The following is a 246,042-nucleotide window of genomic DNA, read 5'->3' as shown; positions in this document are numbered from 1 at the left end:
GGACACTTAGTCTCTTCTGATCGGTTACTGTTTTCTACTTGTGCCTCAACTTGAGGATGTCTGTCCTTGTAGTACTTATTTATGGCCACCTTGGGTCCTTGATGAGAAACTTCCCAAAAATGTTCCTTATCTAATTTAAGATACCCACGTAATTCCCCACCTTTGACTAATAAACACTTTAGGGCTAACTTTGCCTGTGAAAGTGCTCCCCTACTGTTCTGGGCTTGCTTTTAACTATTAAAACTCCTTGTATTGAAGCATTTGCAAGGCTTTCCACTGGCCATGGAAGAATGCATAGTAATATCCCATTCTCAAAAAGCCTTAGTTCCAGGTGCAAACAAGGCTTGAAATCCCCAACCTATACGAACCCTACTGGAGGGCCCATGCAAAATGTCCATATTTTCCAATCTTTTTATCTTTCCCCAGAATTTCATAGATAGTGGACTCATTCTCCATAATGGGCAAAGGGTTAAAGCTCCAGTAGTAAATCGATGATTAGGTGAATTTATTTTTAAATTATCCATCCAATTTCCATCACTTAATACCCAAGAAATGGAAGAATAATAGTCTCACACTGAATTTCACCTCTTAAACAACCTCCAGTGTATTCTAAATTTCTACAATTACAATTACACCCATGGTTTGCCATATTTCTGTAAGATTCCAAGCCCATTCTTGTCCAAAGCTAGTACAATTATATTTCACTATACAATCTCTTCATGTATAGTGGTCCCTTTCTCTGGACTAGTAATTATTCCTTCGTATGTTGGATTTGGACCTGAATCTGAACTTCATTCCCATTGAAAACACCATTGGACTTTCCCAAAATGTGTCCATCCATTTCTTAAGGACCGATTTGATGAGGTGAAGTGCCTTCTTGTTAACCTCCTATTACACTAAGAGCTCTCAATTCAGTGGTCTTCTCAGGGCTTAAAATCCCCCCACTGAAATGGATCTTTACTTGACTTTGGTCTTTATAGGCAAGTGGTGATACTGGTAATATTCTGTAACTTCCCAAATCCATGCATTCAGGTAAGACCAGGTTGTTTTGCAACCCACTGACCTTTAACATATACAACAATATAATTAAAATTCTAGCCTCTGTATTATTATCAATAGAAAAATTAAAACCACATTAAAGAGAAAAACAATCAATAAACTTCAGGAACACTCCAACTCAGCATAGACAATGGGTGGTCCGAGGTACAATTCATTATATCTCTCGTGTTAGTTTAAACTTCAAAGAACACCTCTCAAGTCCTTTCATTTTCCACTTATCCTTTGGACGTCCTCTCTTAATTTGGGTATAATGGATCCAGGGTCCAATTCCTTTCAGTTTCACTGCAGTTTTTGTGATAAGAAGAATCTGATTAGATCATTTCCACCATTCCTTTAAACATTCATCCTTCTAGGTTCACAGACAAATCCAATCTCCTGTTTTAAAATAAAGTACTAAAACATCCAATTCAGTGACTGATTCATTCTTTCCACCTCACCACTGGACTGTGGACACCAAGGAGGATGTGGTTCCACATAATTCCTAAAGCTCTAGTATCACCAAAGCGTGGTCCTCTATCTGATGACATTCCCAATAGGATCCTTTGGTAAAACTTCACTTACTTCTTCTGTTTATTTAGGGAATAAGGGAAATGCTTCCAGCCATCCAGAAAAAGCACCTACCAACACCAATAAATATTGATACCCATTTTGTTTCGGATGTTTATAAAGGTATACTTGCATATAATCACAAGGATCTTCCCTTTTAATTTGCCATAGTAGGGTCTTGGCTGTATACAGGGATTATTCTTTTGACAGATTTCACACTTTTATACATCGCTCTTACTTATTTTTCCCATTCTTTTTCCTAGCATGTGCTTCTCCTCCCCAGTGATTGCCCTGATGCTTTGCATTCATTATGTTTTTTCATCACACCTTTTGGTATTACTACTTGATGACTTTCAGTAAATCCATCTCCCACTCTCACTCTTACTTGGCTGCAATACCTCTGCCAAGTGCCCCTCTTTCCTAATGCATCTCTTATGTTTTTCAGGCCATCGTTTGTCTGCCTGTAGTTCTTTTTGCAGCTTGGTCCACTTGGCAGTTACCTAAAACTTCAGAAGCATCCCCATACTGATGAGCTTTATTACAGCATTCCACCTTAGTAAATTTAGTAACAGTTTCTGTATTAACTCCCCATATTTAATTGGATTCTCTTGGGAGCTTCGTCCTCCTTTCAATTGCTCCATTTGTACGTACCATGCTATCTGGAATCAGTCCTTGTGTTGGCTGCTTTTCCTTCAGCCATTTCCAAAGCTCTAATGAGAGCTCTCAGCTCTGATTTTTGTGTAGAATTACTTCCTGGGAGTGGCTGGGCTCCTATCTCTCCACCGGGTGTCACTATTGCATAGCCAGCCTGATGGCTACCATGGAAGGCAATCAGTCCATAATTTGGTATCCATAATCTGGGCCATCCTGACATACCTAAGAGAGCTTGCAGCTCCCATTTTGACTTCAGCTCTGGTATTTGACATACCACCTCCTTTCATTCAACCTCCAGACTTTGGTATCCTTGAGTGGTGGTAAAACTGGTTCAGATGCTTTGGATCACCTTGGGATTTCAGCAGCCCACACCAACAGATTCACAGCATCCAGTACTTCAATAGGGCTCTCCGATTTCTGTTCCTCTTCCTGTAGCAAAAACAAAACAAAACAAAGCAAAAACAAACAAATAAACAAACAAACAAAAACCCATCCCTCGAGCTTCTAGGAATTTATTTTGCACTATTTGTAACCTTATAATTCCTTTATCAAAAGTTATCTGTGTGTTCAGCAAATCTCTTCCTAAGGAAGGTCTCAGACATCCAGGAAAATACAAGAATTCATGAGTAAACACCCAGTTTCCAATTCCACATTGGACTGGACAGAAAAAGGCTGTATGTCCTTCTCCCCGTGGCTCCAGCTACAGATATTACATATTCACTAAGTTTTCCCTTAGGAGCATTTAATACTGTATAAGATGCTCACTTGTCTATCAAAAGTTTCACCCTTTCCTTCCCCAACTCTCCTATCTTTATCTTCCCATGTCTCCTCAATCTCCTTACACCTTTCACCCATACTACACACCGAATAGCACTGTTGTATCATAGACTTCTCCCTGTATTTCTCCAAAGCCTCATTCGCATCCTCAGACACTAACCAATAATTCGTATGGATTTTATAGTAATTTCTTCATTCAGAAGAGCAAATCCACACATGGCCTTTGATCCCATTTTCTTTCCCTCCTACAAAATAGCATTAATTGCAAAATTGTATTCTAATTCAGAGTGCCATTTACTGGCCACTTTTCTTGGCCACCACTAATTACAATATATTATCAATTTTCTTCAACTTAGGGGGTGTCCCCTAAACTTGCTCCAATGTCCCAGCATACAGTAGTTTGGGGAGCTTTGTGTTCTGTGGATTGTACATTAACCACATTGCTGACCAGAAATAAAACACTCTTAATCAAAATTAACCTTAACCAAATGCCCTGAATTCTGGTCATCGCTGTAACAGCGTGCAGGGAAATGCCAAAATATCAACACCGAGGCACCAATTCCTTCATATAAAATTTCAGTGTCTCTCTATTGAATACCAAACAGCTGCTGGAGGATCGCAAAGGGAGTCCTTGTGAAGATCTCTGGTGCACATTGGAGCCTGACTTACAACATTCTTATCAATGGCAGTCTCAGATCATTGAAGAGAAACATTCTGTCTTGAGAAGGTTGTTTATCAGGACATCTGGAAATTAAAGTAGAGGTGAAGTAGAAAAATAGCCAGACAAAAATGTCAAATAATCAGCTTTTGAGACATAAGTGCCAGGGAAGGTTTAGGCTGGATGTTAGGAAAAAGATCTTCAATAAAATGGTCATAAAGCGTTAGAACTGGCTGCCCAGTGAAGTAGCTGAATCACCATCCCTAGAGGTACTTAAAAGATGTGTAGATGTGGTGCAGTGATGTAAAATGACATGCAGAGGTGGGCATGGGTTAGCGATAGGTGTGGAAGTGCCAGATTAATGGCTGGACTTGATCATAGAAGACACTCTTTCAAACTAAATGACTCTGTGATTCTAAATGATCTCTTTTCACAGCTCAGGGACATCAGCAGGTCACCAAGGATGGACTCAGGAAAGTTTGAACACAACCACCAGGGATTCTTTGGAGCGGCTCAACCTGAAGTCGTTGCACGAAGATTTTAGGGCAAACATTTGCTAACTGGAACTTTCTGCCACTGAAATCCCATGTTGCATCCCTTTTAGATGCTTTTGTATTTCTTTGTGATATCTCTTGGTTCTGTTCCTCTGGCAGCTCCTCAGGGGGCTCTGCCTGGAGGACAGATCAGTGCAGAGCTTCAACACCCACCAGTATGGAGCTTCAACATCCACTCATCAGCAATTTAATTAATAGATTTAATTAATAAAGCACAAAAGAGGTGGACATCCAAAACAAAGAAAACATTGGCCTTGGGGCTTTGGGAGTCCTTAGAGAAGCCAGGAGAAATGCAATGATGGGAAATGAGCACAGGCAGGGGCTTAGAGAAGGGGGGAATTAAATTCTCACAAGTTTCAGAGATGTGGCACTTTCACATTTCTAGATGATAGCAGTCAGAGAACAGAATACCCTAAATAGGAAGTTTTAAAATGGCTTTATCAATATAGGATATATCAGGAAGGTCAGGGAACACATCTTCCTGAAAGAGATGTTAAGGCACAGGAGAGATGAGGTGATCTGAGACAGTAGGCATGGCTTCACCAAGTGCAGATTGTGTCTGACCAATCTGGTGGCTTTCTGTGATGAAGTGATGGCACTGGCGGACAAAGGAAGGACAGCTGGTGTCATCCACCTGTACTTGTGCAAGACTTTGGACATGGTCCCACACCACATCCTTATCTCTAAGTTGGAGAGAGTGGAGTTGAAGGCTGGAATATTAGTTTGGATGGTCACAGGCAGAGGGTTGTGGCTCAGGTGGAGGCCCCAAGGAGTCCCCCAGGGGTCCATCTTTGGACCATTGCTCTTCAATATCTTTATCAGTGACACGGACAGTGGGATTGAATGTACCCTCAGAAAGTTTGCAGGTGACACCAAGCTGAGTGACGCAGTTGATACAATGGAACGGAGGGACGTCATCCAGAGGGATTTGCACAAAGGCTCAAAAGGTGGGCAGTCCCAGCCCCAAATAACTTGTTCAAACAAAGACTTTGCTGTGAGTTGCAATACTGAAACACTCTACTATGCTAAAGTAAATTGAAGTTGGCTTGGTTTCCAGCTAGCTCTGAAAGAAAAGGGTTGGTCTCCAGATTCTTCAGCTCTCCAGGAGTTGTCCACTCCCTTTTGTTCAAAGGAGAATAAGTGCGTTTTTCTCTTTCTGTGCCTTTGTTTACTCACCAACATTCATCAGGTCCTCCAGAATGTGACTCATTTCTGTCTGTTTTAGATTCAGCTCACATGAAGACCCATAGCTCACGTCTGTTGTCACTTCTTTGTAAGCCAAGTTCTTATGAGAGGGTTGGTTCTCTCACCAACACGATCCACAGAGCTGAATGAGATCTTGGCTGATGAATTGTTGGTGTTTAACCCAGGTTCCACCAACACACCTGACTAAATCCCCCTTGGCCACAAAGGGCGCTTACGTAGAAGAGATGACAAGGTATTGTTTAAAGCTAAGGAGATAAGTCCTTTCCATGTATTCATATTCCATATATTCACATTCCTTATATTGAAAGCCAGGCTGGATGTGGCTCTGGGCAGCCTGGTCTGGTGGTTGGTGACCCTGCACATAGCAGGGGGTTGAAATTAGGTGGTCACTGAGGTCCTTTTCAACCCAGGGCATTCTATGATTCTATGATTCATAAAGACGTTTGAGGTGATCTTCAGCAATAATTACTGGGTATCTACATGAAGGAGAGGTGAATCTTACCCCGGAGAAAGCAGCACTGCTCATACCTATGTTTAAAACAAAGTTAACCAAAATGAAGGTAGCCCCATCTAACAGCAAGCTTCACCATATTGGATTAGATGGCCTTTAAAGGTCCCTTGCAACTCAAACTGATATGCTTCAGTCTTCACTGTCAAGGCCAGCCTTCAAGAGATCCCTGGCCCAGAGGATCAGGGAGAAAGTCTGGAAAAGGAAGACTTTCCCTTGACTGGGGAGATCATTAGAGTGTAGAACATTTAGAAAAACTTGACGCCCAGTCCATAGGTCCTGATGGGATGCACTCATGAGTGCTGAGGAAGCTGGTGGACATGACTGCTAGGCCACTCTTGATCATCTTGATCATGATCATCTTTGATTGCTGTGGCAATCAGGAGAGGAGCCTGAGGATCAGAAGAAAGTCAGGATCACCAGTATTCCAAAAGGGCAAGAAGGAGAATGCAGGGAACTGCAGGCCAGCCAGCCTCACATCCATCCCTGGAAAGGGGATGGAACAGCTTATTCTGGATGTCATCTCTAGGCATGTGGAAGACACAAAGGTGATCAGGAGCAGGCAGCTTATGCTCATGCAGTAGGTGGTATGCATAATAACCATGGCTGCATGTAGATTTGGGACCCATTTCAAGGACAGGAAATATGGGAAAAGATGAATAACTACTTGTTCTTTTGGAATTGATACACCCATGTGGTGCTGTGGGCTCCATGTTGTAGCTGGATATGGATGAGATTTCCCGCAGTGAATTCGCCACATAGGATACTCCAGTGATGTCTCCCTTGGTAGAGTGACAGCTGTGCTGATAAGGCAGGAATGGGAGAGCAAACAGGGTGGGAGGAAAACACCCAGTGCAGTCTGCGAGGGTTTGCTCCAATCTGATGAGAAAGACAACCACAAAATGGATTAAATAGTAACCAGAGATATGGCAAGAAACTTGGGACACAGAAGAGCGCTCAGCTCTGCTGCTCTGTAGTCTGACCTGGAATGCATAGGTCAGGGCTAGCCTCTTGATTATGTGTCAATAAATCAGCAGATCTCTATCATCCTGATTTTGTTTGATCCAGTTTTTTCATTGCCTCACCACCAGCCCAAATTATTGCATGGCTCTGGGGTAGCACTAGGGTTCTAGGTTCATCACCATCCTCATGGGTCATAGAATCAATAAGGCTATGAAACATCATCTAGCATTTGCCTTTGGGGAGAATCATCATGGCTGTATCTCAGAGTGCTTTGCAATGCCTTCATTCATAAGAGGTTGCCCAACTGCCATCCATAATTTTTTATCTGTTAATCATTGAATAATGTTTCATGATAAACAAGGAAGAACAGTTCCGTGTAGCATATCAGTTACTTACTGACATCTTACCTTTTCTTGTTTAAAGGCGTTCGTGTCCTGAGGTCACATGTGATGGCACTTAATGACTTCATAACATTTCCTTGGTTCCCTGGAATAACAATGTCTCTTTTGTCCCTACTTGTTAAGCAGAAGGGCCAGCCCATGATGTGAATATTTTGATAGGTAGCAGAATATGGCAGGGATTTAAGTGAGAAGAGTGAAGCTGTAGCTCCCTACTTGTGCTTTTCATGGGGGTGAGTTAACTGCTAAACACAATTAATTACATTTGGAGCACTGAGCCAACAGAGGACGATGAATCAGACTTCAGGTAAGGCAACAGGTGGAATCCCCAGGAACACCACCCGTATGGGATATTTAATGATATTTAATGAAAAAACTAAGCACATCACCCACATCTTTACCATTTCTGTGAGTCTCCTCAAAGCCCCCTTCACCTCCTGGTTCCTCAGGCTGTAGATCAAGGGGTTCTGCATGGGGGTCACCATGGTGTAGAGCACTGCTGTCCATTTATTATCCCTGGAGCTTTAAGTAAATTGTGATGTACCATGGAGGGAGCTCACAACAGTCAGGTGGGAGGCACAAGTGGAGCAGCATTTTGGGAATACGATGAATGAGTACAGCAGGGGGTGGTAAATGGCTGCACAATGGTCTTAAGCTATCATAGCCAACAGGAAGCCCAAAAAGTCCTGGGCTGCACATCCAGCATAGGCAATGACCTTCTCTGACACAGAGTCAACCAACGCCTTGGGGATGATGATGGTGGAAGAGCAGAGGTCTACCAAAGCCAGATTGCACAAGAAATAATACATGGAGATGTGGAGTTGAGGGCTGCTACACGATCATCACCAGGTTCCCCAAGACGGTGACAATATAGAAACAGAAAGAAAAGAGGAACCTGACTCATGAGGCCACCTGTGAACCCTGCTAAACCAAATGCAGTCACCTGGGTGCAATTGCTTTCTGCCACCGGCTTGGTGCATGCTTTCTACGTGAAGCAGGACAGAGAGATTCTTGCAGTTCTTTCTGCTGCAGGCTGGTATCCCCCAGGTATAAAGCCCTCTCTCCAGCACGCCACAGAGGTGAGATCTAAAGGAAGACTTCAAGCATGAAATGATAAGAAACAGCTTGCCAAAAGGTGCAGCACCACGTGGGCAACATAAAATGGGATTTTGCAATGCTTCTTTCCTGGGAGAAAGAGGTTTCTCTTGGCTTCCTGAGACTCTCTTTCAGCTATAAAGCATTTCCTGGTTCTCTAACCTGTTTCTAGATTCTTGAGAAGGAGATGGGCATCCCCAAAAGCTGAAAAATATTTTCTTGAAAGTATTTTTTTTTGGGGAAAAAATCTTGCTCTCTGCATTAGAATTTGATAATAAACTCACTTTCAGCAAATGCCCCGCTATTTCATGTAGCCTGGGGATTTGGGAACTGAGAATCTCTTCAAGCCTCAGGAGAGGAACAAATCCCAAAGCACGTCATCCTCCTTTCTCTGCATATCTTGTTTTGGATAAGCAGTGCACCCAAAGCAGACAGCCTCAGATCAGATGAACAAAGGGGCTTTGTTGCCCCTCAGAGACGGTATCTGGCAATGCACATCCACTTTGTGAACATTTCAGCTTCACCATGCACTTAGATGGGCACTGGTGGGGCACAATCCCCCATCCACCATGGGTGATGAAACACCTTACTACCCATTTTAAACCCTTTGTATGCAAACCATAGCTCTCAAATTTGATTACAAGGAGCCAACGCTATCAACCAGCTACCCATTGCTGCCCTTCTCACCCACACGGCCATCACCCCATCTTGCACAACGTCCAAGTTGGTCAGCTGTGATTTCCCCCTGGTAAAATGCATGCTGGATGCTCTCTGCACCTCCTTGCTCTGCCTGGAGAGGGCTTCCAAGGTGATTGAGATCACGATCCCACTGAGGACTGCCCACAGTCCTCCTGCACCCCTTGGTGCTTGGGATGACACCTACCTTCAAAGCGAGGAGAAACTCTGCAAAGCAAGCTCAGGTTCCTCTTTCTCAAGGCAAAGTTGGCTTGGACAGACTCTTGGAACCCACATTTTACAGATGTGGCGCATCTGGAGCGTCATCTCTGGGCATCAGATGGTGACGCACAGAGAAGGCAAGACCAGGTCCTATGGCTTCATCTCTATCATGCCCCAACAACTCCCTCTTTCAGGTGTTTGCTGGTGTGATAAAATGGACTGATTTATCTCAGACTCAGATTTACCACCTTGAGACCCTTGGTCTGTAGGAATTCTGCTGAGGGACATCAGCGGGTCACTATCATGGTGCCAGCACAATCACTGCATCCATTGCTTGCAAGTAGAAAGTTGGCAGCCTTGGGAAGGAAGAAATGATACAGCAAGTGATGCTGAGGCTCAGGAGCAGCCATTTTCACATGGCATCATGGTTTTCAAGCCAACCATCCCCATTTCAAACCTCTCTCCCAAAGAGCACCTGCCCCCAAACTGGGGGTCTCACTCCCACCCCTATGTGGGAAAACACTCTGCTGATGGAGACCAGAGAGGTTCATTAAACGCTGAAAAACAGAGGAAAGCAGAAAAATCGACTACGAGGACTGCAGTGCTGAGCCCCACCCTGGCTGTCATTTCACCTCACACCTCCTCATCTCCTGCTCAATGCTGGCCCTGCGGCTGACAGCAGGAGATGGATGGGGCCATGCTGCTGCCACAGGGGATGCAGGCAGCACGGTGATGGATGTGGGGGCTTGAGGAGGTGGCGGCCCCCCTCTTTGTCTGCACAACCAGTCCCATTCCCCAAAATCTAGCGCTGACCCAAAACGCAGGGACTTCACCCCTCCCCCCTGGTGTCCCCTCACCTCAGCTGTGCTGCTGGCCCCACTGCAGTTTGGGAATTGCCCCCCATCCCCAGTGTCACATCCCCACCCCAGGCACACCCAGACCCACCTAGGGGTCCCAAAGCCATTGCTGCCCCTCCCGTCCATCACTGGGGTGCCAAGGCGTGAAGGCAGAACAGGGAGGGGGGGTTGTGCTCCCATCAAGCTCCATCCCCCTTGTCTCCACCCCCATGCAGGGAGATAAAATCCCTCAGTGTTCTGCGGGGGCTGCAGTCTGGAGCCAGCAGAGTTGCAGTTGCTTTCTACCCACCCATGGCAGGTAAAAGGCAATCGGGCAGGATAACGCTGTGCTACACTGGAGACCCTCAGCTGGAGAAGGATGCATAGGGTGGCTTCCAAAAGTAGGGTGCAAGAACCTCAGCACCTATTGCACCCCTCCACAGCCTTCCTGGCCATTCCCAGCGAGGGCCTCCCTGCAGCCAACGCTCCTGGGTGGGCATGTGAGGGGCCAGGAGCCAGTGGCAAGAACCGCCGCGTGTGCCATGCCATGGCACGGCTGGAGATGGGCAACCTCTGGGAGGAATTCAACCGTCTGGGCACCGAGATGATCGTCACCAAGGCAGGCAGGTAGGGACAGCGGTGGGTGCCGGAGGGGTGATGGGGCAGGGGGCACCCCTGTGGCCTCCCTCCTCCCCGCAGGAGGATGTTCCCCACCTTCCAGGTGAAGCTGTCAGGGTTGGACCCGTTGGCCGACTACGTTCTGCTGATGGACTTCGTGCCATTGGATGACAAGAGATACCGGTGGGGATGGAGAGGGATGGGGATGTGATGGGCGCATCCCAACGGTGCTGAGCCCCCTTGGCTCCCCAGGTACGCCTTCCACAGCTCGTCCTGGTTGGTGGCTGGCCGTGCTGACCCAGCAGCTCCTGGCCGTGTCCACTTCCACCCTGACTCACCAGCCAAGGGTGCGCAGTGGATGCGGCAGATCGTCTCCTTTGACAAGCTCAAGCTCACCAACAACCTCCTGGATGACAATGGCCACGTGAGGACATGGTGCTGGGGTAGGGATGGGGGGCACGTGTGGGGTGAGAGTCCCACCACCCACTCTCTGCTCTATTCCAGATCATCCTCAACTCCATGCACCGCTACCAGCCCCGCTTCCACGTGGTGCTGGTAGACCCCCGGCGTGACAGTGAGCGCTTCGCCCACCAGAACTTCAAGTCCTTCAGCTTCCCAGAGACCCAATTCATGGCAGTGACGGCATACCAGAACCACCGGGTGAGCTGGGGAAGGGAGAGGGAGGACAATGGGGTGCCCCCCATCCCATAGCCCCCTGATCCCATAGCTCCCCCTTTCGCTGCAGATCACCCAGTTAAAGATCGCCAGCAATCCCTTTGCCAAAGGGTTTCGGGACGGCGAGCCTGAGCCATGGTAAGACACCCCCCCCTACTGCCACAGTGCCATGGTGATAGCCACATCCTCAGCACTCCCCTGCCCTCCCTCTTGCAGGTGTGGCACCACGCTGTCCCTCCCCCAGGCCACCTCGCAGAACAAAGGTAGGGGGGCCAGAGGCCGTGCTGCCCCCCCACTGCTCCCCTGCAGCCATGGAGCGCTGGCTGCTGTGGCACCCCCAGGTTTATCTACACCCCACTTCCAGCCCCTCCCCTACCCACCGCACAGTGTCTACGTGGGGGCTAAGCCCCGTGCCAGTCCCTACCCCCTCCCTGCCCTGCAGCCAGATGGCTTTGGCTATGGGCAGCAGTGAGGGGTTCTCTCTGTACCTCCCCCTCAAGGACTCGTGAACAGGGGACACAAACAGGGAGCCGGGGGGCTTTATTTACTGCAGAAACCTCTAGGCTTGGAAAAGGAGAGGACGGGGCCAGGGAGCATGCAGCCAACCCCCCGTCACATGGCACTGGGGGGTCCCAGCAACGTGGAGCCCTCCAGGTCCATGTGGCACAGTTCAGTTACTCCCAGGGATCGGGGGCGAAGGTGAAGGGGCACAGCTTGTAGCCAGCACCCACGTAAAACTTATTCTGAAACTCCACCCTGCCAAGGAAGGAAACGAAAAAGGCATGGTGAGGGGTGAGGGGGGGGTGTGCGGGGTTCTGTCCCCTCCATATCCACTAGGCTCACCAGTGCAGGCGAAGGGCATGCAGGAAGGCGGAGAGCCCCTCCATCACCAGCAGGATGGCCATGGTCAGCACGGCGAAGGCGGCAAAGACGGGCACCAGCACGACACCACCAACGTAGCTCAGCCTCACAAAGCCATTCTGCATCACCATGGTCCACAGCACCTCAGAGAGCTCTGCCCATGGGGTGGGGGACATATAGGGGACAGTGAGGCTTAGCTCAGCCACTGGGGTGGGTTTGGAGGGCATGGGGGGCACTCACGCGCGTGGGCAAGGCTGAGCGCCCAGAGCCGCAGGTAGGACGCGGTGTTGGAGATGCAGCCCAGGCAGTACTCGATGGTGTGGATGGCTTGATGCATGAAGACCTCGGAGAAGTCCATGTGCTGCAGGGACAGAGGTGGGATGCTGTGTGTTGGGCTGGTGGGGGGGGCAAAGACACCCGACCCCCTCACCAGCCCCCAGCCCCTCACCTCAGCATCAGGGCCATGCCCCCCACTCTCCACATCCTCCTTGGTGGCATTGACAGAGTTGCCGGCCTCCTGCCCTTCCAGCAGTGGCTCTTGCTCCACCGTGGCCGCAGGCTGCATGGGGACATCAGCCCAGGTCAGGCCCCCCAACCTCAACCAAGACCCCCAACCTCATCCCCAGCCTCACCGGGATTGAGTTCGCCCTCCGCCTGTGCTGCTGGCTGTACAAATATAAGGGTGTCCCCAGGAGCAGGACAGGCACCGACGCCAGTGCCAGCACCACCAGCACCATCTGCACTGGCACCTGCAGCACACAACAATTCAGGGTCCTTTCTGGCTCTGGGACACCCAAAACCCTACACATCCTGAGCAAAAGGAGCTGAGGATGTCCCTGCTCATGACACTGGGACACCCCAGTCTTGGTGGGAGTCCCAGAGGTGCTACCTGTCCCCGGTAGAGCGGGAGGTTGTCAGCATTGGAAGTGAAGAGGAACATGTCGATGAAGTGGATGAGGATGCTGGGGGCCACCTGGGAGTCGGCGGCGCTGAACTTGACCCATTTGTAGAAGATGAGGAAGACGAGGTAGCCAAAGAGGGCCAGCAAGAAGACTACCTCAGGCAGGAGCTCCAGCACCAGCCGGTGCCACTGTCGGAAATGCCTGAACAGGAGCCAATGATGAGGTCTGCACTCAGCTCAGCTCCGACACAGGACCCCGCTCGCCCACCCCATCCTGCCACCATCTCCTTAGCGTGATCCAATGGGGGACTCACACGTGGTTGAAGATGCCTAGCAGCACGCCGAAACCCATGTGCACGATGCCCAGCACCACTGACATCTTCATCTTGAAGGAGTTGAGGAAGTTGAGGTGGTTGGTGGCTAAGCTCCAGATCTGCAAGGACAACATGAGCGAGATGCCCAGCCACTCCAGCGAGGGTCCCATCCTGCCCTTGCCCCCATGGGATACTGACCGGGTCGATGCCAAAAGGATAGGGCCCTCGGAACACACCAGTGACATTGGGGTCCAGGGTGAGGGATCGGTGGGTGGCGAGGTAGGCAGAGCTGTGGGCAGAGCGAGGGGTCAGCGTGGGCAGGATCAGGCTTACAAGGAAAAATGGGGACCCACCTCCAGGAGGAGTGGTTGGCCATGGTGGCCACGCTCCAGGCCGAGGGGAAGATGACAGTGGCTTTGCTGAAGCACTCATTGTAGATGAAGCCGGTGTAGATGGAAAAGGCCCCCATGAGCAGGATGAGGTAGCGTCCCTTGAAGAACATCTGCCAGATCTGGGGGGGGAACAAAAAGTGGCTCGCATGTACCACTACCCCCAGCCCACATTGTTCCCAACCCACACCACCCTGCCTAGAACTCCAATTTGCCTCAAGCTGGCCCTGTGCCACAGCAAACTCCATCTCATGCCTCCAATCTCATCCTCTACCTCCAACCCCTACCCCCCAAAGTTTGCCCTTTACCTCCAACCCAACCAGCCTTGCTCCACACCATGTCTCACTCACCTCGTTGCTGCCCTGCTGCAGGCTGGGGCTGTTCTCAAACAGCACCATCCAGAGGGCGAAGAGGAACATGAGTAGCCCATGCCCCACATCCCCAAACATGATGGCAAAGATGAAGGGGAACGTGATGATGGCATAGGGGGCTGCAAGGCACAGGGACCATGTCACACAGGGCCCCCTCAGCACTGGGAAGCAGTAGGGGGACACGATGATCCTTACCAGGGTTCACCTCCTGGTAGCTGGCCACCCCATAGGCATCCACGATGCTCTGGAAGCCAGCAGTGAACTTGTTGGTGCGGATGAGAGTTGGGGGGCTCTCCAAGGTGGGGATCCTCTGCACGAAGCACTCCACGCTTGAGCCACTCTTGTACTGTGGGGAGGGCATCCGGAGCCTGACCCATGGCACCCAACCCATGGCCATGTTGGAACATTGTGGATGCAAAGTGGGGGTGGCACAGGAATGCAGGGCACCAGGAGAGGGGGATAAAAACTTTCCCCACAACATGTGCCACCATGGGGCACGTCATGGGGGTGGCACCTTTGACATTGGTGGGAGCACACCAAGCAGCTCTTGACACAATGACATGGGTCAACCAAAGCAACCTTGGCATGAGGACATAGAGCCAACCAAGCAACCCCACAAGAGGACACGCACCGATCCTTGGCGCAGGGCTTCCTGCACCTGGGTAAGGTCCTGCACGGGACACCAAACCTCAGCAATGAGGCACTTCTCGGTAACATCCAAGCTGCACTGGTTGAGGACGAGGTAGATGGCCTTCATCTTCTGCACCTGCACCCGCCAGGAGGGCAGTGCCAGCACCACCTTGTCCAGCACCTGTGCCAGGTACTGCTCTGTCTCCTCCAGCACCTGTGGGCACCCAAAAGGGGCTCAGGGATTTGGAGTCCCGCTGTGGCCTCCCTGTCCCCCAGCTCACGGTGCCCAGCTCACCACACTGAGGTCCTGGATCTGGCTGACCAGCCCATTCAGCGTGTCGGCCCGGCTGGCCTCGCTCTCCGGGTAGGGGTACACATGGCAGTGGAAGCTGGGATAGATGGACATTGCCGTGTTGAAGGCTGGTGCTCCCTGGTATTGCAGCGGGTCTCACTAAATAAACCTTTTCTGTGTGTCCAAATGACGTGGGGCTGCTCACTCACCAGTCTGAGATCTTGTGGATCTTCTGCCCGATCTGCTCTCCCCAGTAGGAGATGAGGAAGATGACCCAGGTGACATTCTCACCCTGGGGACACATAGGTCACATCAGCACCAGTTTGTCCCATCTCCCTTTCCCACCAAGCCCCTGGTGCCTCAGTCACCGTGTTCGGGTCCTCCAGGGGCTCAGGCATCTCCACAAAGCTGGCCACCAGGTAGCCACGGCAGGCTCGCCACAGCAGCCGTTCAAAGGCACTCACTCTCCACGGGTGGATGACACCGGTCACAAAGCTGTGGGAATGCAGCTTTGGGCATTGGGATGGGCTGTGGCCATGCCCCCACCCCGTGGCCTATCTCCAACCCTTATCCTACAGCTTTGCTTACTGTCCCTGATGCATGGCCCATCTCCAGCTCTTGTCCTTGAACCACGCCATTGTCCCACAGGCCCATCTCCAAATCATCTCCTACAGTCACACCAGGGCCCCATGACCCAACTCCAACCCTCATCCTACAGTCATACCACTGCCCCACCACCCTTCACAGAATCACAGAATTGCCAGGGTTGGAAGGGACCTCAAGGATCATGAATCTCCAACCACATGCAGGGCCACCAACCTTCCCACCTAATGCTAGACCAGGCTGCCCAGGGCCCCATCCAATCTGGCCTTGAACACCTCCAGGGACGGGGCATCCACAACCTGTCTGGGCAGCTGTTCCAGCACCTCACCACTCTCTCTGTAAAGAATTTCCCCCTGACATCCAACCTAAATCTCCCCTTCCTCAACTTAAAACCGTTTCCCCTCATCCTGCAGTTATCAACCCTTTCAAAGAGTTGATTCCCCTCCTGTTTGTAGGCTCCCTACAAACCCTTCTCCAACCCTCACCCTACAGCCATACCACTGCCCCCTGACCCAACTCTAACCCTTACCCTACAACCATGCCTCTGCCCCACATCTGCCCCACACCCCCCAGCTCCACTCACTTGATCTTGCGGTCGAGGTGGCATTGCACAGAGGGGTCGAGCAGCGGCTCGTGCTCAGAGAACGCCCGGCTTGATGGCGGCGATCCAGGGGGGCCCTGCAGTGTTGGGGTGCAGAGAGAGGAAGCTGTGGGTGACAGGGCGTGGGACAGATGTCCCCTTGGTCTGCTGGGTCCCAGCACTCACCGGCATGCTGGTGAGGCGCTGTCCTTCACGCAGGACGTGCAGGTATTGGCGCAGGTCCTGCAGGCGCCCCCGCAGGGCAGCACGGTTGCGGCTGACCTCACGCAGCTCCCTCGCCAGCTGCTCTGATTGCTCCTGCACTCGTAGAGCCTCGCGGGCCACCGGGGCTGGAGGGTTTTCGGTGCACGGCCCCAGCACCCGTCCGGATGCCTGCAGCTCCTGCTGCAGGAAGGCTGCAAGAGGAGATGTGGGAGAAGGGATCGAGGGGAAGGACAGCCCCTCCAACTCAGCTAGCCCCGGGTTCAGCACTCACTGAAGGTTTTCTCCATCTCCTCGCAGCGCCGCACCTCACCCACAAAGCGCCGCTGGAAGGCGCTCACGTGGGGGTTCAGCTGGGGAGAGAGGGGGCACAGCCATGGCTGTCAGCACTGGGGTGTGCAGCAGCTCCGTCAGCATGCACCCATCCCCACAGAACCCAAACCCCGTGGCCCCACAGCTCCCAAGCCAGCCAAACGTATGTGCCCAGAGCATCCCAACTGCCATCCCAACTACCCACACCCATCCATCCCAATTCCCCTTCAGAAAACCCCAACCACCCCAAACCCTGCGCCTACAGCACCCAAACCATCCATCCCAATTCCCCTGCACCCAGAACACAACAAAGCACCCATGCTCAATATCCTGCACCCAGAGCATCCACACACACAGCATCCAAACTTACCTATCCCAATCACCCCCCACCACCCCAAACCATCTATGCCCCATTTCCTGCACCTAAACCCAATCCCCCACACCCAAACACCGTTGAGTCCCACCCATGCACCCATGCTACCCAAACCTCCAGCCCACTCTGCCCATCCCGACCTGTCCCACCACCCCAGGGCCATACAGATGGGGGTCCCTGCACCCCCTACATACATCCCTGAACTCCAGCAGTCCCCTCTCGCCCAGCTCACTGACACAGCTGTACGCCGAGGCCGAGTGCAGGAAGAGCTGCGCCAGGCAGACCTCCTCACTGCGGAACAGGGACCCCATGGCGGCCTGGTTGGGGGGCACCCTGTGGCTGGGGGGGGAGGTGAGCAGTCAGTAGGGGTGGAATGAGATGGAGTGGGGGTAGGATGGGTCGGGTGGTGGTAGGGGATGGAGATGGGATGGGTTGCAGTGGTGGGATGGAGATAGGATGGGTGGGGTATTGAGATGGGGAAACGGGATGGGGATGGAGATGGGATTGAGGAACGCGATGTAGAAGGGTTGAGGTGGTGGGATGGAGACGGGACAGGCTGGGGTAGAGATGGGGTGGGATGGGGAGATCCTGCTGCCTCTCCTCAGCCGCGCTGTCCCCACCGCAGGGCTGCAGGGCTGGGGCCAGGGGAAGTCACACGGCACTTCCCGGCTGAGTCGGCCGCGGTCACGCTGTTCCCGGCACTTCGCTTGCACAACGCCGTCCCACCCCCAAGTCCCTCCTTCCCCCATCCCTCCACGCGGAGCTCAGCTGCATCTGAGTCACAGCCAACGCGCCCGCGGCCCGGGGGGACCGAGACCCCTCCATCCCCGCCCCTCGGCCCCGACGCCCGCCCCATGCTGTCCCCTCCCTCCTCCCGGGATTCGCAGCCGGGAGCAACCCGGCACCGCCCGCTCCTACCCGGTGCTCGGTGGGGAGGGCCGGGCTCCGCACTTCCTCTTCCCCCAGGAAGAGCCCGTCCCTCCGCTGCCCATAGGAACACCCCGGCGCTTCGGAGGCGGCACTCCAGCAGCCGTACCCGCCCCCCAAACCTCCCCAGCGCTGGAAACCCCTCCACAAGGTGTCCCCCGCCCCAGTAGGCTGCAGCCCCCAGGACCAACGCATCCTCCCCCCAGCTGGTTACAGAATTGGACAAGGCAGGCACGAGCTCAGGCTTAGGAAAGTCTGGTGTACACACACTTTATTAACGGGATTTGGGGGGGGGGCACACGGCGTGCTCTCCCCACCATCACCGGTACAGGTAATCAGCCTGGATGTTGGCCGCAATCTCAGCCTCCCACTTGTCGCCGTTGTTGAGCAGCTTCTCCTTGTTGTAGAGCAACTCCTCGTGCGTCTCCGTCGAGAACTCAAAGTTGGGACCCTGCAGGGCGGGAGACGTTCAACAAAGGACGCTCAGGGTCCCCATGGCAGGTGGGTCCCGTTCCCATCTCACCTCCACGATGGCGTCCACGGGGCAAGCCTCCTGGCAGAAGCCGCAGTAGATGCACTTGGTCATGTCGATGTCGTAGCGCGTGGTGCGGCGGCTGCCATCCGCCCTGGGCTCGGCCTCGATGGTGATGGCCTGTCCCCAGATACAATGTCAGAGAAGGGGGAGCCCTGGGAACAGAGGATGGGACACGGGAGACGCTCACCTGTGCGGGGCAGATGGCCTCACAGAGCTTGCAGGCGATGCAGCGCTCCTCGCCCGATGGGTAGCGGCGCAGTGCGTGCTCCCCGCGGAAGCGTGGGCTCAGCGGACCCTTCTCAAAGGGATAATTGATGGTGGCCGGCTCCCGGAACAGGTAGCTCAGTGTCATGGCCAGCCCTGCGGGAGCACAGTGTCACCCCCAAGTGAAGCACGATGTCACCTCGAGGTGGGACACAGCACAGGGCTCACCTCGGAAGAGCTCTGTCCATAGCAGGGTCTGTGCAGCGCGGTCGGTGATGGACTTCATGTCCATAGCTGGCTCCTGGATGTTGACATACTCTGCAGGGGGCACGATGCCATCCTCACCCTCCAGGGAGTGGGAGGATGGCAGCAGCCCCTGCTTTGAGGGGATGGTGATGAGAAGGGAATGGGGTTGGGAAGGGTCAGGGTTGGGATGGGGACAGGGATGGGGGGAGTACTCACTGTAGCACTCCCGGGGGGTGGTGGTGCTGAGTGCCCGCAGATAGCACAAGGTGGGAACAGGCGGACCTGGGAAGGACAGAAGGACAGAGTGGTGGGGAGGACGTGCCAGCAGCATGGAGCTGGCAATGAGGTGCAGGGTGGTCCCGGTTTGGTCACTTACCTGCCCGGGCAGCCCGGTGCAAGAAGCGTAGCGCTGCCATGTGCTGTCCTGCTGCAGGGGATGCTCAGCACTAAGGGGGTTCAGGACAGCCCCCCCAGCACTGCTTCCCATGAGGGAACGCCAGGTGTCCCGCTCCCCCACACAACACCCCACAAGGACACCCTAGTAGCTGGCTGAGGGACCTGGGCGTCCGCCCCCCAAAACACACAGGCACTTCCACCTTCTGCCCCCCATCCAAGAGAACGGGGTGTCCCGTCCGCATTCACTCTCCCACGACACAAAAAGGAGCCGAATTTCCTGCCCCCTCCCCACCCAAGGAAATCCCACAACGTCCTCCCCCTGAGATGACACCTCGACCCCAAGCCTCCCCCATGCGCACCCCTCCGGCCCCCCTTTCCGCCCCCAGGCCTCACCTCCCCCAAGGACCCAGCCGTCCTGACCCCTGGCCCGCCCCCAAAGCGCAGTGCGCAGCCGCGGAGGGCAGCGGCGCATGCGCACAACGGCGCCGGCTTCACTGGGCGGGACCACGGCCGCACTTCGCACTCTATTGGTCGCCGCTAGCCGATTGGCGGCAGTAAGAACCATTCGTACGGGGAGAAGGGGCGAGCTTTCTCGCGGATTGGCTAAAGGCCGGCAGGGCGGCGCGGCGATTGGTCAGGCGGAGATGAGGGCGGAAGGAAGCGTTTATTGAGGCGGCGCTCAGAGCAGCGTGCAGGCGGCGGTGCGGCGGCGGCTCTCCACGGTGGTGCGGAGCATCGGCAGGCGGCGCGGGGCGTACGGCGGGTAGCGGAGGCTGTTCAGCGCCTCCCGGCCGTCGGCACGGAGCAGGGCCGAGCGGAGGTGCGAGAAGGTCTCGAAGGTAAAACGGCCGTGGTAGCGGCCCATGCCGCTGAGTCCTGAGCGGGGAACGAAGCGTCAGGGACTGCGACGGTGCTAGGGGTGGGGGGGGGCCTGGGCCGGGGCCGGGGCCTGATGGATGGGGCAGAGGGATGGACGGACAGAGGGATGGGTGAGCGGTCCAGTGGACGGACAGACAGACAGACAGACAGGCAGATGGACAAAGAGGCAGACAGAAAGACAGACGGACATACCGATGCCACCGAAAGGCAGTGAAGTCAGCGTCATGTGCATGATGGTGTCGTTGGCACAGAAGCCACCACTGCTCGTCCGCTCCAGCAGCCGGCGAACCACCTTGGGTGGGGGGAACGTGAGCTATGAGCACCCAGCGGTCACCCCACGTTGTCCCTGTGGATACTGGGACGTGGAGGTAGCTGCCACCTTTGTGCTGGAGGAGAAGACGTAGAGTGTCAGTGGCCGTTCCCGGGCGTTGATGAAGGTGATGGCATCCTCCTCGCTGGTCACTGTCAAAATGGGCAACACAGGGCCAAAGATCTCCTCCCGCATCACCGGGTCATCCTCCTGGACGTCCACCAGCACTGTGGGGGCTGCAGGAGCAGAGACAGGTCATCCTGCACCAGATGCAGCAAGGCACCCCCCGTGCGTGCTGTGCCCTCACCGATGTAGCGCTCCTTCTCATCTGTCTCTCCCCCGATGGCCACACGCCCGCTGCTCAGCAGCGCCTGCACGCGCTTGAACTGTTTGTCTCCCACGATGCGGGCGAAGTCAGGGGAATCGCGGGGTTCGGGGCCATAGAACTCAGTGATGGCCTCACGCAGGGCAGGCACCAGCCTCTCCCGCATCTCCACACTGCACAGGATGTAGTCAGGCGCAACACAGGTCTGCCCCGCATTGAAGAAGCGTCCCCAGGCCACCCGCCGGGCCACGTTCTGCACATTGCAGGTGTCGGACACGTAGCAGGGGTTCTTGCCCCCCAGCTCCAGAGTCACCGGTGTCAGGTGTTTGGCAGCAGCTGTCATCACAATCCTGCCCACTGAGGGGCTGCCTGTGGGCAGGGATTGCAGTGTAAGCTGAGCTTCTTGGCCTTTGGTGTAACCAAAGCGTAGTTCTGCCTCCCCATGGGACGCACCAGTGAAGAAGATGTAGTCAAACTTGTTCTCCAGCAGCCTGGTGGTCTCCTCCACGCCAGCAGTCACCACGGCAAAGCAGTCCTGTGGTTTAGGAGAATGATACAGGATACAACTCAGCTGTGGGTTTGGATTTTTTTTTTGTCAGGATATAGAGGGACAAGAAGCCGTGGCCAGCAGCTTTCCTACCTTGTCAAGGTAGCTGGGCAGTGCCTCGGCCACCAGCCTCTCCATGTTCCTGCTGATTTCGGAGGGTTTCAGCACAACGCAGTTGCCTGTAGGACAAGAGCTCATTCCCTGTGAGGAGCTGGCTCTTGGGGAGCAGAGAAACCCACCACCATCACCGCCCTTGGGGTTGGGAACTCAGGTTGCCTACGTGAAGATCCCGATACCCTTGTTGGGTAGTAGGGATGCAGCCTCAGCCTTACCAGCAGCGATGGCCCCAATGAGGGGCACTAGGAGGAGGTTGATGGGGTAGTTCCAGGGCCCGATGATGAGCACTACCCCATAGGGGTCCTTGTGGATGAAGGCCGAGTCCAGCTGCGTTGCCTGCAGCAGGAAGGAGATTGTTAGGGACTCACTGTTCCAATCCTGCCCATCCCTGGCAGACACCACCCTATACCCAGTTCTTGTCCACGTTCTCGTCCTTCATCCAGGCAGCCAGGTTGTTCAGCGTGTGGTTGAGCTCACTCCTGCAGACGGAGATCTCAGAGAGTTCCACTTCGAAGGATGGCTGAGGACATGCAGGAAGACATCATGGCCTCTACCATCACCCCACCGCAATGGCTATCCTCCCAAGCCCCACACTCACCCTCCTAGTAGGGTGTGGTGGCCTCAGTAGGGCCAGATGCCACTGTTGGCCTTGTGCTGTGAAGACAGGTGGCACTGTCCTCTCTATCACATGCCACCCATGTAACAATGTGCTGCCTGGCCCCGTACCACTCTGGGCCACCGTGTTCTGGGGCATAGCAGAGGCTCAGGTTTGGAGACGTGTTTGGTATCTCAAGAGCTTTAGCTCCATTGATAGTAGAACAACACATCCAGCTCTGGAGATGGGGATGGACACAAGGAATTGAATTGCTCTCAGCAAAAGCTTCTGCAGAGCTGACTGAGCCTAATTCTGTGCCATCAGGAGATCTGCTTTGTGGTGTCCCATCAAAGGTGTCTCCAAAGCTGAGTTGAAGGTCACAGCAAAAAGCAGAGGCCATCTCTCCCCAAGCAACCATGCACCCCACCCCAGAGAGCTGCAGATGAGCAAAAGGGAGAAAACTGATGGCGAATAGATAGGAAAAAATGAGAGGAAAAATGTGAAGGAAGGTCAAGCACTTCTCACCAGCAGCCCCATCCCTCTCACCTTGCGCATGTCCAAGGCAGTGGCCTCCAGGATGTCCTGCTTCTTCTCCTCTAGGAAGAGGCCCAGGGCCTCCAGCTGGGCTGTACGGTATTCCAAGGGCCGTGTCCTCCCTGAGAGCCAGGCTGCCCGCAGGTGGCTCACCAGCTCTGCGTGGTCACTCATGGCACAGGATGGCTGCGAGCTGGTGAGGATGGGAGATGTCACCCACCCTGAGGTGGAAGAGAACACCCAATGCCGGGGTGAAATCCACCATCATGTACCAAGCTCCTGTTGTAGCAGGCAGCGTATGCCTGCCGGTGGCCATATGTGGAGAGTGTGATTGAGTCCTGGCTTGCTGAGAAAGGCCATATAGACAGTATTCGGCTGATGAGGTGAGAGTAAACAAGACAAGGACACGGCACCCTTGAGCAATGCAATAGGCACCCTTGAGCAATGCAACAGGCACCCTTGAGCAATGCAACAGAATGTGAAAAGAAGGAAGCAGAATGTAGAAATGAGAAAGACAAATAGCGTGGTCTACAAGTAGCTGAAGAGCCTATCAGGAGCTCGGGCTTTGCAATATATATGAGCTTCATTAGCGCCAACATAAATGCACGCAACCTTGCTGATTAAAGTTGAGACTTTCTGATCAATTATGTGGTCGTGTGTCTGTCTCCTGCCGAGCTCCGACAGCCATAGAGCACAGCCAAGAGCAATGTGACCCTGAGCTGTGCAAAGATCAGGGTGCATCAGAGTCTGTCTTCATGCTCAAGGATGCATGCCTGTGAGTATATTACGCATTGCTACTGCTAAAGATATATAGATGCATTTTTTAGGTTACTATAGATTTCCCACTAGAGAAGTAAGCACGTGTTTCTGATTGTTCGCCCATACAGATAAAGTAAGTACATACTTACAGCCATTCAGCCATCTTCATTATTTATGATATTAGTGGCACAACACTTGTCAAATCTCTACCTGGAGTGCGGTCAATCGAAGACAGAGCAGCCTTTGGAGACAGTTTCTGTTGCGGTGCGTAGTGTCATCCAGACATCCCTGGCAGGCTTCTGTCTGTCTGTCTGCTGCAGGAAAGGTTGTAGATGTGTTCGTGTGAAAATCCTTCTAGGACAGATAAGGATTTGATTTGCATATCAGGAAGTGGGCGTAGAGCACCATCTTCCTGCTTGAATCTTGATCTTGGTTTCTTTGTCTTGCTGGTTATGCCTCAACAAGAGTGTAAGCAGGTGAGAATATCAGAGTCATCCTGGCCTCCAGCCAAGCACATGGGAGAGGTCTCAGGTTCCGCAGCCAAGCCAGCATCCACCTTTACCATGTTCACTGGCTTGGTTGTAGTGTACCCAACAAGAGGCTTGGTTTTGTGTGCCAAGGTGCTGGAGTTTGGTCCTCCCTCTCTTAAGGTACAGGATGGGGTGAGCAGGGCTGGAGAAAATTAGGAACATGAGCCATACAGAACTGGGAGCTTCAGCTTCCAGCACTCAGCCAGTCACCAGCCAAACCTCTCGAGCACCTTGACCCCCTCCTTTGGAAGCACTTAACAGCCTGCGTGTAATAATCACTGTTTTGCCAGTGCACTTGGTCAGCACAAAGTTCACAGACACCGAGTTGAAGAAGTGCAGTTATCTTTACTTCAGCAACGAGATAGTAAGTGAAATTAAACAGCAAAAGTAGAACGCGGCAATGCACCTAACCATTAGTACATGAGGATAGTGATTGAGAAAGATATGTCACCGATTGCCCTCGTACTTTACCTTCATCCAGATCTGCAGTTGCTGGGAGCCCGGTTGCAGCAAGGATCTGGAGAGCCTTTCCCAGCAATTGGGAGGGCATCTGCTCATAGGTGAGGGCTCCAACTTCATTACACAAGGGTCCAGCTGGGCACGGGTGGGTGTGGGGAGCACAGGGAGACACGAGGGGCAATGGGAGATGCGTGGGACATGCCAGGAGACACAGGAGAAGTGGGAGTTGGGGGGCACTGAGGGCGAAGTAGGGCACCAAGAACTGGGGGGCGCAGTGAGACATTGGAGACGGGGGGCCACCATCTATAGTTGGTTCCACCCCTTAGCCCCAACTCCTTCTTTTCTCCCATCCCACTGGCTACCAGCTCCACCACACACTGATAGGCAGGTGGCCATGGGTGTCACCAAGCCAGTGACAGCTACAGCGAGGCACTCGGAGTCCACAGCAGCAGATTGGGCTGGAGGGCCCCCATGGCTGTGGAGGCACCACGGTGGCCCTGGCGGCCCCTCAGAGCAGGAAGCATTCCCCACGGCGCTTGATTGAGGTGGCAGTGCGGATCAGCCCCATCTTGTGGGTGCTGTAAGGGGGGTAGCGCAGGGTGTTGATGGGCTCGAGGCCGGTGCCACGCTGCAGGCAGCCGCGGTGGTGGGTGAAGGTGTCAAAGGTGAACTGGCCGTGGCACATCCCCATTCCGCTGGACCCTGCAATGCACAGCACACGGTGATCTGCGGTTGAAGAGAAATGCCTTGGGAAGGCAGTGGGACAGAGAGCAAGGGGTGTGTGGGGGCTCCCAATAAGGCTTCTGGGCTCCTGGGTGGAGGAAAGGCTCCCGGCCACCCTCGCAACCTCAATGTCACCGTTTGCATTCTTTAACCCCAGCGCAAAGCTCCGTGCACCAAATGAGGCTCAGAAAACGTGGATAGAAAAATACTTTTGCAGGGCATCACCTCCTCGCTAGGAGGAGCTCCTCGAAAGCTTCTGAGCCGAGGCGAGCAGGCTGAAGCCTTTCACCTCATACCGCTGCCCTGGGGAGAGGATCTCAAGTGCCTCCTTGCTGCCCTCCTGCTGAGGAGCAGGGCTGGTCCCCGCCTCGGTCATGTGGTTCTTCTTCACTTAAAACTTTTGATAAACAGGTTTCATTTCTTTGTCTTTCTTTCTTCTTGCGTGGCAGCTTCCCTCTTCCCTCCTCAAGTTTCTGTTCTGTTTTTGGCTCTAAATACAACAGTGGAAGTTCCTGGTCCAAAAACCTCAGGTGGTGCCAGAGTGGCTCCGAGCAGACAGCAGCAAGCAAGAGCTTCCATCAGCCCCACTTACCTACTGCAGCATCTTCTCTACCATGAGCACAGCCTCCCCAAAACACCTCCTCACTCTACGAGGTCGTGGTGATCTTTCGAGGTCCCTTCCAAGCTTCCTGTGCTGTTGTATGGTTCAGTGGTGGGTTGTACTCAGCCCCAAGAGGCAGAGAAGTTACTGAGCCAGCTGAAAGCTCTTCTGGAGAACAGGAGCTGGCAGTAAAGCTCATCCTCAAGCCTAGGTGTCTCCATCATCTATACTCCTTCCTCTCCAAGGAAAAAGCAAAGTGCTTCTTGCTAATATGCTTGCTTTTTTTTTTTTTTTTTTTTGACCTAAATAGATTGTGTTAGAAGAACGATAGTCCCAAAGTGCTGTTTCTGTCCCTGAGCTGTGAAACCACGTCACAGGGGTGTTGTGGTGATCAGGAGTTTCCTGATCTTAAGGAGAACTTGAGTAAGTGCCCTTCTGGCATAGCAAATCCTCTGATCTGGAAATAGATGGAGGCTGGGAGACCTTCTGGAGATCCACACTTGCTCTGCTCCTACTCACACATCTGCATAGGGTTGTGATAGAAAAGAGTGCAGAGCTGGACCCAGCTTTGCTCTGAAGCCTGTGCAAGACTTCAGAGAAAGAAAGGATGGGCAGAAAACATCTACAGTGGCTAGGAAGTCAGCCAGCACATAGGAGCATAGAACTTACAGTGGGTGTTCACTTCCTTCATGTCATGAGGGATTCCTTGCACAATGTTTTGAGTTCATCAAATGCAAATCTAAAAGCGCTGCCTGGTGGCCAGGATACGTCAACATCACAGGAAATAGACCAACAGCTGCCTTTTCCAGGAGGAAACCCCCAGCAAAAGGGTCAGCATAAGATTTAGACCTTTTCAGGGTCTGCCAAAAATCTCTGCAAAAAGCTTTGTGTGAAGCAACGAGGACAACCAGGAGTTGCACATTCTTGAATGATTTCTCAGTTCTGAGATGGGATGATGGTAAATGCTTGTAAAGCTGTTCACCCTTGTGATGTCTCCAGATCCGCGTGATCTGGATTCAGTGCTGTCTATACCTCAAGAGCTTTATGCAGTATGTGGCTTCAGGTGTTTACTGAAAGGGACTTCATATGTTTAGAAATTTGTAGGAAATTGTGCTGTATTCAGACCTGCAGCCCAAAATGAAGATCCTTGAAAAACTTAAAGTCTAGAAATATTTCTCTACTGGCGTTATCTCAGATTTCCTACTTCTTAAATAAGACATCTCTGCATACACAAGGAATGCTGCCTGGGACAGCAACCACTGAGAGAAGAAAGTTTTCGGTGCTTTGCACACTCTAGGCAGAAGCAGGGCCGCAAAGCCCTGGAGCTCAGCCCTGGGAACTGAAGCCAAGAGTGCTGGTGGGACAAGCTGGGGGCTCACATCTGCCTCAAGCTTGGGAGCTTGGACCTACCGATACCACCGAAGGGCAGCGAGGTCAGCGTCACGTGCATCAGGGTGTCGTTGCCACAGAAGCCCCCACTGCTCGTCCTCTCCAGCACTTGGTTCACCTCCTGGAGGGAACAGAAAAGGGGACATGGCGCTGATGCCATGGCCCCGGCTGCCATCCATCCTGCAGAGCCAGAGCCAAAATCCTTCAGCCAAAATCTTTGGTGAGGAGAGTGGGCCAGATGCACAGCCGGGGCACTCTACCTTGTTGTCAGAGGAGAAGGCATATACAACCAGAGGCCGTTCACGGCTGTTGATGAAGTCAATGGCTTCATCCATATTGGCCACTGTGATGATGAGCAGGATAGGGCCAAAGATCTCCTCCTGCATGGCAGGGTCAGAGGGCTTCACATCCACCAGCACCGTAGGGGCTGCAAAGAAAGAAGCCTGAAAGTGTCAGCCGTGCCTGGAGGTTGGAGATGATACCTTGGTCTACACAGTAGACAGGTCCCTTCTCTAAGGGTGGATGCCTCACCAAGCTGCCATGCAAACTAAATGTCCCTTCTCTCTCCGCTCCAAGCCCCTCTCCAAAATCCACACTGCCTTATGCAAGGGTGAGCAGAATTATCTGAAATTCCAGCCCTCACCGATGTAGCGCTCCTTCTCGTCCGTCTGTCCCCCGATGGCCACACGCCCGCTGCTCAGCAGCGCCTGCACGCGCTTGAACTGCTCGTCCCCCACAATGCGGGCAAAGTCAGGGGAATTGCGGGGCTCAGAGCCATAGAACTCAGTGATGGCCTCACGCAGAGCAGGCATCAGCTTCTCCTGCATCTCCACACTGCACAGGACATAGTCGGGTGCAATGCAGGTCTGCCCCGCATTGAAGAAGCGTCCCCAGGCCACCCGCCGGGCCACGTTCTGCACATCGCAGGTGTCGGACACGTAGCAGGGGTTCTTGCCCCCCAGCTCCAGCGTCACTGGTGTCAGGTGCTTGGCGGCAGCTGTCATTATGATCCTGCCCACTGAGGGGCTGCCTGCAGGGCAGAAAGGGATGTGTCACGGCAGGGATCCCTCAGTGCTGCAGCCTGGCCTGGGGACGTGGCACTGCAGGGAGCCAGGGCCGCAGGGAGCACAAGTGCCCCCATATCCCAGCACGAGGCTCAGCTCTGGCCCTCAAGACGCACCGGTGAAGAAGATGTAGTCAAACTTGTTCTCCAGCAGCCTGGTGGTCTCCTCCACGCCAGCAGTCACCACGGCAAAGCAGTCCTGCAGCAGAAGAGGAGGGGACTCTCCCTGTCACTCTGTTCCCGTCCCCACTATCAGCACCCTGGACGAAGTGCTGTGGCTGAGTGAGCAGTGGGGCAGCCAGGGGCCAGTTCTGGGGAGCACAGCCATAAGGAACCCCATGCTTTGGAGTGTTGTAATGGGTGAGAACAGGTGCAGTTCTGCATATCGCAGAGGACTTAGAGGTGGGGAGTGTAGGAACAGCTCGGCATACATAAGGGGCAGGAAGAACCCTGCCATGAGGCAGGGACAAGGATGAGAAGGGCTTCTTACTTTGTCCAAGTATTTGGGCAGCACTTCCTCCATGAGTTTCTCGCTGTTCTTGGTCAGCTCTGAGGGTTTGATGATGACACAGTTACCTGGGGGGAGATCCAACCAACAATGTGTTCCCCAGCCCTGACATGTGCTGCCCACATCCTGTAAGCAGGGGACGGGCTCAGCCTCACCAGCAGCGATGGCCCCAATGAGGGGCACCAGGAGGAGGTAGATGGGGTAGTTCCAGGGCCCAATGATGAGCACTACCCCATAGGGGTCCTTGCGAATGAAAGCCGAGTCCAGCTGCGTTGCCTACAGGAGCACATTGGTGTGGGTCAGATTGCACCTGAACAGCCCTCTTCATGCTCTGGGCTTTCCACCAGCCCACGCTGGCAAGGTCCTTTTCTCCCTTACCAGGTTCTTGTCCACATGCTTGTCCTTCATCCACCGGGACAGATTGTTCAGGGCTTCATTGAGCTCGTTCTTGCACAGAAGGACCTCAGAGAACTCAGCCTCGAAGGGCGGCTGGGGATGCAAAGCACTGTGCCCATCACTGCTTCCATGCTCTCCTGCATCTTTCACACCCACCCCAAGGGGCTTTAACCCAGCTGTGGGTACCCCGCCGAGCCTCAAGAGGAGCAACAGCAGCGAAGCAAAAGCTTTGAGATATCCTCACAGGAGACTGTGGAGATGGAGCCTGAAGAGATGGGGCTGTCCAGAAGGAGCAGGGACTTGGAGAATCCCTAGACCCCAGGAAGTGCACAGCTCCAGGACATTCCCAGGACACTAAGTGGGGAGGGTTTTTGCAAGCATCGTGTGGATTTGCCAATTTCTGAGCATTCTTTGGAGAGACGGGGCTGGGCAGATCTTTGGTCACACTCCACCCATCGTACCTATGTCCTTATAGCCATGTGCCTTTACCTAGCTGCTGTCATCAGTGCTGTTTTGGAGACAACCATCAGCAAGTTGCTGCTAACCCAGTCTTGGGCTCCTTAGCAGTGCTTCCCCATTTCAAGCACTTCTCTTATGTGCAAAACCTCCCAAGTCCCTGGGGTCCCACAGCAGCCATGGGAAAGGGGTGAAATGAAGCACCACTCTGCATCTTCTTCCAGCACAAGAGCTGGTGTTTACAAATGGGGAAAGGCTGCAAGGATGGGCAGTTGTCCAAGGAGAGGTTCTGAACTGAGGTGGGGAACAGAAGATTATGAGCCCTATATGGTGCTCATGGTGCAGGTGAATGAGCTGTCCCGAAGTGGGGAGGTTCAGGCTAGGGGTCTAGAGCACGAGGACTGGGTCTGCTCTGCCCCATTGCTTAGAGATCCTGCTGGGAGCACAAGGGAGGGAGCAGAGGCTGGGGAGGCAGTGGTGCCAGGGATACAGTCAGGATGGGGTGGATTTGGGTGTGAGGACTTGACCAAGCACCAAGCAAGGTGGGGATTAGTTTCAGAGAGAGAGCAGGGAGCAAATGATTTGAGCAAGGGATGGATAAATATGTCCAGGTGTTTCTCATGACCCCACCCATCCTTTGCAGGCAGAGGTTCTGGGGACAAGGGTTGGCAGTTTCACCTTCATGTTCGCTGGACTCCTGCAGCCCCCATGGGCTGCTCCTGATGGAGATGGGGTATGGCTTTCTCCTTACTGCCTCTATGTGCACCCATGGGCTCCATGACCAGGGCAGAGCTCCCCAGCCCTGCCAACCCCTGGATCCTCCAGTGTCCAACCCTGGGGGCCTTACCTTGTGCATGTCCAAGGCTGTGGCCTCCAGGATGTCCTGCTTCTTCTCCTCCAGGAAGCGGCCCAGGGCCTCCAGCTGTGCCATGCGGTACTCCAAGGACCGTGTCCTCCCTGAGAGCCAGGCTGCCCGCAGGCGGCTCACCAGCCCCGCATAAGGGTTCTCACTGCAGGGATGGGGGCATCAGGGAGACCCCATCACAGCCCCTTTGGGTGCCAAGGCACAGGGGCTCCGCATTGCCCCAGCACAAGCCAGCACCCATCCAGCATCAAGCTGGGGTGGCCAGGCTGTCTGGGCACCTCCTGCCTCCCTTCCACCCCAGCTGCTCGTCACCATCCCTTCGCTCTCACCTCATGCTACCATCATCCCCACCAGCTGTGCCAGCCTCACCATCCGTGGGCTGCCTAGGGTGCTCAAGGGGCTGTTCCATGCCGAGCTGCGTCCAGGAGCCAACAGCTTCAGGGAGCAGCGAGGAGGAGCACGGGGCTGCACAGTACTCCTTCTACAGCTGCTCAGCCTAACGGGAGCCTTACCCAGAAGGGGTGGCTTTAGGGAGCCTGCTTAGCACCCCAACACTGCAGCTGTGTTCCCGCTGAGTACACGCTGCCTCTTGCTCTGCAGTGGGGACTCCACCGCCAGCTTCCTGCCCTTCCCCTCAGCTCCTTGCGTCACTGCTGGCTGCGCTCCAGCCCGAACCACTCGCGATGCAGGACGCGCCTCAGAGAGCGGCAACCCTAAAGCTGTGCCTCTGGCACCATGGCAGCAAGCAGAACAGCCCTGTCCTGCCTCTCGGGTCCAGCTCTGGCGTGGTGCCTCAGCCCAATGTCCCTGCAGCTCCTCTGGCTGTCCGCACGGCTGTGTCACAAGTGAGGGTCCCCTGCCCATGGTGGGATGGCCTAATGGGGAACGAGGGTGTCCAGGTATGGTGCAGGGATGCAGGATTAAGCTGTGAAGGCAGTGGAAGCATGAGGCGAGGCCGCAGAGCTCAGTGCAAAGTCTTTACTGAGGACAGAGTTACACACAGAAAAAAGCAACAGCTAGCAGGAGAGTATTGGAAGGAAAGGTCAGCTAATCAGAGATGAGATAGGGCTAATTGCTGGTCCTGAGTAACCAAAGCACTATTGCTCTACCAGGAGAAGTGTGGGGTGAGAACAAGATTATTTTAGATGTGTCACAGCACACAGCCCTGTGCACAGGAAGCTGGAGAGAAGCAGGCACACAGGAGGGGTCAGTCCCCACTGTCCAGCATTCATCAGGATGGTAGTGCAACACAAGATGTAGCATGGGTTGGGTCCTGGTCAGTCCATATGTGGCACGGGGCCTTGCTCAGAGCAGGGTGCACATGCCCTTGCGCTTGATCTCAAAGGCAGCAGACATCAGCCCCAGCTTCTGCTGGGTGTAGGGTGGGTAGCGCGGGGAGTTGATAGCCTCCAGGCCCATGTTGCGGTGCAGGCAGCCACGGTGATGACTGAAGGTGTCAAAGGTGAACTTGCCATGGTATTTCCCCAGACCACTGTTTCCTGCAACAAACAGCACAGGTCCAGGCTTGCTATGGGACTCCTGCCCAGCTCAAGTACCATAAGCACAAGGGAAACACACTCCTGGCTTTTCTCATGCCAACACAATGGCCAACGCAGTGCAGCACCTTTTGCCCTTCCCCATTCCTTTTACAGTCCCACCAGGGCTCAGTTGCTCAGCACTAGCTGCTCCCTGCAGCTCACCATTGCTTCTTGCCCCAGCTGCAAACTTTTGACCAGTCTGCGCCTACCTACATGGTTACATGCTCTTCAGAAAGCTTTGCTGGGTCGCATTTCCCCAGTTTTCCCCTCGATGTGGGGTCCTACCATATCTACCCACGGTCAGGAGCCACCAACCCATCTGGAACAAAGAGCTCCAGGAAGAAGCTCCTTGTAAAAATCAGAGGCCCATTGGCCACGTTGGTTCCCAATTCCTGTGGCTGACTTAAGCTCGAGGTTTCACGTCATGGTTAATAGCTTTGGCAAATGTCATCTCTGCCGAATTCAGGCCCTCCACCTGATAATTTGAGGCAGTTTCTCTGAATCATTTCCATAAAGATAAGTTACGACACAGGAACCACCACCAATTGTTCCTTGATCTGCAATCAGGCAAGGAATTAATTCTGCTTTGCTGTTGTGCTGTCTTATTATGGCTGAATCAGCTGGCAGCTCTGAAATGCTGAGCATGTGGAGTGTTTTTCCCAGAATAATCTCCAGATAAGAGAAATTCCAGGGAGGAGACCGCAGGATTGAGAAAGAACTCCGGGGAAGAAACATCACAATCATCCTCTATTTCTGTGCTCGCCCTTGAGCATCTCATGGTACGCAGTGCTACAACCAGAGCTCAGCAGACCTTTTGTCAGCTGAGAAAACAACTGCTATGTGCATATAAGCTCTGTGAAGGGCAAAAACTCTTCCCCTTGGCTGAGGAGGATCTTCCTGTTACCACAAGCAGATTTCCCAGACATTTATAGATGTTTTACTCCTAATATTTAGCCTTAAAATGCAGAATTTATGTACAAACCTCCTCCTGAGTGATGTTAAGAGCTCCAATCCAGCACCACGCTTTTTGCAAGAGGAAAGCTCCCCTGCCCAAGAAGCTCAATGCTATGGATCTGCTCCCAGACAAGGAGAAACGATGGACTGAGCAAATTCACCAGCATTTGTGGAGCATTCAGGTAAACCTTATGCTGGGCAAAAGCCCAACCCTGGCACAGAATGTGGGCAACTCATGTTGCCCCACACTGCTCAGGAATACCGAGGAAATACCCAAGTGGTACAAACTTCCCTATATTTGATGAGGCATTTTTGTTGACACAGTGGACCACGGAGAGAAGAAAACCTGCAGTGCTCCGCATGCACTCAGCAGAAGCAGGGCTGCAAAGCCCCAGAGATCAGCCCGAGGGAACTGAAGCCAAGGGTGGTGGTGGGACAAGCTGAGGGCTTGCATCTGCCTCAAGCTTGGGGGCTTGGACTTACCAATACCACCGAAGGGCAGCGAGGTCAGTGTCACGTGCATCAGGGTGTCATTGCCACAGAAGCCCCCACTGCTCGTCCTCTCCAGCACTTGGTTCACCACCTGGAGGTAGCAGAGAAGGGGACATGGTGCTGATGTCCTGCTGCCCCAATTTCCCTCCTTCCCTTTTCTGCCCTGTGGACCACACGCACCTTGCTGTCACAGGAGAAGGCGTAGATGGCCAATGGCCGGGGCCGTGCATTGATGAAGTCAATGGCTTCATCCATGTTGGCCACAACGACAATGGGCAGGATGGGCCCGAAGATCTCCTCCTGCATGGCAGGGTCAGAGGGCTGCACATCTGCCAGTACTGTAGGGGCTGTGAAGAAGGAGAATGGCAGCAAATAGCTCACTACATAGGCATGGGTACTCACATCAGCCCCGGCTTGCCAGGGACCTGCTGCTTCACAGGTTCCTTTTCCCAAACAAAGCTCACAGAACCACAGAAACATAGTCACCAAATCATAGAATATCCCAAATTGGTTTTGAGCCCTCCACAATCTCCCCGTGTCTCTGTCTGTGGTCCTTGTGGTCATGGCTCTGCTTCCGTATCTCACATCCCCCTGCCAAGCACTTCCTTGCTCCCCACACGCCAAACCATCTCCTCACCGATGTAGCGCTCCTTCTCGTCCGTCTGTCCCCCGATGGCCACACGCCCGCTGCTCAGCAGCGCCCGCACGCGCTTGAACTGTTTATCCCCCACAATGCGGGCAAAGTCAGGGGACTCCCGTGGGTTGGAACCAAAATATTCGGTGATGGCCTCACGCAGAGCAGGCATCAGCTTCTCCTGCATCTCCACGCTGCACAGGACATAGTCGGGTGCAATGCAGGTCTGCCCCGCATTGAAGAAGCGTCCCCAGACCACCCGCCGGGCCACGTTCTGCACATCGCAGGTGTCGGACACGTAGCAGGGGTTCTTGCCCCCCAGCTCCAGCGTCACTGGTGTCAGGTGCTTGGCGGCAGCTGTCATTATGATCCTGCCCACTGAGGGGCTGCCTGCAGGGCAGAAAGGGATGTGTCACGGCAGGGATCCCTCAGTGCTGCAGCCTGGCCTGGGGACGAGGCAGGGCTCAGCTCTGGCCCTCAAGACGCACCGGTGAAGAAGATGTAGTCAAACTTGTTCTCCAGCAGCCTGGTGGTCTCCTCCACACCAGCAGTCACCACGGCAAAGCAGTCCTGCAGTGTAAAGGAAAAATCCCTGTCAGCATCTGCCTGGGCCAATCTGTCCCTATCCCCATTAGCAGCACCCTGTGCTGCTTGGATCACAAACACTGGCTGATCATGGAGCAGGCATTACAGCACCCCAGAGCAGGGCAGCCATCATGCTGGTGTGTGCAAAGAGTTGTGATCAGGGGTTGGAATGCCCTGGCCACAGGCAGGGGTAATGACAGGGACAAGGAGAGCCTCTTACGCTGTCCAGGTAGCAGGTCAGCATTTCAGCCACAAGCTTCTCAGTGTTCTTGGATATTTCTGAGGGTTTGATGACCACACAGTTACCTAGGGAGAGACAGACAGAATGTCAGAGCAGCCCAAACTAGAGACAGAGACCCCATCCAGGTTCCCTCGCCTGCATCCTCCAGGCAGGGGATGTGCCTGGCTTTGTGCAGCCTGGCCTCACCAGCAGCAATAGCACCGATGAGAGGTACAAGGAAGAGGTGGATGGGGTAGTTCCAGGGTGCGATGATGAGCACCACCCCATAGGGGTCCTTGCGGATGAAAGCTGAGTCCAGCTGTGTTACCTGCAAGAAAGGCATCTCAGTGCTGCTCCTGAAGCAGCTCTGCCCCTTTCCAGTTGGCCTCCCGCTTCCAGGGAGCCCAGAGCTTCTGCCCTACCAGGTTCTTGTCCACGTGCTCGTCCTTCATCCAGTGAGACAAATTGTTGAGGGTGTCATTGAGCTCATTCTTGCAGAGGAGAATCTCAGTGAAATAGGCCTCAAAGGATGGCTGGGGACAGACATCAGTGTCAGCATCACCCCAACATCAGAACCATCTCCTCCCACCCACAGATGTCTCCCCTTCTGCCCACAAAGGCAGAGCGAAAGAAGCTATTAAGGAGAAGCTATTTTAAGCAGAAAGAGCTATTAGTCCTGCAGCTACTGGGGAGTATCACGGCCACCAACATTTTATTACAGTTGGTATTTGGTCAGAGAGAAAAACAATATTTGATGTCTTTTGGGCCACACTGTGTACTGGTACCATTGCCTTTGAGGCCACAAGTTGCTGCATTCTGATCACTTGGGAGCTGGAGGCAGAGCCTAGTGCCTTATTCCACTGCCCCCGCACAGCTGCCGGGCTCAAAGCTGTGCATTGTTCCAGCAGGAACGCAATGAAGACCGAACACTTTGTGACTGCCCCACAGAACAGAGCTCGGCTGTACAGCACCAGGCAGGAAAATCCCTGCAGCTGTGGGGCTCCTGCAGTGAGCCGGCACACGGTTGGGCCAGGCAGGTTGGGTGAGACACGAGGAGGAAACAAACCCAGCAGGTTGCTTCCAGATACGCCATCTCAACACATGGTGACTAAAATCACCGTGAGTTGGGAGCGGCGCAATTCTGCAGAGGCATTTCCTGCCGACACAGGTCCTCTCCATTGACAGAAGCGTGGCAGAGTCAGTTTGTGATGGAGAAGCATGAGGACACGAGGAGTTAGCTCAGCAGGACTAACTTCCCTCTGTCACTGTGCAGAGCGAAACTCTTTGGCATTAAGTTGTTTGCAGAGCCTCCACTGTGATAGCCTCCACACCACAAAGCATCTCTGGTGGGAGCTTTCCTTCATCACAGCAGGAAAAGAGGGGGGAAAGTTGAGTTTGTGACCCCTCTCCTTGGAGGCTCCACCACCAAGCCCAGCCCAGGAGACCTCTCTGGCTCCTCAGTATATCAGTCACATGGTGAAGCAACGGGGCTGCTCTCAGCCTGGGCGGTTGGTTGCATCACCAGGAGGATGAGGAAACTGCTGGTGAAGATTAATGGTGGCCATTAAGGGTTTTGATGGGACAGAAGTCTGGTGGATGAGACATTAAATCTGAGGTCACTCTTCCATCATCAGGAGAGAAACCGGCATGGCCACGGGCGAGGCAGCCACCTCAGATACGTAAGAGCAGATGAATTGTCCATCCAGCTATGAAGACCTGACTGCATAACACGCACGTTAGTGGACAACCGGTTCTAATTACGTACAATTAGGAGAGATGAACAACGCATGTTGAGTGTCAGTGCTTATCAGCACCTGTCTGAAGCTGAAGTTTCTCACCTCAAACAAACAAGGCAATTAGAAGCATAGGGAGATTTTGAGATGCTTGAGGCCATCTGTGGGCACGGCCACACACAGATGCAGATCCAACACCTCAGAAACCTTTTCTAACAATCTCTGACCAAATTGCGTGGCTGCAGAGCACATACAGAAAAAGTGACCATAGACTGAATTTGTCCCCAGTGGGGAGGCACCCTGCCTCCTTGACAGATCACTCAGGAGCTCCTGGGGTGCCATAGTCCCTAAAGTCCCCACTTGTACCACGACACCAAGCCAGCAAGATCAATCCCTGCACAGCTGGCATGGGAGGAATGTGCAAGGTCAGCTCCTTATACAACACCAGTAATCCCTGCTGCAACCAGGCATGTGAGGAGCACCCTTGACTGCAACCAGGGCACCACAGAAGTGACATGGAACTACTCAGGGACTTGGCACTCTGAATGCCCCACAGCAGCACAATGTAGGGATGCAGGACCCCAACACCTCAGTGCCCATTCCCGACTCCTCTCACCTTGCCCATGTCCAAGGCGGTGGCCTCCAGGATGTCCTGCTTCTTCTCCTCCAGGAAGCGGCCCAGGGCCTCCAGCTGTGCCACACGGTACTCCAAGGGCCGTGTCTTCCCCGAGAGCCAGGCTGCCCGCAGGTGGCTCACCAGCCCCGCATAGGGGTTCCCGCTGTGGGAGTGGGGATGTCAGGAGTACCCCAGCCCTCTCCCAGTCCTCAGTGCTGCAGGTGCCAAGGAGAGGAGCTCCGCATCCCAGCCTCATCCCACACCATCTGTGCCCTCCCTCAGAGTTGGAGCTCCCTGTGCTCACCTTGTCCCCAAACTCGGCTCCCCAGGATCCCATTGTGGCCTGGTGCCCGATGGCTCCTCACGTTTGACCCTTGCATCCCAGCAGCTTGCAGCACCCACATTCACCCCCCTCCATGCCAGTGCCCCAACCCCTGCTGTCCCCAGTCCCTCGCTCTCACCTCACAGTGCTGCAGACCGCTGACCCTTTCGGGATGGCACCAGCTGCACTGGCACTGTTGCTCAGTAGGCTGCTCTTACCATAGCCTGGGGGCTGCTGCACAGGAAGCTGGAGGGGCTGATGCATGGTTTACACGGGCCCTGGGGAGAGGTATGGAGATGGTAAATTTACACAAGGGTTCTTCCCTCCCCCAATGGTGTGGGGTCTGCAGTCACTGCAAGGAAGCCTTGGAGATGCAGAGCAGCCACCCCACAGCACAGCACTATATTCACAGTGGCCTTTTGAAGGCAGCTGGGTGCTTGAGGACATCCAGACTGAAGCGTGAGTCACTCCAGTGTGGCTGCCTGAGGCCTCGAAGCATCCAGCTGGAGATGCCTGGAATTCCCATACCCTTCCCCCCTTCCCGGATGGCCTCCAGCCATAGGATTGCCCTACAGATGTGGGGTCGGTCTGGAGGATCCCAATGCAGGGAGGTATCCCAGGATGGCCTGTTGGGTTCCCCACACACCCCACTAAAGGGCAGCACTGGTACTGCCCCAACCCACCATTGGGCATAGTGTCGCTCCCCTTTTCAATGAAGATTTGCACAAACACAGGGCTAGGGGAGGTGGGGGGGCAGGGGATACCCACAGCCCCACATCTGCTTCCCTGTCCCTTTCCATACCCAACACATCCACCCTTCCTCGAGGGAACCCACCAATGGCAAAGCCCAACCATGGGGTAGCCAAGTGCCACATGGGGGCCCATAGGTACCTACCTGTGGGGCTGAGCGGTGGCTGGAAGAGCACGAAGCTGGGTTGGCACTGCCGAAGCTCAGGGTGGCCCTCATAAATGCTGTGGGGCAGGTGGCCTGGCCACATGTCCAGGGGTGGGCAGGATGATGCCCCGCCTCCATGGGGTTGGCAGTAGGGAGAGAGCACCCCGCCTCCATGTGTCTGATGTTGGGATGGGAGCAGGACCTCCCAGTGGGATAGTGGGGCTGGGGAACAACCAAGCCATCACTGTGAGCCCTGACCCACAGATACCCCACAGAAACCACTCACTCTGCTTCCCAGAGCCACCCCTAATCCAGGGGACTCAGCAGACCCCATGGGGACACAATGCCATCCCTATGCCCGCTTCCACCCCATCATTACTGGAACAAGCCCCAAGCTCACCCCACACCCACCTCCCCTCCACTCACTCTAGCTCCCCACACACCCTAATTAATGACGCTGCTTTGTAAACAGGAAGGCAGCAGCCCTGCCCCATGCACTGTGCCAGAACGGCGGGGTGGTGCTGCTCCCAAATCCCAAGGAGTACCCCTAAGTATAGGGGGCACGGATTCACCCCAAAGTGCTTCTGCGCTTGGGGGAATGGAGCCCAGCCCTGAGCAGCCCCTGCCTTGGTGCAGGATCCTCCTGGCCCATATCCACCATCTGCAGGGCAATCCAGGGTTGATTTTGGGTTTTGGCTGCAGTGCTGTCCTCTGGATGCTGCATGCCCACTGGGGATACCTGTAAGGGATAATGGTGCCTGTGATACCCGCAGGGTCCCCCACTGCAGTGTGGGACATGCACATGGCCAAGATGCTCCACATGACCTGTGGGGAAGGGGAAAGTGGAGATTGGCACTCCCGTACCCCAAATAAGTGTTTGGGGGCACAATATGGGGCTGAGCTCACCGCCCTCAGCCTGGGTTTAGGGTCACAGAGGGCACGGGAGGCATCCCGCACCCCTCCTGGGGTTGTCCCTGTCCCCATCCCGCTGCGTGACATTCCTTTAGTACCGGCTTGGCCAGATCTGTCCATTGGCTGCGGGTGACCGATGACAGGGAAGGAGCAAAGCTGCCAGACTCCCTCCTGGCTCCCCTTTATGGGGTGCCAGAGGGGATATGGGCACACAGGAGGAAGGGGGGGGAGAACAGGGGACACTTGGGTGACAAGGGGACTCAAGCAGACAGGTGACAACAAAGGAGAGAGGTCAAGGAGGGCCAAGTGCCGCTTCCATGTGGCGATGGGATAGGAGCAGCATAAAATGGGTGCTGGTGGGAGTAAGGGGGGTCCCGGGAGTTCTAGGAGCGGCTCCTTTAAGCCCCCGTCCCGCCCGCCCCGTTCGAAAGAGGAAGCTGCGGCAGCTCCGCCCCGAGCCTGGCAGAGCGCGGGGCAGCCAGGCCGGAGTGCCGAGCTCGGGGCTGTGGGGTAGGAGTTGCCGGACTCGGGGATGCGAGGGTGCTGGGTGCCAGGTTTGGGACTGAACGGTGCGAGGATGGAGGAGTGACAGGCACAGCGTGTAGGGGGGCAGTGCACATGGGTGTAGTGTCCAAGGGGTGCTGGGCAAAAGGTTTCGGGGTGCAGAGCATATGGGTGCAAGGTTTGGGGGTGCCGGGCTCATAGGTGCAGGGTTTGGGGGTGGATGAATGATGGGTGCAGAGCACACGTTGTGAGGGCTCATGAGAGCAGGGTTTAGGGATGCAGAACACACAGGTGCCAAGGTTTAGGGGTGCCAGGCACACAGTTGCAGAGTATGGGGGTGTGGCTCAAGGGTGCTGGGTGCAGGGTTTGGGGGTGTGCAGTGTAAGAGGGGAGGAACAACGGCTGCCCAGCGAGGGGGTGTGGGCAGCACGGGGTGCTGGACAGGGGTGCAAAGCACACAGGTGCAAAGTTTGAGGGTGCAGAGCCCAAGGGTGCAAGGTTTGGGGCCACAGGACACATGTTCTGCCCCCCCAACACCTCCAGAGCGCCCTGCAGACACAGCAGCGATGGAGAAGGACCCCGGCTGCTGCCAGGATGTGACCAAAACAGCAGCGGGTGAGATGCTGGGCCCTGAGGCACAGGTGAGGCAGGGAGGTGACACGGGGTTGTGACGCATGGTGGTGGCACCCCGTGGCTGAGCAGGGGGCTCCTACAGCTGGACGACATGGTGGGAGCGCACACGGACTACAATGAGGAGGAGGAAGAACAGAAATATTTCCGCCGCAAGCGCCTTGGTGTGGTGAAGAATGTGCTGGCTGCCAGCTTGGCCGCCATGCTCACCTACAGCGTCTACCTGGGTATGGCCCTGGCCCCAGAACGGGGAACCCCCTGATGTCAGTGGGGCAGTGACATGATGGCACTTGGGACCCCCCCAGGCCTGCTACAGATGCAGCTCATCCTGCACTATGACGAGACCTACCGGGAGGTGAAGTACAGCAACATGGAACTGGAGGACATCGACCGCAAGGTGCTGATGGGCATCAATGTCACCCCCGTGGTGGCACTGCTCTACACGCCTGTCCTCATCCGGTTCTTTGGCACCAAGTGGACCATGTTCCTGACCGTGGGCATCTATGCCCTCTTTGTCTCCAGCAACTATTGGGAGCGCTACTTCACACTGGTGCCCTCTGCTGTGGCCATCGGGGTGGCCATCGTGCCGCTCTGGGCCTCTTTGGGCAACTACATTACACGGTAGGTGGCAGGGGGAGAAGGGAACAGTGGGACAGGACAGAGGCTGACCCATGCTCCACTACAGGATGGCACAGAAGTACTACGAGTATGCCAACTACAAGGAGGAGCACGTGCAGGAGCAGCGGCAAGCACCACGTGGAGCCTGCAGCGCCTACATTGTCGTCTTCCAGACCATCTTCTACATCTGCTTCCACGTGAGGGCCAGCAGGGACAGGGAGGGGACAAATGGAACAGCCCAGTGCTGAATGTCCACCGTTCTGCATCCTGCAGCTGAGCTTCGTCTGCGCGCAGATGCCCATGCTCTTCTTCCTCAACAATTACATCTACCAGCTCAACCACACACTCTACGGGGTGAAGCGCTGTGGTGAGCACATGGGGCGGCAGTGTGGGGTGTTGGCACAATCCTGGCCAGTGCTGAGCCCACAGTGCACGCCCCTGCAGGTACCCTGAGCCACGGCACGCTGACTGGCTTCAATGTGACGGTGCTGCACAGTCTGCCTCGCAGTGTCAACCTCATCGTGGTGGAGAGCATCCTGATGGCAGCTGCCTTCCTTGCTATGCTGGTGGTGAGCACGGGATTGTAGGATCAGAGAATGGTTTGGGTTGGAAGGGACCTTAAAGATTTTCCATTTCCAACCTCCTGCCGTGGGCTGGTTGTAAGATGGAATAGGATGGGGCAGGTGGCCATCAGCATGTCACCCATTACCACAACACAGGTCCTGCTGCTCTGCGGCTCGGCGTATCGGACCACAGAGGAGATTGATCTGCGCAGCATAGGCTGGGGGAACATTTTCCAGCTGCCCTTCAAGCACATGCGAGACTATCGCCTCCGCCACCTCCTTCCTTTCTTCATCTACAGTGGCTTTGAGGTGCTCTTCGTCTGCAATGACTTCTCCCTGGTACAGCACAGAGTTGGGATGGGGTGGTGGCACGGGGACAGCACAGCTGCACGATGCTAAGCCTGTCCTCGATGCAGAACTATGGCGTGTGCACCCTGGGGCTGGAGAAGCTGGCATACCTCCTCATCGCCTACGGCTTCTCTGCCTCCACCTGCTCCAGCCTTGCCCTCTGCATGCTGCGCCTGCGGCGTCAGTACCCACTGCTGGCCGGAGCCTCGCTCCATGCTGCTATCCTGGTGACGCTCTTCTGCTGGGCACCTGTGCCCCGACAAGTGGATCAGGCACCTCTGCTTTACGCCATAGCTGCACTCTGGGGAATGGGCAGTGCCCTCAACAAGACTGGCATTAGCAGTGAGTAGTGGGAATGTCCCAGTACAGTCTCTGGTGTCCCCAGGAGCGAGCAAGTTGTTTCTAGACCATCCTGGCCTTGTGTTCCCCAGTGTTCTCCAGTTCCATGGGTGAGGCAGGTTGTCCCCAGCTCATCCTGTTCTTGTGTCTCCTGGTGGCCCTAGTTCTGTGGGTAGGGCAAGTTGTCCCCAACTAATTCTGTACTCATGTCCCCCGCTGGTACCCACCTCCATGAATAGAGTGAGTTGTCACCAGCTCACTCTGTCCTTGTGTCCCCCAATGACCTCCAGCTCTTTGAGTAGGGCAGGTTGTTCCCAACTCATCCTGTCCTCATGCCCCCTGGTGTTCCCTAGCTCAGTGGGTAGGGCTTCTTGTCCCCAACTTGTCCTGTCTTTGTGTGCCCCAGTGGTCCCCAGCTCTATAGGCCCACTAGCAATTATCAGAAGACACCATAGGCTGGGGATGCTGACGGCATGTACCTTCCGCCCTACACCTAGTCCTCCTGGGCATGCTGTATGAAGATAAAGAGCGCCAAGACTTCGTCTTCACCATCTATCATTGGTGGCAGGCGCTGGCCATCTTTGTGGTGTACCTGTGGTCAGGGCTGCCCATGAAGGTGAGCAGGGCTGGGATAAGGCAAGGGCCGGATATAGTGAGGCTGTCCCACATGCTGACCCCTGCCATCCCCTAGGCCAAGCTGTCTCTCATGCTGCTGGCGCTGGGGCTAGCAGCGGGTTCTTACGGCTGGATGGAGCGCCGGCTGGCACAGCGCGTGGCCTTCCGCCTGCCCCGCATGCCACGTCCGCGCCACAGAACCAGCGGATACCGCTACCTGGAGGAGGATGACTCTGACGAAACCAACTCAGAAGGTGAGGGGACGAGCCGTGACAACAGCCATCAGCCAGCGGAGGAGGACGAGACGCCGAGAGATGACGGGGAGCAGAGAAATTAGGCAGCGGGCCCACGGGCCTCACTCTGGCAGCCCCGCAGGCCTCCCCACACAGCCCTGTAGGCTGCACCGCTCTGGGGCTTGAACCCCCCCGGAGCCGACCCCGAGGCACTGCGCTGCGCTTCCCGCTGATCTCCGACTCAATAAAGGGTTCATCCGATTGCCATCTCCGCCTCCAGTGCCGCCGTTCCGTCGCGCTGCTTTCGACGCCCCTCCGTGAGGGAGAAGGCAGCGGCACTTCCGTCCGCCGGCGGGACTTCCGGTCGCGTGACCACTAGAGGACTACAGCTCCCGGCATGCAATGCGCTGGGCGCGGTGCACGTCGGGAACTATAGTCCCCTGCGTGCCCCCGCCTGCGCAGCCTCGCCGGCCTTGGACTCGCCGCCCCACAGTGCCCCGCGCTCAGGCAGACGGCCGGGCAGGGCGGGCGCATGCGCGCTGCGCGCTGTTGTTGTGGCGGCGCGGCCCGCTGCTCCCTGGCCGGCAGCGATGAGCGACAACGATGACATCGAGGTGGAGAGCGACGTGAGTCCGCCCACCCCCCCGTTCCCCACCCTCCCCCCGGTGCCCCGATGTGGGCAGTGAGGGGGTAACGCTCGGTTTGTCCCTTCTTCCTCCTCTCCTCCGCCCTTCCATGCTTCCTCCTCACGGGGCCCGCAGGAGGAGCAGCCCCGCTTCCAGTCCGCGGTACGTAGGGGGGGGGAGGGGCTATGGGGTTCTGCTCTTGGGGGAGCACTGGTTGGGGGAGGGCTGTGCCAAGAGGAGGTCGTAGTTGGGGCGGGGGGTGCGCCTGTGTGGGGTTTTTTGGTGGAGGGGGGACACCTGTGTGGAAACGCGGGGAGGGTCTGAGGGAGGTCGGTGTGATGGGGGGGTCCATAGGGTCCTGTTGGGGGAGCAGCTGTGGGATGCGTCTTTGGAATTGTTTGGGGGAGGGGTGTTGTGGGGAGGCCTCTAGGGCTTTGTTATAGGGGGATTTGGAGGGGGCTTCGGTGATGGGAGGGCTCTGTTTGGGGGGAACACTTGTGGGGTTGTGTTTGGGGGGGCTGTGTGTCATGGGGGGGTCAGCTGTGGGGTTCAGTTTGGGGGGAACACCTGTGGGATGTGTCTTTGGGAGGGCTGCACGGGGAAAAGGGGGGCTCTGGTTGGGAGGAGATGGGGGATTGTGGTGATGGGAGGGCTCTGTTTTGTTCTGGGGGATTATGTCATGATGGAGGCCCTATGGAGTCGAGCTGGGGGGAGATACCTGTGGGATGTGTCTCTGGGGGGACTCTGTGTAAGTGGGGGATATCTATGAGACTCAGGGTGTGAGATGTGTCTTCAGGGGGGCTGTGTCGTGGGAGTGGATCTGGGGCTCTGTTAGGGGGAGGGTCTATGTTTGAAGGGAAATGGGGGGCGGTGGCGATAGGACTCTGACAGGGATGCTTCTTTGGGGCTGTGGCTTTTGGACTGTTTTTGGGGGGTGGGGTTGTGTTTGGGGTGTGTCTGGGAGGCTGTGCTGATAAGAGAGTACTTTGTCTTGGGGGAGTGGGGGGGCAAAACGGACAAAGTTGGGTTTGGTTTGGGAGGTCAGAACAGACACCTGTGGGGTCATGTTATGGAAGTGTCTTTACTTTGGAGGGTAATGGCACCTGTGGGAGCTATGTTTAGGGGTCGTCTGGGGAGGTTGTGGCATTAAATAAGGGCTGTCAGGTGTGGGAAGCAGGAGGGCTGTGCCTGCTTTATCGGGAAGATGCAATGAATTTGTGTGGTTGCGAGGGAGGGTGTCTCTTTCGGAGCCATCTCTCTGCGGGCTCTTTTTGGAGCAGAGGGAAGCGTGGGGTTGCCTCTTTCCAGCGAGCTACCTTGGGGAGAGAGGACGCACGTGGGGCCGTGCCCTTTGGGTCTATGCAGAGGCAACGCTGTGTGCTACAGGGGCTATGATGCATTCTGGGGGGTGTGAATCTGCCTCCCCCCCCCCCACCAGCCCCTACTTCTAGGCCCAGCCCCAATTCAGCCACAGCAGGAAGCTGTGCCACGGGGAAACCGAAAGCACTGTGACCCCCCCCCTCCCTGCCCCCCTCTGTGTGTGTGTGTGCACGTGCCCCCCCCCCCCTGCAGGCAGACAAGCGAGCCCACCACAACGCACTGGAGCGCAAACGGCGGGACCACATCAAGGACAGTTTCCACAGCCTGCGTGACTCCGTGCCCTCCCTGCAGGGCGAGAAGGTGAGGTTGTGGAGCGCGGTGGCACGCCCCACAGGGACCTTTTTGACTTCCCCCTCCCTCGGCTATGCCAAGCGGAGCAGTGCTTCCTCCTGCAAACGTTGCCCAGCTCTGAGGTTTTGGTGGTGGAACCCAGCGGTGCAGTCAGTGAGGGGCTGTGGGTCTCTGAAACGGTGCCACACACATCCTGGGGGCCTCCACCCCACAGCAGAACTGAGGTCTTTATCTGGCCCATGCCTTTTCCCACTATTGCCACAGGCATCCCGGGCCCAAATCCTGGACAAAGCCACAGAGTACATCCAGTACATGCGCCGGAAAAACCACACGCACCAGCAGGACATCGATGACCTCAAGCGGCAGAACGCACTGCTGGAGCAGCAAGGTGAGCTCCCCCCCAGGAAGGGGGTACAAAGGCCGTGCCCCTCCCCACCCTGGGCTGTGACACCCCCTGCCTTGCAGTGCGAGCCCTGGAGAAGGCGCGCTCGAGTGCCCAGCTGCAGGCCAACTACCCAGCAGCGGACAGCAGCCTCTACACCAACCCCAAGGGCAGCGCCATCTCCGCTTTTGACGGCGGCTCTGACTCCAGCTCTGACTCGGAGCCTGATGAGCCACAGAGCAGGAAGAAGCTGCGCATGGAGGCCAGCTAGGCCCCCCCACACCTGCCCCCTGGCCCCCTAAGGACTCACCCTTTTCTCCTCAAGGCTCCAGGGCTGCACCCTTGCAGCCCCCCGTGCCGGAATCCAGGGGGGGCCTGGGGGACCCCGACTGCGTGGAGATGCCCCCAACATCCCCCCTTTCCCCTCCCCCCTGCCGCTAGCGAGCCCCTCTCTGCGCCCCCTCTCCCCCTTCGATTTTATATGAGCATTTCTATTTATACCCAGGGACCACTGCAGCCCTGAGCTGAGCACGAGCCTGTGCAGGAGGCGGGCATCCCCCCCAGCCCCCATTGCCCACCTGTGGGCACCCCCAGGGGGTGAGCACAGGGCGGGGGTCTCGCTATTTATTTCCTGCGTGTGCAAGGCACCCCCCTGCCCTCCATGGCATGGAGCTGCAGGGCTCGGGCTGGGTGGTCTGCGTGTGCATCCTGCCCTATGTCCCACTCCTCCAACACAAACACCAGAAGCCCCCTCCCCACATTTGTGGCATTTCCCCACCTCTCCTCTCCCTGTAGGTGACCCCATTTTAACGCCATTCATTCCATGGATCTAAAGTATGTTGTACATACTGCTCAGAGTTGTCTTGCAAGTTAAGGCTTCCCTTTACTATAAGACTTATAAATAATAAAAAGGAAAAAAACCCAAAACTTATTTTATCCTTCCCCATGGTAACTGTGTTTTCTTGGGGTCGGGGAGGGGGGAGCAGGGCTGGGAACCCTCCCATGCTCCTTACTCACCCTGAGGGCAGGTGGCAGCTCTGCTTTATGGCCCCCTGGCTCCTTTTTGGTATGGCTAGCACCCTGAGGGCCTCACTCTGCCCAGATGGGTGGAGCACAGACCCCTACCCTGTTGCCTCCAGGCTGGGTATGGGCTGCTGCAAGAAGTGCATCACTGCCTTCACCACTTTTTCCGGCACAATGTTGTAGATCGGATGCGTGGGCTGCTGCCAGAGTGAAGGACAAAGCACTTTGAGCTTGAAGAAGCCCCAAAGTGGGAGTCCCGTATCCCCTCTCCCCCACCTACCAGGCGGTTTTCAGGGATGCCCAGGACCAACTCGTGGTGCAGATCTCCACTGCCGAAGTGCTGGGCAATGGCCAACCCGCTCAGGCAGTAGCAGGTGTGGTAGAAGTCCCGTGACCTGGGGGAGGGTGGGAGGCACACTGAGCAGAGAGATCTAGGGGTGCATTACCTCCCCCACAACCACCTCAGTACTCACTTTCCTGGCTTGTCCAGGAGCCCTCCAGCTGGGCACTGGCAGCACAGCAGGATGTACTCCTGCAGCGCCGACTGGTCGAACATCCAGCGTGACATGCTGAGTGCGTCGTCACCTGCACAGGAGAAGGGAGGGAAAGAAGGTCTGTTAAAACACCCCAAAACCACCCCAGGGAAACCTCTTTCTAACCAAAGGCCCTGCTTCACCCTCCAGGGCTATGCCATGCTTTGTTTCCTTGCTCAAGCTCATTCATTCCCCTTCCACAAACATGCTTCTTGGAGGCAGATGAAGCCCCAGTTTTCCCCGTTTTGGCCACTCACCCTGTGTGTGAAGGGCACGGTGCAGCAGGGGCAGCAGCCCTGCCTGCCAGAAGGAGTAGCAGCCATCCACAAGCTTGTTGCAGCGGCCCTGGAAGCCACCCTCGAAGTGCATCTGCCGCCCAGTCACCCAGTGCTGCATGGGATAGCAGGTTTCATCACCAGGAGTGGGTTTCACAACCAAAACCAGGACCCCCCCCCAGCACCACGGCACCCTGTGACACCCACCAGCAGGCTGCGCAGGTTCAGCAGGTGCTCCTTCTTCAGGATGACCAGCGCTGCCAGCCCACAGAAGGTGTACCCACCATGAGCCTCCATGCCTGGCACCCCGCCGATACCGCCTTCCCAGTTCTGGCACCTGCACAAGGACAACGCTGAGGATGGTGACAGAGAGGCCACCAACCCTGTGCCCACTCTGGGCCAGCACTCACCTTGCTATCCACTCAGCTGTCCCAGTGAACAGCGCGGGTGTGAGGACATTGGTCAGCGATGCCACTGCAGCAGCACAGTAGGCACTCCTGGGGGAGAAGGAGGCAATGTCCCTCTGTCCACAGCCCTGGTGAGGGCTGCAGAGAGTCAAAGAGGGGACAGCTCACCCACCTGACATCCACCTCACCGCCTACATGCATAAGGAAGGAGCCATCGGGCTGCTTTAGTGTGTAGAGGTACTCCAGCAACTTCTGCCTGTGGAAGAATGCAGGTGTGTGGGGCAGCGTGGAGCTACAAACCCCTCCACACACCCCAACCACAGCCCCACACCACCCTCCTGTACCTATCAATGATGCTATATGCTTCTTCTGTGCCAATGATGCAGAGCGCGTTGACAGCGGCATAAGTGGGGGCAAGGTGGGGGTGCTGGCCTGGGCCCCCCCCAAAGCCACCCTGGGGACTCTGGCAGCAGCTCAGGAACTGGCAGACACTGCAGGGACAAGGGAGACAGATGGGGACAGGAACCAGGGAAGCACACTGGGGTAGGGTTGGCAGGAGGGTGAGGGTCCCAGGATGGCACTGAGCCTTCCCTTAGCACATCCCATAGCAGCAAAGGGTTCCAGCCCCAGCTCAGCATCCCCAGGTATTTCCAGGGGGGTTCCCACCTTGGTGATGTGTCCCAACGACCTCGGGGAGCCCCCCACCCCAGGAGGTGGATGCTGACTCCTGTATCTCCCCCACCTCCCTCTGTCACGAGATGCTGGCCGGCAAGAATAGGCAGCATTGAGGGCTCCACAGGACACAAAGCACCGTTGTGCTGGCGCCAGGGACTCGGGGATGGCGGGAGGTGGCCCCAGAGGACATGGCAGCGGGCACCTCTGGGAGCGGGTGCACCCACACTGAGCAGCTCTGACATAGCTTATGGGGTGCAGACCCTTCAGTGCCCTCCAGGGCTGAGGAAGGACTTACTCAGAGGCGATCGACTGGGGAATGGGCTCCTCCAGCAGCTCCAGGCTGTGCAGGATCCAGTAGCAGAGCCAGGGGCGGCTGGCATCCAGACACTATAGGGACAGGGGGGACACGAGGGGCTACAGGCACTCTGGGAAGGGCAAATCACGAATCCACTGCCCCGGGGCACCCCATGGCACAGGAGCAGCCTCCAGGGCAGGAAGAACTCAGTGACAATTGAAGGGTTCACCAGGGAGCCCTGGGGCTGTGCTCAGTACCTCATATGCTTCACCCAGCTGCCGGAGGCCTCTCTTCAGGTAGTGGAAGTGCTTCTCCCTCTGCAGGACGAACCTGCAAAGCAGCAGGCAGGGCTCAGCAGAGCCCCAGCCCAGAGCATGCTGTGGGAGCACTCATGGGGGACTTACTGCACGGCATGGTGGTTCGTCTTGTAGGCATCGAACACTTCCTGCACAATGTCTTCCACTTTGCTCTGTGCCACAAGAAGTAGAGCACACAGTCAGTGCCAGGAGATGCGACACCATGCAACCTGCACTCGCTTTAGGTCTAAGGTTAAAGTTTTCAGATCCCTCCCTGTCCCACCCCAGCACGCCAGGGCCAAGGGAGCTGATGCAAGAAGTACAGCTGGGGCTTCCTGGTCCCAGAGTTAAGCAACGCACCCCGGACTGGAGCAGGGGAGTTCACCCCCTCACTGCCTCACACCTGGGCCCATGGCACTCTCTGATCATGGCACTCAGACCCCAGACCCACGGCATTCCACAACCACCGCCTCTCAGAACTCAGTTCTTCAGGCTTTGGCCCTCTCAGACCCCAGTCTCAGCCCCTGCCCTTCAGACCCCAGCTCCCTCAGACCCAGCTCCACGGCTCCGTCACAACCCCATGCTCTGCAAGCTCTCAGTCTTAGGCCCTTTCATATTCAGCCCCACAGCCCCCTTAGATCCCAGTCCCTCAGCCCCCAGTCCCACAGATTCCAGCCCCACAGCCCCCTCGGCCCCAAGTCCCTCAGCCCCAGGCTCCCTCCGCTCCCCGTCCCCAACCACTTCCACACCCCAAGCCCTCAGACCCCCCGGCCCCTCACACAGCAGTACCTCAGCCCCGGCCGTACGGCCTCTCAGACCCCAATCCCTCACTGCCCGACCCCACAGCCTCTCTCCCCGCACCTGCTCGGCGGAGGTGTGCGTCCTCACGCCGTCTTCCCGCAGCCGACGCCGACCGCCGGGGCCGTGCGGACCGGGGCCGGGCGGGGAGACCCCCGCCATGCTGCTGCCGGCCGGGCCGACGGCGGCCGGGCGGGGACATAAGACCACGCCCCTTTCGCGTTTTAGCCACGCCCTCTGTTGTTGGCCACGCCCACTCCTCTCTAAAGCCCCGACCACCCCGGGGCAGGCGGCGCTGCGTGGCGGCGCGCTGGCGTTGCGCGGTCACGTGACGCCGTGTCGCAGTGTGGCCGCGGTGTCACCTCGTGGCGCTGCGACGCTCGGGCCGCGCAGGCAAACCCCCAACCCTGGGGGTGTTCCGTGGGCTGGCTCGGGGTGTCCCCACCCCATCACCCCACTCGGTGCGGCCTCACAGTGACCTGCGGACGTCTCCCATTGTCCCCACCAACGCCCTGTGGTTTGTCCCATACTGTCACCCACATCCCCCCCTCCAAACCCACGCGTGTCCCCACCCCGTACCCCCTGCTGCATCTTCCCAGTGACCCAGCATGTCCCCCGATGTCCCCTCCAACGTCGCCCAGTTGCACCCCTATGCTGTCCCCTGCTGTGTCCCCAGCTGTTGCCCACATCCCCAGCTCCAAACACGTCCCCCTCCTTGTCCCATATCCCCCAGCCCCTCCCCGTGCTGCCTCCCAGTGACACAGGACATCTCCTGGTAGCCCCACTGGCGTCCTCCAGTGCATCTCCGGGTGTTCCTGCCGTGTCCCCACCTGTCACCCACATATCCTGCTCCAAACCCGTGTGTGTGCCCCCTGCACCCCCCTGGTGCATCCCCATGCCACCTCCTCCTGGTGACCCCCAGTGCATTCCCAGATATCTGCTGCGGTGTCACCCATGTCCTTTGGGTCCAAACCTGTGCGTGTGTCCCTGGTACCCCCTTAATGCACTGTGGTTCCTCCCAGTGCCTTGGCTGCAACTCCAGGTGTTCCCATTGGTGTCCCACGGTCCACTCCATACACCCCATACTGCTGCCTCTAGGTGCCCCAGGACATCTCACATTGTCCCTGTTAGTGTCCCCCACTGCATCCCTTTCTGCCCCTTGCTGCGTCCTCATCTGTCACTCACATCCCCTGCTCCAAACTCATGACTCTTCATTGTCCCATACCCCCCCCGCGTATCCCCATGATGCTTCCCAAAGACCCAGGGGGCATCTCCCAGTATCCCACCGCACATCCCTGGATGCCCCCTTCTCTGTCCCCTACATCCCCCGCTCCAAAACCATGTGTGCCCCCACCTCGTACCCCCATGGTGCATCCCTCATTGCCTCCCCCCCTTCCCCCCCATCCCTCCCGCCTCTCCTTCCCGGTGCCCGGCGCATCCCCGCGCCCCGCCCCGGTGCCATCCCGCAGGATCCCCTCCCCCGGCCCGGCGGCGGCGCGAGGCCGCCATGGCCAAGCAATACGACGTGCTGTTCCGCCTGCTGCTGCTCGGCGACTCGGGCGTGGGTAAGACGTGCCTCCTGTGCCGCTTCACCGACAGCGAGTTCCACCCGGCGCACATCTCCACCATCGGTACCCGCACCGGGGATGCGCGGCGCCGAGGGGTGGGAGCTGGGAGACGGGAAACCGGGCGGGTAGCGGGAGCTGGAAGCAGTAGGAAAGCGGGGGTAGGGGGGGGCTGGGAGCAGAGCAAAAGCGGGGGCGACGCGAGCTGGGAACACCCGGGAACCTGGAAACCGAGGGTACCGGGAGCATCGCGGCGCCGGGAAACCGGGAGCACCGGGAAACCGGGGGCACCGAGAGCTGGGAGCGATGGGAGAATGGGAAACCGGTAGCGACGGGTAGTGGGAAAATGGGAAACTGGGAGCACCGGGAGGTGGGAGAATCAGGAAGAGGAGAAATTGGGGGCTGGGAGCACCGGGGAACCTGGAAACTGGGGAAGCGGGAGCTGGGAGAATTGGAAAAATGGGGAGATGGGAGCTATGGGAAACTGGGAGCACTGGGGGCATCGCAGCACCAGGAAACAGCAGGGAAACCAGGGGCACCGGGAGCCACCACGCTGGGGACAAGGAGCAGTGGGCAGCTGCAGAGCTGGGAGCATCGGAGGGCAGCGGAAGGAGCTCCGTGGGGGCTCAGGGTGGCACAGCACAGCTTGCTGTGGGTCAGGAGGGCTGAAGGGGTCTGTGGGGGGGCGTCCCCAGTCCCGGCTGAATGTAGGGAGGGAGCACGGAACAGTCCCACCCCCAAGGAAAAAAATAATGATGATAAAGCTGCCCTCCTCCCATCCAGGGGTGGACTTCAAGATGAAGACGATCGAGGTGGATGGCATCAAGGTGCGCATCCAGATCTGGTGAGTGCCTGGGGGGGCCGCACCCATGGTGCCCCCCCCTCGGGGTTCATCTGAGGCATGGGGTAAGGAATAACCACTCCAACCCCCTCCATGCTCCCAGGGACACGGCAGGGCAGGAGCGGTACCAAACCATCACCAAGCAGTACTACCGGCGGGCACAGGTAATAGGGGTACGAGGGGGAGAAACTGAGGCACGGGGAGGTCAAAGTGCTGCCCCCTCCCCCCTCCCTGGTGCCTTTCTTGCAGGGCATTTTCCTAGTATACGACATCAGCAGTGAGCGCTCCTACCAGCACATCGTCAAGTGGGCCAGCGATGTGGACGAGGTGGGGGCTTGGAGGGGGGTCCCTTTCATTTATAGGTGAGGTGGGAGATGCTGATGTGCTCCCTCCTCCCCCATCCCTTCTCTTAGTATGCACCCGACGGCGTCCAGAAGATCCTCATTGGGAACAAAGCGGACGAGGAGCACAAGAGGCAAGTGGCCAAAGAGCAAGGGCTGCAGGTGAGCTGGTGGGGTGGCACTCCCTGTGTGGCCAGGGTCCCCTCAGGGCACCAGGACCCCCCCCCCGGAGCCTCCTGCACCCTGAGCATCCTCCTGTGTTCCCCCCAGCATCACCCAAGATCTACTTCCAAATGCACCCCCACCTCCAGCCTCCCCTAAAATGTCCACTGCCCCACACCCCAATGCATGGCCATAGACTGTGCACCCCATGGGACCGTCTGTCTGCCCCATGATGTTGAGAAATGGGGGGGTGACCCCTCACCCCAAAATCCTATCGGCACCGCCGAGCCCTTTGCCTCGCAGCTTGCCCGGGAGTATGGAATGGACTTCTATGAGACCAGTGCCTGCAGCAACCTGAACATAAAGGAGGTGTGTGGGGCTGACGGCGGGTGCCTCCCACCCCATCCCAAAGGCTGACCCCATTTCCCCGCAGTCCTTCACCCGACTGACGGAGCTGGTGCTGCAGGCGCACCGCAAGGAGCTGGAGGGGTTGCGCACTGCCACGGCCCCCCCTGAGCTGACCCAGCTGGAGGAGGATGAGCAGCAGACCCCAGGGGGGCATGACAACCCCAAAAACTGCTGGTGTTGAAGCCTGGCCTCCCCCAGCCTTGCTACAGAGGGGGCATGGCGGGGGGACACAAGGAATGGGGACTTACCCCTACTCCACTGCAGCCCCTTGGTGTTTGGGGGGGACCCAGGCACTGTTGGCACACCCTGCAACCCTGTTTTGCACATTGTTTCCACAATAAAGGAGATACTGGAGCCCCTTCACCGGGAACGGTGTCACCTGGCGGTGCCACCGTGGCGTCCCCGGCACTGCGGCAACCCGAGCAGTGATGAATAATGGAGGGGACCCACTAGTGTCCCCTTTCCCAGGGTGGGGACAAGGTTGTGGAGATGCAGCGGTAACAGGGCCATGGGCACCAAGCAGCGGGCACTGGGATGGGTGGGAAATGGATGGATGGTGGTGGGAAGTGCGGGCATTAGGATGATCATAGGCGCCAGGATGGAGGGGCAATGGGATGGTGGTGGGCATCAGGGGAGAGGTGGGCACTGGAACATGTTGGTATCAGGGTGGCAGTGAGCACATGGTTGGGTGGGCAGTGGGTTGGTGGTGGGCATCAGGGTGGTTGGGCATTGGGTTGCTTACTGGGATGGGTGGGCATTAGGACGGTGATGGGCACTAGCAAGTGCAGACACTGGGATTATGGTGGGCACTGGGATGGAATGACATTAGAAGGGAGGTGGATAATGGGGCATACGTGCGTGAGGATGGTCATGGGCACTGGGAAGGGTTGTGCAGTGGGGTGGTGGCAGACACCTGGATATTGGGGCATTAGGATGCTGTTGCTTATTGAAACCAGTGGACATCAGGATGGTGATGAGTGCTGAGATATGTGAGTTGGCAACAAAATGATGGCCACTGGCACTTGTGGTTATTAGGGTGGTTATGGACAATGCAACAGTGGGCACCAGGGCAGGTGAGCTTTAGGACACTGTCACTCCCTGGATGAGTGGGCATTGGGATTATGATGGGCACTGGGACAAGCTGACATCAGAACAGTGCTGGCTGTGGGCATTAGGATAATCACAGGCAGTGGGACAGCATTGGACATCAGGATGGATGGGTACCAGAATGACGACATGTAGGCAACAGGATTATGGCTGGCACTGGGATGCTGATGGACACTGGGACATGTGGGCATCAGGATGGTGGTGGGCACCGGGATGGGCGTGCGCTAAGGACAATGTGGGGGCACACACAGCCAGCACCCTCCACCCACCCCCTGGCTGCTTCTAGCTCCATGCTGTGGCAGCCACATCAATAATTGAGGCCGGTGGCACTGCCCTAGCCTTCCCCCGCCCTCTCCCTGGGCAGGTGCCAGCAGGTGGGCTGGCTCTGCTTTCCACCCAGTCACAGCGTGGATGCTGTCACGTGGGCACAGGGCAGCCTTTAAGGCAGGCAGGCGGGTGGCAGAGCACATCATCACCTGCAGCCATGAGCATCCCCATCGCCAAGTCCTTCTACGACCTCAGCGCCACCTCCTTGCAGGGGGAGAAGGTGGACTTCAACGTCTTCCGCGGGCGGGTGGTCCTCATCGAGAACGTGGCATCGCTCTGAGGCACCACGGTGCGGGACTACACCCAGCTCAACCAGCTGCAGGCACGCTACCCACGGCGGCTGGTGGTGCTGGGTTTCCCCTGCAACCAGTTTGGCTACCAGGTAAATCTACGGGAATGAGGGGATGTGGGGTGGCGGATGACGCGGCTCAGCCCCTCGTACCCTTGCCAGGAGAACGGCACCAATGAGGAGATCCTCAACTGTCTCAAGCACGTGCGGCCGGGGGGCGGCTTCGAGCCCAACTTCACCCTGTTCCAGAAGTGCCAGGTGAACGGGAAGGACACCCACCCCGTCTTCGCCTACCTGAAGGCCCACCTGCCCGCCCCTGTGGATGAGGCAGACCACCTGATGGCCGAACCCCGTTTCCTGGTGTGGAGCCCCGTGCGGCGCTCCGACATCTCCTGGAACTTTGAGAAGTTCCTGGTGGGGCCCGAGGGGGAACCTTTCCGTCGCTACAGCCCTCGCCTGCCCACCGCCCAGATAGAGCCTGATATCCAGCGCCTCCTCAAGCTGGCCAAGTAGGGCCGTACTCCCCCCCCCAGATAGCCCCCGTCCTCTGCCAGGTGATGGCCCCCTCCGAAACCCCCATGGGGAGGGAGTCTGATGGGGTGGAGGGCTGGGGCTGCTGGGATGGGGCTGGCGGCAATAAACAAACTGGAGGCAGCATCCAACCCCCCTGTTTGTGCCCCCCTTCCTAGTTTTTGAGACACCGAGCACATGGGATGCAGGAAGTGGCTGTGCAGAATGGAACGGTGCCAAGCACAGTGGCAGGGAAGGAGAGGTGGAAGCAATTTCTGCAGCCTCACAGTGAGGGCGTGCCATCCTGCCCTGCCCATGACAGGAATGAGTGCCCTCAAGGGGGGCACAGCAAGCAGAGTGAGGCGACAGCCCTAGAAGGGCTTTGGGTGGGGGGTGGTTGGGAGCAGAGCAAGCACTGGGAAGTGGGGCACAGGAGAATGACATCACCCCCAGCCCGTTCCCACTAAGGGGGGGGAGGGGGGAAGAAGGGGGGGAACAAATACAGAGTGCTCCTGCATGCAGCTCTGAGCTGTATCAAATTCACCTTTATTGCTCGCACTCTTTAGGCAGCTGTGCTGCACAGAACCATCTCATGGTGCCAACAGGCTGGGCCCCCCCCCCCTTTCTTTTCTTCAGCACAAAGCGGTCTCAGGTCAGGGCTGAAGCTCCCCCCACCCAGAGTTACAAACTGCCTTCAGAAGAGTGGGGTCATCTGACGTGGGTCGTCAGGCAGGATGCTGACCGAGTCCTCGGCGCGGCCACATAGCAGGCACAGCATGGTGTACTCCTGGAGCAGAACACGGTGCAGGAAGGGGGCTCAGGCCACACTATCCCCTCCCTCCACCACCAAGGAAACCTGAGCTGTGGCTGACACCTGATCCCTGATTGCAATCAGATCACAACAGATCGCATTTCACCCCCCCAGGACCCTGCCCCACTGGCTGCCCAGAGCCCATTTTCCAGCACTTTGCTGCTGAATGGGCAATGAGCCAGGGAAGAGGGACGGGGAGTGTGCCGTAGCTGCTTTCATGTGTGCCACAGAGCTCCAGAGCACTACACCTGTGATACCGGGACCAGTGCCAGTGCTGCAGGTGGCCCCAAGCTGCTGCTCACCTCCAGCTCCCTCCAGTGGCTGTGAGGGCAGGTGGGCACTAGCAAGGCTGAGGGCACCCCCCAGGGTTGGGGAGACACAGTGCGGCACAGCAGAACCCCCTGACCCCTGGAGGATGTACCTGGTAGTCGTCCACCACGCTGAAGGTGTACTCGTGGCGCGCAATCAGGTGGTGACAGTTCTTGCACAGGTCTGCAGAGGAGACCAGGTAAGGGTCTTCAGAAACGGGGACGTGCCCAGCTCTGGCACAGTGCTCACTGGGGACCCTTGGCTTCATCTCTGAACCCACCTCAGCCCCTACATGGGGCAAAAGCCCCACCCTGGGGTGCTGAGCCCCCTGAGCCCCAGGCTAGGTCTCAAAGCACCAACCCCCCCCCCCCCCTCCCAGCACTTCAGTGGGTAATCAACCCCCATAAGGTCCCAAACCCTCAATATCCCCCTCAAGGCTCGACTCCCCCCAGTTTCCCCTTCAAGGCACCAAACTCCCAATGCCCCCTCGGACCCAATACTCAAACACTCCCCCCACACCCCTAACATCCCCCATACATCCCCCCAGCACCCCTCTCTTTACAGCACCGAACCCCACCAATTACCCCCTTCAGACACCAGCCTTGAGCCCCAAATCCCCCCTCCCAGAGACCCCGCAACGCCTCCCCACACACAAAGCCAACCCACCCTAAAGCACCAGACCCCCGACACAACCCCTACCCCCAAAAAACCACCAGACCCCCAAGCAACCCCCCCTTCCAGACACCTTCAGACCCCCCCCAGCTCACGGTCGTAGGTGATGATCTCATCGTCGCCGTGCAGGCCGGCGGCGCGGTTGCCCAGCAGTACGAAGTCCCGGCGGCCGCACCGCGCGCACCCCACGAAGTTAAGGAGGAAGGAGCCGCCCTCCAGGCACGTGGTGCCCTACGAGGGGACACCGCACGGCTCGGCACCGGGTTTCGTTGCTCCCCGGCTCCCCCTCCCCCCATCCGGCCCGGCCGCGGCCCACCCACCCGCTCGGGGTATTCCGTGCCCACGCAGCCCCCGCACATCGCGCCGCTTCTCGCGAGACTTCCGCCGCGCACGGGGGCGGGGCTTTGCTCTGATGGGGGCGTGGCTAATTGTAACCACGCCCCCCTCCCCCCCCCCCGAGCGCGCAGGGCTGAATGGGGGCAGCTTGAGTTGATGAGGGGTGGTGGGGGCACTCGGAGCTGCCATTTGGGGTAGCTGGCACTATGCGGCTCCTAGGACTGGTTGGGCTCACCCGGCACCCAGGGCAGCACTCAGGACCAACGGGGGGCACCCAGGAATAATTTAAGGGGCACTGAAGGCCGCTGGGTGGGCATCTAAATTTAAGTGAGTGGGTTCCTAGGGCTAATTAGGGGCTCCTAGGGCTAGTTAGGGGCACCCAGCGCTAAATGGGGGCACCCAGCACTCACCTGGGGGAACCTAAGGCCAATGTGTGTCACTCAGAGCTAAGTGGGGAGTCACCCATGGTTAATTGGGGTCACCCAGGACAAAGTGGGGTCACCCAGCACCAACTGAGGACACTCAGCTCTCCCAAGGCTATTGGGGGGCAGCCCTAACTGAGGGGCTCACCTAAGGCTAATTAGGGGCACCCGGCACTACTTAGGAGCACCCAGTGCTAAGTGAGGGGGTGGCCAATGCTAAAGGGGGGGACGCCCAGCGCTAACTGGGGGGAATCATAGGATTCACTGGGACTCCCCAGCCATACGGGGGGGTGGGTGGTAACAAGGGCCAACTGGGGGCAGCCAGCACTAACCGGGAGACACGCAAAGCTATTGGGGGCTCACCTAATCCTAAGTGGGGGACCCCTAGGACCGGCTGGGGTCACCCATCTCTAACTGGGAACGCTCCTCACCCCCCTTCATCTCCTCTCTCCCCGCCCCGCTCCACCCTCCCGGCGCTCCCGGTACCGGCGGCGCTGGCCGGGGGGGGCCGCTGTGCTGCATTGCGGGGCGGCACCGCGTCCCCGCCCGCCTCCGCCCGGCCCTGGGGGGGAGCGGGGCTATCGGGGCGGGCAGCGCCGGGCCCCGGGCAGGAATGTCCCTGCGCGCTCCGATAATGGTATTTATAGCGCGGCGCCCGGCGGCTCCGCTCCCCCCGCCCCGCTCCGCGCCCGCACCCGCCGCCCTTCGCCCTCCCGCAACCGCCGCCGCCCCGCGCAGGTGAGTGCGGCACCGGGGGGCGGGGGGACGACCGAGGGGGCGGTGGGGATGGACGTCCCCGAGCGCCCTGGGGACACCCAATGGGGAGTGGGGTTCCGCTCGGTGTCCTTGGGGGAGGATGCAGCCATGGGGTGTCCCGATGTGGGGCGTCCCGATGCGGGGTGCCCCAGTGTAGGGTGTTCCAGCTCGGGGTGCTGCCATTTGAGGTGCCCCGATCGGGGTGTCCCAATCCTTTGGGTTCGGTTTCGCTCAAAGTGGGGTGTTTTTCTCCGTGCTCACCGCTGCTGTGCTGGGTTCGGTGCCACAGTGAACAGCCCCACTGTGGGATGTTGCTGCGGAGTTTTGGGGTCCCATATGGTTCTACTGGGTTGTGGGTGCCCCCCGCTCTAGAGAAGAGTGGGGCTGAGCCCAGGCCTATTTATAGCTGGCAATGCACGCAGCGTGGCAGCACGTGTGTGTGCCACCGGCGGGCGACTGCAGGGACAGCGGGACAGGGACAGACATCAGGCATCGTGGGGCCCCGGGGAGCTGTGCCGTGCCGTTCCGTTCCGTGCCGTGCCATTCTGTGCCGTGCCGTGCCATTCTGTGCCGTGCTTTGCTGTGCTACCGATGGACACAGTGCCATCCCTCTGCCCACAGCAGTGCTCTGAACCCACTTTGGGCATGGAGAGTTGGGATGACACTAAGCGTTGGCACCCCATAGACTCACTTTTTTGGGGTGAATGGGGATCCCACACGCTGCTGTTCTCCCGTAGTCATGTCTGGGATACCCACAGAGTGGGGCAAGGGCTCAGGGCACTGAGCAGCGGGATCACTGGGCACAGTATGGGTACTGTGGTGGCAGCTCAGTGCCAGCCCCGGGAAGTGCTGATTCACCGCACCGAGCAGCAGACGGGGAAGACAGCAGGGGGCAAGTGGGATGCCCTACACTGCGACCCCACTGGGCTCAGCGTTTTCCTGGTGGTGGCAGAGGCGGATTTGAAGGGTCGGCGCTCCCTACGCTGCCAGTGTGCGCTGGCGGCACGCTGGGGGCCTTGCCAGCATTGGGGAGGAGCAGGAGGATGCTGGCTGCCCGCTGGCATGGCAGGCGCAGAGGCATGGCACTGCTCAGCAGCACATGCGGGAGGGTTCCCACATTTGGGATTCCCCACGGTTGGAGTGGTTTTGGGGTTCTGTCTGGCACGGTGCTGGGATGCTGTGCGCTCTGCTCCTGCACGCTCTGCATGTACACCCCTCCCTAGCCCTGCTCACACGTGCACCACTAAGATTAGGGCACAGCACAGCACCCACCCAGCCTGGCTGGCCCCGATAATCCCCCTCCTGTGCGCTGGTGTTTTCCCCCCGAAACCATCATAGCCCCTGGGGTCGCCCCATGGGGGACACCTCAGTGTGCCATGCATCCCCACGGGTGCTGAATCCCAGCTTGGCAAACCCCACAGCACAAAGAAGGTGTGAGGATTTTGGGTGCTGGAGGTGGCAGCCCCCAGCCTGGCTCCCCACACCCTTCAGGGGCCCCAGGCGGCCGGCAGCTGCTGGCAGCATTTTTAGATACCGGCCAGTCCTATCTGTGGCTCAAATGTCCCCGAGGGCGGTTGTCCCCTCCCCGTCCCCCCTGAACCAGCAGCTGTTGCCTGCTGTCTGCCGAAAGCCCCTCCAGCGCAGGCGTGGGTCAGTGCCAGTCCCTTTGGGTGCCACCCATGGATGCTGTGGGATCCATATGGGGTGACAGCCGTGGGGAGTGCCCAAACACCTGGGAGCAACGCTAAATCCCACTGAGCTGATTAAGCGGCAGGTCTTAGCCGCAAATCCTACAGCACAGCGGGGTGGTCATGCCTGTGCCCACATTGCCCAGCAAGGGTCCTTTCCCCTTAGCCGCCGGCCGCACAGCTGCGGGACACCGGGACCATGACCTCCGAGAATGACTATGACCATCTGGAGCTGCAGCAGTCCTACAGCCACTGGGATGCCTCCGACGATGAGTTGGACAACGACAACAGTTCAGCACGACTCTTTGAGCGCTCCCGCATCAAAGCGCTGGCAGGTATGGGGCTGGGTTTGGGTCACTGCAGTCCCTGACACTATGAGTTGGAGATGGTGTCACTGTGGTTGCTCCTGTTGCAGATGAGCGGGAGGCAGTGCAGAAGAAGACCTTTACCAAGTGGGTGAACCTGCACTTGGCTTGCGTCACCTGCCGCATCTCTGACCTCTACCTGGACCTCCGGGACGGGCGGATGCTCATCAAACTGCTGGAGGTGCTGTCCAAAGAGATGCTGGTATGAGTGCCCTCCAGATAGAAACCCTGGGGTCCATCCTGTGCCATCTCATGCCTTGCCGTGCTGTGATGTGCCATGCTGTGCCATTGCATACCTGCGCCATGCCGTCTCAACCCATGCTGTTCCATCCCACACCATCACGTGCCATGACATCCCATGCTGTGTGTGCAACCTTATTCTGTATTATGCTATGCCATGCCATCCCATCCCATGCCATTCCATACCACATTGATCTGTTTCCTCCTGTGCTATCTCATGCCATTCCACTCGTGCCATCCCATAGCATCCCTTGCCATGCCATGCTATGCTGTCTCATGCTATCCCATCCCACGCCATCCCATCCTGTGCCATCTGGTGCCATCTCACTCTATGATATACCATCCCATGCCATGCCAAACCATGCCATGCCATGCTGTCCTATGCTATACCTTTTCCTGCCATCCCATACCTCGTGCCATTCCATGCCCTTCCATGCCATCTCATCCTATGCCATGCCATCCTATGCAATGCCATATTCTTCCATGCTATCCTGTGCTATTCCATGCTGTATAATCCCATGCCATGCCTTGCTATCCTATCTTATGCTGTACCATGTCAACCCATGCCAAGCCATCTCATGCTACGTCATTCCATACCACGATGTTTCATTCCCTGCTGTGCTATCATCCCGTGCCATAGCATGCCATGCCAAGCCACCCCTTGTACTGCTCCATGACTGTTGGGCATGGCAGTGGCATGCCAGGCAGTGAGGGCAGGACACTGAGTCCTATTGTGTCCCAGCCCAAGCCCACCAAGGGCCGGATGCGCATCCACTGCCTGGAGAACGTGGACAAGGCACTGCAGTTCCTGAAGGAGAAGCAGGTGCACCTGGAAAACATGGGCTCTCATGACATTGTGGATGGCAACCACCGGCTCATCCTCGGCCTCATCTGGACCATCATCCTCCGCTTCCAGGTACCATGGGCAGGTGGCACCCACAGACTCAGTGCCCCAGCAGGAGTCATTCTCCACCATCTTGGGTTTTCAATCTGTCCCACAGGTGCAAGATGTCATCAAGGAGATGAAGGAGGGTCCAGAGACACGCTCACCCAGGGACGCGCTGCTGCTCTGGTGCCAAATGAAGACAGCAGGGTAGGTGGAGGTGGAGTGAGTGGCCTTGGGGCCCAGGGGCGCACACAGGGTGATGGTGACACCCCGTTGTCCTTGCCATAGCTACCCCCACGTGAATGTCACCAACTTCACCTCCAGCTGGAAGGACGGACTGGCCTTCAACGCCCTCATCCACAAGCACAGGTACATGGCACAGCCACTGGCAGAGGTACAGTGTCAGCAGTATCAGCAGTGTCAACGTGTCTCTGTGCTCTCTGTCCCCAGGCCTGAGCTGTTTGACTTCAAAACTCTGACCAAGTCCAATGCCCGGCACAATCTGGAGCATGCCTTCAGCGTGGCCGAGCGGCACCTGGGCATCACTCCACTCCTCGACCCTGAAGGTGAGTCCCTCTGCCTCATTTTTATTCCCCTTGGAACATACCCATGGACGGATAGAGGTGGAATGACCCCAGAGGTGGCTCTGGGTGGGATGTGAATGTGGGGACCCATCAACACCGTGGGATGGTGGCACCCCATTGTGCTGGTTGGGGCTGACACCTCTCTGCCATGGCACAGATGTGTTCACGGAGAACCCCGATGAGAAGTCCATCATCACCTACGTGGTGGCCTTCTACCATTACTTCTCTGAGATGAAGAAACTGGAGGTGAAGGGCAGGAGGCTGGGCAAGGTCAGAATGATGATGAGTTGGGATGGCATGGCATGGCATGGCACTGGTGAGTGCCGAGATGCCCCATGCTCACCTCTGGCTGTGCCATAGGTCATTGAGCATGCCAAGGAGACCAAGCGGATGATCGAGGGCTATGGGGGCTTGGCCTCCAACCTGCTCACCTGGATCGAGCAGACCATCGTCTCCCTCAACAGCCGCAGCTTTGCCAACTCGTTGGCCGGTGTGCAGCACCAGCTGCAGGCCTTCAGCACCTACCGCACGGTGGAGAAACCACCCAAGTAAGCATTTCTCCCCACACCTCCCGCCTGTGTTGAGCACCTATGGATGGCACAGGCTGAGCTCTTGCTGGGTCAGGTTTCAGGAGAAGGGCAACCTGGAGGTGCTGCTCTTCACCATCCAGTCTCGGATGCGAGCCAACAACCAGCGTGTCTACACACCACAAGAGGGGCGTCTGGTCTGTGACATCAACCGGGTATGGAGGCACATGGTGTAATTGGGTCCATTGGGGGGTAATTTAAGCCCCTGAGTCTGGTTGTGTCGACCTTGGGGTAGGTTGGGTTCATCTTGGCATGTGTGAACTTGGGGTAGTTTGGGTCCATCTGAGGGCATTTCAGATCTTGGGGTAGATTGGGTCTGTGTTGGAGCAGTTCAGGTCTTGGGGCATTTACGCTTGGTCTTGGGGCATACTGCGTCCATTCTGGGGCATTTTCAGTCCATCCTGTAGCATTTAGGCTCTTAGGCCAGGTGAGGTCCACCTTGTTGCAGGTTGTGTCCATCCTGGGTGTTTGTGCACCTGGGTCAAGTTGTGTCCACCCTGAAGCAGTTAGGTTCTGGGGCATTTTGGGTCCATGTTGGGGCAGGTTGGATCCATACTGGAGTTGTCCAGGTCTGTGGGAATTTGGGCTTCATCTTGAAACAGTGTGGGCCCATCTTGAGGCAGGTTAGGTTCATCTTGGAGCCAATTCTTAATTAAGAACTTGGGTCATTTGGGTTTCCTCCTGGAGCAGGTTGAGTTGAAGTTGGGTCTACCTTTGGGGTAGTTAAGGTCTTGGGGCACTTGGGTTTCATCCTAAGGTGGATTGGGTCCATCTTGGGTTGGATTAAGTCCATCAGTGCAGTGCAGTGTGGGTCCATCTAGGAGCAGATTGGGTTTCCGCATCGATATTCCCCCACCCTTGTGGCATGCTGGGGTTCACCAGCAGAGCAAGGCATTGCCAGTGGGACGCAGAACATGTGTCCCACCACCCAACTCTGCCTTTTCCCAGGCATGGGAGAAGCTGGAGAAAGCGGAGCACGAGCGGGAGTTGGCGCTGCGCAATGAGCTCATCCGGCAGGAGAAGCTGGAGCAGCTGGCACGGCGCTTTGACCGGAAAGCAGCCATGCGGGAGGCCTGGCTGAGTGAGAACCAACGCCTGGTGGCACAGGTGGGGCCAGCAAGCACCTCTGTGGGGATTGGGGCACCCCGACATTGCCTCACTGCTGGCTTTGCTCCCAACAGGATAACTTTGGCCAAGACCTGACAGCAGTGGAGGCGGCCAAGAAGAAACACGAGGCCATTGAGACAGACACAGCTGCCTACAAGGAACGGGTGCAGGCCATTGATGCAGTGGCGAAGGAGCTGGAGAGGGAAGGCTACCATGACATCAAACGCATCAGGGGGCGCAAGGACAACATCCTGAGGCTCTGGGAGCAGCTCCAGGAGCTGTTGCGCAACCGGCGGCAGCGCCTTGAGATGAACCTCACCCTTCAGCACCTCTTTCAGGAGATGCTGCACAGCATCAACTGGATGGATGAGGTCAAGGTGAGCTGCAGGTGGATGGAAGAGATTCGGAGACAGCATGAGTATGGTGCCTTGGTCCCACCAACACAGGGGATCAGTGCGGCTTCTTGGGGAGTCAGAGGTGGTTATGGGGTGTTTGGGTTTCTGGAGAAAGATGTGGTGCTTGGAGCATGCAGCTACCAGCCCCACGTTATGCCAGGAAGTGATGGGTACAGGAGATGCATCCATCGTTGGGTGAATGCATCACAGAGATAATGTTGGTGCTGGAGTGCTCACCACCTGCTCATAGCCTGCAGGTGACCTCCAAGTATCTCACAGGTGCAGCTGGCCTCGTCTGAATCTGGGAAGCACCTCCTTGAGGTGGAGGAGCTTCTGGAGACCCACCGGCTGCTGGAAGGTGACATGGCCCTGCAGGCAGAAAAGGTGCGGGCCATCAGTGCTGCTGCCCTCCGATTTGCTGATGCTGAGGGTAGGTGTGCTCCAAGGGGTTGGATGCTCCAAAGTTTTGGGGGTTCCAGGGGTTGGGCACTCTGTGGGTGAGGTGCATCAGGGTTGGGTTCTCCAAAGATTGGGTGCTCCAACGGTCTCCAGTGGCTGGGTACTCTAAGTGTTGGATTTTCTAAGGGTGGATGCTCTGTGGTTGGGTGTTCTAAAGGCAAGGTTGCTCCAGGCATGATTGCTCCAAGTGTCTCCAGTGATGGGACACTCCAAGGATTGGCTGCACCAGTGTTGGATTTTCTAAGGGTGGGTGCTCCAATGATTGGTCACTCCAAGGATCTCTAATGGTTGGATGCTCCAATGGTTTGGCATTCAAAGGGAGGGTGCTCAAGGGTTTGGGTCCCCCAGAGGTAGGGTTGCTGCAGGGGTGGGTGCTCCAAGTGTCTCTACTGATTGGGCATTCCAAGGGATGGGCAGTCAAAGGGTTGAGTTCTCCAAGGGTGGGTACTCCAGTGTTTGGGTGCTCCAAGTTTCTTATGTTTCAATAGTCGAGTCCTCCAAACGTAGGGTTGCTCCAAAGGTGCATGCACAAGTGTCTTCGGGGTTGAGTGAACCAGGATGCTTTCTGCAGCACACCCAAGGAACCACACTAATGCATGCCCCTGCTGCTCCCTGGCCAGGCTACCGCCCCTGCGACCCCAGAGTGATCCGAGACCGTGTGAACCACCTGGAGATGTGCCGGCAGGAGCTGCAGGCACTGGCGGCGAGACGCAAAGCCCTGCTGGAGCAGTCCCGGGCTGTCTGGCAGTGTCTGCAGGAGCTGGACGAGGCAGAGAGCTGGATCAAGGAGCAGGAGCAGATCTACTCAGCGCTGGACTATGGCAAAGACCTGGCGGGTGTGCTGCTGCTGCGACGCCGTCACACTGCACTGGAGGCTGAGCTGGAGGCACAGGGAGCCCGACTGGAGAAGGCACTGGTGATGGCTGAGCAGCTGGCAGCAGCAGGGCGTGAGGCTGGGCGGCTGCGGGACCGGGCAGCTGCCGTGCGGGTACTGTGGGATCAGCTGCAGGAGCTGGTGACCTTCCGCCGCCGTGGGCTGCGGGAGGCCGAGGGCTTCTTCCAGTTCCAGGCAGAGGCTGAAGAGCTGGCAGAGGTTCTGGCGGAGGCTCGGCAGCGAGCGGCCAGCGAGGAGCTGGGTCACGATGAAGTCCACACGCAGGCACTGCTGCGGGAGCACCAGGAGCTGCTGGAGGAGCTGGCGGCTGCCCAGCAGCTCCTGGAGCGCTTGGGTCACCAAGCAGAGGGCTTCCCACCAGAGCTGCGGGCTGGCCCCGAGGCGCACAACCGCCTGGCAGCGTTGCAGGAGCTGCACCACGAGGTGAGCACGCTGGCCAAGACGCGTGGCCGAAGGCTGCAGGATGCCCTCAACCTCTACACTGTTTTTGGAGAGAGTGAAGCCTGCCAGCTCTGGATGGGTGCCAAGGAACGGTGGCTGGATAAGCTGGAGGTGCCCAACACGCTGGAGGACCTGGATGTGGTGAAGCACAGGTAGGGATAAGCTGCCACTTGCTATCGTGAACTCTGGCCAGTTCTCAGCCTGGTGCCATGAGTTCTCTCTGGTACTCAGCCCAGTGTCAAGAGATGTGGCCAGTTCTCAGCCTGGTGTCATGAGTGCTGGCCAGTTCTCAGCTTGATGTCATGAGGTCTGACCAGTTCTCAGCCCAGTGCCATGAGCTCTGGCAAGTTCTCAGCCTAGTGCCGTGAGATTTGGTCAATTCATAGCCCGATGTCACGAGCTCTGAGCAGTCCATCTTGCACAGTGTCACAGTCTGCAGCCAGCTCTCAGCCCCATGCAATGAGCTCTGGCTAGTTCTTAGCACGGTGTCACGAGATGCAGCCCGTTCTCAGCCTGACTTCCCGCAGGCTGGATGGGCTGGAGCAGAAAATGGCTGGCGTGGCTTCTCAAATCGACGCTGTCAACCACTCAGCTGATGGGCTGCTGGAGAGCGGCCACCCGCACAGCCCACAGGTCCGGCAGTGCCAGCAGCAGCTCAATGAGCGGTAGGTCCCGGAGCAGCAAGGGCACCTCACCCCACCATGCACCCCCACCTTGACCCTTCTGTCCATGCAGGTGGGACCATTTTCGGGAGCTGGTGTCCCAGCGGCGTGCAGCAGTGGACTCAGCGTTCAACCTGCTCAGCTTCCAACTGGAGTGCGAGGAGACACGTGCCTGGCTGCTGAGCAAGACGCGGGTGGTGGAGTCAACGAGGGAGCTTGGCCGTGACCTGGCCGGCGTCCTGGCCACCCAGCGCAAGCTGTACGGCATCGAACGTGAGCTGACAGCGGCCAAGAGCCGCCTGGATGCCCTGCGTCCGCAAGCCGCCCTCCTGGCCCAGGAGCGCCCTGAGTTGGCCGAGGACACGGCAGGGCGGCTGGCAGGGGCGCAGGATGCCATGGACGGGCTGCAGGGTGCCCTGCGGGACCGAGCGGCTGCGCTGGGAGAAGTCGGGCAGCTGCAGAGTTTCCTGCAGGACCTGGATGACTTCCAAGCGTGGCTCTTTAGGGCGCAGAAAGCTGTGGCAGCCACTGAAGAGGTACCGACTTCGGTGGGTGAGGCAGAAGAGCTGCTGCGGAAGCACGCGGCTGCCCATGAGGATGCCGAGGGGCATGCAGCTGCCTTCACGGCGCTGCTGGAGGCAGGCAAGCGGGTGACAAGCAATCAGGAGGACCCCGAGTATGAGCAGCTGCGGGAGCGGCTGCGGGGTGTGGAGGCAGGCTGGGGAGCCCTGCACAAGATGTGGGATGCCCGGCAGCGCTTCCTTGCCCAGTGCTTGGGCTTCCAAGAGTTCCTGCGTGACGCCAAACAGGCTGAGATTCTCCTTGCCAACCAGGTGGGTGAGGGACGTGGGGATGTGTGGTAGAGAGCACCCAGGGCACAGCTGTGCCATGCTCTTGCAGTTAGGTTTGTGTGCTTGAGGTTGGATCCACGCTCAGGGGATGGTTGTGCCATGCACTTAAGGTTGGGTCCATGTGATGGAGAGGGCATGATTGTGCCATGTTCTTGGGGTTGGATCCATGCAGCAAAGAGCACCTACAGCATGGTTATGCCATGCATTTGGGGTTGGGTCCATGCTTCTGGGGTTGGGTCCGTGTGGTGGAGCACACTAAGGGCACAGTTATGTTGTCCTCTTGTGGTTGGGTTCATGCTCTTGGGGTTGGATCCATGCAGCAGAGAGCACCTAGAGCATGGTTGCGCCATGCATTTGGGGTTGGGTGCAAGCGGTGGAAAGCATTCAGGGTGTGACTGTGCCATGCTCTTGAGATTGGGTCCGTGCTCTTGGGGTTAGGTCCTTGCAGTGGAGAGCCCCAATGGGCACGGTGTCCCTCCCCATGACAGGGGAGGGCTGATGGCACCCTGTTAGGATGCTGAGCCCCCTGTGCCCTCTAGGAATACACACTGGCCCACCTGGAGCTACCCCCCACACTGGAGGGTTCCACAGCTGCCCTGCGCCGCTTTGAGGATTTCCATGCCTCCATGGAGAGCAGCGCTGAAAAAATCCCTAGTGTGGTGACCACTGGCTCCAAGCTCGTGTCAGAGGGGAACATCTTCTCTGAGAAGATCAGCGAGAAGAACCAGGCCCTGCAGGAGCGGTGAGTGGGCAAGGGGCCGATGGGCAGCACTGTGGTGTGGCAGTGGGGTGATGTCTGTGCTTGTCCCTATGCCAGGCACCAGGTGAATGTGGCCAAGGCACGGGAGGCAGCGGGCTTGCTGCAGGACAACCACAAGCTGCAGAGCTTCCTGCAGAGCTGCCGGGAGGTGAGTGAGCAGCATGGTTGGTGGCACAGTGGGGTACCCATGGCCGAGCCATGACACACTCACCCTGCCTGCAGCTCGCTGCTTGGGTGGATGAGAAGATGCTAACAGTGCAGGATGCATCTTATGGAGATACACGTGGTCTGCATGGCAAGTGGCAGAAGCACCAAGCCTTTATGGCAGAGCTGGCAGCCAATGAGGCATGGCTGGAGAAGATCAAAGCGGTGAGTCCTGGTGAGGCGAGGTGGCTACGTGCCATGGCTTGGGGATGTGGTGCTCACTGAGCTCACCACTGTGCCAATAGGAGGGCATGGAGCTGGCGAGCTGCAAACCACAGTACGGTGCAGTGGTGGGCCGGAAGCTGGATGAGCTGCAGGCACTGTGGAACAGGCTACATGATGCTGCCAAGGAGAAGGGCCAGCAGCTCTTCGAGGCCAACCGCACTGAGCTGTACGCCCAGAGCTACAGTGATCTGGAGCGCTGGCTGGGGCAGGTAGAGAGCGAGCTGCACAACACGGAGCGTGCCAAGGACCTCACCGGGGCCAACTTACTGCTCAAGAGGCTGACGGTGCGTGACATGGGGATGGGGTGTTCTGGCATGAGGAATGACCTCAGACGTGGGACCTGATGGCATTCCCCTCCCAGCGGCTGGAGGAGCAGGTGGCGGCACGACAGGAGGAGCTGACGGAGCTGAAAGCACCGCTTGCTGGGGTCGCACCAGAGCCTGATGGGCAGGAGGAGAAGCTCCAGCAGCGATTCCTTGACCTGCTGAAGCCACTGGGGAAGAAGAGGAAGGAGCTGGAAACCTCCAAGGCGATGTACCAGCTGGGGAGGGACCTAGAGGACGAGATGGTGAGCACCATGGTGGCAGCAGAGGCTGCAGGGCTGGGGCTGCAGGGCTGGGGACAGTGCTGAGCAGGTGCTCTCGTCCTCAGTTATGGGTGCAGGAGAGGATGCTATGGGCCAGGTCAACTGAGCACGGCACCAACCTCCAGAGCCTGCAGCGTTTGGCCAAGAGGAATGAGGTGAGTATGCCGCCATGGCACACGCTGTCCTACCCATGGGTGTGCAGTACCGCAGACAGCCCATAAGATTCTGACCCCACTGCAGACCCTTCAGAAGGAGCTGCAGGGCCATGCCCCCCGCCTGGCCGAGGTGCTGGAACGTGGTGAGGCGGCAGCTGAAGGACCCTGCCCGGAGCTGGCAGAGAAGGCACGGGAGTTGCGGGCACAGTGGGAGGCGCTGAGGGAAGAAGTGGCCGCTCGGCAGCAGAGGCTGCAGGAGGCCAGCGAAGCCCAACAGTACTACCTGGATGCTGGCGAGGCTGAGATGTGGGTCAGCGAGCAGGAGCTTTTCATGGGAGATGAGGAGAAGCCGAAGGTGAGGGTGGTTCTGTGTTGTCTTCTGAGGACTCTGTGCCATGCAATGTCCTGCATGCCATTCTGTGTTATTTTGCCCCGTCCCATGCCATATCGTCCCATGCTGTGCCAGGACATGCCATCTCATGGCCATGTGTCATTGTGTGCCATCTGTCCATCCCATGTCAATACATGCCATCCCATGCCATGCTATGCCATTACAAACTATCCTATACCATGAGATGACTCTAGAGTCATGCCATGCCATGCCATGCTGTGCCATTATTTGCTGTCTTATGGAATATCATGCTGTGCTACTGCATGCTGTCCCATGGACTGCTGTTATTGGCACACTATGCCATCCATTACACATCATCCCATGCCCCACCATCACCATGTTGTTACAGGTCATCTTGTGCCATCAAAAGTCATCCCATGCTGTGCCATGCTTTGCCATGTCATAGCACCTGATGCCATTATATGCCATCTCATGCCATGCTATGACATCCTATACCACGCAATTACACTGTCCAACCTCATGTTGTGTGTGCCTTTACACACTAACACATGCCATGATGTGCCATCCCATCCCAACACACACTACCCTATCACATGCCATTATATGTCATTGCATGCCATTACATTGCATTCCGTGCCATTAAACACCATTCTGTACCATCCATTGCATACCACACCATGCTATGATGAGCCCACCATTGCTTCCTTCTGCACTGGAGGGAGGTGGGACAATCCCACAGGGTGGGCATTAGGGTTGAACCTTGGTCACCATCTCTTGGCCATTGCATATATTGACTTTTTGTGGTGTCCTTCCTGCTGCAGGACGAGGAAAGTGGTTTGGTGATGCTGAAGAGACACGTGAGGCAGCAGCGCTCCATTGAGGACTATGGGCAGACAATCAAGGAGCTGGCAGGGAGGGCTCAGCAGCTGCTCTCTGCTGGCCACCCTGAGGGGTAGGTGTAACCATGCATGTCCCCATCCTGGGGACAGCCCCATGGCTGCAGTGCCTGGATGAGATGGCACTTCAGTGACAGCCACTGCCCTGAGTGGTAGCAGTGGAGGGACGTGGGGAGCCCATCTACGGGGGGTCCTCCTGAAAATAAGCCCTGAGACATGGCAAGACAGGGAGGTTTGGGTGCAAACTGAGATGTCTGTGTGCCTGGGGCCACGCAGGGAGCAGATCATCCGGCTGCAGGGCCAGGTGGACAAGTATTACGCGGGGCTGAAGGAGGCGGCCGAGGAGCGCCGGCGGCGCTTGGAGAACATGTGCCACCTCTTCCAGCTGAAGCGTGAGGTGGAGGACCTGGAGCAGTGGATTGCTGAGCGTGATGTGGTAGCCTCCTCCCAGGAGCTGGGGCAGGACCTGGACCATGTCACGGTGAGCCCACTGGCACGCGCATGGTGGTGGAGGTGGTGATGAGGATGAAAATGGGGATGGTGGTGATGGAGGTAGAGATAGAGATGGTGGTGGTGATGGAGATGGTGGAGGAAATGGTGATGAAAGTGATAGCGATGGTAGAGATGGAGACAGTGGTGGAGATGGAGTTGAACATGGAGTTGGAGGTGGAGATGGAGATGATGATGGAGATCTTAGTGGTGATGGAGATGATGGTGATGATTGCATCGAAGAGGGTAGTGATGGTGATGATGTTGATGGAGATGATGACAGTGGGTCATTTTTGGGTTGTGAACCCATCTTTTCTTTCCCACCTCAGATGCTGAGGGATACGTTTCGGGAGTTTGCACGGGAAACAGGCAGCGTAGGGCAGGAACGTGTGGACCAGGTCAACCTGACCATCGAGGACCTCATCGATGCGGGTCATGCCGAGGCTGCCACCATGGCTGAGTGGAAAGACGGACTGAATGAGAGCTGGGCCGACCTCCTGGAGCTGATTGACACACGCATGCAATTGCTGGCCACCTCCTATGATCTGCACAAGTACTTCTATGATGGCTCTGAGCTGCTGGCCCTCATTGCTGCCCGTCACCAGGAGCTGCCCCAGGACCTGGGCGATGACTCGGGTTCAGTGGAGGCTTTCCATCGCATGCACAGCGCCTTTGAGCGTGACCTCCAGCTGCTGGAGGGGCAGGTGAAGCAGTTTCGAGAGGTGGCAGCTCGCCTGCAAACTGCCTATGCTGGGGAGAAGGCAGTCAGCATCCAGCAGCAGGAGCAGGAGGTGGCACGGGCGCTGCAGGCACTGCTGGAAGCATGCAGCGGACGCCGGGCACAACTGGTGGACACAGCTGACAAGTTCCACTTCTTCAGCATGGCGCGTGACCTGCTCTCCTGGATGGAGAGCACTGTGCGGCAGATCCAGACGCAGGAGAAACCCAGGTAGGAGCAGATGGGTGGGGGTCCCACTTCCCTGCTCACCAGTATGGCACAACCTCAACATCCCCATCAACTCTCAACACCACCATTTCCAACATCTCCGTCCTTCATCTCCGTCTCTTCCCCCAAATCTCTTCTTCCTACATACCTGTCCTCTGACGTCTCCATCCCCAACATCTCCATCCCTCACTTCCATCCCTTGACATCTCCATCTCCTGACATCTCTGTCCTCCAACATCTCCATTCCCCACTGTCTCCATCCAACCAACTCCAGCCTCCTATACCTCCATCCCCAACATCTCTGCTCCTCTTCTCCATCCCCACAAATCTTTGACCCACAAAATCTCTGTTTCCCAACACCGTCACTCCCAACAGCTCCATCCTCAACACTTCCATCCCCTTGACAGTTCTGTATCCCCAGCATCTCCATGCCTCATGTTTCCATCCCCCTGACACCTCCATATCCCTGACAATTCCATATCCTCAACAACTCCATTCCCAACCTCTCCCCCCAGGGACGTTTCCTCGGTGGAGCTGCTCATGAAGTACCACCAAGGCATCCGCGCTGAGATAGATGCCCGTGACAAGAGCTTTGCTGCCTGCACTGAACTAGGCAAGAAGCTGCTGCAGCGCAAACACCGGGAATCACCTGAGGTGGGTGACAGCCCCTTGGGGGTGGGGAGACAGTAGGAAAGGACCTCCTCATGACAGCCACCCCTTGCAGATCAAAGCAAAGCTGATGGAGCTGCTGGACAAGAAGGAGGCCATGATGGAGCTGTGGCAGCAGCGGTGGGACCGGCTGCAGCTGTGTGAGTGCGGTGATGGTTTGGATGGGCCGTGCGATTTTTGGAGTCCCCCTGCCTGGGTGCTGAACGCTGTCCCTTTCCTGCAGTGCTGGAGGTGTGCCAGTTCTCCCGGGATGCCTCAGTGGCTGAGTCGTGGCTGATGGCACAGGAGCCATACCTGGCCAGCAGCGACTACGGGCAGACGGTGGATGCGGTGGAGAAGTTGCTGAAACGACACGAAGCCTTTGAGAAGTCCACAGCCACGTGGGAGGAGCGCATCGCTGCCCTGAGGAAGCTGACGACGGTGAGGTGGTGGCCCTCTTGGGTGGCAAGAGGACGTGGCTGGATTCCCACTGATTTCCGTATCCTCTTCCCTGGCAGCTGGAGCTCATGGGTGGGCGGACACTGCGGGAGAAGGATGTGGTGCACGACACTGCTCCCCAACATCGTCTGGATCTGGATGCAGAGCTGCAGGCAGGGTAAGGGGTGTCGTTCCCATGTCTCCAAATGGCAGCACCTTCCCTTGAAGCAGGGAATTTTTAGCAGTACACCTTTTCTGAGCAAAAGCCATGCAAGCAAAGCAGCTGACCTACAGCTTTGCTCCTTTATGGGGCTTTTAATTCTTGGAAGAAAGCACAAAAGCCCCAGATTCATGCCCCTAACTCCCAAATCCACTGCTGTACTGATTTTGGGGGTTCCCTCTATTCCCACCTCCATCCTTTGGGAGGCTGAGTATCATCTCCATGCTGCAGGTCTGAGGAGGAGGAGGAGAAGAGGAAGGGGGTGATCCCTCAGGAAGCCTCTCCACCCGCTGTCGATGGACCCCAGCCGGTCAGTTCTGCCTTTTAGCTTTCTCCTTCCCCAGAACCAGGGACCCCATGGCCCCACCACGCCAACTGCTGCCTCTGGACATGTCCCTGCAAATATCCCCTGGTCCCCATCTCTTTACTCTCTCCCTCCCATCCTGCAGCAGGAACAGACACAACCTCCAGCCCTTTGGCTGTTGCTTGCATTGAATTGAATAAATTTTGAATGACCCCAAATTATCAGGCAGGCACAAGGGCAGTACCTTTGCCAGAGTGCGTCCCCATGGATGGGAGCCCAGGGTAGGGCTCGGGATAGTTGGCAGAGGCTGGCACCCATGGGTGCACAGGGCAGAGACAGAGCCAAACAGAGCAGACAGATCCTTGCTGGCATTTGTTCCAGGAGTAAGTCACAAGTCACAGGGACACCACACAGCCACCACCACATGGCACCCAGCTGTTCAAGCTGGCTCTGTCCTGGCTTGGAAGGGACAACTGGTTTCTTGGGGACAAGGGCACGTGGTGATGGTGTTCCTAGTTGGATGTGCCTGTGTTGGCTCCCTCCTTTGTGTCCTTGGAGCATAGTCACCCCAAGGAGATATCACCCCATGGGCATCATCACCCCAAGGGACATCACTGATCTGCAAGGCATTTGACTACTCTGCAAGGCATCATCACCCCATAAGGATGTCACCCTGTGGGGCATCATCAATGCCTAGAGGCATCACCAACCTCTGGGGATGTTATCCTGCAAGATGTCATCGCTCTATGCTGCATCATCACTCCATGGGAATGTAATCCTATGGGACATTGTAACCCCATGGAGACACCACCCTGGAAGACATCACCCTATGGAACATCATCACCCCAAGGGGCATCATCACCCCATGGGGACATCACCCTATTGGATATCATCACCCCAAAAGGCATTGTCACCTCACAGGACACTGCCACCCTCTGGCATTGTCACCCTCTGTGCTGCCATCTCACACTCGCTGCAACTCTTTCTGCTCCTTGCTGCCTGCTTGGGGACAGGATTTGCTTTCTGATTGTTCTTCTGCCTGCTTGGGGACAACAAACCCTTCTGCCTCTCCTGCCCGCTTGGGAACATCTTTTGGCTCTCTGGGGACATCTTCTGGCTCCCTGGGGACAAGATCACTTTCCTGGGGACAGGGATCCCCAGGTTTCTACTGGGGGACAAGATTACTTCTGCTGCTTGGGAACAACTTCTGGCTCCTTGGGAAAAGGGTCAGCCTGATTTGGGACAAGACTGCTTCCTGCAAGCTTGGGGACACCATCTCTCTGCCTGCCTCCCTGGGGACAGTCACCTGGGACACCTCCCTTTGGTGGGACACGCCACAGGCTCTCCATGTGGCTCACTGCTACCATCGCCACCATCATGTGAAGGATACGATGACAATGGCATTGCCATGCTCCAGATCCAACCATGCCACTTCCCAAAGCCTCACCCTGAGCATTCCATCCGCCACGTGCCACTGTCCCCAAGCACTGGCACCATGTTCAGGGGTCCCATGCCGTGGTGGCTCCCAATGTCTGCCAGCTCCCATGCATCACCAAGCATGGGGTGGTCACCCTCAACATTGGTACCTGTGTTTCATGTGTCCCCACTGGGGATGGCACAATGGGGAGGTCCCCATGGGAGGTGGCTTTCTGGGAGGTGACAGCAGTGGGGATGGGCAGTGACGTGGCTGTTGCTTTGCAACAGCTGATAGTGCCCGAGGAGGAGCCCATAGCACCGCGGGAAGAGGTGGCCACATTGCCCGCCCAGCCTGCCCACGTTCAGCTGGAGGGCTACCTGGGCCGCAAGCACGACCTGGAGGCGGCCACCAAGCGTGCATCCAACAGGTAGGCACAGCACAGTGGCCCACCCATGGCTGTGGAGGTGGCCCAGTTGTGACGGAGCTGCCCACAGGTCATGGAGCACACGGTACTGCGTGCTGCGGGGTGAGGAGCTTGCCTTCTTCAAGGATGCCAAGAGCCGGGCACTGGGGGTGCCCTGCCAGGGTGAGGAGCCCCTGGGGCTGCGCAACGCACGCTGCCAGGTGGCTGCTGGCTACAAGAAGAAGAAGCACGTCTTTGCGCTCAGGTATGGTACGATGTGGTTATGGCATGATACAGCACGGTTATGGCATGGCGCTGCATGGTTATGGCAATAGACAGCATGGTTGTGGCACTATACGGCATGGTTGTGTCATGGCACGGCATTGGCGCAGTGAGCCACATGGTGGCAGATGTCTCACCACCGGCTGTGCTCTGCCCCCAGGCTCAGCAATGGCAGCGAGTGGCTCTTCCATGGCAAGGATGAGGTGAGGGGTGTCCTGGGGACATGGGGTGGCCAACAAGATGTTGGGGTGGCCGAGGGGACAAAGAATGGCTGGTGGTGCACAAGGGATTGTTGGGGGTGGCCGAGGGGACAAAGAATGGGATGGCCAGGGAACACTGAAGTGGCCAGAGGTGCCCAAACAAGTAAAGGATCTCCACAGTGGTGCATAGGGGGCTGGAGGGTGGCCAGAGGGATCTTGGCATGACCAGCAGCACCTAAAGGGGACATTCGGGTGGCCAAAGGGGTATGTGGAGGTGACCTGTGATGCCCAAGGGGACATAAGGGCAGCCATGGGACATCAGTGTACCCAACGGTACTCAAGGGGACAAAAGATGGTTAGTAACATCCAGGGGAATATTGTGCTGGCTTGTTGTAGCCAGAGGGCATTGGGGTGATCAGAGGAGCATAGAGGTACATTGTGGTGGCCAGTGGTGCTCAGAGAGACATAGGGCAGCCATGGGATGTGAGGGTGATGAGAGGTGTGTAGAGGAATATGCTGGGGCAGTGGGTGACACAGGTAGGCCATGGGACATCACGGTGGCTGGAGGGGCCCAAAGGAATAAGGGCTGGGCAGTGGTGCCTAAGGGGACACAGGGGTGGCCACAGGTGCCCAAGTGGGATTTGGTGGTGGTCACTGATGCCTAGTGGGACAATAAAGTGACCATGGGACATTGGGGTGATAGAAATACCCAAGAGGGACATGGTGGTGCCCAGGGGGACATAGCATGGCCATGGGACATTGGGGTGAGCAGAGGTGGGACACTGTGGTGGCTGGTGATGCCCAGGGGACGCTGGGTGTCTTGGCGCTCCCGGGTCAAGCCGTGGGGCGACCACCAGGGCCATGGAGGTGCCAACAGCCCCATGCCCCTCCAGGAGGAGATGCAGACGTGGCTGCAGGGGCTGCACATGGCCATCACCTCCTGTCAGAACCTGCCGGCCAAGGCGCGCAGCCTGCCCCCACCCCACGCCCCCCCTGAGCCCCGGCGGGACAAGGAGAAGCGCTTCAGCTTCTTCCCCAAGAAGAAATAACAAGGGGGGAGGGGGTGGGGGGGGCAGCCCAGCACATATGTGAGTGCACACGTGTATATATATACATATATATTTATAGATATTTATATTTATATATATACACACATCTCCATGCTTCAGGGCATGCACGCACCTCAGTGGAGGTGCACGCAGATACGCACACGTGTGTGCTCACATCCCCCACCCCCTCTGGGGAACACACCTGCGTGCGTTTGCACTCGCGTGGCCCCGCATGCATGCACATGCACCCACTCCACGTGGGCACATCCTGTCCCCCCACCCCCTTTTCTAAGCCATAAGCCCTCCCCCCTCCCCCCCTCCTGTCCCCCACCAGCGTGCCCTCAGCCCCATGGGCACCAACCAAAGAGCACGAAGAGCACGTCCTCCCCAAACGCTTGGCCCCTTGCTGTGGGTGGGGGGCACCACTCGTCTCTGGGGGGAGTGCGTGGGCAGGGAGAACTTTGGGTTTGGTTTGGGATTTTTTTGTAATAAAGATGTCAAAGCAAGGTGGGCCCAGGGCTGTGCAATGTGAGGGCCCTTCTGGGAAGTAGGGTGGGGGACCACGGTCTCTTTAATGTATCGTTGGCCTATGGGGTGATTCCTCTCCTGATGGTCCATGAGGTCCCCCTTATCCTGGGGAACCAAAAGGTTCATGGAGTCCCACTGCTGCTGGTGGTCAGTGGGGCGTCCCAGTTCCTGGTAGTCAACGGACATCCCAATTCCCAGTGGTCCACGGGGTGCTCTATCTCCTGAGCAAGCTGGGTTCCATTGTATGCCCCTTCATGGGGTCCATTGGGTACAACTTCTCCCAAGTCAGTTGGGTACCCTTTGGTCTGAGAGAGCTGAGAGGGAGGGTTGTCTGTGGGATGTCCCATCTACTAATGGTACAAGGTGCCTTCAGTCTTCTGGTGGTGCATGGGATGTCCCATCTCCTGGCGGTCCATGGGCTGCCCCATCTCCTGGCCGCCCTCCCTAGCTGGCGGTGTCGAGGGTCTGAAACTTCTGCCGCAGGTCCCTGACGAGGCCGTGCCGGGGGGGCTCAGGTGCCTCAGCCTGCCCTTGGGCACAGCGCTGCCGGTACTCCTCGGAGGCCTGGTAAGCCTTGCAGCGCTCCACCACCGCCTTCAGGCAGATCTTCTCCCGGGTGGTGGGCGAGCGGATCTGCACATAGGCTGGAGGCTCAGCAGCCATGGCTGGGGGCAACCGCTCCAACACCAGCACCCGCTGCCCCCCGGTGCCCAGGGGTGCCTGCGCCGTCACCCACAGCCCCGGAGCATGCTGGTGGTCACTGCCACGCAGCACATTTGGGGTCCCAGTGCCTGCCTCAGCGCTGCGGCTGCGGCCCCCACCCTGCTGCTCTTTGGCTGCTGGTCTCCCCCCACGCTCTGGCCCCTCAGGCGCAGAGCGGCTGCGTGTCACTGGTGGGGGCCGTGGGGCTCCAAAACGGGCACGCAGCTCCCGGACATCTGGCCAAGAGAAGGCTTCGGCAGTGCCACTGGGGCTGGGTGGGCTGCGTGGGGCTGGGACGGTGATGCCATCCCTGGGTGACACCGGCAGCTTTGGTACACCTGGGGTGGAAGGAGCGGGGTGAGAGCAGGATGGCGGTAGCGGGACGATGCCTGCGGTCCCCCATCGCATCCCACCTGGTGCTGGGGTGTGAGTGGCATTGTCCCCCGGTGCAATAATGGCACGGCGTCGACTCTTGATGCGCAGGCTGTACTGGCGCGCCAACTGGTACACCCTGCTGGTGAGACGCCGAGGGGGAGCCCCCAGAGCCAGCACTCCTGGGGGAGGCACCTCCTCCTCCTCCAGTATGAGCAGAGGCTCTGTGGGAGGCTCGGGCAGCCCATTCTCTCGGCACACAGGAGGTGACGCTCCTCCATCCGGCACCGGTGACACTTGAGAGCTCGCTGGTTCCAGTGACGTTTTGGGGCTCACCGGTTCTGGAGAACTTTTGGGGCTCCCTGGCTCCAGAAGGACTTTGGGGCTCACCGGCTCCGTGGGAGTTTTGGGGCTGCCTGGCTCTAGAGGAGGCCAGCTGTTGATCCTGGACACCGAGTTCCTCACCAGTCCTTTGGGGATGTAGGAGAGGCTCTCACGGCGCCGGATGCTGAAACTGGCGTCCTGGTGCTCCGCGTGCTCGTAGTAACTGCGGATCTTATGCAGCAGCAGCCGGTCCTGGGTGGAGAGCAGCGAGCGGCGCCGGCAGCCCTGGGGGGAGCCTGGGGAGGGGAGGGGGCTGCAGGACCCCATGTTTTCTTGTGGAGGGGTCACCCCATCAAGGCTGAGGGCGCTGCCACTGCGTCCGTCCAGCACCATGCTGCCGCGGCGTGACATGCTGCTGCCAAAGCGCTCAGCGATGACGCTAGCTTGGTCCAGCACGGAGGGGGGCAGGATGCTGCCACTCCCATGGCCTTCCTCCTCCTCCTCTTCCTCCTCCTCCTCGCTGCTCAGAGCCCGTGGGTCCTCCCCGGTGCCTGTCTCTGGGTGCTGCTCCTCCTCGTCAGGCAGCCCCACTGGTGGGAGGAATCCCGATGGAGAGGGGGGAGCGGGGGTCCCCAGTTCCTCATGCTCCCCATGGCATGAAGGGGACACAGGGGACACGGGGGTGGCAGTGGCCTCGTGGTGCTGCTCACAGGTCTCCTGCAAGAGGAAAGGTTGAGGGAGTGCAGCAGTGAGGATCACAACACTTACAGTGTGCTCCTTAAGTGATGTGGGCCATCCCAAGGGTAAGGATACCTGCTCCTCCTGGGGCTTCTCTGCCATGTCCCCATTCTTGTCCCTGTCCCTGTCCTCGTGGCTGTCCTTGTGCAAAGGCTCCTCTTCTTCCTCCTCTTCCTCCTCCACGACACCCTCAGCCCAGCTCCTACGGGGCTGGAGGGGTTCCCCAGCATCCAGGAGGGTCCCCTCACTGCCTGCATGCTGGGTGGGGGGGGGTAAGGGCTCAGCACCTACTTGGGGGTCAGAGACGCCGGGGGGCAGTCCCCCAACACCCAACCTTACCTTCATCCTTCCCAGCTGCTGCAGGATCTGCTTGGCAGGCTCTGTGGGGACACACAGTAATGTCACAGAGCTGCAGTGGCACTGTCCCCAAGTCCCCCACCCATCCCCAATCCCCATCCGCACCTGACTGCCTGCGCCCCACATGCCCCTGCAGTCGGTCCGGCAGCGTCTCGGCACGGTCACGGCACTGAAAGGGCTCTGTTGGGTCGGAAGGCATTTGGAGGAGACACAGATCAGCACAGTGCTGTCACCACAGGGGATATGGGGACATGGGGACACTCACCAGACTGCCGCCGGCCATGGCGTGGTGGTTCTAAGGGTTGGCAGGAGTGGCTCCGGGGCAGGTGCTCAGGGCTGCAGCGGGGCAGGCGTGGGGGATCTGCATAGACAGCAGAGTGATGAGGGGGTGTGAGAACAGTAGGGGGCAAGGGGACAGCAGGTGACATGGAGATAGTGGGGGATGACTGGGGACATTGGGCAATGAGGGGCAAAGGAATATGGGGTCAATGGGATAAGAGAACAGCGGGGGATGTGGGGATGGCGGGGGACATGAGGATGATGGGGACAAGAGGTCAATGGGGATGATAAGGAACATAAAGACAGTGGGGAACAAGGAAATAATGGTAGATAATGGTGACAGTGCGGATATGGGGTCAGCGGGGGGACAGTGGTGGACAAGGAGGCAGTGGGGACAACGGTGGGCATGGGGACAAGGAGGATGATGGGAGATGATGGGGGACAGTGAGAGACAAGGGGACAATGGGGGACATAGGGGCACTCACAGAACAGGTCCATCTCCAGGATGGCCTCCTTGGCCTGGTGGGGGGAGAAGCCATGGGTCAGTCAGTGGCAGAAGGTGGCACCGCAGGATGTCTCCCACCACTAAGACATAAATGGGGTGATATGGGGGTGTGTGCCCTCACCTTCTGCGGGACAATGGCGTGGTGGTTCTCCAGGATGAGCCGCTTGATGTGGTGTGTCCATACCCGCTTCTCCTCTGAACTCTTAGCCTGGGGTGGGGGCAACGGCAGCATTAGGTGGGAGTGGGTCCCCACACCCCCCACCTGATATGCCCCATGTCCCCTACCTGCAGGGCATACTGCTGCTTGATGTGCTTGTAGTGTGCCACGCTGAAACACAGTGAGTCCCGTGTGCTCTCAATCAGCATCAGCGAGGCGCACTGCAGAGAAAGTGTCAACAACATTGTGCCCACCTCCACGCCCTCAATGCCCACACCAGAACCCCCATACCCACCCCTTGGACCCCACTGCCCATGCTCAGGACCTCAGCACCCACTCCTTGAACCTACTGCCCACCTCTGTGCCATCCATATGTGCCACCAAGACCTCAGTGTCCACCTCTGGGACCTCACTGCCCACATCCATGGGCTACCTGTGCCCCCTCCACGCCTACTGCTTGAACCCACTGCCCTCTCTGAGACACCCATACCTACTCCCATGCCCCCACTGCTCACCCCTTGGAACTCTTTTCCCAATCCAAGAATTCCCATGACCCCCCCCCGTCTCAGTGCCCACACCTGGGACCCCATTACCAACCTCCAGAACCCCATAACCCACCCCTTGGACCACAGTTCCAAACCCTGGGACCCTTGTGCCCACACCCGTGCCCCCAGTGCTCATCCCTTGCAATCCACTGCTCACTACCAAGGCCCCCCTGCCCACCTCCTGGATGCTCTACCTCACTCCTTGGACCCCACTTCCCAACCCTGGAACCCATGGTCACCCCAGGAACCCCATGCCTATCCTAGACCCCCATAATCCCAATGGGACCCTGTGGACTCCTACACTCATCCCCATGACCCCTACACCTACTGCCAGGACCTGTGCCCAGCCTTGAACTCCACTGCCCACCTCTGGGACTCCTTCCCCACCCTTTGTGCCCACCCCTCGGATCCAGTTCCCAACCCTGAGATCTGTGCTCAAACTTTGTACCACTTTGCCCACCCCCAGGCCCCCAAGCTGGCCATGGACACGCACTGGGATGTGGCTCTTGTAGACATAGTGGTCCCCACGGCGCTTGGTGATGAGGAGCAGCTTGTCAAAGAGGAAGACAGCACGCTCACTGCGGGCACGCTGCGCACGGAAGGAGCCTTCCAGTACCAGCTCTCCATAGGTGGTGAGATCAGGACCCTTCCACTGCAGCAGCAAGGACTGGATCTCCTGCTGCCGGATGGCATGCTCATGCTTGCGCTTCATGTCGTTGATGTACCAGGCCACACAGGTCATGGTGTCGATGGCCTCCACCACCACCTCATAGTCATCACCCGACTTGTGCTCAAAGTGCTTAGCAATCTCCTGCAGAAATGTGGTGGGTACACATGTCATGGGAATGCACCCTTGTTGTGTCATGGACACGTGCTATACCAAGTGCCCAGGACATCAAAAGGTGCCCATCTTGTGTCAGGGAGATGTACTGTGCCATCACGGATATGTGCCCAGGCTGCATCACAGAGATGTGCCACACCAAGTGCCCAGACCAACAAAATATGCCCATGGACATGTGCCACATCAAGTCCTAGTACCACGGACATGTGCCATGGAGATGTGCCATAACAAGCACCCATGGAATCAAATTGTGCCAAAGTTGTGCCATGGAGACATGCCACAGTGAGCATGCCATGTCCCACACTGTGCCAGATGCCTGTGCCATGCCATGAACTCCCACCACACAGGGTGCCTGTGGAAATGAGCCATGATGGGTCTGGCTGTGCCACAAGGATGTGCCATGCCAGGTGCCCCAGCCATGCCCCACACCTTGCCTAATGCCATGCCAGCTGCTCCCAGCATACCAGGTACTTGTGCCATGCCCAGTGCCCACGCCACATGTGCTCACCTGGAGCAGCAGGTGGTACTTGAGGATCCTCTGCACCGGCTTCAGCAGGTAGGCACCCAGTGGGAGCACGTGCCGCATCTCCTCCTGGCACTCACGGAAAAACCGTGCCTGCTGCTTGCTCCTCATGCACTCACTTAACGTCGCCACTGAGCTGCAGGGCGCAGAGGGGGCTCAGCCACACGGCACCCAGTCCCACAGCACCCAACCCCCACAGCTCCCAACCCCATTGACCTCGAGCACCCACTCACTTGGGGTAGTTGTTGCAGTATTGCGTGTAGATGTCAAACTCTTGGCTCTGCGGGCAGTGAGAATGTGGTAAGAGCTGGGCGCTGCGTCCCCATTCCCCCCTGTGTCCCCCTGTCCCCTTACCCGCGTCACGAAGCAGACAGCCACGGCCACTGGGTCACAGGCACAGCTCTCCAGGCTCTGCAGCAGGTTGCTGGGTGCAGAGAACAGCAAGTGACCACAGGGGTGACCGGAGCATCCCCCTTATGGCAGGTGTTGGTGCCACTGCGCTGCCACTCACCTGCTGAGCTCATAGATGTCTTCAATGTTCCCAAAGAGTGCGCTGACCTGCTCCGGCCGCAGTGGCGGCTCTTGGGCATCGATGATCTTCCCCAGGTAGCCCTACAGGGACGCTCAGTGGCACCAAGTGACCAGACTTAGCACCACGATGCCCACCCTGCAGCTCGCTCACCTCCACGATGCCACGCAGGTCACGGGCGTAGGTGCGCTCCGACTCCACAATCTCCAGCAGCACACGCTGTAGGTAGGAGGGCTCCTCGCCCCGCCGGCACAGCCACCCCACTGGTGCCGCATTGTTGTTGCTGTTGCCCAACCAGGGCTCCTTGCCATCACCCGATGCCTCCTCCTCCATGCCGGGATCTGGACCCGCGCCGAGGGTGGGCACCGGCATCCCCAGGCTCTGTGGGTGAAGGGCAAGGTCACAGCCTGGTTGACCTGATGGCTGGTGCTCAGCACGCCACCACCATGAGGAACCCTGCTCCATGTCACCATGCCCCACGTCACCAAAGCCGCCGTAGCACCCAAAGCCCAAACATGAAGGAGGAAGGCTGCTGAAATACTGATGGCATGGGGTACCCCAGGGTTGACCTGATGGCCAACGCTCGCCATGCCACCGTATGGCACTGCTCCATGTCACTGCCTGTTGCTCTCCAGTGCCACCGTCCACCCAAAACCCAAACACTGGGCAGGAAGAGTGCTGAAATGGTGACGGGGCGGGGACAACAGGAACAACGGCAACGACAGTGGGGAAAGGCTGGACGGTGACCTTCAGCCACGTCCACGTGCCGGTGGCGAGGTCCTCCCCCCGGGCACCGGAACGGGCGCAAAACGGGACTCGAACCGGTCCGGCCGGTTCCCTCCGACTCCTCCCGTGCCGCATGGCCGCGTTCCACCACCGCCCTCAGATCGGTGCCCCCCGGGAGGGCACGGCCGTGGGGCAGCCGTCCTCGCAAGAGGTTTGGGGCTCTCCGACCCACAGCTCCGCTCGCCCCACGGCCACCATAATCCGCTCAGCTCCGGGATTACGGCGCGGGGCCGACGTCACGGGGCGGGGGGGTGATGCCGTGCCCCCCCTTCCCGGTGCTGCCAAAGCCTCCGTCGGGGATTTAACTCTGACCTCAGACCCCCGACCGACCGGGTGCCCCCACCCCCTCAGCGCCCCGCGGATGGGGAAACTGAGGCAGCGGTGAAATCCTGCGTGGGGAACGAATTGCCAGGCCCGCAGCCCGTCGGAGGGTGGCCGGAGCCATATAAGGGCAGGCGCTTCACCATTTCCCTGCTTTTTTTTTCCTGGATTCCGGCGGCCTCACGGCCGCGGAGCAGCGCTGGGGTGACGCCATGGGGTTGGGGTCCCGACGGCCGTCCCAAACACGCGCGCTTCCTCCTGGATCCTGCCCCACCTCTTTGGGCATCCCGCAGCTTCCTGCCCCATAGTGACCCCCAGGACCCATGGCCTCCTGCCCCGCAGGAACACAGTCCCCAGCCCCACCAGGACCCACAGCACTGGGCAGCCCGGGACACGCAGACCTCAGCCCCATTGGGACCCACACTTCCCAGGCCCCACAGGGATCCCCGGTTCCTACCCCACGGGACCCTAACCCCATTGTAACGCTCAGTACCCAGACCCATAGGCACCCACAGCGCTGGGAACCCCAGGACCCACAGACCCACAGGGCCCCGCGATCCCCAGCGCCATAGGGGCCCACGGCACACGGAACCCCACGACCCACAGGCCGCAGACCCATAGAAAACCCCGGCTCCAGCCCCACGGGGACCCTCAGCTCCCGCCCCACCGGTCACACAGCCCCATAAGGAGCCCCAGATTCAGCCACCCACAGCTCTACGCGCCCCAGCCCCTCATCACCCCACGGCTGCCGCCCCATAGAGCCTCCCCCTCCCGCGCTCGCTCACTCTCAGCACTCCGCCGCCGCCCCGTCCCGGCCGTGCCTGCAGGAAGCAGCGGGCGAGCCCGGAGGGGGCGTGGCCTGAGCGGGAGGGCGTGGTTTCAACACACGGCCACGCCCTCTCCGCCCATCGCCCCGCCCACCCGGTAGGGGGCACCGCCTCCTCCCCGCCCGCCATTTCCCGTGCTGCCCCGCGCGGGCGGGAAGGTGCCGACAAGATGGCGGCGGGGTTGGCGGAGCGCAGCTACATGGAGCTGGGCCCGGCGCCTCGCGCCCCGCCCCGGCGGCTCCGTGAGGTATCATTCAGTCCGCCGGGCACCGCTCCCGTCCCTGCCGGGCGTTACGGGGACAGCGCTGGGGGGTTCTGTTACCGGGAGTGCGCGCAGCTGGGGGCGGCCACGCGGAACCGCTGCGTGAGGTGGTGAGTGAGGGCGGGCGGGGCTCTGTGAGGGAGGGGGGCGGGATTGGGGAGGGGAATGAACGGTGGGCTGTAAAGGCGTGGGAGGAGGGTTTGTAGCATGGAGGGGCTGTGAGGGGGTGTGTTTTTGGGTAGGGATGGTCTGATGGAGGGGGGGGCTGTAAGAGGGGGGATGGGTTTGGGCCTGGGGGTGGATGAAAGGGATGTGGGGTGATGGGGATGGGTTTGAAGGCAGGTAGGGAAGGAAGGTGGGGTTGTGAGGGTTGAAGATGGGTTTGGGGGATGTTGGGATGGAAGAGGAGGTTGTGGGGGGTGGGGGTTGAATTGGAGCAGGCAGGGATAGAGGGGGCTGAAGGGATGGGGGTGGGTGTGAGGCAGGCTTTGCCTGCCTGAAGCCCCTTCTTTCTGTCCCTGCATGCCCCCAGTTTGTTGTCCCCTGTGTCCCACGCTTCCCTTTTCCCCTCAGGACAACATCAGGGGACACCCTCGAGCTGGTGGAGGAATCGCTGGACACAGAGCTGCTGAACAATGCTGTGCGGTTACGCATCCAGGGCTGCCCGCTGCTGCCGGGTGGTGTGCACCTGTGTGAGGTGCAGAACCATCTGGTGCTGCTGCTGGTCACCGTGCAGAGCGTGCACCGTGTCCTGCTGCCCCACCCAGCCCATGCCTACCGCGGGGTGAGTGGCGTAGAGGGGTTTATGAGGGGCTTAAAGCCCGTCCTTGTGGTCAGTGGTTTCTCTGGAAGCATTGCTGTATGTGAGGAGGGAGAGGACTCTGCTGGAAAATGAGATTTAAAACCTGCATCTGTTGGAGAGCAGCAAAAGCAACTGGCAGAGTGAGAGTTCTTACTGAAAGGAAAACCTCTTTTCATCACACAGCAGTGTTGCTCCATAGGTGCTGGGTTATTTCCTCCATGGCTTGTATATGTGCTTGAGGCTTGTTCTCTTCCCTTTGCCTCTTCCAGGATCTGATAACAGAGAGCCAAATGCAGTCCATATTTACAGACATTGGCAAAATCAACTTCAGAGATCCATCCAGCTACTACCTGATTCCCAGCGTGCCGGGCTTGGCAGCCAACTCAGTGGCCTCAGCAGCCTGGCTGAGCAGTGATGGGGAGGCCCTTTTTGCTCTGCCCTCTGCAGCAGGAGGCATCTTTGTTATTAAGCTGCCTCCTCACGATGTACCTGGTAAGGCTGCATCCTTGCACCTGCTTCTGTGCAACGCAGTATCCTCTCTTCCAGCTCTGGATCTCGATGGGTTTGGGTTTTGTCACGTGCATCTTATGGCCTTGCTGCACATGCAGCATCTCTTCTGCATCAGCCTCCCTGCTGGCAGCAGATGTTTTGTTAACAGGCACTCAGTGTGTTTTTCTTGTGTTGCTTTTATTTTGCAAGGAGTTGTTTCAGTTGTGGAATTGAAACAGAGCTCAGTGGTGCAGCGCTTCCTCACCGGTTGGATGCCAACGGCCATCAGGTTGGTGTTTGGGGACAAACACAGGGAGCTCGCTTTGTTTTATGATTCCCTCGCACAGGAGGAGGCAGTGTTTCTAGTTGAAGTCCAGTGTGGGCAAATCAGCATCTGCAGATGTGGTCTGAAAAGTTAACTGGGTCACAGGCCCTGTCAGAGTGAGATGGATTAGTTCATCTTAATGGGGTCCTGCTGATCCCATGCGTTGGTGTTCGTGAGAGCGTTACGTCGAGTAATTGGCCTCTGAGGATTTGCCCAGGATGTGGCTTGCAGCCAGGGCAGATTAAGGATTACAACAGTTGTATGTTCTTGTCCTTGTTCCAAAATGTCAGGCTCCTTTCTGACCAGCAGAGGTTATGTGCAGATGACACAGGCAGAGGCAGCTCGTTTGGGGACTGTAGTTTTATGGCAGCTTAAGCACGTGATCAAACCCAAAGCCCTGTTAAATGCTGGGGAATGTGAACAAGCCTGCAGCAACCTGAGTGAGTTGGATCACCAGGGGTGCATTGGTTGGGGCCAGGCGCCTCTCTTTTCCCACCTCAGTCCTTCATCTCTGTTCATGAATAAAAATCACGAGAGAAATCCAGTGTCTTGAACCTGCGTGCCAACCTTGGCTTCCTTTTAACTCACTGCAGTAATGCTTGTACTTTCAGAGGTGACGGTGGCCCATCAGATGTACCCATCAGCCTCGCAGTTCACTGCCTGGACCACGATGCCTTTCTCTTTGCACTCTGCCAGGACCACAAGCTTAGGATGTGGTCCTACAAGGTGAGGCATGTGTTCAGAGCAGCAGTGTGGATGCAGGTGTAGTTTAACACGTGGCGTTGGGTTATTTCCAAACTAACTCAGATAGGCAAGTGGGAGCATCCCAAGGGATGAGGCAGCACCTGAAATGGGTGTTCTGCTGCTTGAGTGGTAATGTAACGTGACTTTTTGTCAACAAGAAGTTAACAAAAGCTTCTGCTCGCTGTGTGCTGCTTGCTCCAGAGCTAATCAACCAGCACAGGCGCTTTCATGGCTTGGCTGTGCTGGAATGCATGTCTGCTGTTAGTGGGAGGGGAAGCTCTGTGTGCTGGCTGAGAGAGCACAGATGAGCTGGGGGAGCTAAACTGCAACCAGAATGCTTATGGTGCATGTGTGGATGCTTTGCTGACATCCTGGAGGGAAGGATTTGGCCATGCTGCTCCTGGAGAAGAACTGAAGGCAGCTTTGCGGTCCCATTTATTTCTCACGCTGCTTTCCTGTGTTTCTTGCAGGATCAAATGTGCCTGATGGTTGCAGACCTCCTGGAATTCATGCCGGTCAGCAGGGACCTGCGGCTCGCAGCTGGCACCGGCCACCGCTTGCGCCTGGCCTTCTCTCAGTCTCTGGGGCTCTACCTTGGCGTGTACATGCATGCACCCAAGCGAGGGCAGGTAGGGAGCAGCAGGGCTGCCTTGCTATAAGCACGTTTTTCTTGGGCCATGCAGAAAACACATTGTTTCTCCTCAGAGCTGAGTATGCATAAGGCAAGAAATCTGCCCTCACAGAGGGAGAAGGCAGTGCTTTGAGTAAACAGTTTTGTCCTCAGTACCGCAGGACACGTGTCCTTGCCTTGGGAGGAGAGTTCTCTGTGTGATTAAGCCAAGTGCTGATCCACTCATTCGTAGTCTGTTGTGGTAGTACATACGTGCCATGGGAATGATCTGAAAGGAGCCATAAATGTGGAAACACTGAGTGTGTTTATCTTGGGTTCCTGGGAACGTGCAAGTGCATCACAGTGCACTGTGAAATGTTAGTTTCTGTAGATCTCCCATGCCGTGTGGTAAATAATAAATCCAGCAGGAGGAGACTGACAGCACAGGACAGCCTCATCTCTTGCACAGCTTCTCCTTGCAGCTCTCCAGGGGATTCAAGCTCTGAGTAGAAGCGCACAGTGTGGTTTCTGCTGTCTCTCCAGTGCTAGCTTACTTGAGTAAGGACACACAGAGCTTTGTTTGCAGTAGCTTGCCTGAGGATTCCAGTCTTTTCCGTCTCTGCTTACCTGCATCGTGTTGTCACTTGCAGGAACCAGCAGTGTTGTTGTTTTTCTGGTATTCAGTTTTTCAGAAGCCTTCATGTCTGGGCAGGGATCAGGCTGTCCTGCCGACAAGGCTGGCTGGAGTCTGGAATGCTGGCTCAGTCCAGTCTCTGCTGCCCTTGGCCAGGCAGCTGCCACACTATGGGCCTGTGAATGGTGGCAGGGAGCAAGGAGAGGCTTCCCTGCAGCACACGTGTTGGTGTTTCTCTTTAGCAAATGACTTACAGGATTTGTTGGTAGTTCTGTGTCTTCCAGCTGGTGAGCACTGAGAGCAACCGCTACAGCCTTGACCACATATCCTCGCTGTTCTCCTCCCAGGTGAGTGCCAGGGCAGGTCCTTCCAAAATAAGAAGGGAGTGTTCCCTGCTGGATTTAACTCTTAGTCAAGGATTCTCTCCAGAATATGGGTAAATTGCACGAGGGAGATTTTGGCTGTTTTTAACCACACGAGTCTGCTGTGCTCACATTTCTGATAAACTCTATCTGTGCCCTTCCTCCAGGAGACTCTCATTGACTTTGCCTTAACCTCGGCTGAGATCTGGGCACTGTGGCATAATGAAGAGAACCAAACCATTGTGAAGTACATCAACTTTGAGCAGTGAGTTTCTGCCCTGAGTTACTGATGGGGGGGAACTGCCAGATGCTGCTCTGCTCATTGAATGCTCTTACCCAGCAGCTCTTGCTGTCACAGTGTTCGTGTCATGTGCGCAGCTGTGTCTTCCTGCAGTGCAGATCATATGGATACTTTTTAGCTGTTGTTCTGCTGTATAATGCTACAGTTCAACTGGAGGAATGTGAAAAATGTAAGACACCAGGCAGTAGGCTTGCTGTGAGGGAGGACTGCACTTCACCAGCAGTTCCTCCAAAGCAGATCTGGCTGCTCTTTTCCAAGTATGATCATGTTTTGAGATGAGCAGTGACATGAAAGTGTTGCCCTTATTTCTGTAAAGCTAAGAGAGTCCCTCTGGCACACAACCAGGCGGGGAGTTAAATACCGGATAAAAAAAAATGCTGAGCATTCAGGTTAACTGGGGGTTGGGGATAGCAGTGTGAAGCTCTGCTGGCTCAATCTGTTGTTTGTCACCAGTCAAAGCTCTGTCACCAAATCCGAGGGGCCGTGGTGGCTGTCAGTCTGTCAGCTGGTGCAAGTGGTAGGTTCAGGTGACAGCTTCTGGGAGTATTGCAGTGCAAAACTGATTGGTTTTTTTTCGTTTATTTGCTTCATTATTCCAGAAATGTGGCGGGACAGTGGAACCAGGTCTTCATGCAGCCACTGCCTGAAGAGGAGGTGACAGTTCGACATGACCAGGACCCCAGGGTGAGCTGACTAGAAAAGCGACAAGAAACTAATTAAGCTTCTCTGCCCCAAGGAAAACGTTAAGGCTGCTCAAGTGTACAATTTATCTTGTAACACTTCTTAAAATTGCTCCACGTTAAAGGAGATGAGCCTAGGGCTCTTATCACAGCATTAAAGCACTAAGCCTAGTTACAAAGCCTGAATATGAGGGAAGGGAAGAATTTCAAGTCAGTCCAGAGCAAGCCTTGAGACAAAATGTATGAATAAAGAAGGTCTGAAGTGTGTGGGGAGCCATATTCAGCAAAGGGTGGGAAAGAAGAGAGGTTGGAGTACAGTGTGAGCGTAAACTGAAGCTGAAAAGAAATACACATCAAGAGGGTAAGTTTGAGAACAGGAGCTAGTAGCAGCAGCAGTATTTTAAATATTGTTCTCCCAGTACACGTTTCTGTAAATTGCCATCTTGTTCTCTTCACAGGAAACCTACTTGGAGTACCTCTTCACGCCTGGCCGCTTCTCAAATGCAGCCATCCAGAAGGCTTTGCAGGTTAGTGGGAGAGCATTTGGTGCTCTCTCTGTTCACCTTCTTTCTTGCAGTTCTCGTGTGAGGCAGCAGGGTTCCTTGGCTGGCATCAATTTGCTCTTAGCCTACAGGCTTGTCAGGTGTCACTGGAGCAAGCTAGGAAGAGGGAAGCTGGCTAAAGCACTTAGCACACAACCCTGTTTTTTCACACTTTCACCCCACAAATCAGTGGATAATGTGTTGTGATTGTTGTGCGTGGCTGAATGCCTCTCCAAGACAGCTCTCTTGGTTTAAAGAAAGGTTTGCTGTCTTGCTTTTCAGATCTTTTCTCAAGGAACTGAACGGTACATGGACCTGACGTGGGATGAGTTAAAAAAAGAGGTTACCTTAGCTGTGGAAAATGAGGTAGGATTTCTTTTTCCCTGCTATGTTTTGTTTTTGCATCCATTTTTATGAAGTGTTGTGGTGGTTCAGTGAAGTTGGTTAAATGCAACGTGAACCTGAACCATGTTTTATCTTTCCTCTCTCTGGAGGAGTTACATAAGCTTTGATTTTGGTTCTGAGGAAATAAAATCTTCACCTTTCCTGCCTGTTTTTTCATTTCTTTTTTTTTTTTTGTGTGTGTGTGTGTGTGTGTGTGTGTGTGTCTTGTGGGGAGAAAATGTTAGCAACAAATAAACTTTGCCTGTAGGGTGGTAGGGAAGGGAACTTCAGGTAGTCTTCATAAGTCTTTAACTGTGTAATTGTGTGATGCTGATCAGGAGGGACAAAATATTAGTCCAGATGCTAGTTTTTCATTCCCTTCCTGTTCCCATCTGAAGCTGTTTTGATCCTGCTAGTTCCAGGGCAGCGTGACAGAATACGAGTGCTCTCTGGAGGAGTTCTGTCAGCTGCAGGTGGATTTCTGGTCCAAGTTCTGTGCCTGCTGCCTTCAGTACCAGGAAGCGCTCTCGCGGCCGCTGGCCCTGCTCTTGAACCCCTACACCAACATGGTGTGCCTGCTGAAGAAGGTGAGGCTGAGCAGCAGTGCTCTGGGCGCTTTGGCATTGGCCTCCATGTTTCCATTCCCTTTTAACTGAGGAGTGACTGGAGGAACTCAAAGAATTGCTTTGCCTTGCCTTTCTAGGGGTCTGTGTCTTTCCTTGTGCCCTGCTCCTTGGTGGACCATCTCTATCTCCTCTCTAATGAGCATCTGCTGACTGAGGACGATGCTGTCATCTTTGATGGTAAGTGAGGAGATGCAGAGCTCTTCCATTATTGGAGGCTGAAATGCTGCCTTTTGGGGAAGACTGCAGCAGAGGAATGCAGGAGTTTCTGTAGTTGCCCTCTGAAGTGCTCCTGACTGTAATTCTCTACACAGTTTTGCTGTTTTGCCATCTGTAGGCAACTGTGTATTGGAAATCTATCACAAGCCCTAGACTAGGAATTAAAAATTCGTGTCAGGGCTGTAAATCTGCCAAAAATCATTTCAGAAGATTTTAAAAGGAAGAGTCCTAGATTTCAGGCTTTGTGACAGGCATCCGCAGTGGTGTGATCCTTTGTCTTATGGCATTCTGAACTCTCTGGAGTACACACACTCTGGTGCCTTCTTCACACCTGCTTTATGGGTTAGATCTGCTGCACTGCAGCTTGACAGTGTGCTGCTGAGGCTCAGAAGCTTGTGTTTCTGTCCCCTGCTTTGTTTAATCAGTCTCTAGCAGCTACCAGGTGAATGCAAGTTCAAGCCAGGTGGGCAATTGCATCAGAAATACTTCATAATTTTGTATCATACCAGCTGGTGACCCTATACATAGGGGTCTTATGGGTGACACCCTGCTGTGAACCCCTTTTAGCTTTGCAGAACTCACCAAGAGCTGTAGGACTTCTCTGACTCATTCCAAGCCATTCTGTTTCATAAAATTCCCCAGTCTCTGCTGTGCTGGTGGAGTAAACTCCTTGAAGAAATGACAGGTGAGAAAGAAACCTGTAGTTCTCCAAGCACTCTGGCATCTGAGACTGCTAGCTTAGTTTTTAGTGGAGTATTTTCATGTAGGCTATGGAAAGGGACTGGGCAGCTTGTCTCCAGGAATTAAATAGTGGAGAGAGCAAAGCTTGTCATGAATAATCATCGCCACAGTGCCCTCTGTGCTTTGCTGGTGATGGAAGAAGAAAAGCAATGGAAAATGTTACTTACGTTCTACTTTTGTGCTTGAATGATTTTTTTAAATTATTATTATTATTTTGGAGGTTATTTTTAATCATCCTCCACTTGGTTGAGCTATTTCTGGCTCCAGTAGAAGGGAAGCTGGAGGCCTGGGCTGGTTTGGAGGCTGACGTTGCCTGCTCCATCTGGTTCAAACTTCTCAAAAAAAGTTACTTGATCTTTAAAAAATACATACACGAGGGACTGCGTTGGGAAACAGGGATTTATTCTGTAAACCCTTGGCCCTTAGGTCAATTTTCAGATAATTTCTAAGAACGTGAAAATCTTCGTTGCAAGAGAGGGCTGCAAATGGGGAACTGCTGTGGCAGGAGTGGCAGCTCCTTGGCAGACCCAATGGAGCTTGGCTGTACGAGCCCTCTGCTTTGCGTTTCTTTGCTAAGTGTTTCCTTTCAACCTGTAGCTGGAGAAAATGCTTTAGAGGAAATTTGATGGTTAATTGTTGTTAATTATTTTTTTTTCCCCCAAATAAAGAAGCCCAGATCTTTTCTTTGTCAATTGCCACATTTTATTTGGTCTCATTAGCAGGGCAGGGTCAGTTTGACATGCATGACTGAGACCAACCTGCTGCTAGTGCTTTGCTGATGGTGTTCTGGACTAATCGGTTTTGAGTGGTCATCCCACCTTCCTGTAGAAATATCTTGTAAATATACAGTTAGATTCTTTCATTGCAGATTTGGAGATGTCTCGTGATGTTGTCTGTCTTGTCCAGTGCCTTCGACTGATCGGAGAATCAATTTCCGTGGAAATAGCATACATTATGGAAATGGCTTGCTCCCGCCTCCAGCCTCCAGAAAAGGCTGCAGAGCAGATCCTGGAGGACTTGATAGCTAATGACACGTAAGGAGAAGCACTTCTGCAGGCAGGGATGGCTGAGCAAGGATTGCCTGGAGCAATCCTCTCTCACTGGGAGGTGTATGGGCTCTCTCTGTGCTGCCAGAGGGAGATGGTGGGCATGGGTATTGGTCCCGTTAGCAAGCATTTCCACCCCCTTTGCTGTTGCCTTGGGCTCTCCTGAGCAGAAATTTATGCAATTCTGAGATGAGGCAGCGTGGAAGAGGGACAAGTTCTTATTAGCTGATTGTGCAGGCACACTTATTAGAGGTCAGAGCTATGGTCGAGCCATGTGGTTACACGCTAACCTCCTCCAGTCACTCCACGTGGAATGCCAGCTATCTGACTGCTATTTCCTACTGCCCTGGGGGAGCAGAATAAATAGCCCACATTCTGCAGGCGCTGTAATAAAACTGTGAGCCAGAAGAGGATTCCCTTCAAGAACATCCAAGCTGATCAGATGCTCCAGAGAGGATCAGTAAGGGCGAAGAGGGAGTCCTCTTCATTTTAAACCTCATCTTTTCTTTTTCTTTTTTTTAACAGGGAAAATGTGATGGAGGATATACACAGCAAACTGCAGGAGATCAGAAACCCTATCCATGCCATCGGAGTGCTCATCCGAGAGATGGACTACGAGACTGACACTGACATGGAAAGAGGTAAAAGTTCTACAGCAGTACTTTGGGCTGGGAAAGCAGTCACTCAGCCAGTGTTCCTGTTGGGCTGGTTCCTCCCCTTATCTCCATGATTTTCTTTCAGCTCACCCTTTAAATATGCGTATGAACCTCACCCAGCTCTATGGCAGCAGTACAGCCGTCAGTGTGGTGTGTTGGGGGGTATGTAAGATTGCCACGATCCGTTTCCAGATCTGTCGGGACCTGTTGATCCTCCAACAGCTATTGCTGCGGCTGGGTGATCCTGTGAGTACAGCCCTTCAAGCTACTGAGCACACCCTTTGAACTTTTGGATCTGGGTTGCCTGGTGCCAGACTGCAAGCTGCCTCTCTTCCCACAAAACACTGGCAACTGTTGGAACTGGCCTGAGGCTTGGGCAAGCCCTGTTCTCTCCTGTGTCTTTTGTCATCCCGAGCAAAGCAGCCATGTGCCACTCACACCCAAATTCCCTGTTTCCATGCTGCACATCCAGGAAGCAAAATTCTCTGAGGGAGGACGGCATCGTTTCCAGCCCTCTATCCAAACCAGGGCTGCCTGAGCACACACAACTCTCCCATCCAGTCCCCGTCCCTCCCACAGCATAGCTGACAATTGCAGCCTTGTTATCCAGCAACGCAGCACACAGCTCTTCTGCCTCACAGCAGCAGCATTTACCCAGAGGCCGTGGTTTTGCTTTCCGTGCGAGGCTGTTCCAGCCAGTGCCAGCAGCTGCCACGATGGCAGCTGTGTTTATAGGGTAGCCCAGGGAGGGTTGATTCTGCTGGCTGGGGGGGCTGAGCAAGCAATGGTGCTGGTGATTTGAGGGGAGCAAGCCCCCAGGGCGAAGGGGCATTTATTTAGACCAGTGTTATTTACTTGGAGATGCTGCTGCAGTCATTCAGTGAAAAGAAATCCCCTTCTCCTCTTCTTGGATAATCTTGTCCTGGTGACATATAAAGCATGTTGCAAGGTGCCCTTCTGGAGCCAGGCACGTGGCATGGTCAGAAGCTGCCGCTTTGCCACCTTGAAATGCTTGTCCTTCACAAGCGTGGATTGCTGTTCTTCCTGTACCAGCTGTCTGTGTCGTCCTTGGCTAGAGCAGAAGGGATGCAGTTCCTGGATGTGGCCACAGCAAAACTGTGATCTCACTCTATGTTTCATTGCAGCAGTGCCAAGCACGTTGGTTCATACATCACTCTGCTTGTCATATTTTCCCCATGGCATCTGGGCCTCCAGAATCCTTACTTCACCCCTTGGCACCAAGGGGCATGGGTTGTTGCTCAGCCTCTTGACATATCAGCTTCTGTGCTTTGTTTGCAGATGGTTTTGGGAGGGGGACAGCTGTTCCAATCTCAGCAGGACCTGCTGCACCGCACCTCCCCTCTGCTGCTCTCCTACTACCTGATCAGGTGGGCCAGCCAGTGCCTGGCGTCGGACATCCCCTTCGACACGTTGTGAGTCCCTGCCTTGTCCTTTCTCTCTTTGATTGTAGGCTGCTGCAAAATCGACCTGAAATCCCCTTTCCACCAGCAGTACATGGTGGTGTGGTTGCTGTGGGAGTATCGTTCTCAGAGTTAGTTTGTGCTAGGGTGGTTTCTATCTTCTGTGTTTTGAGCTGACTCCTTGCCTTGTGCTAAATCTGCCCTGCGAGGTCTTGCTGTTCTGTGCACTATTGCCTTCTTCAGTAGGAGTGATTTGAGTTGAACAATGAGTACAATTAAAGCAAGAGGCGTTTTGTTGTCTCTTTGCTGATGGCTGCTTCTTCTCTAGGGAATCGAATCTGCAGCATCTCTCTGTGTTGGAGTTAGCAGACACTACTGTTCTGACACCCCATAAGCTAGGTAAGATGTTTACAGTTTGCCAGCTCTCAGTTTCTTGTTAAATAGAATTCTTAAACTCTTTTCTTTTTCTGCCACCCAAGGGAAACGCTTAAGGCAGAGAGCCAATGGATGGCGTGTTTGAGCAGCCCTGCTTAGCTGTTCATGCTGTCCACAGAAAACAACAAAGTATCTTGCAGCATTGGAGTGAGTGTAGTCAGTCGTGTTAGGCCTGTCCTGCTCGCTGGCCTTTATCAAGCAGGAGCAGCAGCTTAGGGAAGTGATGGAATATGGAAAATGCTTCCCCAGAATGTGCTTGTGCTTCCAGCAATTTGCATTTCAGGTGTGAGTGCTGCTCAAAGCCAGTAGTTTAAGTGGGAAATTGCAGCTGATAACCTGCTCACATTTTATGTCTTGCTACAATCCCCAGACAAAGTCATTATGCTTTCAGCTACCAGCTTCGGGGAAGAATCATAACGGGGGAGAACATGAAGCAACTTAATTAGGGGGATAGATACCTTGAAATGGTTTTAGAGAAGTGATGAGCAGGATAGGGAGGAGAACGCGGAGTCAGAGCTTGTGACTAATTTGTGTGGTGCTTCAAGGCTGAAACTCTTCAGAGGGAGCTGCAAAAAGAAGTGAGGAGGCAGCAGGCTGCAGGGAGTTTAGAAAGAGTTCTCTCCATTTGCTGACAGCCTGCAGGGTTTGTGTTTTCTGTAACCGGGCTGCAGTCTTCGTCGTTTGAACTCTCCATCGGTGTCTCAGTTTGGGAGCAGTTGCCTTTGACGTAAATGTCAGTGCCTGAAAGCAAAATTGAAAACATCCTTTGTGTGCTCGCCAGTGTTGTGGGTTATTGCTTGGCCTATTCATGAGGAAAGTCCTGTTTGGCCACTGTGCTTCAGGAAAAATATGTGAGACGTGGGGAAGATGGAAAGGAGGGGGCAGCTTGGAAAGAGGCGTTGAAAACAGCTCATGAGAGATCGTGCTGCTTAGGGGACTGGAATGAGGAGGGAGGCATTTGGAGAGAGGCAGATAGCAAAATCAGCACTCCCTCAGCCCTGCCTTGCAAAACACTGGGGAAAGCTGCAGATGGATTGCGAATAGCGCAGCTGGGGAGAGAGCACAGCCCTTTATTTGTGTTGTAATCGAGCTGCAGTTAATAAACGCTGCAGCGTGTGGGTTTCTGATCTGCTGCTCCCTCTGATTTAACTAGAAGATGAGAGAAATACTATACCCACAAGTCTGAGTGCTGAATGTCCTTGCTGTTTTACTCTGGCTTTACCTGTGGTACTTGAGCTGATGAGCCTAGCATAGTAGCTCGGTGTAGAAACCTGGGACATCTGTTGCAGGCCCTGTTCTCCATGCTTCCTTACCTTGTATTTCAGTATCCAGCCCTCAGACAATCGTGGAGCTCTTCTTTCAGGAAGTGGCCAGAAAGCACATAGTCTCCCGACTCTTCCTGCAACCAAACACCTCTTTGGTTGAAACGAGTTTGAATTGGTCCCATCTCATTACTGCAGTAATGACTGACTTTCTGCCCCTCCTGTATCCTTGGCTGTGAGCTGTGCTTTCTGTTGTGGCTGTAACAAGAGGGGGGGGGGGGGTGTATAAAACAAAACGTTGTGGCCCTGTCATGAGGCTGTCTCAGGAGAGCAGCTGGGACGATGCGTTGGCCATCTCATTCCAAAAACTTCCTGCATCCAAATTTCAAAGTCAAGTCTCCTAAACAAGTGGCTGTTGTAAGCATTAATGGGATTTGTGGGTATTTTAAGATTTCATGGAATCCATTCTTTTGAGGTACACAGTGAAGGATTTGAGTTTTTGACTTTAAGCCCCTGAGCTCTGTCTGGCAGGTTTACTTGGCAAGGTGTGATGCTGGGAGATTTGGAAGGGTAACGAGATTTGGGAGTTGTGGATTAGATATGCTAATAGTTTTGGTGTAATATGGATAAATCTTCTTAGAAAATAATGATTTGTAGAAAGAGCAGCTTAATCTTCTGTCCTTTCCCCCTACAAATGGAAGAGGAGCACATGCAGAGTTTTAGCCCGATGCTCTGAGCTCTCTGGATCAGACTTGTTCCTTAATTCCTGCTCAGATGGCCCAGCAATCCTGGGTTCCTCTTCCCGGAGTGCCTGATAGGGAGCTGCCAGTACACCCAGCTGCAGGTGAGTGCCTTGGTTTTTGTTTTTTTTTTTTGTTTTTTGTTTTTTCTTTAATACCTACAGTCCCTCCAGGAGAACTATCTGCATGTCTTGAGCTTCTGCTTTCCTGTAGCTGCTGCCCTCTGAGGTCAAGCACAAAATGATCTTCCCACCTGCTCTGTTCCCATGTCTCCAGTTTGGAGGTGATGGGGCTAGGAAGCTCCCATCCTGGGAAGGAAGTGGTTTTCAAGGAACAAGATTTTGGAGGAGAATCAACACAAACCTGCCTCTGCAGTTGACTTCCATCTTGTATCTGTCGTCATCCTTTTAGTGGCCACCTCAGCCTCTGCTAAGAGAAGAGCTTTTTGGCTGAATATATTGTACTTGGAAAATGCAGCAGGGTTCAGTGGTAGATTTGTATAAGATAGTCTTCTTACTTATTTCCTCATGCACCTTTTTGCAAGAAAATTCAAGCACAAGTGCTCAGGATCATGATGTGCCCTGCTGAAGAAGGAGCACAGTCTCGAGAGCAGGATGCTGTGGAACTTTTTTGGCTGTCACAGCAAGCCCCTAACCTCATTAACTGTTAGCTGCCCACAGGTAGCTGTGGTTCCATGGCAAGCACCTTGCCCATCAGATTAGAGATGCAGCAGAAATGCATTTCAGGAAGCCTCACTCATTTCTTCAGTGTCCTTGCTGGTGAAGAGCAGTGTAAGAAACATCCATCTGTCTTCCCATCACCAACCGTGCTCTCCCACATCCTGTTACTGTTCTTTCTTCTGGGTGTCTCCCTGTGTGTCAGGGATTATTTCTCGTGCTGTCCCCTCTCGTGTGCTATAGGGGTTTGGTGGTTGCAACTGCGTGTGCTCTACTGAAAAGTGTGATTTCTTGTCTGCATTGCCATGTGATGCTCCTCGTTCCCTTACTGACAGTATTCCTTGAGGCATTCAGGACTAGGCAGGATGCTATTAATGAGATGTTTTCTCCTGTGTTTAGCAGAACTCTCGTTCTTGCAATCCCCTCTACCTGGGGGCTGAATTGCTTTCTTTTGTGCTCATCGTGCTGCTAAGAATAATACCAAATCTGCAGCTCTTCTGAGCCAGAAAATGCCATGACAGTTCAGGCAGCATCGCTCTGCTTCTGGCATATGTGCACGTGTGGTGTGAGCACGCTTTGAATTTCCTCACATTGCTTTTGCCTCGCTCACGTCCTGCCTCAAGGAGGTACGAGAGACTTCCACTCTGCAGGAGTGGGCACTTCTCCTCCTCACTGCCTTCTGTCGGGCTCGCTGATCCCAGCCAGTCACGTAAACTTGGATTAAGTGCACTGACCTCAGAGAGCTAACAACAGCTTTGACTGTGAGCGTGCATGCAGTGACCCAAATAGAGATGGAGATGCAGGAAGTGCCCTGCAAGTTCCAGACGGGCACAGAGAAGGTCTAGTGACCAAAGTGCTGCTTGGAAGGGTGCCAAAGCTCTCCTTGGTGCTTATTGTGTATGAATAAGTCTAGGGTAGGATTTATCTGTTGTAGGTGGCTAGTCTGAGCAGGGAATCCAGGCTCAGAGCATGTGTTATTACATGGCATTTCACAGAGCTGCATTTGCTGAGACTGGGATGGGACAGCAAAACCTGGGCTTTGCTGCCAACTCCTGGCTCCCCTGTGCCTTTCTCTGCTGCACCCCAGCAAGCTTAGCACATCTCTGCTTCTCTGAGTGCAAAGAACAGCAGGCACTCTCCCAGCTACTGAGTCTTCATCATGTCTTCTAGCTCCCTCCTGATCGATGATGATGACATTTTTCAGTCTTTGTTATCTTGATGAAGCAGGCACAGGGCCGGGGTGAGTTATATTGCCCTGTGCTATGGCTTTTAGTTGTGATGTGTGCCTGGTGTAGTCTGCCCTCCACCTAGCTCCTGGCAGCTTGTAATCGGTGCTCTGGCTGCTCTCCCTCTCCTGCCCTGCTCCTACAGCAACTTTGTAGCAGGCATTCTGCACGATTCTCTGGGATGCTGGGTGCAGTTTGGTGTGTTTCTTACAGATATTGGAGAGATTTCAAGCAAGCTGTAGAGAATGTCTGTCTCTCTGCACGCCAAGGGGATGGTGAGGTTGGGAAATGAACCTGCCAGAGGTGGTGATGAAAGCTTCTCTTCATCCTTTCCTCTAGGAATACATTCGCCTGCTGCAGCCGTGGTGCCATGTGAACATGGGCTCCTGCTGCTTCATGATGGGCAGGTGCTACCTCGTCATGGGTGAGGGCCACAAGGTAAGGCACTGTGGTTGTATTTGCTGCTAGGGTCTTGTTTCTGCTGTGTAGCTCAGGGAACATTGATGTGAGCTCTGCCTCTGGGCAGGGAGCAGGGGTGGGGAGGGGTACAGTGGGACCTGCTGTCAGGGCAGTTCTTATTGCAGCTTGGGGCCAGCAGGACCTGTAGAATGAAGCTGAAATAGGCGGCACTGTCCTCTCCAGTACAGCAGGCTGGGGCAGTCCCCAAAGGTACACTTGCAGCTGCTCTTTGCTGTGCTTCCAGGCTTTGGACTGCTTCTGCCAAGCTGCTTCCGAGGTGGGAAAAGAGGAGTTCTTGGACAGGCTGATCCAGCCTGAGGAGGGTGAGATGGTCTCCACCCCACGTCTGCAGTACTACAGCAAGGTATGGCTCAACCCACCCAGTGTGTGTGGCCCCCACCAGGGCAGAGCTGTTCCACACCAGCACTGCTTGTGGAGAGGCTCCCAGCTTTTGGGAAGGTGACTTCAGCCTTGAGAAACACTTTTTTTGGGAAATGTCAGCTTAGTTTAGGGGATAACCATGAGGAGACTACAGTGCAAAAGCTAGGTACTTTCCACCTCCTGGCTTCCTAACAGCAGGGGACTGTGAGATCCAGCTGCTGAAAGGGGGGGGGCAGGCATGTCCAGGCTAGAAGCAAAGTGCTGCTTTAAGGGACGATTATTCAGCTTTAAGGCAATTTAAAATTAACGTCTTTAAATTGAAATAGAATCTTCTCATATAACGCCATAGTTCAGACAAGCTGCAAGCTTGGACCTAAGCTCCTTGTAAGGGATTCTCTGCTGTTAAAGCCCAGGAAGCACAAGGATTGTCTGGTGCCTCTGGAGAGGGAACTTTTCTCTGTATCAAGCAGAGTGTTTGCTCAGGGACAGCATCATTCACCTCTGTGTTGCAAAGGTTTCCTGTAGCCATGAAGTGTTCAGGAAACTCATGCTTCTGTAGAGGTTGTTCATCCAGTAAGGCCTGGACCTGTTGTGCTGAATTTGGTTCACACTTCTGCAACTTAATAAAATGCTTTTTTGCTCTAGCCACTTAAGATACAGTGGCCAAGTATCTTGACTGCAGAGTTGTGACTTGCAGGTTCTGCGCTTGTTGGACATGGTTGGCTTACCAGAGCTGGTCATCCAGCTGGCTTCTCTGGCCATCATGGAATCGGTGGATGACTGGAGAACCCAGGTACAAGTTTCTTCTGCACCAAGATGCTTCTTCAGGGACCTTACACAGGAATTGTTTCTTAGTTGCATAACTTGAAATGTGCTCTTCTGTGCTGTGTGGTGTTTTCAGGCTACCTTGAGGACTTGCATCTTCAAACACCACTTGGATTTAGGGCACAACAGTGACGCATATGTCGCCTTAACGCAAAACCCAGATCCAAGCAGGTAGGTGACAGCTTTATTCCTTAAATGCTCACTTCTCTTGAAGCTCCTGCCTTTTCCAATTTTGTGTTGAAGCAAAAGGAAGCTGGCACTGCAGGGTAGGACTGCTGCATTAAGAGGTTCTGTGTAAAGATGTCTTTAAAGAGGCGTACTTAATTTTTGTAAGAGTGGTTATAATTGGCAATATCATCTCCACGGTGAAAGCTGAAAGAAAACACAGAGCCTTATTCAGGGAAAAAATCAGAAACAAAACGGCTGAAGAATTGCATGCAGCATTACATTTGGGAGGGCTTTAGGAGTCTGATTAATTTAGTTTACTAAAGGAAAGAGACTTGGGATGGAATTTTGTCTTGTGTACCTCCTTAAAATGAGCTGTGCAGAGGAAGCTTCACAGCAGCTGGGGAGAGTGCAGTGGGCAGGAGGGGCTAGAAGCTGGAGTTGAGGTTTTTTGGAAAGTGGAGCTGTGATGTAGTATGGGGGCCACAAAAAGCCTCGCCAAACAGAGCTGGGGGTGGGAGGCTGTCCTGAGCAACACAAGCAGTGCAGAGAGACGTTCTGCTAATCTTTGTTGCCAACACAGGAGAAACCTGAAGGGACCTCTTGGTTTGAAGCCAGTAAAACCTTTGGCTCTCATCCCAAAGCAGCATGTTGGTGGCTCAAAGCCTGCATCCTGGTGGTGGGTCAGCTCAGGGCTGTGCTTCCTCTCCGCAGGCAGCTGGATTGTCTGCGCCAGCTAGTGGTTGTGCTCTGCGAGCGCTCCCAGCTCCAGGACCTGGTAGAGTTCCCTTACGTCAATCTCCATAATGAGGTAATTAATTAACCTGCTCTGGGATGAGTTGGGGCCACAACTCCTTCAAAGAGGATTTTTGACCTCTTTGAGCCTCTTTACATCACAGGTTGTGGGGATCATAGAGTCCCACGCTCGAGCAGTGGACCTGATGACCCACAATTACTATGAGCTGCTCTACGCTTTTCACATCTACCGCCACAACTACCGCAAGGGTGAGGCGTGGGGTGGAGCAGCCCTGTCCCGTTCATCTTGTTCCAACAACAGCACAGCTGATGCATCCCCTTCTCTCCTCAGCTGGCACGGTGATGTTTGAGTATGGCATGCGCCTGGGCCGTGAGGTGCGGACGCTCCGAGGGCTGCAGAAGCAGGGCAACTGTTTTCTCGCAGCCATTAACTGCTTACGGCTGATCCGACCTGAGTACGCCTGGATAGTGCAGCCAGCATCTGGAGCTGTGGTAGGGGATCTGTGAGCTTGTCACCAGCCCTCTGTCCTGAGGTTTTGACTGTAGGGATGTTTAGATCTGTGCCTTTGTGAGGTTGCTTCCAAAATCCTTCTGATGCAGCTCGATGAGAAATGTGGCTGTGATGGTGTAGAGTATTTGTAACCTGCAGGTTCCACAGGAAGGAAAGTAGCGCCTCTTGTTAAAGATAAGTCAAATCTCGGGCAGACCAAACAGCTGAAATTCCAGTCCAGGGGAGAATTACAGAAACATGGTTTGTATTTCCGATCTCTTTGTGGAGAGGAGGTGGCTGTATCCTGAAAAGTCAACGCCGCACTGTGTTTGATAGCCAGAGATAAGGAAATGTAACCTGAACTGATAAGCAGTTGCATGGCTCCTCATTCAAATCAGGCTTGAGAGAAGAGCTGAGGGCTGGAGTGTATTGTGTTTATTTGTCCTTCAGAAACCAGTGGGGCATCAACCTTTTTTGTACTTCTTTCCTTCAAGTATGAGCGGCCTGGAGCATCCCCAAAGAGAAGCCATGATGGGGAGTGTGCTGCAGTCCCCAGTAAGTGCCTGGTACTGACTTCTTCCCATCTGCATTCCCACAGCTTTTCTCCTTGCCTCATGGGAGCTCAACTCTGGCAGGTTTATAATCTGGGGGTTGTAAACACATGCACTCCATTAGCGTTAACATCTCCTAGCTGCAACGTGCTGCCATGTAGCACTTCTTCCACAAGGACTTTGTGTTCCTACTCTTTCTGCAGTTAGATGTGTTTATGCTTAGATGTGTTTGTGATAATAAGTTGTAACAAAGCCTTTTTGAGGCAGTTCCTAGTTCTCTGAAATTCTTGTTGCTCGTGCCCTTGGGAGTCCTGTTGATGTGGCTCATCTCATCTGCTGGTGTGGTTTCCGTTTTGTGTATGCCAGAGCATGGGGCGGGAGGGCGTTTGGTTGGACTCAATCCTCAGCATTACTCCAGAAAAGTTTCAGGTCAGATATTTTTAAAACAATTTTCAAATGAACTCCTTTGTAGCACATGCTGGGCAGGCAGAGCAGCAGCTGTTTCTAAACACAAGGTGACTCAGGAATTTGTGTCCCTGACAGATGAGGAGTGGAACATTTGTGACAAGGAGATGTGCAACTTTAGGGCAGCAAAACCCAGTTCTCCCGGTGCTTTCCGGTGTGAGCGCTCTGAGGATGGCAGAGGGTTGTAGATGCCATCTTGCCAAAGGAGATTTTTTCCGTTCTTTTTTTAAATGCTGAGGTCCCTTTGCATCCATCTGTTACAGCAACACGCCAAATCGAAATCCTGGAACTGGAGGATTTGGAAAAGGAGTGTGTGCTGGCCCGGATCCGTCTGACTCTGGTGCAGCACGACCTGTCTACAGCCGCAGTGGCAGGTGAGAGGGGTGCAGAGGAGCCTCCTTGTGTCACCCACGTGGTACTGCTGGAGCTCTGCTGATGGAACTGCGTGGGGCTGAGCCCAGTAGCTATGGCTGTGGTGGTGCTCACCTGGTTCTGCCTCCCACAGGTAATTCCACGCCTGAGGAGACAGTTGCCCTCCTCATCCGGGCTGGCCTGTTTGACACCGCCATCACCTTGTGCCAAACATTCAAGCTGCCACTGACACCCATCTTTGAGGGGCTCACGTTCAAGTACGTATCCCGCTCCTGCCTCGGGCACTGCTTGTGGCTCCCAGTGACACAGTCTGCACTGCCTTCTGTCTTTCAGGTGCATCAAGCTCCAGTTGGGAGGAGAGGCAGCACAGGCAGAGGCTTGGGAGTGGCTGGCATCAAACCAGCTCTCAGCGCTGGTTACCACCAAGGAGTCCAGGTAGATCTTCAGCTGTGGGGGAGAGGAACAGAGGAGAGGCTTCTTTACTCCCAAAGACTGGAGACTGAAGCCTTGTGGAAGGCCAGAGGCTCCTAAAATCCTGCATAGTGACTGCATTGAGGGCTGTAGAAGGCAGACACTGAGCAGCAGGACGGGTTCATGGAATGCCCCTTGGCATTGTAGGCACTCTCAGGATGCTGGCTGGGTGCTGAGAGAAATGTTGCCTTGCAGTGCTACAGATGAAGCCTGGCGGCTGCTCTCATCTTATTTGGAGCGGTACCCATCCCAGAACAGCCTGTACCATCGCTGCGTCATCAACAAGCTCTTGGCACATGGGATCCCTCTGCCCAACTGGCTCATTAACAGCTACAAGGTGAGAACAGGAACAGCCTCACTGTGCAGTGTGCCTCCTGCGCTGCTTTGGCCAAAAAAGCAGCCAGAGCTCACTTCCTGAAGGAGGCGCAAGCTTTGTGTTACTTCTCAGCCCTGGGACTGTGTCAGGGGCTCCGTGCCTGTTCAGAGGCTCAGAAGGGGTTCCTGGGCTTTTTGCAGAAAGTGGATGCTGCTGAGCTGCTGCGTCTCTACCTGAACTACGATCTGCTGGAAGAGGCAGTGGATTTGGTCCTGGAGTACGTGGATGCTGTGCTGGGCAAAGGGCACCAATATTTTGGAATCGAGGTAAGCTGAACTGAACGCTGGGCCTCTCTACCTGAATCCTGGTAGGAGCAGGAGCACAAAGTTAGGGCCATGTGGCACAAAGATTCTTCCTCCCTGCAGTTCCCACTGTCAGCCACAGCCCCCATGGTGTGGCTGCCCTATACAGCCATCGACCAGCTGCTGCAGGCACTGCGGGAGAGCTCTGCCAACCAGAACAATGTCCTGGTAGGTGCAGCCACGGGTGGGGCGGATGGGAATAAAGTGGAGGCTTCTCATAGAGCAGCCTTACTCTCCTTCCTTCCTTCGTTCTACCCAGCTCTACCAGAAGCTGCATGACAAGATGGAGGATTACCAGCAGAAGGTCAGCATGGCCACACGGGATCGCCTGTACCGTCGTAACTAGCGTTGTCCCAATGCCCAGGGACGGCTCCCTGCGAAATGATGGCAGCTGGGGTGCTATTTTTACTCCTTTTTCCCATTCTGGGGCTATTTTAGGGTGCCACAGCATCCATGTGGTCTGGTTTATCACCATGGCCGTGTCCGCGGCAGAGCAGCAGGGTGTGGTGCGGCCCCGAGGCTGCCCCTCTCTTGCTCTCTGCATCATCCGTGGAAGCTCCGTGTTTCTTTTATTTATTGCTGTCGTTTTGGATGAACTTTAATAAAAGCCAAGTGTTGTTAAGGGCGGTGCGCGGACAGCCTCTACCTCGGCGTCCGTAAGCGCGGGACGCGAGGCGGGAACTCCGCCCCCAGCGACGTCGTGACGCACAGCGACGTCGTGACGCAAGGCGCCGTGGTGACGTCACACGCCGTGACGCACAGCGCCGCCGCCGCTCCCCTCCGCGCGGCCGTTTCCCTCCGCGCCGCCGCCGCCATGGGGAAGAAGTCCCGCAGCGCGCCGGGCCGCCGGCCCATCCTGCAGCTCTCCCCGCCGGGGCCGCGCCGGGAGGACGCGGGGCCCTCGGGGCAGGCGGCGGAAGGGACGGAGTCGGGTTCGGAGCCGGGTAAAGGAGGGGCCGCTTTGTTGGCGGGGCGAGGCCCGGCGCGGCCTGCGAGCGGGGCTGCGGCCGTGGGCCGGGGCGGCTCCCCCCGCCTTTCACCCCCGCTCTTCCCTCGTCGATTTCGGGGCCCTCGTCGGACTCGTTCCCTCTTTTCCTTCCGCAGACGAAGCCGAGGCGGTGCCGGAGCCGCCTCGCAGCGCTCCCAACCCGCCGCCTCCCGCGTCCGCCGCCGTCAAACCCACAGGTAGGGACCGTAGCTCCCCTCCGACGGCGCCGGGAGGGCTCGGATGGGCCCCCCGCCCGACTGAGGGTACCCCCGCTGCCAGGTGGGCTGTGCCTGCTGGGCGCCTATGCCGACAGCGACGATGAAGAGGGGGACGGCGCCGAAAAGCCGGCGCGCCCCGCCGGTGCCAACGGAAACAATTCGACCGACATCGACAGCACGCTGGCCAACTTCCTGGCGGTAAGCGCGGAGCTTCCCGCCTTCCTTTTAGCCCCGCGCCGTTCAGCTCTCCCTCACGCTCTCTAATTGCGCTGATTTTTCCAGGAGATTGACGCCATCACGGCCCCCCCGCAGCCGGCCGAGCCCACCCCCGCTGCCGCTGCCCCGCCTCCCACCCCGCCCCGCCCGGAGCCCAGGGAGTCTGGCACGGCCACGGGCATCGCCGCCCCCAATGGCACGGATGCAGCCGTGGCCCCTGAGTGGCAGTACGACACGCAGTGCTCGCTGGCAGGAGGTGAGCGCCGCGTGGGGTGACTTATACAGAAAGCAGGAGTGTTGGTCCTGTGAATGACCTGTTTGTCCTCATTCCCTGACAGTGGGAGAATTGGAGATGGGTGACTGGCAGGAGGTGTGGGATGAAAACACCGGCTGCTACTACTACTGGAACACGCAGAGCAATGAGGTGACCTGGGAGCTGCCACAGTATTTGGCAGCCCAGGTGCAGGGCCTGCAGCACTACCAGGCCAGGTGAGAGGGCATCCAGGCTGGGAGGGAAAGAAGGAGAGAAGGGACTGCATCCCTGTGCTGACCATTCACTCGTTTTCCTCCTCAGTAGTACGGCAGCAGGCACCAATGGGAGCTTCACAGCAGCTGCTGAGCCCTTAGCACAGGAGAAAACAGGTCCAGTAAGTGCTGCCAGACCCGGGGCTAAGCGGGAGGTGAAGAAGGTGAGTTTGGGCAGCCAAGCAGCAAGTGTTCTGCTCTGCTCTGCTCTTGAGCCCCCACTTAAGTCTGAGGGCGTATGGAGCCATTGATACAGCACTCAAACCCCACAGGAAGTAAATGAAGGAGTGCAGGCGCTCTCCAGCAGCGAAGAAGAAAAGAAAGGGGTGGCTGCGGCCCTCCTGGCACCACTTGTGCCGGATGTGGTGAAGGAGGAAGAGGAGCGCTGGAGGAGGAAGGTGATTTGCAAAGAGGAAGTTGAGCCGCCCCCAGAAGAGGAGGTGAAAGCAGAGGAGATGCCAGCTGCATCTGAAGAGCCCAAGACGGGCAAGGATCCCCTGGAGGACACGCTGCAGGAGGAGCTGTGCAGTGTAGTGCAGTCAGGGGAGAGCGGGGAAGAGGAGGAAGAGCAAGACACGCTTGAGCTGGAGATAGTGCTGGAGAGAAAGAAGGTAATTTGGTACAGAAAAAAATTTGAAGAACAGTTAGCAATAAATAAAGGCATCAATAGTAGCTGCTCCCATCCCATCCTCAGTCTTTTGTGAGGGGTGCTCTTTGTGTCCTGTGCTGCTCATGAAGCTGTGAGCTGATAGTACAGCTTCACGCAGATGCCGTTGCTTCCTGTTCATTTCCCTTTACACCACGTTCTAATTAGAGTAGTTCTTCTTATATGTGTGACACGTATTTGGGGCAGTTGGGATCCCTGAAGTGCTGCTCACCATCTCGTGTCTCCACAGGCAGAGCTACGTGCTTTGGAGGAAGGAGATGGCAGCGTTTCAGGCTCCAGCCCGCTCTCTGATGGGAGCCAGTCGGCCTCGCAGGATGCAACCCGCAGGCTGGCCTCAAAACGGGGGAAATGGAAACTGTTTGTGGGAGCTGCCAGCCCTGATTCTGCTAGTCGAGGCTCCAGCAAAACGGGCCGGGAGAGCCCGGAGGCAGGAGAAGCAGGTAATTTGAAAGGCTCCCTTCGGAGGGAGGAGCGGGTGTTCGGAAATGCTGCAGCCCTCTCCTGCCGGGGCTTCTTCTCCCCGAAGATGGGGCTTGCCTGCGGTGCACAGTGGAGCCAGGAGGTGAGGTAGGTGACAGGGCACAGGGGTGGCTGGCAGCGGTGTCATGCACAGCCCAGCTGCCAGTGGGAGTTCCGGGGATAAGCTGCTGCTCTCCCAAATCCTCTCCTTTAGCCTACAAATAAAGTAATTAGGAGAGTACTAACACCTAATGTGTTACTAAAAAAAAGAACGCAAAAGCATAACTTTGGCTTCATGCCCAGCAGCTTTTCTCAGAATGTTATAAATCCTAGCAGTGATATCTCAGGAGTTGTTATCTCACTACTTAAGTTCTGTTTCTTCATCCCTGGTTAACAGCAGCCACGTTTCATGCAGCTCAGATGCTCCCAAGAGCCATCTGGCTCTGCATTTACTATGTAGAGAATGTAAGACTGAACCTTGCTGTGAGAAGCACCTCCTTCCTGCAAGAACTGTGCTGTGCAAGGTGCATTGAGTTCAATGCCTGAGCAGTAGTTGCTCACACTCCCCTCTATGCAACAAGAAAATGCTGAGCCATGGTCTTTCTGAGACCTGTGTTAGACAGGTGCTGCAGAGCATTGTATAAACTTGCAGCCTGGTGGAGATGATGTGCTTGTGGCTGTTAATGCTCCGCCACAGCTTGCACTCTGCTGGAGGCTCCCCAGCACTCCCAGCCCCTCCAGAGTAGCTCTCTCTAACATGCACCAGTTCTGTTGTTACATTTGGGGGAACAGCACAGAAATAGGTGTAGAAGCACCCCGAGCCTGTAGCAGGCTGTGTTCTGTTGAAGCAGGAATCAGCATGAGCCCAACCAGGGGCTGCTGTGACCCTGAGGTGTGATGGTCGGTGATGGTGTTTGCACTTGGAGGGAGGATTTGGCTGGAGGGTCTTTCCTCTTGCCTCACAGGCTCAGAGCAGATAGTGCTCAGAGCCAACTCTCCTGCAGCACTGCAGTTCTCCCACTTGGCATCTGGGGAACAGGAAGCTGTTAGTTTAACCTGCACTCTGCTGCTGTGGGGTAGCAAAGGAAGCTGAACACCAGGATGCACCAGGAGTGTGATTTTTTTTAACAGTGGTTCTGGTTGGAGTTCCTTGCAAAACTTTCTCCCTGGCACGTGCGCAGGTACTGAGTTGTTGCTGCTGTCCTGCGATGTAGCCCAAACAACTTGACAGCTTTTGGGAGCTCTGTGATTTCCCTTTGTGATCTCTTCTTTGACAGTTGTCTCAATCTTTTACTATCTGAACTTTTTCCTAACAAATAATTAAGCTGCAGGAGTTCAACGATGTCACTTGACTGCTGGCACTCAGCATTTCTTCTTTGTTCCTCTTCCTCATTCTTGTGTTGTGGCAGCTGCCATTCACTGAGTCCTGTGTGTTTTTTCTAGAAAGATACTGACCACCTGACATTGAGGGGCTGCAACCCTCTCTGCTTTTAATTTTAGCCTTTTTTTGTAGGAAAGAGGCCCCTGGTTTTGGCTCCTCAGCGTGGTATGAAGAGCATGGGCAGCACTGTGGCAAACAGGCTCACCTCTTGTTTTTTCTCCTGCAGCTGTGAGCACGGAAGCAGCTGATGGGCCTTCAGACAAAGAGGCAGAGTCTGAGGAGCCCCAGGAGAAACTCAAAGCACAAGTGGCACCAAAAATAGAAGAGGAGGAGCAGGATCTAAAGGTATGGATCCATGCAGATGTGTGATGTCTTCCATCGTGCAGTGGGAATGGCAGCAGGTCTTGGGGTCCTGAAGAGGACACGGGGACCAGCTCACCCTGTGGCAAACAGTTGTGCAGGATCAGGCCAGCATCTCTGTAGTCTCATGCTCTGTTACCAGCAGAAGCTAGCAGCAAAGGCTTGAAAGAGTTTTTTCAAAAGAGAAGAGGGGGATGGAGGCACAAAGAATGACCCCCAGGTCTTGCCACAAGAGAGAGAGCAAAGACTTTTTCTTAAATTCTCACTGTAATCGTCTTGAGGTGCTCTCTCTCACGTGTCCCATCAGTTTCCAGGCTGAAGACTCCTCCTCCATAAGCACTCTGTGTCTGGAGGCTGCCATTGCTGGTCCTCCTGCCCCATGCCTTAGCTTTATTTTATAAAGCAGTGATGGGCTGCTGGATGCTAACTGGGGATTCCTGCACCGTTGCTCTGATACTTTCTTTTCTGAGTCTCAGTCCATTTTTTTAAGCAGCCAAACAATTCCCAGAGCTCCTTCCTGGACGTATTTAAGAAATGTGAACTTATGGCATTTATGACGTGGTTAATGGGCTTGGTGGGGATGGGTTGATGTTGGACTCGATGATCTTTAGAGGTCTTATCCAACCTTAGTAATTCTTTGATTCCTGAGCTGTAACACTTACACACAGAACTTCAGACTCCGCTGATGGTTATGCAGGAGGGCAGGGGACATCTCCATATTTGTCCTCTGCAACCTGTCCCCTTGTTCCTCAGTTGCTCGTTACTGGGATCTGCTTTGTTGGCAGGTTGCCCTCCCTTTGCCAGATTGTTTGTGAACGGGGAGTCACTGGCTTACAGTAGAACCCCCCTGGAAATGTTCTGCTGAGAACACTCACACTTAACTCTGCCCTTATTTCCCCTCATATAATCATTTTTACAGTTGAAAGGGCTTTAATGTCCTTGTGCCACATTTAAACTCTGTCAGAAAAACTTTTAGCAGAGTTTTGAGGTGTGATGTGACATTCTCTGCACCTCCTCCAGCGTAGCATATACATGAGTCTTTTGTAGTTTTCTAATTTATGATTGAAAAAAAACAAAGCCTGTGGCAAGGATCGTTCTCATTGGCTGCTGCATCCCAGCCAGCTGCTGGAAGCCTGTTAAAGTGTCACATTTGCTGTCACCTTTTCTTCTGGTGCTGGAGGTGCTCTGTGTGATGGACTGTGTGCCGTAGCGTGGTGATTTCACGTGCAGGATCCCTTTAGCGCTGTTGGAGGAATGCCAGCTCCTTGGGTAACTTGTTCCGTTCGCTTCGTCGGTTCGGGGTGATTCTCTTCAGCCTGGTTTGTAGGAGATCCTGCGCTGCGGAGCCATCCCCTGATTTGGGATCTTCCTGCCTTCTCCATAGGGACTGCAGTGCGGGAATTTGTTTCCCTGCCTTGGGCTCCTTTAGCATGGCTCATCAGCCTGGTCCTGTTGTTGGCTTTGGGAATTTTCCAAGATCTCTTCTGAAGAACGATGGAAAATAAAATGGTTTTGGAGTCCTCCTCGAAGCAATTGTGATGTCCCTTGGAGGCATCTCTGCTGCGCTCTTTGCTTCCCAGCTCACCCCTTAAGATTGCTCCCCCAGGGCACGTCCCTTCATAGAGCTCCCTGTGGGGTGCTGGGGTTGAGCTGTGCTCACTGTGGGCTGAATTGTAATGCGGATGCTGCCTCAGCTCGGGAGTAAATCTAGAGCTGGTACCTTTCTTGGTACTCTCTGGAAAGCAGCAATTTACAAAGGCTGAAAAATGCATCCTGGCCCATTTCCTTTGGGAAGCACTTAAATATTTGATTATTTAGCGATCTGTTTGCTCTGCTGTGACGCCAGGGCCTTTGGCTGATTTGGAGCCGGGAGCTGCGGCTAGGAGTAGGGAATGGTCCCCAGGAAGCAGCAGAGGCTGCGGGAGGGAGCGGGCTGGGCAGAGGGAACGACCAGCACAGGAGCAGAGCATGCTTCCTCACCGCGGGACTGCAGTGGGACCCCAGGGACGTCCCGGAGTAGGCACAGCAGCCTGGCGACGGCACCCGAGCGCAGCTGCTGACTCTTCCCCCTTTCTCCCTGGCAGTTTCAGATTGGAGAGCTCGCAAACACTCTGACTAGTAAATTGGAGTTCCTGGGCATCAACAGACAATCTATCTCCAACTTCCACATGTTGCTGTTGCAGACAGAGGTAACCAAGCCTTCGCCCCTCGCTCCGGCCTTCCGTCTCCAAGCGGATCCCGCTGTGCGCCGCTCGAGCGCTGCGCGAAGCTCGTGGCTCCGGCGCCGCAGGGCCCATCCTCGGTGGGGTGCGAGCATGGCTTTGCGCAGAGGCGGGCTCCTCCTCCCGGCCCCCCCGAGCCCTATGCCATAAGGGAGCCTCTCCCAGACCTCGAGTCCCGTCCCTGGGGCTGCTGGCAGCCCCCCCCTCAACGGCTTCCCCCCCGGTTCTTGCCCCTCTAGACCCGCATTGCAGACTGGCGAGAAGGTGCTCTCAATGGAAACTACCTCAAACGCAAACTCCAAGATGCAGCCGAACAGCTAAAACAATACGAAATAAACGCCACCCCTAAAGGCTGGTCCTGCCACTGGGACAGGTACGCCCTCTTCTACCTTTCTCATCTTTCATCTCTGACATCTCAGACATGATTTGTGACCATCACCACCTGACGACGTGGCGCCGTCCCTCTCGGAGACTCCATTAGCGGTGCTGGGCAGGCAGAGCAACTTGCGGCACTTTCAGAGTTTGAGCCGGCCGCCAAATGGGAGAAATGCAGAGCGAGCGCTCAGTGCTTTGAGACGGAGACGATCCACTGTTTGGACAGAGCTGGTGGCACTCTCACGAGTGTAAAGCGCTGCTGCGTTGGGCGGGCCTGGGGGGTCGCGCATGCGAGAGCTCTGTGAACTTTGCAGGATCTCTGGATCACCTCTTCTGACCAACAGCTCTGACAAAGGACAAACTTCAACTCATCGCCGGAACGAAGAACAAGATTTCTGTCTCCTGCCAGCAGGTCAGACCCAAACATTTCTTTGTCTATTTGGCTTTCTCAATTAATTTTCCTTTATTTGAAATCTTTGCTCTTTTGTTTTTCAGCTCCCAGATCTGCTCCCTCTCTCTAGCATTCACTGTATGTTTGACACCAAGAGTATCATAAAAGCGACCTCCACGCACCGCGGGGTTGGGGGGCAGCCGCTTCTCACTGGGCTGTTCCCTGGTGCCCCTTCTTGGAGGGGCAACTTTAAGCCGAGGTGGCGGCTCAAAGTCCCGGTGCTAGTGCGACGTGGCTCTGCTGCACGCTGGCCCGCTCTCAGCCCTCCCCTCCTTCGGAGCAGGGGGCTTGGGGCAGTGCTCACGGAGCCAGCGGGGCCGCTAGCTTGGAACAAGCTGGCTTGGGCCTCTCCTGCCTCTATCCTCAAAGTTGTTTGTCGCGTTTGGGAGCAGCAGCCCAGCTGCAGAGGGTCTTCCCTGCGAGAGCACACTGCTGTCGTGGGCAGGCCTGCCTTGGAGTGTCGCTGTGTGGGAAGGGAATGTAAAGCTTCGTTTTCTTTCTTGTGATTTAGGGAGCATAGGCGCTATTTCTATGTTAACGAGCACTCAGGAGAGTCGCAGTGGGAGTTCCCCGACGGAGAGGATGAAGACGAAGGACAGCAGAGTGCCGACAGAAAAGCTGATGATCCTCCCAAACCACCTCCCAAAGAGAAAGGAGAGCATCCCGCCGATGCCACTGAGAGTTCAACAGGTATGGCGTGGGGATAGGAAGAGGAGGGGGGAGTTTGGTGTGGCACTCCCAGCCCTGGGAGCGGGTCCCCGTCCGTGCAGCGGTGGCGGTAGCTTTAGGTGAGCCTCCCTGTTCGGCGGCAGGGCCTTGGAAGGAGGCAGCACGCACCCGTGCTGACAACGGAGCGGCAGCGCGGTCAGTAGCCTGGGTTTTCAAGCCTGTGTCACTATGTATTCTTCAGGCTCCCTTTGTAAAGAATCCTTCTCAGGCCAAGTCCCTGCTACGTCTCTCATGCCGCTCACTCCATTTTGGACTCTGCTTCAGTCCTCTGTCCCGGTCCTCCAACCTCCCTTGCCTTTGGAAATGCCTCCGCCGCCTCCGCCTCCACCTGACTCACCACCGCCTCCGCCACCCCCACCACCTCCTGGAGAAGACGGCGAGATCCAGGAAGTGGAGATGGAAGACGAGGGGGGCGAGGAGCCGCCTGCCCCGGGGACGGAGGAAGATGCTCTGCTCAAGCCTCTCCTGCGCCCAGCTGTCAGCAGGAGCCAGGTGAGCAAAGCTGGGCCTTGCTTGGTATCTGCAGCTAGCAAGCCATGATCCCATCGGGCTGTATATGTGCTGTCTGAGTTCTCAGTCCAGTGCTTTCCATTGCAGGGCGCTGCCGAACCCAGCCCTGCCCTGCTACTCTCCGCCAAGCCCCAGAAGCGGAAAGCCACAGAGATGAACCCGGAGCTGATGCAGCGAACGGCCACCATCGGCAGCTGCCCTGTCATCTACAGCCAGCCCTTGATGGCCGCTGGCAAGTACCAGCCTTCGCCTGTGCCCCTCACCTCCCTGAGGCCACGCCAGCGCCTGCAGAGCGAGATGCAGAGCCGTGCCAACCTCCGCCTGCCACCAGGACATGCTGTCCCCCAGCCATCCAGCATGGCCATACAGCCCAGCTACTTAGGTGTGACAGCACCCGCTGCACCATCCGTCATGAGTTACTCCGAGTGCGCCATGCCTGCTGGCCTTGCTGCTGTGCCACCAGCCCCAGCACGCGGCTCCCTGCCTGCCACCAGCACTGCTGAGCATCCACCTCCCCCACCTCCACCCCAGACACCTCCACCTCCCACACCCAAAGCACCACCGCCGCCAGATAAACCTGAAAAGCCAAGGAAGGGGAGAAAGGAGAAGGTAGGAGGATGCTCCTGGGGGTGTGTGCCTGCTGTCTTGATGATGTGCCTAACTGCAGCCCGTTTTAATTCCTTTGCAGAGCAAGAAGGGCAAAACAAAGATGCCATCACTGGTTAAGAAGTGGCAGAGCATCCAGCGGGAGCTTGATGAGGAGGAGAACTCCAGCTCCAGTGAGGAGGACCGGGAGACAACGGCGCAGAGGCGCATTGAGGAGTGGAAGCAGCAACAGCTGCTCAGGTATGGACACAGAAGCTTTGTCATGGAGCACTGCTGTCAAGAGCCATCTCCTCATCCCCCTTAGAGGCAGGGAGTGTGATCTGGAGTCTCTGACTGGGGGAGAGAGTGGTGGGGAGAGTATCCCTTTGCACCACCTGAGTGCTGACACCCTGCTTTGTCCCTGCAGTGGCATGGCGGAGAGGAACGCCAACTTTGAAGCGCTGCCAGAGGACTGGAGAGCACGGCTGAAACGGAGGAAAACTGCATCTAGCACATGAAGCGTACACGCGGCGCTGTTTTTTACAGTTGTACAGTTTGGAGCCCTTTATGACTCAACTGTTGTCCAATAAATTGTAGCAGTTTGGGATGTGCTGTCTGCTTGAATGGCAAGAGGGACATCTGGGGTTCACTGGGGTGACACTGTGGGCTGGGGCTGGAGTGCCACCTGCAGTATGGAACTGAGGGCCCTGCCATGGCACTGCTCCCCTTGGTGTTCACCAGGGCACGGTGAACAACAGAGTCCCTCTGGCTCCTTTCCCAGCTTCACTATGGGACCGCCCCATCCTTCCCCTCTGCCAGCGGTCACTGAGCAACCGCGTCTGGGAACAGGAGAAGGGGACAGGAGTGGGTTGAGTGCCTCTCGAAGCAATGTGGCTCCTGAGGCACCCTGCTGCCCAGGTTGGGGGCTGCCAGGGGGGTTGGGAGGAGGACTGGTGGCTGCCAGCCCTGGGAGTGAGCAGGGCCTGATTGCACCGTTCTGCCCAGGCTGTCCCTGAGCCCTACGACAGCTTCATGCACGGCCACCTGTGCTACTATGGCTACTTCCAAGGTGAGCTGCATGTCACCTTCTTGTGCCCCGGGCTGTGGGGACCCCCTGGTTGGGCTCCAGCAATGCTCTCCCAAAGGCCAGAAGACAGACAGACAGCAGAGCTCCGTGTCTCCATGGGGACACACCAAATACCACTGTGCTGACTCTGGCACCCAGCAGGGCGTGGGGAAGGACCCAAACTGTGAGTAAAACCCCCAGCACCAGGCTGCAGCACTCCTGGTGAGGTGACAGGTGCTTTGGGGTTGACACCAGGAGTGTTGTCTCCAACCTTTCCAGCCCGTGCTGTCTGTTCTCTGCTGGAACTGCACCATGGGGCTGGGAGCTCCCCAGCCCATTCTGCAGCCCCCAGGGCCCTGCAGATGGTCCCCTTGCAGGGCTATGGGTCACTCAGGGAGCCAAGGGCTCTCTTTGCCCTTCCCTCGGCACGAGGACCCCTTCCTGCTCCCCGGTGGCCCATTGAGTGCGAGGTTATCAAGGAGACCATCAAACACATCGGTGAGGTAGCACTCTCCTATCCTTGTCCCCATGACCAACCACTGTGATGATAATGGGGTGTGTCTCCATCCCTCCCCAGAGTGGATCCCCCCTGAACCAGAACCCTTCTGCCAACCCATGGATCACCACTGGCTACCAAGGGGTGAGCAGCAGGGCACCGTTGTCTACCAGCTCAGCCCAGGTAGTGCCCAAGAATGCTGCTCACCCCCTCCTCATCCCTGTGCTATCGCTGGGGTGCTAAGCCCAGCTGTTCCCAGTGCCCTCAGGTTCCTGCTTCACCCGTGCTCGGGCTGGGGGGGCCCCAGGCCCCCTTTCCTCACCAGCAGCCACCCTGGAGGGCTCCCAGGACAACACGCTGCTGTTTGAGTCGCGCTTTGAGTGTGGCAACCTCCAGAAAGCAGTCAAGGTGTAAGAGTGGTGATGGGGATGGGCAATGGGACACAGTGGCATGCCCAGGTGCCAAAGTGTGGCCCTTCTGCCCACCAGGGGCCCCTATGAGTATGTGCTGACACTGCGGCCAGACCTGTACACCGCCAAGCACACCCAGTGGTTCTACTTCCGTGTGCAAAACACACGGAAAGACACCATGTACTGTTTCACCATTGCCAACCTGGCGAAGCCCAAGAGCCTCTATGGCAAGGGCATGTGCCCACTGTTCTACTCACAGAAGGATGCCCAGAGCCATGGCATTGGCTGGCGCCGCATCGGCACCAACATCCGCTACTACCGAGGGAACAGCGGGGAGGAGCCGGCTGCCTTCTGCCTGTCCTGGAGCAGCTGCTTTCCCCATGACAGTGACATGTGCTACTTTGCCCACTCCTACCCCTACACCTACTCAGACCTGCAGCGGTACCTGTGGACGGTGATGGGTGATCCAGCACGCTCACAGTACTGTGTGGTGCGGGCACTGTGCCGCAGCCTGGCCGGTAACATCGTCTATATGCTCACCATCACTGCGCCGTCCGGCGGTGCAGCCAAGCGGACGGTGGTGCTGAGCGCCCGTGTGCACCCTGGGGAAAGCGGTGGCTCCTGGGCCATGCAGGGTTTCCTCGATTTCATCCTCAGCGCTGCTCCTGACGCTCAGCTCCTGCGCCAGCTCTTTGTTTTCAAGGTGGTGCCCATGCTCAACCCCGATGGGGTGGTGGTGGGCAACTCCCGCTGCTCTCTGGCTGGCCGTGACCCCAATCGAGCCTACAGGACTGGATCTCGGGGCTCCTTCCCGGCCATCTGGCACCTGCGGGCCATGGTGGAGAGGTGAGGCCAGCGGTGCACGGGCAGCAGTGGGGTGTTGGCTGCTGTATCCTGACAGGTTCCTGCAGGCTCTTGGTGGAGCGGGACGTGGTGCTGTACTGTGATTTCCACGGACACAGCCGCAAGAACAACGTCTTCATGTATGGCTGCGATGGTGGTCGGGATGGCTCTGAGACACGGTTCCAGGAGCGCATCTTCCCACTGATGCTAAGCAAAAACGCACCTGACAAGGTGGGCTTGGCATCTGGTGATCTGCACTGGGCAGCATCATGGTGACGTTGGTTGCTGTCATGGTGCCTCCACGGGGCTGCAGTTCTCCTTCTCCAGCTGCAAGTTCAAGGTGCAGAAGAGCAAGGAGGGGACGGGCAGGGTGGTCATGTGGCGAATGGGCATTGCCAACAGCTACACCTTAGAGGTGGCCTTTGGTGGCTCCACATTGGGTGAGGGACAGCGCTGGGGATGGAATCACTCAGAAACACAATTCCAGCCCTAAGGACAGGCTCTGGGGCCTGGTGATGGATGCAGCCGCTTATTTTGTTGTCCTATCTCCCCCTCAGGTGGGAGGAACTCACACTTCACAGTGGAGGACCTCAAATCCTTGGGCTATCACTTCTGCGACACGCTGCTAGACTTCTGTGACCCCAATCCAGCCAAGGTGGGTGGGTGATTGCAGCCTGCAGCAGCCCCACACAGCAATGACAATGACACTGGTTCCATCACACAGTTCCAGCAGTGCCTGGCGGAGGTGGATGCACTGCTGCGGCCACGGCTGGGCTCTGGTCAGAGCTGGAGTGACGTCCCCACCTCACAGCTGGAGTCCAGGTGTGTCCAGGTGGTGCCATCTGTGGGAACAGTGACTGTGGCAGTGGCTGCAGTTGTATTCTCCCTCACACAGCACCAGCGGCTCTAATAGCTCTGTGTCCGATGGGTCCCTGGAGAGGAGGGAGAGCCCCTGTGGACAGAAGGGACAAGGTGCCAGAGTGGCACCTGGCCAGTTGCAGCTGAGGAGGAAGAAGCGGTTACGGAGTCACAGAGTGAGGAATGCCATGTACAGGCCCAATGGCACCCAAAGGAGTCATGGTGGTGACCGGGTGAGCGTGGCTCAGTGTGCCTCTGCCTGCCACAGTGGGACTTGGAGTGCCCGCAGCCCCACTTTTGTGCCCCAGCAGACACAGTCGTGGTCCCCCATGCCCCCGTCTGTCCCCACACGAAGAGGCTGTGGGGCAGCAGAGAAGTTGCACGGAGCTGTGCCCACTGCACATACAGCAGTATGCCACCACCACACCTCTGCGAGAGCCACAGAGATGGAGGGATATGTGACAACCACAGGGCACCACGGCGCACCACAGAGTGCCACTGCTGCCACCACCACCAGCACAGGCACTACTTCCTCACGGGAAGGCAGAGTGAGGCCTTCCTCACGGAGCACCAGAGCGGGGCTGTCCCTGCGCGTGGCCACTGCTGCTGGCTACGGGAGGCGGCCCAGCCTCACAGCGGCGCGCTGCTCCGCCTGCACTCGCCATTAAAGGCAGCTTTGTTGTGGCTGTACGTGTTTGTGTCGCACCGTGTCACACGGGGGGAGACGGGCTCCCGAGGGCCAGCTGCCATGGTGTCACCTCAGGCCCCGTCGCCGTGGCGACAGCTCGGGCCTGCAGGCCTCGACGCCGCACCTTAGGCCACATGCGAGGTGCAGGCCGCGTTGCCACGGCGACCAGACCGGAAGTGGGCTGAGAGCGCGCCGGAAGTCGCAGCAAGGCGGAAGCGGAAGCGGTGGAGGTGTCCTTTGGGCCGTGGCGCCGGGGCGGCAGCATGGCGGACGAGGCTTCGCAGGTGCTTCTGGGCTCGGGGCTGACCGTGCTCTCGCAGCCTCTCATGTACGTGAAGGTGCTGGTGCAGGTAAGGGGCCGCCGGGGGCGGCGGTGCTCGGCTGTGGCATAGCGCAGCGGTATGGGGGACTTCGGGGGATTGCACAGAGAGTGGGCCCGAAGGAGCCGTGGGGACCGTCCGTGCTCTCGCCCCGCAGGTGGGATACGAACCGCTGCCGCCCACCCTGGGCAGAAACATCTTCGGCCGCCAGGTCTATCAGCTTCCAGGCCTCTTTGCCTATGGTGAGTTCCACAGCGCAGCCCCGTCTGGGTGCTGTGGGCGCACGGTGAGGCTCTGACGCTGCCCGTCTCTCCTCCAGCCAAGCATATCGTGAAAGTGGATGGCAGAGCGGGGCTTTTCAAGGGCCTCGCCCCCCGTCTCTGCTCCAGCGCCATTGGCACCGTGGTGCATGGCAAAGTGCTGCAGGTACTGTGCCCCCTGTGTGCCTTCGTTTGCAGCTGCTGGTGGGTCACTCCTGACCGTGTGCTTCTCTCCACAGCGGTACCAGGAGGCTGAGAAGGCTGAGGTACGTGGGGGCTTTTAGGATAGGTGTGTATTTCAAGGGCTTGCCTCATGCTTTTGTCTCTCTCCAGCCAGGAGCCAGCAAGAAGGAGCCTGTGTCCTCACTGGAGCAGGTGCTGAAGGAGGTGAGAGGAAGGAGGGTGCTGCAGGGTTCCCCCCTACCCTCCCTCCCTGCCTCTGACAGCTCTTCTCTCCTCCAGACTTCCCGAGAGATGGTTGCTCGCTCTGCTGCCACCCTAATTACCCACCCCTTCCACGGTACGTACCCCTGCAGTTGTCTGTAACCACCACTCTGGCTCCGTGGGCATCATGGTGACAGCTTCAGAGCCATCCCACTGTGCCACGCTGATCTCAGCTCTGCCCACAGTGATCACCCTGCGATGCATGGTGCAGTTCATCGGCAGGGAGACCAAGTACAGGTAGGGGGGCAGCCACAGGATGCCATGTCCCCATGACTCTGCTTTGTGTGACCAGTGCCCTCTCCTCTTCTTCCTGGCACAGCGGAACACTAAGCGCCTTCGCCACGATTTACCGAGAAGAAGGCATCCTGGGGTTCTTCGCGTGAGTGCTGTGGGTTTGGGGCAATGGGAGTCTTTCCACTAAACCCACAGACCTTGGGCATTGCTCCTTGCTTTGTTTTCCCATGTACTCGCTCACCATTCTTCATAGTGCTCTGTCTTCATTTTGGTACATGGTACCAAAAAGATGGACTCCCTGGGCAAGCTAATGGCTTGTAGTCACAGTGCCTGCCCTGTGTTCATAGAACCACTAAATGATTGGGTTGGAAGGGACCACAAAGCCTCCTGGCAGATCATGCTGCCCAGGGACCCATTGAGGCTGGCCTTGGGCAGCAGAGATGGAGCACCCACATCTTCCTTGTGTAATCTGTTGTGTGGCTTTTGTTTGGTGCCTGGGGAACCATAAAACCATGCTTGACCCTCCCATTATTTCCTGAATATCCACATTCCTGAGGCTGTGAGCTCTTCCATTGAGTGAAGATCTGCTGTCTCCTGTTCCTAAACACTCTGCCTCTTCCCTTCCAGCGGCCTTGTTCCCCGGCTCCTCGGAGACATCCTCTCACTCTGGCTCTGCAACATGCTGGCCTACCTCATCAACACATATGCGCTGGAGAACGGGGTATGGGCTCTGTGCCAGGCTGGGGGTGATCACAGTCTCAGGGAATGCTCAGGTCCCCGCTTCAGGTGGACCTCACAGTGCCTTCCTCCCCCCAGGTCTCTGTGACAGAGATGAAGAGCTACTCACAGGCAGTCACTGGGGTGAGTACAATGCACAGGCATGTGTTGGCATGCTCATGATGTTTCCCACTGAGCAGTCCTGCTCTGCCTTGCAGTTCTTCGCCAGCATGCTGACATACCCCTTTGTGCTGGTCTCCAACCTGATGGCTGTCAATAACTGCGGGTGAGCGCACTGCCACCACCACCTCCCTCGTCTCCCACACTCGCCACGTGTGCGTGTGATCCACGTGAGATGTTCCCAAAGGAAGCTCCCAAAGGGCAAGAATGGTTTCCAACCCCCCAGGGCTGAGCAGGCGCATCCGTGGGGAGGTGCGGGGTGGGACCTGGAGCCTCAGCAGTGTTATAGATGGAGCTCAGCCCTGTGCAGGGCTGGGGAATGATGGGTCCTACATCGCCCCTGGGTGGAAATAACACTGTCCTCTCCTTACCAGGCTAGCTGGGGGCCTGCTCCCCTATGCACCCACCTACTCCTCCTGGCTGGACTGCTGGAGCCAGCTGCACAAGGAAGTAAGTGCCACAATACTCTGCCACTATGGGGCTGCTATGGGGCTGAGGGCAGCCCTGAAAGACCCCCAGGCTGATACTCATTCTGTTTCAGGGCAACATGAGCCGAGGGAACAGCTTGTTTTTCCGCAAGGTGCCCGCAGGAAAGCGATATGTGTGGGATGAGAGGAGGTTCCGCTGAAGGCGGGAGCGCAGCTGTAAACCCATGCTAGTCTCTACTGAGAAAGAATTATGAGAGAGTGGTGATTTCTATACTTTTTTTTTTTTTTTAATCATTTAATTTTGAGCGATGAAAATATCTGTGTGAGAGTGTTTATTGTGGGGCTGTGGGCTTTTTTGGGGGGGATGACCCTGTCCTACCTTACCTTGCCCTGCCCTGCCTGCCTGACCTCCAGCATTCCAAGGAGGCTTGCACACGCTGTGCCAAGGCTGTGGGGCAGGAGTGTTCAGGAGTGAACTAACAATCCTAATGGGTTCAGGCACACATTAGGATTGTTGGTAGGGCTGCATGCCCAGCAGGGTTGCTGCAGTCCTCATGTCCCAGTTGTACATCCTGCAGCAGTGTATCACACCTGCTCATGGGGTTGCACACCCTGCAGGGGAGGTGTAGTCCCAGTGATCAAGCTGCACACCCAGTGCCAAGGTTGCACCCTTGCTGGCAGTGTTACAGCCCCGGTGTGCGGGCTGCACGCCTGGCTATGGGATTGTGTACCCAGCGGGAGTGCTGCACGCCCAGCTGTAAAGCTGTACACTTCGTGACCGCGTTGCTCGCTTAGCTGGGGCACCACACGCCCCATAATCACTTCGCACAGCCGCTGGGAGCGCTGCAGCCCCGGGGGGCGGTCCGTCCGTCCCTCCCTCCGCCCCGGAGCGGTGCAGCTATGCGGGTGGCCAGCTGGGCGCGGGGAGTTCCGCACCGAGTGACGCTGTGCGGGGGCACGGAGCGGCGGTGCCGGCGGCTGCTGGCGGAAGGGGGGGCGGGGGGAGGCGCGGAGGCGGGGGCGGCCGTGCTGGTGCCGCTGTGCTCCGTGCGGGGCCGCCCCGCGCTGCTCTATACGCTGCGCTGCAGCCGTCTGCGCGGGCCCTACGGCGGCGATGTGAGGTAGTGAGAGGGAAGAAGGAGGGGGGGGTCATGGAGTGGGGGTCCCTCCTACCGGCCCTGCCGCAGCGCCGGCTCCCCCCCGTTGCAGCTTCCCCGGGGGGAAACGGGAGGCGGCGGACGGCGGAGCGGAGGGCACCGCGCTGCGAGAGGCGCGGGAGGAGCTGGGGCTGAACCTGCGGGAGGAGAGCGTCTGGGGGCGGCTGCGAGGGCTGCCCGAGAGGGTACGGAGCGGGGACACAAAGGCGGATAGAACGGCAGCAGTGGGACGTGGGAACAGAATGGGGATCAAGGGGCACGGGGACGGAGGGACGGCATCGGGACCGTGGGGATAGCGCAGACATAGGGACAGAACGGGGACATGGGACAAAACAGGGACGTGCAGACAGCACAGGGACATGGGGGCGTGGACAGAATGAAGGGTGGGTACAGTGCATAGGGGCGGAATGGGGACAGGGTCAGTGCGGGGACACGAAGGGCAGAATGGGGATGTGGGGATAAACTGGGGACGTGGGAACTGCAATGGAGCATGGGGATGTTGGGTACAGAATGGTGGCATAATATACAGGAGGGCATTGTGGACTGAATAGAGATGTGGGGACAGAATGGTGATGAGGACAACGCTGAGACATGGGGACAATGTGGGGAATATTTGGAAAAATACAGAGATGGCAAAGGAACATGGGGACAGAACGAGCACATAGGACGTGTCTGTGCTAGAGAGAGTTTTGATGTTGAGCTCGGGGCTGGCAGTGATAAGCTGAGAACAGTCCCCGTGTCTATCACTGTCAACAGGGTGACATCTGGAACAGCACAGGGACACAGGCGGTGTGGTGGAGTTACAAGCACTTCTGGGGACGTGACAGGGACATGGGGATTGTGGGACACAGGGCTGGGAGATGGGGTGGGGTAATTGGGAAGAAAGTGTAATTGGGGGCACTGGGGACACCGTGTGGCTGGGAAATGGAACAGAGGTGACTGGAGCCAAGGTGACAGGGACGCTGGGGACACAGTGAGATCACAGAATCTCAGAATCACAGAATGACCAGGGTTGGAAGGGACCTCAAGGATCATGAATCTCCAACCCCCCTGCCACATGCAGGGCTACCAACCGCCTCATTTAATGCTAGACCAGGCTGCCCTGGTAAAGATTGGTAAAGTTGGTGGGGATACAGGGATGGAGTGTCTGGGGACAGGGACACTGGGGCTCAGGGAGGATGGGGCTGGGAGGCTGGGAGGTGGGACAGCAGGAACTGGGAACGGGGTGACAGGATGTGGTCAGCGGGGGAGAAACATGGATGGGCATGGGGTGGCTGGGGATAGGGCGGCAGGGACATGGTGGGCAGAGGCTGAGGGTTTGGGATAGGACATGTGGGGATGGGGAAGTGAGGTGGCTGCAGCACAGTGGCGTTTGTCACCCTGTCTTTCTGCCACATGCTCCCTGCCAGCACGGGATGCTTGTGGTCCCTGTGGTGGCCAACCTGGGACCTCTAGAGGACCTGACGCTGTCCCCAAACCCTGACGAGGTGGGTGACCCTCTACCCTTTGTCCCCTTTCCTGCTGCCACCCATGTGCGTCCCCCAACCCTCTTCCTGCCTCTGCAGGTGGCAGAGGTCTTCACGCTGCCTCTGGAGCACCTCCTGCAGGAAGAGAACCAGGGCTACACCCACTTCCGCACTGCCGGTCGCTACGGCTACACTCTGCCTGTCTTCCTCAACGGCCCCCACCGCATCTGGGGGCTGACAGCCATCATCACTGAGCTGACACTGGAGCTGCTGGCGCCCGACTTGTACTGCAGAAAGACCCACGTACCTGGCCGTGGCATCACTGCTCCCCAAAAAAGAGCTTGAGCTGCATATTGGAAGGAACCGAAGCTCTGAGGGTGAGGGGTTTTGGGCTGGAAGGTTTTGGGGTGGAGGGTGGCATGGTTTCACCACTGTCCCCTTCTCTGCACCACTGCACCCATGGTTGATGTTTCATGTTATGATTTTAGTAAAAAGCCATGTTTTGAGCCACTTCAGTTACAGCAGTGTTTATTAAGGAGCCCCAAGAGTGGGCTAGAACCCACTGGGAACAGCAAATTGTGGTGCCACTGCTGCCATCACCCCGACCTCCTCATGCTGAGGCTGCTCGTGCTTTGGCCTCTCCAAAGCGTCGCATCCTGTCCTCCAGCTCTGGCCGAAAGTGGCGGATGAGGCCCTGGGTTGAGCAAAGTGGAGTCAGTGAGGCTGAGGGCTAAGCCCCCGAGGTCCTGCTGCCATCCCAAAGCCCTGCACTTACCTGCACTGGCCACGCGGCACCATCACCCAGTGCACAGATGGTGTGGCCCTCAATCTGCTTGCTGATCTCCCACAGTGCATCGATCTCAGCTGTCTGTGCGTCTCCCCGCACGAAGCGTGCCATCACCTTGTTCATCCAGTCAACACCTGTGGGGACAGGGACGCGGTGACAGGCCCTGTGATGCAGTGATAGACCCTGTGCCACAGTCCCACACTCACCTTCCCGGCACGGGGTGCACTGCCCACAGCTTTCGTGCTTGTAGAACTCGATGAGACGAGCAATCGCTTTGACAATGTCAGTCTGAGGAGGAAGGGGACAATCAGGGGACACTCATTCAGGGCAGGGGGCAGCCTGGGGAGGGCTCACCCTGTACCGATTTATCCATGACAATGACGGCAGCCGTGCCAAGCCCGCTCTGTGCCTGCACCAGGGAATCAAAGTCCATCAACACAGTCTCACACACCGACTTTGGGAGCAGTGGGGTGGAGGAGCCCCCCGGGATGACAGCCAGCAGGTTGTCCCAGCCACCACGGACACCCCCTGCCAAAAAAGAGGGGACAAACTGAGCTGGGCCTGGCAGGACCATCCTGTTGGGTTTGAGCGTGGTGCTTACCAGCATGCTTCTCAATGAGTTCCTTCAATGGCACTGACATCTCCTCTTCCACTGTGCAGGGGTAGTTGACATGGCCAGAGATGTTGAAAAGCTTTGTACCGGAGTTGCGCTCGCGCCCAAAGCCAGCAAACCAGGCACCACCACGTCGGCAGATGGTGGGGGCCACAGCCACCGTCTCCACATTGGCCACCGTGGTGGGACAGCCAAAGACTCCTGTAGGGAATCAAAGCTGTGAGTGGTGCCGGAGGGAATTAGGGGAGCGGAGATGGGCAGAAGGGCTCCAGGACGTACCCACGTCAGCAGGAAAGGGTGGCTTGAGGCGTGGCTTGCCCTGCTTGCCCTCAATGGACTCGATGAGTGCTGTCTCCTCACCACAGATGTACGCCCCGGCACCCCTCACCACGAAGACATCAAAGGCGTAGTCAGAACCACAGGCATTCTTCCCCAGAAGCCCAGCCTCATATGCTTCTCTGATGGCCACCTGCAGGGGGGACAACAGGCAGATAGCAGCAGGGATGTCCCCCATGTGCGTTTCACTGTGTCCGTGGCACCCACCTGCAGGTTGGAGGCCTCATTGTAGAACTCGCCGCGGATGTAGATGTAGGCGGCACGGGCGCCCATGGCACGGCCAGCCACCAGGCAGCCCTCCACCAGCTTGTGTGGGTCGTGCCGCATGATCTCACGGTCCTTGCAGGTGCCTGGTTCCCCCTCATCTGCGTTCACTACCAGGTACTTGGGTCTGACAGGATGCGGTGTCAGTGTCAGCATCCTGTCCCATCTCCCAGCTCCATATCTCCATGTTCCCAGTGTTCCCTCTGTTCCATCTCCCCACTCCCTGTCCCCGCCACATTCCTGGTGTCCCCAAGTAATCCCATCCCCTCTCAGCCCCCTCCCAATCTCCTTCTCTTCCCAGCACCCCAATTACTTTGCCACTCCTTTGCCTGTACTCCCACCCTATCTATGCCTGTACACTCTGCACCCCAATGTCACTTTGTTCCCAAACACCCCAGCCCCATCTCCTAGTCATATGGTGTCCCCTGTAATCCCTGCTCTTGTGTCCCCAGATCGCCCTGTCCCACTGTCTGCTATTCCATCTCCCAACCCTGCGTCCCCAATGTTCCTTTGTCCCTAGACACAGCTTTCCCATCTCCCAACCTGTGTCCCCTGCTCCCCACGTCCCTGTTCCCAAACAGTCCTGTCAGCCCTCAGCCCCTTCCCGACCTCCCTGACCCTCCAGCATCCCTGTCACTAGGTCTCCAATCACCCCAGCCCCTCAGACTCATCCTCTCTGCATCCTCCACATCCTCGCCCTTCCCACCCCTTCTCCTCAGCGCCTACCTGCCGTCAGGCGGCTTGTTCATGAAGCTCCACTTGAGGCCGGTAGGGAAGCCGGCCCCCCCGCGGCCCCTCAGCCCCGAGGCTTTGATCTCACCCAGGATCCAGTCGACGCCCTTTAGCAGGATCTCCTTCGTCTTGTACCAGTCGCCCCGCCGCAGCGCTCCCTGCAGCCTGCGGGCACGGCACGGCGGCTGTGAGCACCCGCACCCCCCGCAGCCCCCGTTCCTCTCCCACGCTCCCGGTTCCCGCTGCCCACCTCCACTCGTGCCGCCCGTAGAGGTTGGTGAAGATGCGGTCCTCATCCTTCAGAGAGCCGAACTGCGTCTTTTTCGGCGCTGTCTGCGGGGAAGGAAGGAGCTCAGCCCTGCCCCGGGCTCGGAACCGGTCTGAGCGGTCGGTCCAGCACTTACCGAGAAGCCGGCGGCGGCGGCGGGGATGCGGCGCAGGGCCCTCAGCTGCCAGGCGGCCATGGCGCTCCGCCGCCACCTTCAGGCGCCCCCCGCTGCCTGTCGCTCGGATGTGACGTCATCGGAGAGCGCCGCTGCGCGCTGTGATGACGTCACCGAAGCCGGCCGTGGGTCAGGGGGCGCGGAGGCGGGGGTGGGGTTCGCACCGCGCTCCGGGTTCTGAGGATGCTGCGGCTTTCCCCCGGCCAACCCCGCGCTCCAAGGTCACGGCCCCGTGCTCGGGGACCCCTGCAGCCCTCGCCCTGGCTCTGGGTTCCCGGTTCTCCCGCCCCCGGGCCCCGGAGCGCTCCCACGGCGGGCCCCCACGGTCTCGTTGTCCGGTGTCAATGTCTCGGCTCGTGTATCCCGGCCGCCGGATCCTGTTTCCCCGCTGCAATCTCACCCCGGCACTGGGGGATCGGATTCGGAGCCTGGAGGGAGGGTAGTGAGCCCTGAGCGCCGGGCAGGAGCCGTCATGTTCCTGTTCATCCGCAGCCCCCAACGCCGCGCCCCCGGCAGCCCTCTGTCCTCCACCTGCCGAGCCCCTCCGGGGGTGAAACGGGGCCACCGCAACCCCCGGGGGCACCGGAGCGCTGGGGGGGGGCGGCGGAGCACCGAGGAGCCCCAGCTGCCCCCCACTTCCAGGCAGGTAATGGGGCTGGGCAGCTAATTGGGGGGAATGGGGAGGACTTGAGGGGGTAACAGGGGCGGGGCAGCAACACCGTCCCCCCTCAAGGGGAACAGCTGGGCGGCTCCCCCACATCTGGAGCGGCGTGGCCGAGCAGGGCATAATCCGGGGGATTATGTGTGTGTGTGCGGGCAGCGTGCAGCCCCCCCGCCCTGCCCTGCATATCCCGAGATATTCCATAAAAACCGTAAATCCCCACGCAGCCTCTGTTACTATAAAAAAACCCCGTCCTGGCGCGGCCGGGCCAGAGCGGCGGCCCCCCAGGACTGCGCCAGGCGGCCCCCCGGGGGGACCGGTTATGCCTGGGCATCCCCTGGCCATGGGCAACTGTACCAAGACCCCTGAGAGAAGGCTCTCCAAGGTAAGGCCGAAGTGCAGGGGGGTGTTTGGGGGCTGTGCTGGGCTTCCTACTGCCCTCCGGCTCTGCCTGCAGGACGGGAAGCAGCGCTCCGGCCCCCCCGGTCCCCAGGATGGTGAGGAGCTGGCAGAGGCTGCGCAATCACCACCGCTGCAGAGCTACTCAGTGCTGCATGGGCTTGTGGGGCCGGCGTGCATCTTCCTCCGGCAGAGCATTGCCATCACACAGCTGGTATGTGAGTGTTATACCCCCTGGGGTGCATCCCGGTCCTCTGGGATCACTGCCCTCACAGCTGCCCACTGGCATGGATTTGGGGTGGCAGTGGGGAGGGAGCCATCCTCCAGACTGCATTCTTTTTGCCAGGACCGGGAGCTGCGGCCGGAGGAGATCGAAGGTGAAGTGTGGGGATGTGTCCCTGGGCTGGGTCCTTGTGGGGCCAGGGGTGCTGCTCCGGTGTAGGGTCTCACCCATACCCGTTCCCCTTGGTCCCCATCCCAGTTCCCATCTTGCCACCCATCCCGTTTGATCCCTGTCTCTCCACATGATCCCCTCAGTTTCTGTCCTGGTCCCCATCTTAGCACCTGTTCCCCTCACTTCCCATCCCTGTTTCTGTCTTTCCACCTGTTTATCTTCGTCCCCATCGCAGCACTTGTTCCTCTCAGTCCCCATCCTGGCCTCTATCTCACCACCCATTCCCCTTCATTCCAATCCCAGTTCCCATCTCACCACCCATTCCCCTTGGTCCTCATCCCAATCCCTATCTCAGCACCTATTCCACTGGGTGTCCATCCCAGTCCCCATTGTGCAGTCTATCCTGCTCGGTCCCTGTCTTGATACCCATTCCCCTTAATTCCCATCCCAGTCCACATCTTGCCACACATTTCCCTTTGTCCCCATCTCACCACCTGTTCCTCTCAGTCCCCATCCCAGTCCCCATCTTGGCACCTCTTCTGCTGTGTCCCCACCCTGGTCCCCATTGTGCCTTTTATTCTTGCAACTTGTCTCACTCAATCTTCACCTCACCACCCATTCTCCTTGTTCCCCATCCTGGTTCCCCATCTCAGCACCTCTTCTACTGGATCCCCATCTCAACCCCCATTGTGCCATCCATCCCATTTGGTCCCCATCTTGACACCTGTTTCCTTGAGTCTCCATTTCAATGTCCATCTCAGCACCCATTCCCCTTAGTCTTCATTCTGGTCTCCATCCCAGTTCCCATTCTCTGCCCACTCCCATCAATTCCCATCCCAGCCTTCCCCCTCTCAGCACCCATTCCGTTGGGTCCCCATCCCAGTTCCCATTGTGCCACCCATCCCACTTGGTCCCCATCTTGACACTCATTTCCTTCAGTCCTCACCCCAGTCTCCATCTCAGCATCTGTTCCACTGGCTCCCTATTCCAGTTCCCATGTTCTCAGTGTGCCACCTTTCCTGCTCAGTCCCCATATTGGCACTCGTTCTCTGCAGTCCCCATGCTGGTCCCAGTCTCAGCACCTGTCCCTCTCAATCCCTGTCTGAATGCCTGTTCCCTTCATCCCCACCTCGCCATGTGTCCTGCCCCCACTTCTGTGGTGGTCCCTGGGTGTCACCGTTCTCGCTGTGCTGCACCCAGAGCTGAAGCAGGCCTTCAAGGAGTTTGACAAGGACCGCGATGGCTACATCAGCTACAAGGACCTGGGCGAGTGCATGCGCACCATGGGCTACATGCCCACCGAGATGGAGCTCATTGAGCTGTCCCAGCAGATCAGTAGGTGCCGGGGGAGGGGGGTGGGGAACCCCATACCCGCATGGTGGCACCACCCCCGCTGACCTGCCTCCCCGCTTTGGTCCCCCAGCAGGTGGCAAAGTGGATTTCGACGACTTTGTGGAGCTGATGGGCCCTAAGATGCTGGCGGAGACGGCGGACATGATCGGGATCAAGGAGCTGCGCGACGCCTTCCGCGAGGTGAGGGGTGTGGACAGCAGGGCTGGGGGGACACAGCGCTGGGAGCACAGTGGTGATGCTGGGTCCTCCCGGGGCAGTTCGACACCAATGGGGACGGGCAGATCAGCATGGCGGAGCTGCGGGAGGCCATGCGGAAGCTGCTGGGGCAGCAGCTCAACTACCGCGAAGTGGATGAGATCCTCAAGGATGTGGATCTCAACGGGGACGGCCTGGTGGATTTTGAAGGTAATGGGGGTGAGGGTGAAGGGGGGGCCGATCCCGGCTTTATTTGGGGGATGATGGCGTCAACGATGGGGGGGGGGTTGGTGAGCCCCCATTGCCAGCTTCATTTGGGGGTTAACGCTGTGGTTCTTTGCAGAGTTTGTGCGGATGATGTCGCGCTGAAGGGCCGGGAGCCGCCGCCGTGCCTTACCGGGAGGAGGAGGGGAGTAGGCCTCCCCGGGCCTGCGCTGCCCCTCCGGGGGGGGTGGGGGGGGGAGCTCCGGTCGTGGCCCCCTGGGATCGTGGGTTCGCAGCTTTGCCGGTTCCCAATGAAGCTCTGTGCCGTCGGGTGCCGTGTGCCCGTCCATTGAGTGCCGGGGGAGGCCTCAGGCCCTCGCGGCGGGAGGCTGGGGGGGGGAAATGGGAGAGCGGGACGCCGCGCGTCTCCATGGTGACGAGGGAACGGCGCGCCGTGTTTGCGTATTGGCGGCGTGCGGGTCGTGACGTCATCGCCGCGCCCCGCCGAGAGCGCAGGCCGGCTCCTTTCGGGCCGCCGACCAATCGGCGCCGCCGGACTGCGCCGCTCGGCCAATCAGCAGTTAGGAGGCGGGAGGGGGGCGCCCCGCTCGGCCGCTCGCTTCCGTCTTCCCCACACGGCGGCCGCCGCTCGGGACGGATTGCCGCTCGGCGCGGTGCGGGGATGTCCTACAAACCCATCGCGCCCGCCCCCAGCGCCAGCCCCGCCCCGGGGCCCGCCGCCACGGCCGCCGGTGAGAGGAGCCCCCGGGGGGCGGCGAACCGGGGGTAGAGCGGGGGAGGGGGAAGAAGGGGACTTAAGGAAAGGCACGAGGCCTGAGGGGGGCGGCGGGGCCTGAGCGGGGCGTGGAGGGGGGGACGCGGATTGAGGAGGGGACGCGGGGAGTCAGGGGCTGAGGGGGGGAAGGGACGGCGCCTGGGGGCGGCCTGAGCGGGGCGCAGGGCCTGAGGAGAGCCGGGCTTGAGGGGATGACAGGGCCTGAGGAGGAGGACGGGGCCCGGAGGAGGGCTGGACCCAGTCTGAAGGAGGGCCGGATCCGGTGTCGCTCCCCGCAGCTCCCAGCGTCCCCTCGCCGTCTGCCTTCCGCCCACTCTTCAACGACTTCGGGCCGCCCTCCATGGGCTATGTGCAGGTGAGGCCGGGGGGCAGGGGCAGACGAGGGGAGGGCGGTGTGGGGGCAACGCTGAGCCCCCACTTGTCCTCCGCCTTCCCTCCCCCCGTGCCTCCCCTGTCAGGCCATGAAGCCGCCCGGCGCGCCGGGCTCGCAGAGCACCTACAGCGACCTTCTCTCTGTCATCGAGGAGATGGGCAGGGAGATCAGGCCCACCTACGCCGGCAGCAAGAGCGCCATGGAGCGACTCAAGCGGGGTACAGAGCCGGGGGGTGGCCCTCTGTGTACCAACCCTCCCCCCCAGCCCGAACCTCAGTGCCTTACTTCATGTCGTCCCCCCCTTCAGGGATCATCCACGCGCGGGCGCTGGTGCGGGAGTGCTTGGCCGAGACAGAGCGCAACGCCCGCACGTGACAGCCGCCCCCCACCCCCCCGAGCCCCGCCGGTGGCTCCCCCCGAGCGGGGCCACCCCCGGGGCTCCCCCCCCTCCCCCAACCTTCCAGCTTTTATAAATAAAAGACGTGTCGCATCCCCCCCTTAAAGAAAATGCTCCTTCCAGAAAAGAAAAAGAATAACCCGAATTTCCCCAAATATACCGCTCCGTTTTAATTTCCCGGTCCGCCGCCCCCCCGCTTCTGACGTCCCCTCTGATGTCACACCCCCCCCCCCCGCTGTACCACCTCCTGACGTCAGCGGGCGCCCCCCACGCCGTGACGTCACAAAACGCGGGGCCGGCTCAGAGCGGCGCAGGTTCGGAAGGGGCTGAGCGCAGCCGAAAGGAACCGAAAGGAGCCGAAGGGTTACGGAAAGAGCCGAAGGGAGCCGAGCGCGCGGCCGAGCGGGCGGGGGGCGCGTTGCTATGGCAGCGGGGAGGGCCCGGCCGAAGCGGGCCGGGCCGGGGCCGGGTTAACGGCGGCGGGCCGCGGAGCCCCCTCGCCCCTTCCCCCAAACCCGGCGCCATGCTGATCAAGGAGTACCACATCCTGCTGCCCATGAGCCTGGAGGAGTACCAGGTAGCGCAGCTCTACATGATCCAGGTGCGGCTGGGGCCTGAGCCGCGGCCCGAGGGGGTCGCGAAGGGCCTGGGGAGGGGGTCGTGTGGGGATTGTGCGGGGTCGGGGATCGCGTGTGGAGCCGGGGGATGCAGGAGCGTGGGGCTGAGGGTGGAGATCGGGGGGTTCGAGGCTGAGGGATATGGGGGACGGTGGCGACGGTCTGGGGGACTGTTTGGGGTGTGGAGGCGTCTTATGGGGTCTGGGGGAGTGCAGGAGGATGAGGCTGAAAGAGAGGGGCAGGGCTGTGGGGGTCCTGGGGGGGGGTTGTATGGAGTCCTGGGAACTATGGGAACATGGGGCTGAGAGTGGGGGTCGGGGGATTCAGAGCTGGAGGGACTGTTTGTGGATAATATGGAGCTTGGGGTTTGTATGGCGTCCAGGGAGTTGTGTGGGATCTGGGAGAGTAGGGGCGTCTAGGGCTTGGGGGGGTGGTTGGGGCTGAGGGGTATGGGGGGGTGCCGGGGTGTGGGGGTGGGGGTCAGATGTTGTGGGGTTTGAGATCTGAGGTGGTGGGGGTTTAGGGTATAGGGGTATGAGGGCAGCGTGGAGCCTGCAGGGTGGAGGAATGTGGGGCTGGGGATTGGGGTGTGAGGAGAGTGTGGGGTTGGGGGGTTTGGGGTATGGAGTTGTTGTGAAAATGGAGTGTGGAGGCACGGGGCTGAGCCTGTTTCTCAGAGTGCAGACTGAAGTGGGGCTCTTGGGAATACCTATGGGGCTGAGGTGGGGGTGCAGGGATTTGGGGCTGAGGAAGGGGCTGCAGGGGAGGTGGGGTGGGGGGGACCTGGAGCTGGCAAGATGACAGGATTTGGGGTGCCAGGGCTCAGCCCATCCTCACTCTGCAGAAGAAAAGCCGGGAGGAATCAAGTGGCGAGGGCAGTGGGGTGGAGATCCTGGCCAACCGCCCCTACAGCGATGGCCCCGGTGGCAGTGGACAGTATACCCACAAGATCTACCATGTGGGCTCCCACATCCCCAGCTGGTTTCGGGCCCTGCTGCCCAAAGCTGCACTGCAGGTGGAGGAGGAGTCCTGGAACGCGTACCCTTACACCCGCACCAGGTGGGACTCTATGGGAATGTAGGTTGGGGGCTGCCCACTGGGCTCAGCCTAATCCCCGTGCTTCCTGTAGGTACACCTGTCCCTTTGTGGAGAAGTTCTCTATCGAAATTGAGACGTACTACCGGCCAGATGCTGGCCAGCAGACCAATATCTTCAATTTGAGTGCTGCTGAGAAGAGGCAGAGGATCTTGGGTGCGTGCAGCAGGGGCATGAGGCAGGATCCGGGGCTTTTTCTGCTAACCTTGTGCTTTAGGGACAGGTTAAGTTATCCTTGTAGGGGAAAGTGTCCATACCTTGAGCTCCCTGCACAGTCCTGTGGATCAGCTGGAGACAGAGAGCTAGGGAATTGTGTCCCCATTTTGTCTTCTGCTTCTCCTGCCCCCCAGGGCTTTGCACAGTGTCATTCCCCGTTCCCGACCACCCTGTGCTGGGTGCCTGGGGCAGACCGTTCCCCCCAGGGACATGTTTGTCCCCCGTTGCTGCCTGTTCCCATTCCTGGCAGTGTCGACACGGTTGTTTTGGGCGCTGGAGCGCAGCGCGTCATGCTCTACTCCTAAAATGGAGGCCTAAAATAAGCACTCGGAGGAAATGATTCATCTGACCTATTTCTCTCATTGGCTCTCGCAGCATTGGGGATGTCCGGCTGGGACGCTGGTGGCACAGCCAAGGCAGGGGACAAATTTTGTCCCTACCGCCATCACCAGCAGGCAGTGAGCAGAATTCTGAGCCGCCTTGTTTGGCCTTGTCCTCAGCACACCCCCCCATGCCCCTGGGGTCACTGCTGCCGTTCTCCAGCTGCCAAATCCCCACGCTAATGCGCCTATGTGTGTCAGCCCGGCTCTTAGCCTGGCCACCCCCGCTCCTGCCTCCACCTCTCGCTGCTGCTTCTTGAGGCGGCGGGTCTGGTACCAGTGTGAGGACAGTCCCCAGAGGCTCAAGGGGACAGAGAGGTGTCCCATCTTTGAGCACACGGTGTGTGAAAATGATTCACAGAGTGCTGCCAGCCTTATTCCTCACCCTTTTTTCCTTCTACCCCAGACACCATCGACATTGTGCGTGACCCCATATCCCCTGGGGAATATAAACCCGAGGAGGACCCCAAACTCTACCGCTCAGCCAAGACTGGCCGGGGCCCACTGGGGGATAACTGGCTGGAGGCAGCCAGCAGCGGGCCGCTGATGTGTGCCTACAAGCTGTGCAAGGTGGAGTTCCGCTACTGGGGGATGCAGTCCAAGATTGAGCAGTTCATCCACGATGTTGGTGAGCGTGGGGCGATGGCGGTGAGCCCGAGCCCTGTGGGGACAGTGGGTTTTTGGGGGCCATGCCTTACTCACTCCCCCTGCTTCAGGCTTGCGCAAAGTGATGCTGCGTGCCCACCGCCAGGCTTGGTGCTGGCAGGATGAGTGGACTGACCTGACCATGGAGGACATCCGGCAGCTGGAGGAGGAGACGGCGCGGATGCTGGCACAGAAAATGGCCAAGTGTGGTGAGGCTGAGGAGCCCTCCACTGCTGGGCCCAGCTCTGAGGGGCGTCCAGAGCCAGGAGGTGCCAGCGGACAGGAGGGCACTGAGGCTCAGGGGACTGCTGACATCTCCCCTGATGATAGCTTTGCCAAGCAGTGGTCCACATCTTCACGTTCTTCCTACTCTTCTCAGCATGGAGGTGAGAATGGGAGGAATGCGGGACCCCTGGGTCCTGTGGCTGCTACTGTTCTCTGGCAGAAGTGCATCAGGACCATTCTTTCCTACCCCAGAGGGTGGCTTTGGATGTCCCAAAGGTCTGGGTGGCTCCGGGTGCATGAGCAGTACTGTTGGGCACGAGTAGGGGCTCGCTGCCTTCAGTGCTGACCCCGTGCTGCTGGCAGGTGGGGTGTCTCCTCAGAGCCTGTCTGAATGGCGGATGCAGAACATTGCCCGTGACTCCGAGAACAGCTCCGAGGAGGAGTTCTTTGATGCCCACGGTATGGCAGAACAGCCCCGCAGCACAGCAACGTGTTAGATTTGCCCTTTTGGGTTTCGGTGGGGCACAGGGGTGTGGACTGTGCTTGGCTCACCCATGGCCCCTTCCCTGCCATCATAGAGGATCTATCTGACAGTGATGAGGTCTTTGCCAAGGAGATGACCAAGTGGAGCTCCAATGACTTCTTGGACACGCTGGAGCGGCCAGCAGAGCTGGATGAGAATCTGGGTGAGCAGGATGTGTTCAGCCTACCCAAGCCCAGTGTGGCCATCCCAGGATGGGGCTGACCCCTGCATGGACACCTCTGCTTGCTCACCGTTGATGTGCTTGCAGGGGAGGGACACAGCACCTCCAGGACAGATGGCAAAGAACAGCCAGCATCCAGCTTCTCCGAGGTGTGTGAGCTGCTCACCCCATCCCTTGTAGCTCCCAGCTGGGTCCCTGGCATGGGTGCAGACAGGAGTGCTCTTCTCCTGCAGGGCGGCTCCGCTGAGAGCACGGTGCAGGCGTGCCGGATCCACGTGCTCTTCCTCATCCTCCACAGTGGCAACATCCTGGACCAGGGAGGGGGAGAACTGGGCTCCAAGCAGGCGGATGTGCAGACGTTGGCTGCCACCTTCGATGCTGTCACCCGTGTCCACTTCCCTGAGGCACTGGGACATGTGGCATTGCGCCTGGTGCCCTGCCCGCCCATCTGTGCCGCTGCCTATGCATTGGTCTCCAAGTGAGGATGGAGAGAGAGGGCTGTCCCCATGCAAGCCACCCCCAGGAGGGAGGTGGTGGGCTCAGAGAGGGGTTTCACAGAGAAGGATTAGGGACATGGGGCATCCCTGCTGACCCATCCTCATGTCTCCCCCAGGCTCAGCCCTTACAGCCATGACCGAGACAGCCTGTCCAGCAGTCAGGACCACATCCCACTGGCAGCCCTCCCACTGCTGGCCACCTCCTCGGGGAGCTACCAGCATGCTGTGGGCAACGTTATCACCCGTGCCAACCAGGCCTATGCCGCCTTTCTGCACTCTGCTGAGGGCACTGGCTTCTGTGGCCAGGTGAGAGGGGTAGGAGGGATTAGGGGAGACTTTGTCCTGGATTCTGGCTGGGGCTTGGCTCCCACTGGGATGATTTTTTGCTGTTTGCAGGTAGTGCTGCTTGGGGACTGTGTGGGAGGCATCCTGGGCTTCGATGCGCTGTGCCAAAGCCGGGCAGGTGCTGGGGGCAGCCGAAGCAGCAGCCGCCGTGGCAGCCTGGTGGGTGCCTCTTTTCAAAAACTACCAACCAGCTTGGCAGCATCTGGCTGATAGCTGATTCTTCTTGTCCACCCACAGAGCACAGAGCCCATTTCCCCCGAACTGTGCGGCGCCCGGGACCCACTGGCTGACGGGGCAGACACAGCAATGGGGCTGGGCCAGGCCAGCCCCGAGCCGGGGGACAGCCAGCATCCAAGTTCCTCATGCAGGTGAGAGCAAGGGGCCTGTGGGAGTGCCAGCACCCTCCATACAAACTTTGTGCTTTATGTGAACGATAAATTCCCCATCTGTACCTGGAGGGAGCATTGCATGGGTGCAGCAGTACAGTGCTGGGGCTCCCCTGCTCCCAGCAGCTCCTCTGGGCTAAATGGGCTGCAGTGGGTGCAGCACTGCCATTCCTGTGCCCACTGGCTCTGCTCTTGCAGCTCACAGCCTGGCGATGCCCCACTGGAGGCAGAGGCGCCACGGAACAGTGCTGCAGCACAGGATGGGGCAGAGAGCACCAGCACCCGCCTTGACTTTAAGGTATCCGGCTTCTTCCTCTTCGGCTCCCCGCTGGGGCTGGTGCTCGCACTGCGCAAGACCGTCATGCCTGCTCTGGATGGTGAGGAGCCCCGCCGGCTGCGGTGCAAGCCCCCTGTGGGGCTCAAGCCCTTGTCCTCCCCAGATAGCTCTGCTTGGGTTTTTCGTGCTGTGGCTGTACATATCTCAGTGTTGGCGCATGCTTTGAGCATCCCCTCTGTGCCACTGGTCTCCTGGCTTTGTCTCCTCATCCTCTCCTCCCGCTGGGTCCTGCTTTCAACTCCTCGTACCCTCAGCCCTCCTGATTGCACGTCGCCCTGCCCTGACCCCTTTCTTTGCCCCAGTGGCCCAGCTGCGTCCTGCCTGTGAGCAGATCTACAACCTCTTCCATGCCGCTGACCCCTGCGCCTCCCGCCTGGAGCCCCTCCTGGCCAAAGCCTTCCATGCTGTGCCACCGCTCAGCGTGCCCCGCTACCAGAAGTACCCACTGGGTGACGGCACTTCCTCCCTGCTGGGTGAGTGGTCTTGGGGGCTGGCATCCCCACAGTGGGGGGCTATGGATGGCCTGACTCAGTGCTGTCTGCAGCGGAGGCCCTGCAGATGCACTCTGCCCTTTTCCTGCCTGAGGTGGACCTGGCTGCTCCCCCCACTCCCACTGGCAGCTTTGGGGGGGGCTTCTGGAGGGGAAGTGAGCCAGGAGACCCCCCTACACCTGCCAGCACCAGCGAAGTCGTCAAGAGTGAGTGCCATCACCATCTAGGCACAAGGGACTAGAGTGGCTTGACCCCTGGAATGGGGCCAGGCTGGGGGGTAAGGCTCAGGGATGGACTAATTGAAGCTTTCTGCACAGTCCTGGAACGCTGGTGGGGCCTGAAGCGCATTGACTACTCGCTGTACTGCCCTGATGCGCTGACTGCCTTCCCCACCATCACCCTGCCTCACCTCTTCCACGCCAGCTACTGGGAGTCCTCCGATGTGGTGGCCTTCATCCTGCGCCAGGTAGGGCACACGTGGGAGGGTGGGCAGCACACTCAGCCAGTGCAGGCTGAGCCTTGCAGTGTCCCCTGGCCAGGTGATGGAGAAGGAGGGTCCGCAGCCGGCTGAGAGCGAGGAGAGCTCCATCTACAGCCCCGCGTTCCCCCGGGAGAAGTGGCAGCGCAAGCGCACCCAAGTGAAGATCCGGGTATGGGCACCCTAGGGCTGCATTGGGCTCGAGTTGTCCCCGAGCACTGTGGGGTGATGCAGCCAGGAGGGTTTGCTCCCATCCTGGTAGACTCCACGTGCTGCTTCTGGGGGCTTTTCTGATTGCCATGTGCTGCTGAGCTGTGTGTGTCCCTGCAGAACGTGACAGCCAACCACCGGGCCAGCGATGTCATTATTTGTGAAGGCAAAGCCCAGGTCCTCAGTGGGCGCTTCATGTATGGCCCCCTGGATGTGGTGACACTGACGGGAGAGAAGGTACTGTGGGGACATTCCCGGGGCCCTGGTGAATGGCAGGAACGCCCAGGAGGGGACAGTGCTGATGTTAACTATGCCTAAACGGAAGGGCTGTAGGGACCAGGACTCCATAGGACCTTGTGGGATGGTGGGAGAGGATAGTGATGATTTCAGACTGGGATATACTATGGCATTTTTGCCCATACCCAGGTGGACATCTACATCATGACGCAGCCGCTGTCAGGGAAGTGGCTGTACTACGGCACAGAGGTGACGAGTGGCAGCGGACGCCTAACCTTCACCATCCCTCAGGACAAGGCCTTGGCCATTGGCATCTACCCTGTGCGCATGGTGGTCAGGTGAGATGTTGGCCATGTGCTTCTGGTGGGGTCACTTCAGCCACCTCCCCTCCTGTGGGCTGAGGGAGGTGACAGGGCCAATACTGAGCCTTGCTGCTGTTCCATCCCAGGGGCGACCACAGCTACGCGGAGGCGTACCTGACAGTGGTGGCCCGGGGCACTGAGTCAGTGGTGTTCAGCATTGATGGTTCCTTCACTGCCAGCGTCTCCATCATGGGCAGTGACCCCAAAGTGCGGGCGGGAGCTGTCGATGTTGTACGGTAAGTGCTCTTCTTACAAGGACAACCAGCTTTGTGCAGTGACAACCCCATGGGAGCACCAGATCCATCCCAGGGTGTCCTACTGTGATGTGACACAGCTTGGTCTGCAGACCAAAGTTTTGGAACCTGCTCGGTTAGCTGGGAGGTGCTTGGTGGTTTCCAACCCACTTTTCATGTAGACCACTGGTAATAGTATGTATCATGTGCCCTGGTGTACCAGGCACTGGCAGGACTCGGGTTACATGATCATCTACGTGACGGGGCGCCCTGACATGCAGAAGCACCGCGTGGTGGCCTGGCTCTCCCAGCACAACTTCCCCCATGGTGCTGTCTCCTTCTGTGATGGACTCACCCACGACCCCCTCCGCCAGAAAGCAGCCTTCCTGCAGAGCCTGCGCTCCGAGGTGGGGCTGGGACACTCACACCAGGGTGGTGGGGAGGCTCTGTCCCCACCCTCATGCTCCTCTCCTTGTGCAGGCAGAGATAGCCATCGTTGCTGGCTATGGCTCCACCAAGGATGTCTCCGTCTACAGCTCCTTGGGGCTGGCACCGGCACACATCTACATCGTGGGCCGTGCTGTCAAGAAGTTCCACAACCAATGCCAGGTGGGGCAACAGGGCTGGGGCTGCTGGAGGGGTCCCATGCCCTCACTGGGGTCTCACGCTGTCCCTACATCTCTCAGTTCCTGTCTGAGGGCTATGTGGCCCACCTCGCCCAGCTGGAGGCTGCTGCCCTAGTGCACTCCCCCAAAGGACCCCCTCGGCCTGTGCTGGGCAAAGGCACCTACGGCTGCCCGGCGCCTGTCGATTTCCTCCGCAAGCAGAGCCAGCTCCTGCGCTCACGGGGCTCCAGCCAGGCGGAGCGGGACGGGGGCCCCCTGCCTGCCCGTGGCAAGCCCCGCAGTGTCAGCCTCAAGCTGGAGGGTGAGGAGTGAACCCCTGCCATTTTGCCCACTCCCGGACACTGCCTTCATTTTCCAACGTGGAGCTGGAGCTGGAAGTGAGGAAGGTGCTGCACTCTGAAGCTGCAGGGCACAGCCACACTGCTCTGAGCCACCCCACGGGGTGGAATGACCCCCTCTAGGCTGAGCCCCCCTGGGTCCTGCCTGCTGCCCCCCAGCTCTTCCTCTACCCTGCTGCCCCAATACCTGCTGGCAGTGCCCTGCCAGCTCTGGGGTTTGGGGTGCTGCCCCCAGGCTCCCTTTCACCTTTCTCTGCCCCAGGTGTAAGTGGTGGTAGGGCAGGCACAGAGCCTCCTCCCTGCACCCTTGTATTTATTTCTGTTCGGTGTTGTGGGGGCAAGGGAAGGGCTGAGATTAAAAAAAAAAAAAAAGAAAGAAATGGTTCTTCTGTTCTGTTTGTTTCATTGTGAAATAAAGCAATGTAAAGCAGAGCTGCTGGGGCTGCCTGTCTGCTCTGTACCCCCACAGCCTCAGAGTGATGCTGGCCCAGGGCCCCACAGGTGTCACGGAAGGTGGTAGCACCCAACTGCTCTTATTTGCCCTTTGGTTTTACTTGGTTATCTCTAACATCACTTTTTCTACTTGACCAGATGTCTTTCTGTGATGAGTTTTACTTGTGTTTATCTCGGTATAGCATGATCATGGCTTTATATACGTAGTGGAAACAAGCAGTTCAGATAAAAAGTTTACAGCTCTGCTGCGATGCAGTACAGAGGAAACGCAGCTGCAAGCTGGCAGCAGCAGCCTTGCGAAGTGGCAATGCAGGATGTGGCATGGAAGGGAAGGACATGGGGCACAGCCTTGGCACTGGAGCTCTTGCAGCCATCAATGGGCTCACCTAGACCCACACAGCACAGCTCGGCCCAACAGAAAGGATAAAAACCAAACAAGGAATAAAAAGCAGCACGGAAGAGCGTTGGCCTGGGCTCGTTTCCTCCACTGGATTTCCCACCGTTGTGCCGCTGGGCGCAGTTTGGGGCTCAGTGAGGAGATCCATGCTTCTACTGCCATCCAATGGTCCAGCACGTAACACTGTGCCTTCTGCGCCACACCGAAATCCCACGCGCCTTCCGCTGACTTCCAATAAACGTTGTATTAAACATTAATAAACATGGATAACCATTCCACATGTGGAATATCTAACAGAACCTGACCCGGAGAGCGTGGCGGGCTCTACTGGGAGAAGATGCCCTTGAAGCGGATCTTGTCCTCTGCATCCTTCTGGCGCAGGCGCACCTCCAGGCTGCGCAGCTCCTTGCTGACCACAGGGCGCAGTGAGGGGTCCAGTGCCAGCACCTTGGCGAAGTCAGCCTGCGCCTCGGCCACATTCCACACGGCCGCGTGAGCCTTGCCCCGCTTGAAGTAGGCTTTGACATTGTCTGCAGGGAAGGAAACATCAGCTGGGGAGCACGCGGGCCTCCCTGGTGAACTGTGTGCAGCCGGCACGGCTCCTTACCCTCGTACTTGTTGAGGATGGAAGAGCAGTGGTCCAGCACCTCGTAGTACTCCTCACTCTGCAGCTTGCACTGGCAGTAGTTCAACAGCAGTGGGGTGATCTTCTGGTCCAGCTCGATCCAGTCTGGAGAGCCAGGCTGCTCCTGTGGGACAGGAGGGCAGAGTGAGCCCCAGCGCTGACAGAAGGATGGCGAAACCCCGAGGGGTGGGGGAGCCCACCTTCATCTGCAGGTTCTTGAGGCAGGCGATGGCGTCGTAGTACTTGGTGGCTGCCTCCCGCACCTTGCCCTGCCGGTACAGCTCGTTGCCCTCCTGGTGGATCAGGGGCACGGCCTGCAGCTTCTCCTCATCTGTCATGGCCCAGGGGTCCTGCTGGTAGGAGCCAGGCTCCTCCACCTGCACGCATACGGTCAAAGGCTGCCGTGGGGCACAGTCCATCAGCACCGTGACCCCAGGGCCCCGCTCACCTTGAGCACCTCGATGTCGAAGATGAGGGGCTGGGGGTTCTTTTGCAGCTCGTCCAAGTCGGGGTAGCCCAGCGAGTAGTGCTCGTGCAGCTGGGCGATGCTGCAGCAGTGCCGCTGCCCCTCCAGAGGGTCCTTCCCCGCCGCGATGTTGCGCAGGCTCTTGGCCACCAGGGGGTACAGCACCACGTGCTGCAGGCAAGGTGGGCTCAGGGGGCAGGCGTGGGGCCGAGAGGAGGCCCAGCGGCAGCTCGCGGCCCCCTCCGCATCGAGCCACGCCCCCGTGATAAAACCACGCCCATCGGTCGCAAGCCACGCCCCCAACAGCGCGAACTCACATCGCTCAGCACCGAGCAACGCCCCCATCGACAAGCCACGCCCCTTAACGAAAAGCCCCGCCCACTCCACGGCAAACCACGCCCACAAACAACGAAGCCCCGCCCTCTACGTGACAAGACCACGCCCCCCGGACCAAACGGCGCCCGCTAAGCCCCGCCCCCTGACGCCCCGCCCCTTCCGGTCGCACCTTGGACTCGCAGCGGAAGCGGGCGCGCTCGCCGGGCCGCATGGTGCGCAGTATCGCCTCCCACACGGGCAGCTTGAACTTCTTTCCGGCGATCAGCTCCATGGGCTTGCCCCACGCCCGGCTGTCATCCAGCACCGTCTCCTCGGGCGCGCACCGCAGCGTCCGGTAGTGGAACGTGGCCTGAGTGTAGGCCGCGCGTCACCATGACGACCGGCTCCGCTCCGGCGCATGCGCGCCGCCCCTCCCTCCCCCCCGCGGCGCGGCGCGGCGCTGACCTTGGTACCGTCGCGGAAGTCGGGCAGCGGCCCGGTGCCCTCCCGCAGCACCTCCTTGTGCACGCCGTCCGCCCGCAGCTGCTCCGCCATCGTCCGTCGCCTCCGCCGTCCTTCGGCCGCTTCCGGAGAACGAAGGCTGCGCCACAGCGCCGGCTGGCGGCGGGAGGTGCGCGCGGCTCCTCCCCGCGGGAAGGTTCGGCCCCGGGCCGTGCCGCGCTTTCCCCGCTGCGGACGCTCCCCGTGGCGGCGGACGGCGTCGCGCTGCGGGGCTGGGTGACCGCCCGCACCGGGTCCGGCACTCCAGATGCGGTCTCACGAGGGCGGAGCAGAGCGGGCAGTCGCCTCCCTGCCTGCTGCCACCCCTCTGTTGATGCAGCCCGGGATGCCGTTGGCCTTAAGGGCTGCAGGCACGCACTGCTGCCTCGTGTCCAGCTTCTTGCCATCCACAACCTCCAAGTCCTTCTCCACAAGGCTGCTCTCACTGAGTTCTTCTCCCAGTTTGCACGCATATCTAGGATTGCCCCGACCCAAGGACAGCACTCCCTGCTTCGCCTTGTTGAACTTTGTTAGGTTCACATGGGGCCGCTTCTCAGTCCTGTCCAGGGCCCTGGTCCAGATGCCATCCCTTCTGTTGTATCGCTTCCCGAGGGGTGCTGGACAGACAGAGTAAAATCGGGATTCTAAGTTTTAGGAAAGCCAACTTCCAGCTCTAAGGGGATTTAAAGAACAAAACAGCCTGGGAGTCTGTCCTCATGGGCAAGGATGCTGAACAGAGCTGGCAGGTCTTTAGGGAAGCTCTCCATCCCCAGGTGCAGCAAGTCAGGAAAGGTAGGCAAGAGACCAGTGTGGCTGGGGCTGCTCAGGCCAAGCAGAGGAGGCCCAGAACATCCATCAGCACTGGGGCCCTGCTGGAGCTGTGGGGCAGGAAGTGCAGAGTGGGAGGAAACGGCGGGGCAGCGCAGCAGATGGGCAGGTTTCACTTTTGGAAGCGGCCGCCTGTGCTCCGTGCCCCCTGGCGGCGTCCCCATACCACCACATTGTGGCACCGCAGGTGTCCCGGAGGTTGGGAACTTGCGTGTGGTCGGTGCCGACGCCAGGTCCTCGCGGGGGGAACCGCCCCATCCCTGCCTGCATTGCAGGGGGGGGCAATGGGTCCGCACACCTGCGGGCGGTGACGACCCTGTGCTGCGTGCACCTGCCTTGGGCACAGGGACCTCGTTGGCCCGGGGGGGTCAAAGAACAGGCACGGGTATACAGAACGAGACCCCGTCTGGGGATGCTTCTGTCCCAGCCCCAGCTGTAGGACATGTAACGCCAGGTCCTGGTGGCTCCCCTTGGGGATGTGCGGGTGCTGAGCCCCCCCGGCAGGGCTGTGTGAGGGCAGAAGCGGAGCTCAGCCTCATATTTGGGCACAGTGCAAGTTATTGGTGGCTGGCGGCTGATAACCCGGCTGATAACGGCTGCGAGGGGCCTCCGCTGCACCCATTGGCTCCCGGCAGCAGGGGCTGCCTATATCTCCCCTCCCGGCCCGGGCTGTCAGGTCTGTGGGGTGGGATGGAGCCTTGCAGGGTGCTGCGGTTGCTGCTCTGCACGCAACTGTGTGGGCTGAGTGCTGGGCCTGCAGCTGTGACGCAGCCGTCCCCGGCCCCGGCAACGTCCCCACAGATGAGCACCGCATCTGCCCATCTGCGGCTGGTGGACGGCGGCCATCGCTGCGCCGGGCGGGTGGAAGTGAAGCACGAGGGCGAGTGGGGCTCCGTCTGCGCCTACGACTTCGACTGGGACGCCCGCGGGGCCGGTGTGGTGTGCCGGCAACTGGGCTGCGGGGCCGCAGTGAGGGCATCCCCGTTTGCCCCGTTCGGGCAGGGCAAGGGACGCATCTGGCTGCACCCTTTCAACTGCCGGGGAACGGAGGAGGCCCTGCAGGACTGCTACAACTTCGGCTGGGGACGGCATTTCTGCGGCCACGAGTGGGACGTGGGAGTGACCTGCACGGGTGAGACCCCGCCGGGGATGTGGGGCGCGGGGAGCTGCGGCCGTGACTGATGCCGTGTGCGGTGCAGAGGCGCTAGAGCTGCGGCTGGCGGCCGGCAGGGGACCCTGCGAGGGGAGAGTGGAGGTGAAGCTGCGGGGCCGCTGGGGCACGGTGGCGGACGGCGCCTGGACCATGAAGGATGGCGAGGTGGTGTGCCAGCAGCTGGGCTGTGGCTCGGCGGCCGGCGTCTATCACGGCTCAAAATTCGGCCCGGCGGAAGGTCCCATCAACCTGGCCGTAGTTAGTTGCAGAGGGAATGAGAGCGTGCTTTGGGACTGCGCCATTCAGGGCTGGGGGCCCTACGACGGCCATCACGACCACGACACCGCCGTCGTGTGCCAAGGTGAGGGCGCGGGCGGGCGGCCTCGAAGGGAACCCAGCGCCGATCTCCGGACCCACCAGCGCCTTTCGCAGGGTTCTCCCGGCTGGTCGGAGGGGACGGCGCCTGCGAGGGTCGGCTGGAGGTGCGGCGGGGCCGGGCCTGGCTGGGCGTCTGCCACGGCCGCGTGGACGAGGAGAGCGCCCGGGTGCTCTGCAGGGAGTTGGGCTGCGGTGCGGTGCTGGCCCTGCCCGAGCCCGGCCGCTTCGCAGCTGCGCCGGGGCCGCTCTGGGACGGCGCCTTCAAGTGCGACGGCTCCGAGCCCCTCCTGGCCGCCTGCGCAGCGCGGCCGGCCCCCGAGCACCGCTGCACCGACCCCGCCGCCGTCGTCTGCTCCCGTAAGCGTGCGGCCGGGGGCCGGCAGTCCGCAGCCCGGGCCGGCATCCCGCCGTCCTCTCTCTTTCTCTCTCCTTCTCGCAGCCTACACCGGGTTCCGACTGGCGGACGGCGGCTCGCCCTGCGCCGGGCGGGTGGAGGTGGAGGAGCGGGGAACGTGGGGACCGCTCTGCGCCGGATCCTGGAAACTGCCCGACGCCCACGTCCTCTGCCGACACCTGGGCTGCGGCTCGGCCGCCTCCGTTCAGCCGGGAGGCCGTTTCGGGACGGGGAAAGGACCGCTGCGGCGCGACCACCTCGGCTGCGTGGGGAACGAGCGGCACCCCGGCCAGTGCCCGGCCGCGGTGCTGGGGGAGGCCGCCTGCGTCCCCGGCCAGGCGGCCGCCGTCATCTGCTCCGGAGCCGCCAAGAGCCTGCGGTTGCGGGGCGGGGAGAGCCGGTGCGACGGGCGCCTGGAGGTGTCCCCGCGCCCCGACGTCTGGACCGGCGTGTCCGCGGGATCCCGCGACAACGGCACCGCGGCCGTGGCGTGCCGACAGCTGGACTGCGGGGTGCCCGAAAAGACGTACACTGCGCCGAGAGGCGGCTCGGGCACCGCGGAGCTGCGCTGCGAGGGCGGCGAGGAGTTCCTGTCGCAGTGCAACGCTTCGGGGTTGGGCCGCGGCCCCTCGGCGCTGGCCGTGGTCTGCTCAGGTGGGCGTCCCGGGAAGGGCCGTGGGCATCGCGCATCCACGCCCGGCCCCAGCCCGGCTCTCCCGTGCAGGCAGCCGGCGGCTGAGGCTCGCGGGCGGCCCCGGGCGCTGCGCCGGCAGGGTGGAGGCGTACATCGACGGCGCCTGGAGCTCCGTGTGCCGAGACGCCTGGAGCCTGCGGGACGCCGCCGTCGTCTGCCGCCAGCTGCGCTGCGGGACGGCTCTGGAGGCGCCCGGCCCCGAGCGTTTCGGCTCCGGTACCGGGACGCCGTGGGCGGGCGCCGGGGGCTGCGCGGGGACGGAGGCGGTGCTCTGGGACTGCCCGGGGACGGGCGGCGGCTGCGGCGGCGGCGGCGGCGGCGGAGCCGGGGCGGTGTGCTCAGGTGAGCGCGGAACGGGCGCTGCCGTCGCGGTGCCGCCGGCGATGCGGAGCCGTGAGCGCCCCGTCCCGTGGCAGCGCTGCGGGCCCTGCGGTTGGAGGGCGGCGGCTGCGGCGGGATCCTGGAGCTGCTGCACGACGGCACGTGGGGCCGCGTCTGCGCCAACGGCACCGTAGAAGACGGCACCGCCGCGGCCGCCGCCGTGTGCCGAGAGCTGGGCTGCGGAGCCGCGGGGAGGCTGCACGCCGTCCCGGATCGGGGCTCGGGCCCCGCCTGGCTGGGACGGGTGCGCTGCGAGGAAGGGAGCCGCTCGCTCTGGCGCTGCTCCTCGACGCCCTGGCGCCTGCGGTCCTGCGGCCCCGCCGGGGTCACGCACGTGGCCTGCGATGAGGAGGGAAGCGACGTGGTCGCCAGCCCGGCCCCGGGGAGCGGCTGTCGGGACGGGGACGTCTGCGCAGGTGGCTCTGCCGTGCCCTCTGCCCCCGCTGCTGGGTGGTCCCCGAGGGGCCTCATGCTGCCCTCTCTGTCCCCACAGCTGTCCCGCTGGGAGATGTGCCGCTGCCCACAGTGCTGTGCGTGCTGCTGGGGATACTGCTGAGCCTGGCCCTGGCTGCCCTGGCCCTGCAGGTGCACCGCACTCGGGCTCAGCGTGCAGGTGGGTGTCACTTTGGGATCTCTCCCCACTGGGGACGCTTGGGGACCCGGTGACACGTGTACTGTTTGTAGGCCCCAGCCAGGACACCGGCTCCGAGGCTGTGTACGAGGAGCTGGACTACAGCCAGGTGCCTGAGTGCTCGGAGGGGCCCAGCCGTGCAGGTGGGAGCGGGTTCAGTCCCTGAGCCAAGACTGTTATATCCCCACTGTGCCCCCAGCGACCATCCTCCCCCCAGGCTCTCTGCTGCAGGGCTCGGGGATGCAGTTTTCACATCGCATCGGGATCGAGGAGGAGAGGAGTGGCACCACAGGGATGCTGTGTGCAGACTATGATGATGCCACAGCCATGCCCGAGGAGACCCTCAGGGAGATGGGGTATGATGACGTTGACATCAGTGCCCCAGGGAGAGGCCCCCTGCTGTGAGGAGGCTCTGGTTGGGAAAACAACTGCCCCCTCAGAAGGGTGGCCCTGGCGTGGGGGTGTCACCCAGCCTTGCAGAATGGCTCCGAGGCTCCTCCTTCTGCTGCCCCCTCACATCTCGTTAAGGTGTGTGTTAAGCAGTAAAATAGTCTTTCAGTGTGAACGTCCCTTTTTTATTCAAGCCCTCAAACTGCTTGGAAACTCGCTGACCTTCCTTTGGCACCAGGGAGGAATGTTACCAGCAGGAAGAGCAGGGCACAGCCCAGCTAGCACAGGCTCCTGCTGTGGGGAGGGGCTGCCCGAGAGGAAGGGAGCCCCTTTCGCCCCCGGATAGTTGCCCCCCTGCCTGCCCAGACGCTGCGCTGGAAGGTCAGTCGTGCCATGGCACCCGTCTCTGGGGCCTCGTGTTCCAGTAGGTCTGTCACCTTCAAGTTGGGCTTTAGTGCCCGCAGGGCAACCAGCTCCTGCAGCGCATCCTTGCTCAGCGTGGATGTGCTCAGCCTTCAGGGAATGCAGAGAAACAGCCTCAGCACCAGCAGGATCCACCTGCTCCCCAGGTCCACGTGGCCACACTCACCCCAGCGTCTGCAGCATGCAGTTGTGATGGCAGAGCTGCCGCAGCAGCAGCGTGGCCCCAGCTCCCAGCTCAGTGTCACTCAGGTCCAGGCACTTCAGGCTGTGGCTATGCCCAAGCCACGCCACCAGGGCCTGGCAGCAGGCGCCAGTCAGGCTGCAGCTCCCCAGCCTGCAGAACAAAGGGGAGATAACAGCACTGAGGACGCGGTGGTGGCATTGCAGCCGCTTGGGTGTGCAGAGTGCCGTGTGCCCTTACCGCAGTGCCTGCAGTTGGCAGCTGCTGTGCTGGAGCCCCTCACACAGCAGCGTCACGCCGTCATCCCGCAGCCCGGTGTTGAAGGACAGATCCAGCTCCTCCAGGCACGTGCTGGTGCCCAGTGCTACGGTGAGGTCCTGGCAGCAGGCACTGGTGAGGTGGGTGTACCGCAGCCTGCAGGAGAGAGCCTCAGCAGTGCTGGTCCCCCCGTGCCTCCCAGCCGCAGTGGGACACAGGGACACGGCCGCCCTGGAGGATGCCTGGGGACACACTCCCACTGGGAGTTGCAGGGAAGGTGGCCATCCTGGCACTGCTCACCGCAGGACACGCAGGCGGCAGTCAGGTTGGCGCAGCCCGGCGCAGAGCATCCTCACACCATCATCACCCAGCGCTCCGTCACCCAGCTCGAAGTGGACCAGGCTGGGGAGTGTGGCCAGCAGTGTCCCCAGTGCCTTACTGTCACCCTCTGTCAGCCCGCACCACTGCAGCCTGCAGGAGAGAGGCACACCTTACCCCACTGCCCTGCAGCACACAGGGTGTGCAGCCGCTCACCCTGTGGAGGTGCCCACCCAAAGCCTCAGGGCAGGGCCATCCATACCTAAGGCTCTGGAGTAAGCTGCCTGGGTGCCCCAGTGCCTGGCACAGTGGGTACAGAGGTGAGTGCAGCTCCTCCTGCTGCCAGCTCTGCCTAGGAAGAAGGGGATGAGTATGGCCATGTTGTCCCACAGTTCTCACCAAGTAGACGTAAAATCCTTCATTGAGGGACTAAACCATCAGTGAGGACAGGAGGTGGTGTTTGGATGGAAAGAGACATTCACAGTTCCAGAATGTTCCAGAACTTTGCTTTGCAAGGGAAAAGGGGAAACCTCTGTGGATACAGAGCACAGAGTCAGTACTCACCAGGGCAAACCCTTGGCTGGCTCCTGCCTGCAATGCTGCTGGTGGAAGGAGCAGCTCCGGAGGGTGACACTGAGCAGCCCAGCCCACTGCTTGATGCAGAAGCAAAGAGCCACCTGGTCATACAGCATCAGCTTGGCATCCTGCAAGGCTATTCCTGTGAAACTGCCCAACACGCTCTGCACAAAGCTTTCTTCGTTTGTCTCAAATAAAAAGTGGAAAGTGTCCAAATCCTCAACTGTCATCATTTTACAGGGATGGGAAATGTCTCTGTGTCTTGTCTGAAGCCACCTCAGCAAATCTTCCTGAGGTCGCAATGATATTCTGCACCCGATTCCTTCATCTGCATACTCTACTGACTTGGGGTTCACCAGACCAAACAGGAGCCGCACTGTCACATTTAAATCCATCCTAGATGTGTGGTAGCTTTCTAACAACATATTCACATCCTTTGCAAGGATCCGTGAGTCACTGAGCATTTCCTCCTGGTCCTCCAGGACGTAAAACATTGCTGCAAAGAACTCCTGGAGGTGCAGGTGGCTGAAGCTGTAGACGTTCCCATGGTCTGTGCCTTTCTCCAAACCTTTCTCATTGAGGAAGAGGGAGAGAAGCTCTGGCTGATTCAAACCTTGGTCCTCAATTTCCTTCTCCTCAAAGAGGACCTTGTGCTTCCAGATGCCGTCAGCAGCCAAGGAGCAAAGCTTGTGCAGGAACTGCTGCAGGTTCTGCCAGGCATTACTGATTCTATGCTTCGTTAACCAGGAGAGGTAGAACAAGATCATCTGTGTGGTGGTCTTCAAGCATGCAAGAAGCTGATTCCTCTTGTGCAGCTCTTGCTCAAGGATGGTGCAGACAGTCCAGCTCATGATGGGGATGACACACAAGCTGTAGAGGACCTCATTTCCCCTGGTAAACCTGAAGGCCACATCTGCTTTATTGTCATTCCCAAAATATCTGTGGAAATACTCCTCCCTTGCAGCTGGTGCAAACCCCAGAATTTCCATATAATGTTCACCCCCCAGGCACTGCCCCAGGCTCTGGAGAGCTGTTGGTCTCGTGGCAATGAGCACAGAGGACTCAGGGAGGACAGTTCTCTTGAGCAAGCTCAGCAGGGTGGTTTCCAGTGGTTTGGCTTCTGTGGGGTCAGTGCTCAGCTCGTCCTTGGGCTGAGCCAAGGGCAATCCCAGGGCCTCAAAGCTATCAAAGATGAACAGGATCTTCTCCGGGTTACCCAAAATCCTTCCAGCTGGTGTTTGCTGTTGAGGGCAGCATTTTGAAATGAGGTCCACCATGCTCACTTCTTTGGAAAAGGAAAGCTCCTTGCAGTCTATGCAGAAGGCATAGTCAAACTGTGTGCAGAGCCTCCCTTCCACCCAATCCATCATCACCTTCCTGATCGTCATCGACTTCCCCATACCAGAGGCACCCACCAGCACTGTGACCCGCTGCAGTTGGTCGTCTTTGCTGGGTTCAAAGAGTGTTTGTGTGGTGACAGTGTCAGAGCTGACATCTCCAGGCTCATCTCCATGCTGGTTCCAAGACCTCCTGGCTATGGTCAGGTTGGTGTAGCAGTCGCTCACAGACAGGTTCTCCCCTGGCCAGGAATTCACCTCTTTGTACTGCAGGAACTCTCTGGCCACGTGCTCTCTGTATTTCTGCTTGTACTCTGCACCACATAGAAGTAGAGTCAGTTCCAAAGCACAGCCATGCTCCTGACACAGCAACAGCACAGGACATTTATTTCAGTGCTCTGCCTTGATATAAAATTCAGTTATGCTCTCTTTCTTCTTCTGGGCCCTACCAGGAATGTCCACAAAGTGTCCCTTGTGTCCTCCAGCTCAGCAAACATCTGCCAGCTTGGATCTTGTGGTTGCAGTGTCTGCTTGTACAGGAACACTGCTGCCCTTTCCAGGCACCCTGGCCTTGTCCCCACAGGCCTTATCTGCTTGTGGCCTCAGTGCATCATGGGGCAAGGGAGAAGAGGAACCCTGATAGGATGAGAGGGACACCCTCGCTGTTCCAGTCTCACCACAAAGCTGAAACCTGCTCTTTTACTGACTTCTCTCTGTCCCCAGCACTCAAAAGACAAAGGAAATAAAAATTTACCCTGGCTGCTTACCTTTCACCTTCTCATCAAGGATTTTTTCAGCAAGGTGCCTCTGGTTCATCCCCTCAAACAATCCAATGGCAATGTCCATAGCAGCAGCTTCCCCATAGCTGTTGCCCATATAATTGATGAGGGTGGAAGGATGGGTGAACTTCTCCAGCTCATCCCTGTGAGTGTTCCAGCCTTCTTTGATGTCAACGTGTGACAGCTTCTCCTTGAACTCTTGGAAGTCTTCGAGTGTGAGACCTTCCAGTGCTTCCAAGAGGATGGTACTTTCTTCTCCTGCCATTGCGGGATATGGAAAATCACCTGAAAAAAGCAAGAGTTAGAAATCAGTGCTCTTTCAACATTGTTATGAGACATCCCTGAGAATACATAAGGACCAAGAGCAGCCAGAGTGGTATTTGAGGTTCAGTCTCACACTCATTCAGAAAGGGCAGGTGAGGGGTAGTGGTGTGAACTTCACAGGGACAGAGCTGTTCAGATGGGGGTTGCTGCTGGCTCAGAGATTGAGGAGGAAAAACACTGACGCAGAAGGGTAGAAAATCATTGAGGGAAGAAAAACAGGGCATCACTCAAAGCTAGAAACTGGGAGAAGACTTTACAAGCCAATGCAAAATTACAAAGGTGCTGGTGGGATATGATGTCAGGTCCCACCAACCTATTGCTGGTGAGGCACAGGTGGCTCTGGCAATGAAGCACAAGAATGTTCTGCCCAAAAGCATAACATGGGGAAATTCTCTGGCAGAGATCAGATAGGGTTGCTAATAATCTTGAGCTACGTTCAGGAGAAAAGGGTAAAATTTAACATGGGACAAGTGCCTTTCAGCAAGGAGGGAGGTGGATAACAGAGGAGAGGGGATGGATGGAAATGGTGATGGTAGGAGTAGAACATCAGAAGAAATGTATTTCTGTACAATACAAAAAACATTAAAAGGCCATTATAAAGGGCCAGAGGACAGATATAAGCAGTAAGAGACAGATTCACAGTACTCTAACAGCCACTCTGAAGGGATGGCAGAAAGATCGGCCCTAGGGAAAATCCAGTGCCCAAGCTGAAGTCAGGCATCTTCTAGTCACACCCTGAAGAAGCCAAAGCTAAATCTTTGAGGATTGTTTTAGACAACATTTCTTGACAAATTATAAACCTGTATAATTTTTCTCTGTGTCCTATTAGCAAGGCTGATGAGAAATCCTGACAAATGACAATGGAGTACTGCCAAATAAACGTGTTCACCATGAGAACTGCTCCTATTTTAGCAAGGCAGTGATTATTGCTAAGCTACCAGCAGACAACAAGTGGTTTTCAATTATAGCTCCAACCGTTTCTTTGTCACCCTGCTTGCTGAAGAATCATTTTTCAGGTTTCTTTTTTGAAGTGAAGACATAAAACCCTTCACTGGCAATACCAGGGCTTCCTAATGCACCAGTAGGACATGGGCTCACTTCAGCAACTTGTTCAAATTATTGTCTCCCGAGAATAATGAAAAATAGTCTTAATGGATGCTATGCTAGCAACCAGAGCAGCAGAATCTTATAGAACCATAGAATGGTTGGGTTGGAAGGGTCCTTAAAGATCATAGAACCACAGAATCTTTGATTTGGAAGGGGTCTTAAAGATTGTAGAACCATGAAATGGTTGGGTTGGAAGGGACCTTAGAGATCATTCGTTTCCAACCCCTGCTGTTGATCAGGCTGCCCAGGGGAGTGCCATCTATGTGAGTAGCAGTGGGCATTAATATTAATGGCCAGGAGAATTACCATACAGACCTTACAACAATCAGATCTTCTCAGTCCTGCTCTGTCTGAACAAGGTGCATATCACACTGTTGAGAAAGAAACCAGTTGTAATGATCAGGCATGGATGCAGCATACTAATAATAAACCAAAGGCAAGCTTCATCGATGAGAGAGCTAGACATGACCAAGGACAAATAGTCCTATTATAGAACAGAATAAATAATGTGGAAACTATTGTAATAAAAAAAACCTCCCACTAGGAGTATAGGGTACTATAAATGTTATTAGGAGAAGAAATATCTAAGCAGAATCCTTTGCATCACCTTGTGGACAGTGATTTTTCTGATAATGGAATAAAATGGGGGAGGTGTGGTTGGAGAAAGGAGGATAGAAAGCATGTAACAGGAGATGAAAATAAGAATTCTTATTAGTTGCGACAGCTCTTGAGGGAGCCCAGAGAATCCTGGCATTCAAAAGCTGCATCCACCTAGGCTCGGGACTCAGCACTGGAAAAACATGCTAAAATTATAACAACTTGATGATGCTGGCAGGTCTGTTTGTGTACGGGATCAGTCTCCACAGACAACAAGTTGCAGGTGGACCAGCAGCAGAGATGCTGAATTATGATAACCATAATATACTGAACGGGTAAAATGCTGATAAGTAAATATGATGACTGCAGAGTTAGCCTGCTATGACATTATTTATTGTAGTTATTGCATGAAGCCTATGGCAAATGTCCAAGGTCCATACAAGAGACAAGCTCTCCCTCTGACCTTGAAGGAGCTGCTTTCACCTTGCTGCATCTTGAGCTGAAGCACTGCGTGCTGTGCTGGCACTTGGCTCCCTCCTGCACTCTCCTGCAATGGATTTTCTGTAGTTTGCTTTAAACAAGCATCATAGCCCTTATTTCCTGATCAAATCCAGCTAAAAGACCCACAAGAAGTCCCAGGACATGGCCCTGGGGAAATGCAAGGTTTGGCCCCAGTGATGTGCTTGTGAGGTGGTTTCAACCTGGAAGATTCAGGGAGAAGAGAACAGAGACGCCACAACCCCCCCCCATGCAACATTTTAGCTTCCTTCCCTGTGCTGCGCAGAGCGTCTCTCATATGAGAGCATTTCTAACAACATTCTCAGAAACCCTGAGTGCCATGAGCCCCCAAATCCCTTTTTTTTTTCCTTTTATTTTTTTCCCTTTTCTCTACACACAGAAGCATCTCAGATGCTGCCCCCTTCCCGTTCTCTCCCCCCGGCTGCAAGTTGGTGGCTGCAATTGCTGTATGCTCAGTGCTGTGGGGACAGCCCCAAATCACCCAGCCCTGAGACACGGAGGTGTCAGACATGCCCCCCCCCATCCCTTCCCCTTGGCATCCTGTCCCCCTCCGTGGTCCCAGCCCTCCCCTCCGGATTGGATCACTCTCTGCCCTCCTCCCCTGCTCTCCATCTTCCTGCGGTCTGCAGAGGTGCATTGTGGGAAACTCCCAAGTTTTTTCCACTCCCTCACCCTCCCTTCTTCCTCTGCCTCCATTCCTCCCCTCTGCGCAAGAGCCAGCTCAGGAGGACAGAGGTAAGGCTGCTGCTTTTCCCCCTGCATATCACTAACTGGGGGGGAGTTTGGAGAGAGGGGAGGGAGATTTTAATACCTGTTAATAAATAACAGTATGTCTTAACCCAAAATAGCAAGGATCTCTGCACATGTCCTTCAAGGTCAGGCAGCCCTGGAATAGAGCTGGGAGCTGGAATGGAGGCTGGAAGAGGGGATGAAGGCAGAAAGCTGGGATGGAGGCTGCAGATCTGGAATGGAGGCAGGGAGCTGGGATGGAGCTGGGAAATGGGATGGAGGCTGAAGCCCTGTGATGGAGGCACGGAGCTGAGATGGAGGTAGGGACCAGGAATAGAGGCAGGGAGCTGGGATGGAGGCTGCAGCCCTGGAAGGCTCTTGCCAGGTTCCCAGCTGTGTTCCTGCTCCTTTCTGCCTGCATTGTGCTATGTTAAATGTCTAATTGCTAGCAGTCTACAGGCAGGAGGTTATGCAGAGCAAGCAGTGCTGGTAATTAATAGCCCTGGCTGATAAATGCTTTCTTTTTCCATGTTAGGAGCTGGGGGTTGTTCTGCTGGGGTGGGGCTATATTTCTGATACCAAATGGATAGCATTTGATATTGGTATTCAGCTTTGTGCTGAAAAGTTGCTTACAAAGAGAAACAGACCAAAAACAAAATCAAGCCCCTCATGGAGAGTTGAGAGGTTTTTCAGCTAGTGTACCAAATGGGAGGGGGACACCAGATGGGAATGAAATGCATGAGGGGTGTCTGGAGCATTTTGTGCACCTCTGTGTGTAGCTCTTTTTGCATCCATGTGTGCAGAGATGTGTTAGCTTGGTCTCTGCCTGAGGTCTTGGTGACCACTGAGGAGGGGGGAGAGGATTTTTATGCCATATCCGAGGTGAGCCTGGGAGAACTTTGGTGCTGGAGCCGTAGGAAGGTGGTGGCAGCCTCTTCTCCTGGGTGGGACTTGGGCAGGATGCTGTCAGGAATGGGAGGATGCAGCTGGACAGAGCTCCCTGCTCCAAATGGGGACCAACCTCCACATTCTGACCTTCACAGCCACGACCTTCAGCAGTTCCCATCTTTCCAGCCCCTCACCCATGCAGTTGCAGCAGGGAGAAGAATCTAGAATTTCCCCTAAATGCACATATTCATCCCTTGGCTGGCGGGTGGCCACAATTGCGGTGCAGCGGTTCCATCCATGGTGGGATGTGGGGAGGAAGGATGGATATAGGGCAGCCTTCCTGCATTGGAGAAATCTCGATCCCCAGAAGGTCACTGCTGAATTATTCCCCATCCACCTGCAGGGGCTCCTCACATTTCAGCTGCAAAGCAACAGTTTTCAGATCTTGCAGAATGGAATCTGCAATCTTTTTGGCCACCGCTGAGATGCAGAGAGGGTGATGCCATGAGAGGCTTCAATCTGAAGGGTCTATCAGGATGCCCATAAGATGAAGAGAGCTGCTAAATCCGCTGCTGCTTACTGCAGTCCCTGGGGCTATTGTACTGTGTCAGAGATGACCCCTTTTTTTTTTTTTTGTTCCTTTTTTCTTTTTCTCATCCTACTATTTTTCTTCTCTCTTTTTTTTTTTCTTTCCTTTTTTGCTCGTGTCTGTTGCGCTTCAGAGAGAAGTGGGACCAATGACTGTCAAGATGGGGCTTTAAAAGCAGCGTTAGGAGGGTGAATCCTCTCCCCATCTTCTCTCTTGGCATGCCATAAAGGAAATAGAACTGCAAAGCTTGGAGGTACCAAAAGCACTTCTGCATTTGGGGTACTGCTGAGGTTCCTGCTAGGTGTTCGGATGGATGCAACAGGGAATTGCTCTTCTGTTCTTTGGGCAGACCCTGAGGGTTTTGGGGGAGGTGATGGCCTTCAGCCTGGAGCAGGCAGCCCTCTGGAGGATGGCTGAGCAAAGCTGTCTCAGGGAAAGGCTTGGGATCTAATGCCCTGCAATTTTGAATGGTAAAGGCTACAGCCTTGTTCCAGTAACAGAGATATGGAGTGACTTCTCATGCAGTCTCATGGCCTCATGCAGGCAAATTTCCATGGAGGCAAAATTCTGTGTCCTGGGATTGTTTCAGTGCTGCTTTCCCTGTTCTTGCCACGTTCCAGGGCAGCTGCAAGGCACATGAAGAAGGGTTTGTCTGCACAAGGCAGTGAGCAGGTTTATAGCTCTTCTTAGGGCTCTTGGAGTTATTTTCACATAGGGTAAGAGCAGGTAACAAAGCAGAAATGTGGCATTAATTTACACAGATCCTGTGAGGTTCAACGACCGTGGATGTGATGGTTGAGGTTCCAGGTCTTGATGCAGCCACAGGGCTGACGCAGACACTGCCAGCAGCGATTTGAGGCTGCTGCCTGCTGAAAGCTTCTCAGCTTCTTGATGCTCAAAATTCAAAGGGCTCATTGGGTGGGAAGCATTTAATCTGGGATGCAAGAAGCAGCGAACAGCATGTTGGGAGAAGGATCCATCAATATTTCATCCCAGGGAAGTGGGTCAGCAGCATGCGGTGCAGCTCAGTGCTGCTGCTTCCAGGCTGCGCTTTGGGAGGGCTGCACAGCCCAGCCCTGGTGCATCAAGCCTGCTAAAGAGCTTCTACAGAAAGCAATTCCCACTCTGAATGCATTCACACTGTTTTATTGCATTTGCTGGGCGTTGCGTCAGTCCAAAGTACAGTGGAGGTGGCTGAAGAGCTCCCAGCTACATGACTCCTTACGTAAAACTGTTCTGAGATTTATGGCAATACTGAGATGCACTGCATTACCTCATCCGCCACCACAGCACCTCTTGGAGATGGGAAATGGCTTAGTCACAGTATGCTGCCGTCACACTGCCTGGCTGCTGGCATGGCATCTTGCTGCCTTTGATGTGTCTGTTGCCTCAGCAGCACAGAAAGGGGCAGAAGGGCTGTTTGCCCTATCAGGACTGGGTAGTTGGAGCACTGGGAAACAAAATGAGCTCCCTGCTTTTTCTTAACACATTTCCAAGCCACCTTGGTGCGTTGGGGGCATTGCCTATGGGCTATTTCTGCTGAAAAAACAGCTGTAAGAATGGTCTCGGGCTTCACAACCTTAGAATCATAGCATCATCAAAGTTGGAAAAAACCTCTAATATCAAGTCCAACAACTGACCCATCCCCACTGTGCCCACTGACCACGTCCCTCAGTGCCACATCTCCATGGTTCTTGAATGCCTCCAGGGATATTGACTCCACCACCCCCCTGGGCAGCCTGTGCCAATACAGCACCACTCCTTGAGAGGATTTTTTTCCTACTATTCAGCTTGACCCTCCCCTGGCACAACTTGAGGTCATCACTTCTCATTCTTGTGGCTCCAGCTGTTTTCCCCCTGGCCACCTCAGCCAAAATCTCTTGGTAATGGCAATACTCAACATAACCTTGCTTTCTTCCATTTGAAGATCTAGCATCAGTCAGCTCAGCCTCCAGTATGACATAAATCCCATTTCCACAAGTTTGTGACATGCAGAGATCATGTAGGAAGCCAGCAACGGCACTGATACCAGTAGCACCCTGTTTCTAACAGCCTGGTCCCTCAGCTGCCCTATATTTGGTACTCAGAACTATGCTGTTTTTGATGTTATTTCCTCCCTTTGGGGAAGTCATATAGTTGTAAGTTTTCAGGTGCCTCTCTGAAGTGGCTAAATTCTCATTTCCTTGTTTATGTGCAGTCTGCCATAGTGGAACAAAATCTGCAGACTTCAGGCTAAAATTACCTGCTCATAATCACCAGCTGGTGCAAACAGATGAATCTGTGATGGTAACTGAGTCCTGTGAGCTGGCATCAGCAGGTGCAAATTGCACTCAGTAAAGGGAAGCTTCCTTGGAGAAGAGAGCCACTTTCTGTTCCTTAGAAAGTTGGTTTGGTCCTAAATGATCGAATACAGGTATGGCAGCTGAGACCTACCGAATCTGGCAAATGGATCTGGGAAGCTCTTGAAATCAACTGGTGTTCTGCATCTGTCTTGTACACTGAAAATTTTTCCCTGTGTTGTTGGACAACGGGGATGGGCAGGGAGAAGCATTAATGCTTGCCTAGTCCAAGAGACCCATCTAATTCCTTGCCCAAAAGCCAAGACAGCTAACTCACAGTCAGGAGAATGGAGCTTTGGAACTTTGGTATTTATCACTCTCTTATTTATTCTGAAAAAGTGAACTTTTGGTGCTTCGGATGCTTTCCAAATTTCCAGTGAATTGCTTTTCCAGACAGGTGAGAAAGACAAAGATATGAAGGGGAGGTTAAGGAAGGAGATCTGAGGATTTTTAAGGTCTTTTCTGCCAACTCAGGCTCTTTTGGCATGGCCTCGATAGAAGTCAGTAGCTATCCCTGAGGATAACAATCCTTATGGGTCCTTTCCAACTTGGGATATTTTATGATTGTATGTTTTCAGCTGGAGGACACCTGGAGGTAGTGGATGGGCCTTTTTGGCTGCAAACATGAATTCAGAGGCATAGCCCCACTGTGTAAGCTGAATTGTCTTTTGCTGATACGGTACAAGTCTGTGAGTGTGATGTTTGAAGACCCCATACAGCTGTGGGGTGCAGCTTCACACTGCATCCTGCATTCAGTTCCTCTTTCCAGATTTTCTCGGTTTTCTTTCTAACTCAAAAATATGAGGAGAAGATTATAGGGCATGGGAATGAGGCAGGGAATAGGACCTTCTAAGAGTGATACCTTACAGCAAAGCCAGCAATGACTCATCTGCTTCAATTGGTGCAGAATTGATGCAGCTTTCATCTGCACACACAGGAGACAGATGAATAGATGCGCTTGCTAATGTGGTGGGCAGGGAGAGGGGCTGAAGCAGAAAAGGTGCCCTTCAAGGAGCCAGGGAAAGCTGCTCCTTCCCTGTTGGTTTGTGTGGGGCTTGTTGTAATGGGTCTGACTGCACTGACCTTGAGCTGCAGCAAGCAGAACTAGCCAAGAACTTTGATGGGCAGGAATTCAGAATGCTTTTCTTTTCCTTTTTCTCCTTAATTGCTGGTGTCACGATCTCTACTTCCCTTTCTCAGCCTGGGGAGGAGCTGTTGGCAAGTGGAAAACTCTCTGCAAGCGGCAAAGATTGTTAAACAAAGGCATAGAATCAGGGAGAGGGAATGAAGTCTGTTTCTCACAAAACCTCATTCTACAGTGCTACCGTCTGTGTGGGAGGCAGAAGGGAACTGGAAGGGGGAGGAATGGGTAGACATGTGGAGACAGCAGCTGAGGAGGAATAAATAAATGTGATGAGCTATGGAGAAGAAAGTAAAGGTGGAGAGCTGGCGTGAGAGGGAAAACTTTATGTGATGAAATGAACGAGGGAAAGGAAGGAGAAAAAAAGCCCTTCTAAAATGAGGAAATTGCTGTTCTTCTGAGCCTGATAAGGGCTGCAGGGGTGCTTGGAAATGAGCAGTGCTGGTGCCCTTGAAAGCACAGGGCTAGAAAGAGGAGAGAAAAAATTAGGGAGTCTGATGAATATTGACAGCTTTGGGATCAGTTCTGGAGAATGCACTGTACTGCTTTTAGAGCCTGAGTTGGCAGGAAGAAATAAATGCAAAACTTGTGTTCTGCATGTTCACATGGTCTAGCAAGGAGTGCAGGGCAAAGCTTCCTGGCAGTGGGAAACAGCTGGCAGAAAGCCTTTCACGTGCACACTTAGGAACAGCTGATAGTGAATTTTCAAATATTTTAAAATCTTTGGAATCTGCATAAGGGGAAAACAGCAAATATTTAGCAAAAGTATACAGTATAGCTGCACAATGCTAGGAAGTGTGAGCTGCCCAGCTAATTGCCATTGAAGTCACCATGTAGGTAATTGAACATTTATGATATGATGAATCTGACTCTCCCTGTCTGAACCTCAAAGTCTGCTCCTGTTGTGATCCTCACTTTCTCTTTGTGGCCTGTGTTATCACTGCACCACATGTAAAATGAGAATTAATTCTTCCTCAAATCAGAAGAATAGAGCCTTGCAAATGATTGGAGCTGTAGTACATAGGAATATGCCTCTGGATGTACTTAGCATTTCTACTAAGAACATTACAGAATCATAGAATCATTCAGGTTGGAGAAGACCTCCAATGTTATAAAGTCCAAGCATTAACCCAGCAGTGCCAAGCCTAACATGAAACCACAGCCTTAAGCATCGCATTTACACATCTTTAAATGCCTCCAGGGTTGGATTATCAATGTCCTTTGGAGGCAATAGGAAGGAAAAGACGAGACAGATGTCATTTAGAGAGATATTGCAAAATGAGCAAGGAAAACAACACTCCTGGCCAAGTGCATGTGCTTATCTACACCCAGGCCACAGGGAAGGTCTTAGTCTCAGTGAGCAACTGCAATTAGGTTTGTGTGGTACAAGATGCCCAAGTGCATGATAATCTTCAGTGAAGCATGGGGGGTGGTAGTTCGGGTTCCCAAAATGATTTAATATCAAACTCAGTGATGTCAGTAGGTGTTGCTCAGCTGCAGATATGTAGAGCAGCTACATGGGCATTTGGTTGCTCATAATTGAGGGAAGAGGTGGTTTGATTCTATTCCCTGGGAGAAGTTTGAGTGAGACTGAATTGAAAATCCAAGGAGAAGGCTAGCAAATATCCTGCTCAATGCTGGTTATAAAACCCTTTGAGCAGATTATTTGCCTCTTTTCAATTATTTATTTCAGAACTAGTCAGCTTGGATCACCTAAAGTCATTTGGAGCTTTCAGGCTCCATCTCACCGAATACTACACCATAAGCATGATGAGAGATATGGATTCCAATGATTTTGGTGTTGCAGTTCCCCAAGTTAACTCCAGTTCACTGATGCTGGAGGAAATGCTGGCCATAGAACAAGAAATGGTTCCATGGAGAGGAGGAGACAGGACAGTTTCTCGCACCAATCAGGAAACTGTTGCCTGGTTTTGCTCTGAACCCAAATCTAGCATTTCTGGGTAGGTCTCTTCCAGACCATCATTTCTGCCTAGGCAGAAATTTAAAACCCAGCATTTGTTAGCCTGGTTCCCAGAAGAGGCAACAGTGTAAAGCAGTTATGCAACCCTGGCACCTTCTGCTTGTCCACCATTAAAGGAGAGATCTGTGCTCTGAGCTATTATAGAAGCAATGTCTATCTGGAGAGGTTTTTGATGAGCTTCTCTATTTCTAAACCCAGACAGTTATTGAGCTCATATTTCACTTAGCAGGCAGAGAGCCCTTGGCAGCACCAAAGGTCAGCTGGGAGGTAATGAAGCAGGTGACTCAGATCTGATGGCTTCCTCTTGTTTATTTATCATTTCCCAACTCAAACCTGATGTGGTGCTGATGGCAAGTCTCTCCTTGTCCCCTGCACACAGCGAGGTATCTAGGGGAGCTCCATCTCCCATCTCACCCTGCCCAGTAAGGCTGGCTTAGGTGAACTTGCTGAATTATCTGTACGCGGCTTTCATCAGTTCCTTGGAAAAAATGATTCCAGTTCATCTCTGTCAGCAGTATGGGTGATGTTTTGTAGGCAAACCTAGATAACCACTGCAAGGAGACAGGAGCCTGCCACTGAGATGTGGTGGATACCCTGTCCCTGGAAACATTCAGGGTCAGGCTGGATGGGGCTCTGAGCATCCTGACTGAGCTGTAGATGTCCCTGTTCATTGCATGGGAGTTGGACTAGATGACTTTTAAAGGTCCCTTTCAACGCAAATGATTCACTGGAGCTCATACACCACACTGCAGCAGCTGAGGTTCTGGCCCTTACCTTGCCTTACAGTAGCTTTGATAATTGAGAACCTAATCCATGTAGATTGGAGATCTATGTGGATATCTCCATCTATGTGGATGGAGATATCAGACATTACATTAACCACTTCCTAAACTTCAGTTGGGATAGTTCTACAAAACAAAAAGAGCAAAGGTGAGTTATGGTCAGGGACGAGCTGTTGATCTTCTTTCCCATGGAACAACTTGTTCTCCCTTTATCCAGGAGGAAGGCATCAAGGAATTAAAGTTTGGTTGGACATGAGTACATCTTGTCACAGATAAAGGACATTACATACACAGCTAGGGATTTATCTTGTAAATGGAGCGTAGCTGCAGCAGACTTCAGTGAAGGTTGGTGTGATGCGTTTGGACAGTAGATACTTTGACTACAGCTCACAGTTCTCCACAGTTTTGTTCTCCACTTCATGTGGGATGCCAGTAGCTTGTTCTCTCTTATTCACCCAGCTCTTATTGGTTTTCTTTCTCTTCCAGGTGCTGTATCATGTCCAGGTAGGACACTACCAGTGTGAACATCATCCCAAGGTGATCACCCCAAGGCACTGAGCTGTTCTGCTCTTGTGGCTCCTATTTCACTCAGCAGCAAGGCAAAGGCAAAGAAGACCTAGGACTGCCTTCCTTGTGCTTGGCGTCAGACCACCTGCAGCACTCATAGGGATGGATTCCAAAGGTAACGTCCGAAGTGGAAACAAACCCGATGCCAAGGCCCCCAGCTCTGGAAAGTCAGAAAAGCCCAGCCCTGGGCCTGCCACGAATGCAGACAAGAAGGATACCCCCAAAGAACAGCCTAATCCTGCCACTGCCCCCAAGAAGACGGGCAGCGATGCTGCTGTTGTGAACAACCACAGCAACCTGAAACCCAGTGCAGCTGCCACGGAGACACAAGAGGCCACTGGCCAGTCCCCTGACTCTGACCACAAGGGAAATGGCTCCGAGGAGTCACCGAGCAGCATCTTCGACAACATGAAGCCCTTGATCATCGTTGGAGGAGTGGCGGTGGCAGCGCTGGCGGTGATTGTGGGAGTGGCGTTCCTCGCCCGGAAAAAATGAAGACCGAGACAGGGTGGGCTGAGAAACCCAACCTGGCTGTACAGCTCCTTTTGAGACAAATGCATGCATACAAATTCTATACATATCTATATAGAGAGAGCAAGCTAGATAGGTCAATGTCAAACACCAACTGCAACTCCAAGGGTCTTGTTCAAGACAACTGTGCCAGTTTGACCCAATGTGGGTAACTCCATGCACTCAGTGTGTTCTTTTCATATAATATATCTTGGCTTATACCACTGTGTATAGATTACAGCTTCTCCTGATTGGTGTAAATGACGGTGTCCCCTCCCCTCCCCTGCTGTCCTCCCTGGGAGCCACCCCCACTTCTCCTGCAGTCCCCTGTTTTCAAGTCCAAAGTGTTCTTCGTCCCATCCAGAGTCTCTGCTTTGTGTTTTGGTTTTTCTGTTCAGTTTGTTTTGAGGGAAGAGATGGAGCCTAGTGAGAAGACCCAGTTCACTTGTCCCAGTGTGTGGGGTAAAGTGAGGGTTCTTTGTGTTAATTTCTTGGGGCTTTGGATAAGTCTGTTCAGCTGGTATTTTCCCACTGGAGACTATGGCCTTTCTGTACATGAGGAGGTAGGAAAAAAGGGAAACACAGGCTGGTTTTAGGGGTGGACAGGAGCTGGGACCCCATGAAAAATAACACTGGCCTGCATCATGCCAGGGAAACCCTGATCAAGGTCACTGGAAAGATCCATCTGTTCTAGAGTGATTCCTCGCCTGTGACAGTAGCAGGGATTTGTGACTCCTCCACATCTTGGAAATGGAAACAAATTCCCAGCACTGGGGAGCAGCCTGGTTTCACTGGTGAGTACCTCAGGTCTAAAGCCAGACCTTCTAAGAAAGAAAAGGAAGGCAGGCAATGAGAGGATTCAGTGCCTTGCCAGATGCCCTTCCCCTGACACCAAGAAGTGGGTCACTTTATCTTGCACTGTCTTTTTAACTTGGGTCAGAGCCCAGATGATGTCAGAGATTAGATGAGGTCAGAACCACAGACTCCCTGGAGCTCAACAAGTTGCAGCCAATGGGGTTTTTGAGTGATACTTAGAAAGGTCATGAGACTGTGGGGTGAGTTCAGTAGAAATCAGTTCAAGAGCCAACGTGATGTGTCTTTGAGCCTAGATGTACACATTCAGTGTGTATTAGGCCAGAGAAAGGCATATGTTCTGTGGGTGCTGTCTTTGCAGTACCAGCTTCTGGCAAAATTACTAGATAGGATGGCAGATGTGTATAACCCTGGTAATTCTCATGGCTCGTGTCTTCTTTATTTACCTCCAAATTTGTTTGGCTGAATGCATACAGCTTCCTCAGACAAAAAGCCTTTTCAACACAGCATGGCCATTCCTATGGTCACCCTCTTTTCTCTGAGGCTCATAAAATATTCCCAAAGGCACAGAACCTCTGGGAGTATCCAATGCTGTCTTCTGATGAATGACAGGCTGCTTGCAGCATGAGTTTAATGTCTACCTCTACCTTCACCAGTACAGAGAGAGATGTGTATGTTGAGTTCACAGTGGTTTTGGAAAGAGTACTAACAGCCCAGGAGAAATCCTGGTGGTTCAAAGCACTCCTTCCCTGTATTTTGGATATGTCTTCAAGCAGCAGTGTGTCACAGCCTGGAGAATTTTGGGGGGTTGAACAGAGAGGTCCATGGCTGGGTGCCTGCATAGCGTCACTTCTGTCTAAAGAATGGATTTCCCCTCATCCTGCTTTGCAGTTCAATCATTCACTTTTGAGGGGGAGGAGGGGAGGAAGGGTGAAGTAAGGGTAAACAACAGCAGAGGAGTATGAATTGGGAAAGCAGACGTGAGGCACAAAGTAACTGAATTGGGAAAGTAGAGATGTGAGGCACAAAGTAACTCAGAAGCAGTCCTAGTTCAGAACCTTTGCAGCAACTGTAGCAGGGCTTTGCAAGAGGATGCAATAGGGCTGCTGGACCTCCCTGCCTGCACCTCATCCAAAAGCCTGGGGGTGATGCAGAGCACCCAGACTCTGGCAGTGCCCTTGGCATGTCCTCATGCGCAAGCCAGAAGCAAAAGGCAGCGCAGTCCAGCCAGGAACCTCTACGTTACTGCCCACTGTGTACAGAGTAACATATCCAAACCAATGGTGTTTGGATACAGGGATGGATATTCCTGGGCTCAGCTTCCTTTTGAGCACAAAGCTTTTGGCTAGAGGGACTCTTCCTGTGCCGCTTATGAGGAAGGCAAGATGGCCACTCCTGTTCTGATTCATGTTTTACCAAAGCAGGGTTGGTGATTTTCAGACCAATGCCTCTATTTTCAACTCCTGCCTTTAAGAGATGTTTCCACCTGTCCTGTCTTCTCCTGACATTGGATATTTTTAGCAGTGTGTGACACTACAGATGCAGCATTTATTTACTCTGCACTGATCAGCATAGATAGATGCAGGGGGGGTGGGGGGAGGAAATGCCTGCCTCATTTGAGTATCTTATTATTTTATTTATGAAGTGGTTTCATTTTCTTTGCTTAAAGTTTGGCAACAGAAGAGGGAAAAACAATTCTCAGCCAACGTGGGCCTTAACCATTTCTGTTTGCATCTGACTCCTCCTTGCCCTTAGGGCACGTGGGTGCAAGGCCAGTAACCCCATCCAGAAACACCCCACAGAGGCAGTGCCCAACAGCAGCTCATGCTCTGGGTACATAACCACATGCAGCCCTCCCCAGGTAGGGGCTGTAATTTGTCCTGTCCATAAGGGATTTTCTGCTTACTGACGTAACTTAACACTGTCTGCTGTCCAGATCTATCATCTGGAGCCCACCTCTTTGGTTTGATTTGAGAAACACCTCTGCTTACATGTGAGTGTGTCTGTACCACCAACCTGCCTTGAAGTGTGTGTCTATATTTCGTATATTTCCATATCTATACTACTGCAGTCTGAGTAAAGTCACATTCCTTGTAGGGAAAACCAAAACAAAATCTGGAGGTGACACTTCATTTGTTCCCCTGCATTCTCGCAGAGTGTTCATGGTGTCTTTTTTGTGCCATGCATCACACCACACAGCACCCACATTTCTTCCGTCCTGGTTTCTGCTCAGTGCAAAGAATGTATGGCTAGTGAACTGCTGAATGTATAATGTGCCCATTATGCTAAAAGCTCAAAACTACTGTTCTTCTCCCTGGATAGTCATGTGGGCTACTAGCTTGAAATTAAGGTACTTTTAGACTATATTGAACTGTATGGACTGTGTAGCACTTGTCAAAGTGTGGGTCTAGCGTTGGCTTGAGTCAGGCAGATGAAGCGTAGATGCCACACGAGCTCCCAGTGCTGGGACCACACACTTGCAAGTGACCTCCTTTTAGCAAACACCTCCCGTTCTGCCTTAATGTGCCTGGCTGTGCGGTGGTTTCATTCTGAGTAAAAATGTCCAGTGAGAAGTAGGCTGAGAAGAGCAAATTCCTCTCTCTCAGCATCGAAGCGAGATTGAACTCAAAGCTGTCAAGAAGCCGAAGGCTTAAATGACTGAACTCGCTGTGCTAAATAAATAGTTGTCTTTTCTCGTACTGAGCACATGCTGTTATTTGCTTGATGTTATTCTTTGTGTGGCGTTTGTGATATGAAGTCCTTCTAGTGATATCTCCATGGGGAGAATGAACTAATTGTTAAAACTAATAAGATTCTGCACTTGGGTTTTGAAGAGATCTAGATTGCTAGTTTACTCTTTTGATAAAGTCTAAATTAGAAGTTTGACTTCACAGACATTGCAGCATATCACTAAAACTATAGATTCAATTACTGTACCTGATCCATAAGTTTTGGTTGGATTCAAAGATGTTGTATACTCTCTTGGGCAACTTTTTAGAAGGTTTTTGATGCTTCTAGCTTTCAGAAAGATGGAAGAGATTACAGGTCTGCTTCCACTTTCCACTGGCTTAATAGGCTGTGGCAAGTCCTGCTACCCCCCAACAGCTTTGCAGCACGATGCAAACAAACCTGGGAAGAAAAGGATAACATAGCAGCACTTTCAGGATGACAAGCACTGCACAGATGCTTGCCCTAGAGCACTTCCCAGCCCCACTTGGTTTAGTGACAAATTGAAAATGGATTGGTGTCTTTGTTGGATCAAAGGTTAGCAGCTGAGCCATTGCTGAAAACAAAGGGGATTTTTCCATCAATTTCACATGTTGTGATCAGGCATTGGGTCTTTTCGGCACCAGGGATATGACAGCAGGTCACTGGAAGATTCAAAGGCATTTTAGTGTCATGTTTGCACAAAATTGGCAAAAAAACTTCTTATTCCTCTGCTGAGTATAAGGGAAGTGTTTATCTGCACAACTATGCCTATATGGACAGTAATATTTGCCAATAACCATCAGGATAACTTTAAAAACCAACAAACAAAAAACTCACTGATGAGAGATGATTCCTGCTTAAATTTCCCCTCCTTTCTTGGAAATGCCATGAGGGTTCAGAAATCTGCCTTATTCTAACTATTCTTAGAACTGATTGAAAATAGCAATCCTGAAGATTTGTGAGAAAGAAAATGTTCTCCAAGAAACAAACCAAACAATGGAGGCAATGAAAAGATTGCCTGAAGAGTGAAATTCCAGGAATTTCAATCAGTTCTGCATAGAGCTTTGAGTCAGTGTTGCTACGGAGGTGTGAGAACCAGGGCAGAGCAAAAAGCGTGACATCATTATTTTAGCACCTTTGAATTTTTATACCCTATCCACTTCTTTTGGGCCAGGGCACGCTGTACTACCCACATACACCAGGATTCAAGCTGTGTGCTACAAAGAAATCAGAAGAGGGCAATGTGGGCAGTGTCTCCCTCATATAGTGGATTAAATATTGCTGCTCTCTTTACAGCCCATAATCTATCCCAAAGTTCTTCTCGTCCTGCAATAACCATTTTCTGGCCTTTATTTGTCCATTGTCTCCTGTTTGCATTTCAACTGGAAATAAGTACTATTGCAGAGTTTATCTTTTTGAAGTGTTGATCATTAATGAGAAGCTATTTTTAAGGGCAAGGAACATAGAATAAGGTTAGTAAGGTTAATGACAGCCTTAGCTGTCAAAAACAAGATAGAGAGTGCTTAATCTAAGCCCATCCTACTGAATGCAGCTGTCCAGAAGATAGCTGTCATTGAGCTAGACTATGATAGCTTGAATTTAGCAGCCCAGATGATGATGCAAGGTGCTGCTGAGGGGACAGCAATTTATCTGAGTCACTGGCTTAGGAGCATGCCACATGTGCTATTCAGCTTGACTTGGCCAGCTCTGTTCCAACGTAATTTTTTAGCCTTTTATTGCTTCTTGCATTACTTAGCTCAGATCACATTACCTCGATTGGCCCTGAAGAGTTAAATCTGTTGAGTAAAGGGTTCTTCACGATGAAGACTTTCTTTCTCTTTTAGTTCATCACTCCAGCCATGTGACCTGCTTTCCTTTTAAAAGCCCAGATTCTTAGGGTTGGTCACACCAGGTCTTCATGGCTCCATTGCTTTCTAGAAATTTGGTTCATTGCTTGTTCTTTACTGCTGCTTCACTTACTGAACTGTCTTCCCAGGCAACTCTGCAGATGTGACCTCTCCACAGTGAGGCAGAAGCCCTGCCCCAGTGCAGAGGCAGATTTTGGGCAGCCTCACCTGACAGATACAGCCAAAGTTCAGCCTCTCTGCACCTAGAGGGAATGCAGAGACTGTGCGGTGCAGCAGGGAAATACCAAGTATTCATTCACCCTGGTTGCTAAAGCTTTGGGGTTTGAGTTGCAAGACGCTGAGCGCTTGCTTGCCACAGGAGCTCAGTAGAGAAGAAAACTGTTGCTGGAAGGTCATGTTCTTGTCCTTACTCAGAGAAACACTGTATGGCTGCAAGCTCTTCCTGGGACTGGAGACCCAGGAGCTGCCTGCCAGTTGGATGTGAGGGTATTCAAGCTATTTGAAAGATGCTAATGCAGTGTATGCAAACACTATACCTGGCTGAAGCTAGGAATGCCTTGGTACTCTACATTTTGGAGCACCAGAAATACCGGCAGAGAAGAGAGCTGGCTCTCAGCTGAACTCAAGGACCTGCATTTTTGCTGGCCTTGCAGAGTCAGATCATATGTAGCTAATGCACTGCAGCCCTCATCCTCTACCAGCTGCAGGACTGAGGACACAGAAGACTGCAGGAATGTTTCTGTTTGACTGGGCTGCTCGAGTTTTATGAAGTTACACAAGATGGCTGCACCTGGAAAATTCACATGTCATTCAACAAAACCATACTAAAAAGCTAGCACTGAGTGCATGCAGAAAAGATCACAGTAATTGGTTTTCAAATGCATGAGTTTGGCTCTACCCTGCACTCTCATTCTGCTGGCTGCTTTGTAAAGGACTTGATCTCTTCCAACCAAAATGATTCCAAGTGTTTGTTCTGTTTGGACACTGACAAGCAGTGTGTAGGGAGACACATTCTCTGCTCCTGGAAGCTGTGCTCTTCAGATTAAATAGATTTTTTTGCTGAAAAATATAACTTGGATTAAATAGGATTTGGACCAGCAGCACTTGGCTATGTTACTCTTGCTCTCATTTTTTTTTCCAGTTGTTACTAGCTTGAAATACCCAGTCTACTCCATTCTAGTTTTTAATTTCTCATAATGCAAATCCGCAGCGCAGGATCCCAAGAATAAAGTTACTGTTTCCTTCTGTCTGTGCATGATGATGCTCCAGTACCAAAACTCCCAGCAGGAAGAGAGGACTCTTTAATCAACCCTGCAACAGTAAAGACCTGCATTGTATCCCTGGTTTTGCCTCATCAGCTTCAAGCAGTCAAGTTTCTGGGACAATCTGATAAGAACAAGGGTGCCATACAGTTTGTTTCAAAAACAGCAGCAACAACAAATGAATCATTTGGCTTTATCCAGTTTTGAGCAGCCCTTCTTAAGCCTGATGCCTTTTTCTGAGTCACTGGCTATAACCCTTTCAGTCCAAATCTCTAAAAGGTGTAATCTCAATTCTCCTGTACAAACCAGCTTCCTTCTAGTAGTAGGTGCAGGTTGCTTATAAACTTGCAGAGAAACTAAAATTGTAGAAAGGGAACTCGAAGGTCCGATTACAGGGGATTTCTTTTCTTTTTTTTGGTTTGCTTTTATTCTGTTACTTTGCCAGGGACTGACTCAAAGCCCCTGGAAGTCAGACAGAAAGCTGAACCACTAGCAGCAGGGAAATGCCTGCTGTGACATCTGTGGGTTTTGCATCAGCCCCTGGATGCGTTTTCCAGTTGATAATAATTTTCAGAGTGACATTTTGTCACTCTGCAGACCTGCTTGTCACTTACACATATTACCTGTGTTCAACATACAGGTTTGGGTTGGTTTTTAGTTTTATTTTTTTATTTGAAAACAGTATGCTGCTAGATACATTTCCTGGAGGGAAATGGACACCTACCTACACACAAAGCTATAGAGCTAATTTATACCTTGTTGAATTTATAACCTTGTCTATGCTTCTATGGACACTTTGTATGGGCTGCAGCTCAAATCCTAAAATAGTCAAGAATTTTTCCTTTCCCATATAGTATTCTATTTACTTTGACTTAAAAAAAAAAAAGCGTATAAATGCAATAATGCAGGTAGACTAGAAATACTAGATTGAAAATTAAAGTAGTTTAGCTTGTCCCGTTGTGACTGACAGTGTTGTATGACACCCAACGCTGTACCCTAACATTTTCCAGGCTTTCTACGTAGCTGAATCTAGTATTAGCTTTGAAAACCCATTGTATGAGTGGTGGGTGGATGGGCTGGAAACGTGTGCTCTCTACACACTGTATGTTACTCACATTAGAAGCTGTATGGCCACTCCATATGCTGTGAAACTGTAAATGATTCCCAATACACCTGTAACTCTTACCAGGATTGTGAGAAATAAACTATATATAGAGATATATATACAGATATAGATATATTGTATAATTCCTCCTGTGAGCATCTTTGTGTATGCGGGTATGCGAGTGAAAATACCTCCCTTCCTCTCACTCCACGGCCACGGTCATGTTTTCTGAAGGCTGAACATTGGATAGGATTAGAGATCCCAGTAAGAACCTTAGCAAAATGAAATCCCTGCCCAGAATAAACTCCAGCCTACCTGAGGAAAACAGGCCAAGGAAGATTATTATTATTATTATTCCCAGATAGGGGCTGAGCTGTAGAATAGCTGAATGATTTATCCAGAGCCATCCAGGCAACACCTTCTGATCCCAGCGATCCCTGTTCTGCAGGCTGTTTTGTCTGCATTGGAATCCTGTCTCTGAGGAACTGGGATGGGCAGATGCCTGCTCTTCCAGCTACTGAGCGTGAAGCATAATGTTCCTTGAGCCAGTGAGGAAAGGGTAAAAACCTCTCCTGCTCTCCCTGGGCTGCTCAAAAGCACTTACGCAAGGGGAAATGCATCTTCCTTCCAGTGAGAGACCTTTCTTGCAAAAGTGGGCGTGCAGCCATGATATCATCCTGGGGGTATCATCCTTCCTGTCTTTCCTTTACTTTTATCCCTCCGTATTAAAAAAAAATTAAATGCATGAAAAGCAAGGCTATGTTTGCAACTATCTTAAGCTACAAACTGCTTTTCCCTTCTCTTTTCAGTTCCAGCCATCATTCAGCCCAAAATGACACAACACAAAATCACCGCACTCCTGAGAAATGCTGTGGTTATGTTGCACCACACCAGATTCAAAGAGGAAGCACTCAGCTAACTCAACACAACTGCAACATCCAGGCTTTACTAAAGCAAACTGCACAAAGTAGCAAATATTTTTTATCATCCTTGTGATTCTACAGCAGTGCTTGCTAACCTCCCACATTCAGCAGAGTGCTCACTGGAAGAGAAATGAACAGAAGAGCTTTTACAAAACCTCTCTGCATGTGCTTTGGTAAAGCTGAGACACTGGCACTGGAAGATCGAGAGTTGAGGTCACCCTATAATTTAATTTCTAAAGAACTGGGGCTCTCATATGCATTTTTTTTTTCTTTCAGTATGTTCTCACCTTAAATCACTGCCAGGTCCACTCATGCTTTGTATTTTTGGGCAGTCTAGGGAGGATAGGAAGAGCTGAGGGAGCAGAACTTGAGACAGCGGTTTGCTTTCTGTTCTTGCATTTAGAAAATAAATTAAAATGGATTCACATGTAAGGCATAAGGACTATAAATCCAAAGCTCAGTACCACAAGGATTGAGGCTGCTGGAGGAGCATCATGTCCCTTGCAAGGTGGATACAGTGATAAGGCAGTTTGTTTGGGTTTTAATCGTTTTCTGGGAGCTCAGATGGAACAGACAGGGTGTCCAGGTGTCCCCATGTGTAACATGGTTGTGGGTTTGGAACACTTTTTGAGAAAAAAAGAGGTTGGCAGACAGACAGCATGAGGTATGAGCTGCCTTTCCTATAGGAAACCAGGCTGGAAATCAGGTCCCTTCCAATAAACACATTGAAATAGCAGCAGAATTGTCTTCTTTTCATTTTATAACCTATCACTTTGTGACAGTTTCTTCGTAACACACTCACAACCATCAAGACGCAGACTAATGAAATTAACACAGAGATGAAAAATGCAAATCCGGGGTTCACAGAAATCACACCACCACGTAACCAAGAGCAGCAATGCCTGCAATAAACGTTGTCCTTGAGGAACGTTACTAAAATCCAAGCCTGAACACAAAGAAGATGAACCAGAAGACACGTGAAGGATGGAAAAGACAATTTCTGGGAGGTTTGGATGAGTTTATTAATCTCATGTGTTAGAAACACGCCATAGGGCTCCACTGAGAGGCTTTGGTTCAGATGAAGAGGGATTTTGGGAGAAGGTTGGAAACACAACAGCCCAGCCACCGGGCTGGGCGCCGAAAATTAGGCGATACATTGACATCACACTGTTTTTTCGTTTGCAACGTGCTATCGCTGGCATAGGGAGGTCGGTGTAAGCACTGAGTGATTCAGCCCAACAAATCTGAAGGAGGCGGGATATAAAACAGGTATAAAAAGCCAAATATCGACACAAAATCCGATGAGGAAAGACAGAGTCTGCGGAAGGGAAGCTGAGCGCGGCGACCGCTACACATCACGGTGCACGCGGACGAGCTGACGCCGCCGGGTTTAAAGGCAGCCCAGAGCAACAACCCATCATGGCGGCTGCCCTCAGTTTTCCCGCCCAACGGTCGCGGCGCACGGCTCTCCGTCCGCCCCGAGTGCGCATGCGCGGCCGCATGAGGAGCCGGCTCCGCGCGCCGCCGCCCGTCCCTGCCATGTCGGAGCGGCTCGGCAAACCCACCTGCCTCCTCGTCGCCAGCGCCGCCGCCGCGGGTGAGCCGCTCTGGGGGCAGCCCCGAGTCGCCCAGCGCCCTCCTGCCTCCCTCCCGGCCCGGCTGTGCGCGTTGCTCCGGCCCCTTTTCCTGTCAGACCGGCTCCTCCCCTCCCCGGTGCGCGGCCCTATGGCGTTCGTGTGGTCCTGCTGCCCCGCGCGGGGCCTTGAATTAACATTCTGACGATCTCCTGAGCTTTTAAATGACGCAAGGTAGGTAAAATCACGGCTGGCGGTACAATGCAGCTGTTGGGCTCTGTTTTCCAGGGGTGTCAGCCCAGTCCTTCCTGCAGTGCTTCACGCTGAGCAGCTCTGCCTTCAACCTGCAAGTCGCCACTCCTGGGGTGAGTAAGAACTGGAATTGTGATTTCAGGCTAAACCCCTTGGTATGTGCGAGCTTACTGCTTGCGTGTGTGCTGTGAGAGCTGCGGGTGCAATTTGGGCAGTGTGGGGTTGCCCATCGGGTTGCATCAGCACGGATGCTGCCAGTATGGCTTGCAAGGGATGAGGTAAGGAGAGGCAGGGCCCAAGGAGCCTGCCGCGCTGTTATACGAAGTGCTGGGGAAGGTCCTGCTGAGGTGGGCCAGTTGTAAAACTGGGTACTGTGTAAGGTGGAGGAGCAGGAGTGGCACCTGAAGCCTGTCTGCTGCTTGGTGGCGACAGGGGGGGGTCCAGAGGCTGGCACTGCTCCCTCTCTGCTGCTGCAGCAGAGTTGGAGCAGTGGGTAGTGTTTCTTAGGATGATTGACTGGCAGGGGACCCATGGGTGCCACTGTCTGGACAGCTACTAGCAAGCTCCTCTCTTACCCAGCAGCTGCTCCCTGCATGAGGTGGGCACCTGCACTGCTCCTCAGGTGGCTCTTGTTCAGATCTCTCCCTGCAGAGCAGGGGCAGCCATAGAGTCATAGGATGGCCTGCTATGTGCAGGTTTGCCAGCCATCAGATCAGGCTGCTCAGAGCCACATCCAACCTGGCCTTGAATGCTTCCAGGGATGGGGCATCCACAACCTCCTTGGGCAACCTGTTCCAGTGGGTAAATGTCTGTGTCTCATTGCTTCAGGCCAGTTCTTCACTTGAAGTATTCAAGCAGTTGTGGATAATCTCTCTTGAAGTCTTGAAGCATGGGTGATAGTAGGAAAGTAACTAAAAAAAATGCAAAAGAGAAGAGTTAGTTGCTCTCAGTTTGGGACTGAAAGACAACAAGATATAGAAATGAAGATTAACATATAACCATGTTGCTAGAGACAAACATGGTTATTAAATAAGTCTATCAGTCAGATTAATCCTACAGTTTAGGCCGACTAAAACAAGACGTGTTGGAAATACTTAAAATAAATAGACTCATCATATCCTGTTTTACTTTTCTTTCTATTCCTTGAGTTCAAACTTGGATAGAACCCAAATCTATTTTATCCATATTTATACTACTCAGCAATGCCACCTCTGAAATACCTTGAAACACCCAGAGAAAGAAGTGTCATTTTACTGTCATTCTCATCTCCTCTATTACTGCTAATTTTATTGGAACTTTCATCCCTTCTGCCAGAATATGGTGGAAGTTGGTTTATGAGTTGAGCAACTGATGTGCCTTTCTATGAGCTTCTTTCTCTGCTAGAAATCAGCTTCCCAAGCAATATTAACAAAAGCAAATAGCAATCTTTTCTCAGTTTGTCACCATGTTTTTTGCAGATGCTCCTTGACTTCAGTAGCACAGCTTCTGCAAGGAAATAGCTGTGTACACAGGTGATGCTCAGCAGTCTCCCAAAGACTGCTTTGTAGGTCCAACCAGAAAAAAACACTACATCCATTTTGCTGATGGCATAAACAGCAGATGTTTATAATTCCTGTGCTTTTACTTGAAAACATCAGGAAACAAGCTAAGAAAATCAGTTACATGCTTTGAGCCTTTTAAATAACACCCTTCTCTATAGGATCATGCACTTGATCTGTAAAGGAAAAGTTTGATCTAGAGATATTGTCTAGATGCAAGGTTTGAGTGTATGCTAAGTTTAAGGGTATCACTAAATTGGAGGAGCTGTTGACTCTCTCAAGGGTAGAGAGGCCTTGCAGATGGATCTTTGACAAATGTGAGGGCTGGGCAGTCACTGAGTGTGTCAAATTATTGAACAAGAGTAAGTGCCAAATTCCGCACCTGAGCTGCAGCAATCCAGGGCATATATAGAGTCCTGGGGACAAGAGGCAGGAGAGCAGCCCCATAGAAAGGCATCTGAGGTTCTGGCTGATGGCAACTTGAAGTTGAGTCAGCAGTGTGCCCTGGCAGCCCAAGGGGCCAAACCATACCCTGGGGTGATGCATCAGGCCCAGCACTGCCAGCCAGGCAAGGGAAGGGATTATCCTGCTCTGCTCTTTGCTAGTGTGGTCTGACCTGGAGCCCTGTGTGAAATTTTGGGCATCACAATGTAAGGACATAAAGCTGTCAGAAAGCATCTAAAGGAGGACTATGAAAAGGGTGAAGGGTCTAGAGGGCAAGACATATGAGGAGTAGCTGAGGTCCCTTGGTTTATTTCACAGAATCACAGAATTACTCAAGTTGGAAGGGACCTCAAGGATCATCGAGTCCAACCGCAGCCTAACCATAGTACCCTAACTCTAACAACCCTCTGCTAGATCACATCTCCAAGCACCACATCCAAACAGCTCTTAAACACATTTGATCACCCTCTTGGCAGCTGTACAGCTTCTTTGTGATGGGAGTAGAGGGACAGGTACTGATCTGTTCTCTCTGCTGACAGTGACAGGACAGCAGGGAAGGGAACAGCATGGAGCTGCATCGGGGGAGGGTCAGGCTGGGGGTTAGGGAAAGGATCTTCACCAGAGGGTGACAGGGCACTGACTGGAACAAACTCCCCAGGGCAATGGTCATGGAGTTCAAGAAGTGTTTGGACAATGTTCTCAGACATAGGGTTTGGATTTTGGGTGATCTTGTGTAGAGCCAGGAGTTGGATTTGATCCTTCTGGGTCCCTTTGTCTTTCTTTTTTTTTCTTTGGTACTGAGTGATGCCCCCGGGGGTCTTGTCAACATCCTTATCAGTGACATAGACAGTGGTATGGAGTGTACTTTCAGCACTTTGCTGATGGTACCAAGCTGTGTGGTGCAACTGATACAATGAAAGGAAGCAGTGCCATCCATAGGGACAGGCTTGTATCCTGGGCTGCATTGACAGAGGGGCGACCAGCAGGGCAAGAGTTGGTTGTTCCCCTTTGCTTCCCCTTGTTAGGCCCCATCTGGATTACTGTGTGCAGACCTGGGGCCCCCAGCATAACAAAGATGTGGAGTTGTAGCACATCCAGAAGAGGCTATGAGCATGTTCAGAGGGCTGGAGCACCTCTCCAATGAGGAAAGTTTGAGGGAGAGCTGAGCTTGTTAAGTCTGGAGAAGGGAAGGCTCTGGGGGGACCTCATTGCAGTCTTTCTGTAGTTAAAGGGAATTCACAAACAAGAGGGAGACTGACTTTTTATATGGGTAGGTAGTAATAGGACAAGGGGGAAGACTTTAAAGTAAAAGGGGAGATTTTGTAAAGTAAAAGGTTAGATGTGGAGAAGAAATTCTTTGCTCAGAGTGTGGTGAGGCACTGGCACAGACTGCCAGAAGAAGCTGGAAGTACCTATTCCTGAAGCATCTCAAAATCTCCCATGCCTGTCCTTCAGGAAATGTAGTAGAAATCTGTGTGCTGATGCTAACTGCAGCTTGCAAACCTTTTTTCCACTAGGGGAAGTCGATTGATTTTGTGGATGTGAATGAGAGCAACATGCGCTGGATACAGGACTTCCGTATGAAGTCATATGCAAACCCTGCCAAGCTGGAGTCAATTGATGGTAAGGTCTTTGCTGTTGGCTTATGTGTCACTTCCATTTATCAAGAAACAGATTCTTCTTTATGTTACGCTTTTAAAGAAGAAGGGTACAGAAAAGGCATGAAAGCTTTTCTTTTAAGAGGAAGCCATAGCAACTACATTTATCTTCCTTCTTACTATTATGTTGTATTTTTGGAAAATGCTTATTAAAAAAATTAATATTTGAAGTAGAAGCTAGCACACAGAGCTTTTAAACTTTGTCTACATAAGAAATGTTTCATCAAAAATGTGTCCTAGGACAAAAAACTTCTACCTCCTCTTCTATTCCACATAGATCATTTAATTTCCTTAGTTCTTTCAGTCTATGAAATTTTTGAACAACTTATACTGTTGTCTGAAGTTTGTTGAATCTGAAATGAATTTATGGTCAGGTGGTTTTTTAGTTATGTTAGTTTTTGTTCCTCTTTACTAGGTGCTAGATACCATGCACTGCTGATTCCAAACTGCCCAGGGGCTATGACTGACCTTGCAAACAGTGGGTACCTGGCAAAAATATTGCAGCACTTCTGTGCAGAGAACAGTAAGTGAACATCATCTCATAGGGAAGTCCTAATTCCCTGGTACGTACTGGAAATGTAATACAGCACAGAAGAAGCAGTCTAGGAGGCTTCTAGAGTGCGTGGAAGATAATATCATGTTGCAATTGATAAGAGTGCATACTAGGGGAGGTGCCTCACTAGATGTGATCTTCACAAACAGAGAAGGACTGGTGGGAGATGTGGAGGTCAGGAGCTGTCTTGAGCAGTGCAACCATGTTAGATTTTCTTGGTGAAGTTAGGAGGGGAACTCAGCAAAACTGCTGCCTTGGACTTCTGGAAGGGCAGACCTTGAACTGTTCAGGACACTGGTAGGGGAGGGTCTCTTGGGATTCTTTTCTGAAAGGTAAAAGGGGTCCAGAAAGGTTGGTCATTCTTAACAAAGGAAGTGTTAAAGGCACAGGAGCAGGCTGTTCCCCTGTGCCACAAGATGAGCTGGTGAGGAAGAAGACTGGCATGGATGAAAAGGGACCTTGTGCTGAAGCTCCAGGAGCAAAAGTCTGACTGCCTGTGGAAGAAGGGATGGGCAACCTGGGGAGAGTACAAAGAAGTTGCTAGGATATGCAGGGAGAAAATAAGAAAGTCAGAAGCCCAGCTTGAACTCAACAAGGTCACTGTAATAAAAGGCAACAAAAAACTTTTTAATGAATATATTAACAATAAGGGGAGGGTTAACAAGAATCTCCATCCTTTATCTCCATCCTCTGCTAGATGCAGCAGAGAATGTGACTGCTGAAGATAAGGAAAATGCTGAGGTTCTCAGTGCTTTCTTTACATCTGTCTTAAAAAGTCAGACCAGTTATTCTCAGGGTACTCTACCCCCTGACTGGGAAGTCTGGGATGGGCAGCAGAATAATAATTGTTTCCACCTGAATCATGGGGGGTTTAAAGACCTACTGTCCCACCTGGACTGCTGCAAGTCTAAGGGTTGAGATGGGATCCACCTGAGGGAGCTGGTGGAGTTGATTGCTAAGCTGCTTTCCACCATCTGTCAGCGTTCCTGGAGAGGTCTTGAAGGTTTGAATGCTTGCCAACATGACTCCCATCTACAGGAAGGATCGTATGGAGGATCTAGGAAACTACAAGCCTGTCTGCCTGGCCTCGGTGCCAGGAGAGGTTATGGAGCAGATCATCTTGAATGAGATCCCACATGTGTGGGACAGCTAAGGGATCAGGCCCAGTCAGCATGAGTATATGAAAGGCAGGTCCTGCTTGACCAATCTGATCTCCTATGAGTGGGTGACCTGCCTTGTTGATGTGGTCTACCTAGAATTTGACAAAGCCTTTGACTCTGTCTCCCACAGTGTTCTCCTGGAAAAGCTGGCAGCCCATGGCTTGGACAGGTAGACTCTGCTGGGTAAAGAACTGGCTGGATGGCCAGGCCCAGAGAGCAGAAGTTATGGAATGAAGTCCTAATGGCAACTGGTCATGAGTGGTGTTGCCTAGGAGTCAGTACAGGGACCCATCCTGTTTAATGTTTATTGATGATCTGGATGAGGGAATTGAGGTGCACTGTCAGTAAGTTCATAGATGACATGAAATTGGGAGGAAAAGTTAATCTTGAGGGTAGGAAGACTCTTTGAAGGAATCTGGACAGGCTGGATTGCTGGGCTGAAGATGGTGGGATGAAGTTCATCAAAGTGCCAGGTCCTGCACTTTGGTCACAACAGTTTCAGGCAACGCTATAGGCATGGAGCAGAGTGGCAGGAAGACTGTGTGGGAGAAACTGACCAACACCCCCAGGTCTGTGCTTGGCAGAACATGAGCCAGCAGTGTGTCCAGGTGGCCAAGAAGACCAGTGGCATCCTGGCCCATGTCAGAAATAGTGCAACCAACAGGAGCAGGGAGGTGATGGTATCTCTTGTACTCAGCTCTGGTAAGGCCGCATCTTGAGTACTGTATTCAGTGTTGGGCCCCTCACTACAAGAAAGACGTTGAGGCGCTGGAGAGAAGGGCAACAAGGCTGGTGAGGGGTCTGGAGCACAAGTGTTATGGGGAGCTGCTGAGGGAGCTGGGATTGTTTCTTCTGGAGAAGAAGAGGGTCAGGGAAGACCTTATTGTCCTCTACAACTGCCTGAAAGGAGGTTGTGTGGCAAGGTGGGGGTCTGCCTTTTCTCCCTGGTAACTAGCAATGGGATGAGAGGGGATGACCTCGGGTTGTACCAGGGGAGGTTCAGGTTGGCTGTCTGGAAAAAAAATTCTCCAAAAGAGTGGTCAGGCATTGGAATGGGCTGCCCGGGAAGGTGGTTCAAGAAATGTGTAGATGTGGAACTAAGGAGCATGGTTTAGTGGATGACATTGGGGTGGGTGGATGGTTGGACTAGATGACCTTGGAGGTCTTTTCCAACCTTAATGATTTTGTGATCACAGAATCACAGAATTGCTAGGGTTGGAAGGGACCTCAAGGATCATGAATCTCCAACCCAAACCCAGATACTTAGCTAAATGAGATAGCCCTACTACTTCAGTATTCATGTAAGACTGTTACCTGAAGAATGTTTACACTGTAGTTCTGGGGTGGTGTTGCAGTGTTCAGAATTGTAAAGAGGTTGTTTTTGGGAGCGGTAGGGGGGCTGGAAAAATGTATCTTCACTTAAATAGTATCTTCTTTGTGCAAATAAATAATAATTCTCTGCAAATAATAATATTTTTTGTGAGAAGGTTCTCAGGTTCAGAAATGCTTCTTGGTCGATAGGATTCAAGATTCAAAGCCAAATATGGGATATACCAGACTAGTCATTAAAGCCTCAGCAGATTGATATTTTTGACAGTTTGAAGATGCTTACAATTTCTTAAATGTACTTTGATCTTTCTCTAGAGCCTATCTGTGCAGTTGGACACGGTGTTGCAGCTTTGTGTTGTGCCACCAATGAGGATAAAACCTGGGTATTTCAGGGATACAGCCTGACAGGGGTAGGTTGAGCTTTCATCTCATTTCCTGGGATTTCTTGTTATCCTATTACAAGGATCTTTTCCTGTCCAAGGCCCTGTGGCTTAAGATGGCAATGCCATCTTATTCTAGAACTTAGAACTTTCTACACACACATCCATCAGCTTGGTGTGCTTAATTTACATTCAAGGAGCTGTTATTGGAACAACACCATTCATGAGGGAATTGTTTCCACTTCATCTTGCACACTGAGAGTGCTTTCTTTCCTGTATACATTCAAGACATGATGTTGTGTTAGTCCTTGGAAAACTTCACAATTGAGATTAGGGAGAACTGTGGGTATGATATGTTAAAGATGCTGCTTATCTGTTCTAGTTAAATAAGAAGTGTGTGAATATCAAATGTGGAGCAGATCTTCCTGTGGTGTCATTCTTTCCTTCTCTGTTGCATGAGGATTTTCAGTTTGCTACCTGAGGAAAGTCCATAGAAGCTGTCTGTGGTCACTTAGTTTTATGCTTTGTTTCATTTTCATGGTAGTGGGAAATATAAATTACAGAGTTCTGCCCATCTTTTTTTTTTTACAAAAGCAAGACAATTATTTTTTTCTTTTTCAGCCCTCTGTGTATGAACTAATAAGGCAGCCTAATTTTGCCAGTTTGCCCATTATTGTGGAAGACTTTGTGAAAGACTCTGGAGCTACGTTTAGCGGTACGTCACTCTTGTTGACCAGCACTTTGTTTTGTGGCTGTGTTGAAAATAAACATTTGCATGCCCATTTGACACAGGAGAGTTTCTACTGCTCTGCAGATTTGCAGTCCATGCCTGCAGGGAAATGTCTGTGTGTAGGCAGCATTCTGCAGCTGTTTCTTTGCTGCGTGGCAGGGAGCATGTGCTCTACTGGGAGAGGTTAAGTGCACAAGGATTTGGGGCTTATTTCAAGCAGAATGTGCTGTCTTGTTGAAATCTGGAGACAGTATACTAAATGCTTTTGGTTGCTCTCATCAGTTATCCTCTAGCTCTGAATAAAATGTGGTGATCAATCTCATTTTTTCAGTATTAGTCATTTCATTGTTTATTATTAGCTAAATGTAGAAGTTTACCTTTCAAGGGTTGTCCTTTTAGAGAAGGGCTCTCTAGTGAAGTTGTTGCAGGAGTGGGTGCTTACGATCGTCCCTTCTGTTGGGGCTCTGGATTCAGTGAGCAAATCTCCCTGGTCTTAATAGTTACCTTCTGCATTAGTTTTGAGATGAAACACTGAAACTGAAGCAGTGTCCCCTAACGCACCTGTTGTTTTTTTTTCCTCCTGTATGCAGCCAGCCAACCAGATTGTGTACATGTTGTGCTGGACAGGCACTTGGTGACAGGACAGAATGAAAATTCCACCCTTCCAGCAGTCCAGAATCTTCTTATTCTTTGCAATGTCAGGTGAGCAATATGGGAGATGAGGACTAGGAACAGATAATGTCAAAGAATCTTTAGCTCCAGGAGTCTTGTCCCCCAGACGTGTTCTTCCTTGTTTAGCTGCTGAAGTGCATGTTGTCTGTGCTTGGATCTATCTGTTCAGTCTGATAAGTCTTTTGTTAAAAAGGCATTTGTGTAAAGTGGGTTGGAAAGTGCAGGCTTATTCATCAAGACTGGTGGAGTGAAGCAATAGGCTTTTCTAAATAGTTCTGTTAAGCAAAATTTCTCTTGTATGGTTTTTATTTGTTTTTTCCCAAGTTAGCATTTAGCTATATATTAGGATTCTGGGAATTAACAGATTTCTTTGCTAATAGCTTGGCTGTTTGACTGTCTCTTTCATCTTGTCTGATAGAAGATTGCATTTAAATAACCACAAAAATCTTCTTTTGTTCAGGTGAATGTGTGTTAGAAGTCCTTTCCTGGATGTGGACTAACAGGTGATGTCATGTTTGGATGTGTTTCATTCAGCAGGAAATAAAGGAGAAGGTCTCTTTGCAAATAGGATGGATGAAGAGCCAGCAGACTAAGGACTCACTTGTCCTTTAACTGGATAAAAAGTGTTTAAATTTCTATCCTGGACTGTGAAGTGACTGTGATGTTGAAGTGGCAGTATTAGGTTCTCCGTATACAGACTGGAGGAAGGTTGTGAGTAAGAGAATTTGGAAGTGCATCCTGCTTCAGAAGCAATTATGAAACCACCTTGTGTTTGTTACTACATCTTCACTGCTTCTCTCCAGACCCTTGACTTAGGTGGTGAGGAACTGTCCTGTTTAAAACAAAGAACAACAAAAAAACAGTGGCTATGAATGTTGTTTACTGAGGATAAAGACAGTGTTTGTGGCTGACGTTATACCAGTCATTTCTAGTTCAAATATAAGACTCTCCACACCGATGTGTCCTTTCAGAGGTGTTCTTACCTTTCTTTTGGTAGATCACAAACTTACTGTCTGAATTCAGAATGTATCTGTGACACTTACATATAATTGGAACAGGATGGAAAATGCTGAGCTGTGTACAATAAAGCAGAATCAGTTGTCTGAAGGTGTTTCACTGTGGTGCTGCTGCTGGCATGATGTGCCCTTGTTTTCCTCTTGCATGTTCACATTAATGGTATTCAGTTTAAAATTATTTTTAAATTGCCCTCTAATTGGTTAGCTGTTCTGCTTTATGGTGTGTATGTTACCATTATTGTTTCTCTCTAGCAAGTATGTTGCAATCGTCTTGCTGAAATCTTATGGACAAAAGAAAAAACGTAGCAGAAAGCATGGATCAGTCTTGTGAAGAATTGTATGATGAAATCTGACTTTTTCTTTCTGTGTATCAGATGGAACTGTTTTATTTATTTTAACACTTTTAGCTTTGGTTTAAATCCTCATTTCTGACAAGCTTGCTTACAGATTTGTTAGCCTCTGTCACCATCAGAACATACTTTCCATCTGGATTTCTAGCAGACTATCTGCTGAAATGATACAGAAGGCTTTTTGTACTTGTGCTGCAGTAGTATTTGTAGTTAGGGTCATTTTGTCTTGGATGTTGTGTGGCTACAGCAAGGATGCTCTGTCCTTAAAAGCTTTGAATACAAAAAATGATCTTCCCATCCCAGGCTCCATTGACTTTCTGAGTTTCTGTGTAGGGAACTTGGGCTGTACTTGGGTATTTCACCTCCTGGAGGAGATGGGTGGCTCCTATTATGAAACAGTTCTGGATCTAACGCCAGACTGCAACTGCAGAGCAAAATCTTCTTTCTGAAAGAACCTGAGAAGCTACAAGCCTGTCATATTTTTCAAACTTTGCTTCCATGCAACTTTGTCTAAATAATTAGACCTTCCGTTTCCTGTCTGTGCATCAAAATAAAGTGTTTAGCCTGTATCCCCTTTTCAGTATCCCCTTTTCATTCAGTTGCTGTGAAGTTCTGTACAGTCTCATCAAGGAACTACCAGGTGAACAAAGAATATTCAGACCTCTCCGGGCTTTAATCAGTTCTTTATTGTACACTTTTCCTTATTTTTTCCTGGTAGTCTGCTGAAGTTGCTTTGTTTGTATCTCTATCAGGAAGTACACTGATATACAAAGTACATTGCCTTTAAATTTTTTGTAATGCTTCCTTTTTGCTTCATAGAAGCAGATGTTACTATGTGTATTTTCATTCATTCAGGTGACCATGCTTTGCTTGTGGTCAAAGTGAAAAGCAGGCTTGTAAAATACAACCCAAGCAGCCAGGAGGTGATTTTTTTTTCCTGAGGTTTTCCTTTTGCCAGCAGATTACTAGAATTGCTCCGTGCCTTAAAATGACATATTCTCATCTCCCAAGTTGTAAGAACATGGTATGATAACACTGGTCAGTAGTGAAGTTTTAAGTATTTTTCCTACCCAGGAGTGCACAGCAGATATTTGTTTTTTTGAGAAGGTTCATTTGCATATAAGAGAAATGTTCCTGTCTATATCCTTGTGACTCTTGACCTTTATCAGTGTCTTACCTGTGATAGAGTTAGCATGTACACCCCAGGGATGCTAATCTTTAGCTTAAAGTTAATTAGAATGTAAAGATTGTGATTCACTTGGTGATGTGAGTCAGAAACCACGAATAGCTGATTTGGCCTGGTCAGAATCAGCTAGAGGCAATATCAGATGTTTTGACATACTTGTTTAGCATGTCTGCTGCAGAGCATTTGTTTTCCTTTCAGAGCTGAAGCACACTATAGCTGTAGTTACTTGAATATAGGTTAGAAAGCCTGCAGTTCTCTTATCAAGAGGAAGAATGAGATGTCTGCTTTAGGGAAAAGGAGGAGCAGTGCATGGTGAGTCCCTGTTGTTGGAATGAGATGCAAGCAAACAAAAAAGGCTGAAGGACTTGACAGGAGATAAGAAAAGGGCCTTTAATATATGTGCTGAGCTACGATGTTCGAATTGACACTTTCTTTCCATTTCTATTTGAGTAGAAGTTGCAGGTTTGCTTTTTATAAGCAGGCTTAACACATGGGAGCTTATTCTATTTTACCCTGATATTCTGATGGGCAAACTGACATCTGCTGGAAGCATTAGAGTGCTTCTGCAAGATGCAGATCAGAAACACTTGTGAGGTGAATCCAAAGGGAGAAGGAAGCTTTCTGAGATGATTTGTCCCTAGGATGTTCTTTGCAGCAGTTGTTTCACAGCTGCGGAGAAGCATTCCTGTATTTTTCAGGAAATCACTCAAGATTTCACCACCACATATCACTGTATCTTAGTACCACACTCACCACCAGAGCTGTGTAGTTGATCCCTGCAGAGAAGAAAGGAAAGGCAGAGAGCAGGTAATAAGAGCTGCTGCCAGCAGTTTTACACAAGGTGAGGAGGGATGCTTTAAATAACATATTTGCATGCTGAAGCAACAGCTTCTTGGAGGTGATGGAAATGTTGATGCCTTTTGCATCATAATTGAATTTAGATTTGGGATGTAACAATAATGACTAGATCTTTCAGGTAAATTCAATGTTTTCAGGGCAGAAGATTGAATAATAAGGTGAATGGGCAAATCAGCAACACACTGGGTTTTGGTCACGGGTCCTCTGTGCTACTATATCTCTCTCACAGCTTAATAATGTAGCTGCAGACAGTTTAGATTCTCTGGAGCCAGAGAAGGTGTCTGGCAGCTTAAGTTTTTTGGATGAGGGAACATTATCTCTTCAGAAAGCTTTCAGAACATTTTCAAGCTCCCTCATAGTCTCACAGCCACAGCAGGGGCTGGAAATCAGAAATTGAGGATATTTTATTCTATCTCAATGGCTAAGCAAACAAAATTCTGTCTTAGATGGCTGAAAATACAGTCACTAACTTACAGTGTGAAATCTGTGGACTCTTTTTGTAAAGGCTATACTCTCCTGTACCTCTCTTACACCCTCATTTGAAGAATACAAGAGATCCTGAGAGCAATTGTTGGGGGCAGCAGCTTGGGTTGTGCGATGCAAGAGGATGTTCAAAGATGAAAAGCTCTCCCACCCACCGAGCTTTGTGTGCTTGCATAATGTGTAGAAGCACCTGCAAACACACTGGAAGGTTGATCTTTGCACTTCTGCTCATTGGTTAGTTGCAGCAGTATGAACTATGGAAAAGAGCTGTCTGTGCTGTTTTAGCCACGAGGTGGTGATACTGCTCCACACAGACGTCCTCGTTCCTCCTCAGCCACCAGCAAACTCCATACCCAAACAGCAAGTGCAAAAACATTACTTTCCTCTTGTCAGTTCCCAACGATGGGCTTGTCATGTTGGTGCACCTGTGCTGGGCAGCTGGCATACAGCTAAGAGAGGCAGAAACCTGTGACATCACCCAGAGCTTCAATAGCACAAAATACATGTCAATGCTGGACTATATATTGGGCTGTATGCAACAAGCTGTACCTTGGGACTTCCATAGGATGTGCTGTCCCCTGCTCCTTCCTTTCTTAGTGGGACAAGGGTAGCATCGTTTGAAACTTTCATGAAAGACTTCTGTGTTTTGTCATCATCTGCTGCTTCAGTGCTAATGCTACCCTTGCATGCTTTCCTTGGTAGAGATTATCCCCAATTGGAATAGGCTGTTGCTAAACCCCTTTTCTCCCAAAAGGTCTCCATCTTAGTTTTGCTTTATGTAAAGCTGAGGACCAGTGCTGAATTGTAGCTAATTCTTTCAAGTTGTTGGTGTCTAATTTTGAGCAACTGATGACAGTTAGGTAGGTGTGCTGCCACCTGAAGTGAGTTTGAGGAGCCTGTGGGGTTGGTTTCTTGATCTCCTAGGTTAAGCACTAGCAGTGAAAATCCCACGTATCTCTGGGAATAAGAGAATGGGACTTGTACTGCTAGGGTGCTGTGTTTTCTTAGGCAAGATTTTGTCAAGAGGATGCTGTGATTCTATGAACTTCCCAGGATAAATGGGAAATGAGAGTAAGCAGCAATTGTCAACCTGATTAAAGGTTAGCAGCATGGCCAATGCGTGTATAATAGCATTTATAGTCTATTAGATTTGTAGATATTTGAGGAAAAACTCTTTGTGTTGGCAGATGCCACTGTAAGAAAACTCTTCATATGGTAGGAGGTTGATCCTTTCCCTGTTGTTTGAGATTGGGGATCAGAAGATCTGCATTTCTCAGCCCAAAGAGCAGTCCTCCTGTGGCTTTTCCACTGGGAAGCAGAGTGCAAAAAGTGTTTTCTTAGGTCTGAAATCTTCCTCAACAGCTGCTGGCCACTAGGGGAGACAGGATGCTGTACTAGATGGATTTACAGTCAAACTTGGCTTCGTTTTTCTTGAGGAGTGCTGGAGATGTTTATCCATTAGACTATTTTGAAACCTGAGCTGTTGTCTGTAGTAGTGACAGTTATCTGGGAGGGCAGCATCTACTGTCAATTTCAAAATGAGTTTTGTTTCCTGGCGGAGGGGAAACCTCTGCATGTTGATGTTAGCAGAGGGACTTGTGCTGTTAAGTCTCTATTTTCTAGTATAAAATTAGCTAAGTCCATATAAAAAGATTAGACTGAAATGTTGAGTGCCCACAGCTCTTGAAGAGACTGTGTTTGTGTATCAGCAGCTGTAACCTTGCTATTTCCTTAATGAATGGATAATAAAAAGTGACGTATGGAGTCCAGAGCAGAACATGGGATTATCATTTTTTTTTTTACATTAATTTGCTACAATTTCCAATTTCATGCTCAACATTTTTAATAACTTTGTGCTCAACGTGGTAGGTTACATTTTAGTCATGAAGATACAAAATCACTGAAATTAATTATTTTTTCCCTGTACGTAATATATAAATTCAAAAAGCTGTGAGACAAAATGTTTCATTTGACCCCAAATAAAAGGTGTTTTTTGCTTTTTAATTCCACTTAGGCTGCTTATTGTAAGTCTCAAATTTACTTGTCATCGTTTTAGCGTGGTTATTTTTTCAGTTGTGTGAACAAAGCAGAAATTATTCACTTGCCCACTTATATTCTGTGCTCCCAAGCTAAGCTGCCTGGACAGTCTGTTAAACAAAAAGTGCTTTTTTTTTCTAAAGGAATTGCTTTTTTTTTTTTTTTTTTTTTAATTAGGTTTCTACCACTTAATTCCCTGCTTGAGAACTACAGTGAAAATAAAAGCTTAAAATGTTAATTTAGATCCTTACTTAGCCCTGAGTGGAATCTGTTGTTAGAGGCTCTATTACTTTAACATGCTTTTCTCTTGCAGCAGTACTCAGTGACTCAGGATCTCTATGCACAGAAGCTTACAGGATCCCATAGAATGGATCAGACCCATGTGTGTAGGGAGATGCAGCACTGTTTCTACTTGGAGTTTGGAACTGAAGCATAGAAAGAGCAATCTTTTCCAGCCTGGTATGCCAGCAAAATCTTGGGCACAATTGCATTCTCTCTGCAGTTGCAGGAGGTGTCCATAAATGCAGATGTGGATTTGTCCCAAGGTAGCCTCTGCAATATGAGTATGGTTACTGGGCCAGTCCCCACTCCCCTCAACCCAGAGAAATTCCTGCTTTGGAGTGTAGGGTCTCTCTCCCTGACTGTCTCAGGAGAGACTAAACCTTACCTCTGGCACTTCAACCAAAAGCACCTGGAGGTGTACTGCAGATATTTGCCCCCAGCAAAAAGAAGGTTGATTGTAGCTGTCTGTGCTGGTACTTCTGGGGCTGGGGCTGCTCAGGTGAAGCCCATCTTGTGGCAACATCCTGGTCACTGGGCTAAAGTGATAAAGGGAGCTATCCCTGCACTAAGGCTTCGGAAAGACTTGCAAGAAGGCTTGCCAAAGGTGCCTGGGAAGCACTGGTTCTAGGTGAGTTTAATGATTTTTAACTCAAGCCTTAAAGTTTGCGTACTTGTTCTTTGGATTTCTTCTCCTCTGTTTTATTTCTCCCTTCTGGCTGAATGTTGGTGGTTATGTTTCAGGATTTCTAAGCTTTTCTCTATGATTGTGATAGCTAGAAGCCTTTCTGAGAAACTGTAGGTATCTCTTATACTCAGTCTCTTAACTGAGGAAGCATAGGGCAGTTGCTAGAAGGAGTTTATGAACTGGCTTCAGACATGACTGTAGGAGAGATGAATGAAGCTGAAAAAATAGTTCTGTAAGGAAACTCTGTGTGGATAAACAGATGCGTAGGCTGAAGGTTTATGTAGTTGCTGGGGTCTTGCTCTGTTTCAGAATGGATGTGGACTTTGAGGCTCAGCTATGTACATTAGTCACTGCAAAACACCCAGCCTGTGCTGAAGACAAAAAGCCCCAGTACTGAAATGAGAAACTCTAGCTGCTACCAGTGCAGGTAAGGATCCTGCTCCCTCTGCTCTTGACTATGTCTGTAGTTAAGTGGAGTTAAGCTTAGCTGTTACTGGAGCACCTCTGTCCTGTCTCTCCTTCCTCTGTAGCTGCAGGAGCACTGTCTTTTGAGCAACTTTTTGAATGCCTCAGAGTTACCTTTGAACCTTGCTACTGACTGGCCAGCTGCTTCCCTGATATGTGAGCTTACAGATCCTGTAGCTCTGCTGGTGGCATGAGGGTGTAGGGCACTCGCCTCATCCAGGAGCAAAAAGAGTTATTTCTTGCAGCCATGTTCCTCTTCAATCCCAAATATCTTCAATCTTCCTTCCATCCCATACTACTCCATGATCTTTATGATTCATTTCTACTGCTTTTAAGACTATATTTGTGGTTTGGAAATGGAATCTAGCCAAATTTAGCTGCTTGATCTTATTGTGATTTTTTTTTTCCAGTCCTGATCTGGTGCTCTTGTTGCTGCTGAGAGGATGAGGCAATTGTCTGGTGTTTCAGCAGAGATCAAGTATGGCTTGTACTGCTGCTGAATCCTTCATGGGTATTTTCAAGAGATCTGTAAATACTTATTGGCTTATTGTGTTTCTGAAGGAACTTCAGGTTTATTAAAGAAGGAGAAAGAAATGCTTCCTTCTAGCAAATGGGAAGTAGGGAAGGAGATAATTGGTGATTTGCAACCTCAAATTGCATTGAGGGTAATTTGAAGCTGGGAAATAGTCTTGTTTGGAGCTGCTTCAAAGGATGCTGAATGCGGTCACAGCCTGACCTGGGAGGAAGAATGGGGCAGTGTTGCTATAGCCTGGGAGTAGATATCCTGCAACTGTTGTAAAAGTAAAACCCTTCCAGCTGCCACAATCAATCTTTAAAAAGCAGTAAATTCTATTTCTCGCCTACCTGTAACTTGAGGTGTAGTCCTGGTGGAGAACAGCAGCCCTCTGTGGGAGCTGAGGCCTCAGCAGCTTAAAGCTGAGCTGTTCAATGCAATGTAGGGCCTCATCTCAGCTTATCACAGCCCTAAATCTGCTTCTTTGCAAGGAGATGATGCTCTGGGTTTACAGGTATTCATGGTAGCAGCTTGAGCCATCCTCCCTCTCAGCTGTCAGGAAGTGCCTGGGGCTGTATACTAGTAATTAATGTTCAATTTGATTTCAAGCCTATGAATGGGAATATATGTTTCTGTGTGCCTTGGTGAGGTACTTTCTGTAGTCAATTATCAGAAGTCTGCTGGTGATATTGCCTTGTTATCTGACTGCTTTAAATAATGACAGACTACTTTCTAGAGTTACCTTTAGGAGAGCAGCACAATATTGGTATTTATTGGGTTGCTGTCACTGAGAACAGCTGTAAACTATGCCTTATGTAAAGGTTAATTCCCACTGAGACCAGCAGAGGAGAGCAGTGATCAAGATGCTTGATCACTTTTCTGCTTTAAGTTGCTTCAGGGTAATTTCAGAAGCAACAGAGGAAAAGCAGCCTCTTTCTTGCCTTAAATCAAATCTTGGGCAACAGTGCAGAAGGTCTTGCCTTACTTCAACTAGAAGGTTGTGGAAGTGCTTGGGGAGAGGTTAGCCTCTCCTTTCTTCTCCTGATTCTGCCCATACTGTTTTCAATCAATAGTTTAGAGATGTGAGGTACAGCCTACATGTCCATGAGGAGGCTTTTGCTGTTCAGAGACCAAATGTCAGTGCTGGTGAGCAATTTGTAGGGTCCTGTGATGAGCCACTGCTCTTTGCTTTCCCAGCTCTCTCCCTGCATAAACATCCCCTCTCCTCTGAGCTGTCTCCTGGCTTCTTGCAGCAGCATGCAAACCTCGAACAGCTGGAACCTGTTGTGAAAGCCAAGATGACAAATCTGAGTAGTGTGTTGTACATTCATGTGTATTTCTTGACGACAGTCCATCCCTGTGGAACCATGGCTGTGTCTGTCAGGGGCCTGGAGCACCTTTTAGCTTTCTGAGCCTGACCATTAGGATTTGCTAGCTGCTCCAGGGTTTTACTGGACCAGTCGAGCTGTTCATCTTGTGCTGGACCAGATGCTCACCTAGTGAACTTCGCTGCCTGGAATGCTGATCATTTCTAGTTTCAAGTTTCCTAAATGGGCCTCAATGTGTTGCAGCACAGGAAGTTTCAAAATAAGCTAAAGCAGAAAGATCTACAGAAATTGGCACAGCTCTGAAAATGCTTTGTCCATCTCTGTTTTCTAGCTTGCAACTACTAGTGTTATTGTTTGATTACATGATATTTTTAAGTGTTGCATGAGTTATTTTCTCACTCCTAGGATGCTGTTTCATTTAGGAGACAAACTACCTTGAAATACAAACCCATCAGGAACTGTTGTTCACAGCTTCCCAGCTGGATGATGCATCCACTGAGTTGCCTTAGAGGTGCCTGTTTGTTTGTGGGCATTTGTCGTGTTAAGCTAAACCCATAACAGGTGTACTGTCATCTCCAGTGATGTGCTCCTTGGGAAAGGACACTAATGTGTACCCTCTCCTAAGACTTCGCTTGTATTCTCTTCCCTTGTGAGTTCATCCCTGTGTTGTGTTTTCTCAGGAGAACTCTAGGCTAAAAGATGATCCCTGGAACGAGAGGCACACAGGGAGAGCACTCCCCAGGAGCAGCAGCTGAACCTCATCCTGCCATCTAGGTGAGCTAATAGCCTGTACAGAGGTTATCACCTGCCAGTGAACGTCCAGTGGCAACTGCACAGGCTTCTCTATACAGCACTTTGTCTGTGCACTTCCACAGCCCCAGATTATGGGGATACGCCAGCTCTTCACCTGTGTTGTTGCATCTGATATTTACTATATTAAGCAGGCTTGTTCATGTGCAGAAATATTTCTCTTAGGTTGAGAGTTCCCATATTACCCTATGATCTGTTCTATTAGTAAAGGAGCAATTTTATTTGAGCCTCCCAGTACTGTGCAGATGTGACTACTTCAGCTCTCTTATCAGATCTGCATCTGGCTTGTGAGCGTACAGCATCTGTCACTTTGGCTGAAACAACAGCTCTGTTTGCTGTTCTGACAGTACTACCAGTGGGTCCAACTGAGCTTACTGATCAGTCACTCTCTTGGCATGTTTTTCTTGTGTTATTCAAACAGGACATAGCTTGTATATAAACACTGTAGTCTTAATGCTGTTAAGTCTAGAAGTTCAGGCTCATTGAAGAGGAAATAGTTAAATACTGTCTGCATACAAACAGGAACATCTCATGTGCTCTTGATGGAACAGGACCCACATAAGCCAAGAAGGTATTTAATTAGTCTTAACAAAGTACACCATGAAATGTAATCAGATGCATCCCTACTTAATTGAGAGCCCTGTAACTGGAAAGTGATTCATTTAGGTTTAGGTCATCATTCCTCAGAGAAGACTATCACACAGCTTTTCTTTTTTGTGAAAGAGCTTATGGACAAAGAGGAAGGGAGGAGTGATAACAGAGGGCTTTTCTTGTTTGTTTTAAGTAAATTTTGTGGTAGGGTTGGCAGCATTCCAAGGCTAGTAGAAAGAGATGCAGTAACTTGCCCTAAAGACAATACACAAAGCTATAACCAACAATCCTGAGTTGTATCCAGATGTTCATTCTGTCAGCTCAGATTAAACAGTTATGAAGTTAACAAGTAACTGCTTGACTTAGTTACCTAATTTTGAAGTAGTGTAACTCATGCTGGTGTTGTAACAACAGGACCATGTTCAGCTTCAACACAGCAATGAATTCTACCACTCAGTGTGCTGTTGCTGCCACTGCCTTGGCTGCAAAAAAAGGGCAAGAAAGGACTAGAGCCCAGTATTTGTGGTTTCTGTACCACAGCTGGTTCCTGAAAACTGCTTTGTTTTTTTCAAGTCACAGTAAGACAGCATGAGAGACAACTGATTTCTTAACATGTGAGGAGCATAGACAATTAGGAATTTACTACAATATTATGTTCTAGTAGAAATGGAACTGTTATGTCAGCTGAATCACTTAATTCCTTTTAGCAAGGAAGTAAATACATTACAAGGAAAGTAGGTGTTAATTTGCATGTATTAACAAAGTGCCACAAAAACAATGAAGTTTTGTCCCTTTACAAATTGTTTTTTTTAAAAAAGCATAATACAGAAATCTATGCATACACAACATAAGACTTTTACAGGTAAGACATTTGTACATCCATTTAATTTCAGGTGATCCACTCATTCAGCCTTAAGAGTCAGGAGAACTCGGACTCTTTTACTTCCCATTCTCAGCGCTGAACATCCGCTCCTAAAAAGAGAGAAGTAAACAAATCAGTGCCAGTTTGGGAACTGAATTTCGCTTCAGTAATGCAAGTTGCATCACTGCTGAGTTGCTGTCAGTCTACAACTGCCTTGAACTTATGATTAGTATATTTTTTTCCCCCCAAAAAAACATAAAATTCACTTAATTCCTTCTAGAAGACTTGCTCTATACTGGTAGAAAACTTTTCCAGGGCTTGGCCTCCTACAAGGAATACAAGTGTGCCTTATTTCCAGCTTTTTGAAGACTATTATTGGTGTGTCTAAAATCACTGCTGCCAGCTAACAAGTCTAGAATTTCTAGACTTCTCACTTTGAGGCTTTTCATTTAAGATAAGAGTGCTATCTTGATTAGCTGTGAGTCTAAACACTGCCTTGGGCCTCAAAAACCAGATGTCTGTCTATACGGGGCATGAATTCCTTCATGAAACGCACTGGAGTTTATCAAGTTCATTCCATTCAGGTGGCCAGTTTGCAGGCTGCCTGCCCTACATAACATGCACCACCTGTACAAAACCTGATCCAACTTGCTGACAGGTTTCTAATCCTTTGCTGTATCAAAAGCAATTGAGGGTTAGCTGCAGTATTTAAAGGAACATGCAAGGTGGAAAGAGGCAGCACTGCATAGCATCTACCTTTAACATCCTCTCTAATTTTATTGCATCTGCAGCAAATTTTCTGATCCCATCAGATAGTTTCTCCACAGCCATTTGGTCTTCATTGTGGTGCCAGCGGAATGCCTTCTCATCGAGGTGGATCTTCTCCAGGTCACAGGCCTGAGCTGCACCAGGGCAATTGAAAAATAAACAAAACTATTATCAGGTACCATGGGCTACCTAAAAACAGTCTCAAGTTTCTGGCCATCTCCAACTGAAGAGCTGAGAAGTTTCTAACACCATTTTCAGTGTGATTTGCTCTGTGAGCACGCTTTGAGATGCGAGACTCAAAATGCTCATCTGCGTTCTGAAGAAGGTTATCTAGATCATCAGTTTCCTTCAAAATACAGTGTTCAGGGGTGTGCCTTATCTTGTATCTGTTTCTAATTGGTTTGTTACTTTCAGCAGTACTACCAAGAATACTGCAGTGAGATATTCTAAGCAAACAGGCTGAACAATAGGTCTTTGATCCTTTGGCAAGTACCTAACAAAAGCTCAATTGATACACGCCTACAAGCCAGCTAGCACCCTGTGAGTACCAACTACAGCTGTAACAAATCCCAGCATCTGAGCTGAGAAGCAGCATTTTAATAAGGCTACAGAAGCACAAGAATAATGCAATGAGAACATGCACTCAAAGTCATTATGATAAAGTAAGTCTTGCGTGAGGCTTCATCTCTAGTATTTCTGGAGGGAAAACATCTTTTTGGCGTGCCCAGAGCTAACAGCAGTGTTAGCATAATGACTGAACTCTGCTTGGATCTCTGCTAACAATCAGTAAAATTTCATCCTTCTCCTTGTCTCTTCCCCTGAAGACAGGAAAAAGTATTTAAACATGCTCAAAACCCAGTTCCAATTAGTGTACTCAGTGGGAACTGAAACCCTAAGGAAATAACCCTATATAAGCAGCTGTAGTGGTACAACTGTAACATGATCATTTCCTTCAGAGAAGGGTCAAGGTTTAGCCTTAAAGCAGAATGGAAGCACCACAGAGCTGGATGGAACCACATACTCTTAATGTTCAAGAAGAAAGGGAAGGGGAGTTTGAGCAAGTCTGTATTACAGAGAACTGGACTTACCCTCCTTAACACTGAGTGTGGGAGTTAGCTTCACATGCTCTTTGCTGAGCTCTGCCAAAAGCTTGGGTGAAATAGTGAGATAGTCACAGCCTGTGAGTGCTTTGATTTCTCCTGTATTTCGAAATGAAGCACCCATCACAATGGTTTTGTAGCCAAACTTTTTGTAGTAATTATAGATCTTAGTGACGCTCTTCACTCCTAAAGAGGAGAAATTGGTGACTTTCAGAATGCTTCAATCGAATTATAAATGGTTAATTAGAACATACTGAAAAACATTTGTTTCACAAGGGGATTTTTAAAGTTAATTAAAATTTGAACATATAGCCGTTGCACTCAAAAACAAGAAAAGCTAACCTGGATCTTCTGAAGGTTCATAGGTTTTCTTATCTCCATTAGCAACATGCCAATCCAGGATGCGTCCTACAAATGGGGAGATCAGAGTAACCCCAGCTTCAGCACAGGCAACTGCCTGAGCAAAGGAGAACAGCAAGGTCATGTTGCAATGAATCCCGTACTCTGCTTCCAGAACCCTGCAGACATAGGCTGGCTTAAAATGGCAGTTTGCTCACCTACTGTACATTCTAGCAGTAAGTTAATAGGTTAACCTACTGATTCCTCAACTTACATTAGAGATGTGGTACAGTTTACAAGCTTTAAAGTTCAAAGGTAGCAGAACAAAGTTTTACACTGCCAGGCTCCCAGTGATCTACTTAATGTTTTTTCATCAAACCAAGTGCAGATGGTTTAATGTGACATTCCAGGAAACTTTTTATGAATGGCCTGCCCCTTGTATGAACAAACTTTTCCTAATGAACAGAAAGCTCCAGTATGCCACTGTGCTTACTGCAGACCTAGCAACAGACTTCCTGGTGCTGTGCTTTCAAAACAGTTCTTTATTTTAAGTGTAGAATGTGTTTGTCAAGTGCCTGTGAATAGCCAGAAGCATGCTATGAATCAGCACACCAGGTATAGAAGTACTTACTTGCCAGCCTGAATTCCCTCCCATGTTGAAGAAAGCTTTATGAGAATCCGATCTTTACCAATTCCTGCTTCCTTATAAAGGTCAATCAGCCGCCTGGCCCTCTGAATCATTCCTTCTTTATCAAAAGACAACCTTTGGAACAAGAACAGGGCTTCTTTAAAGTTGTGCTTTTTTTTCCTTTTTAATAGCCCTCTCCAAAAGAAGTATCATTCAGAACAATTGTCCTATTTTGTCAGAATTTATGTTCTTGTAACAGGGTTTTTTCCTTGGAGATGCTTCCTTGACTGTAAGCCTGACAAGGAGCTCTGTGCCAACACTGCTGGTGTTTGATTCAGAGAATTCAGAGCTCAATGTGACTTTCCACAAGAAAGCTACAGAATAAAACTTTTTGCAAGTTTTTCCATAATGAATGTATAAACTGTGCTCTAAAGGTGACTTGACAAGGAGCAGACAAATCCTATTTCTAAATAAACTGCTAGAACTGGTCTCCAGGAAATTGAGGGCAATATCACACAGAAGAGAATGAACAAAGCTCTAAGTATCATAGAATGGCTTGGGTTGGAAGGGACCCCAAGGATCATCAAGCTCCAACCCCCCTGCCACAGGCAGGGCCACCAACACCCATATTTAATACTAGACCAGGCCCCATACAGTCTGGCCTTGAACACCTCCACGGACACATACCAGAAGCACGAGGTTTCCCTTGTTTAAGGACCAGTATGAGTACAAACAAACAAAGATCAGATCTGTGTTACTTGTCCTCATGAAGTTTTGTCACCAAGTTAAAACAAGTAAGAGAATGAAGTGCAGTTCATTTAAATATTAACAATACAAACCCCTGCTAGCCTTGTAACACTGAGCTGTCCAGACAAGAATGGATTTCATCAACTCTATCGTGTCTCTCTTTGTATGTACCAAGATCTAGGCTAACCCAGAGGAAAAGCAGCCAACCTTGCATCTACTTCTGTGGACACACGGCCAGGTATCCTCTTCAATATTTCAGCTCCAAACAATACAAAAAGTTTGTCACAAGCATTTTGGATTTGCTCATCTTCTGACCTAAAAACCATGGGAGGGAAAAAAAAATAAAGTGCATTCAAGCCTTGCCATTGATTTAAAGATCAAATTTCACAGCCTATTTAGCACTAAGTTCCTGTGCTCAAACGCGCATTGAGCAGAGCAGAAGCAGTTATGTTCTGCCTTTGGAGAAAGGTACACAAGCAGATGAGTGGAAAACCCACTATGTTGCTAGGATTACAAAACACTATTTGCATTAATAAAGCATCTTAAATATACACCTACTGAGAAAAAGTAAAAAAAAAAAACAAAAAACCCCTCAACTCTTGACTTACCCCCCCAGTTTCTTTCCATATGCAACTGCATCATCCACGAGTTTCTGGTATGCAGGCATCTGAGCAGCAGCCAGTATCAGAGAAGGGTTTGTGGTGGCATCCAGGGGCTTGTACTCATCGATTGCTAGGGAAATCAAGATGGCTTGTTGGAAATAATCAGTTGGCCTGAATGACTCAAAGCATTTTGCTCAGGTGTGTAAAAACAGAAACCCTCTCCCACAATCAGCTTTGCCAGCATAGCTGAATTCCAGCAATCACAGGGGGAAGGAAAGGCGAGGGAATCTCTCTTCCCTCCGTGGTCAGGCATTTGGATTTCTGTTTGTCCACAACTGTTAGAGCCAGAACACAAGTAAAACTCATCCCTTAGAAAAGCTGTTACTGCACTTCAGAACTTGGAACAGTTGAAGACAACTTCTTGGTGTCGGCCCTGGTGATTTCCTTGCACTGCCGGCTTCCTTCCTTCCAAGCATCCCGCAGGATACCTGCCTGCTGGCCTGCTGTGACCACGCGCTGTCAGGCCCTAATCGCAGCTGAGCCGCCCGGCACGCAGGGCTGACTCAGCACTGGGGAGGGCCTCTGCAAGCCCTGCAGCTACTTCGCTTTTCTAGCAGTAAAAGAAAACAGCGCGTTTTTCCATCGCTTCTCCCTAAGCAACGACTGTGACCGCAAAGCTGCTTCACCCCACGCAAACGGGACGGACCTCAACTCACAGCGGCTGCTCGCGACAGGGCAGCGCGCTATAGGAGCGCATTCCGAAACAGACACGCAACTTTAGAGAAGCATCCCAGCGCACGGCACGGGGATCCCAGCGGGGACACGGCTAAAACACAACGCCGCCAACCGCGCTACCCACAAAGGCAACTTCCCCGCCCCCTCTCCCCCATTCCTCCCGCTCACCGTTGAAATCCCCGGTGTCGGCCACCACCGTGGTGTGGTGCTTCAGCTGCTCCAGCGCCGACTCCATCTTCTGCCGTTTCACGGGGGACACCGACATAACTCCGCCACCCGCTGCGACCGCCTTAAACGAACCCTGCGTGCCCGGAGGGGAGCCTGCCTGCGCGCGCACCCGCCGCTCGCTCCCGACACCCTCGGCCCGGAGGAGGGCGCGCCGCCCGCTCCGCCCAATCACGTCTCGGGTGAGGTTGCTGCGAGCCAATCGGCAGCGCGGAGACAAGACGGACGACAGGCAGATGTCGAGCGGAGGAAGGAAGCTCGTCATTGGGTGGCTTGGCGAGGGAGGAAGGGCGGCGATTGGTCACCTTGGTGACGTGCGATGCCGCTCGGTGCGATCCCACTGTCGACGTCATTGATTAACCATCAATGAGCCCAGCGGGGACCCCGTCGTCACGGGTCTCCATCCGGACGGTGAGCTGCGTATCCCAGACCCGCAGCCACAAGCCGTGGCTCTTAACCAGCTCTTAACAACACTTTCCCGAGTTCTGTTGCTTACAAGAGACAGAGATGAAGTTATATGTATAACTTCCAAGAGACAGAGATGAAGGTATCTGTATAACTTAACTATTTTAATAAATCTTATACAGTGCATGGTTATATTATTTTCTCCTTCGTTCAATTACATCAATGTACAGTGCATTACAGCATCGTTTGCAGGCAGTACAAGTAGAGCAGACGCACAGCTCAGTCACATGGGAAGTTCTAAAAGTGACCCCCATTGAGGCTTACAGACACTTTTATTGAAAGAAATGCTCCCGTAGCTACCAGCTTACACTTCGTTCCAATCCCAAGTAACTGTAATTCTGCTGATTCTGTGCAACCTCGTGCACAAGCACAAGAATGGTGCTGTGTTCCCGAGCTCACCGCTCATTTTTAGTTGTAGAATTGATTCAGCCTCCTGTGCTTGTACCACCAGTGGCTCACCAGTTGCTCCTGCTTCTCATCTCCACCCGAATCCAGAGCCTGAGCTTCTCAGGAGGGTTGTTCTCTTCATCTCTCCCTGGCACGGTGACAACCCGTTGCAAATTCCAGCCTTTTCAGAAGCCTTGAAGCTCCCTGCCTGCACCCTAGTTCTGCTGATGCTAACAGCATCCGATTCAAAGACGAAGAAAACAAATAATCCATAGGGAACATTTTTGGAAGATCTAAGCCAAAGCCATCGGTATTCTCCGATTGAGTCATCTGTCCCCCAGCCACCTGCATGGCTTTTTTCCATTGAATGAGCAAGCACAGGCCCAAACCATGCCAAGACATTCACCTTTCAGGGGGTGGCTGTGCTCTGTGGAGGAAGTGAGACCATCCACAGCACCTAAAGGAGAGCACGTGAATGGGGCTCTGTGCTGCCTGGGCCTGAACCCATCCAGCCAGTTAGTGTGAATGAGAAAGGCAAAGCATTCCCCATCATATTTGTTTTAGTGCATTCTTTGCAAGATTGTCTGTCAGTAAAATATAAACACAGTGAGTTCACCTTGCTGTGGGCAGGAAATCTACTATGTGCTTGTTTGAGCATTTAAAACCTTGAGTAAGTTACTGATGCACAATCACTTGATTATATCTCTAGGAAAAGGGATTTTTTCCCTCACCCCTATTTGTAGATTGTAAGAGTGAGGGAACATTTCACTAGAAAGATGCACATATATGCACATAATAAGAGAAAGGAGAATTGAAAAACAGCAGCATCTACTAAATCAGGATTCTTTTCTTTTCCTCGTGGCTACTGATTTTGTATTAAAACAGCCATTCCTTATCAGCAAACATCTCAGATTACTCTTTGCAATGAAAACATGAAGGTGAAGGTGAGTGGTGACCACCCTGGGAACGGCTTTGGGTGTGAGCACACAGCAGGGGCTTATCTTCTCCTTGTTTGAGGCCTGGCTTTGGCAATGCTGCAGCTTTCTGGCCCAGGATCAGCGCCAAGGTGAAGGGCTGAGAGCCCCAGCCTCTGGGTAAGCAGGGATGATCAGGCTGAGCTCACCTATTTGCAGATTCAAATCGCTTCAAAGCCCATTTCCACTGCTGGAAGGCAGCGCTCACAGGTACGGGTATTTAAGGAAGCAGCCCAGTCTTAGGCGTGTTGCAGTTCTAACCTGGTCCAACGACAGGGCAGGTGAGGACAGAAAGGGCAGAGAGCTGGCTGACACCGAGCCTTTGCTGGTGGGCTGCAGGGGGTGTCTGCCACTGAGAAGGACAGGAAGGGTGGGGGAAAGGAACTATTAATGTGGCCCGAACTCCTCTAAGCATTCAGGCTGACTTGTTCTGTGCTGGGTGCTGTGCCCTCTGCTCCCAAGGGGACTGGGAGCACGGACAACCCTGCTTTAAAAGCTCTGTATTGTTTTGTTTTGTTTTCTTGAATCCAGCCATTGTCATACATTCATACCCGTGTGAATCATCATCTGTTCTGATCACATGCACATACAATTTCAGTATAAAATATATAGATATATATATATATATTTATATATATATAAAAAAAAAAACTTCATGCAATATTAAAACACCTTTCCCAACGGGATATGGTCTGAGTGTCTATCCTTATCAACAGTGTTTGAGGAATTGTCCCTTTGATGGCAATTACACTGCTAACTGTGGAGCATTGCTGTCTCTTGTCTAGACTGGGGATCACTGCTTTAATTCCCTTTTTCTGCATTACTACGACTAATAGCTGAAAGAAAGCAGATAGATTTTAATTAGCAGAATCAATCCTCTCCTGGCGGCGCTTCATAATTTCTTGGAGCTCTGTCTCCCCTCTGTTTTTCTAGAATGGAAACAAAAAGAGGAAGTTTGAATTTTAACTTCAAGCTGTGGTTTAGAATTATAATATCCAACTAATTCCAGAAGAGCAAGTATCAAAGGGAACAGCAAAAAGGCAGACTCTACAGTGGAGACAGTGATCTGCCTTTCAGATTTGGGACCCTTCTTAAAAGAATTCTCATCATTTTTAGTGCTGATTGCTTGCTTTAGATTTTGTCTTTTTTTAAATTGTGCTCTTAAAACACTTGTTTAATGGGACATCCAATATACAGGCATCCTTTTGGGTAGGAGTTGCCCAGACTTACCTCCAGCTGGTTTTTTTCCACCGTGATTTTACTGTACACTCGGTTCCCTTCATCACCACACACTTTTTTCAGCTCCTCTCTGTTCAGGGAGAAAAGCTGTGCTCCAGTAAGGATGCCAAGGTGTTCCACCGTCCTGGGAAGACACAAAATCAGAAGTTAAAACCAGTGCCAGATGTGGTCTTCACCAGTGAAGGATGTGTGTTTGGCTGGGAGTTGTGAGGATCAGCAAGACCGTGGCTTTATTTGCAGCTACTCTTAAATCTACTCACTCAGATGGTATTTGCTTGGTAGCACAGAAAAAAAGAGAGCCAGTTTGGGCTCCAAATGTACTTTCTTAAATGAAGAACCAACCTTTCAACTGGCGGCAGTGCTGATCTTACCCTTTGCTGAATGACTTTGCCTCCAGCCACGCTTTGACTTCTTCAGCACTGGATTCGAAGGTGAGGGGCACAAAAACTTCCTGAGGCTTCTCCACTCTGAAATTCCTCTGGGGAGGCTGAATTTTACTGTTTGTGATCTTTTTTAGCAACTCATCATTCACCTCATCCATTTGATGCAGAAGTTCTGGGGAAAGAAAGCACGCTTTTTAGAGCACCTTCAAACTGTGATCCAGAACAGAAGCGTAGAGGGAGATCATCAAGGTTTTGGATGGTGGCAAACTGATGGAGCAGGATTTCCTTGCCTTTCCTCCCAAGCCTGTCAACTTCTTCTGGCTTTTGAATCATCACTTTTTCTTTGGAAGAAAGCTAGATTTCTCCACTGCTCCTCCAGAATATTGGTATCACAAAACAACAGCCAAATGCCCATCATCTGCACAGCGGTCACTGAACCTAAAAAGCTGCTTCAGCTAACTGCCTGTAAGCACATTCTTTGACCTAATTTATATAAAAATATATTGAGACTGATCTCTTGTTTCTTGTGTTGCTACCCTCTCCCGTTCATCATGCTTCATCCAAGCCTAACAGAATTTTGCTCAGCAATGTAAAACACCTGATCTGGCAGTGACTTTGCTGCCATCAGTGCTATCAGGTGGTGACAAGGGACTCCCCAGCCCTGTGATGTTGTTGTGTTTTTGCTTTAGACGATCATCTTCCTGTCTTGAGTTACTTAGTTCCCTTCAGGCTACTGAGATAAACTCAGTGGCAGAGAGGAGAAAAGAAAACCCAGACCATGGGAGACAGCGGAAGTCAGAGAGGCCTAACTGTGTTTTTGAAAGCAGGTTCCCATTTTTCTGTGTCTCTGTGTTGCTGTCTGCTTTCTTCCCATTGCCTCCTTGCCATGAGCTGACCTACACTGCACTCATCAGTCCTCACTGTGACTCCTGATAATCTGCAGATCCCAATCTTCAGCCTTCAGCTTTTGCCTTGCAACCAAACAGAAGTGGGAGGAAGGCTGAACTGGGAGTGACCAGTACAGCTCCAGTGACACATCACCCAGTATCACTTTTTCCTGAAGGCTGAGGAGAATAACTCGATGTTATTAATAGATATGTGACTACAAAGTCTGTAACGTGGGGCTTTCCACTGTCCCAGAAGAGCTTCTGCTTCAAGGAGAATACAGGAAGTGAAGAGATGAACCCTGGCTATGGCTTTCAGCAGCCAGTATGCTACAAGTGTGTTTAGGATGAGGCAAGGGGGTGAGGTGTGCAAGGCTCCTGGTCTTTCTCATGCTCATTGTCTCTGTATGGCTTCTGCAGAGGGAGGGTGTGATGTACATCTCGTATGTGACAGATCTGGTGGCTGGGATTCCCCTTGGAACCATTCAAAGGAACAGGCCAGCTGGGCACTGCATGTGTGACAGGAGACAAGAGCAAAGGAAGTGAGAGAAAGGGATTGACCTGAGTGGGGATGGCTGCTTGGACACAAGTCATGCTGAAGGGAAAGGAGGTTCTCTCCTTGGGAAGAGGAAGGTCAAGCTGGAAGAAGGGTTAAGACGATATTAAGGTGATATTAAATCACCTTTTTGCCCTCCTTTTCTCAGCTGCCTGAGCTCAGTCGGTGAGCTCCTCAGGGCTGCTCTGCTGGCTGGAATTTCCTCCCTACAAAACCATTGCTGCTCTCGTGCTTATCACTAAAGCTGCACTCACTCCTTGTGCAAAGTCTCATGAGAGGGGATGTGCATTTGGTAGGTTGCCACAGCCACATGCAGCCGGACACAGCAGGCAGATCATTATGGTAAAGGTAAAGAAAGAGAAGAAACCACAGGGGGTAGACACAAGCACACGTTCACAAAAAAAGTCCTGAAACACAGAGCTGCCTGAGAGCAGCACGTGTGGTGGAAAAGAGGCAAATGGGAGGCACATACGTTCTTTGGCATCCTGGGGAGAGCTGCGTGACAACATCTCACTTCCCCATTTATCCCCAGCGTAGCTGGCAGGCAGCTTGTGAGTTGGGCTGGATGGCCCGTATCCTCTGGGACTCGGGTCTCCTTTGTACCTCTGGTTAGCCTGGGTGAGCAAGAAAATAAACTTGTAAGAATATTCCTTTTTGTCATTTCCCGTGTTTTATTTTTTGATTGTTTTCAGATATTTTGTCTCCCTGCCACGGTAACGAATGGAGGGACAAATTGCTGTGTCCTCCTTGGGAGGGTCTTCCTCCACTCATGTGTGGAACTGAGTTCAGTTCTGGGGCCTCAGATGAATAAGCACAAGAAGAAAACAAGCCAAAATCCCATTTGGAGCTAAAACATCAATGCTCTGGTAACTGGATGTTGAGTGGGACTATTGCCAAGTGCCCAGAGCACTCTGGAAAGAGGCTTTTTATATTTTCTTAATTAAACTTTTTGTCCAAAGGCCTTCTGGAGCACCTTATCCTTTGCTCAACTTGAGAAATACCAAAGGGGGGAAGAAATTCCATGCTTCCTTCAGGCACTTGGAGCTCTCTGTCACATTTTTGCAATGCAAGGTGCTTGAGAGTGGTATTCACTTACTGCTCACTTGGCTGGAATTTCAGGCTGCCAGCAGTTTGCTCCTACTGCTGAGATGAACTGGTGAGAGAACTGTCTGGTCTAAAATTCCCAGCAGCAGCAACAACAACTAACCTCAGTGCTTTGGTAGCAAAAAGTGCTCTTATGGCTGCATTAGCTCTCTCATCCTGCTTACAGTACAGCCCTGAAAACATCAGTTTCACAACTGAGGAGGTGGTAAACTGTAGGCTGAGAAGTACATGAGCTTGGTGGGAAGGCACTAGCAAAAGGTGAAACTGCTGCAAGCCACTGTAGGCAGCAGATATTTGGGGACAGCTCTGCGTGAGACCTTTTGTCTGTTTGGGATGGCTGCACACAGTGCAGGGGGAGATAAACGGTGGCAAAACGTGGGAGTTTATCACAAGAACCTCCTGGACACCAGCTCTTGTGCTTCTGAGGGTTCCTGCTGTCCTGCACGTGATATCCTAAGAAATCCAGGCTATTCCCAATGGCTGATTATGCCCTGCTACAGGCTAGCAATTAACATCACCTGGCTACACACCTGTTCGAGCTCCTCCAGTTTCACCACATCCAGGATGTTGTAAGGGACATAACCAGCCTGCCCACTCCGGTTGAGCAACTTCCACCACTGCTTATTGTCTTCCAGCACCTGACAGAGAGAGGGGAAAAGTTTGCTGGTGAGACCATCAGATTTCTGGCCTATGTAAGTGGGACACATTGGAAAGAAATTGAGCACACTGAAGTGGTTGGAATAACATTGCTGAGATCAACAGGTCTGCTGCACTGATGTGCAGTTCAGGAGCGAAGCCTTTCCTGAAAAGCATCATAATTTATCCTAACGATGAACAGGGAACTCTGCTAAGTTTTGTCTCTCCGTTGTTGAGATCTTTGTCTTGTTCCTTCCAGGGGAGGAGAGCACACCTCTGGGCACATCGCTCACCTCCAGAATTTCATCCTTCAGCACTGAGAGTTCATTGGCATTTCGTGCTGTGAAATCATAGCGGATTTTGGCATATCTCTTCGGCTGGGCCATTCCCTGCGCCTCGAAATTCCTGCAGGAGAGACAGAAAGAACATTTTTAGAGGACACCTATTGAAGAACTAAGGCCGCACAGGGCCACACAGGTGATGGCTGTGCAAGTGCAGGTTGGACCAGTTGTGTTTGTGTTAGAAGGGGAAGTGCCCCTCTGCTCCTCGGCAGGGAGAAGGGGTGTCAAACACGAGCATGGGTAGAACTGACTGGAAATCTGTGCTTTGTTCTTTTTTTCCAGCAGGCAACACTGAGCTACCGAAAGCTGCAGATCCATAGGAAAAGTGAGTTGAATGTTTCTATTCTACACTTGGTGGGAGGAGAAAAGCATTCAAGTACATTGCTTGGAGATCTGTGGCAGAAGAATGCGTGGCTTTCTATGTTAAACCAGCTTTTCGTTTGGAAAGGAGAAATAAACACAGTAGGTTGTCCCAGGTGGAAATGTGAAGTGAAAGATTTTGTTTGGCCCAAGCTGAAATGTGTTTATTTTTTTTTTTTTCTCTTTTTTCCTGGCTTAGGAAAAAAATGTGCTTATCTCATCTTTTTCCCTCTGGTTGGGATGGGCATAGTGTCATTTTTTAATCCCAAATATGCCTGCAGTATGGGTAAAGCTGCATTGCCTGGTTGTGTAAGTGTAGACAGGAAATATTTTAATGCATTTTTTGTGGATCTTTCTGCCTATGACTCGCAAGCATGTACACAATGCAAGGGAGTTCCAGCTGCTTATGTTCACAACAAACATGCCAACAGGGCGTGAGGTTCTCCTCCTGCAGAGCTACCCCAGCTTATATCAAGGTCCATGTAATTCGATGAAGCCAGTTATACAGCTGCAGGTGGGCTGAAAAAGGTGTAACCTATTGGCTCAGTGACTTGGTACCACGCTTAATTCCGCAGCATAGCCTTCAGTTCACTTGATTTGGGATGGCTCTCAGTCTAGTTATGGTGCAGTCTTTCAGACAGATGGAATCTACCAGTCAAGAAAGGGAGTGGTGGCCTTACCCCGCAGTGCCCTGAAGGCAGGGAGAGGGGTGAAAAGCCTGAGTTACACAGGAATGACTTATTTTGTACCATTCCAGACTGTAAATGGGTCACAAGGAAAGAGGACAGCTGGAGGAGGGTGAAGGTAATGTGTGTTTTGCATGCATTGAGGTTTTACATGTAAGCATCACTGTTTATTATAATACTGCCTAGGGCTTTCATGACACTTCTCTGCAGCCCAGAGCCCTGTTATAAATAATAGCACATGCATGGGTGTTCTTGCTAATATAGAGTCTCTTGGTTAGAAAACTACAGCAGGAAATACTCTGTCCCAGGGCTGTGATGTTGGCAATCATCTGGGCAGACTTGGTTGAAGCCTGCTCTGGACTGAAGAGTCATGGAAACATTCTCAATTATAGCATCTGCTTCAGTGCCATTAACTTGGATGGCTTTTTTTTTCTTACATATAACATAAGGAAAAGGTGCTGTCAATAGTCTGAAAGGTAGGCAAAAAGGAAAAAAGGCATCCCCAACTACTCTTTCATGAGCTCATGCTGTAGATAGGCTGGGTGGTGTTGCATGGAAATGGTCATGGTGGTGAAATGGCACGCTGCTAATTTGTATTCCACTCAGTACGACCGTGCCCTGGTTGAGTGTGATCTTATGAAATGTGGGCCTGACAAAGAGTGGGGTCAGCACCCACAACTTGAGGAGAGCAAACTTCAGGCTGCTTAAGGAGCACCTCCATCCCTGGGGGTTCTTGGCCAGATGGGCCTCTGTGCAACCTCATGTAGTGGCTGGAGCCTGATGATCCTTGAGGTGCCTCTCAGCCCAAGTCGTTCCATGATTCTATGATTTATTATTTACTTATGCTAAGACTAACAGGTAAAACTGTTTTCTTCTCTGCATTGCCTACCAGTCGCTTAAGATGGGCTTAAATGTTCTCATGTAAACTGATTTCTTATTTTTCACATCCCTGATCAAAAATAGAATTGGAGAAGAGAATCTGTTACCATAATTCTCTTTCCACTCAGTGCACTGTGTGTGCACCATTTTATGATCACACCAGGACATTTGGGGAGGCAAATGGGCAGAATAAGTTCTTTTGCTGTTACAATTGGATTTGAAGGTTTTACTGTGAATCTGAACATTTTGTAACAGCAGTAAAGCTCGTAAATCTTTTAGATTTGAACATTAAAACATGAAACAAACAGCGTGTCTTTAGGCTTTTTTTTTCCATCCCAGTGCTGGCTTTGGAAAAGTTTATGGTTAATTGCTTTGCTGTGTCTGGACTTCCAGCCTTTAATGTTTCATGGCTCATTAGTGTAATCCAGGCCTTGTGCAGAGAGAACTTCATGTCAAATCACTGCAAAGCGAAGTATAGCAAAGAATTCATCTGTAATTTGGGAAGAGTTTGTTGGAGCTCGGAGGTCTTGGGGAAACATTAAAAGGCACGTGATGCTTAGCATCACTTTGGTGAATTGATGTTATGGAATGACATACTGACAGACTAATGAGGCCAGCCAGGAGCTTTGCCTCTTCTGTCAGAAAGCACGTGCAGCTCATTTCCTTATAGACGTGATTTAAAAGTTCTCTCTACCTGGGGCCACAAGTCCATCTGTCAGGCTTCCAAACTGCCTTGTTATCATGATGTGGTGCTGCTGAGGTTACCAGGGGAGGCCAAGGCACTGTTTTGCAGGGTGGTCTTGGTACGTTACCTATTTACATGCTGAGTTACGTTCTGCTTAAAGGCATCCACAGCTTGTGTCTGATCAGCTGTCTGGCCACGCTTGAGCGAGGAGTTACGGTAGGGATATCCATTGGCTGATGATAGCTGGAAAGGGAAAAATGGAGTCAGTGGTGCCAGGAAAGCTGCAACAGAGGGAAAGGAGTGCCTGACAGCTTTGGTCTCCCTGGGTTCCTCTGTTGCCACATGCAGAGGATGGAGAAATTAGCTGTAGGCTGTGCAGATCCTTCTGAAGAAGAGGAAGGAAGGGTGAAAGGAAGAAAGGATGGTTCAAACAGAACTTACCTCTTCTTGCAAGTGCCCGATGTCTATTTCCCAGGGAGCTCCACGGAAGATTTCTATGGGTGGTTCCCAACCATTGCGGAATTTGGGGATGTAGGTAGGAATGTTTGCTTCTCGGGGCCATTCAGCCCTAGGATGTGAAGCAGAGAAGAAGTAGATGGTGAGGAAGTAACATCTGTCACAAAGCATGCAGTACTGTGTGCTAGGGAGAGAGCCAAAGATGACGTAGCTGTAAAAATCAAACATCCCCTGCCTTAAGAGCCTGGGATTGCCGGTGAGATAGCAGCTCTGTCCTCACCTGGATCTGGTCCATGCCTCTCCCAGGGAGTCCCAGAGGCTTATCTCTTTTGGTGTCAGGTGTCCTTTGAGGAAATCTGTGGCATCTTTAGAAAGAAGTGGACTGATGACAGACCTGGCAAGCTCAGGGCCACCACAGCTATTGATGATCTGAATTACAACGCAGACAGAGGAGTATGAGAGATTTTGCACGAAAGGTTCAAAATATCATGAAAGAAATAGAAACCAAGGATAAAAATCAGTCACTCTAAGCATTTGGACTCTCTATGCCTGCCCAGTCCAAAAAAAAAGAGTATACCTTCTAGACTGTATAAAGAAAGAACAGATAAATAAGGCAAATAATTCCTGACTACATCCTCCAAAGGATCCACGGGATGGCCTGACAGCCTAGCAGCAACTCATGTTTACATTAGTTTTCTCAAGAAACATCAGCCTAAATCTCTGCAGAAGTCTGAACAGTTCAAAGGAATGCAATAGTTTTTCTACTTGAGTCAAAGAAATCTTAAAACCAGCCATTGCTGGAGAAAGGACACAAACTGCCATGCTGAAAAATGGAAAATCTCTTGGTATTTCTGCATCATTTCTGGTTTCTTCTCTAGGTTGGATTCCTGCCTCCTCCTTTCACTGCGCATATTGAGCCATGTTTACCCAAAAGTGAGGTCAGGCAGATTCCCAACAAGAACCAGAGCTGGCTCACACTCTTCACAGTAAGTCTTTGTGAATGTGGTGGAAAGATTTGTATTTGCTTGGGCTTGTGCATTTAATTCAGGCTGGAAATCAGATCAGAAAGCAGGAACGCCGGTGCTGCTGCTTACTGAGAAAACTTTGGAAGGTTCTGAGCAGCTTTCCGATTTCTCTGCACAATTTAGCTGCAAAAGCAACGTTAGAAATAAAAAGCAAATTCACAGCAACACCTGTGAATTAGTTTTACCAGTTCCAGTGGCCCAAATAGGAAATGCACCAACTCTGAAGCGCTTGGGTTCTGAATGTGCTTTCTCAGTTTGGCCTGAAAAGATAAAAAGAAAAACCCACGTTAATCCTAACCTGATTTGGGTTAGGATCCTATAACATGGGGGCTCACGATCCCTGATGATCACTGACTTCCCACTCGCCTTCTTATTTGCCCCCACTTCTAGATATATGAATAGCCAAGTCCAAGACCTGCGTGTGGGGAGAGCTGTGGATGCATGGCCTTGGCCTTAGCAGGGTCCTGATCAATTCTCATCCCAAGCACATACGAATATCTGCTTCTAAAAGAAAAGGTTGCATCTTTGTGTCCTGCCTCAGGCTTCTTCACAGTCCCTGCGGTTTCCTTACTGATAAGTCTTCAGGAAGGATCTTGTTCACTGAGCAAGTTCAGAGCTGACAAAATTTCCTTCTGGCTCATTACCCTCCTGGTCTCACATACTTGTCTAAGCCGTGCCGGCAGCACTGGGAACATCTTTGTGCTCCAGCTTGTCATCTCCTTCTTAACACCTCCTGGTACAGTTCTTCAAGAGCAGGAACAGAGTGGGAGCTGGGAATGTGGGGCAATGAGGGACACCTCACGAGCAGGGGCACAAATGCTTGGTATGGCATAGAGAGAAGGGAGGAACAGGCAGAGGAGCAGGTGGCTCTTTTCTGCTCACAGTGCTTGTGAAATGGGGCCAGGTGCCCACTGTGTGTCCACCATGGCTCTAGCACATGCACAGGCAGTGGAAGGCACATGTCTTTTCCAATGGTGGACTTTAGGCTTCTAGTTTCAGTTTAACAGCTTGGCTAAAGGAACCTGGACAAACCTCACGCAATGTTTGTGTTGTGGTTGCTTCTTCTGGCAGAGGAATCTGAAATTCACACCTTTGTCCCTTGATAGTGTGTTCAGTACACATTTCACAGCAAATGCTTACTGCTGCAGTGAATGTGGCTGCCTAAGGTGAAAACATCCCCAGTGTCTTACCAGGAGGTTAAAAGCCAGTTTGGTTTTCTGGAAGCAGTCGATGAACTCAGCCTCGCTTGGGGGTCTTGCTCGAAGGGTCAGCATCCCCTCTTCAGTGAGAATGTGGAGAGAAAGACAGTTTAATTAGTGTGTCCCTTTCTGGATGGCATGCAGAAGTCACAGCAATAACAGCCACTGAAAATCTATGGATTGAGAGAAGTCAAATGTCTGCACTGAGTCCCTAGAGACCAGCAGGACTTTCCAAATGGCATATTGCAAACTGATGCAGGGCTGCACTGACCTAGCCTTGTGAGCTGAGGCTTCCCAACCTTACCTGTGCCCCCACGTTCCCCATCTGTTCTAGCTGCTGCACTGTACCTGCTGGGCCTTTCTTCTTGTTCTTCTTCCCTTTCTTCCTTTGGTTAAGCTGTTTGAATGCCTCTGCAGCCTTCTGAAGCCTGGCAACAAAGACTTCAATGTCATCCAGAGTGCAGTTCAGGATTTGCTGTGAGAACAGAAATGCAACAAACGCAGGTGAGAAAGATCCCATACTGTGCACAGATGGGAAATAAGAATCCTAGGTCTTTACCTACATCATTTCCTGGAAGACTGAAGAGTTCAGGCAAAAAGTTAGGCTGGGTTCATCCCTTTCCAAACACAAAGCTGTGCCTTGTTTTGCATGCTGCACTTACCAGTGTGATAACTGGCTCCTAGCTAATGGACCTTTGGAAAATAACCCCAAGAGAGCACTATGCACTGGGGAGAACCCCTCTGAAACCAGCAAAGGAGATGGTAGCTAACCCAGCGACGAAGTTTTGCTTTTGTTCACCCTTCTGAGCAGTAGATATCAGTTTAAAAAGGAATGAGCTACGCATAAAATGCCAGCTCACGGAGGAGCCCCTTGCTTCCTTCCTGTCTTCCCCTTTTCCTTCTGCCTTCTGTTCTTGTTACCAACCGTTTCTTTTTCAATCTTCTGTGCTAAGATGGCTCGGGACTCTTCGTGGTCCTGGGAGGCAGAGCCTCGGCGTTCATAGTCTGCAGACAAGGAAGGGGAGAGAAAAAATACTTCTTACCATGGAAGGTTGAAGACGGGCTCCATCAAACACAGTGACCCAGGAGTGGTAACACCTGGCTGTGTTTGTTCATTCCTTCATTCCGAGAGCAGCTCAGAAGCTCACAAAGGGCAGGAGGTGATCAAAGGTGCCGATTAAATCTGCCATGGGTTGCAGCACCTGTGTCTGTATGCTGTCTGATTTCAGATGGGAGCACTGGATGAATCGTGGAGAGCAGCCAGCTGCCGGCTACAGGCAGAGACCTGCAAGCCCCAGCTGTTGGGAGGCTCCCACTTGTTTGCCCTCAATGCATCTATGCTAACTTAGGGCCACCGAGGAGCTGAAGAGCTGCCCCCAGTATTGCTGAGCATCCCACATATATATAAGTGTTGTCAGAGCAACTCTGAGCCTGTCTTCTAGCCCTGAGCTCCCCAAGAAAGGAGAAACAAGACCTGGAAATGAATGCAAATGTCGTCTGCTAGAAAGCAGCCTGCCAGGAATTCTGCATGATTGGTATTCAGGCAAGCCCCTGCAAAAATCAGCATTTTTGTGCCAACTTGTGTGCAGTCTCTCAAATGTTTTTAGCTGATATTAAAAAGAACAAAATACAGGTGTTGAGAGATGGTCTGGCTCTGAATTATAGATCTTATTTTTGTTATGAACCTAAAATAGGCTCTCCATCCAGGAGGCTGGATCAGCTGCTTGGCCTTGGATCTCAACCCTGTTAAATGAGTGTTTACTCTCATCAACTTGAACTTTCTTACTGTATTCTGATTACATACTTTCCTTGAAATTCACCCCAAAGAAGCTGGTGCAATAGGCTGTTTGCTGGTCATTTTAGTCAACTCCAGTTCTTTATTTTTTTTTTTTCTTCCAGAGAAAGAGCTTATTTCTGTTACTGGGAGCTTTTTTCTGTGACTGCTTTCTCCAAAGAGGACTACCAGTTTTCTCGAGGCAGCTCAAACTGAAGTCAGGATGACTTTGGAATAAGGTTTTAGAGGGGTGAGTTCCAATCTGCTTTTCCACACTCAGCTCTAGAATTCATGCAAATCACTCAATTTCTGTGGGTGAAATGTGTGTTCTTTGTGAAGTTAGCAAGGGCCAGGAATGTGCCTTTCTGACCACGTCTATACATTTTGATTTCACTGATCTGAGCTGTCATCATTCAGTTTGCTGAGGGCCTGTCACCTCTTTGGGTGCTTCCCAGCACAGTGTAAAGACACTGGGTGGCAATAGTTGGGGCTGAAATGACCCCAGGCTGTTTCAGGAAGGTTGTCTGCCCAGGCTGATGAGTCCCCACCATCAGGGACAGACTCACTGAGCTCTCCCAGTACCTGGTTCATACTGGGCAGGGGGTGCCACCCGGTTCCTGTTCATGGCTTGGCCTCGTATGTCGTGCTGGATCGGGATGGGGGCTGGCCCTTGTGGTGGTGGGAGGATAGACTGTCTCTGCTTGATCTTCTCTTGGTTTGCCCTGCAAGTCGACAACACAGAACAACCCTGTCAGAAGATGCTGATCCTATTTCCAAGAGAGCTGTGTGAATGCTGGAGCAGGGGTGGGGTGCTGGGGGTGATGCTAAGTCTGCTGCCTACCTTGCCCCTTTGTCCTGAGTCTTGCAGTACTTACTTGAGCGTCTGTGGTCGTATTTTCTTCCCATGCTTGTGGTCTGCCAGGGCACTTTCTATGTCTTCGTGAACCATCTCCGCCTCAAAGATGAAATAGGAATGTTTTAACACAGGGCTGTGCTTTGCAAAGCTTGAATTGAAGGCTCCAAGTGAGCAAGGGGAGAAGCGGCTGGCAGAGAGCTGGGAACATATCTCGTTCTGTTTATGAGATTGCTTGGCCTTGGGGTGGTCTGCAGCCAGGCATCACTGACTGCAACATAGGGGAGCCTTTCAAGGGCGGTGTCGAGGCACCAATATCTGGGCAAACCTTGAGGGTGGCTCACAGTTCCCACTGACCACCATCATTGCCTGCACAATCCACACCTTTGTTTGAACAAGGGAGTACAAAGCCATGCTGCATATTGATACATCCATGCAGAATGGCAATCCTCCCCCCCCCCCTCAACCCGAACCAGTAAGCCATCAACAGCCTTGCAGGTTACTTAGCGCAGGTTCCACTGTCTCACGTGGCCCAGAAGGGTTCTGGGGGGCCACAGCAGCTCCATTTCCCATCACATCCCAATGGTGAAGAAGGCTCTGCTCACCTCCACCTCGTCGCAGTTGAAGAAGTGGATGTCAGGTTTGTGCTGTTCCGAATCCTGGCACACCAGGAGGAGGATGGAGGAATAGCGCATCTGGTTGAGCACCGTCTGGCAGTGCTGGACAGTCGGCAGTGGGAAGTCCTCCAGCTCCTCCTGGGAAAGAAGAAGGAATAGATTGAACTCTTGGGATTCCTGCTTGAAGAGAGAAACCTGACAGAGCTTGTGCTCTGGGATTTCCTTGACCCATCAAACATACTTGTTACCATCTGCAAAGGACCTGGGGCTATGGAGGACTGGGAGAGGGGTGGATGCCAAACATCTCCTGAATCTCAAACAACTTGAGTTCTCTTGCTCACCGTGAACCATGTTGTGCTCTACCTGCATCAGCCACTTGCTGTGCATCCCAGCAGAGCACTGGGAAGAAAGATGCCTTCTGGGTGATGGCAGTGAGCAGCTTGCCCTTCCACTGACTCTTTGGATGAAACTGTGCAAACACTTTTTAGTTTTTCACTGCAAAAACCAGAGCAGCACTGCCCTTCTCCTGCTGTCTGGATGTGGCACAGTAGGCAGGGGATCCTGCATGTTGTTATAATACCAGTAACAAGTAATTCCCTCTCTGCTCATATGTTATATGTAGATCTCGATGGACCTACAAGTCTGCATCACTCCCACAGAAAACAGTTGCACTGTTTGCTTGGAGCACAGCTCAAGGTACCTTCTATCTGGACTATCCGTGCTCTGCAGCCACGAATAAATCAACCCACACCTGCTTACCCTTCCAATTAGAGTCAGCCAGCCCCTGCAAAGCCTGGAGTGGATTTTGATAGTGATTCACCCTTGTTTGGTTTCCTTGCAAATGGTTTCCCTAAGTAGAACCCCCTGTGTTAACCTCTGGCTACCTGTGACTCGCAGTCTAGCAGGCGGATGGACTTGTCATTCACTTGCAGCAGCATCTCCTGTGTCCAAATTTTCTCCTTGGAGTTGAGCAATAGGAGTTTTCGGATGGCATCATCCACTGTCACGATGGACTCACTCTTGTCCATGATGAAGGTGGCCAAGTGCTAAAGTTGAGAGGGAAGGGGGAGAAAACAGGTAAAAAAAGCTTTGATGCGTGTATTGTAAGTCACTGGTAAAACCATCTCTGGAAGCTTGGACAGTTATTTGTTCTTTATTGCACAGGCTCAACAGAGTGCATTCTGGTTGTTAGCACCAGACATGACTGCACTTGCATGCTTTCCCAGCCCTGTTCTGTGTCCTGAAGCAATGATCCAAGCATTACACTTGGCACTGAATTTATACAGACTTGTGTAATCGAGCGGCACCTGCAGGCTTTTGACTGCTGGCAGGGCTCCATGCGAGGGGAATCTCAGCAGGGTAGGGCAGGGGGGACTAAGAGAAAGGAGAAGCATCTGCTGTTTGTTGTCTTTAGTACAGGAGTGAGTTTTGCCTGGCTCTTCTCCCTCTGACCTCTTGTTTTCACGCCTTCTCCCAGTGATCAGATAAACCATTTCAGAGACCAGGCAGTAGCTCTTTGTCACAGTGATGATGTATCAGGGGTTGGATGGGCCCAGAGCCTTGGGTGGCCCTGTTGAAGCATGGGTGAGAACTCTCATTGCAATTGGTTCCACACGAGATGTGTATGCAAGGGGAAAAAGCTCAGATTGAAAGCGCTGGCAGCCCTAAGAGGATGAAAGGGTTGAGTCTTTAATCAACATTAGGGATGGAGGGAATTTGTGGTTACCATTCGTTGCTAAGGTGATTGCTGGATAATTCACAAAGACTGGATAGATCAGAGAAGAGGACAAACACTGCAGAACTTAAGTGATGGCCCAGTTCTGTGCTCAGAAAGCAAAGGTATGGGGTGAGGCACTATCTAAATAAAACTCGTGGCAGGTATGTGAGCAGCTAAAGCTGAGATTAGCTGTGCCATCAGATATGAAGAACGTGCTTGGGTATGTGTTACTGTAATTGTAAAATGCTGCACGAAAAGCTATTTGCAAAGTCAATATTACCCACACAGAGATGCCAAACCCTCTGCCTTCTGAGCAGTGAGGAGAATTGGTTTATACCTGCTGACAGGCATTCTTATCTGCTCTATTATGATAACTGCTGGGTTTACAGTCTTCATAAATTCCTTAGTTATTTACTGTTAAATAAGTTAATTTTCAGGGAGCCAAAGCTACTTCTCCATCTCAGACTCATTAAAATATTTTTCCTTTCCCTTTTCTTTGGAGTGGGGGGAATAGAGGCTTGTTCTTATCTTTATCTGAGTAACCCCCCCTATCCAGAGGGAGAATCAAATATGCTAACTTTCTTAAGAATGGGCTTCCACTTTTCAAGTTTGATCAACTTACAGATTACTTAAGGGTATAAAATACCTCTTCCTGCCTCCCTGCCTGCCACTGAAGCCCTGTTTGCTCTGGTCAAAGTTCAAGGCAGAAATCACAAACGAGTGGCACATGGCATAAGGAACGAAGAATTCACGTACGCGTCACTGTTTAAAGTCCCTTCTCTGTGTCCATGAGTGATTCTATTTGGCAGGGCTCACTGATGGGGATGGTTGGCTGGGGCCTTAAACCAGACAAAAGGGGATCCTTCCCATCACCTGTGAACCTCATGAGCCTCCTTTCTTGCCTTGCCAGCTTCCAGTGCCAAGTGAGCCAGCTGTCCCCAGCCAGTTGGAGCTCCTGCTGGTTGGCAGCCACAAAGGCTGGCTTCCTCCCTTATGTAGGTGTCTGTGACACTGGAAGCTGAATTTGGCTGAACGCCTGTCATGGCTGAAGGGTTTTGAATTACTTGAGAGGACACAGTAGTTGAGTAGTTGAGCTGAGAAATGATAGTTGATGTGCTCTGTGTGGTTTGGGCAGGTGAGTTCCTCTAACCAACGTGGTCAGCAGGAAGGGTTTGAAGCACAGAGTGATAAGAGGGACAACAGCTCCCACTGCTCTCCTTCAAATGTAGAGCAGGATGAGGACAACAGTTTCTCAGTTTCCTCTTTCTTCATGCTGAATTTCCCCCTTTTTACATCTTTTTTTCTCCATTCTCCATTCCCTCATTACTCTATATTTCAATTTGCCAGACCTCCATCATTCATATTTTTGATAAACGATGGCTCTGCATGGCATTTCCAATTTTAATTTAAGATAGAAGAGAGATCCGTTGTTAATTAAACCAAATTCACATCATTTAATGATTGCTTTTTTGTCCTCCCTTCCCATCAATCCTTTTGCATTTGATAGCTATAATGGCCAAATGTGTCCAGCTGAATAAGTGCTGGCTTCACAGAAAGTCCTGAAGGACGAATGGAAGCATCTTTGCTGTTTGCCTCTCCCAGGATGTGGAAAGCAACGCTTGCATATTGTTAAGTAGGTTACCAGCTGCTCTTTGACCTAATAAAGCTCCAGGAAAAGTGAAATATTTCATTATCAGCATCTGTCACTCATACAGGCCTTGCAGTCCCATAAAAGTTAATGGCATGCTCACCTGTACGTGGTACTGTGAAGTCTCATGCATAATGATATTGGAATTGGAGTATTTTTTCCTTTGTTCTGGAAAAAAAAAAAAAAGAGAGAATGCCTTTAGATTAAAGGCTGTTTATCAGTGTACTCAGGTCTGAGAATTACAGCTCTCACATAGGGGTGCTACTGTCCAGGTTCCAGTCTCAGAGAGCTGAGAATCAAAGGCAGCCACTGCTGCCACAAAGTGCCAACTTGGTGTGCTGGATACACATTCAAGCTGTATTCCAGAATGACACTGACAATTCAATTCCAGCACTGCTTAAGGACGAAACGAAACCTTGTGTAAAGCAAAGCCTCAGACAGCAAATGACCAGGGAAGGTGTCAGAAGAGCAGCTTGCAAAGGCTGCATCCCATCAGCCTGGACATAACAGCCCTTTTAGATGGCCTCTGGAAGAAACCCTCTGCAGCACTGCGACGCTGCTAGTTTGCTTTTTTGCATTTCCTGGCAATGAGAAAGGCTGCAGGGATCAAGGCCAGCCAGCCAGAACCTGCCTGGAACAATATTTTTATGAGGCAACAAACCTTTATTGCTTCCCGCATTTCTCACTGGTAAACAGCAGCAAGGAGCAATGGGAAAAATACTGCTTGCATTTGCAAGAGGCTATGGAATATAATTCTAGAAAAATCGACCCTCTCAGCTTTTACTCCTTGGTTAATGGTACGTGTCCATTCTGTACGTATGCTTCGTGTGCCTGGCAGAGAAGTGATTAGCTGGGCTCAGAGTGAACTGAACTGAAAACACCTTCCTCACCAGCAGAGGACATCCTCTAACCTCCTGTTTGCTTACAAAATGTAACTGTGGCTCTGTGTGCTGTCATAGGTTCTCACAATCTGTTTACACATTTTTACGCATCCTAAGCTAGAAACAACCTGTGTTAGGTTACCTTTCTGTCCTCTGCAGCAACCGTCACAGCCAGGAGGATCTCACAACGTTTTGATGGAAAAACACCCCCCAGAGACATAGATGAAATACTGGTGGGATTTTTGTCAGCCTCCTAGTTGCTTCCAAACTGTGGAGTCATTTGCTCTAAGATCTACCAAGCTCGTCCTTGGCACCTGGTGAGATTTGGAGCCAGCCCACCTATGCTTGCTCACCCGTTTGAGCTGAACAAGTTCACATCTCTCAAATATTTGAGACTGTTGGTGCTCTGCTCAGAGCTCTCAGCCCATGCCCTGCCATGCTTGGGTCAAGGTCCATGGCTCCACTCCTTTGGGTTCCACTTCTTTAGCCTTTTCCTTGGACTCCCTGGCGTCTCTGATGTTTATTCCTGCTTGGCTTCCATCCACGCAGGAGGTGCCTCTGCAGCCAGCAGGTGTCTCTCCAGAACAAGCACTGCCCCGAAGGGTTGCTTTCCTCGAGATTTGGGATTTTCACCTTTGCAAGGCTAGGAGAGCTTTTAATCAAGCCCCTCTTTGTGCTTCTCTCTAGACACAGGGCTCAGCACTGGTAGCAAAGCTGCCTGCAGGTGCAGGAGCATCCTAAACATACAAACTGAGGCCCAGAGAGGTGAAAACAAAAAGGGATGCTGGTGATTTCAGTCAAAGCCAAGTTGATAGATCCAGCTTTCTAATGGATTTTATTTTTAAGCCTGTGAAACATCTCATCAGTGTGGCAGGACACCTGTGTACTTTGCACCTTGCACCTGTATGCCTGTCACTGAAAACACAACTGCGTGCTTTGCTTCCACAGCTAATTCCTGGTAGCACCAAAGTGGCTGCTGTGCACAGGTAGGAACTATTTTCTGCTGGGGATGTTGGCAGGGGTGTTGGCTGAGGCTCTGCCTTGCACACCAGGAGTACCTTTGGATGCCTTGCACAGCTCCCAGCTCAGCCATGCATTCCTGGAATGACCCTGAGTATAGGAATTAATCTTCCAGCATGGCCACTTCCCCCTTTTTGGCTTACACTGAGGGGTCAATGGCATTTTCAGTTTGCTGGGTGTTTTAATTGCAGCCTGCCCTACTTCAGATGTGGGGCAAGATCTGGGATAGGGCACACAGCAATGCGTGTCTGTGGGGAGTTGTCTCTGATGTGAGGCACTTTTTTTTTTTCTCTGAGTAACCTCAATTTCCTCACAGAGCACTTCTCATGTAAATAGATGACACTAATGGAAATGAGAACACTGCCTCTTGTGCAGGATGGAGACAAATCTCAATTTTGAGGCATCCCGACCTCTCCTTTTTAAAAGGGAGTGGAAAAAGCTTTAGTGGTCAGACTAGAAGCAAAGGTTCTTTACAGTGGGGCAGGCAGATGGCTCCAGTTCTGAAAGGACAGGTGCTGAGCAGTGTCAAGGGCTGGTAGATGGAGATGGAGATCCATAAGAGCCCTCCCAGCCTTTTCCAGCAGAGGTGCAAAACACTGCAATCTCCTTTCATTTTAATGCAGGAAGAAGCAAGGATTCAGGCTGTAAATTGCAAAATAGGCAATTGTAGGCCACCTCAACCTGAGAGGTTGTATGAAAGAACACTGGCACATTTCCTCCTGGTTCATCTGACACCACTCATGCTGGAAATACTTTGCATTTCTACAGCATCTTGCAATGGAGAAGGCCCAGGAGAGGTGAGGTGTCACCCAATCCATGCTGAGTCTTCAGCAGGCAGGGAATTTGCATAATCCCCAACGATGAATAAGAGTAACAGGAATTTAAAGGTGGTTTTCAGATGGCAGCCGCTCTCAGAATTTATGGTGGAGGACTGCTGGATGCAGCACTGGCTGGATTGCAAAGAGCAGGATTGCTCCAGGACTGTGGCACGAGTACAGCAAACATCTGAAGGTGATAAAAGCTGGCGTGAGCCCCAGTGACCACTGCTGTACTTTTTCCCTTCTGCCTGCCAGGAGAGCCAAAGAAACAGGGAAACAATAGAGCTTTGTCCCTTGCTTTTTGGTGTCAGTCAAAGAAAAATCTCTCATAGCATGAAGATCATCGTCCTTTCCTAAGCAGCTAGCTTTACTGTTGCCTCATACCTACAGGCGTGGGAGAAGCTGCAAAACGATTCTCTGAAGAATGTTATCTGTCACCAATATCTTGCAGGCACACAGCACTACAGAAATGGTGTTTCCACTGGCACCAGAGGGCCGATGAGGAAATGGGAAATGCTCAGACCACTGCAAAGTGGATTTTACCCACTTAAAATGGGCTGAAAACTGGATGCTGGGCTGAACATCCAGTGACAACAGGCCAAAATAGTGTTTGGAAGGGATCATAAAGCTTGGCTTTATGATAATGAGTGAAAGGATAGAGCTGAGAAAAAAAAAAAAGTAGGATCAATACACATCCTGGACGAATGGTGTTGTGGGAAGCCAAAGCACACTTTATGTGCCAGGTTCCCTCCCCATTTCCATGCAATGCCCTTTTCCCCACAGTGCTGGGCCACGCTTCCCTCGACTGGGTGCTTTGTGCACACAGGAGATCAGTGGGATAAATAAACACAAACCATCCCTGCTGGTCTGTGGGAATTTGAGCACTCCTTTCCCACGACTGACGGTGCTGTGGGTCACTTCCATCAGAATCCAAAGGCTCAGACCCAAGATGCTGTCTCTTTCCATCCATTACATTCTCACTGCTGCTATATACAAAAATTCACCCGTGCTCTTGGTGCACACCAGTGCCAAAGCCACTTGTGGTGCCAACAGGTGCCTCTGTGACAAATTTCTGTCACAGCAGGGCTGGGGAGGCTCCAACCTCTCCTCCATGCACATCCTTCTCTGCTTAATTAGGGATCCTCCCTCATCCTCCCTGTATCTCCTTGTATTTGCTTTCTGCTGTTGCTGGGCAGAAGGCTCTGTAGAAAATGTGGAGGATGAACGACTCATCAATGAAACAGTCAGGAGGGAACCAAAGATGGGAGATGGACTGGCAAGGCAGGAAAGAGCATGGCTGTTGCTGAGCATCTGGTCTCTAGAGGAGCTGTCAGCACAGGACAACAGGGACCATGAGCCAAGAAATGCAGTTATCCTGCAAGGACTTAGAAGGGAGCCAAGAGTCAGGACTACCACTTTGCTTCAGAGCTGTGGTGAAGGACACACATGAAGCAGGGGATCCCTGGCCTCTGTATCCATTGTAGCAGCTTAAGGAAAGTCCAGGTTGTTGCCTTCTGGAGTTTGCCAGTTCTTTGTATTACCTATATATTATCTAGCAGTGCACACACTTTTTATAGTAACCTGCCCATGTAGCATGAGCTGGTCCTTCTGCCAAACCAGCAGGTCAAGACACAGCCCTTTGGAGGAGAAATGAAACAGCAAATGCCTTGGAATGCTAAAGGCAGTTATGCAGATTTGCCAGGACTACATTATAAAGCAGCCTTACGAAACAGCATCCCTTCCCAGCATCCCAGCAGGAGGCCAGATCTGATCCGGCAGCACCATCATGCATCTGCACTGTGCAGCTCTGCCCATCCCACAGGTTCCTGCTTAGCTGTAAGAGGGAGACTGGTCTGCACAGACACAGAAGCACGTGGCATTGCAAGGCCTCCTGCTAAGTGGGGAAAGCGTGTCCTTTTGGGACGTGAAGCTCATGAGTTGAATGAAAAGGTTCTCATTGATACTGTGGGCAGCCAGGGGTAGGAATGGAGCTGGGCAGCACTGATAGCGTGCTGACAGCCAGCTGCTCTCAGGAGGCTGAATTCCTCCTCAGCATACCTAATAGCTGCCACAAGCTGAAGCCCAATTGCTCACATTCCTCATTTATTAGCTGAAGACACCCTGCACTCCAGAAGAACAAATAAAAGATGTAGCTTGAGAGTTGTGCAAGGCCTGCATGCACTAAGTAACACTGCCTGCTTGTGCCTGGCATGCCCAAGAGCTGCTCAGCAGAAGATAATCGGGCTACTGAGAAGCTTGTGGGAAAGGTATTCCCCTTTCCTTTAAAATCAAGGCTGGGTGGGATATGCCAGAGGTGGAAACGCCTCTTTGTCAGCACCCAGCCATGCAGTTTTCCAACCCACAGCACTGCTCTTGCGCTGAGCCGCTGGTGAGTTTTGATGCAGGAGCCAACAGGAATGTTGGTTTCCTTCCTTTCTTCCAGTCCCGTTTCCAGTTGAAGTATTACATTTCCAGGCTTTAAGTGAAAAGGGTCACTCGGGAGGGTGGAGAGGAGCCGTGTAATCTGAAGCTGGAAGCTGGGGTGGGAAAGGGGACGTGAAGAAAGGCTGCTGAAGTGACATACAGAGGCAGACAAGGGAGCTATTCAAGGCTGGAGGTGGGGCAGAGGGGGAACCACTGCTTCAGATCAACAGATTGGTGTTGCCTGCTAGACTGGCACTGCTGTGGTATGCAATGACCAACACTAATGACCCCATTGTTGGCTGTTGTGCCCAGCCATCAGTTGTAAACACATATTTGCAATGCAGCTTTAGGAAATGGACTGTATTGAGTCCGTGTTTCTGTCTTTCTCCTTTTGAGGCTGTTCCTGAGCTGGCACAGCTCCTGTCTGTAAGGGCATCTTGCTGCATCTCCACTTCACATTGCGTTTGCGTTTGCCCAGTGTGCAAGTGAGGATGCAGGAGAGTAGACAGCAAGGAATTACAGCCTGGGGGTCTCCATGTAGGAGACACAAGAGCCCTGTGGAGACCAGGAGCTGCTTTGTGACCATTAAACACAACTCACTCCTTCACCACCAGCCTGTTGGTGCAGCCCCTCTCCCCACGGCTCCCCAGGCAGATGATACCCATCCCAGGGCCACACTGTCCTGGTATGAGCAGCTCCTGTCTTTGTGTTAGCATCCCGTGTTCTGTTACAGCCCCGGAGCCTTTCTTAAGTTACAGGAGGTGTGCAGTGTCAAGTGATCACGCCTCACAGACTGAAGCTTTTCAAGTCCGTGTTTCTGTAGCCTAAGACACGCCAGTAGCCATTTCCAGCCCTGTGTGCACCACATTTGGGTCCTTCCCAGCAACGTGTGTCAGGCAGCTCAGAGCCAGCTCTTGGCAAAGCACTGGGAAGCAGTCGAGCATCACACAGATGGATGCAGCACAGAAGTGAGCCCTGTGTGAAGTCATCTTTCAACTCCCCTTGGCTCTACGCAGCTTCTCACAGTTACAGTACCCAGCCCTCTATGAGAAACAGCACCACCCAGCCATCCACAAAAGCAGCTCAGATGTCCTCCTGGCGACCACCCCAGAAAGTGGTGGCAAGCTGTGGCAACGCCGTGCTTCCTTCCCAACACTTCCCTCAGCTCCTCCTGTCACACTCATTTCCCCCCGCTGCCTTCCAGCTAGGTTCAGGGCACATACCAGTAAGCAGAGAAGCAGCTTAATTTATTTATGGTATGCATTAACATTTATTCAGCTGCTTGCTGTGCGTTGGGTATGGTGGCAACCTGATCGGTGCCAGCCATTCCCCCTGCTTTCTCTGTATGGGCAGTCGTGGACTCTTCCAGAATATGGAGCTGAGCAAACGTGATGCTGTTTAGCAAAGGGGAGTGGGAAGGATGAGCATCTGCTGTCATGGCAGCCAGGCAGCTCCACGGCTGAACGCTCTAGGATTCTGGTAGAGCTGGAGATGGGGGAAGATGTCTCCGGGCTTTAAGCCATTTTTGTGCAGAGTTCCCTGGCGATTTGGATCTTTCTACATCCCTCTGTGCTCACCGCAGTGAAAAAGACACCAGCTGTGGCAGGAGGACAGCCACCCTCCCCACCTCTGGGTCACCTCTGTGGACCAACATGGGTAGAATCAGTGAGGTTGGAAAAGACCCTTCAGGTTATCAAGTCCAACCACCATCCTAACACTACAAGCCCACTGCTAACTCACATCTCTAAGCACCACATCCATGCATCTCATAAATATCCCTAGGGGACTCCACTGCCTCCCTGTGCATCCTGTTCCAATGTCTGACAGCTCATTCCATGAAGAAATTCTTCCTCATATCCAATTTAAAAATCCCCAGGCACAACTTGAGGCCGTTTCTTCCTTTAAAGTGCTGTGGATTTGGGGCTTGTGCTCATTCTTGGAAGGCCCAGCAGTGTGTACAGGCTAAGGGTCCTGCCTGATTGCACAGGAGAAAAATGGAAATATAAGCTCCAAAACGTCCCTTAGCAGCACCACAATCACATAATCAAGGCCAGCTCAGCTTGATGTGATTTGTTTCATTATGAAACATAATTCTCCCTGGAATTTTAGTACTTGTCTGCCCTCCACCCCCAAGCTCCCAGCAGAAATTAATGCTGGGGGAGGGACGATCCAAGTGGAAAGGGGACCCAAACATTTGAATGCTGCTTTCACACATGCTGAGTGCCCTTTGAAGAAGGAATGCTGAATCAGTGGGGCGTGCCCCACGTTCTGCAGGCAGAAACCCCACGGACGTGGTTGTGCATAGAAGCAGAGCCAACACCAGCTGCTGGTAAAGGGCTGCCAAGGTGAGGGGGGAATCAAGGGAGGTGATTTATTCCTCTCAAGGGTTTGGCCTCTGGCCTTACAATCCCCAGTTCAGGTTTGCTGGAATTTGGTGGGAGAGGTGTCCTGTTCTTGCTGGCGTTTGCTTTTGAGGTGTGTCCTCAAAAATGCAAAAAAAAAAAAAAAAAAAAAGCAAAAAAAAAAAAAAAAATCAAGATGAAACTCTCTGTTGAAAATGACTTATTTGAGAAAGTGTGTTTGGTTTTAAAGCAGTTTGTTAGCTTTTTACTTGACTGGATTTTACACTGCAGGGCAGTCAGTGCTTGCTGGTCTCCTCTGCACAACTCAGTCCCACCCTGACACCCCAATAATTCGGAGCTTCTGTCAACGGGTGCTGACCTGAGCACCCACCCTGTTTCCAACACACTTTTCATCTCCCTGTTTCAGTTTTACATCTCTGTATGGTTCTGTATTTATCTCTCAACTAACATTTTCCTTCCCCTGGTGAAAATTGCAGGAGCTTTCAGCACACAGTGATTCTGTCAGAGGAAAGGGGGAGCTTGTCTGAGCAGCCCTGTGTGCAGAGTGGAGCAGCTCCCAGACATTCCCACTTCTCCCTTCTCTCTTCTTTCTGTGCTTTTATCCCCAGACAAATGACTGATGCATCTCAGGCCTTCCCTTGGCAGCTGCACATCATGCAGCATCGAGGTGACAGATACCTATGGTGAGTAACATCGAATTTCTCATCTACCTTTATTCCCACAGCTCACTTCTTGCAGCCACCCTCACTTCACAGCAGCAAAAGGAGCTGTCTGGTCAAATACAAACTCTCTGACAAGGGGCTGCCACAGCCATTGAAAGTCCCAGCCAAGCAAACTGACAGCCAGAGGGTGGGAGATTGGCTTGAGTGCAAGCACCCATCCCACCGCTCCTCTGTTTCCAAAGAGCCGGAGGGCACTGGAGTTGTCATGGTTCACTGAGTAGTTAAGGGAGTATAATTATTAACCCGCTGAGGACAGTCTTTCTTTTGTTAGATTCTTTATCAAGTTATCTTGCTAACATAACCGGAGAGAATCTAGGTGAGAGGAAGCAATGCCCTGCATAGATTTGTCTGTCCTCACGGAACCACAGCCATGCCCAGCGTGGCACACAGTAGCATAAAGTGCATGCTCCATACATAGGTGCAGACACACGTGATGGACTGCCGACCTCAAACTCTTCAGCAACGGTGTCCAGACCTCCAAAGGTGCCCTTCCTATAGGAAACCTGAGACAAACCAGCATGTTTGTGGGCACCACTTACCATACAGATCCTTTGCGCTCAGCTTGGAGGCTCCATCTGCTTTGCCCATGCTGCCACTGCAAAAGAAAAAAGGCACAAATCAACATCAACAGTGCAACCCCATAGCAATCCTAAGGGAAACCAATCCTGCTCTCATCATCACATCCATTGGAGGTGCTGCCAGGTGGAGAGTTCTGCAGCTCCTTCTGCAACCCTAGCTGTTATCCACACCACAGACCCGTGTCACCAAACCCAATGGCTGGAAAGGGGAGCAGGGCAGCCCATCCAGGCCTGTCCCTGGTAAAGCTACCATTGCTCGCGGTGTCCCTGGGAGCACATCACTTCTGGAAGGGCAGTGTTAAGAGTGGTGCTCCCAATGAGTTGTTATGGGGAGGAGGCTGGGGAAAAGAACACTGATCCTTGGAATTGAGTCCGCCTGAACCCAAGCAGTGTAGGCACCAAGGCTCAGGGCTCTTGTTCTGGGACACTTTCTAAACCTACTCCTTTAAAGCAAGCCTATAAGTACAACCCACGTCCCACGTGCAATTGTGGGAGGATGTAATTCTCTGTAAAACAATTGAATTTTGGGGGTGTCAAGCCTCCAGGCATGGGATACATCCCCTGTAAGGCCCATTTCCACATCCCACGTGGTGTTACCGTGTGAGGATCCAAGGAAGGGTGAAATAAACCCTGTGCACTTTTAGTGGGAAAGATGGGACCACAAGGAGACTCCCCCTGGGCACTAGGAAAGAGTGCTGCCCACAGGATGGAGATCCCTCCACCACAGAGATCCTTACTTTGTTGAGCCAGGGCTGCTGCTGAGGGATCCCTTGAGACTCATCTTGCTTCACAGGACGGGCAGCTTCAACAGAAGCAGAGGAGACAAGGTTAGAAGTTAGAAAATAGCTTTCACACTCGCAGTGATTTATTGGTACACATGATGCCTTGACTCTGATTTGGGGTTCCCAAGCAGGTGAGAGCAGCACAGTGGGGTTTTTTGGCCATTCACTGCCCCATGGCTCTGACCTGGGCTGAGATGAAGATGACATAACATTCCTCAAAGCTATTTCCACCTCTCCTCTCTTGCCTGTCCCCTCCAGGCACTCCCAGACTTGGTGATGTTCCAGCACGTCCATTTTCTACCAAAGCAGCCTTGCCTATGGCTCTGCACAGACTTGATGAGGCCTTAGTACTGCGATGGCTGGCTGCTTGGGAAGAGGCAGGCAGGCTTAGTTCAGAGAGATTTTACCTCTTTTGCAATAAAAATGATCAATAAAAGTGCTTGAGAGAGATGCAGGCACTGCTCTGAGGGCAGAACTAGAAGGTGAAAAAGGCTGGGAAAATGAGGTATAATAAAAACTCAGGACATTTCATTTTGGGATCCAAGTTATTGACCTTAGCTCCACTGCACGGTTTGAAGGAAAAGAAAGAAAAAATCTTCAATTTAATTTAAGAACTTAGGAGGCATTTGTGTGAAGGATGGGCACTCAGACCCTTTCTTTTCATTCACATGGATCAGACCCCTCTCATCTCATACTAGGGTTGTCAGAACACACAGTTATAGAACCACAGAATAGTAGAACAGCTTGGGTTGGAATGGACCTTAAAGATCATAGAACCACAGCATGGTTGGGTTGGAAGGGTCCTTAAAGATCACTGAATCACAGAGTGGTTGGATTTAAAAGGTCCTTAAAGATCACATAACCATAGAATGGTTGGGTTGGAAGACACCTAAAGATCATAGAACCACAGCATGGTTGGGTTGGAAGGGTCCTTACAGCCTTCCCAGCCCCAACACCTGCCATGGGCTGGTTGCCACCCACCAGGTCAGGTAGCCCAAAGCCCATCCAGCCAAGCTTTGGGCACCTCCAGAGATGACACATCCACAATTTCTCTGAGCAACCAATTCAAATGGCTTAAAAACACTGATCATTCATCTAAAGGAAGCTCTCACTCGGTGTCCTCAGTGAGAGCTCCTGCAGTGGGACCTCTGAAGGAGGGTGGCACGATCTGTGAGGCTGCTGCGAGATTTTTTTCTCAATTGAACTAAGGCTAGGTTGTATGCAATTCCTGGGGAATACTTCAGAGTCATCCCTGACGTCTGGGATTTCCCCACTGCCTGTGTGCTGCAGGGCTTGTTGTATCATCAAGGGCTGCCCTGGCTTCCTCATGTATCCGGTTTTATTCCTGGTGTTGGAAATGCTCACTTGCGGTATTTTGCTCTGTGCATTTTACCCTGAGGTCAGGGCAGATATGCAGTTTTCTTACTGCACGAGTGCCAGAGAGATGTGTTTTGTGGCAAGACAGACTTCTCTCTGGGGGGCCCCTGTCATGTTTTGGGCTCAGCCTTACAGCTTCCAGCCTGCCTCGTATCACAGCAACACTCCTCAGCGCTGAGGCACCGGCAGGAATTCCTTCCAAGCACATTACATCCCCCATCTTCATTTATTTTGGTGGACACAAAAGCCCCCCTTTCCCCCCCCACCCCCCCCCACACATGTGCATGTGGATATTAATTCATACAGATGTTAGAATCGATACTTGGTGTTCTGCCAGCCTCTCTGTGCGTAATGAAACCCGTCCCTGCTCCCAGGCTTGGGTACCTGTGAATTTTTCCTCTGTTAATAGCTGTCTGCTGGTTTCCTCTTACAGTCCTCAAATGGTTCCTATCTCTCAAATCTCTCTGTACATTAGCATGAGATACCTAGAAAAGGGAACGTGCTCTAATAAACTCAGCTGTCTTCTGTTGACTCGTCTGAGCACTTTAGTCCCGTGGCTAATGATGAGAGCTGGGAGTGTTTCTGCTTATTAATCTAATATTTCTGGCTCCCTTTCACTTACTGCCCCAGGGCCGTGTCCTTAATGGACTGAAATCCAGGTTACTCCAGCATGCAAGGGTTGCTGAATTTGCCTGGTGGAGTTCAGAGCTTTCTCCCAGGCCTCAGACAGGAAAAAAAAAGCAGGAACAAAGGATGCCAGGCAGAAGATGAAATGCATCAGCACTGCTGATTTCAGCAAGAGGCTGACTGCATACTGCTCCTTTGGACACACACAGTGATTCCTGCTTCATCTCCGTGGTCATAACACATTAAACTCCAACGGATCCTTCCCTCTGCCATCACTGCTGAAAGGCTGCCCTCACTTCCAGGATGTCTGCATCCCAGCTGGGGCACAAAACAAAGCCAGCAGGTCCTTACACCGATGAGCTCCCTGCTTTTGACTCATTAGTGCTATTTTCAGTATTTAACCTTTGCCTGGTTCTTACTGGTGCTGTGAGGACCACGTTAAAACTTGTCTTAATTGAAAGGAGGGCGTGGTGTGAGGATGGCCAAGTCAAACTGGGACACAGCCTCACGCCACATCTTTTAATTCCATTTAAATTGTCTGATATTAATTGAATCCTGGCTGGCAGACTGGGGGAGGACATTCTTCTGAGGGCTTGGAGCCTTTCTAATTACTCTGTGAAACTGAGAGACAGCCAGACTTGAGTAAGAGGAAGAAAGAGCTGAGAGAGCTTCACCTTCTGAAGAACACTGGCAGTCTGCAACTTCGGATGTGCCCATCCAATCTGGCTTTGATGACGTCCCTCCTTTCTACTGCATCAACTGTGCCGCTCAGCTTGGTGTCACCTGCACACTTGCTGAGGGTACACTCAATCCCACTGTCATTGATAAGGATATTGAAGAGCACTGGTCCCAGGATGGACCCCTGGGGAGCACCACTCGTGAACTGACCCCCATCTGGACATAGAGCTGTTGATAACAACCCTCCAGCTACAGCCAATCAACCAATTATTTACCCACTGAATAGCCCAGCCTTCAACTCCATCTCTCTCCAACTGAGAGATAAGGATGTGGTGTGGGACCATGTCAGAGGTCTTGCACAAGTTCGGGTAGATGACATCAGTTGCCCTCTTTTGTCCACCAGTGCCATCACTTCATCATCAAAGGCCACCACATTGGTCAGGCATGCTCTGCTCTTGGTGATGCCATGCTGGCTGTCACGGATCACCTCCTCATCTCTCATGTGCCTTACCATCTCTTCCAGGATGATCCACTCCATGACTTTCCCAGGCACAGAGATGAGGCTCACCGGCCTGTAGCTCCCTGGGTCTTCCTTTCTTGAAAATGGGAGTGATTTTTCCCCTTTTTCCACTCACCGGGGCCTTTGACACCTATGACCTTTCAGATATGATGGAGAGTGACTCAGCAACCACATCAGCCAGCTCCTTCAGGACCCTGGGATGCATCAACCATTCATCCATCTTCACCATACCCACTAAATCATGTCCCTAAATAGAATCCTAGAATCATTAAGGTTGGAAAAGATCTCTAAGATCATCAAGTCTGACCATCAGCACATCACTGCCATGCCCACTAAACCATGTCCCTCAGTGCCATTCTACATGCTTCCTAAACACCTCCAGGGATGGTGACTCCACCTCTTCCCTGAAGCGACACTGAGGGTGAAGTATCATGCTTTAAAGCAAAGGAAGTCTCCCTCCCTGACTTTCCGGACATCCTTGAAGGTCAAATATCCTCCCAAAGACGCACGCAGAGTCATGACAGGAGCCTGTCATTGTTGTCTGTGCTACACTTCTGTACGTTCTTAGTAAGTGGAAGAGAGCCATGCATTGTTTTGGCTTTCTCCGAGTCTTTGAAGAGGAAGGTGCAGCCCTGCAAGAGTGGAAAAGCTGTAAGGGAAAGAATAACGACTCTCTTCTGTGTGGGATGATTGCTTTGATTGCCATTCATCCTTTTTATCAGCAATGCTTTCCGTTCATCTGCTGTGATCATACATTGTTTTTGTTCTCAAGCAAATGGAAAGGAGTTGTGAGAAATTCTGAACTCTGGGTGAAGATGGATAACTCGAAAACTGGAAATACTCGTGCATCATTAATCAATGTGTAACCAAAAAGGAGTCACATAAGTTTGATATCCATAGCCTAAAGCCATTAGACTGCAAAGGGTCCTCTCACATCCAATCTAAAGGCGGCGGTGGTGAGAATGGCTTTACTCTGGCAGCAGTGAAATATACGTGATGGAGAGGCTGCCCCAGGGTCCTGCATGGGCCTGGAGCACAGATCCATGGAGACAACTGGATACGCCAGGCAGAAATGCTAGATTGGCAAAAGCCTCAGCAAGTAACATAAAGCCTGGCTTTGAAACATTAGCTGTGTGCCCACACGATGTTATCTTTTAAACTTCCCAGGACAACAAAGCACGGTCTGTTAGGGTTGTTGGGTGTTTTTGCAAGGGAACGTCACAGTGACAAAAGCTGTTTGATGGACTGTCCTGCAAAGCTCAGCCCTCTTGTACGCACCAGATCAGGGGGAGGACAGGCACCATGATACACGTATCCTGCCCTGCTTGGCTTGTCGACAAAACAGGCAGCCCCTGAGGGTATCCTTATTGCTCCCTGCGTGCCAGCAAAGGACTGAAAGATACTAACAGATAGAAAAGGCTGCACCCCATGTGGATCCTCTAATAAAACATCTTTGTGCTGTTGGCTCTGTGCACACCTGACAGAGAGAAATTCACCCAATTCAGGTCTGTAAAATGCTTGTGAGGTATGCCCCACGAGAGTGTAACCTGGGTCTCCTGTGTCCTAGCCCACATCCTAACAATGAAATCATCCTTCTCTTGCCTTTAATTGCTTTTCTGGCCCTGCCAGTAAGGATGCCTCCTGTCAGGGCTCACTGAAAGAATTCAAACCTGCTTGGTAGGGGTCTCTTCCGAGTGCACACACTCCTAACAAGAGTGTTTGTGCTAACCAGATAGCATCTTTCAAACCAAGCCTTGCAAGTCGTGGTGGTTCAGTGAACTCCATGGTCTTAACCTGGTTGAAAAGGGGAAAACATCCAATTGATATTGGATAGCCTGGTGGGATTCATCTCCTGGGGTTCTCCATTCCCATCTGTGCTCTTCAAGATGCTTTGAAAAGCATTACAAGTCTTGTTGCCCCTTTCTTCCTCCCTCTCACCTTTCAATTTATCTTCACAGCAGCGGAGGCAGTAGGATTACGGGTTGCTTTGGGAAGATGCCAGCTCCAGATGAAGAGGTGAGCCTGACTGGGTGTGTAGGGTCAGGTTGTGCACAGCACGTGAGGTGCTACGGTCGGTAGGGTGCCAGGCGGTGGGTACAACTTGTGGGATGTTGGGAAGGAATATTCCCTGCTCTGCCCATGGGATTTTTCCCATTGCAGAGATTCTCCAAAACACCTCTTCCAGACTGAGGCACCTCAGATCTACAGCCACCCTTCTGCCAGCTTTGATGGGCCCCACATTTAATAGCATCTCCCCCCTCCTGTGCCGTGCCCTTCTGCGCTCTGCAGAGAACCAGGATGAGATTTATACCCATCACACCCAATGCCTTGTTCTCTAACCTCCTCAGGAACAATGATTTGTGCTTAAAATGTATTTCCTGAGAAAACAGGCAGGATTCCAGCAGGAAGAGGGGAACACCCATGTGCCTGTCAGGCTGTTGGGCTTGGCACCAGTGGTCCCCGGGCTCATGCTGTGCCTACTATAGAGTCAGCAAGAGTGATGCTTGAGGCTCTTTGCTCAGGCTGAACCAAACTGGGAGTTCTTCTGCTCCTGCCAGCAGGTAAAACACCCCAAAGCAAGTCTAGACAGTGCCTCGCTCTATAAATATCCAGTGAAAATGCAAAACTAGCCACAATCTCCAAGATCTTTGGGAAAAAGAATTGGAAACCGACTCCACTGCCCCTCTGAAAGAAGGGTAGGCAGAGTCTCCGTGCTGAGTCACTGCTCCTGAATTTACACTTTTCCTCTCTGCTGCAGGAGCCCCACGGAAACCGAGGGAAAACACGGAGCAGGTCTGTGCTTGCAGTGTCTGCACAGCCTCCCTCTCGCCGCAGGCATCATGCAGAGCATGCACCATGCCTGGGCTGCAGCTTAGTGAGCCTGAGAATCCAGCCCAGAAACAGCCTGCCAAGTATTTACTGATGCTTTTGGAAACGGAAGAAGGCGCTTGTTGCATGGAAGCTCTTTATAATGTTGTAAATGAAAAGATCCTGTCTCAAAATAATCCAAAGGGGAGAAAGCATGATGTGAGTCCCAGGGAGGGGATGGCTGAGGGCTCATTCAAGCACACAGAAAGCTCATTGCAGGGCAAGAACACCTCTCCTTTGGCTTTTCCAGGCATTTGAGGAACAGGTGGGAAGCTCAGCAAAGCCAGCCCCAGCGGGGCAGCAAACAGGGTGATAGTGCTGCTTCTTTCCAGTTCTCTGCTCCAGTCATCAGCCGTGCCGTATGGATGGGTAGGGCATTACCCACTGCAGTGGTGGTTGCTTTGAGCTGATCACCCAAGTGCATTAAGAGCTCATTAAGCACTTGCTGTAATGTGTAGGTGTGCTGTGACCCCACCTCACGCTGCTATGCACGATCCTTACAAGCTCACCTCTACAGCTACTGCATTTACAGGTGCCCTGCAAAGCTTGTCAGATCCAGTGGGCAAACAAAAGCATTTTCCACATCACTTCTCAGCAAAAGCCTCAGCCCCAGGACCATGATGCTTAAACCTGAACACTGCCTGCCTGGTTGCCACCAGCAAGGCTGCAGCCTGACTTCAGTGTGCTCATCCTGTGGTTGCAGCAAGATGTAGAGCACGATGGGTAAACCTAACCCAGGTATCCTTATTTCCCTGCGTGAGAAGGTCACGCTGCCATATCTTTCCCCAAAGAAAGGGAGTGGACTGCAGCCTCATTCTGTCTGCCTGTGCCAGGGAGGAGCAGTCCCATGCCACTCCTCATCCCTTTTCCAAACTGTGCTTTGGGCTCAGGGATGCTAATGCATCACTAATTTTCATTTCCTGCCATAAAACTCACCCTCCGACTTTTGCCAGGAGGGTGGGGAAGAACATTTGAGGGAGGAGATTCATCCCATGAAAAAACACATGTGATGTTTAAGGCTTTTTCAGCCTTCATGGCCTCATCATGGCAGCGCTAAGTGCCACTTCTTCCCACCCCATTCTGTGTTCCCTACTCATATCCTGTCCATGTATTTTTGGCCACTTACTAACAATTCATTAGAGCTCAAACTTGGCATGTGGGAGCTCTGCTGTTGCTGCAGGAAAGTGAGCTAACATGGGTTTAAGCAGCTCAGTGATACAGTGGTCACCATGATTCCCGGGATGTAGAATCATAGAATCACAAGGTTGGAAAGGATTTACAAGATCATCTAGTCCAACCATCCTCCCATTACCCTTGGACAGGGCTTGGGTCAAATTTTGTTTGTAGGCAAGAAAGAGGAGATCACTAAAATGCACTTTGGCTGTCAGTGATCTATTTGTTCAACCTGCCAAGGGTGGGCCTCCCCCTGAATGCAGGTAAACCCTATAGGCTTTCACAGTGTGACAGCTGCCAGCTGGGCTTAGGGATTGGTTTCTGTCACTTGGGCTTTCCATAAAGCCAGGAGGAGCGGGTTTTTGAGGCAGGAAGAGCCGGTTGCACAGTAAGCAGAACAGTCCCAAGGGAGGTGGTTCCAAAACCAAAACAACGAGAAAAAAACATCCATTCCCTTCGCCCTTTGTTTCGCTGAGAATAGAAGGATGTGTGCAGTTGGCTTTATCGAGGCAATTGAAATGGCAGTTTCTAATCTGACCACGCAGAAATGTTTTAACAAAAAAAAAATAAACCAACAGAAAAACCTCCTGCGATGGCAAGGAGGAAAAAAATCTATGTGGTCCCTGCAGCAGAGGGCTGGGCTGGGAGCATGGGAGGGCAGCCTGTAAGCTGGGCTATGAGAAACCACAGCGATCACAGAGCTGGAAGTGCGTAGAAGAGCTTCCTGTGGTGCCTCGAGGAGGAATGGTTTCACTGAGTGATGAATGGTTGGGTTGGATATTAGGAAAAACCTCTTCTCAGAAGGAGTGGTGCGGCATCAGAACGTGGGTGGGAAGTGGTGGAGTCACCATCCCTGGAGGTGTTCAAGGAAGGTGGAGATGTGGCACTGAGGGACGTGGTCAGTGGGCATGGTGGGGCGGGTTGGGGTTGGACTCAATGATCTTAGAGGTCTTTTCCAGCCTTCATGATTCCATGATTCTATGACTGCCCACAGTCCCACTGGGATTTCCAGTCCCAGAAGACCAAAGCTCTGCAGGTAGATGCACAGGGGTTGGTTTCTGCTGTGGAACCACAGTGCTGTGGAGGAGGCTGCCCACAGAGGTACCAATGGGCAAAGCCCTGAGCAACCTGCTCTGGTTTCAGTGCTGGCCTTGAGGTCCCTTTGGACCTGAATTACCCCGTGATCCTCCAAGATGAGAGGCAGAATGAGCAAGAAAGCCCTTATATGGCAGGTGTGCAATCTCAGCATGCAGGAGTTGGTGTTAGAGGATGGCACAGCCATGTGCCAAAGCCTGCGTGCATTCTCATACAGCCAGAAGAGGAAGCAGGGAGGTGTCTGCTGCAGCCTGAGGTTTAAGGCTGAGTCTAGCATGAAAAGCACAGGAATACATTTTGAGAGGAAAAGGGAGCCTCTAACTAGACAAAGAAATCAAAGTCATTTAGCAAATACCAGGTTGGTCCTAATGCTAAGCTGGGAGTTTTGAGCTAACCAAGGCTGAATTTAGCTTGAGGTGTTGGGGAAGGAAATACTGAGACAAGAGGAGCTGAGCGTCAGCCACCTGTGCAGAGCTGGAGTGGAGAACAGCTTTGCATGCAGCACCTTGGCAGCTATCTGCACTCGTCTGGCCAAAGACAGATCATCTTGGGGTCAGCATCACACCAGGGACTGCTGAGAGCAGTGACAGCCCAGATCTAACTCCTGCTATGTGCTCCAGTGCTGTGGATGGCTCTCCTAAGCTTTGACCGTTTGCTCGCAAGGCTTTGGCAGCAGGGAGCAGAGCAGGAGTGCCTCTGAGCTCCTGCCAGCAGATGTTCTGGGGACCTGTCTGGTCTAGTTTGCATGTGATTGTGACAGGTGGGCTGTGAGCACTCAGCCTCGGTCTTCGCTTCCTAGGCTGTGATTAAACTTGCATGACATTTCCTTCCATCCAGCAGTCCCTGGGGCTGGAGCTCTTCTCCTCCCTGCTGGGGGTGGGCACCTCTCAGGTGTCAGGCTGGGAGCACAACCCGGCCATACCACATCAGATCTGCCTTGAAGATGTCCAGAACGGAGAACAAGAACAGGATGGGCACATGGGGACCCTCTGCTCAAAGTCTTCCAGCCTCCGGCAGTGGGATATAAGACTCTTTGCTACACCTTTTCATCCCAATGTTTGTCCCACTGCACTTTGTCCTACTCACATAAACTCCTGACATCCAAACTACCCGTGGCACAATGCTCTGTAGTCTGTACCTGCACAGTGTGCTCAGCCATCTCTTTCTGTTGGCTCTGCACTCGCCAGCTGCCAGCTTCATGGGATGCCCCCCAGCGCTGTCATCACTCGACAGCTGCTCCCTTATTCACTGTCTCCATGCCACAGGCAGCCCTGCAGGACAGCAGCACCTCCGCTGTGTCTCAAGCTGAGGAGCACAGGGAGCTTTGTGACCCAACTCACACACACGGGGGCACTTCCTTCTTGATTTTGAAGCAGAGCAGCTACAGCAGCGTGGAGCAGTGGGAAAAGGGTGCTGCCCCTTGGGAGAGGATTGCTCAGGCAGCTGTTGGCCTGACCACACCTTGGGTGTTACCTGCTCAGAGACCAGCGGTGAGCACAGCTCTGCTCCATTTGCTCTCCATTTATCCAGTTCAACCTGCTCTTGCTTAGCTCAGTGCAACAGCTCTTCTCGCTAAGCTAAAGCTTTTCTGGCTTCTTTTTTTTTATTTTTTCAGTTCTGGCTTTGAGTGCCTGCATGGAATGCTGGCTCAGATCTTCCTGTGCTCTCTGCTACTGAAATACTGCAGGGCCAGCTGGAAGAAGGTGGCTTACACCATTTGGGCATCAGCCCTTTGACCTCAGTGGGGCAAACTGCCATTCCCGTATTGCAGAGGTACCGCTGTCTTCCTTCAGTTTGCCTTCTGGGGAGCTGGGAAAGGCAGAGTGCATCAGCAGCTCACCTCCCTGTGTGGTTATGTGGCAGCTCCCTGTGAGTCTGGGCATGGATCTACCCTACTAAAGCCATCTAGTTCCAATCAGGGGAACAACAACACCAAGAAGCCATTCTCTATGATGGAGACTTACACCTGGCAAGCAGCATCCACGCCTGCACAGGCTGCCTGGGTGCTTGTTATTCCTCTTTCCTTTCCAAGGGAGCGTTGAAAGTGCCATATCTCAGCCCAGAAGCAATGCTGAGAGCATTAGGCACTGCCAACAAGAAGAACTGCCTTGCTGTGTGAAAGTTGGTGTTAGAGGTTCTCCTGCAGGAATGGCCAGGAATGAGTCCATAACCCCAGAGGAAAGCATGAATATCTTTCTAGGGAACAGAGAGGTTTTAATTAGTGCTCCCTTCTGCATAAAGCCTAGCTCTCCTCCTCTGACTCCTCAGATGAACGCAGCTATAATTAAGAGGCAGCAGTGTCAGGAAGGAGAGCAGGCTCCAGCCTGTGATTTATTAAGGGCTGTCGTGGGTGCAATTAGCTTTCTCTCTTCCCCTCTCCTCAGTTTCCACAAAGTGAATTTGGTGATGAAAGGAGCGTCTCAGGCTCGGCCAAATGGGCGCCTCTGTGTTTATCTTCATTGCAGACAGAGCAAGGGCAGAGTTGCTGCTTTATTTTTCCCATAGGGAAAAAAATTTATGCTAATGAAAGCCTCCAACCTGGTGGGGAGGATTTCATATCTAGAAGTCTCAGTTCTGCCCTAAGCCCGTTACGTGTGAGCAGACTGGGGGAGGCTGGTGTTGGCTCAGCCCTGTGTGCCTGCTGGCTTGAACCTAATCACTGCCCTGCCAGCTGCAGCTCTCCAAATTCCCTGGCAATGGCTGACGGTGCTGCTGGCTGCCTGAACTTTGGTTTACTGCCATTCAAATGGCCTGCAGTTTACCTTTGTAGGATATAAATCTGTACAGGCTGAGACTGATAAAACAGCAGGGGGAAAAAAAAAAAAAAAAGATAATAAAAAAAAAAAGACAGAAAGGAAGCAGGAAGAACAAAATTGAAAGCAATTCCCATTACGGGAAGGCTTAGGGGGGCAGTGGCTCAACTGCAAACCGAAACAAAGAAAGGATTTGCTGGCTGCTCCCAAAGGAGTGCTGAAGACCCCACCAAAAGCAGAGTGCAATGGCCACTGAGGGAGCTGCCTTCACCCACATCAAGGCTGGGCTGGGGGGCTGTGGGCCACGATGGCCCTGTTGTGCCACACCTGCTCATCGTGACAGCCAGGGCTGTTGTGAAATCCTACCTGCTGTCCCTTCCTGCCCTGTTTCTTTGTGCCCACGGTGCAGGTGAGTGCCCACAGGAGGAAAAAAGCGTGCCTGCCCAGTGACAGCAATGTTGGGAAGTTTTGGTCTGCTTCCTCGGTGGCACCACTGCAATGAAACCCTTGGGAGCATTCAGTGCACAGAACAAGGGCTGGGCTCTCTTGGGGAACTGCGGGCGGATGGGAAATGTCTCCAAACTGGTCCAGCTCTCAGCGATGAGCCCTTCCCTCCCTTCCTAATTGCCATTCCTCCTGATGGAGCTGAGCTGCTACCAGGAAATAAAACTGCCGGGGCTTTTTTGCTTAACCCCCCTGGCACAGCACATTTGCAGGTGGTGCCTTCCCAGCCCAGGAGAAAGGAAGCAAGCACAGCAGATGCCTCATTTGTGTGCACAAGAACAGCTCTCTCCAGCATCTCCTCCTGCTTGGATCACCTCTCTGTTGTGCACTGTGCTTTACACGGAGTGGGGAGCTGGCTCTGTCACTCCAGGAAGTCAGCAGACTTGCCATGGCACTCCTGCTGGGGAAGGCTGGTGAGGCTTGAGTATTTTTAGAGAGTGATTAATTTTATTGGCAATGATGACATCAAACTCATGGGCCAAAGGGCGTGCGCTGACACCTGCCCCAGAGGTGGGAGCAGTCCTGCTGATGGCTGTTATGTGAAACAGACATGGGGCTGGACTTCAATCCCACACAAAGGGAAAATGGCTGAGTTGTCATTAACCCCACAAACCTGCCCTGACTGAGCACACGGAGGGGGACCACGGTGTGGAGAAGAGAGAGAAGCTGGGGGTGCCCCATGCCTGGAGGTACCCAAATCCAGGCTGGATGGGACCTGGAGCAGCCCAATGGGGTGGGAGCAACCAGCCCACGGCAGGGCCTTGGAACTACATGGGCTTTCAGGTCGCTTCCAACCACGTCATTCTATGGCTCTATGATTCTATGATCCAGCCCTCGGGGTGTAACACCCCACAACTCCCCCCGTGTGCTCAGCCTTGCTCCTGGACTTACTTCATATGGATGTTTCTCAAGCCCACACAAGCCAACTCATACATTTCCCGTTTTGCTCCTTTCTTTGTCTATAAGAACTGAAACCTCCTCAGTCCTTCAGCCCATCGGGGTCTCTTCTGGATCTCTGTCCCTATGAACTTACACGCTCATCCTGCATCATCCCAAGCACCAATTTAAACCTTGCTTTCCTCCAGGGCAAAGCGAGGACCTTTGCCACTTTACGGACGCATTCCCATAGTGGATGCCAACCCCCTCTCCCCAGCTGCATTTTAAAGGGATTCGATACTGTCTGCCCTGTATGTGTGCTAAAGGCTGATTTTTCTCCCCTGTCAACTGAGAAATCGACCGCTGGATAGAACAGAGCTGGGAATGCACAGCTGTGAGTGGCACTGGCAAGTAGTGTGTGGGTCTCTCCATAGGGCATCAGATAGGGTCTGAGCATCAGCTGCCACTCCTTTAACTCAGAGAAGCCCTTTTTAGGGATGGACCCCACAGAAGCAGCTCAGAGGGCTATTGGACAAACAGCCACCAACAGACCTGTGCCTCATGCAGCATTTCAGAGCAGCCCAGCAATGCAAGCGTTACTCCCCATTGCCCTAATTACAGCAGGGCAATCACCATGTTTTACTACTGTGTTGTCTCACAGTTATTCTCCATGTTCAGAAATAACAACATGGGTCACATCATTACCCCCAAGCCTTATCCTCAGTGAAGTTTGCACTGGTATTTTCCAAGCAAATAAGTGAAAGGGGAAGGAGGGCTGCACTCGAACTCGGTGATAGAAGAGAAAGCCGTCGTGCACAGGGATGGCACAGCACCAAGGCAATGAATTTGCCAAGGTCACCGAAAGCAGCAGCTCGCAGAGGAGCCTGGTGCTGCGCAGCACAAATTCCTCAGCTTTCCTACGCTCTCCGTACTTTGTTAGGAACAAGAAAAAAGACCCTGTTCTGTGCGGGACGGACATTTTGCTGCCAAGAAAGTGCCACCTACTGGAGCTGGCTCGGCAGGAACGTACAAGAACGGCAAACAAACCCAGAAGCAACGCTGGAAAAATTACTTTTTCCCCACCCTTACAAAACCCAAAGAGATATAAAACACCACGCTTACAGTGCTTCCAGCAGCAGCCCCCTCTGATCACAGCCCTCCGTGGCTCAATCCCCCGTGGAGGACCAGGGCTCGGGGGTGGGGGGATGTGTGGTTTTAGGGTTCAAAAAGAGAGACTCACCGATGCTGAGCAGCCCCTCGTATCCCCAGTGGTCCCCTCGGCTCCTCTCGCTCCTGTCCCAGATAGCCGTGCCCTCCTAGCGCAATCCTGCTGCCATTCTCCGGCAGCCCAGCTCCTCTGCTTCACTTGGTGCCCCAGGGATGGAGGAGAGAGACCACCTGGAGCCCCGACCTGGGGTCCCGCTGCCTCCACCTCCGCGCTGCCCTTTCGTCCCCGTGCCACTCGCCCCGGTTGTCTGCGAGCAGGTGACAGAGGTTTCTTGGCAGAAGAGAGAGGAGGGGAGGGATGTGGAGGCAGCGAGAGGTGGAGCTGGGACCCGGAGCAACAGGTTACTGAATAACTAGGAGCCGGTGGCCCCAGGGAGCCGGGCAGTGGGCCTTCGCCGAGCAAAAACCGAGGGGGGGGGAACGTGTTAAACATCAGGTTTTTCTCGCCTGAGAACATTTCGTACCCCAGGGGGAGGTAGAGGAAGGCGGGGGTGATGAAGGAGAGCGTTGAGCTGGGTTTTCCATCCTGGTGAGGGAGGGGACGCGGTGCCCGGTGGGGGGAACAAGGCAGCTTTTGTGCAGCAGTGCTGCTCGCGGGTTGTTTTCCTCCAGCTTCGCTCCTGCCTGCTCTCACCGCCCTGGTGTCTGCTGAAAGATCTGGGACAGATGCCCCGACACGGACAGAGGGCAACACGTCCTCCCCAAAAGCCCCAGAGCAGAGCAGGGTGAGGAGAGGAGCCCTGTTGGGGTACCCGGCTGGGGAGGGGGCTGTGATCCCTAAACCTCCCTCTGGGAGAATGGAGGTGAAGCAATTGCCGTAGCTCAGGAGGGGAGTGAAGGGTTTGCTGGCATCAGGCAAGGTTTGGAGGCAGCGTGGTGTCAGCTGAGCCCATCCATCCCTTGGGTTGCAAGGATGTCAGAACTGCGCTTTGGGGTCTGACGGCGCGGTTTGGAGCTCAGAGGTCTCCTGTGTGGGCAGACTGCTGCTTGCAAAGCGCGCCTCATTTCATCTGCCTTAAGACTTAGTTTTTAAGCATTTATGAAATGGATGGGATTAGCTCATCGAGCTGATGGCCATGCTGGAAAATGTCACAGCACCGAGGAGGGGAAGGGCTGCCAGTTCCTGCAGCAGTGCAAACCGAAAGGCCTGGTGCGCTGCTACAGCTGTGGGACTGCTGGACTGGGCTGCTCTCCCAGGGTGCAAACAGCTTGTTGGAGGGACTTCCTTGCAGAAGCTGTTTCATGCTAAGGCACCTCATTACCTGGCAGTTTCGGCTCCACAGTCATTACAAAGATAGGCAAAGTGCTGTGCCCTGTAGGAGATCTCTAACTGCCGAGCAGAGGAGGGAGCTTTTCTTCTGGGAAGGGAAGAAAACCACAAACGAGCTTATTACATCTTCCCTGCAACACCTGGTGCTGGTCAGAGCAATCACCAGATGGGGAATTACCCTGCTGCACTGCTGCCTGCACTCTGGACTCCTTTGCTCAGATCCCACAGAGCTTTGGACCAACACAGCCCTATCGCTCACAGTATCTAAGCATGACATCCCAGGAGGCCAGCGTGCTCCTTGGGATCAGCCTTTTAAATCAGGTTGGCGGCAGACATCCCTATGATGGCTCGAGAACAAAGACTTCTTCCTCGCAGAGCAAACAACACCCAAACTGAGCTCCTCAAAACGTGGCTTCCTCGCAATTTTTTATGCCGTTTCCATCCAACTTGCTCATCCTGTTTCAGAAGGGCTGGGCCTCGTAATTAAAAGCTCCACCAATCTTACGTCTGGCAAATGTCATCAATGACTTTATTATGACTTTTCTCCCTCTACTCCTGCTAAGATTTTATATTTTGTCTGCAGTGAGCACCATGGCACATACAGAAGCCAAAGCACAAAGGCTGCAACTTGAGTTGACACACGTGACTCCACCACCTCCATTCAGGTAAAAACAATATTCCATTTAGCACTTGCCTTTAAAACCTGTCAGTCTTTCTGTGTCCAGCTTTCTGCACAGGGCAGGTGTAAACAGATACCA

The 246,042-nt window shown here is 53.4% G+C and overlaps 30 protein-coding genes across 61 annotated transcripts; 17 read left to right on the top strand and 13 right to left on the bottom strand.

Moving 5' to 3' along the window:
* Positions 1-10,435: 10,435 nt before the first annotated feature.
* On the top strand, positions 10,436-11,915 carry TBX10 (T-box transcription factor 10). The gene is made up of 6 exons (XM_031607287.2): positions 10,436-10,470; positions 10,595-10,778; positions 10,851-10,952; positions 11,022-11,193; positions 11,274-11,429; positions 11,515-11,915. The coding sequence occupies exons 1-6, from the start codon at positions 10,464-10,466 to the stop codon at positions 11,584-11,586; spliced, it is 693 nt and encodes a 230-aa protein (XP_031463147.2). The 5' UTR covers positions 10,436-10,463; the 3' UTR covers positions 11,587-11,915.
* A 52-nt stretch (positions 11,916-11,967) lies between these two features.
* TCIRG1 (T cell immune regulator 1, ATPase H+ transporting V0 subunit a3) lies at positions 11,968-18,293 on the bottom strand. Of its 2 annotated transcripts, none has more exons than XM_031607286.2 (20): positions 18,211-18,293; positions 17,487-17,631; positions 16,882-16,960; positions 16,572-16,801; positions 16,389-16,483; positions 15,571-15,697; positions 15,412-15,494; positions 15,206-15,299; positions 14,912-15,124; positions 14,476-14,626; positions 14,260-14,399; positions 13,874-14,031; positions 13,719-13,809; positions 13,521-13,639; positions 13,195-13,408; positions 12,938-13,054; positions 12,754-12,864; positions 12,546-12,666; positions 12,288-12,459; positions 11,968-12,200 (listed from the first exon to the last, which is right to left on the bottom strand). In XM_031607286.2, the coding sequence occupies exons 1-20, from the start codon at positions 18,282-18,284 to the stop codon at positions 12,119-12,121; spliced, it is 2,616 nt and encodes an 871-aa protein (XP_031463146.2). In that variant the 5' UTR covers positions 18,285-18,293; the 3' UTR covers positions 11,968-12,118. The 2 variants fall into 2 exon arrangements, with proteins under 2 accessions (XP_031463146.2, XP_089996410.1); XM_090140284.1 differs by lacking the exon at positions 18,211-18,293 and adding an exon at positions 17,888-18,164.
* Positions 18,294-18,473: 180 nt separating this feature from the next.
* On the bottom strand, positions 18,474-20,075 carry NDUFS8 (NADH:ubiquinone oxidoreductase core subunit S8). 2 transcript variants are annotated; one of them, XM_031607276.2, is made up of 7 exons: positions 19,994-20,075; positions 19,581-19,631; positions 19,421-19,486; positions 19,187-19,276; positions 18,942-19,114; positions 18,743-18,871; positions 18,474-18,670 (listed from the first exon to the last, which is right to left on the bottom strand). In XM_031607276.2, exons 1-7 carry the CDS (start codon positions 20,070-20,072, stop codon positions 18,539-18,541), a joined length of 720 nt encoding a protein of 239 aa, XP_031463136.2. In that variant the 5' UTR covers positions 20,073-20,075; the 3' UTR covers positions 18,474-18,538. The 2 variants fall into 2 exon arrangements, with proteins under 2 accessions (XP_031463136.2, XP_031463137.2); XM_031607277.2 differs by having other exon boundaries at positions 19,581-19,628; positions 19,994-20,074.
* Positions 20,076-20,160: 85 nt separating this feature from the next.
* On the bottom strand, positions 20,161-24,804 carry LOC116237855 (aldehyde dehydrogenase family 3 member B1-like). Of its 6 annotated transcripts, none has more exons than XM_090140287.1 (10): positions 24,668-24,804; positions 23,816-23,980; positions 22,920-23,100; positions 22,188-22,298; positions 21,994-22,114; positions 21,755-21,840; positions 21,097-21,649; positions 20,859-21,025; positions 20,672-20,771; positions 20,161-20,476 (listed from the first exon to the last, which is right to left on the bottom strand). In XM_090140287.1, the coding sequence occupies exons 2-10, from the start codon at positions 23,833-23,835 to the stop codon at positions 20,280-20,282; spliced, it is 1,536 nt and encodes a 511-aa protein (XP_089996413.1). In that variant the 5' UTR covers positions 23,836-23,980; positions 24,668-24,804; the 3' UTR covers positions 20,161-20,279. The 6 variants fall into 6 exon arrangements, with proteins under 6 accessions (XP_089996413.1, XP_031463124.2, XP_089996414.1 ...); XM_031607264.2 differs by having other exon boundaries at positions 23,877-23,980; XM_090140288.1 differs by having other exon boundaries at positions 23,816-24,020; positions 24,668-24,764.
* A 359-nt stretch (positions 24,805-25,163) lies between these two features.
* On the bottom strand, positions 25,164-31,277 carry LOC116237856 (aldehyde dehydrogenase family 3 member B1-like). The gene is made up of 10 exons (XM_031607267.2): positions 30,986-31,277; positions 30,639-30,801; positions 29,318-29,428; positions 29,095-29,215; positions 28,922-29,007; positions 28,549-28,630; positions 28,012-28,398; positions 27,629-27,795; positions 27,390-27,489; positions 25,164-25,357 (listed from the first exon to the last, which is right to left on the bottom strand). The coding sequence occupies exons 1-10, from the start codon at positions 31,063-31,065 to the stop codon at positions 25,164-25,166; spliced, it is 1,491 nt and encodes a 496-aa protein (XP_031463127.2). The 5' UTR covers positions 31,066-31,277.
* A 358-nt stretch (positions 31,278-31,635) lies between these two features.
* LOC116237854 (aldehyde dehydrogenase family 3 member B1-like) lies at positions 31,636-38,786 on the bottom strand. Its single transcript, XM_031607263.2, has 11 exons — positions 38,646-38,786; positions 37,890-38,028; positions 37,429-37,591; positions 35,502-35,612; positions 35,287-35,407; positions 35,080-35,165; positions 34,763-34,844; positions 34,278-34,664; positions 33,821-33,987; positions 33,632-33,731; positions 31,636-32,155 (listed from the first exon to the last, which is right to left on the bottom strand). The coding sequence occupies exons 2-11, from the start codon at positions 38,012-38,014 to the stop codon at positions 31,962-31,964; spliced, it is 1,536 nt and encodes a 511-aa protein (XP_031463123.2). The 5' UTR covers positions 38,015-38,028; positions 38,646-38,786; the 3' UTR covers positions 31,636-31,961.
* Positions 38,787-39,990: 1,204 nt separating this feature from the next.
* Positions 39,991-43,669, top strand: UNC93B1 (unc-93B1 regulator of TLR signaling). The gene is made up of 11 exons (XM_031607262.2): positions 39,991-40,067; positions 40,605-40,702; positions 40,777-40,918; positions 40,997-41,312; positions 41,377-41,506; positions 41,583-41,676; positions 41,754-41,878; positions 42,029-42,211; positions 42,289-42,562; positions 43,057-43,175; positions 43,251-43,669. The coding sequence occupies exons 2-11, from the start codon at positions 40,628-40,630 to the stop codon at positions 43,509-43,511; spliced, it is 1,719 nt and encodes a 572-aa protein (XP_031463122.2). The 5' UTR covers positions 39,991-40,067; positions 40,605-40,627; the 3' UTR covers positions 43,512-43,669.
* Positions 43,670-43,808: 139 nt separating this feature from the next.
* On the top strand, positions 43,809-47,017 carry MAX (MYC associated transcriptional regulator X). 2 transcript variants are annotated; one of them, XM_031607281.2, is made up of 5 exons: positions 43,809-44,033; positions 44,169-44,195; positions 45,606-45,713; positions 45,969-46,092; positions 46,170-47,017. In XM_031607281.2, exons 1-5 carry the CDS (start codon positions 43,998-44,000, stop codon positions 46,355-46,357), a joined length of 483 nt encoding a protein of 160 aa, XP_031463141.1. In that variant the 5' UTR covers positions 43,809-43,997; the 3' UTR covers positions 46,358-47,017. The 2 variants fall into 2 exon arrangements, with proteins under 2 accessions (XP_031463141.1, XP_031463140.1); XM_031607280.2 differs by having other exon boundaries at positions 45,963-46,092.
* FNTB (farnesyltransferase, CAAX box, subunit beta) lies at positions 46,945-50,607 on the bottom strand. Of its 2 annotated transcripts, none has more exons than XM_031607269.2 (12): positions 50,452-50,607; positions 49,699-49,763; positions 49,552-49,624; positions 49,295-49,386; positions 48,669-48,815; positions 48,497-48,580; positions 48,328-48,414; positions 48,125-48,254; positions 47,900-48,032; positions 47,583-47,694; positions 47,390-47,504; positions 46,945-47,309 (listed from the first exon to the last, which is right to left on the bottom strand). In XM_031607269.2, exons 1-12 carry the CDS (start codon positions 50,548-50,550, stop codon positions 47,208-47,210), a joined length of 1,239 nt encoding a protein of 412 aa, XP_031463129.1. In that variant the 5' UTR covers positions 50,551-50,607; the 3' UTR covers positions 46,945-47,207. The 2 variants fall into 2 exon arrangements, with proteins under 2 accessions (XP_031463129.1, XP_089996417.1); XM_090140291.1 differs by having other exon boundaries at positions 46,945-47,306.
* Positions 50,608-51,833: 1,226 nt separating this feature from the next.
* RAB15 (RAB15, member RAS oncogene family) lies at positions 51,834-54,068 on the top strand. Of its 3 annotated transcripts, none has more exons than XM_031607284.2 (7): positions 51,835-52,019; positions 52,737-52,797; positions 52,898-52,958; positions 53,044-53,121; positions 53,208-53,297; positions 53,601-53,666; positions 53,731-54,068. In XM_031607284.2, the coding sequence occupies exons 1-7, from the start codon at positions 51,896-51,898 to the stop codon at positions 53,884-53,886; spliced, it is 636 nt and encodes a 211-aa protein (XP_031463144.1). In that variant the 5' UTR covers positions 51,835-51,895; the 3' UTR covers positions 53,887-54,068. The 3 variants fall into 3 exon arrangements, with proteins under 3 accessions (XP_089996425.1, XP_031463144.1, XP_089996426.1); XM_090140300.1 differs by lacking the exon at positions 51,835-52,019 and adding an exon at positions 52,163-52,278; XM_090140299.1 differs by lacking the exon at positions 53,601-53,666 and having other exon boundaries at positions 51,834-52,019.
* GPX2 (glutathione peroxidase 2) lies at positions 54,063-56,095 on the top strand. The gene is made up of 2 exons (XM_031607279.2): positions 54,063-55,521; positions 55,591-56,095. Exons 1-2 carry the CDS (start codon positions 55,297-55,299, stop codon positions 55,939-55,941), a joined length of 576 nt encoding a protein of 191 aa, XP_031463139.1. The 5' UTR covers positions 54,063-55,296; the 3' UTR covers positions 55,942-56,095.
* A 349-nt stretch (positions 56,096-56,444) lies between these two features.
* Positions 56,445-58,168, bottom strand: CHURC1 (churchill domain containing 1). Its single transcript, XM_031607282.2, has 4 exons — positions 58,051-58,168; positions 57,826-57,961; positions 57,171-57,241; positions 56,445-56,725 (listed from the first exon to the last, which is right to left on the bottom strand). The coding sequence occupies exons 1-4, from the start codon at positions 58,087-58,089 to the stop codon at positions 56,633-56,635; spliced, it is 339 nt and encodes a 112-aa protein (XP_031463142.1). The 5' UTR covers positions 58,090-58,168; the 3' UTR covers positions 56,445-56,632.
* Positions 58,169-59,019: 851 nt separating this feature from the next.
* SPTB (spectrin beta, erythrocytic) lies at positions 59,020-78,005 on the top strand. Of its 3 annotated transcripts, XM_031607251.2 has the most exons (35): positions 59,022-59,226; positions 61,099-61,267; positions 61,348-61,499; positions 62,280-62,453; positions 62,539-62,630; positions 62,712-62,792; positions 62,874-62,989; positions 63,165-63,277; positions 63,368-63,555; positions 63,632-63,749; positions 64,543-64,701; positions 64,776-65,078; positions 65,376-65,526; positions 66,176-67,043; positions 67,419-67,556; positions 67,627-68,386; positions 68,944-69,146; positions 69,222-69,312; positions 69,387-69,533; positions 69,614-69,877; positions 69,955-70,161; positions 70,245-70,334; positions 70,420-70,689; positions 71,508-71,638; positions 71,859-72,063; positions 72,401-73,020; positions 73,533-73,671; positions 73,742-73,826; positions 73,910-74,106; positions 74,184-74,281; positions 74,555-74,633; positions 76,332-76,471; positions 76,539-76,712; positions 76,890-76,932; positions 77,823-78,005. In XM_031607251.2, the coding sequence occupies exons 2-35, from the start codon at positions 61,132-61,134 to the stop codon at positions 77,976-77,978; spliced, it is 6,888 nt and encodes a 2,295-aa protein (XP_031463111.2). In that variant the 5' UTR covers positions 59,022-59,226; positions 61,099-61,131; the 3' UTR covers positions 77,979-78,005. The 3 variants fall into 3 exon arrangements, with proteins under 3 accessions (XP_089996402.1, XP_031463110.2, XP_031463111.2); XM_090140276.1 differs by having other exon boundaries at positions 59,020-59,226; positions 61,079-61,267; positions 76,890-77,866; XM_031607250.2 differs by having other exon boundaries at positions 59,021-59,226; positions 76,890-77,866.
* A 303-nt stretch (positions 78,006-78,308) lies between these two features.
* On the bottom strand, positions 78,309-86,441 carry PLEKHG3 (pleckstrin homology and RhoGEF domain containing G3). Of its 4 annotated transcripts, none has more exons than XM_090140279.1 (15): positions 86,271-86,441; positions 84,532-84,759; positions 84,361-84,461; positions 84,204-84,273; positions 84,083-84,129; positions 83,835-83,985; positions 82,979-83,296; positions 82,069-82,161; positions 81,905-81,991; positions 81,764-81,797; positions 81,265-81,360; positions 81,105-81,179; positions 80,718-81,022; positions 79,622-80,621; positions 78,309-79,546 (listed from the first exon to the last, which is right to left on the bottom strand). In XM_090140279.1, the coding sequence occupies exons 1-15, from the start codon at positions 86,439-86,441 to the stop codon at positions 78,951-78,953; spliced, it is 3,372 nt and encodes a 1,123-aa protein (XP_089996405.1). In that variant the 3' UTR covers positions 78,309-78,950. The 4 variants fall into 4 exon arrangements, with proteins under 4 accessions (XP_089996405.1, XP_031463115.2, XP_089996404.1 ...); XM_031607255.2 differs by lacking the exon at positions 86,271-86,441 and having other exon boundaries at positions 80,718-80,900; positions 80,982-81,022; positions 84,532-86,260; XM_090140278.1 differs by lacking the exon at positions 86,271-86,441 and having other exon boundaries at positions 84,532-86,263.
* A 40-nt stretch (positions 86,442-86,481) lies between these two features.
* NUP160 (nucleoporin 160) lies at positions 86,482-107,728 on the top strand. The gene is made up of 35 exons (XM_031607253.2): positions 86,482-86,684; positions 87,148-87,358; positions 87,646-87,868; positions 88,076-88,154; positions 88,802-88,916; positions 89,405-89,563; positions 90,448-90,525; positions 90,708-90,805; positions 91,441-91,525; positions 91,980-92,048; positions 92,346-92,429; positions 92,864-93,034; positions 93,151-93,250; positions 94,899-95,064; positions 95,602-95,717; positions 95,818-95,978; positions 97,032-97,165; positions 97,482-97,552; positions 98,914-99,073; positions 99,625-99,694; positions 101,833-101,931; positions 102,197-102,316; positions 103,031-103,126; positions 103,235-103,329; positions 104,038-104,134; positions 104,223-104,328; positions 104,411-104,571; positions 105,064-105,124; positions 105,849-105,959; positions 106,091-106,214; positions 106,291-106,392; positions 106,624-106,765; positions 106,945-107,070; positions 107,170-107,274; positions 107,366-107,728. Exons 1-35 carry the CDS (start codon positions 86,482-86,484, stop codon positions 107,450-107,452), a joined length of 4,185 nt encoding a protein of 1,394 aa, XP_031463113.1. The 3' UTR covers positions 107,453-107,728.
* Positions 107,729-107,841: 113 nt separating this feature from the next.
* On the top strand, positions 107,842-117,399 carry FNBP4 (formin binding protein 4). Of its 4 annotated transcripts, none has more exons than XM_031607259.2 (17): positions 107,842-108,050; positions 108,211-108,291; positions 108,374-108,510; positions 108,595-108,784; positions 108,867-109,017; positions 109,106-109,217; positions 109,326-109,664; positions 109,950-110,160; positions 111,787-111,905; positions 114,005-114,109; positions 114,382-114,515; positions 114,832-114,929; positions 115,480-115,658; positions 115,962-116,189; positions 116,295-116,816; positions 116,896-117,053; positions 117,220-117,399. In XM_031607259.2, the coding sequence occupies exons 1-17, from the start codon at positions 107,921-107,923 to the stop codon at positions 117,308-117,310; spliced, it is 2,985 nt and encodes a 994-aa protein (XP_031463119.2). In that variant the 5' UTR covers positions 107,842-107,920; the 3' UTR covers positions 117,311-117,399. The 4 variants fall into 4 exon arrangements, with proteins under 4 accessions (XP_031463119.2, XP_031463118.2, XP_031463121.2 ...); XM_031607258.2 differs by having other exon boundaries at positions 107,843-108,050; positions 109,103-109,217; XM_031607261.2 differs by lacking the exon at positions 114,832-114,929 and having other exon boundaries at positions 107,843-108,050; positions 115,879-116,189.
* A 102-nt stretch (positions 117,400-117,501) lies between these two features.
* On the top strand, positions 117,502-121,180 carry AGBL2 (AGBL carboxypeptidase 2). Its single transcript, XM_090140304.1, has 12 exons — positions 117,502-117,710; positions 117,798-117,861; positions 117,938-118,042; positions 118,138-118,356; positions 118,436-118,537; positions 118,614-118,764; positions 118,843-119,610; positions 119,676-119,838; positions 119,921-120,047; positions 120,165-120,262; positions 120,332-120,429; positions 120,503-121,180. The coding sequence occupies exons 1-12, from the start codon at positions 117,681-117,683 to the stop codon at positions 121,131-121,133; spliced, it is 2,556 nt and encodes an 851-aa protein (XP_089996430.1). The 5' UTR covers positions 117,502-117,680; the 3' UTR covers positions 121,134-121,180.
* Positions 121,181-121,344: 164 nt separating this feature from the next.
* MTCH2 (mitochondrial carrier 2) lies at positions 121,345-124,057 on the top strand. 2 transcript variants are annotated; one of them, XM_031607274.2, is made up of 13 exons: positions 121,345-121,503; positions 121,631-121,715; positions 121,793-121,899; positions 121,973-121,999; positions 122,067-122,120; positions 122,196-122,253; positions 122,363-122,414; positions 122,497-122,556; positions 123,039-123,132; positions 123,228-123,272; positions 123,347-123,414; positions 123,683-123,758; positions 123,850-124,053. In XM_031607274.2, the coding sequence occupies exons 1-13, from the start codon at positions 121,417-121,419 to the stop codon at positions 123,934-123,936; spliced, it is 900 nt and encodes a 299-aa protein (XP_031463134.1). In that variant the 5' UTR covers positions 121,345-121,416; the 3' UTR covers positions 123,937-124,053. The 2 variants fall into 2 exon arrangements, with proteins under 2 accessions (XP_031463134.1, XP_089996419.1); XM_090140293.1 differs by lacking the exon at positions 123,347-123,414 and having other exon boundaries at positions 123,850-124,057.
* Positions 124,058-124,594: 537 nt separating this feature from the next.
* Positions 124,595-126,874, top strand: NUDT8 (nudix hydrolase 8). Its single transcript, XM_031607278.2, has 4 exons — positions 124,595-124,857; positions 124,946-125,078; positions 126,303-126,380; positions 126,459-126,874. Exons 1-4 carry the CDS (start codon positions 124,637-124,639, stop codon positions 126,702-126,704), a joined length of 678 nt encoding a protein of 225 aa, XP_031463138.1. The 5' UTR covers positions 124,595-124,636; the 3' UTR covers positions 126,705-126,874.
* NDUFV1 (NADH:ubiquinone oxidoreductase core subunit V1) lies at positions 126,871-129,650 on the bottom strand. Its single transcript, XM_031607268.2, has 10 exons — positions 129,496-129,650; positions 129,342-129,424; positions 129,086-129,256; positions 128,303-128,486; positions 128,039-128,228; positions 127,748-127,960; positions 127,508-127,674; positions 127,353-127,434; positions 127,135-127,280; positions 126,871-127,053 (listed from the first exon to the last, which is right to left on the bottom strand). Exons 1-10 carry the CDS (start codon positions 129,553-129,555, stop codon positions 126,970-126,972), a joined length of 1,380 nt encoding a protein of 459 aa, XP_031463128.1. The 5' UTR covers positions 129,556-129,650; the 3' UTR covers positions 126,871-126,969.
* A 74-nt stretch (positions 129,651-129,724) lies between these two features.
* CABP2 (calcium binding protein 2) lies at positions 129,725-133,013 on the top strand. Of its 3 annotated transcripts, none has more exons than XM_090140292.1 (7): positions 129,725-130,180; positions 130,653-130,808; positions 130,941-130,971; positions 132,189-132,323; positions 132,412-132,521; positions 132,599-132,746; positions 132,880-133,013. In XM_090140292.1, exons 1-7 carry the CDS (start codon positions 130,007-130,009, stop codon positions 132,903-132,905), a joined length of 780 nt encoding a protein of 259 aa, XP_089996418.1. In that variant the 5' UTR covers positions 129,725-130,006; the 3' UTR covers positions 132,906-133,013. The 3 variants fall into 3 exon arrangements, with proteins under 3 accessions (XP_089996418.1, XP_031463132.1, XP_031463131.1); XM_031607272.2 differs by having other exon boundaries at positions 130,038-130,580; XM_031607271.2 differs by having other exon boundaries at positions 130,038-130,808; positions 132,415-132,521.
* A 157-nt stretch (positions 133,014-133,170) lies between these two features.
* CDK2AP2 (cyclin dependent kinase 2 associated protein 2) lies at positions 133,171-134,472 on the top strand. 2 transcript variants are annotated; one of them, XM_090140302.1, is made up of 4 exons: positions 133,171-133,492; positions 133,785-133,891; positions 133,995-134,127; positions 134,217-134,472. In XM_090140302.1, exons 1-4 carry the CDS (start codon positions 133,171-133,173, stop codon positions 134,282-134,284), a joined length of 630 nt encoding a protein of 209 aa, XP_089996428.1. In that variant the 3' UTR covers positions 134,285-134,472. The 2 variants fall into 2 exon arrangements, with proteins under 2 accessions (XP_089996428.1, XP_031463163.2); XM_031607303.2 differs by having other exon boundaries at positions 133,815-133,891; positions 134,217-134,456.
* Positions 134,473-134,555: 83 nt separating this feature from the next.
* Positions 134,556-143,218, top strand: PITPNM1 (phosphatidylinositol transfer protein membrane associated 1). Its single transcript, XM_031607293.2, has 23 exons — positions 134,556-134,907; positions 135,768-135,982; positions 136,053-136,174; positions 137,021-137,242; positions 137,331-137,645; positions 137,848-137,943; positions 138,063-138,170; positions 138,276-138,337; positions 138,422-138,666; positions 138,802-138,991; positions 139,082-139,189; positions 139,268-139,398; positions 139,615-139,793; positions 140,056-140,226; positions 140,298-140,450; positions 140,562-140,710; positions 140,784-140,894; positions 141,053-141,169; positions 141,359-141,507; positions 141,618-141,767; positions 141,988-142,171; positions 142,245-142,373; positions 142,451-143,218. Exons 1-23 carry the CDS (start codon positions 134,830-134,832, stop codon positions 142,700-142,702), a joined length of 3,636 nt encoding a protein of 1,211 aa, XP_031463153.2. The 5' UTR covers positions 134,556-134,829; the 3' UTR covers positions 142,703-143,218.
* Positions 143,219-143,401: 183 nt separating this feature from the next.
* Positions 143,402-145,662, bottom strand: AIP (AHR interacting HSP90 co-chaperone). Of its 3 annotated transcripts, XM_031607298.2 has the most exons (7): positions 145,450-145,662; positions 145,175-145,354; positions 144,652-144,840; positions 144,404-144,580; positions 144,186-144,327; positions 143,884-144,108; positions 143,402-143,806 (listed from the first exon to the last, which is right to left on the bottom strand). In XM_031607298.2, the coding sequence occupies exons 1-6, from the start codon at positions 145,537-145,539 to the stop codon at positions 143,903-143,905; spliced, it is 984 nt and encodes a 327-aa protein (XP_031463158.1). In that variant the 5' UTR covers positions 145,540-145,662; the 3' UTR covers positions 143,402-143,806; positions 143,884-143,902. The 3 variants fall into 3 exon arrangements, with proteins under 3 accessions (XP_031463158.1, XP_031463157.1, XP_031463159.1); XM_031607297.2 differs by having other exon boundaries at positions 143,402-144,108; XM_031607299.2 differs by having other exon boundaries at positions 143,402-144,108; positions 144,194-144,327.
* Positions 145,663-145,813: 151 nt separating this feature from the next.
* Positions 145,814-150,509, top strand: LOC116237881 (scavenger receptor cysteine-rich domain-containing protein SCART1-like). Its single transcript, XM_090140280.1, is given in 9 exon segments — positions 145,814-147,445; positions 147,513-147,827; positions 147,899-148,201; positions 148,284-148,892; positions 148,963-149,328; positions 149,331-149,729; positions 149,807-149,926; positions 149,998-150,087; positions 150,162-150,509. Coding segments are annotated over 9 exon segments (3,624 nt in total). The 5' UTR covers positions 145,814-146,211; the 3' UTR covers positions 150,350-150,509.
* LOC116237874 (NACHT, LRR and PYD domains-containing protein 3-like) lies at positions 150,509-176,726 on the bottom strand. 3 transcript variants are annotated; one of them, XM_090140282.1, is made up of 9 exons: positions 176,525-176,710; positions 155,953-156,008; positions 154,195-154,491; positions 152,079-153,741; positions 151,777-151,866; positions 151,497-151,667; positions 151,179-151,352; positions 150,924-151,091; positions 150,509-150,847 (listed from the first exon to the last, which is right to left on the bottom strand). In XM_090140282.1, the coding sequence occupies exons 3-9, from the start codon at positions 154,469-154,471 to the stop codon at positions 150,613-150,615; spliced, it is 2,778 nt and encodes a 925-aa protein (XP_089996408.1). In that variant the 5' UTR covers positions 154,472-154,491; positions 155,953-156,008; positions 176,525-176,710; the 3' UTR covers positions 150,509-150,612. The 3 variants fall into 3 exon arrangements, with proteins under 3 accessions (XP_089996408.1, XP_031463155.2, XP_089996409.1); XM_031607295.2 differs by lacking the exon at positions 155,953-156,008 and having other exon boundaries at positions 176,525-176,709; XM_090140283.1 differs by lacking the exons at positions 151,497-151,667; positions 151,777-151,866 and having other exon boundaries at positions 176,525-176,726.
* Positions 157,333-169,795, top strand: CEND1 (cell cycle exit and neuronal differentiation 1). Its single transcript, XM_031607302.2, has 2 exons — positions 157,333-157,488; positions 165,689-169,795. The coding sequence occupies exon 2, from the start codon at positions 165,872-165,874 to the stop codon at positions 166,262-166,264; it is 393 nt and encodes a 130-aa protein (XP_031463162.1). The 5' UTR covers positions 157,333-157,488; positions 165,689-165,871; the 3' UTR covers positions 166,265-169,795.
* GATD1 (glutamine amidotransferase class 1 domain containing 1) lies at positions 176,445-195,227 on the top strand. Of its 5 annotated transcripts, none has more exons than XM_031607301.2 (8): positions 176,445-176,556; positions 176,822-176,898; positions 180,285-180,390; positions 180,841-180,948; positions 183,783-183,877; positions 184,469-184,562; positions 185,168-185,279; positions 195,134-195,227. In XM_031607301.2, exons 1-8 carry the CDS (start codon positions 176,448-176,450, stop codon positions 195,147-195,149), a joined length of 717 nt encoding a protein of 238 aa, XP_031463161.2. In that variant the 5' UTR covers positions 176,445-176,447; the 3' UTR covers positions 195,150-195,227. The 5 variants fall into 5 exon arrangements, with proteins under 5 accessions (XP_031463161.2, XP_089996422.1, XP_089996421.1 ...); XM_090140296.1 differs by lacking the exon at positions 195,134-195,227 and adding an exon at positions 185,787-186,205; XM_090140295.1 differs by lacking the exon at positions 195,134-195,227 and adding an exon at positions 185,784-186,205.
* A 1,230-nt stretch (positions 195,228-196,457) lies between these two features.
* Positions 196,458-202,011, bottom strand: TALDO1 (transaldolase 1). Its single transcript, XM_031607296.2, has 8 exons — positions 201,804-202,011; positions 200,907-201,030; positions 200,506-200,613; positions 199,555-199,686; positions 198,927-199,102; positions 198,573-198,770; positions 197,473-197,618; positions 196,458-196,826 (listed from the first exon to the last, which is right to left on the bottom strand). The coding sequence occupies exons 1-8, from the start codon at positions 201,898-201,900 to the stop codon at positions 196,794-196,796; spliced, it is 1,014 nt and encodes a 337-aa protein (XP_031463156.2). The 5' UTR covers positions 201,901-202,011; the 3' UTR covers positions 196,458-196,793.
* Positions 202,012-204,333: 2,322 nt separating this feature from the next.
* EPS8L2 (EPS8 signaling adaptor L2) lies at positions 204,334-244,370 on the bottom strand. Its single transcript, XM_031607242.2, has 21 exons — positions 244,028-244,370; positions 230,272-230,336; positions 229,496-229,551; positions 220,832-220,896; positions 218,248-218,409; positions 217,352-217,501; positions 216,769-216,848; positions 216,476-216,615; positions 215,045-215,124; positions 214,468-214,594; positions 214,111-214,199; positions 213,106-213,180; positions 212,176-212,324; positions 211,881-212,007; positions 211,567-211,682; positions 208,782-208,893; positions 208,383-208,490; positions 207,221-207,362; positions 205,297-205,480; positions 204,917-205,049; positions 204,334-204,615 (listed from the first exon to the last, which is right to left on the bottom strand). Exons 2-21 carry the CDS (start codon positions 230,313-230,315, stop codon positions 204,544-204,546), a joined length of 2,211 nt encoding a protein of 736 aa, XP_031463102.1. The 5' UTR covers positions 230,316-230,336; positions 244,028-244,370; the 3' UTR covers positions 204,334-204,543.
* Between the last annotated feature and the right edge of the window lie 1,672 nt (positions 244,371-246,042).

Source organism: Phasianus colchicus, chromosome 5, assembly GCF_987193195.1.
Source record: "Phasianus colchicus chromosome 5, bPhaCol1.hap1.1, whole genome shotgun sequence".
NCBI classification, from domain to species: Eukaryota; Metazoa; Chordata; class Aves; order Galliformes; family Phasianidae; genus Phasianus; species Phasianus colchicus.
This window is presented reverse-complemented; position numbering and strand designations above follow the sequence as displayed.

What these genes read in the sequence shown, in the direction of transcription:
- TBX10 (XM_031607287.2), top strand. An exon ending in ATCGTCACCAAGGCAGGCAG is followed by an intron (nt 10,779 to 10,850) that starts GTAGGGACAGCG and finishes TCCTCCCCGCAG; the next exon opens with GAGGATGTTCCCCACCTTCC. An exon ending in TCCTGGATGACAATGGCCAC is followed by an intron (nt 11,194 to 11,273) that starts GTGAGGACATGG and finishes GCTCTATTCCAG; the next exon opens with ATCATCCTCAACTCCATGCA.
- TCIRG1 (XM_031607286.2), bottom strand. Translation starts at nt 18,284, where the DNA reads ATGGGCAGCGGAGGGACGGGCTCTTCCTGGGGGAAGAGGAAGTGCGGA. An exon ending in CCCTCCCCACCGAGCACCGG is followed by an intron (nt 17,632 to 18,210) that starts GTAGGAGCGGGC and finishes CTCCCCCCCCAG; the next exon opens with CCACAGGGTGCCCCCCAACC. An exon ending in TCCCGCTCTACCGGGGACAG is followed by an intron (nt 13,055 to 13,194) that starts GTAGCACCTCTG and finishes TGTGTGCTGCAG; the next exon opens with GTGCCAGTGCAGATGGTGCT.
- NDUFS8 (XM_031607276.2), bottom strand. Translation starts at nt 20,072, where the DNA reads ATGCGCCGCTGCCCTCCGCGGCTGCGCACTGCGCTTTGGGGGCGGGCC. An exon ending in GCACCGGGCTGCCCGGGCAG is followed by an intron (nt 19,487 to 19,580) that starts GTAAGTGACCAA and finishes TGTCCTTCCCAG; the next exon opens with GTCCGCCTGTTCCCACCTTG. An exon ending in CCGTGGACGCCATCGTGGAG is followed by an intron (nt 18,671 to 18,742) that starts GTGAGATGGGAA and finishes CCCGCCCTGCAG; the next exon opens with GGTCCCAACTTTGAGTTCTC.
- LOC116237855 (XM_090140286.1), bottom strand. Translation starts at nt 23,223, where the DNA reads ATGGCCACCGGCAGGCATACGCTGCCTGCTACAACAGGAGCTTG. An exon ending in CCTGCTACAACAGGAGCTTG is followed by an intron (nt 23,101 to 23,179) that starts GTACATGATGGT and finishes CATCCTCACCAG; the next exon opens with CTCGCAGCCATCCTGTGCCA. An exon ending in TGCCCAGCTACCTTGACAAG is followed by an intron (nt 21,650 to 21,754) that starts GTAGGAAAGCTG and finishes CCTAAACCACAG; the next exon opens with GACTGCTTTGCCGTGGTGAC.
- LOC116237856 (XM_031607267.2), bottom strand. Translation starts at nt 31,065, where the DNA reads ATGGAACAGCCCCTTGAGCACCCTAGGCAGCCCACGGATGGTGAGGCT. An exon ending in CAGCCTTGGACATGCACAAG is followed by an intron (nt 29,429 to 30,638) that starts GTAAGGCCCCCA and finishes TTGCATCCCCAG; the next exon opens with CCGCCCTTCGAGGCTGAGTT. An exon ending in TGACTACATCTTCTTCACCG is followed by an intron (nt 28,399 to 28,548) that starts GTGCGTCTTGAG and finishes TCTGCCCTGCAG; the next exon opens with GCAGCCCCTCAGTGGGCAGG.
- LOC116237854 (XM_031607263.2), bottom strand. Translation starts at nt 38,014, where the DNA reads ATGCATCAGCCCCTCCAGCTTCCTGTGCAGCAGCCCCCAGGCTATGGT. An exon ending in CCGCCTTGGACATGGGCAAG is followed by an intron (nt 35,613 to 37,428) that starts GTGAGAGGAGTC and finishes GTCTGTCCCCAG; the next exon opens with CCATCCTTTGAGGCCTATTT. An exon ending in CCTTCTCCTGTGACAGCAAG is followed by an intron (nt 33,732 to 33,820) that starts GTGCGTGTGGTC and finishes TGCTACCTCCAG; the next exon opens with GTGGTGAACCAAGTGCTGGA.
- UNC93B1 (XM_031607262.2), top strand. Translation starts at nt 40,628, where the DNA reads ATGGAGAAGGACCCCGGCTGCTGCCAGGATGTGACCAAAACAGCAGCG. An exon ending in CTACGGGGTGAAGCGCTGTG is followed by an intron (nt 41,677 to 41,753) that starts GTGAGCACATGG and finishes ACGCCCCTGCAG; the next exon opens with GTACCCTGAGCCACGGCACG. An exon ending in GGTCAGGGCTGCCCATGAAG is followed by an intron (nt 43,176 to 43,250) that starts GTGAGCAGGGCT and finishes GCCATCCCCTAG; the next exon opens with GCCAAGCTGTCTCTCATGCT.
- MAX (XM_031607280.2), top strand. Translation starts at nt 43,998, where the DNA reads ATGAGCGACAACGATGACATCGAGGTGGAGAGCGAC. An exon ending in AGCCCCGCTTCCAGTCCGCG is followed by an intron (nt 44,196 to 45,605) that starts GTACGTAGGGGG and finishes CCCCCCCTGCAG; the next exon opens with GCAGACAAGCGAGCCCACCA. An exon ending in CGCACTGCTGGAGCAGCAAG is followed by an intron (nt 46,093 to 46,169) that starts GTGAGCTCCCCC and finishes CCTGCCTTGCAG; the next exon opens with TGCGAGCCCTGGAGAAGGCG.
- FNTB (XM_031607269.2), bottom strand. Translation starts at nt 50,550, where the DNA reads ATGGCGGGGGTCTCCCCGCCCGGCCCCGGTCCGCACGGCCCCGGCGGT. An exon ending in ACGAACCACCATGCCGTGCA is followed by an intron (nt 49,625 to 49,698) that starts GTAAGTCCCCCA and finishes GCTGCTTTGCAG; the next exon opens with GTTCGTCCTGCAGAGGGAGA. An exon ending in GCATCCCTGAAAACCGCCTG is followed by an intron (nt 47,310 to 47,389) that starts GTAGGTGGGGGA and finishes TCACTCTGGCAG; the next exon opens with CAGCCCACGCATCCGATCTA.
- RAB15 (XM_031607284.2), top strand. Translation starts at nt 51,896, where the DNA reads ATGGCCAAGCAATACGACGTGCTGTTCCGCCTGCTGCTGCTCGGCGAC. An exon ending in GGCGCACATCTCCACCATCG is followed by an intron (nt 52,020 to 52,736) that starts GTACCCGCACCG and finishes CCTCCCATCCAG; the next exon opens with GGGTGGACTTCAAGATGAAG. An exon ending in AGTACTACCGGCGGGCACAG is followed by an intron (nt 52,959 to 53,043) that starts GTAATAGGGGTA and finishes CCTTTCTTGCAG; the next exon opens with GGCATTTTCCTAGTATACGA.
- CHURC1 (XM_031607282.2), bottom strand. Translation starts at nt 58,089, where the DNA reads ATGTGCGGGGGCTGCGTGGGCACGGAATACCCCGAGCGG. An exon ending in GCACGGAATACCCCGAGCGG is followed by an intron (nt 57,962 to 58,050) that starts GTGGGTGGGCCG and finishes GTCCCCTCGTAG; the next exon opens with GGCACCACGTGCCTGGAGGG. An exon ending in TGAGATCATCACCTACGACC is followed by an intron (nt 57,242 to 57,825) that starts GTGAGCTGGGGG and finishes TCTCCTCTGCAG; the next exon opens with ACCTGTGCAAGAACTGTCAC.
- SPTB (XM_090140276.1), top strand. Translation starts at nt 61,132, where the DNA reads ATGACCTCCGAGAATGACTATGACCATCTGGAGCTGCAGCAGTCCTAC. An exon ending in AACCAGGCCCTGCAGGAGCG is followed by an intron (nt 69,147 to 69,221) that starts GTGAGTGGGCAA and finishes TCCCTATGCCAG; the next exon opens with GCACCAGGTGAATGTGGCCA. An exon ending in TACTGCTCAAGAGGCTGACG is followed by an intron (nt 69,878 to 69,954) that starts GTGCGTGACATG and finishes TTCCCCTCCCAG; the next exon opens with CGGCTGGAGGAGCAGGTGGC.
- PLEKHG3 (XM_090140278.1), bottom strand. Translation starts at nt 85,239, where the DNA reads ATGCGGCACGGGAGGAGTCGGAGGGAACCGGCCGGACCGGTTCGAGTC. An exon ending in GACATCTATGAGCTCAGCAG is followed by an intron (nt 84,274 to 84,360) that starts GTGAGTGGCAGC and finishes CTCTGCACCCAG; the next exon opens with CAACCTGCTGCAGAGCCTGG. An exon ending in CCTGGAGATGGACCTGTTCT is followed by an intron (nt 81,361 to 81,763) that starts GTGAGTGCCCCT and finishes CTGTCTATGCAG; the next exon opens with ATCCCCCACGCCTGCCCCGC.
- NUP160 (XM_031607253.2), top strand. Translation starts at nt 86,482, where the DNA reads ATGGCGGCGGGGTTGGCGGAGCGCAGCTACATGGAGCTGGGCCCGGCG. An exon ending in CGGAACCGCTGCGTGAGGTG is followed by an intron (nt 86,685 to 87,147) that starts GTGAGTGAGGGC and finishes TTTTCCCCTCAG; the next exon opens with GACAACATCAGGGGACACCC. An exon ending in GACATCCCCTTCGACACGTT is followed by an intron (nt 97,166 to 97,481) that starts GTGAGTCCCTGC and finishes CTTCTTCTCTAG; the next exon opens with GGAATCGAATCTGCAGCATC.
- FNBP4 (XM_031607258.2), top strand. Translation starts at nt 107,921, where the DNA reads ATGGGGAAGAAGTCCCGCAGCGCGCCGGGCCGCCGGCCCATCCTGCAG. An exon ending in CGCTGGCCAACTTCCTGGCG is followed by an intron (nt 108,511 to 108,594) that starts GTAAGCGCGGAG and finishes TGATTTTTCCAG; the next exon opens with GAGATTGACGCCATCACGGC. An exon ending in CTAAGCGGGAGGTGAAGAAG is followed by an intron (nt 109,218 to 109,325) that starts GTGAGTTTGGGC and finishes CAAACCCCACAG; the next exon opens with GAAGTAAATGAAGGAGTGCA.
- AGBL2 (XM_090140304.1), top strand. Translation starts at nt 117,681, where the DNA reads ATGTGGCTCCTGAGGCACCCTGCTGCCCAG. An exon ending in TGTCTACCAGCTCAGCCCAG is followed by an intron (nt 118,538 to 118,613) that starts GTAGTGCCCAAG and finishes AGCTGTTCCCAG; the next exon opens with TGCCCTCAGGTTCCTGCTTC. An exon ending in GTGACCCCAATCCAGCCAAG is followed by an intron (nt 120,263 to 120,331) that starts GTGGGTGGGTGA and finishes TCCATCACACAG; the next exon opens with TTCCAGCAGTGCCTGGCGGA.
- MTCH2 (XM_031607274.2), top strand. Translation starts at nt 121,417, where the DNA reads ATGGCGGACGAGGCTTCGCAGGTGCTTCTGGGCTCGGGGCTGACCGTG. An exon ending in GGCAGGGAGACCAAGTACAG is followed by an intron (nt 122,415 to 122,496) that starts GTAGGGGGGCAG and finishes TTCCTGGCACAG; the next exon opens with CGGAACACTAAGCGCCTTCG. An exon ending in ATGGCTGTCAATAACTGCGG is followed by an intron (nt 123,415 to 123,682) that starts GTGAGCGCACTG and finishes TCTCCTTACCAG; the next exon opens with GCTAGCTGGGGGCCTGCTCC.
- NUDT8 (XM_031607278.2), top strand. Translation starts at nt 124,637, where the DNA reads ATGCGGGTGGCCAGCTGGGCGCGGGGAGTTCCGCACCGAGTGACGCTG. An exon ending in CCCTACGGCGGCGATGTGAG is followed by an intron (nt 124,858 to 124,945) that starts GTAGTGAGAGGG and finishes CCCCCGTTGCAG; the next exon opens with CTTCCCCGGGGGGAAACGGG. An exon ending in TGCGAGGGCTGCCCGAGAGG is followed by an intron (nt 125,079 to 126,302) that starts GTACGGAGCGGG and finishes GCTCCCTGCCAG; the next exon opens with CACGGGATGCTTGTGGTCCC.
- NDUFV1 (XM_031607268.2), bottom strand. Translation starts at nt 129,555, where the DNA reads ATGGCCGCCTGGCAGCTGAGGGCCCTGCGCCGCATCCCCGCCGCCGCC. An exon ending in TACGGGCGGCACGAGTGGAG is followed by an intron (nt 129,257 to 129,341) that starts GTGGGCAGCGGG and finishes CCGTGCCCGCAG; the next exon opens with GCTGCAGGGAGCGCTGCGGC. An exon ending in GTGCACCCCGTGCCGGGAAG is followed by an intron (nt 127,281 to 127,352) that starts GTGAGTGTGGGA and finishes CTGTCCCCACAG; the next exon opens with GTGTTGACTGGATGAACAAG.
- CABP2 (XM_031607271.2), top strand. Translation starts at nt 130,335, where the DNA reads ATGTGTGTGTGTGCGGGCAGCGTGCAGCCCCCCCGCCCTGCCCTGCAT. An exon ending in GCATTGCCATCACACAGCTG is followed by an intron (nt 130,809 to 130,940) that starts GTATGTGAGTGT and finishes TCTTTTTGCCAG; the next exon opens with GACCGGGAGCTGCGGCCGGA. An exon ending in TGCGCGACGCCTTCCGCGAG is followed by an intron (nt 132,522 to 132,598) that starts GTGAGGGGTGTG and finishes CTCCCGGGGCAG; the next exon opens with TTCGACACCAATGGGGACGG.
- CDK2AP2 (XM_090140302.1), top strand. Translation starts at nt 133,171, where the DNA reads ATGGTGACGAGGGAACGGCGCGCCGTGTTTGCGTATTGGCGGCGTGCG. An exon ending in CCTCCATGGGCTATGTGCAG is followed by an intron (nt 133,892 to 133,994) that starts GTGAGGCCGGGG and finishes CTCCCCTGTCAG; the next exon opens with GCCATGAAGCCGCCCGGCGC. An exon ending in CATGGAGCGACTCAAGCGGG is followed by an intron (nt 134,128 to 134,216) that starts GTACAGAGCCGG and finishes CCCCCCCTTCAG; the next exon opens with GGATCATCCACGCGCGGGCG.
- PITPNM1 (XM_031607293.2), top strand. Translation starts at nt 134,830, where the DNA reads ATGCTGATCAAGGAGTACCACATCCTGCTGCCCATGAGCCTGGAGGAG. An exon ending in TACCCTTACACCCGCACCAG is followed by an intron (nt 135,983 to 136,052) that starts GTGGGACTCTAT and finishes TGCTTCCTGTAG; the next exon opens with GTACACCTGTCCCTTTGTGG. An exon ending in CATCCAAGTTCCTCATGCAG is followed by an intron (nt 139,399 to 139,614) that starts GTGAGAGCAAGG and finishes CTGCTCTTGCAG; the next exon opens with CTCACAGCCTGGCGATGCCC.
- AIP (XM_031607297.2), bottom strand. Translation starts at nt 145,539, where the DNA reads ATGGCGGAGCAGCTGCGGGCGGACGGCGTGCACAAGGAGGTGCTGCGG. An exon ending in GCTTCCGCTGCGAGTCCAAG is followed by an intron (nt 144,841 to 145,174) that starts GTGCGACCGGAA and finishes CCTTGCCTGCAG; the next exon opens with CACGTGGTGCTGTACCCCCT. An exon ending in CATCCTCAACAAGTACGAGG is followed by an intron (nt 144,109 to 144,185) that starts GTAAGGAGCCGT and finishes CCTTCCCTGCAG; the next exon opens with ACAATGTCAAAGCCTACTTC.
- LOC116237874 (XM_090140282.1), bottom strand. Translation starts at nt 154,471, where the DNA reads ATGGCAGGAGAAGAAAGTACCATCCTCTTGGAAGCACTGGAAGGTCTC. An exon ending in CCAGCCAAGGGTTTGCCCTG is followed by an intron (nt 151,867 to 152,078) that starts GTGAGTACTGAC and finishes CCTTCTTCCTAG; the next exon opens with GCAGAGCTGGCAGCAGGAGG. An exon ending in TGCATGCTGCAGACGCTGGG is followed by an intron (nt 150,848 to 150,923) that starts GTGAGTGTGGCC and finishes CATTCCCTGAAG; the next exon opens with GCTGAGCACATCCACGCTGA.
- CEND1 (XM_031607302.2), top strand. Translation starts at nt 165,872, where the DNA reads ATGGATTCCAAAGGTAACGTCCGAAGTGGAAACAAACCCGATGCCAAG.
- GATD1 (XM_031607301.2), top strand. Translation starts at nt 176,448, where the DNA reads ATGCGCGGCCGCATGAGGAGCCGGCTCCGCGCGCCGCCGCCCGTCCCT. An exon ending in CAAGCTGGAGTCAATTGATG is followed by an intron (nt 180,391 to 180,840) that starts GTAAGGTCTTTG and finishes CCTCTTTACTAG; the next exon opens with GTGCTAGATACCATGCACTG. An exon ending in GCACTTCTGTGCAGAGAACA is followed by an intron (nt 180,949 to 183,782) that starts GTAAGTGAACAT and finishes ATCTTTCTCTAG; the next exon opens with AGCCTATCTGTGCAGTTGGA.
- TALDO1 (XM_031607296.2), bottom strand. Translation starts at nt 201,900, where the DNA reads ATGTCGGTGTCCCCCGTGAAACGGCAGAAGATGGAGTCGGCGCTGGAG. An exon ending in TATGGAAAGAAACTGGGGGG is followed by an intron (nt 200,614 to 200,906) that starts GTAAGTCAAGAG and finishes CATGGTTTTTAG; the next exon opens with GTCAGAAGATGAGCAAATCC. An exon ending in TGAACCTTCAGAAGATCCAG is followed by an intron (nt 198,771 to 198,926) that starts GTTAGCTTTTCT and finishes TCTCCTCTTTAG; the next exon opens with GAGTGAAGAGCGTCACTAAG.
- EPS8L2 (XM_031607242.2), bottom strand. Translation starts at nt 230,315, where the DNA reads ATGAGTCTCAAGGGATCCCTCAGCAGCAGCCCTGGCTCAACAAA. An exon ending in GAGCGCAAAGGATCTGTATG is followed by an intron (nt 220,897 to 229,495) that starts GTAAGTGGTGCC and finishes TTTTTTTTCCAG; the next exon opens with AACAAAGGAAAAAATACTCC. An exon ending in TCCCCAGGATGCCAAAGAAC is followed by an intron (nt 205,481 to 207,220) that starts GTATGTGCCTCC and finishes TTCTTTCCCCAG; the next exon opens with AACTTCTGCATCAAATGGAT.